The sequence below is a fragment of the Schistocerca serialis genome, chromosome 7 (genome assembly GCF_023864345.2).
Source record: "Schistocerca serialis cubense isolate TAMUIC-IGC-003099 chromosome 7, iqSchSeri2.2, whole genome shotgun sequence".
NCBI classification, from domain to species: Eukaryota; Metazoa; Arthropoda; class Insecta; order Orthoptera; family Acrididae; genus Schistocerca; species Schistocerca serialis.
In genome coordinates this window covers 610,666,313-610,954,670 of record NC_064644.1, presented here as the reverse complement: position 1 = coordinate 610,954,670, position 288,358 = coordinate 610,666,313, and the positions used below count along the sequence as shown (strand labels likewise).

At 42.6% G+C, this 288,358-nt stretch overlaps 1 protein-coding gene across 1 annotated transcript; it reads right to left on the bottom strand.

The window, feature by feature from the left end:
- Positions 1–98,304: 98,304 nt before the first annotated feature.
- On the bottom strand, positions 98,305–283,292 carry LOC126413293 (phorbol ester/diacylglycerol-binding protein unc-13-like). The gene is made up of 10 exons (XM_050083193.1): positions 283,278–283,292; positions 221,705–221,828; positions 182,960–183,076; positions 169,856–170,123; positions 150,579–150,688; positions 144,385–144,490; positions 134,755–134,823; positions 124,903–125,005; positions 100,764–100,981; positions 98,305–98,308 (listed from the first exon to the last, which is right to left on the bottom strand). Exons 1-10 carry the CDS (start codon positions 283,290–283,292, stop codon positions 98,305–98,307), a joined length of 1,134 nt encoding a protein of 377 aa, XP_049939150.1.
- Between the last annotated feature and the right edge of the window lie 5,066 nt (positions 283,293–288,358).

Here is a 288,358-nt window from a genome sequence, read left to right as displayed (position 1 = left end):
TGTAATAGTGTATGGGGCGCGTGCAGTTGGAGTAATATGGAACCGCTGATAATCTACATACGAATGTGACAGGTGACACGTACGTAAGCATCCTGTCTGATCGCCTGCATCCTTTCATGTATTTGTGCACTGCGACGGACTTGGGCAATTTCAGCAGGACAATGAAAAATCCCCGCACGTCTGGAATTGCTACAGTGTGGCTCCAAGAACACTCTGCTGAGTTTAAATACTTCCGCCGGCCATCTAACTCCCCAGACGTGAACGTTATTGAGCAGATCTGGGATGCCTTACAACGTGCTGTTCAGAAGAGATCTCCACCCCCTCGTACTCCAACGTATTTATGGGCAGCCCTGCAGGAATCATGGCGTCAGTTCCCTCCCGCACTACTTCAGTCATTAGTCGAGTCCATGCCACGTCGTGTTACGGTACTTCCGCGTGCTCGCGGGGGCCCTACACGATGTTAGGCAGGTGTACCAGCTTTTTTGGCTCTTCACTGCATGCTTGCAAACTGCAGAGCACCCCCCGTTCAGCACAGAAACTACTGGTGACATATTGTTCTCGGAATATTCGTTAATATTTCGAACGCAGTGACGTGGCTATGGCGTTCCCGGTTTGGTGACGAGTGCTGTAATCAAATTTTAGAACACTGCTGTAGACTGATGCGATAATGCAGAGGCGCGTGAAAATGGACAGGCGCGGAGTGCGGGAGATAGGTGCGTGCTGCCGGTACTCACATTGAGCTGCATCACGATCTTGTTGTACGCCCAGTGCCAGCGCTCGCGGGCCGACAGGACGCGGCGCTCGGGCTTCTCGGCGGGTGGAGGCGGGTGGACGACGAGCGAGACGGGCGCGGGCGACGACTGCTCCTCGTCCTCGAAGGACACGCTCTTCGACTTGGCCTCGCTGGACGGCGGCGGCTCCTCGCTGGGCGTGCGGCTCAGCTCGACCGAGCCGGTGGCCGTGCCCGGCTGCGGGGGCGACGCCGCGTGCTGCTGCTGCTGCGGGGGCGGCACGTACGGCTCGATGAGGCTGTTCTCGGGGGCGGCGGGCGGCGTCGCGAAGCGCTCCAGCAGCGCCGGCGGCGGCGGCGCCACCACGGTCGGCGAGTCGCGCCCGTAGCGGTGCTCCGACAGCGAAGACGCCTGCCGGCCCGCCGGCCCGGGGTACTTGTCCAGCTGCGTCGACGGCGTCGACCGGCCCTCGTGCTGCTGCTGCTGGGGCGTCGAGCGGCCACCGCCGAACCGGCCATCCAGCTGCGGGGGCGGCGGCGGCGGGTACTTGTCCAGCTGCGCGGCGGGCGGCGACGCCGGGTAGCGGTCCAGCTGCGCCGCCGACGCCGACGGGCTGAGGCCGGCGCGGCCCTGCAGCCTGGCCAGCGCGGGCGGCGGGCTGCCCCTGGAGCCCAGCTTGTCCATCTGGCTGCCGCCGGGGCTCGTTCGGCCGCTGTACCTGCGCGCGCACCCGTAAATCAAACTTGCCGCAACACACACAATATCGATCTTACCGTTGAAAATCTTATCACCTAAAAGGAACATATAAATTACTTATAACTTAATTAATTAATTTAACTTTATCTATAATAATCGTGTATGGCAAAGAAATGAATTCAAATTTGTACCAACACTGGTAATCGTACCCACATCTCCTGCTTATTAGGCATAAGCGTGATGCGTTACACCGTATTGGCACGGACTGCCCTAGTACGTCCCTCTCACTGACACAAATTCCATCGCGAACTCCAGCCCGTTGCTACGGATAGTGCATATGTCTAATAAGCGGGTGATCCAGGTTCGAATCCATGTGCTTGTACTGATTTTAACCCACTGTTTTGGCCTACATCATTATCATACGTAAAGGCGAGACTCGATGTGTCCCAGGAATTCCAACTACATACGATCGACCTAAACTGATTATGGCCATGAGGTCCTCTCTTACATCAGACCAGTGTTTCACGCATACAGTCTCTTCCTTTACGTCTTAATTAAGTAAGAAATAACAACTGTAATATGACACAGAGTATTAAAATGATGTCAGTGTCTATAGAGACAATGTGAGGAAATAATACTCTCTATAAACTAATAACGTTAATACTGGTTTTATTTCTACTATTACAGCTGCTGTTGCCACTAACAGTAATAATAATAATAATAATAATAATAATGTCAGAATCTTACTAGGTGATTTCAATGCGCAGCTAGGCAAAGAAAGAAAATACAGGAAAACAATAGCAAACTTTGCAGCACATAAATGGAATAATCAAAATGGACGGAGACTGGTCGAATTCTGCAGGATATTCAACCTTAAAATCATGTCAACGTATTTCAAGAAGAAACCATCGAAACAAATGACATGGAGATCACCAACTCACTCATTTGTGAATTCCAAATTGACCATGTAGCAATTTCCAATCCAAACCACAGAGAAATTGTGAATATCCAAGTAAGAAAGGGTGCACTCAGACCATTACCTAACGAGAATCAAACTACAGTTAAAACCTCAGAGGTTCACAGAAAGGAAGCCACTAATCCCAAAATTTGACACTAGCCGGATCCAACCATTTTTCACAACAATTGGAAGCAACTCAGAAGCAAACTAATCGAAACCGCACAAACACTGGAACCTCTGAAAAAAAAAAAAACCACCCTAGATGGAACGAAGAATGTAAACAAGCAATCCAACCTCCACAGAAAGCATACAGTAATTGGAACAGCAGAAAGACTGAGAAAAATTACAAAACATCCTTGGCAGTGAGGAAAGAGACAGCCCAATTAATCAGAAAGACCAAAAGCAAATTCGAAAAGGACCAGTTACTTGAAATCGAGAAAGACTTTGAAAGAAACAAGAGGCGAAATTTTTACAAGAATTTTAAAACAATACTCAGAGGATATCAGCCGCAAAATCTTTGCTTCAAGAAAGAACTGGGCAATTTGCTCTGAACAATCAAGAAAATTACGAAGAACTTGAAAGATATTTTGAAAAACTGCTGAACTGCCCAGAACCAATACAAGGATTTCCGCCTCAGGAACCTGAATCCACAAACCCAAACTCATTATCACCGGATGTAGAGGAAATCACCAAATAGATCACACGCCTTAAAAACAATAAATCTGCAGGTGAAGCTGGAACCGTAGCGGAAATCCTCAAATCGAGATGTCCAAATACTATAAGAGAAATCAACAAAATAATAGAAGACATCTGGCAAGCAGAACGAATTCCGGACGACTTAAAAAATGCGTTAATTCACCCAGTACACAAGAAAGGAGATAGATCGGATATAAACAACTATAGGGGAATCTCTTTGATATCAGTAGCTTACAGAATTCTATCCCAGTCCCTTCTCGATAGAGCACAACAACAACTAGAACCAAAAATTTGAGAATATCAGGCAGGATTCAGACCAGGCCGTTCATGTCCAGAGCAAATTCTGAACTTAAAACTGATCTTAAGACATCTGAGAGTAAGTGGCAAAGATGTAGTTTGCACATTTGTTCACTTTAAAAATGCGTACGATTCAGTTGATCGTCAATCATTAATCAAAATATTTTAGATCTGAAAACACTTGCAATCGTACAACAGACATTGTCAGACACAAAATCTAAAGTCAAATTTATGGGGGAAATCTCTTAACCTTTTCTGATCAAAACAGGAGTAAGACAAGGAGATGGACCCTCTCCACTACTGTTCAACTGCGTCCTCAAGATTGACCAACCAATTACACTCGGTAGAGGAAAATTAACAGTAGATTTCTTAGCATTTGCAGACGATCTAGCCATCTCAACTCGCGATGTTTCAACAGCCAAAAAACAGATTGAACTCCTGAAAGAAACTGCGGAAAAAGTCGGCCTGCAAGTATGTTTTGAAAAGACAGAATATATGACTTGCAACAAGCAAGCACCAAAATTTATGGAGACAAAATATGGCAAAATTAAACTAGTCCCACAATTTAGATATCTCGGTGAAACGATTCAGGAAAATGGAATAGAAACGAAAACCAACGAAGTCATAGCCAAACAGATATTTCGAAATCAGGTGTCGGATTGTAAGAAGTACCAAAGAGCAAATGTATGGGGTGTATCAAAATTTATGTTACAAGACATAATGGTTGGTAGACAGTTACCATGTGAGCAGATTTTGCTAAGAAACCTTAATTTCGTTAACGCTTTCCTTGCGCCTCTGAAATGTGGAGGAGGACGTAGGCAGTTTGGACCACACAAGCTAGGCTAGGACATGCACATCACCGTCAGTAAACACTGGTTTTTTTCACTTATAGAAAGTTCTCAATATGACCGCCACGACTTATATTTCGTGTAACGCCTGATGGTGACTTGCTGAACCCTTGGAAAGATTCCCGACATGTCACAGATGACTCCAGCTGCCATATGTATTCGTGCCATACCACCTTGTGGTGACACCACGACTGTATCGTGCACCACAATTTTCAATTACCCCCCAAACGAAAAACCAGTGGTGTCACGTGTGGTGAGTAGAGGACAGGCTATTGTGCCTTCACGTCCAATTCATCCGTTGCGACAGGCTTCATTGAACTGGCCACGTAGCATACTGTTAGCGTGGGCTGGAGTGCCACGCTGCCGAAACCACGTGGTGTGACAAATTTCCAGCTAACAACCTGGGTAAGACCTCTCGAAGAAATACAATGTAACTGGGACCATCGGCATGAGACACAGGTCTATGACATGGTCATCAATGAGACCGACCCACACGCTGACAGCAAAACGACGTGGATGGCCTCAGATACGCAGCATATCAAGGTTTTCTTCCATCCGAATATGGTTATTCCTGGTGTTGAACATGCCTTTTATAGTGAATGTTTACTTTTCAGAAAAATATAATACATCATGGAAAGCGAGGATTCTGCATACTTGGTTCGAGCAGTCACTAGAAAAACCTGAGTCAAGCCTTCTAGGGTTCGTAGGGACAAAGATGCCCATCGTATAGTGTGTGCCACATGGTTCACACCCATGGAGTGTGCTACATTTCTTGTTTTCGTAGAAGGCTGCTCCGCAAAACGCTGACGTACAGCTTCTTCCAACGCTGTTGTGCAGCGTTTCTTCAGGCGTGCAGTGTTGTGAAGGTTAGGAAGTAAGCTGATCATTTCACATAAACGCCCCTCCAGCCTTACAGACATGGGGTGGAGTGGATGAGGTCTTTTAGGATAAAGTTCTTTATACAGGTAGTAAGCTTCTTTTGCATTCCTTCGGGCTTTCCTGTACCAGAGAAGCAAGTCTGTGTACCCTGCAATTCTGTAACGTTTCTGTTTTATGATAGCCACATGAGTGACTGAGAACTACGTACAGTATGAAACTACGGAACACAAAACAGTACTGTACTCTACCGTTGTCTACGTAACACTATTGACTGCTTTGTGTTTCACGTAACGAATAAAGCAGTACGACTGGTAAAAACTCTGGCCTCGAAATACACACACACGTCCTCTGCTGCTGGTCTGTGCTGGTTTGCTTATCTACGTTTCCGTTTCGGAGTCCCTAATGCGCCAAGGGTCTCAGAGCGATTGCAATTTACATTGCCTCCTTGACTCCTTGCCCAGCTCGTGTACTCGAAATTGTGTATGTTCTCTTCCACATTTCAGAGATGCTAGCATGCAAACGAAGCGTTTTCGAACATACATTTATTAGCAAACTACTCTTATATTGCCTACCAGCGACCTCATCTTGTGTCATACCTTTCGATACACCATATGGATTCAGATCACGTTGTAAAAACGACTGGCGACCCACCCTGAGTTCGCACGGGTAGTGCTAAGTGTCTACGGCAGAACGACATGTCTGGTGCAGAAGTAATAGATTGTACACTGACGTGACAGAAGTCACGGGATTGTGCTGAGAACACATGCAGGTGACTGTAGTGTCGCGTACACGAGGTATACGACGGCAGTGCATTGGACGAGCTGCCATTTGTACGCAGGTGCTTCACGTCAAAAAGTTTCCGGCGTCATTTTGGCCGCACGACGAGTATCAACAGACTCTGAGTGAGGAATGGAAGTTGGAACTAGACGCATAGGACATTCCATTTCGGAAATGTTTAGGGAATTGGACGTTCCGTGATCCAGAGTGTCAACACTGTGCCGAGAATACCACGTAACAGGCATTATCTCTCGCCACAGACAAAGCAGTGGCCGACGGCCTTCACACAACGACAGACAACAGCGGCGGCTGCGTAGAGTTGTCAGTTTTAACACTGAAGCAACACAAACCGTAGAAACCAGTGGCTGCGTACGACGAGCGCATCCGTTAGGACAGTGCAGCCAAGTGGGGCGCTAATGGGTCATGGCAATAGACAACTGACGCGAGTGTCTTTACTAACAGCATGACATTCCCTGCAGCGCCTCTTCTAGGCTCCTGACAATGTCGGTTGTACCCTACAAAGTTCGAAAACCCTCGCCCGATCAAATGAGTCTCAATTTCAGTTGGTAAGAGCTGATGGTAGGGTTATAACATGGCGCGGACCCCACGAAGCCGTAGACCCAAGTTATAAATATGGCATTGTGAAAGCTCGTGGTGGCTCCCATAATGGTATGAGCTGCGTTTAGAAGGAATAAACTTGGTCATTCGGTCCAACTGCAGCGATTATTGACTGGAAATAATTATTTTCAGCTATTTGGAGACCTTCTGTAGGCATTCATGGACTTCCTGATCCCAAACAACCATGTTGCGCCACTGAGCCACAATTGCTCGCGAATCGTTTGAAAAACGTTTTGGACATTTCAGCGAATAATTTTTATAGCTAAATCGTCCGACATGAATCCTATCGAATATTTATGGGGCGTAATGGAGAAGTCAGTTCGTGTGCAACATTCTGGCCATTGTGGGCAGTGTGGGTGTTGGTGAATATTTGTGCAGGGGACTTCTGACGACTTATTGAGTCCATGCCACGGCGAGCTGCCGCGCTCCGCCGGGAAAAAGGAGGTCCGACATCATGTTGGGCGGTATCTCATGACTTCAGTGTATACACAAAACTTCCCCTCGAGTTATTCCATATGTTACCGAAAATCGTCTCAAAAATTCCTAAATTAGTTCCTGAGATAAGCCATCATACAGGGACAGAAAGAAGAGGCACTGGACTGAAACATAGTAATATGCGTATACTGTGTTATCAGAAGTATTCTAACGGGAGGCGAACCCGCCAGTAAAAAAGGAAGCGGGAAATATTATGTTGCCATCGAGAAGCAATAGAAGCAGAATGGCTCGCTGAGGATAGTCCAATCACTTCGACTGTACATAAGTCTTTGGGTGACTCCACAGTAACAAATTCATCAAGGCCATTTCATCTCTTCTAAGGCTGCCCGCATCGACTGCTGGTTATGTGAATGTGAAATTGAAATACGAGGGAACAACCGCGACTAAACCGAGACAAGGCAAACACGGTGTGCTGACGGACAGGTGCATCGAGCATTGTAGAGGGTGACTATAAAAAAGTCGCACGAAATCAGCGGAAGGAATCACTCGCGAGTTCCTGAGAGCTATCAGCAGTCCTGCTAGCTCAGTAACTGTGCACAGCGAGTTAAGAAGAAGGGGGTGCAACGGGCGAGCAGCTGCTCGTGAGGAGCACATTTCTGTCACTGCTGAGCGTCGCTCGACGTGAGGTGACCGGTGGCGCCACTGCAAACAAGTGGCGAATAACCACTCCAGTCGAACGGCTCTGCCACCTTGCAGGAACTGCACCACCTCCCATTCGAAGAGAAATAGCAGCAAACAGGAAAAGCGCGAAACTGGAGCAGGGAAAACGCTTCCCGTGCATGGGCAGCAACCCTATCCAAACGACTAAGGTCAAGGAAAAGTTTCCTCAGAGCATTGGAAAAACTAACAACCACTGATGAAGAGGCCAGGCTGTAACTATGGGGGGCTGAGACATCCCACTTCCCCTGCTTGGAAAATATTTGAATCTTTACCCCCTGGTCATGCCGAGAATTGGGCAATCTGGAAGTCCTTGAATAAGCTGACGTTGGGCGTGGTCAAAATGGAAAAAATGGGGGTGCATTGAAGAAAACAAAACTCAGTGTGCAGTGGGGATGGACACAGCCTTCAAGATATGCTTCAGTGTCGACTGTGTCCAGGCACCTGCAAAGAAGATGACCTTCACCATGCGACGGAAATTATACTGGAAGTGGCCAAATTTTGGTCAAAGATTATATATACTCTGTTGATCTGTCAAAAACTGTATAAGCTTCCTTTTATGCGTGTTTCTGACACGAGAGTAATAATAATTGAACTCAAGTAAACGCTAAATGGGAGAGGATACGAAAGCATTTTACAGCATTGTCTGCTGCGCACAGTAGAGGAACAGTTCGCATAGGATGGTTGTGTGTATCAGCATGACTATTCATCCTGTCATAAAGCAGCTTCTGTGAATCAACGGTCCTATCCTGAAGCGGACTAACCTGCCCGCAGTCCCAACTTGAACCATATCGCACACTGTGGGGATAAGTCACTACAGCTAGTTGGCAGCTTGCACCAGCGTCAACATCACCATCTTCTCTTGTTCTGGCTGTTGAGGAAGGATGTACTGCCACTCCTCCATCGGCATTCAGCCGCCTCAGAGTTCAGGCTGCCATAAAGGACAAGTGTGGACACAGCCCATATCACAGCCCACTGATAGGTGTCCGGACACTTTTGATCACTTAGTGTAAGACTCTTAGGAATGGAATAAATAGGAAGTGCAGCGAAGCCAAGGCGAAATAGTTTCAGAAAAATGTGAAGGAATCGAAAGAGAGTTCGGAAAGATTTATGCAGCTCATGGAAATGTCAAAATAAACTTAGGAGAAATTAATGGCAACGTTAACAATGCAAGAGGAATTTCATTGCTAAACGGAGAATAGAGGGTGGACAGATGGAAAGAGCACAATGAAGGCTTCTAGGAGAGGGTAACTAGTCTCATGACGTGATTGAGGAAGAACTTGGATTAGATGTAGAATACACATTGGATCCAAAATTACAGTCGAAGTTAAATGGAGCTTTCAAAGACTGGATCAAATAAGGAATGGCTAGCATCGAAACGAAATTTATAAAATTATTGGCGAAGTGGCAACAAAACGACTATTCGTGTTGGTTTGAAGAATCTATGAGACTGGCGACGTATTATCAAACTTTCGAAAAAAATATCGTCCACACAATTCTGAAGATACCGAGAGCAGATTACGTGCGATAACTGTCGCACAAGCAGCTCAACAGCTCATGTTTCCAAGTTGCTAACAAGGATAAGGTAAGACCTGAGTTTTTCCTGGCGCATACAATTTTCAAACAACTTACTGAAATTCAGCGAGGTAATATTTACAGCGACGGCCGATATTTCGGCGGGACTACACCCCGACATTTTCAAGACACAAACTGCAACGGACAGGCAATGTACAAGCAAATTTAAAACTTCGGTTCTTGGAGTAATTCAAGAAAGATAACACACACACTGAACGCTAGTGCCACCGAAGATGGCCAACGTCTGAGGTATCGATAGTGAAAGACTACGAACTAGCGAGTGAGGTAACATTAACTCTGTCCCTCTGTTTTTTGACAAGGGAGGGAGCAAGATTCCAAGCAGAGTTTAAACAAAAACCTCCGTCCCTCTTTGCAAGGTTGCCTGCTAATTTTATCTCAACAGCGTCCTTAATGACACTGTCCCAATAGCGGCGCTTGTATGCCAATATCTCAGTATTATATAACATAAAGTGACCTCTACGGGGAGGAAATGTATCGGTGTTTACGAAAGTTGGATAAACTTCGTAGCTGTCGAGTTAGACTGCAATGTGCTTTGTCGTTTTGATTCAGGTGTCGTGAGGAAAATCGTGTCGCTACATTTGCCAAGGTTGTGCACCATATTAACTCTCCTGCCGCCAATCGCATCAAGCAACGTCCTGGACTGGCTCTTCTGCGTGAATGGATTCGTTTTATTCGTCGATGTTTAGATTCTGTTTCCAAAGAATTGTTTCGATTCCATTCAATGGTTGCTTCGAAATTGTCTGATTTCATATGGTATTGGGTGCACGGTGCATCATGGGCTCAAGCTGATTGGGAATACAATTTTGTTACTGCTCGGCATTTGGCAAAGTTTGAACGTTTCCATCGCTCAGAGTCTAATTTTATATCTCGACGTTCTGTGATAAATCTCACAGAGAAATCTTTGGACGACACAGCCTTATCCGTGCTAGAGAAGGGTTTAGATTTTGCAGCCACACAATAGATGGTTCAAATGGCTCTGAGCACTATGGGACTTAACATCTGTGGTCATCAGTCCCCTAGAACTTAGAACTACTTAAACCCAACTAACATAAGGACCTCACACACATCCATGCCCGAGGCAGGATTCGAACCTGCGACCGTAGCAGTCGCGCGGTTCCAGACTGAGCGCCTAGAACCGCTAGACCACCGCGGCCGGCAGCCACACAATAGAGTTTGCAGGTAGTTGATTTTATTAGTTCAATTGAATAGGGAGTTAGCAAACTACCTCCTCAGGCTGCAGAGGAGGTTAGGAGGATCTATGTTGTGTGTTCAGTAGGGCATGCCCACCAAAGAGTAAAGCAGCAGCAGTGAGGGCTGCTTTGCGCTCACTCAAAGTCAATCCTGACACTGTAATTTACGTGCTGACAAGGGCAATGCAACCGTTATTTTAAACAAACAAGATTATGTACAAAAGGTGCAAAATTTGATGTTTTACTGAAACCCTCAGCTGCCGACAGGTGTTGTTGATATACCTCGATGTGGACAGCTGAAAAAGTGTGCCCCGACCGGGACTCGAACCCTGGATCTCCTGCTTACATGGCAGACGCTCTATCCATCTGAGCCACCGAGGACACAGATGAATAGCGCGACTGCAGGGACTTATCCCTTGCACGCTTCCTGTGAGACTCACATTCCCAACTGTCCACTCAATGAGTGGATGGGCAAATGTATATAAGGTACATTACATGTGTAGAATTGTGGACAGTCGGGAATGTGAGTCTCACGGGAAGCGTGCAAGGGATAAGTCCCTGCAGTCGCGCTATTCATCTGTGTCCTCGGTGGCTCAGATGGATACAGCGTCTGCCATGTAAGCAGGAGATCCAGGGTTCGAGTCCCGGTCGGGGCACACATTTTCAGCTGTCCACATCGAGGTATATCAACAACACCTGTCGGCAGCTGAGGGTTTCAGTTAATCATCATTTATTCCAGGGAAAAGCTGCACGGTCATCAACATTGTCTCTTCTTTCGAGAACATTTATTGTCTTCATATATATAGACGCAATATTTATTATCTGACTCAGCGTATCGCAGGATCGATGCTGACCCCACGAAAAGTGTTGAGAGAAAGACCAACAACCTCCTGAACAAAAGTGGTTTGTCGGAGGACATTATCAAGAGTCTTAACACCTATAGTGCTGCTCCCCCTAGGTAATTTGGCCTTCCGAAGGGAAACACAAGGAAGGGGATCCTTTCCGTCCTGTAGTGAGCATTATCGGCTCTCCGACATCGTGTAGCCAAGCATCTTGCTTCTCTGTTAAGCCCACAAGTTGGTCGGTGTGAACATCATATAAGGAACTCAGCTGAATTCTTACGTCATTTGGACGGAATGCTGTTGAATGACTCTGATATTTTAGTAAATTCTGATGTGACTTCTCTCTTCACTCGTGTTACTCTGTCTGTTTCGTTGCGGTTAATTGAGGGTAGATTTTGTGTTGAATTAACTAATCTCTTCCGACATGTGTTGACATCCACTTACTTTTTATTCAACGACCAATATTACGAGCACACAGGTGGAGTTGCGATGGGTAGCCCGTTGTCTCATGTGACTGCAAATTTATTTATGGAAGACTTCAAGGAACGTGCATTGGAGTCGGCGCCTTTGAAACTCGTCCGTTTTTCAGATATGTTGATAACATCTTTGTTGTTTCGCCTCATGGAAGGGAGAATTTGAATGCCTTTTTAGAACATCTGAACTAGATCCACCCGAGCATTCGTTTTACGACGGAGGTGGATGAGGATGGTTACCTTCCCTTTCTTGACGCTTTGGTTAACAGAAAGGTTGACGTACTGGGACATGCAGTTTACCGCAAACATACTCACACTGACTTATATTTACAGGCTGATAGCTATCACCATCCGGCTCAGCGTGAAGGGGTACTTGGTACCTCGGTACACAGGGCACATGTCGTTTCTGACGCTCAGACTTTGTCAGCTGAGCTTCCCCATCTTGCATCTTGAAGCCACGTTTCATCAGAGTAGTTATAGTGGAAGATAGATTGAACGTTCGTTGCGCTATCGATCAGCTGTGCTTCGGGTGACTGATGATAATACTGAGTCGACATCTAAGTCTACTGCTTTTTTTCCTTACGTAGGACTCCATTCCAACAAAATCTGTCGTATTTTACGGAAATTCGATGTGAAAGGTGTTTTCCGACCTCCATCTAAAATTAGACTGCTTTTGGGTTCTGTTAAAGATGGTCGTCTTGGTTTGCGTAAGACGGGTGTACATCGCATTCCTTGTATGTGAGCCGGCCGGTGTGGCCGTGCGGTTAAAGGCGCTTCAGTCTGGAACCGCGTGACCGCTACGGTCGCAGGTTCGAATCCTGCCCCGGGCATGGATGTGTGTGATGTCCTTAGGTTAGTTAGGTTTAATTAGTTCTAAGTTCTAGGCGATTGATGACCTCAGAAGTTAAGTGGCATAGTGCTCAGAGCCATTTGAGCCTTGTATGTGTGGCATGGCGTACGTTTGTCAGACAGTAAGGACAGTGGAGGACCGATGTACTGAGCATAAACGGCACACACGATTACAGCAGCCAAGTAGATCTACCATTGCCTAGCATTGCTTGGGTACTGGTCACCCTATGTTATATGACCATGCCGAGATATTAGCATACACTTCCAGCTATTGGGACAGTGTTATTAAGAAAGCTGTTGAAATTAAATTATCGAGCAACATTGTAAACAGGGACGGAGGTTTTTGTTTAAACTCTGCTTGGAATCCTGCTCTCTCCCTTGTCAAAAAACAGAGGGACGGATTCACGGTTACCTCACCTGTTAGTTTGAAGTCTTTCACTATCGATACCTCTGACTTCCGTCATCCATATTTGTTGGAACTAGTGTTCAAGGTGTGTGTTATTTTTCCTGCATTACACCAAGAACCGACGTTTAAATTTACTTGTACATCGCCTGTCCGTTGTAGATTGTGCCTTGAAAATGTCGGGGTCTACTCCCGCCGAAATATCGGCGATCACTGTAATTATTACCTGGCTGAACTCCCGTAAGTTGTTTCAAAAAAGGAGAATGTGGATATAAAAAACTCAGGAGCTGTTAGATGGGGTTCAGTTTGGGTTTGGCAAAGATAAGAGCGTTAAAGACTCATTTGTGACGTAATTCCAGGAAAAGTCAAGAAACGCTCAAAGGGCTTTCAGACCTAGAAAAAGCGCTCGATATTGTAAAGTAGTGCAAGATGTTTCAAATTCTGATAAATATAGGAACGAATTATAGGGAAAGACGGGTAGCGTACAGCATGTACAAGAACCAAGCAGGGATGATAAGAATGGAAGAACAACAACGAAGTGCTCGGACTACACGGGTGTGAGACAGGAATGCAGCCTTTCGGTCCTACTGTCCAATCGATACATCGAAGAAGCAATTACGGATATGAAAGAAAGTTTCAGGAGTATGATTAAAATTCAGAGTCAAATAATATCGATGATAAGATTCGCTGGTGACATTGCTATCCTCAGTGAAAGTGAAGAAGTACAGCAGGACTTCTTGCAGAGAATGATCTATGTAATGGAACAGAATATCGACTGAGTGTAAACCGAAAAAAGGAGAAAGTAACGAGAAGTAACAGAAACTATACTAACCATAAACTTAACATAAAAATTTGCGACCACGAAGTACATCAATTTGACGAATTCCGCTACCCTGGAAGAAAAATAACGCATGACTGACGAAAAAGGAGGACATCAAAAGCAGACTAGCACAGGTAAAGGGAGCATTCATGGCAAAAGGAAGTCTGCTAGTATCAAATGTGGGCCTTATTTACGCAAAAAATTATGAGAATGCTCGTTTGGAGCACAGCATTGTGTGATAGTGAACTGCGAGAAAACCAACAAAGAAGAATTCAAGACGTTTGAGATTTGATGTTATTGAAGAATGTTGAAAATCAGGCAGAACGATAATATAAGGAATGAAGATATTCTCCGCAGAATCGGCGAAGAAAGAAACATATGGGTGGCAATGACAAGAAGAAGGGGCTGGTTGGTGGGACACGTGTTAAGACATGAGGGAGTAACTTCCATGACACAAGAGGAACTTGTGGAAGGTGGAAAATGTAGGGGAAGATGGAGCTTGGAACACGGCCAACAGATGATAAAAGACGTAGGACAGAAACGCTGCTCTGATAAGAAGAGACTGGTGAACGAAACGAATTAGTGGGGAGGCCACATCAAAGATGTAGGAAGACCGAAAATTAGGAGATAGGTATTAATGTTTGAAGGGTGTCGACTGAGGGGAGGTGCTGACTGAGAGGGAAGATACCACAGATTGGGATGTGTGCTTAGACGTCAGTAGTTCCAACGGCGATGGAATGTGTGTTGTGATTTAATATGCGAGTGAAGGTGATCTCGAGTAGATGTATGGAAATAAATTCACAATTAGCGTAAAAACAATGTGTTGTAAGCCAATTGATGGTTTCTTTATAAGAGCAATCGTAAATGTAATTTACTTTAGTATAAATACGTTAGTAACTAGTAATAGCATAGTGTTTTCATCTACACAGAATTTTAATGATTCAATGGTTTTCCTATTCGCTCAATAACTGGACAATTAATTATGCTTACAATATTGAACGTTAGACGATAGACAAATAAAACCGAATAGATTATATATGAAATCCGTGCACAGTTTCGCTGGCTTGAGGCTTACCAAGCCCCAGACTAACCGGATTGCTATGCATGCTACTAAACAGAACTTCTGTGTATAGGATAATATTAACAGAAAATTCTCAGATGTTAGTTAATTCAGTATTTGGTGCTGGCGAAACTCAAGACATAACATGATGGGCAGCAAAAGGAATCCACACTAGGAATTCAAAACCCATAATGATGTGTACAGAACTTTGAAAGTACAACTTGCTTTAGACCCAATAGAGCGAAGCTTTTTAGAATGAAGTAACTAAAAAAGTGATAATTATCTAATTTACTAAGAGAAATACCATTAAGGCTCAGATGAATCCTTAAAATATAGCGATACGACCGGCGTACCGTCACGTGTCCTCGCAGAAATCGGTGCCGATAATATCCAGGCTACAAAATTCAAACATCAGATTCGATGGACGGAAGTATGATTTGTTATGAGGTCGTGGTTTAGTGGTTAGCGTGGCCTACCGGTTACCTTTCCAGACCGGGTCGGAGTTTCTTTGTGCTCGGGTGCGGGCTGTTTGTATTGTCCTAACTAATTCATCTCATCTTCATCAGAGAGACGAGCTAGTTGCCAAAGTGACGTCAAGTAGAAAGACATCCATTATGCGGTGCGGTTCTCCTGGCCAGTCACGCCACACGATCAGTGAACTGCATTACATGATGACAGAGTCTCACCTCCTTAAGCAAATCAACTACGTTCACCAATAGATGCACAACCTACGCTGAGAGGAAAGCATAAAAGGCACAAAGATGTCCTGAAACGCAACATGATGATCTGATTTGTCAATATAAAAAAGTGGAGGACAATAGCAAACAGTAATGAACAAGCATTGCATCGTTTTGCTGACGAGGGCCACTACATTTCTAACAGGAACGTTGAATTTACGTAGTCGGTAATCTGCAGGCAAGGAAGTAACGAATGATGACTTGAGGAAACACTCACCAGAACGCTGTGGTTGATATAAACGTTAGGCAACATTGTCAAAAAGTTCGCGACTTCGGATTGGATTTATACAGTAGTCAATGGACACACAACTAATGAGATCCTGAGGTTTCAAAGAAGACATCATACTTGTCAGCAAGCTTATGATGATAATATCTTTGGTGCTGCGATATGTAGGGTAGTATACACTTAGCGTATTTTCCGAACTATAATGCGCTACGGAGTATAAGATGCACCCTTATTTTTAAGCAGTTAACAGCTATCAGTGTTTTTCTTAATCATACTTTAGTTACCGTATTTTATGGACTACAGGACGCACCTATATATTTAAGCAATTTAAAAAAATAGCATTGTTATAATTTTAATTATTGGACTGCAAATCCGGACTAAAAAAGAAAATTCTTAGTTTCAGACCGTTAAAATCCCTGAAAATCGTCATCTGAACCTTCTTATTGTTCGTGTTCTTCTTCTTCCCATACGTCATCATCGTTGTCCTCTTCATATAAACGATGGTCTTCACTGCCATTGAGACCGTTACTTACGCCGCACTCCTTGAAAAATTTAGCAATGACGTCTTCTCTCACTCTAGGGGCAACTGTTTTATCCACTGACACACTTGTTTGATTGTAGGTCGTTTTAAAGTTCGCTTCAGCGTGAATTCATGTTGAGTTTCATCTACTATCAATTCCTTCCATTTCTATCTCACATGCCCTTTAAATGATTTATGTATCGAGACATCAATAAGTTGCAATTGTGAAGTAAATCGTCCCAGAATAACAGCAAACTTTGTATTTCCCTGTCTCAGTTTCTCTTCCACAGAAATTTTCAAATGACTACTAAACTGATCTAGCAGTAGAAGGGAACTCTTCTTCGATAAAGCACCTTTCCTACTCTCCCACACTCTGTTAATCCATAATTTCATGGCAGCCTCATCCATCCAACCCTAGTCCTGTACCTTAAGAACAACACCTAAAGGTATTTCAGAAGGGTTAGGCCCTTGTTTTGCGCTTGAAAACGATCATTGAATTAAGTTTAGTACCCTAAGCACAACTTGAAAATAACAACCGTGTAGTGTATTTTTTCATGTCTATTTATATTCGTAGTTGCAGCTTTAGCACCTTTCATGGCAACAGTTCTGTTACTAGGCACATCAAATGTCAAAGGAGTTTCGTCCGTATTCGCTATTTGGCTTAGTTCCATACTGGTTTTCTTTCGATGTTGAATAATAATGCGATGGAAAGATAATATTTTCTCTTCATACTCTTGTGTTTTTTTCTGAGATATTACCGTTTAGGTCCGCATCCTAAGTTCATGACGCTTGATAAACCTGTAACCCCAACCAACTCCACCCTTAAAGTCTGTTAGTTTGCACTGTAGCGCTAGCTTACGGACGTGGGTTTAAATCATTTTTGTATTAATTTCAATGCCATTTTAAAGGTGCCCTTGAATCTATGTCAATATGTAGTCTTCTAGCTTTGGCCATTTTGCACTCAGCCCTACATATGCACATTTAGTCTTTCTCATTTAGCCCGCCAGTCGCGAATGGATTTTTTCTATTGGTGGAGGGCTGAAATGCCGCCCAGCTCAGTTCAAGTTCACTGGCATCGTAGACTGCATTGGTGCACCAATTGCTAGACAGTGTTCCGGGATTACGTTGTCGGGGTGGGAGGAAGGCAATGTCAGCAAGCTTGTGAATCCCCGCAACTTGTGTTTGTCACGTCGGTCAACTGCTGCTGCCAGTTTAAACCAATGTTGCCAGATAGATATAAGTTTCCCGCGGCATCGAATATACGGCCGTTTTTAAGACTGGCCGTAATTTCAAATAAAACACTGGATTCTATATATTATTTTCTAGTATTGAATGCATCTGTATTTTGGCGGCAATTTTTCTAAGAAAAAAGTTGGTCTTATAGTCCGTGAATTACGGCACGACTAGTTGTTGTTCTTGTCAGCCTTTCGACTTAGTTTATGATTTCCATATTCTCTTAAAAATCACCATTCTTGTCTCCCCTGTGAATTTGGTACATTCAACTTTCGTGGTAGCTGGTTGTCGGTGCTCCTGAACGACAAAGACATATTTATTGGAGTGTGAGGTGGCGAAATGTATTTCTGGCCACACTGCATCGCTGGAACCCATATGTACTCGCAATTCGCTTTTGAACGTCGCTAATTCACAAACACCAGACCTAATGCACATGGCCGCCACCTAAAAACTTCGTATCGACACGTGATAGCGAGAAAGTCTCGTGGAGACTGGCCTGGACGACACTTCAGAGGAGGATAGAAGAAGGAGGCGTTTATAGTGGATAGGCAAAGTTGATACAATTTTTGAATGAGAAGACAGCTGCGGGTATCCGGAAAGAGAGAGAGTATAAGAACTGTATGTGTCAGATAGCAGTGAGTCTTGTAGACAAAAGTTGATGGAGAATGAGTACATTCTTCAAGAATTCTAATTACTTTGTATTACTTGGTAGCGTTGTTACACAAAATTCTTCCAGACTAGCGTATCTGATTGACTCCCGACTGGTGCTCCCCTGGACCTTGTGTAAATTCTCTCTTTGAGAACGACTGCTGTGTTCACTGGACATGAACTGTGCAGTTACATAATGACTAAGGCCTAAATGTTTCCAGGAACTTATACCGTACAGCTGATATCCGTTCAATAGGGCCAAAGGTAAATTATTATCGAATTAGAGAGCTTAAAGTAATGATCGTTGGCTTCTGATGTTAAACTGCAATCGAGCATCCGCTGCTACATAAACGTTTTGTACAAGACGCGAGTAAGTTTAAGACTGAGAGTGGAGCGCAGAAGCCAGTTTTAGAACGCTTTTATGATTTTCAGCTCTTGCAGTGATCAGCTCGATGTGTTATAACTTTCACTTCAGCTCTTCAACACAACGATACAGCGTCCACGCGAAAATGTGGCTAACGTCGAGTGAATCGGTAAGCGGCAGTACCTACACTGTCTCATCAAAAGTACTGTAATCTCGATTAGCTGACAATAATAGGAGGTGTATCCACCTTTCTCTCTTATGACGACTACAACTCCGCTTGGGTCACTGTCCGTGAGGTGTTTGACTGTCTGTGATGCGTCTTTAAGAGCCGAAACCAGAAAAGATAGTGATGGTGCAAGCTTGGGTCTGAAGGGAAGTCGACACACTAACCCATCGCAATGGTGTTCCATTGGGTTCATGTCGGAATTCTGAGCAGCGAAGTCCATTTCAGAAATGTTATTGTTCACAAACCACTGCCTAACACGTGATGTTTAATGAAAGGGTGTATTGTCACGATGATAAACTGTGTTTATCTTCGAACAATTCCTCTACTCTCAGCAACACACAATGCTGTAAAATGTGTACACATCCTTCCACATTTAGCGTTTTCTTTCGCGCCACGAGGGCAGCCCAACACCAGCAAATTTGTGGCTCATGTGGAGCTGCTCGCCCGCTGTACCCCATCCTTCTTAACTCTGTATGCATAGCGACTGTGCTGGGTGGTCTGCTAACAGCACTTCGTAACTACATCCGCTGACCTCATGCGATTTATTACAGTCACCCTCTGCATTGCTCGACGCCTCCTCTCTGACAGTAAATGATTTCTGACTGGTCTTCATTCATCTGTGGTTCTTCCTTCGCGTTTCCATCTCACAGTCATATCACCAACAAATTTCTTGCAGTGACCAACAGTCGATTTGGGCAGCTTTAAATGGACTGAACTGTCTCTGATGGATATGTTACTCAGGTGACTTCCAATGAGTCGTCCACTTTGAAGCAGCTATGCTGTCTTGTCTGTTTCTCTACTGACAACACAATACTACCATCAGCTTTTATACCTCTCGTGACTTGCAGTGGTCAGTTCTGCAATATGCAGTAAAATCCCTATACCTTTAGTCAAATAGTGTACATGGAGGAAATGGTATATCAGAGATTGATCATATAGAGCAAATCCCTTTCCACAGATATCTGATTAAAAAAGTGTGATATCATATAGAGATTGACTATCTGTTTTAGAACCTATGGCCACCTTCAGATAGCTACAACATCTGCACAGATGCAGATGCGTGTAAACCTGGTGATAGCATTATTCAGTGCAATATATGATCTTAGAGAAGCAGAACTGGGCCATCTGAAAATGACCATAGCTTAGAAACAATAAACAACAGCCGCACAAATTAAATGCGAGTGCGACTTAATATAATTTCTACATGGGAACTGACAGCTAATTTTACTGTGACACACTTTCGCAAATATCAGCGAGTGGTGGTCTCAGGTTCTCGTTCTGGTAATTTATACGTCGGTGAGTATTCTAGTGCTTAAAATTCTTACTATGTGGGTTATGTATTAAATACTCTGTGTACTGACTTTAATCTGTAGATTAACCATCAATCCAACAGGTACACTTGTTATTGTTACATATCTCTAGCACTATAGTAAGCCAGAAAAACCTACAGACACCTGTTCAAAAGCATCCAATGTAAAATTATCTGTTATGTGCTTAATTATTATTTTATGAAAGAATTAATTCTTTGAGTCGAAAGAGCAAACTCTGGTCATAACTGAATGAATGGGGGCGAAAGGAAATGAAACAAGTGAAGCTGAAAGGTGTAATGCTCCATCTACAGGTAAGTTTTCATGGCCAAACTGTAGCTCTGAATTGATAAGGATGGGGAAGGGAGACAATTTTCGAATGTACTATCACAGAATTCTAATCAACTGATTTAAGGAAATAACAGAATAGCTATATATACGATATCAGATGTAGATTTGAACCTTACACATTCAGAATACCAGTCCAATGTCGTTAATAATGTAACACCTCATTCAGAATGACTTTAGATGGTCTATGAAACACAAAACTGTGAAAATATAATATAATTTCAACAGCTGAAATTCTTACAATTCTTTTTGACAGGGCAGACATAAGGACAATAGCATAAAAATATGTAGGAGTTATCTTGAAGCAGTTGAGAAGTGGATAGATTTCTTAAAACTTGGGGTAAAACTAGACATGTACTTGAAAGCTGCATTGGTGTAAAATATGATCGTCTACAATTGATAAAACTCTTTCCCATTATTGGAAACTGAAATGGCTACTTCCAAGTTGAGCCATATAACACAATCATAGCCACCTTAGCTTCACTGACAGCTTAGAGAAGAAAAAGAGTATTTACTCAACATACATTTGAAGTATTTGATAATATGGTAGGCTGGAAGGTCCTGGAGTTATTGTAGAGTATGGCATCATCTCTGACAATATTAAAAGTTTCTAATTTAAGCCCTTCCAATGTGCACACAAATGAGATGGTCATAAATTAAGAGACAGAAAACAAACTTCATTATCCATATTGGATGTTTCTATGGTTTCTTTCAGTGACTTTAAACTAACTCTGGAAAAGTTCATACAAAGTGATACAAGCATCATTCTTTCTGCTTGTCACAAACCAGAAAAGTTCATGCACTGAAGTGATACTAGCATCATTCCTTCTGTTTGTTAGAAAAACCAGTAATCAACCACAGAAGCTGTTTTTCAAGTGAAGCTGTACATTCCTGTTATTAATGCTTATGTTTTGTGCCCTTGCATACTGTTCACCAAGTACAAGATTTCCAATCACACTAGGCTGGAGGTGGCATTGTATGTCAGAGAGATACTGATGAGTGAAACAGATGTCTTGTATTGATGATGGTGTGATCAGTATATGGAATGAAGCCACTAGTTTACAGCCTGTTTTCAGAATAATGCAGTAATTTGAAGAATGATTGTTTGTAGAAGCCGAGAAAAATTTCTAATAAGATAATCATTTTAATAAATATATTGGTAATAGTAAGAATTACAATGATTTCAAGTGTTAGAAACAAATGTTAGAGCAATATAATATTATTCATGTTGAAATGACTCTAAAAATAGGTAAGATATGATATACATATGAATAAATTTTTATGAAAACTGCATGCATTGGGATACATTAGTAAAGAAGAGCAAAAATGCTGAAGTATTTGAGAAGAGAAGCTAGAAAAACATTGAGCAGAACAGAATCTTTTGAAAAATTGAGGTGTTATAAAAACGAGTAAGAGGAAACATATGCATAGAAGATAAAAAACACAAAAAATACATAATTTGGGTGAAAAATTATTGTATGTAAATTAAAAAGATTTAAGTAAAGAGCTGTACCTAAATACACATTCCTCCCGACTGTAAACTGATAACAAATTTGTGGTTAGTATGGATACATGGGAAAAGATAATATTCCCCCCCAAAACTATTCAGAAAATGGTGAATATTACAGTAGCAAAAACTGGATTGTCGATGATAATCATGTTAGACCCAAATTAATTTTCTATTCTCAGAGTTATTACTGTAAAGCTGATGTAACATAATACAATATTTTAATTTCATTTTAAAATTTGTTGAATTTTGAAAAATCGGAATATATATACTACATCAACCCATCAAAATTCTAAAAAGGAAAATATGTGGAATAAGTAGGAATAAAAAGCAATATGTCGAAAGAGAATATGTGAACAATAAATAACAGAAAGGGTTTGAAAATGTCGTTTTTGATATAATAAACATTGGAAGAATCAAGAATAACTGTAGCACTATTGAGACCTTCCGGATAGAGGGGGTTCTGATGAGATTTGTTGAATAAGGAAAGATAATCATTAAATTTAATCTGTGGAGATACCAGCATCAAAGTTTATTATTTTTGATAGAAACTATATTAAATCACTCATGACACAGACCTCCATCAGTTAACATAGTAACACCTACAGTGAAGCGATATAGCAGAATTTAACAAAATATTTAGTGTGGTTGTTTATCAGACTTGTAAATTTGCTGGTAATTTATTGAGATTGAAAAAGTTTATGAAAGAAATTAAACTGGAATCTGCAGTTGATGTCGGTATATCCCTAATTAATACAGGAATGAATTTTGGTCTTCAACCTGCAGCTGTAGAAATGGCAATAGGACATATTTATTGCTGAAGTCAATACAAAAGAATGAGACGAAAATTATACAAAGAAACTGTACACATTAGTCTGCAGTAGATGGTATTCTCTCAAAGTGAGAAACAGTGCATGTACTAACAGTAAGAATAGTTGTGAGACAGCATTAGATCCAAAAGTATCAAATTAAGATATGGCATTGAAACAAAAATTCTTATGTGCAAGAGAATTTTAAATAACATAAAAAATCTAAATAAGAATCAGGAGACAAATGCTATGCCTGGTGATGCTCACAGAACAAAATTAGTAATAGAATGATATATGTATGTTAAAATATATTTATACAAAATTAATGACACACAATAAATTGTAGCTTTGGCTGTAGAGACAGGTTTCATTCATGATGACAAGAGCATTGACATGCTAACAACACCAAAGAATAAGAAATGACAGGATGGAATTACTGAAAAAAGAAGGAAGAACAGGAGATTAGGGTTCAAAGATATGTTGGCATTAGTGTCATTAGACATGGGAAAACACGTGATGCTCAGTCAAAGAGATATTCTCCCTTATTTAGATTTTCTCCACCCAAACATGTTTTAGCACTTTTATACTATCTTCAGCAGCATTTTTTTAATGTTGAATGTGAAGATTACTGTGATATGCTAACATTTAAACCTCAGTTTTAAGATATTTATATGTATATAATATGTAACTGGGAGATAATTAGGCTTCAGATTCTTGCACTGTTTTATATGTATAGTTAATGTCAAGTGTTGTAGAACTGAGATATGATATATTGTATGGTCATGCTATTGTGAAAATTATGCCTAGAGCATTACTTTGGAAAATAAATAATTACATATTTAATGCATCATTTATATTACATTAACGAGTTATTTTGTGTTGGTAGCTTTATAACCACCACATACTTTGCAGCCTATCTTCTGTGAACATTTTTTATGGATTTTTTTTGAGCTCTTCTATGTGAGTACATGGTTTATCTACTTTGTTAAAAGACTACACAATGATGTAAGCACTAACCATCCACAAATACATTCATCATTGACTGCAACTGATGAAAGACATAACTTCTTATACCTCACCATACACACAAAGAAACAGTAAACATGAGTTCACTATATACAGGAAGGAACCACACCACTACTAGCACAATAATCCACAACAAATCTGATCTCCAAATGAGACATAAATAAACCAGCTTCAGATACCCACTATACAGACTGGAGAGAACACCTATGAATAAAAATTGATATGTAGAAAAACTAAATACAGTAAACAAATAGCACTGGAGAATGTCTATGATACAAAGACAGTAGATAAAATAAACAGCAAAATATGGAAACAGACAGAACACAGAAAAAACATACACAACAGGCTGACACACTACACAACAAGTTAGCAAACAGTAAGCGACAAATGGCACACATTGAGACACACCAACAAAATCACACACCGAGTAGGAAAGATAAAAAAAAGGCAGGTACTTAATATAGCATATAGTAGTAGCAGTCCAATGCAGAACAGACAAGGAAGACAAACCACCAGCATTCATGTATGTAGCTAATCAGGTATGCATCAATTATCCTGCAACTGCTGCCAATCTCTATGTGTGGGTCGAACATGTAGAAATTTTAGTACCAGATATACAGAAGGTCTAAACACACACACACACACACACACACACACACACACACACACACACACACACACACACACACACAAACACAAAACTTCCTTTTCTGGAACTTGTGTCCTATGCCTAATTTTCACCACAGCATCAACACACGATACTTCATGTCTCACTTCTGTAAGATTTGTTATTAAATACAGGGTGGTCCATTGACATTGTCAGGGCAAAATATCTCACGAAATAAGCATCAAACAAAAAAACTACAAAGAACTAAACTCGTCTAGCTTGAAGGCGGAAACCAGATGGCCCTATGGCTGGCGCGCTAGATGGCGCTGACAGAGGTCAAACGAATATCAACTGCGTTTTTTAAACAGGAGTCCCCTTTTTTATTACATATTCGTGTAGTACGTAAAGAAATATGAATGTTTTAGTTTGACCACTTTTTTCGCTTTGTGATACATGTCGCTGTTATAGTCACAAACGTATAAGTACGTGGTATCACGTAACATTCCGCCAGTGCAGACGGTATTTGCTTCGTGATACATCACCCGTGTCAAAATGTACCGCTTACGAATTGCGGAAAAGGTCGATATCGTGTTGATGTATGGCTATTGTGATCAAAATGCCCAACGGGCGTGTGCTACGTATGCTGCTCGGTATCCTGGACGACATGATCCAAGTGTTCGGACCGTTCGCCGGACGGTTACGTTATTTAAGGAAACAGGAAGTGTTCAGCCACATGTGAAACGTTAACCACGACCTGCAACAAATGATGATACCCAACTAGGTGTTTTAGCTACTGTCGCGGCTAATCCGCACATTAGTAGCAGACAAATTGGGAGAGAATTGGGAATCTTGAAAACGTCGGTGTTGAGAATGCTACATCAACATCGATTGCACCCGTATCACATTTCCGTGCACCAGGAATTCCATGGCGACGACTTTGAACGTCGTGTACACTTCTGTCACTGGGCATAAGAGAAATTACGGGAAGATGACAGATTTTTTGCACGCGTTCTATTTAGCGACGGAGCGTCATTCACCAACAGCTGTAACGTAAACCGGCATAATACTGGGAACGGAAAATCCACGATGGCTGAGACAAGTGAAACATCAGCGACCTTGGCGGGTTAATGTATGGTGCGGCATTATGGAAGGAAGGATAAAATGGAATTTACTGCTAAGGTCCTTAAGCTTCCACACTAGTTAATCTAAATTATCCTACGGACAAACACACTCAACCATGCCCGAGGGAGGACTCGAACCTCCGCCGGGACCAGCCGCACAGTCCATGAGAAGGAAGGATAATTGGCCCCCACTTTATCGATGGCAATGTAACTGGTGCAACGTATACTGATTTCCTACGTAATGTTCTACCGATGTTACTACAAGATGTTTCACTGCATGACAGAAGGCGATGCACTTCCAAAATGATGGATGTCCGGCACATAGCTCGCGTGCAGTTGAAGCGGTATTGAATAGCATATTTCGTGACAGGTGGATTGGTCGTCGAAGCACCCAACCATGGCGCGCACGTTCACCAGATCAGACGTCCCCGGATTTCTTTCAGTGGGGGAAGTTGAAGGATATTTGCTATCGTGATCCACCGACAACGCCTGACAACATGCGTCAGCGCATTGTCAATATATGTGAGAACATTACGGAAGGCGAACTACTCGTTGTTGAGAGGAATGTCGTTACACGTATTGCCAAATGCATTGAGGTTGACGGACATTATTTTGAGCATTTATTTCATTAATGTGGTATTTACGGGTAATCACGCTGTAACAGCATGCGTTCTCAGAAATGATAAGTTCACAAAGGTACATGTATCACACTGGAACAATCGAAATAAAATGTTCAAACGTACGTACGTTCTGTATTTTAATTTAAAAAACTTACCTGTTACCAACTGTTCGTATAAATGTGTTAGCCATATGATTCTGACTATTTCAGTGCCATCTATCACAAACTGAAAAAAGTGGTCCAACTAAAACATTCATATTTATTTACGTACTACACGATATGTAATAAAAAAGGGGGTTCATATTTTTTAAAAAAACGCAGTTTATATCCGCTTGACCAATGGCAACGCCATCTAGCGGGCCAACCATAGCGCCATCTGGTTTCCCCCTTCAAGCTAGAGAAGCTTCGTTCTTTGCTGTTTTTTCGTTTGGCGCTTATTTCGTGAGATATTTGGCCCGATCACGATCAATGGACCACCCTGTATATAAGTAAAGTAATGCAAAATGTCAAGACAAATTATCTCCCCTTTATATGTTTATAAAGAATTGTAAGTTGAATTTCAAATGTTACCATATCATCAATTTCATATTCAACAACAAGAAGCGCCACTGCAGGTAATAGAAAACTGCTTATTTTTGGTTAGAGAAAAACTGAAGAAATGGGGAATTGCATAAGTTGGAATATCTCTGCAGTTATTCTCCAGTAGCATGGAAAGAAAGAAGAGCATCGACAACCCACAGATGATTAGTTCAATGTTTAGCCAATATCAGACGGGAAAAGATATAAAATAGACTGGGAAGTTGAAACAGAAGAGTCACAATATCAGAGAATGACAAAAACGTTTAATGAAAAAGACCTAAAACTCATTGGTGGTTCTAAGGGACCAATTGTGAAAAGTATTCAAAGAAAGCAGTGAAAGGTTTATATAACAGGGTCATAGACGATGATGAAAAAGTTGTGCAGAGCAAAAGCTAAGCAAATTTGTGTTATATTTCTTAACCTCACACTGATTGTTTGCTATAAATGATCTCCGTGGTCAGTGCAGCATGCAAAAATGTGTTTTACAATGCCTGACACCACATTGCGGAGCATAATAATGCTGATGTTACTTTCCATTTATGTTAATTTTTGTTCCGCCTGTGCGTACGGCCTGTTTTTTTAGCAGCACAACAGGAAGAAGGTTGGAGACGTTATATCAAGAGAAGGCAGGGACCAAAATTATTTAGCGATTATTCGATCACAAAAAAATTTACTTGAGAAGTTGACTGTTTTGTTGGATGTGTGACAAGTGCCACCATCCTGCTTCAATTAATAAAATTCGTCTGTCAAAAGATGCGAAATAAACTGCGTAATAACGTCTTGGTACACAATGCTGATTACTGTAACTTCAAAGAATGTAGGGTCCACTATTCGTCGACGCGATACGGCACATTAAGCTGCAGTTTTATTATATGACAAGCTATTTTCTAACAACATATATAGCATTTTGGTTGATCAATTTCTTGTATTTTGACGTACCAATAAGGCGAAAGCACGCCTCATCAGTGGAGAAAACAAATGAGCGTAACCATGTACAGCATGGTAGACGTTTTCTTTATCTGGTGTTTTCAATTCCTGGACATTCCGAACATAATAGGAACGAAATTTTACCCTCTGTATCGCTTTCTGAGTACTGTCTGCGATAACTGAGGGTGGACAGACGGCATTGTCAAGCTTTTTGAAGGCAGAGGCAGCACCACATCTCTCAGTTCAACCAGTTTATCATTCGTCATAAGGAACGGCCTTCCAGATCTCTTCTTGCCTCCAACCGATCCGCATACTCAAATGCGGACGGTTAATCTCGTCATTGTTGAACTGTTCTACGGTATAGCATCTCGAAATTTCCCACAAAATATGCCTACAGTATGTGCATATGAATGACTAGTATAATACTAATACTAAAATGTAGACTTCCACGGCCGGAAATAGCATGTCCATTATAATTATCCGGGCTGTTATGCCGTGGTCGGTTGATGAATTCTGTGTCGATTACCAACGTTTCGTCTCCGACTGCGTGAGACATCTTCAAGGGGGTCCGTAGCTTGATGGAAGGTCCAACACACCCACTGGCTCGCCCGGATAATTATAATGGACATAGTATAATACTGTTCAACAATGAAAACTCGTTGCCCTCGGGAAAGCGACGTGTTTACCAATCAATAAACTGCGCACTACTACGGACGTCATTTTACCCCTGCTTGTTGCGTTGGCGTCTTCGTTTGCCGTCGGTTATGCGATCAAAAACCTCGTCATATAATTCTCTGCAATTTCGCCATTTATATTTCCTTTTGGGCATTATTGCAATTTCGCTTCAGAGGGCTACTTACCAATAAAAGAACAACCGAATGGTGAACAATTAGGTAATTATCTCTAAGAAATGTGACCACTAAAAATGGAAAAATTTTGTTATAATAGCCAGGATTGCCAAGGAAATAAATGTTAGGTTTCTACTTGTCCTCAATAATGATGTGAATCACAGTGGGGTATTTTTTAAGTTTACTATGAGCCACATACCAGAAACTTAAAAATTTCCGGCATAGAAAGACCTCTAGATAAAGGACCATACAAAGTTTAAGAAATAGTCATATTTCTTTATTCAATGTATGAGTTTGAGAACAGCTTGGTACACAGAGCACTAAAAGATGAAATGTAAGAAAGACAAAAAGAAGAATGAAAGTAAAATTAATGTTGATTATGTGGATATGATTAGGACAGTAATGAGAATTAGCTATATACTTATCCCAGGAAACAACCGAACACTCGTCTGTTTGCAGTTTATGGAAACCACAGAAAGCTCGAGTCTGAATGGCTGTGTGGGGATTTGAACTTAGTTCCTCCGTAATGTGAATCCAGTATGCTAACTGCTGTAGCTCCTCTGTCACTATGTGCAAAAAGATTCACGGGAAATAAGCATGTGCAAAAGAAATTTCAACGGAAAGATAACGTGTCGCACAGAAATATGAAGGATATTGTTGATGAAATGAGTATTTTAAAATGCTTCAGTGAGGTTTGTGAATGCGATCACCTGTATCAGAGGGAATTAATGCACTTGAATCCTGAAGCAGAGAGGATACAACTATCTATTGGTGCAATATCTGTGTGCATGTGTGCAGTTATTGTTGATAACCATAATTCCATTTTAGCATCGGCTGGAAGATTTAAGTACAGGCATTTGTACACCAAGCTGATAACCATAACGGAAAATCTTGTATGCATAGATTCAAAATGTGGGCTGACCGTTTCCATGTCAGAGAAGTCTATGATTAACGAATGGAAAATCAAGAGATAAATGTGAGGATTTCGGTCTGATTACTCCAATGTTCAACATGTGTGTCGAAGAAGCAATTAAAAATAATGGAAAAATACAGAAATTCTGTTTAATTTCGGGGTGGAAAGACATCAATGATATGATTCACTGATGACATTCTTATCCTCTGCGGAGATGAAAAGTATGTTAGTAAGCTAAAGAATGACAAACGTATTGAAAAGAATAGAATCAGAAATGAGATTAGTGACACATCTAATATAGAAACTGGAAACCACAATAGTTCATAAAGAAAAGTATTTCTATTACTTTAGAAGCAAAAAGTGCTTGAGGGAAGAAAATGGAGGACATGCAGCAGAACAACCCAGGCAAAAGAGAACCAGTCCTTACCGAAGAAAGACTACTAGTGTAAACATAAGCTTTAATTTGTTAAAACAGCTTCAGAAATCGTAGATCTGAAGCATAATGCTGTATGGAAATGTCATGGACTGTGGGAACATCGGAAAAGAAAGGAATCGCAGTGTAAGTTGTGTGGTTTTAGAGAAGGGTGCCAAAATTAAGGTTTAATAGTAAGATGATAAACACAGAATCGGCGAGGAAAGAAATATCTGGAGGCCACTTACTAGAAGAATTGATAAAATGCTATGACACGCACTGTTAAGTCATCGGGAAGTATTTTCCATGGTACTAGAGGGACTCACAGAGAATAAGGTTTGTAGGGGAACACAGTCTTTTACTAAGCAGGGTGTAATGGGGACATGAGCAGATATTTCTATTGGTGACTGAGGGTGATCTACTGAACAACATTACATCAGTGTTTACATCATTTGCAGAGTATTATATTATAGCCATTACAAGTCATATGTCTTTAATATCTTGAAGTACATGTGCCAAGGGTAACCCATTAATGCTTATTTTCCCATAGTCAGAAGGTCAGGTGTTGCGATGTGGATACCTGGACGCAACACGTTTAGTCTATACTGGTAGGCGTGGTGCAAATGAAGCAATAGAAGTATACAGAAAACGTCACGTCGTAAAATCTGTGAAGTGTTAGTGGAAAGACAGTTCCGTAGATAAATAACCAACACACTACTCTTTATTTGTCCAATAATTGGGTATGTTTAGTGTAAATATTGCAATGAGATGAAGAGATTGACACAGAAGATCGTGGGGGGGGGGGGGGGGGGGGGCATTAAACGGGTTAGAAGACTGGGAAACACAACCCACCCGCACCCCACCCTCCAACCCTCGAAGAAAGGTATGTCTTAATGGATGTTGTAATTAGTCAAGACAGAATAGTAGGCGGGGAAGAAAAGTCGTCGAAAACACGCACACAGCTGCTCTTGTTTTTCCTGACGCTGCCATATTACTATGGATTTGGCAATATTAGTGATAGAGGGTGACCTGTCGCCACACCATATCCCTCCCCCGTACAACCCTTACAACACTGGGACGGAATTTTTGTACCCAATCTGTCTGAGCATAGTCTTTTCTCAAATGAAAGTGTGTCAAACTTGTCGAAATTTTTGTGAATCGTGTAAATCAGACGGGACGAGGGTTCATCCAGGGCCAGCGTGCTTCCCTGAGTCGCGGAAGTGACGTACTAATGCGTGCGGCTACCCAGGCAGATAACAGACGTGCACAATCATAAACTTATGTCGCTTAGTCTCTTGTAAGATTTGGGTCACGTTTTATGCTCTCGCAGTATAATCTTCCTGTAGGTTGAAAATTTCCTATATAGGAATCAACACAGATTCCCCAAACAACGATCTTCAACGATGTTCGTCTACGAGGTCGTAGGAAAAAAAAGAAAAAAAGTAGACATCTAACAAAGCAGTAGTCATCTAACAAAGAAAACACACACAGTTAAGCTTTGTGATTTGTTTTTTCCGAAGGTTTCTACAGAACGCAACACACCATGCCAACTTACAAATGTGAATCTTCGGGTGTACCCTGAAGGAATGTTATTACTGTTAGGGAATGTGATCAAGCAGATAACATAGGAAGCACCACGAGGCTATTTGTGGATGATACTGTGATATACAGAAATGCCGCAATGCTAAAAAATTGTAACGGAATGCTGGGTTCTCTGAAGATGATCGATGTTTGGTGCGGGGATTTCTTTATCTGACCGCATGTATCGTGACATATCGGTAATCGTGCAGTACAATTGCTTAAGCTGTGCACAGTGATATAATGTTATCTTTTCTTGCAAGAATATTTGGAGTTTATCATTTTTGTTCACGCATTGCACCAAAGTGTTGCGGGTAATGTAACAGCGGCATGTCGGCGCTCGCAAGTCGCAGTGGTCTGTTTACATGCGATTCAAATGCCAGCTAGAGCACATATATGTCATAGCACATTATATCGTCACTTTTTTATTCCCATGGGATTATTCGTTTAATAAGTAGAGCACCACACTCCTTTTTCTGAAAGGAGGTTCGTTTTATTCAGGATTCCAGTACACCACGCTACTCCGCACTCTTGTGCCCAAAACCTAATTTTTCTGCATAATATCCGTTCAGTGGGTGGGCCTTGCTTCTCGCTACTGGGAGGGCCAGTAGGCCAGCACGGCGCCACTCTACTGGCCGACGTCTCGCTGCACCAGTGACCTGCCCCTCATCCACGTGCTGCCTCATGCGGACCGAACAGTCGGAAGGTGTGAGATCCGGGCTGTAGGGTGGACGAGGACAGTCCAACCAAGTTTTGTGGGCACTATCAACAGAGACATCCAGTTGCGCAGCGAGGTGTCTGTGCTCCATCGATCACCTCGAATGAGACTATCTGCACATTCCAACACTGCAAGAGCCACAGCGGTGTGTAGGTGATGTGATCGGACGGGTTTTACGCGATCTCGTTGCGACGACGGCAGACGCCTCTCGCAACCACTGCCAGTGCTTTCGTCCACTGCCAGGTCTCTGTAGACATTCTGCAAGCGGCTACTAATCCCTGCGATGCTCTCAATTTTCGACAAAACAAACTCAGTGACAGCCCTCTGCTCGGAATTCACCACCTTCCTTACAGGCGCCGATCTGAAGGCTGCATATAGCGCCGCCACCTGTCGGAGCTTCAGGAAACTGTAGAGGCTGAAGCGGGAGTGTTCCACAACCTTCCACAACAAATTCCGCATTTTTTCGACCTAAATTGGGCTAGAAAAAAAAAACGTGTTTCATTAGTTATTGAACGCCCCTTGTGGATTTATTAGTCGTCGCTGAAAAACTTGGATAATTTGAAGTTTCGGTCTGAAGAATTCATCGGAAATTGTGAAGACTGGCTATCTACAGACGTTATGTAATTCCACTATTCGTGTGCGTACACACGTGAAAATATAAAATGTTAACTTTGTCATTTGTGCAGAATATTTCCAATAAAAGTCTTTGTAATCTGTATCGTCGTCTTATTGCAATTAAAACCGTTTCACAACGATGTTTGAAGTAAATATTACTGCTCGATGCACGACCGAATAAGGTGGAACAGATGAAAAGTACTAACGTGAGACGATTTCCGCACACTGGCCGGCACTAGACGGAGCACGGGGAAACGACAATCGTAACACAGTACTCTGTACCAGACATCGCAAGATGGCTCGAGGAGTATAGAAGCAAGTGAGGTAACAGGGACACGACAAAGCGCGCCTCCGCCTACCTGTCGAGCTGCGCCGTGGCGACGGGCGACCCCCTGGAGGCGGGGTAGCGGGCTGCGGGCGCCACCGGCGGCGACTCGCCGCCCCCGAACCGGCCGCACCCCTCGCTCGCCGCCGCCGCCGCCGCCGCCCCCGGCGACTGCCGCGCGCTGCCCCCAGCCAGCCGCGGCGCCTCCTGCGGGACACACAGCCAGCGGCTCTCACCCGATGCGTGCCTAACGTAATTCGTATCGCTCCTACAAAGTAAAACTGGCCGTTAAAGTATCTCGTGCAGCTTAGGATGGGCAAATGATACTACCGTACGATATTAACTCTGTTGCCTGTCTTAACGTCTGTGAAATATTTCCTGCAGCGCGGTCTGGGGAGCCTCGAGGGATATGTGTTCGCGCACCTCCCCTCGTCGGAGGTTCGAGTCCTCCCTCAGGCATGGGTGTTTGTGTTAGCCTTACCCGAAGTTAGTTAAATTTAGATTAAGTAGTGTGTAAGCCTAGGGACCGATGACCTCAGCAGTTTGGTCCCGTACGAACCTACCACAAATTTGCAAATATTTCCTAGGCCAGTTTCATTTTGCCCACCTTGTATTTACTACCCAGTGGATAAACGTCTAGAGAATTTCACAAAAAAATGTATTTTGAAATAAATTTTTTTAAAAAATGTTTATCAGGTTGCACAATATTACAACATCGAATAATTATTTCTAAAAGTTATACAATCACAGAGTTTGTATAGTTACATATGCAGCCTGGGTAAAAATTGTAGCATCCAGACGAGACATCACAGTAATACCGTGTAACACCTTCTCGATTCGGTGACGAAGACAACCCACATTTCAAGAATGCCATGTCGAGCAAGAGCCACTCATTGATGATTACGTCTTGTAGACGGACCAAACTGTGAGGACGTCAATTATAAAGGGCAGTCAAATGTAAACGACACAGATTAAATAAAGGAACTAAACTGTTAATTATTTCAAAACTAATCGCGTAATTGTTAATACATTTACCCCACTTTGAAACAGGCAAGTTAACGCCTTTGTGGAAGAATGTCTGCAGTTGCCTACGGAGTTATGATCATACCACTCGCACACGTCTCGGCCAGAGGCAAATCGACGGCCAAGAATATCTTTCCTCAGGGACCACATGTTGGTAAGGTTATTTCGACTAAACTGTAGAAGTTTCGTTGGGAAGCCCTTATACATCCTCCACAAAGTCCCGATTCCTTCCATGCGATTTCCATATTTTTGGAGTCCTGTAAGAAAGACATTAGTGGCTGTCGGTTTGCTTCGGAAAAATAGGTGCACGCCTGCTTAAACTCGTGGTTCCGTAGGCAAGTGCCGACATTTTTCCATGAAGGACTAACCATCTTCTCTCACACTGAGAAGATGTATTAACAGTTATGGTGATTATCTTTGGAATAATAAACAGATTGCTTACTTTTTCCATTTTTATCAGTTTTATTTGAGTGTCCGTTATAGTACATTTCACTCAATCATCGAAATAGTCTCAGAAATGTTTTATAGATTCAAGACTGCATGATTTAGAGGATGAGTCGAGGCGCGATTGCTTATCAGACTGTTCGTCAAAACAAGTACGCACGTGTTCTGCCCTGTGAAAAAATGGTTCAAATGGCTGTGAGCACTATGGGACTTAACATCTGAGGTCATCAGTCCCCTAGAACTTAGAACTACTTAAACCTAACTAACCTAAGGACATCACACACATCCATACCCGAGGCAGGATTCGAACCTGCAACCGTAGCAGTCGCGCGGTTCCGGACTGCAGCGCCTAGAACCGCGTGGCCACAGCGGTCGGCTCTGCCCTGTGAACACGGCAGTTATCTTGGAGTACAAATGTGTCGACGGCAATAATTACAGTCACAAAATATTTAAGTAAACATCCTAGTACGTTTACGTTAACACGAATGAAAGGCACCGGATGATGGTACGAATAACAGCGGCAAAACATCACAGAAGCACGCCTGGCCTTGAGTTACGCCGTCGATAAACTGCCGATTGACCTCATCGCTGCGTCGTCGATGCATTCGATGAGAATCACCACTTCCCGGATTACACTGGGCTCGTCCTTCCAGTTAAAGCCCAGTTTCTGTGTTGTTTGGCCCACTAAAGATATGTAGCTTTGTATGTCGTTGTCACTCATCTCCTTTTACGCGGTATCCGACTCCACACATTTATTGCATCGAATTGTTTGGCAGTGTTCGTAGCGAATCATTTTGCGGTAGGCCAGCATTCACTGATAGCTGTAATTCCTGTTGGATTTGAAACTGATAGTCGTTGACAATGTTAAACACTCATCTCCATTCTCCCCCTGTCAGTTATGATGTCTTTCGGCCACTTTTTCTACGCCACTTTACGTAACTACAAGCGGTACACCACTCCATGCAGTCACGTTAGACAGTCTCAGTTGATACACCAACAAACCGGGCAAATTCATTCATGTTCTGGTCTTGGACACGTCGAAACAAAGTGACTCATTTCTGCTATTCTGATTTATCCACATCGATCAACCTTACTACACTGAAATAGTAAAGCGGAATAGATAGTCCACACCCCTTCTCTGCTATGACTAATGTTAGCGGTGGATGGTCGTATGTCCGCCTCTACGTCATCTACAACGGTCGAAACTGCCCAGTTTGGTTTTTTACGTGGGTGACTAATATTTCGTTCAGTATACTTACGTGACGGTTAGTTGCACCTTATAAAACCTCCAAAAACAGGACATCAGAACCTGATACAAGAAACCAAAATTTTTTCCGAAGATCCCCTTCAGTGAGTCGTTAAATAGTATAATACACCTAAGTCTGTACATATGTTCAATTTTAGAACGTATGGATACGATAATCTATGCTTGTGCAGTTTACAAATTCATGACTTTAAAAATTACACGTCTCTAGTACCTTGTTTGGAAATCTGCATATTCGATTAATGTGGTCTTTGAAGAAGAAGGTCTTTGACTTCTTGTTATAAGCATATACAACGGTGCAGATTTTGTGGTAGAATTACAAACATTTCCTAGATGCTTAATAATGTTCAGTTCTGTTTGCTTGTCTCCATCACTCTTTGAGACTTGGTGTGCTCTATCCATTCTCTATGGATTAAATTAAAACCTAATGTCGTATATTGGAGTCCTTGTCTCAACACGGAGTATTTCAACAGAGGTCTTGCTGCATCTCCTAGTCTTGTCCCAGTCAACGTCTTCCTGTTTATATTTGTAAACATTATATTTGCTGTTTGTAGCTGGAATTTTCTGCGCATCTCAAGTAGTCTTTACCATTTTTTACTCTTTCTGCCTAGACCGCATTTCTTCCATTAATGTAGCACTTCGGTCTCCCATGATAATTCGATTTTTGTCTCCATTTACATACTGAATTGAACTTTTCAATGCCATCACGTACTCCTCTGCTGGTGAAGTCTGAGCATATACACTGATCAGACAAGAACGATATGCCTACCGACCTGGTATCGACTTAAACCCGTTCAGGCGATAGCAGCGCCATCTGGCGAGGCGTCAAACACACGCACGGTGCATATGGTATCAGTGAGTAGAATAGGGAAGGCGAAGGCGTGCGATCTACACTGTGTGATCAAAAGTATCCGGACGTCTGGCTGAAAATGACTTACAAGTTCGTGGCGCCCTCCATCGGTAATGCTGGAACTCAGTATTGTGTTGGCCCTCTTGATGACAGCTTCCACTCTCGCAGCCACACGTTCAGTCAGCTACTGGAAGGTTTCTTGAGGAATGGCAGCCCTTTCTTCACAGAGTGCTGCACTCAGGCGACGTATCGGTGTCGGTCGGTGAGGCCTGGCATGAAGTCAGCGTTCCAAATCATCCCAGAGGTGTTCTATAGGATTCAGGTCTGGACTCTGTGCAGGCGAGTCCATTACAAGGATGTTATAATCGTGTAACCACTCCGCCACAGGTCGTGCATTATGAACCGGTGCTCGGTCGTGTTGAAAGATGCAATCGCCATCCCCGAATTGCTCTACAACAGCGGGAAGCGAGAAGGTGCTTAAAACATCAACGTAGGCTTGTGCTGTGATAGTGCCGCGCAAAACAACAATGAAAGACCCGACCACACCATATCACCACCGATTCCGAATTTTACTGTTGGCACAACACCCGCCGGTAGATGACGTTCACCGGGCATTCGCCATACCCTCACCCTGCCATCGGATCGCATTGTGTACCGTGATTCGTCACTCCACAAAACGTTTTTCCACTGTTCAATCGTGCATTGTTTATGCTCCTTACACCAAGCGAGGCGTCGTTTGGAATTTACCGGCGTGATGTGTGCTTATGAGCAGCCGCTCGACCATGAAATCCAAGTTTTATCATCTCCTGCCTAACTGTCATAGTGCTTTCAGTGGACCCTGATTCAGCTTGGAATTCCTGCGGGACGGTCTGGATAGATGTCTGTCTGTTGCACATTACGACACTCTTCAGTAGTCGGCTGTCTCTGCCAGTCAACAGAGGAGGTCAGCTTGAACGTTTTTGTGCTGTACGTGTCCCTTGACGTTTCCACTTCACTATCACATCGGAAACACTGGACATCCATAGATGTTTAGGAGTGTGGAAATGTCACGTACAGACGTATGACACAAGTGACACCCAATCACCTAACCACGTTCGAAGTCCGTGAGTTCCACAGAGTGCCCCATTCTGCTCTCACAGGATGTCTAATGACTACTGAGGTCACTGATATGGAGTACCTGGCATTAGGTGGCAGTACAATGCATCTAATATGAAAAACTTTCGTTTTCGTGGGTGTCCCAATACTTTTGATCGCAGTGTATCTGATTTTAACCGACGGTAGATTGTGATGGGTTAACGGTTCGGCACGAACATTTCGGAAACTGCACCGCTTGTCGTGTGTTCGATGACTGCTGTGGTGCGTGACTTCAACGCGTTGCCAGAAACCAGCTCCAGACGTCGTGGTGCTGGGCGGCCACCCCTCATTACAGAAGTCAGATGTCGTGGGCTGGGCAGGCTGGCAAAACAGGACAGGCTGCCAACTGTGGACCAACTAACATCAGACTTTAATGCAAGTGTGTCTGAGCACACAGTGCACCGAACACTCGTAACAACGGGCGTCCGCATACCGACGGGAGGGCGTGAATCCGTCGTCTTCCAAGAGAACAGTTCGTTGACACTTGTACCGCGGGACGGAGACAAGCTGGCGGCGAATTCATTATACTGGAGACAACATTCACTGGATCTTGTGCAAGGCACCATAACGGCCAAAGAGTATCACACACTTTTTGCAGACCACGTACACTCTTTCATGACATTCATGTTTTCCGTCTGCAGTGGCATTTTACATGAAGATAATGCGCCATTTGAGAAGGCGAGGAGTGTGATGGAGTGGCTGGAGGAACACAGTGGCGAGTTCCAGGTGGTATGCCGGCTCTCCATCTCGCCAGTCCTGCTCCCGATCGAACACATCTGGGTTGTTATTGAACGTGGTGTAAAGCTCATCGCCTCCCTCCCTGGAATTTACGGGAATTAGGTGACCTGTGTGTGCAGATGTGTTGCCAACCCACTCCAGAGACCTCCCAAGGCATTATTATTTCCATGTCACGACGCGTCGCCGCTGTTATCCATGCCAAAGGTAGGCATACCGGGTTTTAGGTAGCTGACCATAATGTTCTGGCTGATCAGTATACATGATCTGTTGTTGGCGTTGGTTTGCTGTCGGTTCTGATAACCCCATCATTGTAATGTTCGCAGCAAGTGATATTTTTCCCCTATCTTCCTAATCATAATTAAATCCAATTTCTCTAACACCATTTTCTGCTGTTGTTCCTACTGTACTTTCATCTGTCCATAAATCCTCATATTCTATCAATTTCACTTCACTGACTACTGCTATATCTAGACTTAGCATTTGCATTTCCGTTTTCAGATTTTCGAGCTTTCCTTCCACATTGAGACTTCCGTCATCGCCAACTCATAGAATGTCCCCAGAATGTGATTTTCACTCTGCAGCGGAGTGTGCGCTGATATGAAACTTCCTGGCAGATTAAAACTGTGTGCTCGACCGAGACTCGAACTGGGGACCTTTGCCTTTCGCGGGCAAGTGCTCTGCAAGGTTCGCAGGAGAGCTTCTGTAAAGTTTGGAAGATAGGAGACGAGATACTGGCAGAAGTAAAGCTGTGAGGACCGGGCGTGAGTCTTGTTTCGGTAGCTCAGATGGTAGAGCACTTGCCCGCGAAAGGCAAAGGTCCCGAGTTCGAGTATCGGTCGGGCACACAGTTTTAATCTGTCAGGAAGTTTCATATCAGCGCACACTCCGCTGCAGAGTGAAAATCTCATTCTGGGAACATTCCCCAGGCTGTGGCTAAGCCATGTCTCCGCATTATCTTTTCTTTCAGGAGTGTTAGTTCTGCAAAGTTCGCAGGAGAGCTTCTGTAAAGTTTGGAAGGTAGGAGACGAGATACTGGCAGAAGTAAAGCTGTGAGGACCGGGCGTGAGTCGTGCTTCGGTAGCTCAGATGGTAGAACACTTGCCCGCGAAAGGCAAAGTTCCCGAGTTCGAGTCTCGGTCGGGCACACAGTTTTAATCTGCCAGGAAGTTTCATAGAATGTCACTATTAGGTAGGTTTTCCAATAGCCGGCCGGAGTGGCCGAGCGGTTCTAGGCGCTGTAGTCTGGAACCCCGCTACCGCTACGGTCTCAGGTTCGAATCCTGCCTCGGGCATGGATGTGTGTGATGTCCTTAGGTTAGTTAAGTTTAAGTAGTTCTAAGTTCTAGGGGACTGATGACCTTAGAAGTTAAGTCCCATAGTTCTCAGAGCCATTTGAACTATTTTTTTCCAATATTTTTACCGTAGTGACCTCCATCATTTCAGTGCCGTCGTGGAGAAGCCAATGGTGGACCAATCCGCATTCCTCCATAGTCAAGGATACTTTCCCACCCGAAGGACAGAATGGTTCTCTGAATCCGTATCCGGTCCTGTACGCCCTTTGACAAAGCCACTGGCAGCAAGAGGTGCTCGTAGTAGCCGTGCAACAGTGCTTTCGTCACACGCAAGTTTTTTTTTTTTTTTTTTTTTTTTTTTTTTTTTTTTTTTTACAATACAGCATCACCGGTCTATCGCGGTCTAACTGTGTTGGTGAGGCAGTAAATTTCCACAGAGCAGTGACTGTGTCACTGCAATTCACTTTGGAGGTGTGGCGGTGGGACTTGTAGTCCCGTACCACCCTCTGACGGTGATAGTACTACATGAGTCAGGCAGAAAAATTTTGCCTAACATGGGCAGGTGAAGGTGAACACGCAAGTAGAGGAACGCTTGTAAATGCATGGTTGTCTCTCAACATGTGCCTGCGAGTAATTCGATTCACACCTTTGTTCACACTGGGCGCCTCTGCTTCCGTGCGAGGCAAGCTATAGCCGCACGGCGACCAGCCCCGAGGAGAAGAGGTATAAGCGCACTTTAAGGGTGATTCATCACGCTCCATACAAAGCGACAGTTTGGCAGGCGTTTCTGAATACTTTCACGCAAAATTGAAGCGAAACAGGGACTCAGGTCGCTTTTATAAGTAGTCACAGACCACAGTGAACAACATCTCTAGGTTACTACAAGCAGCATCCATTTGAACTTGCCAAGTCTTTTCAAACCACGGACTCTCTTTATAATTTATGCCACCTATACTTCCCTCCATTGCTAAATTATTTTTTTCTTGATATCTCGGAATGTGTCCCACCAAACTATCCTTTCGTTTAGTTAAGTGAGCCACGAAACTCCTTTCTCTCCAATTCGCTTGTTCACCTCTGTACAGCTCATTTCAGCATTATTATATATCAGCAAACGCTTCGATTCGATTCTTATGTATTAGTCTTTTTCAAGAAAGCGTTCGCCACTATCGGTTACTTACAGCCTTCATGCTCTTAACTTCCCCAGCTGTAACTTATTTTGCTGTCCAAGCAGTAAATATTCGCCTTTTATTTTTAGTATCTCAGTTCATAACGAAATTTCATCAACATTTACTTCTATTACACTCCATTATTCAAATTCTACTTTTATTGTTGTTGATATTATATTTTCGAGAAACTATCGATTCCATTCAACTTACGTTCCACGCCCTCTGATGTGTCTGAGACAACACAAATGCCATTAATAAACGGCGAAGTTTTTAATTTTTTCACTGCAATTTATTTCTTTTTCCAAGTGTCTCCTTGATTTCCTTTCCTGTTTTCACTATGTACGAAACGAATGACATGATGAGTTGGCTGTAACAACGTCTCACTTCTTTCTCATTGGATGCCTCCACTGACGCAGTTCGACTGTTAGAAATGCAGTCCCGTTTCTGTACAAGTTTTAGATAAAAGGTTTCTCTAAATCTAGTTCGAATAACTGAGTGACGGGTTAGGGAAAGGAGTTGTGGGCTGGGTAGACGGGTAGAGAGGGCCGGCTGACCTCCTTGGAGACGGGCACGGCGTACAGTGGCGCCGGCACGACGGGCGAGTCGCGGTCGTAGTGCGAGAACCGGTCCAGCTCGGCGTCGCTGGCGCCGCCCCTGCCGGGATAGCGGTCCAGCTCGGCGTCGCTGGCGCCGCCCCTGCCGGGATAGCGGTCCAGCTCGGCGTCGCTGGCGCCGCCCCTGCCGGGATAGCGGTCCAGCTCGGCGTCGCTGGCGCCGCCCCTGCCGGGATAGCGGTCCAGCTCGACGTCGCTGGCGCCGGCCCTGCCGGGATAGCGGTCCAGCTCGGCGTCGCTGGCGCCGCCCCTGCCGGGATAGCGGTCCAACTCGGCGTCGCTGGCGCCGCCCCTGCCGGGATAGCGGTCCAGCTCGACGTCGCTGGCGCCGCCCCTGCCGGGATAGCGGTCCAGCTCGGCGTCGCTGGCGCCGCCCCTGCTCGGGTAGCGGTCGCCGGCGCGCACCACCGACGTGGAAGAGTCGCGGCCGCCGCTGCCCGCGAACCGGTCCGCCATCGTCGACTGCACCGACACCGTGGAGTCGCGGCCGGAGCCCGCGGCGAACCTGCAGCCAAAACCAGAGTCGTACTGTCTGCCACTCGTATTTATACTCTGACACACTATTTGTGATAATATGAAACTGTTTATACTATACTGAATCTAGCCCCATCGGTAAATTTGCTCTATTAATGCACTGTACGATACCATCTAAATTTTGTCGGACTTGAGCTAATTTTCACGTTAAGTGTGTATTTCCTACGTGTGCATGGTCATCGAGTTTTCTGATTGACAGGTACAATGTTTTTGGATTATACTTTTATTATTTATGTATGAATATGTTATCATATCGATTATACAGCGTCAAAATTAGGCGACACACGGAACGGAAATGAAATGGAGTCCCATGCTTCTTGTCAGAGCGTAGGGGAACGATGAGGGAGTCCCGCACCGCCGTACTAGGCAAGGTCCTAATGGACGTGGTTGGCCGTTAGCTTCCTCCGACCGTAATGGGGATGAATGATGATGATGGTGAAGACGACACAACGACACCCACTCGTCAAGGGGCAGGTGAAAATCCTTGACCCCGCCGGGATTCGAACCTGGGACTCCCGTGTTCGGGAAGCGAGAACGATACCGCGAGACCACAAGCTGCGGACAGGGGCACTAATTACCACTAAATTGTTTCGAAATAAATCTACATCATTTACAGTATTTTTTTGTATTCAGTTTTATGTACGAGCAAAATATCTGTTTCCATTTGTTTTTTGTTTGTTTTACTGTCGGTATGAAATCGTTATTTTTAAGCAACAGGTAATTTATAATTTTTGCAACCTTCGTCATTTGATATTACTATTAAAATCTTTACATACATATCAACGTCAAAAAAACTACTTACGTAATTTAAAATTGTTAGCTAGTCTAAAGTACGGAAGTCATTTTAATCATATTTCGACTTTTGTTCTCGAAGGTTCTGGAACATCTATTCCTTCTATATTATGCTGTTTCTGGCATCAAGCGTGAGATTTCACTTCGGGTTCGGTTTTCTGGCAGATCGTTTTCAGATCGTTCCTGTCGAGGGAATTTCTTTGGAATTATCTATCAGCTTGGAAGCGTTAAGTTTGGTTTTGATCTGTAGATGTTACATTACAACTATTAAACTCTCTCCATGCTATTTAAAAGATCCTTGGACGGTAGAATTGAATAATATGTCATAATACGTCCCTAGACGCTGAGGCCATTTTGAAACGCTGAGTAAAATTCCTAAACTATTATGTAATGTCACAAACGTTAACCGAGGAAATTATTGCTCGAATAATTATGAATATTACTTAGCAGTGCTGTTATAAAGAACATTTAATTAGAATTGATATTGTGGTTTATTTAAGGGAGGTGCATCACAGCGCATCGTCATCTACGTCTGCCGCACGCAAGCCTGCTGGCGGCGCGTGCCGCAGTGGACGGGGCGCCGCGCTCTCCTGTTGATGTCAGACTCAGAAAGTCGTCGGCGTGGCGGCGTATTCGATCTGCAGCAGCGCTGCGAATCCAGCCCTCGACAGGTAAACACCATTGCCGGGGCCTGCTCGCCGCAGCACACCAGTTTCACAACCCACCGCTCTGCCTCGTTGGTCTGTATTACCAACAGCGCTGGTTACCGTCGAGCTGTGTTGAAGTTGTTTGTTCGACGTGTGCCGCCTTGCTCGTTGAAAGCCGCCAGTGGTCGAATGTCCGGGACTGCGGACACAGGCGCATCTCGCTGGTTGCGAAGAAGTGCTGGGAGGCCTCGGTTATTACTCAGAAACCAGTTGGTGGCGTTAGCCTAAGGGAAGTTGATTGTCCCGAGAGTTTATGAGGTTCCAGCTTTGTCCGTTTGCTGTATTTATTCGGCGTTCAGTTACATGGCAGTTCATGAGCAATAGTGTAAGACTTTCATCTGCCTTGAGCTTTTACTTAGGGATAACTGTGTTAATAAGGACTGCACTGTTTGGTATATGTAAAATTTTTATAGAGTTTCATGTCACTCGCTTCTCCGGTAGCATTTTCCATGCATGGAGACTAGGCGATTTACAAATTACGAGTTTTAAGTATACAATTTTACTGAAGATGTCATGATTTTTGCTACGGTGCTTTTCTTAAAATTATTTCAGATTCTATTCTCGTATCTGCCTAGCAACTTGTTTAGGTACACGTATCTAACTGTTTAAAATTATATTCTCCTTTCGTTCGTAATATCATCGTCGATAGGTGAGAGTTTTCTGCTTACGAATGATGCTGCGTGTTTTTTTGTGGGACTCTTTTGGTGTAATACACCTGAGCTAGCAATGCACTTTTGATTAAATGCAATTTAGAGCAAATCTATCACATCGACCGTCACGTAGCCCTTTCACTCATTTAAACTATGTCACTATTCGAGTCGCGAATGTTGCACAGGAACAATGAAATGAAATGAAATGGTCGTGTGGCATTGCTGGCCGGGAGGCCCCAACAAGGGGAAGTTCGGCCACCGATTGCGAGTCTTATTGCATCGTCGCCACATTGGGCGACTCGCGTGCCTGTGATGACGATGAAATGATGATTAGAAGAACACAACAGCTAGTCCACGAGCGGAGAAAATCTCCAACCCGGCCGCGAATTGAATCTGGGCCCGCTACATGGGAGGCAAGCACATTACCATCCAGCTAAGCAGGCGTACACAGAAACAATTAATGTTGCTAAGACTCCGAGCTCGAATTTCTCTGATTTTACCATCATAGACTCTGCAAGAGATAAACGTAGGAAGATGCAATATATTGCTTGACGCTTCTAGAAAAGTGCGCTCTAAGAATCATAACAGTGAACCACACCGTGATGTTCAACACCTCTCTTCCAAGGTCTTCCATTGGAGTTGGATAAGCATCTCTGCCAGACTTCTGCACTAACAAATCGAATCTGTGACGAAACGTGCAACTTTTCTTTGGATATTCTCTATATCATCTACCAGTTGTGTCTGGCGCCCGTCCTAGCTTGACGAGCGACGTGTTGCGAATCTCAGTCTCGCATATCGTACGAATTAGAACACTTCAGAGCTATTTCGCTGGTACAGCTATGAGCGAGCGTCGGGGAGAAGCGTTGCCTCAATATTTGAGAAACGATAATAGGCAGCGTCGACCAAGTGACGCCGGGGAACAAACAGGGCTACATGCCTAGCACTGCCCGCAGTGCCGGGCCACGGCAGGTGAAGTTTCCCCACAGCACTTACACGGAAGTGGAGGTATACTGAATACTTTACTAGCCTCGCCAGAATTTTCTAGAGGCCGCCCTGTGACGTCATACGAGCCGTATATATAAGGACTCATGAGGACCCGATAGGGGCGAGATCTGAGGTGTGTAGCGACGCAGACCCTGTGTCGTTCTGCGCCAGACACGAGACTTGGAACTATTCGCTAGCCTCGGCCGCCTAATAACCGTGGAGATAGATTCAGTAGATGGGAATTGACTGATGGGAGTGGACTGATAATGGGAACAAGTAGCAGTGCCAGTAAGACTCTTCATTTTTGAGATGAGAGGGGCCTTACGATTTATACCCCGCTTCCCTAACCGACCCTCACCGAGTTCCGTACTCTGCACCACCTCGTAGCATGACTCTTTCAGGTGTCGGAGTTTCGGAAGCTGGCCACGCGTACTTCCGCTCGTCGAGAAGGTTGACAGAGGTGAGACCCCTGAGCTGCAGCAGCGGGTCTGGCTCACTCTCTCTCGGGAGACGACAAATAGACAAGTAAGAGTCGAACGAGTGTTTTGTAAGCTGCTTCTCTCCTGGTCAGCTACAAGTCTTGAGACTTCTTCTAATGAATATGTCTGACAACAGCCTTTCCTACAGTTAGTGGTAATCATCCGTTACAAATCACTTCGTACGCATTCTAACACCCTAAAATGGATATGGTCTCTTCCAGGTGAATATTCGAACTCTGTGTACACATGAAATAATATGTATTTCCATGTATTTATGAGGAATATGTTCCATTTCTTACATTGAAGTTCAACTGCCAAATCCAGCACCAAGCATTAATCCTCTGTAGAACTTAACTATATTTCGTTACCATTTGCTAGTGTTGCCACTTCTCGGTATATAACAGCGACATCTACGAAAAGCCCCATGGAATTTCCGACTTTAAACATTACATAATTTTTATGTATTGTGAACAGTCATGTTCCTGTAACCCTCTGTAATTTTGTTTCATGTCTTCGTTAAAAATGTAATAGTCAGTACCAAACGAATATTTTATTTATACTTAATTCGCATTTAAATTCGCAAAATATTAAGGAAAGAAAAATCAGCGTTCAGTTAAAAGCGTGCATTTGATTTGAAGCATAACGTATTTACAGCCCTCGAGGAACATGTTTAGCTGATAAGCAATTATTTCAGCATTATTTTTAAGTAAGAGGTTCTAAAGCTTCTATTAAATAAAAACGTTTTGTCGCGTGAAGAAATACGTCTGAAAACTGGCTAACATAAGAAGAGTAGCTCGAGGTCTACTTATTATGGAGCAAGAAAGGAAACTGAGTGTGGTCCTGTCTCATTTTTTATTCATGTGTACTGCGGGAAGCGGTCAGAATGTTTTTTTCGCGTTCTGTTATTGATTTAACAACTAGTGATTCCGATACTACAAGTTATGTTTGTTGATAGAAGAAGTAGAATGACTTTCCTTCCCTCTGTGAGCACAGATTAAAGAAACACTAATCGTAACACTCATGAGCCAAAACAGTATGACCCCGTGCTTAATAGCTTGTTCGTCCGTCTTTTGTACGAAATACATCGGTGATTCTGTGTATGAACAATCCGACAAGTTTTGGTGGGCTTGTGGGGCTGTGTGGCATTAGATGTCTACGCACAGGTCACGTAATTCACGTAAATAGCGCGTCGCTGATTTTCGTATGAGGTTATGGCGCCCAATAGCGACTCAGATGTGTTCCGTAGGATTCACATCAGCGAAATTGGGCGCCGAGACATCAACGTGAGTTCACTCACTATAATGCTCCTCAAATCACTGTAGCAGGGTTCTGGCTCCAAGACACGGAGAATTATACTGCTGAAATATGACATCGCCATCGTTGAAGACGTCAAGTCTGAAGGGACGCAGGTGGTTCGCAGTTGTCAGCGTGTCTTCGATTACTACCACAGGGCCCACGCAAGCGCAGGAAAATGTTTCCCATAGCCTCCTGTCTGCGTCCGTGGCGCGCTGTTCGTTTCGGACCGCCGTTCACCTCGATGATTCAGTTTGTGGAAACGACCATTGACCTAACGTAAAAAATGTGATTCACCCGGAGAGCCGACACGTTTTCATACATCGATGGTCGATTCCGTATGGTTCCGCGCCCACTGCAGTCGTCGCTGACGATGTCGTTGGGTCAACATGTGAACACGTAGGTGTGGTCTGTGTGGAGCACCGTGTTCAACAAGGTACGATGTACAGTGTGCTCCGAAACGCTTATGCGTGCACCAGCATTGCGCTCTTTCGGCAGATGCCACAGATCACCTTCTATCCTCCTTTACAGAGCAGACAAGCCTCCGAATCCCACGTTCTATGAAGAGTCGTGGACGTCCAATCATTTGGCACCTAGTGGTAGTTTACTGTCCTTCGATCTCTTTCCGTAGATGCCCACGACAGTAGCACGTGAACATTCAACCAGCTTCGCCATTTTCGAGATACTCGTTCACAGGCTCTGCGTCATAAGAACCTGCCCTTTGTCCAAGTCGCTTATCTCAATGGATTTCCCCATTTGCAGCTCATCTTCGCAAGGGTGATGCCGCGTCCGTGTCTGATTTGCTTGCATACTGTCGTCACCGTGCCACGTACCCCAACGCCACCAGGCGTCACACAACGCCTCGGTGGTCAGTAGTCACAACGTTTTGGCTGATCAGTTTATTTTCCTTCAAGCTATTTCTACATTATGCTATGTTACTCTGGTAGGTTAGCTAACGAGCGATATGGATGGGAAATTCAGAAGGTAAGTTACGCATGTCATCGAAATGCGCAACACTAGAGGTGCGACGTCAGAAGAGAGTACGCGTTGTGGACTCCCTGCGGACATAGATTTGCTACGGTGCGGGTGGTAGGTGCACCACAGCTTGGGAGTGATATGACGTAGCAACTGAAAATGTATTCCGAAGTTGAAGTAGGCCTATGTCGGACAGTACGATTCTTGTACATAAAACGCCTAAATTGTACACAGATTCACCATGACATTCAGGCGGTATATGGTCCAAATGCAGTCTTGTGGCCATCTGTAATGGTGCCAGCAATCTGAGAAAGGCTGTACAGAGGTGGGGGAGGCTGATCGGGAAGGAAGGTAATCGTCAAGGAGCACATATGGCAGTTTCCCGACAATCGAGAAAATCATTTGCAGCAACTGCAGGTTTTCTGACGATGAAGACATTCACACAGAGATTCTCAAATGACTCTGTGGCCAAGAAGTGGATTTCTGTCGTCAAGAATCTGAATGATCGCCAGATAATTCGTATCGTTGTTTATAGCGACTTTTGACTATGCTGAAAAATGCCGTCACTGATCAGTGACACTTTTAAGTGTAGGGCAGCATACAGTAACAGTCAACTGCCCTGCTACAATGATGTGTAACTTATTTTTTCACTGTTCTCGTATCAGTGACAGTGGATCATGTCTTATCGTTGCAGTATTACAACATGGCTGCAAGATACACTATACGAAGTCCATTAAGTTCTTGTACAATTAAGTTGTACGCTGCATTACTGCTCTTGGAGTTATGTATTTAATTGTGTAGTCCGATAATATGGAGAGATGTATTCTTATATCATGTAGTTCTTCATTATCTTGTCCCAACTTTTAATTAATTCTAATTAGAATTTCAATATCATAACACACATTTGTACCATTGTGTAATTTCTTGTCTGCCAGTGTGTCCATTTTGATGGGTAATACTATGTGAATACTTTTATACCCAATCAGTAGTTGTTTTATATTTTATACACTAACTGATATGCATTTCAGATAGCCGTTTCAAAATGACTTCAAAGCAAATAATATATACTAATGAAAAAAATGGACTGATATTTTAATCCATCCAATGGCATCCAGCGCTCTAGAATGTTATCTTTCAGACAATTAATGGTGGCTATAGATCCCATCCCAGCTAAAACATTTGTTTCAACTTCTGCCTTGCTTTCCTCTCCACTATATCTTTTCTATTAGGATGCACAATGGGGCAGCCATTTGAAATTTTGGGCCACATTCTCAAAGCTACGTATTACACCAATGTGGTGACATGCCTGTGGCTAACAGGAGTATGCTGACAGCAGAGACTGATACCCTACAGACGTAATTTGTAAGCTCCCGTGGTGTAAGACAGAGACAGTGATCTTGCCAGCATGGGTACTCTCATACGAATACCATGGGTGCCATAGGAAATGGCTTGTAACCTGGGCTCAGCAGTGGACTGTGTTTGGCAAACACTGACCCTTGATCCACATGCACTTTACTTCTGTATTAGTAGAATCTGCTCTATTGACACAAGTCTGTAGTTTTCACTATCCATCTCTAACGAAAGGCACACCTCTTCATATCTTCTAGAATTGTTTCTGGAGGGGTGTGGTACTCCTGAACATGACTACCAACAAAATAAAAGACCTTCTTTTTGACTGAAAACTATTTAATTTCTAGAAATGAACACAAACCAAGGCCTACGAGAAATTAGAAAAGAATGAAAGGAAAGTGTCCCTTCTCTCAGAAGTAGTAGTCTATCCACATTGTAGAAAGCTTTGAATGCATTTAGTAGATATGAAGAAACACAAGTTGAGCGAATCCTTGGTGTCAGCACACATGTGCAAGAATCCAGGCTCGAATTTCAGTCTGACACATTGTTTTAAATTGTAAAACGAACTTCAGGGTGCATTCAATGTCCTTAGCAGACAGGTATCAGAACACGTATCAGAACACATAACAGTGAAATATATTCCTAATTTGAAAATCCCTCTTTACAGTGTCATGTATTAAATTTTTTTCTCTCTCTTTAGTAGCACAATTTCATATTTAAGAATAAAAAACCCAAACCATAAGCTGGTCATTTTCCTGTTAATTAGTTTTCAGTTAATTACACTGCAATCAGGAAAAACTGGTTGTTGTTGTCAGATATGTTATCCTCTGTAGTGCTGACACACTGAGGACAGATATTGTCTTAGGTAGGAAGTGAATTAAAAGGAGGTGGTACTCAGTGGTAAGAGAAATCAAATTTTATTTCATGAACTAACTTGTAATTAAACTAAAATTACCAACTGTTACAGTTTATTTAAGGATGTTATGAGCAAATCTTGGGAAGTGCTACATAGTTGCTGATGGACACATAATTGAAAACTATAGAGAATCTGTAAAATTAGTACAGCTGTACACTAAACTATATACAATGTTAATGGTAGGTAAGAAATAGACACTATGGGAAGATCTGAGGAACTAGTTGAGGGGGAAAGTGAAACATAGGATAAGAATCTAATTTATTATCTAGAAACAAGGGAAGATGTGAAACACTGAATCATAAAACTATTCAATTACAAATATTACAAGAAAAATTATAAAATCTGTATCAACTGTAGTAAGTGAGAAACGTCATTTTGATTTCATTTAACAACTCTGAACGTAGGTTTATTGTGCAGTATGTTTCCTTTCTTTCAGTAAAGTCAGCAGCATCTTTAAAGAGCAGTACAGGCATTTTTACTAACTCTCCATTAGCCAAAACTTTTTCAGGAATTAACGACCAAAATATCTTGTGTCTTTTGGCTTCCAGAGTTTTCTACTGTCAGATTAAATGTGATGTGGTTTAACTGGATGCACCACTTCATCTACACTTAAGAAGTGAGAAACATCACTTTTAATTACTGAATTATAATACTAAAAGGAAGGCAGAAAAAACTTCAAAAGCTAAAATTGTTGGAATTTTTGGAAAGTGATGACCACACCATGAAGTGGAATGAGATATTTTATGTAACAACAAAAGGAGTTTGGATATATGAAGTGGCATCTCATTCAGAAAGGACAGTAAGTTTTTTAAATAAAATAGGTCATATTCAATGAGCATATATTCTTTGGAATAGAGTCCAGAATCTGAAGGTACACTGACTGCATTCATAAAGGTGAGTAAATTAATTTGACGTTTTGTGAATGATAGCAGAAATTACTCAGCACTGGAGAATGATATGGATAACAATGTTGAATGTGACAATGACAGTGGACTACAAAACTTTTCATTTGTATATTCTTAAAAATACTTTGAAGTTAGTTTTGCAAAATGTGTTCCAGACTTCCCATGTTGTATTAAGATGCAGCAGTAATAAACTGTTTCTGTGGCAAATAAAGCAGACATACATGTGCAAGTGGTGACAACAATAAAAAACATAAAGTAATTATGAACAAATTTTTCAAGAGAGGTCAGATAATTAATTTAGAAGATAATGTTGTTGTTGTTGTGGTCTTCAGTCCTGAGATTGGTTTGATGCACCTCTCCATGCTACTCTACCCTGTGCAAGCTTCTTCATCTCCCAGTACCTACTGCAGCCTACATCCTTCTGAATTAGAAGCTAATAAGAAATGTAATGCAATTTATTGCAGCTGGATTAATGGAGAACTTGCATATGATTATAAATTTTAAAGATGAGTCAGAAAAATAAATTAAAAAATTAAAATTATGTAAATTAAGTAGGAAAGAGAATCTTTGGCAACAGAAATATGGCAAACCATATTATAGCTGAATGTACAAATAATATTATTATCAATTCAACTCCAGTTATGAATTTACAGTACATCACTAAGTCTTTGATAAGTTTTCCTGTTTCTTTCTTTTGTATTTCTTAAGTTTATCTTTTTAGTAACCATATTGTACTGTATTGTATGTTAACTGGGGGCCTAGAAACAACAGAGAGGCTCCGTCCTCAATGCAGCTGCAGTGGTCCACAACCCCACAACTACAACTGCAGTCCATTTCACCCCTCTGACACCACACACCGAACCTCTCCTTTAGGGTTATTGTGAAGTTCGGCCCCTGGCGGACACCGGCACGGAAATTCACACACCAGACGAGTGTAGCCCCTATGTTTGGATGGTAGATGGTGTACATGTACGTGGAGAACTTGTTTGCACAGCAATTGCCGACACAGTGTAGCTGAGGCGGAATAAGGGGAACCAGCCTGCATTCACCAAGGCAGATGGAAAACTGATTGAAAACCATCCACAGACTGGCCGGCTCACCGGACTTCGACACAAGTCTGCTGTGTGGATTCGTACCAGGGACCAGGCACTTCTTCCCAATGCGGAAAGCCATGCGTTAGACCACACAGCTAACCGGGAGGGCTAGTACCATAACCAGACAAACCTAAACTTAAGAACGTTAGTTGATTCGACATGCATTAGCTTTTAAGGCATTTCTAAATTATACAAATACATACTACTAGCCATTTATAGTGTGCTTGTCTAACAGCTTGGACGGCGGTTTAAGTGTGATGTAAATATGCTAACTTTCACTTCTTTTACAAGATGACTTACTTGAGATGCTCAGTCGACCATCCTTGCTGGCTAGCCTGATGCTGCAAAATCTCTTTCACTTTGTTCTCCAAAGTATGTTGCTAGGTACAGGAATTTCTTAAGACTCTCTCTACTTATAAAAATAAGTAGACATACCAATTTCATTTGTTTTAACTAATGACGTTTATTTGAGCTTCAGACATATTACAAATCTCACTCTTCGTATAAATATATACTGCTTTGTAAGCCTCTCGTGTCTCCAAACATTAGAAACAAACTACTTTGCATATAAGATAAAGTTGGCTTAAACTGCATGTCCAGTCTTAACATGAATCTAAATACACATCTCCCCTTCAACAAGGCTAAGACAAAAGTTTTTCTCAAGAGTACCTTCTCAGCTGTTCTCGTTATTATAACAATGGTCACTGACACAATTAGCAAGGAATAACATAGAAGCTCCATGATTCCTCCATACACTTTCATTAAAACTTCCATGGATCGCCCGACAAGTACTTTTCGTTGCCATTCAACCACCACATCTACATTCTTCTCGCGGCTGAATTTGAAACCTACACACACAAACATGTGACACGCAGTAGGTAGAATTCTATCATCCTATACTCATCTCTAAAATATCGTGTGTTCGAAATGATAGAAGGCAAGTGCTTCTAGAATTTACACCGAAATTCTCAAATCACTACACTTGTCCTTCTGCAATTAACCTTGTCCACTTCAGTTTATCTCACCAAAATACATTGGATGGGAAGAATTATCTTCGTTGAAACAAGTTGAGAATGAATGAGAATGGTAGAAAATAAAATGATCAAAAACTTTTCTCAGTTGAAGAATGTTTATTCTAGCACCACTGTCATTTACTAGCCTGTGTATAGTAATGTGGTGATATGCCTGTATCCTTCAGATGTTTGCAAAATGGCTTGAACTGTTAGTTATGACAGTATCTGAAGTTTAATATGTGTCAGATACCACTTTTCATGTGTCAGGTGTGAAGAGCATTAACTATCACAAAAAGTTCCAGAAGAAAATATGGAACAAACCTAAAAGTTTACATTTATGTGTTGATAGGTTCTCTTTCTGCTACACGTTCTTTATTCCATGAGTATTCTGAAAACAGACAAAGGATTTCATGTGCAATTGCAAAGGGATCTTCATCCTCGCACTACGTGGATCCATCTCATGGCTCTGTCTGAGGGACCTATCACAACCTCCCAAAAACTATTTTATTTTGCTCCCTGATAAAAGAACTAATAGTTCTAAAAGCTACATGAAATTTTTTTCTACTTTCAATGCATTTGTCAGCAGTACTGGAATTTTGCATCCAGAAGTTAACTCATTGTCAGTTCCACCATCTCCCTGTAATTTTATTGCTTCCTCATAAGGTTGTTATACACATTTCAATGGGAATGTACACTTGGAAGCCTGTAGATGGTTTTATAGTTAAGTAAGTTTCTTAAATTTTCTAACTTCTATTATGTGCACAACAACTTCTGCACAGGAAACGTTTTAGAAATTTCTCTAGAAATATGTGATCTGGTCTTTTTTACTATGGACCACAGTCCCAGACTATACTGGCACATAGTTGATAATATATTGTATTAATTATAGAGAAGAAAAAGTAAAGTCTTTTGAATCAAGAGAAATAGACCATGGTGAATGTCAAGAATGAAAATAATTTTTATGAAAATATATGGTGTAAATAATGTTAGCAGAAATGTTGTGTGTACTAGATAATGTATCACATGCACACACGCACCCACCCACCCACCCACCCACCCACCCACACACACACACACACACACACACACACACACACACACACACACACACAGAGAGAGAGAGAGAGAGAGACGAGAGAGAGAGAGAGAGAGAGAGAGAGATGTTAGCACTGGAACAATAATGCAAAAACCCAAGGAGCCTATCATTTCACATGGAGAGGGAAGACATATGTCTGACACTTCATGTCATACTGATACAAATATTAAGACTGGTGCAACTGACTTCCTGAAATAATAAACATAATATACCCATGCTAGGAGATATAAGGAAATATCAGCTTAAAATAAAGCAACATATGCTTAGGAAATCAATAGGCTTCTTGGCCATTAAGGTACATATGTTTGAATGAATTTGGTTTTCAGCAATCGAATAACCAACACAAATTAAAATAGAATGCTAAGTAAAATTAATGTTTACTCAATGTCAATAATTTAATCTAAACTTTGCTTTCATATTTTATTCATCTTCTCCATTGCTTTTACTTGGTTGGTTGGCTGGTTTGGGGAGGGGACCAAACAGCATGGTCATTGGTCCCATTGGACTAGGGAAGGATAGGGAAGGAAGTCAGTTGTACCCTTTCAAAGGAACCATCCTGGCTATTGCCTCAAGAGATTTGGGGAAATCTAAATCAGGATGATCAGTCATTGGTTTGAACTGTTGTCCTCGTGAATGTGAATCCAGTGTGCTAACCATTGTGCCACCTTGCTTGGTTGCTATTAGTGTGATAATATAAACAACAAATTGACAGTAAACCTAGCTATAAAAGCAATGAGGTTAACAATATGAAACTTACATTGCATTGATACAAATTAGAAATATCTTAACAGTAACGGAAAAGCATTTAATAAGTTTAATAAGAACCAATATATGTTATTAGTACATAGTGGAAAATTGTGTGATACACATATAGAGAGACAAGATAACTACATTGTATAGGCTAATGGAATTAACACAGAAGTGTGGATGACTTCATTGAACTGTTATATAGCAGTTGAGTATTTAAGGTGAAAATGCTTTTTGCATTTACAAATAATCAGGTTACAAGAACAATAAAGATCACTGAAAGTATCACATCTGTCTAAAACATGTGTATTCTTACTACAGGAAGTGAGTGAGAAATGTCATTAAAAATATCAGTAGCCAGTTCAAATGCACATTTATCACATATTTATTATACAATGTGCAATGGATGAGTACCATGTTTACGTTTTATGCATCTGTTATGATAAATATTTCTTTACTGACGAATGGAAAACCTGGTGAAAGCCGACCTCGGGGAAGATCAGTTTGTATTCCGTAGAAATATTGGACCACGTGAGACAATACTGACCCTACGACTTATCTTAGAAGATAGATTAAGGAAAGGCAAACCTACGTTTCTAGCATTGGTGTAGACTTAGTGAAAGCTTTTGACAATGTTGACTGGAATACTCTCTTTCAAATTCTGAAGGTGGCAGGGGCAAAATACAGCGAGCGAAAGGCCATTTACAATTTGTACAGAAAGCAGATGGCAGTTATAAGAGTCAAGGGACATGAAAGGGGAGCAGTGGTTGGGAAGGGAGTGAGACAGGGTTGTAGCCTCTCTCTGATGTTATTCAATCTGTATATTGAGCAAGCAGTAAAGGAAACAGAAGAAAAAATCGGAGTAGTTATTAAAATCAATGGAGAAGAAATAAAAACTTTGAGATTTGCCGATGACATTGTAGTTCTGCCAGAGACAGCAAAGGAGTTGGAAGAGCAGTTGAACGGAATGGACAGTGAGGATATAAGATGAACATCAACAAAAGCAAAATGAGGACAATGGAATGTAGTCGAATTACGTCGGGTGATGCTGAGGGAAATAGATTAGGAAATGAGACACTTAAAGTAGGAATGGAATTTCGCTATTTGGGGAGCAAAATAACTGCTGATGGTCGAAGTAGAGACGATATAAAACGTAGACTGGCAATGGCAAGGAAAGCGTTTCTGAAGAAGAGAAATTTGTTAACATCGAGTATAGATTTAAGTGCCAGGAAGTCGTTTCTGAAAGTATTTGTATGGAGTGTAGCCATATATGGAAGTGAAACAATGAAGATCAATAGTTTGGACAAGAAGAGAATAGAAGTTTTCGAAATGTGGTGCAACAGAAGAATGCTGAAGATTAGATGGGTAGATCAGATAACTAATCAGGAGGTACTGAATAGAATTGGGGCGAAGAGAAGTTTGTGATACAAATTGACTAGAAGAAGGGATCGGTTGGTAGGGCATGTTCTGCGGCATCAAGGGATCACCAATTTAGTATTGGAGGGCAATGTGAAGGGTAAAATCGTAGAGGGAGACCAAGAGATGAATACAGTAAGCAGATTCAGAAGGATGTAGGTTGCAGTAGGTACTGGGAGATGAATAAACTTGCACAGGATAGAGTAGCATGGAAAGCTGCACCAAACCAGTCTCAGGACTGAAGAACACAACAACAACAACATGATAAATATATGCAGAACTATTCAGACACGAAGTCAACTAGAAATTGAACACACAAATGAAATGAATTTAGCAGTTATTACAATAGAAATATTGGTATTAGTAAAGAATAAAAGTCGATTATTAAAAATGTGTATAAAATAAGGCACATAGTTCCACTTTCAAATGTGAACATGTGGGTCAATGTGGAAAGTATACGAACTGTGTAGATCACTTTTTAAGTATGTCACTAGGACAAATGACACAAATTCTACAACAAAAGGGAAAAAAGTAAGTATGATGTCATCAAAAAATTCAGATAAGTAGGTTTTGAAGAATCTAATTCACTAGGATCTGTAACAAATGGAAGTTATGGTTGTGTATGACAAAAAGTTCAGAAATGAGGATGGAAATGCCTTTGTGTTCGCTGTGAAACCATCGAAACGTTTTATGAAAGACAAGAAAGTAATGAAATATGACAACACAGGAAAGAATGACTAGAATAATTTCTTTGACAGTATATAATTAGAAGAGAGAAAAGTGTCAACAGTAAAACACACAAAGAGTTGATAATTTTGAATGCAAAACAGCTAATGTTATATGGTAAATTTGAGAAAAAATTTAGAAACAAAAGTATTTCAGATGCACAGTTGTCTTAGAATTAATTGTTCTTTCAGACTGACGTTAAATATTGCTCTTAGAATATATAGCTTGATAAGTCTGAAGTTTGATCTCTCTCCAGTCTCAGGGTTTAAGTTTCATGTGGTAATACGCTTCACAATAGGTTTCTTTATGTGGTGCTGGTAGTATTTGCTTATTGTGGAATGTGATAACTGATTTAAGATACTGAGTATTTTAAATTTTTAAATGGAATTATATACATTGAGAGGTTTTCACAAGGCAAACTGTCATATGGGTTTGCATAGTGGACTGCATTATATTATTGACTACACTATATAATTTTTAAAATTACTGCAGAATGTTTGCAAAGAGGCACCTGTTAAGCAAAGAAAAGTAGAATGACAGTACACTGGGATGCAAAACCAAACCACATATCTGAGTGCTATTACATAATCAAAAGAACAGTGACATGTAGTAGGAAAAATGAAATAATGGGAGAATATGATGACTTATTTACCAAATTTTACACATCCTAAGAAAGTAAAAGAAGTAAATCCACATTCAGGGTAAATAAATGAAATTATGGGCTTCATACAATGCATAGCACACAACAGAAATGTTCTAAAAAGGAAATGAAGTCTGTTTCTTTTGAAAATTCTAGAATCTTTTGACAGTGTTTCGATCCTTTAGGATCACCTACTCATCACAACCACGGAGGGTTGTAGATGCCTCATATCAGGAAACAGTTTCAGAATAAATTTTTGCCTATTTGGGAAGTTCTCCTCATAGATCTCCTACTCTTTCTTGGCCTGTGGTGTTGGATACAATCCATACAGAATAAACTATAGTGTAAAAAGAAAGCCATTAACTGTATTGATTTCAGTGGCTATCCCGAGGAAGAGCACTTTCGAGAATCGAGTACCGGTAGGGATCTGGATAGGCCAACAGGAGAAGTTTTACTCTTTTTCTGAATTTTCTTTACTTGAAAAAATATGATTTCTGAAGGGATTGAAAATTACTGCGAATAGCTGCCGAGAAGTAACCCAATTTTGAGATCCTCAGAGTCGAATGTCAGAAGTCTGATATTCCACGGTGGGTGGACATATCTGAGATAACCTTTAGTAGGAATTTGGCCCATAAACGCTATCGAGAATTTGTATCTCTGACGTTCTGCAGAATGTAGCTTACATGTATGAATACTGGAATGCTGGCTCTGTACAGTTATGTGAGTAGGTTTTCCACTGTGTGAACTGTCCGAGCAGGGGACAATTTTGTTCTAACGACGATATTTTCTCATAAACAAGTTTATGTGTTTAGTGTACGTAATTGAAAATGTTAGTCAGTGACTCTCTGGTTGCTGATTCACTCTGGTAGTATTTAAAGATTCTCACATACTTCATATCGTTCTCTTCAAAAATCTACGAGAATGATGTGGCACTTCGTGACTGAAGCGAGTGGCTCTGAGCTTTCCATAAGAAACAGGGTAACACTAGAGAACAGCTAAGTTCCTATCTTTTGTAAAAATGATTCTGGCCATCCGTTCGTACTCTATTGAATTTACTGACGAATAACGAAGTAATCAATAAGTTATAGAGATTTGTGTCGAAATGTGACACACGCCGTGACATGAAGAAAGGAAGCAATCAGTCGAGTTTCAGCGAAATACCAGAAAACGTACGCACATGACTTTCAATACAATGTGTGTTGGTGGGGTACAAAGCGTATGTTTTATAACGTAACTTTCGTCATACATGCGAACAATGAAATATGTAGGTAAATTGTCAGTTATTCATTGGTTATTCTAAGATGACCAGATCAGACTAATAACAGACTCTACTCTATTGTACCAGGGGGCATACGTTCTGTACCTTGCTGAAACTTTTTCACAACATGTCGAAAGATGAATCAAGTGGCATGCGTTAATTGAAAGTGATAATATATGTTAAAAAGGAAAAGTAGCAGTGATTTATTTGAGCGTTCAATGGATATAGTTACTGCAGGTCATGGTAGCTAGGAATGAACAAAAAGAGAAAGAATAAATTTGAAAACGATAATACTGAACTAGTAAGTGGAAAATTAACTATCTCCGGAAACTAAGAAGGTCCACAGTCGTTCCAAAATTAGGTTCCTGATAGTCAAATATATCTCGGAAAAGTGGCTACGGCATGCACTGATACACACAGTACCCCTTTTTTTGTTTTTAGGATAACAAGTGTTTCTTACTATGTATTCGGACAGCGGTAATAGACCCTGCTTTTTTTTTAGACGATACACGGAAAGCTTACGAAAACGCATTTCCTGACGACGTTGTCACATTTCCGTCATTATTATTGAATTTAGTTGAAAATATAATGTGGACTATATCTTAAGAATAAATCATACTTTCATTTGCTCCTTAGCGGTCACCTGTTATGTGTGACTGCGAGAAACGGATCGTTAGGCTTATAATTAACGCGTTGTTATTCTTTTCCGTCAGACATTCTCCCTGTTTGTAATATAACAAATAAAATGTTAATCGAGATTCAGAAAATTGTCGGGTTAGAAGAAAAAAGGACAGTGATGAAGAATAAACAAACTAAATATTGCAACAGTACAAACAGAGGTGGGGATTTCTTTTGTGTGAAAAACTGAGTTCTGAGATGAACTTCATACAGACTCAGTTGCTGTTGACAGGCTTTTTATTAATAGCACGTAAACCACACACACAAAGCATTCTGTGGAATCAACTTGTACCCCTCTTTTGTGATGACAGTGGAAAAACTTTTGACACTACTCACGTCGCTACCACATATATAGAAGTGACACTGTAACTGCCTGTTATTTAAAGACATGATTGTTTCTATAACGCGGTTTTTAAATAGATTCGTTCTGTCATGTTTTTCCATATTTATTTTATTATTATTGTTTTTGCTGGTAACTTAGCCCTTAATTACGGTCCATGTCAATTCCGCTGGCTTGAAATGGCAGCGACAAGATGGCAGCCTAATGGCTGCATCCCCAAACATATTGCCACCTCGTCGATTTCGTATATGGGAAACTGCGGTTTATGCGGAGTTATTAAATGAACATCCTTGGATGAATATGAAACAAAAGTAATGAAGATGTTTCAGGGAGCTTCTGATGTGGGAAACCAGTAGAATGGCAATAAAAGGGGAGCTGTAAATAAACAAAGAAGTACTAAGGCTGAAAAAGATAGGAAAGTCTTTTCTGGTAATATTTACAATTTATCTCGTAAAAATAAAAAGTGGCAGATTAGGAACAAACAACGAAACATACATGGACAGATTCTCTTCATGTGAAGCAGACTAGAATAGTAAATATTGACAGAATGACCTGAAAGCCCAGCTCAGTATAGGTGTACAGTAGGGTTGGTGACTGTCACCTTTAATATCGTATTCCAGTATAGAGGGGCAAACAAAAAAACCAAAGGTTATGGATAGGAACCAAACTCATACGATTTACTGATGGTACTGCAGTGGTCAGGTGATTAATGAAAAAAATGTCTCAAATGGCTCTGAGCACTATGGGACTTAATATCTGTGATCATCAGTTCCCTAGAACTTAAAACTACTTAAACCTAACTAACCTAAGGACATCACACACATCCATGCCCGAGGCGGGATTCGAACCTGCGACCGTGGCGGTCATGCGGTTCCAGACTGAAGCGCCTAGAACCGCACGGCCACACCGGCCGGCCGGTGATTAATGATATTGACAGTGTGTTACCTCACGGTTACAACATGAACAAAACGAAAAGAAAAACTAAAGTGATGGTGTGCGCAGCATGATGGATGTCTTTATGTGAAACGTGGTCAGGAAACTTTCGAAGAGCTAGACGAATTTTGCTATGTGCGCAGAAAAGTATATGGAGAAGGAAGAAGCGAGAACGACACAGTAGCGAGGATTACAGAAGGCAAAAAGTATTTTAAGAAAATTAAACATTCGGATCATAGGAATGTTCTTGAAAAGCCATATATGATGCACAGGTCTGTATTTGTGAGACACGTGAACACTGGTGAAGACAGAAAGGAAACGATTACAAGCCTCTGAAATGCGGTCTTACTGGATACTGAAGAAGATCAGATGGACTGACAGAGTAAGTAATGAACACACCTTGCAACGAATCAACGAGAAAAAATGTGTAATAAAGAACATAGTGAATGAAAGAGAAATTTTTTGCGTATATTACAATACGAGTCATTGTTGAAAACTGTAGATTAATGGAAATGTAGAGGGAAAGAATTTGATTGGAACGCCTAGATGAGAGTACACAAGACAAATCTTCGACAATGTAGGACTCATCACGATATTTAACAAGCAACAGGGATGCAGAGCTGCAGCACTCCAACTTTACTTAGTGTTGATGTCCGAAACGTAAGCAATACGTTCTCACCGTACATAGACATGATTCTTCTCAATAACAGAACTCTTAGAAACATTGTTTTCATTGGTGGATTACCTGCACTGCTTCTTATACTTCTGCAATCCTGCTTGTACCGTCTTCAGAATTTGCTACCGCTAATAAAACTAAAATGAAAACTTAGTGCAGCTTTCCCAGAAGACAGTGATGGTGGTTCCATCTTTTTATAGCGAATAATTTGCGAGTCTGAAAGAGCTGAATGAAATGTAATAACTTTTGCGTGGGACAGGGCAACTCTGCTCAATGTGTCTTTCGACGTGTCATCCGGAAGTGAATGCTAAAATTTTAAATAAATCTTTAATTATCTTTGGACAGATTATTTGTTACCGTCACCATGAATGTCGTCATCGGGATTACTCTGGTCCGTAATGTAATTTTTGAACATTCGTTTTACCAAAATATGCACTCCGTCTACAGCTAATTTAACATTACCTAGGGTATACCGTGGCGTGTAACGCGAGATAATCTGCTCGCGTGTTGTTCATTACGCGTCAGTGCGGAACTGTACGCGTCAGTCCAGAAATGTACTGAACGCAGTCCGGAAGTCGCGGAATACGGCATCAACCGGGGCGGCTGTATCTACTGTATTCAGGGTTTCGTGACCGAAGGCAGTCAGATGTTTGTGACAAATAGAGCCTGATGTCCCAAAAGAGAGACCAAGTTTCTAGGTTTGACGTTTTAAGGGGGTGGATCAGGGCGACGCGATTTTGAAAGCGATATTCATGATTTTTTCTTCAATAAAATAAGAAGCAAATTATAAAACGGGCAAGGCCTTTATTGTTCACTCCTAAGAATGTATTATGTATTTTAGGTAAAAAAATTACTCCCACACAAGATATACGACCAACTCGAGGATTGCGAGCCCCGTTGGTGGAACTCTGAAAGCCACAATTTTCAAATTAGAACTAAATTTGAAAAATGCTTTAAATAAACGATACTGTCTAACATTGTACGTCGGTATATTTTAAGAAAATGTTTTTTTTTACAAAATGGCGACACTTTGAACTAAAAGTCAGTTTTTATCGCCAAATAGTCGTTATATAAACATACAACAAAAATTTAAATTAAAACATATCGAAAAAAATATCGCCAGCTCAAAAATTACGAAAAGGTATAATGTAATTTCATATATATTTCGTGTGTTACAGTTCCCACCAACGTGAAAAACGTCGGTTTGAGAAAAGCGATTGAAGTTTCAACTTTCTTTTCTTTTTAATGTTGAAATTGAACAAACCTTAAACGGCAAAGCCAGAAACGGACAGTTGGTCTTTCTTTTTCGCCGATGTCGAATTAACTGGCTTACACATGCCAATCGAAGCGTTTTTTGCTCAACTGTGATTATTTTTCAAACGTTTGCTATCCATATAAATACCTTTGTTACTCATTTTCAACGAGTCACGTTTTACTCCGTGTAAAAAAAAAAAAAAAAAAAAAAAAAAAAAAAAAAAAAAAAAACAGGCAAATTGAGAAGTTAAGCAGATGTTTGACAAAAATGTGCTTATCCGCAACTAACACGGCCTCTGTTCCACCAGCAACTGTTGTCATATTAAATCGATTGCATTCGAGCGCTCGGATGCGCCAGGCTCACATGCGGTTTTATTTTAGCATTTGTGGCATTCTTTATATGAATGAATGACAAGTGCGACACGCAATCACATTACGAGAATCAAAAGTCTACAACGCAGCAGCGACTGTCAACCAGCCATTACCAGTACTGAACGTATCATTATTAGCGACTCTAAAATTAAATACATATGCTACACAAAACAGAAGGACCGTGAAAGACACAGGTTGAGGCAACTCCTTTAAGGTCATTTCTAGCGACGCAGACTCCAGTGTCACTCTTCACTTCAATAGCCTTGAAAAAACCGGCAGTGCCCCTGGAGGACTCTATAATCTCTTCTCCTGTAGCTGAAAGCAGACTGAAAGGAGTGGCTTCTACCTATGTCCTTGACGGTCCTTCTGTTTTTGTTTGACGGGCAATTATTAGCTAAAGATACTTTTATTACCGGTAAGCTGGTTCACAGCCGCTGTTGTAAGGACAGGTAGTACTGCGTCTGCTGCTGCTCAGTAGGAGAATTTTGGTTCTCTTGATGAGATTACTTATCGCACTTATCATATTGGCGAGGTTGTGAATAAGGCTTTGGTAGTTCGTATTTTGTTTTCATTATGCCATTGACTCTTCTTACCCGTAGCAGACGTGAAATAGAAGGTACTAAAGTCGTTAGAGTTGGGTTTAATCGACATGGTGTTTGTAAAAATATTTCTGTAACTGGTGACGTATTGTTTATTATCATCATTAAATGGCATCTTCAACCTATAGATTTTTTTTAAAAAAAAAGAAGCATTGATCTTGAAGAGCCGATAAGCGATTCTCATTGCCGCTGCAGCTCTCTGGGCTGCTCTGGGACACTCAGCGTGTGTCCCTGGACTGTTCAGTGGCTCCGGGCAGAGCTGCATGTGTCCCGGAGCGTTTAAGCTAATAAAAACATTAGGCTAAGAAAATGTCCACCTCGGTGTGCCCCCTAATATGTGCAGCCTCATCAGCACAAGCAACACCTTCACTGCCTCGACTACCGCCTTACGCCGGTTGGACCACGGACTCACCTGGGAGGCGAGTCGGTGCCGTGGAAGGAGGTGGCGAGCGCGACCTCCTCGGCGCAGCTGTCCAGCGAGTCTTGCGGCCGGAGCGGCCCGCGCTGCGGCTGCGGCTGCGGCTGGTGGATGGTGGCCGTGGTCGTGTGCAGGTGCGGCGGCTGCGACGACGTGGGCGTGCCCGCCGCCGAGGCGGTCGTGGTCGTGGTCGTGGCGGCGCCGGCCGCCGCCGGCGTTGGTCCCTGGTCCCTGTCGACGCAGCACACCGTCAGCCGGCAGCCTCACACGGAGACTCACTACGCTCCACTTGGTCCGTCAGAAAGACGCATTCAAACCTGTGTGTCTCGTGCCTACAGTTTTTCTCTCCAGGTTCAACACCGAGGCATACATCTTGCTGTGCGTTCGTTCGCATGTGCCGTTATTAAGCGGCAAAGCGAAGTGGTTACCTCACCAGAATGGTAAGACAGGCGCGTGTACGCCTGGGAAGGAGGAAGGGGAGGCGGCATCAGCGTACACCACAGAACACCAGGCGCAGTCACATTAATGTGACCGCCGTCTATGTTCGACATAAATGCGGAAGAACCATTCGCAGGAGGTGGAGGCAGCACTAGCAATGGAGGGTATGCAAAATGATGCGAGAGGGGGAGGGGAGGGGGCGGAAAATAGTGCAGTCGTAATGCAGAAATGGGGAGATTTATCAGACGTTCAGACAGACGTGGTCATAGGCTTTCGGCCCAAAGGTGCAAACATTTGCGAAACGACTAAGTATGCAAATTGCTCGCGTGCCACTATGGTTAAAGTATGCTGTGCATGGCAAAATGGCGCTACCGAAAACTGGCGCTGAGACAACTGTGATGCATCACGGGCTAATGAACATGCAACTGTTGAGCATGTGACTGGCGAGATGAACCGAGAACCTACCGACAATGTCTCACGAACGACCGTACAGGGAACGTTGCTACGTATGGTCCTCCGTTGTAGGCGCCTGGAACCTGCACCCATGCTATCTGCTGTTCATTGGCGATGGAGGCTGAAATTTGCACCCCAATACTGCAACTGGATGCCCACTTAACTTTCCATCGAACACATGGCCGCTGGTGTCGAGAGCATGAAACACGTAGAAGCAAACACTCTGCAACCCAGAGGGAGTGTTACGGCCTAGCGAATGTTTTCGTTACAGTCCCTGTGTGATATTGTCAGTGTGGAAGGCACAATGGAACAACAGAAGCACGCATCTATCCTTCGGGACCGTGACCACCCCTACACACAGTTTGTTTTTCCTCTTGACAATGGCACCTATCAGAAGGAAAATGCAGTATCTCCAAAGCTCGCTCTGTACCTACGTGGCTCGAAGAACACCAGGATGTGCTTATCGTACTTCCCTGGCCACAAAGCTCCCTGGATTTGGAGCCAATCGAGAGTTTGTAGGACCACTTAGCCCTGGGTGTTCACGCCGTGGACCCTCTACCTAGAAACCTATCTCAGCTGGCCAAGACAATAGAGTAGGCATGGTTCCCCATTACGTCGGTATGGTCCAGAAACTCATTGACTCCGTTCTTGGATGTCTCGCGCTGCAAAAGATTGTTATTCAGGCTTTTGATAGTTGGTCACGTTAATGTGACTGGACTGTCCATAAGAAGTGCAAAGCCTTAGTGCGATACGGAAACATCTATATCTACTTATATACTCCGCTAGCCACCAAGCGGTGTGTGACGGAGGGTACAATTCGCGCCAAAGTCATATTTCCCTCCCTTTCTGTTCCACTCGCGGATCGCGCGAGGGAATAACGACTGTCTCAACGCCTCAGTACGAGCTCTTATGAAACCGTATCTTTGAATGGTGATCACTGCTCCATTTGAAAGTTGGTGATAATGATAATATATGCTCTACATCCTCAGTGAAGATCGGATTTCGGAATTTAGTGAGCAGCCCCTTCTGTTTAGCGGGCCGTCTATCTGCAAGTATGTCCCACTTCAAACTTTCTATGAGATTTTTAACGCTTTCGCGATGGCTAAATGTACCAGTCACGAATCTTGCCGCTCTTCTTTGGACCATCTCAATCTCTTGAATCAGACCCAACTGGTAAGGGTCCCATATAGAAGAACAATACGCCAAGACTGGACGAACTAACGTATTGTAAGCTATTTACATTGTTGAAGGACTGCATCGCTTCAGGATTCTACCAATAAACCGCAATATAGAGTTCCCCTTACCCGTTATTTGTGTAATCTGAGATCATTTCGAATAGTCACACCCAGATACTTGACGGACGTTACCGCTTGCAAAGACTGGGCATTTATTTTGTACTCGTACATTAATGGGGATTTTCGCCTTGTTATACGCAGTAGGTTACACTTGCTAATATTGAGAGATAACTGCCAGTCGTTACACCACGCATTCATTTTCTGCAAATCCTCATTGATTTGTTCACAACTTTCGTCTGATACTACTTTCCTGTAGATTACATCATCATTGTCAAACTGTCTAAAGCCGCTGTCAATACCATCAACCAGATCATTTATGTAAATCGTAAAAAGCAGAGGGCCAATTACGCTGGCCTGGGCCACACCTGAAGTTACGCTTGTTTCTGTTTAAGTCATCCCGTTCAGGACGGCATACTGCTCCCTCTCTGTTAGAAAACTTTCTATCCAACCGCATATGTCATCGAATAGACCGCAATCGCGCACTTTTTGTAGCAAGCGACAGTGCGTAACTGAGTGGAACTCCTTTCGAAAGCCGAGAACATTCGCGTCATCCTGGGAGTCGGTATCTGGAGCCTGTTGTATATCATGCCCAAAGAAGGCCAGCTGTGTCTCGCATGAACACTGTTTCCTAAACTCGTGCTGGTTTCCACAGATGAGCCTCTGAGAGTACAGAGAGGTCACTGTGTCTGAACACAAAATATGTTCCATGATTCTACAACAAATCGATGTCAGTGAAATTGGACGGTAATTATGTGCATCCCATTTTCTACCCTTTTTATAAATTGTTATGACCTAGGCGTTCTTCCAGCCCGTGGAACTTTCCGCTGTTCCAATGATCTCTGATAGATGATGGATAAGAATGGTGCTATATTTGTAGCATAGTCAACATAAAATCTGGGCCAGATGCCTCCCTGGCGTCTTAGGATCTTAACTGTTTTACAATCCCAGATACACTAAACACTATGTCAGCCATCCTTTCGTTTGTTCGACAGTTGAAAGGGGGAATGGTGCTGCAGTCCTCTACCGTAAACGAGTTTTTGAAAGCTAGGTTTAAAATTTCGGCCTTCTGTTTATCATCATCAGTTGCATTACCCGTACTGTCAGCAAGAGAAGGTACTGGATTATTTGTAGCGTTCATAGATTTTACGTACGACCAAAATTTTTTGGGGTTATTTTTAGAATCTGCAGATAAAATATTGCTTTCAAATTCCTTAAAAGAATCTCTTATTGTCCTTCTGACAGCTGCTTTCATTTCGCATAATTTCTGTTTGTCAGCGGAGCAGTGATTACGTTTAAAACGACTGTGCAAAATTCTCTGCCTACTCAGCAACTTCCTAATATGTCTGTTGTGCCAAGGTGGATCCTTTCCCTCCCCTATACTTTTGCTAGGCACATACTTCTCTAGCACATGGTGGACAATACCTTTAAATTCCGACCAAACATGCTCAATATCTTTGTGTTCCGCTGTGAATGCTTGGAGCTGACTATGAAGATATTCATTAATGACACTACGCCGTTTCTGACATAGAAGCCACAACGACACTATGGTCGCTAATACCTTCTTCTAGATTAACTTCCTCAAAAAGATCAAGTCTGTTTGTCGCCAAGATATCTAATATGTTCCCATCTCGAGTTGGATTTCTAACCAATTGCTCAAGGTTGTATGTCGGAGCGCTCCTAGAATAACTTCACACGAATCTTTGCTTCTACCCCCTGTGATAAACGTCAATGGATGCTAAAGTCTCCACCTATAACTAATGGATAATTTGGATATTTACTTCCTACGTATTCAAGACTTCCCCTGAAACGTTCTGCGACGTTTGTTGCGGATGCTGGTGGTCTATAAAACATCCTAATACAATGGTCAATCCTTGTCTGATTGACAGCTTTATCCAGACTATTTCACAGTCCGACTCAGTATCGATCTCAACTGCGTTTAAATAGCTTTTAACTGCAACGAACACACCACCTCCCACAGAATCAGTCCTATCCTTCCTAAACATTGTCCAATCCGAGTTCAAAATTTCACTGCTTTTTATGTCTGGTTTCCACCAGCTTTCAGTACCTAACACAATATTGACATTGCTACTGTTTATTTCGGAGATTAACTCGAGCATCTTGCTATAGACACGGACAATTTACTAACATGAGATTAAGCATATTTAAATCCTTTGAAATGACCTGTTTAGGTGAAGTAACAATTTTTACAGTTGGCACACCAGCATCAGTGTCATGAACTGGTAATTTTTCAGGCCAGTGGTTTGTTTCCGGTGGGGAGGAACCTAATCTTAAAAAGAACCATGTGCACGCCACAAGTACTGTGCTACCCATGTAGCTGCTTCCTGTGTGTAGCGCACCCCTGATCTATCGAGGGGCGTCCTACAACCTTCCACCCCATAGCGTAGGTCGAGGAATCAACAACCATTTTCGTCACAGAGTCGACGTGGCCTCTGGTTTAGATTCTCCACTCGACTCCAAACCAGAGGACCCCAGTCCACCCTGGGTATGGTGCTGCAGATCGTCAGCTTAGCTTCCACTCCTCGAGACATGGAGCCGCCTTCACCAATTTAGCCAGCCATCGAAAGGACCCAAGGATTTCCTCGGAACCCCGACGACAGGCATCGTTGGTGCTAACATGCGTAACAATCTGCAGCTGGCTGCACCCCGCACGCTCGATAGCCGCCGGAAGTGCCTCTGCCACATCCCGGACAAGGCCCCCGGCAAGCACACTGAGTGAACGTTGGACTTCTTCCCCGCCCTAGGCGCTATGTTCCTGAGGGGCTCCTTGACACGCCTAACGTTGGAGCTCCCAATAACTAACAAACCCCTACCCCCACGCGCCTGGCAGGACACTGCTTAAGGGCGTCCACTATCCTGGCAGAACGTGCATTCTGATCCGGCTCAGCCTCTCCCCTCCCTCCCGCCCTCAACATCAGATAGCACAGTGAATCTATTAGCAAAGTGCATGGGATTTGGCAGGAGCCTGCGTCCCCTATGCAGCCCTCGCCTTGAGGCTCGAGACGTCGACATAGTCTGCCACCCACACTGAGGTGGCCGATAGCAGCGCTCCTAGTGGTCTGGCTGCGAAAATAGAATACGTCAAAATACGGAACTAAACTCCGTATTCTTGCTTTGTCAATTTATTAGATTATAATATTTTTCATTTGTACTTCATGGGTGGGTCTCGTAATCTGGTGATATAGTGCTTAGGAACTCCTGCACGTAAGTAAGTTGCTCGTATTCTTCTTTGTTATTTTTGATATTGGTTTCTCGCACTTCCTGTCAGTGTCGTCGTAACTGCCGTCTGCTTCACGTCTGCTGTGCAGCGAGCTAAGTTAACTTAAGTATTAACTGTATTTTTCTTGCTTGTCACTTCTTCTTCCGTGTGTTTTTACTTTTAGGAAGCTTTAATTGTCGAGTGCTAGTAATAGAGTTCCATAGATTTCGTGTTTGTTTTGAATACAGTCAGAGAGAGTCCCTTTAGTCAACCATAGTGTCAGTAGTACTAGTGTTTGTTTTCAATACAGTCCAGAGACAGGTAGTGCTATTTTCATTGTTCTCTACAAGAAGTGGCTAGCAACTACAGTTTACTCCAAAATCAGCCGCCTTTAGTGAATTAGCAGTGTAGTTAACAGTTGATTAACTCTCTACAGTAAATTGATTTCTTAGGATGGATAGGATGTGTGACTGCTGTGTATGGACGCAGGAGGAGCTGGCCACTGTTCGCGAACAGCTGAGCGTGTTGATGGCCGCGGTCAGCCGTCTTCAGGCTGCTGCCTCGGAATGTAGCGGCAGTGGGGAGTCTGGTTCGTCGCATGGTACGCCCCAGGTGTTACATGCTTCACCCACTGTCCCTGCTGTCGAGACACCTTCGCGGGTAACGGGCGCGGTTGGGCCACCCTCTCCCCAAGGGGAGTGGCGGGTTCGGCGGCGTTGCGGCGCACGAGGCGGAGGGTCAATGTGGAGAAGGCTGGCCCTGTGGCGTAGCCCGCTCTGCCTGTGAGTGGACATGTGGCCGCTCCTTCAGCGAGGTCCGAGCAGGCACACGGGGGGAGGAGTTTATTAGTTATTGGGAGCTCCAACGTTAGGCGGGTGATGGAGCCCCTTGGGGAAATAGCGGAAAGGTCGGGAAGAAGGCCAGTGTTCACTCTGTCTGCTTGCCGGGGGTCTCATCCGAGATGTGGAGGAGGCCCTGCCGGCGGCGATAGAGAGCACTGGGTGCACCCGACTGCAAATTGTTGCTCATGTCGGCACCACTGACTCCTGCCGTCTGGGTTCAGAGGTCATCCTCAGTTCGTACAGGCGGTTGGCGGAATTGGTCAAGGCGGGGTGGAATCTGAGCTAACTATTTGTAGTATCGTTCCCAGAACCGATCGCGGTCCTCTGGTTTGGAGCCGAGTGGAAGGCTTAAACCAGAGGCTCAGACGATTCTGCGGAGATCTGGGGTGCAAATTTCTCGACCTCCGCTATCGGGTGGAGAAATGTAGGGTCCCCCTGAATAGGTCAGGCGTGCACTACACGCCGGAAGAGGCTACAAGGGTAGCGGAGTACGTGTGGAGTGCACATGGGGGTTTTTTAGGTTAGAGAATTCCCTCCCTAGGCCCGACAAGATGCCTCCTGAGACGTGGCAAGGTAAGAGTAGGCAGAATGCAACAGGGAATAACAATGTTAATGTGCTAATAGTAAGCTGTAGGAGCGTCTATAGAAAGGTCCCAGAACAGCTCTCATTAATAAACGGTCACGACGCCCATATAGTACTAGGGACAGAAAGTTGGCTGAAACTAGACGTAAACAGTAATGAAATCCTAAACTCATATTGGAATGTATACCGCAGAGACAGGCTGGACAGTGAAGGGGGAGGCGTGTTTTTTAGCGATAAGAAGTGCAATAGTATCGAAATAAATTGACGGAGGTCCGAAATGTGAAATAATTTGCGTGAAGGTCACGGTTAAAGCAGGCTCAGACATGGTATTTGGAAGTCTCTATAGGCCCCTGGCTCAGCAGCTGTTGTGGCTGAGCACCTGAAGGATAATCTGGAAAATATTTCGAGTAGATTTCCCCACCATGTTATAGTTCTGGGTGGAGATTTTAATTTGCCGGATACAGACTGGGAGACTCAAACTTTCATAATGGGTGGGAGGGACAAAGAATCGACTGAAATTTTTTTAAGTGCTTTATCTGAAAACTACCTTGAGCAGTTAAACAGAGAACCGACTCGTGGCGATAACATATTAGACCCTCTGGTGACAAACAGACCCGAACTATTTGAAACAGTTAACGCAGAACAGGGAATCAGCGATCATAAAGCGGTTACTGCATCGATGATTTCAGCCGTAAACAGAAATATTAAAAAAGGTACGAAGTTTTTTCAGTGTAGCAAAAGTGACAAAAAGCAGATTGCAGAGTACCTGACGGCCCAACACAAAAGTTTTGTCTCAAGTACCGATAGTGTTGAGGATCAGTGGACAAAGTTCAGAACCATCGTACAATATGCGTTAGATGAGTATGTGCCAAGCAAGATCGTAAGAGATGGAATAGAGCCACCGTGGTACAACAACCGAGTTAGAAAACTGCTGCGGAAGCAAAGGGAACTTCACAGCAAACATGAACATAGCCAAAGCCTTGCCGACAAACAAAAATTACGCGAAGTGAAATGTAGTGTGAGGAGGGCTATGCGAGAGGCGTTCAATGAATTCGAAAGTAAAGTTCTATGTGCTGACTTTGCAGAAAATCCTAAGAAATTTTGGTCTTATGTCAAAGCGATAGGTGGATCAAAACAAAATGTCCAGACACTCTGTGACGAAAATGGTACTGAAACAGAGGATGACAGACTAAAGGCCGAAATACTAAACGTCTTTTTCCAAAGCTGTTTCACAGAGGAAGACTGCACTTTAGTTCCTTCTCTAGGTTGTCGCACAGATGACAAAATGGTAGATATCGAAATAGACGACAAAGGGATAGAGAAACAGTTAAAATCTCTCAAAAGAGGAAAGGCCGCTGGACCTGATGGGATACCAGTTCGATTTTATACAGAGTACGCGAAGGAACTTGCCCCCCTTCTTGCAGCGGTGTTACCGTAGATCTCTAGAAGAGCGTAGCGTTCCAAAGGATTGGAAAAGGGCACAGGTCATCCCTGTTTTCAAGAAGGGACGTCGAACAGATGTGCAGAACTATAGACCTATATCTCTAACGTCGATCAGTTGTAGAATTTTGGAACACGTATTATGTTAGACTATAATGACTTTTCTGGAGACTCGAAATCTACTCTGTAGGAATCAGCATTGGTTTCGAAAAAGACGGTGGTGTGAAACCCAGCTCGCGCTATTCGTCCGCGAGACTCAGAGGGCCACAGACACGGGTTCACAGGTAGATGCCGTGTTTCTTGACTTCCGCAAGGCGTTCGATACAGTACCCCACAGTCGTTTAATGAACAAAGCAAGAGCATATGGACTATCAGGCCAATTGTGTGATTGGATTGAAGAGTTCCTAGATAACAGAACGCAGCATGTCATTCTCAATGGAGAGAAGTCTTCCGAAGTAAGAGTGATTTCAGGTGTGCTGCAGGGGAGTGTCATAGGACCGTTGCTATTCACAATGTACATAAATGACCTTGTGGATGACATCGGAAGTTCACTGAGGCTTTTTGCAGATGATGCTGTGGTGTATCGAGAGGTTGTAACAATGGGAAATTGTACTGAAATGCGGGAGGATCTGCAGCGAATTGACGCATGGTGCAGGGAATGGCAATTCGATCTCAATGCAGACAAGTGTAATGTGCTGCGAATACATAGAAAGATAGATCCCTTATCATTTAGCTACAAAATAGCAGGTCAGCAACTGGAAGCAGTTAATTCCATAAATTATCTGGGAGTAAGCCTTAGGAGTGATTTAAAATGGAATGATCATACAAAGTTGATCGTCGGTAAAGCAGATGCCAGACTGAGATTCATTGGAAGAATCCTAAGGAAATGCAATCAGAAATCAAAGGAAGTAGGTTACAGTACGCTTGTTCGCGCACTGTTTGAATACTGCTCTGCAGTGTGGGATCCGTACCAGATAGGGTTGATAGAAGAGATAGAGAAGATCCATCGGCGAGCAGCGCGCTTCTTTACAGGATCATTCAGTAATCACGGAAGCGTTACGGAGTTGATAGATAAACTCCAGTGGAAGACTCTGCAAGTGAGACGCTCAGTAGCTCGGTACGGGCTTTTGTTAAAGTTTCGAGAACATACCTTCACCGAAGAGTCAAGCTGTATATTGCTCCCTCCTACGTATATCTCGCGAAGAGACCATGAGGATAAAATCAGAGAGATTAGAGCCCACACAGAAGCATACCGACAATCCTTCTTTCCACGAACAATACGAGACTGGAATAGAAGGGAGAACCGATAGAGGTACTCAGGGTACCCTCCGCCACACACCGTCAGGTGGCTTGCGGAGTACGGATGTAGATGTAGATGTAGATAATCGAGACCTCTGAAATTTTCTATGGTGTGAGAGGATGATTGTGGTACATAGTCTTCAGCATACAGTTTTTAGTACCAGACAGTAACTTGTGAACACATTTACGTAACTGCTGTGGCATTTTTAGCATTTCCAAGGAAGAATGCGGTAGTCAATAAGGCTCCAAAGCATACCCATTGTATTGTATTGTATTGTATTTAACTGTGGACCTAGAAACGACGGAGAGGCTTCGTCCCCGCCGTAGCCCTCAGTGGTGCACAACCCCACAACAGGCTACAGCAGTCCACTCACCCCGCCACCGCCCACATCGAACCCAGGGGACCCTCGGGAACATAACACACCAGACGAGCGTGGCACAGTAATTATGGTGTACGCATACGTGAAGACAATGTTTGCGCAGCAATCGCCGACCTAGCGTAAATGTGGGGGGAATAAGGGGAACCACCCCGCATTCGCCGAAGCAGATGGAAAACCGCCTGAAAAACCATCCACTGACATGCCGGCACACCGGACCTCCACACTAATCCGCAACGTCGGACTCCATTCGCGTACCCTTTTCGCAACGATTACACAACGGTTTTGAGAAAGGGTGTCTTCATCTTCAGAAGGCCAGACTTTAGTGCTCAACGAGACGCCACACATCATTGGATTCGTCTCGATAGCCCCGATCAGAAAGTAAGTACCGAACTATAGCATCCCATTAAAAAAAAAAAAATCTCTGATGCGACCCCACCTAGCAACAAAAACCGGCGTCACATTATGGGCCCCTTTGTCTCATGCAACACTTGTCCCACAAACTTTTCAGCAACTATCATACTTTCGGAGTTATTCTAGGCGGCAATAGTTAGTGACTCACTCTGTATAATAGTAACCTATTTCATTTAATTTTGATGAAATACTGAAGCACTGTTTGATATATTTTTCTTTTTTTTACCGTATTGCTGAGGAAATTAAGTTTTCCACCGTTACATGTTAAATCTGTATTAATTCTTTAGTTTTGCTACAACACATTTCATTTTAGAAATCAACAATTTTCGAGTAAAACCTGAATTAAACATCGGCAAGTTCAATTTTGCTATAAAAACTGTTTATTTTTAAGTAAGAGGCAGGGGGGACACTATGTAGAACAAAAATGTTCCATAGGTTAAGCGGCTCTTACTCAGTTCCTTGACGTGATAACGTCCAGTTTTTAGGGGAATCTATTTAGACACTGATCGCATACGTAAAGGAAACCACCGTTACGGAATGACGCCCCATAGGTACGCAACACACCTAATGTACAGGTCATGTTGGCTCGAACACGGACACTGCCATAGCCTACGCTTACTCCTGAGAGGCTACGTAAGGCTATGGTGGTTCCACAACTCTACATCAGACACATCCTCAAATTTCTTTTCCATTCTTTGATATACAATTATTATCAGCAAACTGGATGTAGGAGCTGTTACTCTGAAAGTGTGGCAATTCTCACATTTATCTGTTTATCTGTCCTTACTGTTCTGATTTTGTGGGTTTTTATTTTCTAAGTCTAATAGTATGGCACGGATAATGCTCCACATGTGATAAATTTCCTTTTGCAATTTGGAGGTTTTCAGGATACAGGCTGATTGTATTTTGATAACTCTCATTACAGTTCGGATCAGATTTCTTTACTTGTTGTTGTTGATGTCGTCTTCAGTCCTGAGACTGGTTTGATGCAGCTCTACATGCCTTTCTATCCTGTGCAAGCTTCTTCATCTCCCAGTACCTACTGCAACCTACATCCTTCTGAATCTTCTTAGTGTATTCATCTCTTGGTCTCCCTCTTAGATTTTTACCCCCCACGCTGCCCTCCAATACTAAATTGGTGATCCCTTGATGCCTCAGAACATGTCCTACCAACCGATCCCTTCTCCTGATCAAGTTGTGCCACAGACTTCTCTTCTCCCCAATCCTATTCAATACCTCCTCATTAGTTATGTGATCTACCCATCCAATCTTCAGTATTCTTCTGTAGCACCATATTTCGAAAGCTTCTATTCTCTTCTTGTCCAAACTATTTATCGTCCATGTTTCACTTCCATACATGGCTACACTCCATACAAATACTTTCAGAAATGACTTCCTGACACTTAAATCTGTACTGGATATTAACAAATTTTTCTTCTTCAGAAACGCTTACCTTGCCATTGCCAGTCTACATTTTATATCCTCTCTACTTCGACCGTCATCAGTTATTTTGCGCCCCAAATAGCAAAATTCCTTTACTACTTTAAGTGTCTCATTTCCTAATCTAATTCCCTCAGCATCACCTGACTTAATTCGACTACATTCCATTATCCTCGTTTTGTCTTTGTTGATGTTCATCTTATATACTCCTTTAAAGACACTATCCATTCCGTTCAACTCCTCTTCCAAGTCCTTTGTTGTCTCTGACAGAATTACGATGTCGTCGGCCAACCACAAGGTTTTATTTCTTCTCCATGGATTTTAATACCTGTTCCGAATTTTTCTTTTGTTTCCTTCACTGCTTGCTCAATATACAGATTGAATAACATCGGGGAGAGACTACAACCCTGTCTCACTCCCTTCCCAACCACTGCTTCCCTTTCATGTCCCTCGACTCTTATAACTGCCATCTGGTTTCTGTTCAAATTGTAAATAGCGTTTCTCTCCCTGTATTTTACCCCTGCCACCTTCAGAATTTGAAAGAGAGTATTCCAGTCAACATTGTCAAAAGCTTTCTCCAAGTCTACAAATGTTAGAAACGTAGGTTTGCCTTTCCTTAATCTTGCTTCTAAGATAAGTCGTAGAGTCAGTATTTCCTCACGTGTTCCAACATTTCTACGGAATCCAAACTGATCTTCCCCGAGGTCGGCTTCTACTGATTTTTCCATTCGTCTGTAAAGAATCCGCGTTAGTATTTTGCAGCTGTGACTTATTAAACTGATAGTTCGGTAATTTTCACATCTGTCAACACCTGCTTTCTTTGGGATTGGAATTGTTATATTCTTCCTGAAGTCTGAGGGTATTTCGCCTGTTTCATACATCTTGCTCACCAGATGGTACAGTTTTGTCATGACTGGCTCTCCCAAGGCCGTCAGTAGTTCCAATGGAATGTTGTCTACTCCGGGGGCCTTGTTTCAACTCAGGTCTTTCAGTGCTTTGTCAAACTCTTCACGCAGTATCATTTGTCCCATTTTATTTTCATCTACGTCTTCTTCCATTTCCATAATATTGTCCTCAAGTGCATCGCTCTTGTATAGAGCCTCTATATACTCCTTCCACCTTTCCGCTTTCCCTTCTTTGCTTAGAACTGGGTTTCCATCTGAGCTCTTGATGTTCATACAAGTGGTTCTCTTATCTCCAAAGGTCTCTTTAATTTTCCTGTAGGCAGTATCTATCTTACCCCTAGTGAGGTAAGCCTCTACATCCTTGCATTTGTCCTCTAGCCATCCTTGATTAGCCATTTTGCACTTCCTGTCGATCTTATTTTTGGGACGTTTGTATTCCTTTTTGCATGCTTCATTTACTGCATTTTTATATTTTCTCCTTTCATCAATAAAATTTAATATTTCTTCTGTTACCCAAGAATTTCTACTAGCCCTCGTCTTTTTACCTACTTGATCCTCTGCTGCCTCCACTACTTCCTCCGTGAGAGCTACCCATTCTTCTTTTACTGTATTTCTTTTCCCTAGTCCTGTCAATTGTTCCCTTATGCTCTCCCTGAAACTCTGTACAACCTCTGGTTCTTTCAGTTTATCTAGGTCCCATCTCCTTAAATTCCCACCTTTTTGCAGTTTCTTCAGTTTTAATCTACATTTCATAACCAATAGATTATGGTCAGAGTCCACATCTGCCACTGGAAATATCTTATAGTTTAAAACCTGGTTCCTAAATCTCTGTCTTACCATTATATAATCTATCTGAAACCTGTCAGTATCTCCAGGCTTCTTCCATGTGTACAGCCTTCTTTTATGATTCTTGAACCAAGTGTTTGCTATGATTAAGTTATGCTCTGTGCAAAATTTTACCAGGCGGCTTCCTCTTTCATTTCGTAGCCCCAATCCATATTCACCTACTATGTTTCCTTCACTCCCTTTTCCTACTACCGAATTCCAGTCACCCATGACTATTAAATTTTCGTCACCCTTCACTATCTGAATAATTTCCTTTATTTCATTATACATTTCTTCAATTTCTTCGTCATCTGCAGAGCTAGTTGGCCCATAAACTTGTACTACAGTGGTAGGTGTGGGCTTCGTATCTATCTTGACCACAATTATGCGTTCACTATGCTGTTTGTAGTAGCTTACCCGCATTCCTAGTTTCCTATTCATTATTAAACCTACTCCTGCATTACCCCTATATGATTTTGTGTTTATAACCCTGTAGTCACCTGACCAGAAGTCTTGTTCCTCCTGCCACCGAACGTCACTAATTCCCACTATATCTAACTTTAACCTATCCAATCCGTAGAACGCCAGTTTTCTTTCTCCTGATAACGACATCCTCTTGAGTATTCCCCGCCCGGAGATCCGAATGGGGGGACTATTTTACGTCCGGAATATTTTACCCAAGAGGACGCCATCATCATTTAATCATACAGTAAAGTTGCATGCCATCGGGAAAAATTACGGCCGTAGTTTCCCCTTGCTTTCAGCCGTCCGCAGTACCAGCACAGTAAGGCCGTTTTGGTTATTGTTACAAGGCCAGATCAGTCAATCATCCAGACTGTTGCCCTTGCAACTAATGAAAAGTCTGCTGCCTCTCTTCAGGAACCACACGTTTGTCTGGCCTCTCAACAGATACCCCTATACCCCTCCGTTGTGGTTGCACCTACGGTACGGCCATCTGAATCGCTGAGGCACGCAAGCCGCCCCACCAACGGCAAAGTCCATTGTTCATTATTGTTATTATAATTATTATAACATATATATGACATAATTTTTTACATTTAATTACGTAGTATTGAGATTTCCTTTAGACCACCTTAGCACCCACTGTTTAGTTGCGCAGACTAAGGTTTGCATAGATTCTTTTTTTCTTACCTTTTTTGTTTCTCCATAATCGAATTTTTACATTGTTCACAAATTGCAACACCTTCTAAACTTTTCACTCTAAGTAAGATCATAGAAGCACGATCATTGCACAAGCACGGTCATCACCAAATGTCTTTCTGACAGAAAAGTGATTGTGGTAGCTGGACTCCAATGTTATTGTTACTCATGTCTTTTGCGTTCTTTTGGTGGTGTTTCCATAGAAACGTCATCATTTAACACGTATTTCTGTATATTTAACCGAGAACGAAATACCAATTTTCATAGATTTTCCTTTAAATCTGTTTTGATATAACGAAATATTTTCTCAAAATATTTCGTCCTCTATTTAACGACCTTAGCTGTTGTTCTTCTAAAATGCTGAAACACACACTTCTTTATTTTTTCTGATTTTGAATCCAAATACTAGTTTTCGTAGTTCTGCCTTTAAAAATGGATTAATAGCGACACATTTCCAAGACGCCTTCCATCCTCTATTTCACCATCTTAGTAATGTAATTTCGACCAGTCCCTTCTTAAATGACGTCTAAAGTGTAAGATCGGAATCCTCAGAACATTTCGAGTTTCTGTTCTAGGTGGTTGGGCGATGATGAGTCAGTCAGTTGGGAAATTGCCTTTTACACATAGAGAAGATAATTTTTAAATGCGTCGTCTCACCTGAACATCCTGCCATATTGCTGCTGCTGCTGCTGCTGTGCGTTAAAGGCCGAAGCCGCCGTCGAGGCCGGCGGCGCAGTGGTGATGGCGTCGTAGTCCTGGTAGCGGTGCGCGGCGCCGGGGCTGGCGTACTCCTCGTACGGCAGCCCGGTCGTGGTCGTGGCCGTGGGGCTGGGGTACTCCTCGTAGCGCGGGCCCGCGACCAGCGCGCTCTGCTGGTACTCGGCGTAGCGCTGCGCGCCCTGGCCCTGGCCGCCGGCCGGCGTGGTCGTGGTCGTGGTCGTGGCGCTGGCGGCCGAGTACTCGGGGTAGGCGTGCTGCTGGTAGCGCTGCGCCGGGCTGCCCGCGTAGTCCGGGTAGCGCGGCGAGGGCGCGGCCGCGGTCGTGGCCGTGGTCGTGGTCGCGCCGTACTCCTGGTAGCGCGAGCGCTGCGCCTGGCTCGAGCTGGTCGACGACGCGGCCGTCTCGAACGAGTCGCGCAGCTCGTCCTCCCGCGACTCCAGCGAGTCCGCCTGGTTCCGCTGGAGGCCGCGCGCCTTCTGCAAGCCGCGCCCACACCCGTGAGGCTTGCGCACCCACCGACACTTTTCATTCATTTATCCATTTACACGTCAAATTCAGCAGGAGCAAACTGAGGAGCAAATCTCCGAGGTCATGTAACGTGTCAGTACATGAAATTACGACATGAAATAAATGTCAAGCCATAAGTTTAAGTAAACGCAATCAACAATATAACATAAGAATCAGCTTAATTTTTCAAGGAATTCCACAACAGAATAGAATGAGTGACCCATGAGGAAACTTTCAGTTTCCATTAGAAAGCGCGTGGATTACTGCTAAGATTTTTGAATTCTGGTGGTAGCGTATTGAAAATGGATGCAGCATTATACTGCACACCTTTCTGCACAAGATTTAAGGAAGTCCGATCCAAATGCAGCTTTGATTTCGTCCGATTGTTAACTGAGTGGAAGCTGATTATTCTTTGGAATAAGCTAATTGTTAACAAGAAATGACAGTAAGGACTCGTGAACAGGGGTCGACAAGAAGTTTGTGATCATAAACTATTTATTGCCCGAACCGCCCGTTTCTGAGCCAAAAATATCCTTTGACAATTCAGGAATTACCCCAAAATATAATACCATACGACATAAGCGAATGAAAATATGCAAAGTAGACTAATTTTCGTGTCGAGCGATCACTCACTTAAGATACCGTTCGAATAGTAAAAATGGCTGCATCAAGTTTCTGAAGAAGTTCCTGAACGTGGGCTTTCCACGACAGTTTACTATCTATCTAAACACCTAGAAATTTGAGCTGTTTAGTTTCACTAATCATTTCCCGTTCTGTGAAATTAAAATGCCACTTTTTTGTTGAATTTTGTGTTAGAAGCTGCAAAAACTGTGCTTTACTGTGATTTCGCATTAGTTTATTTTCTACAAGACATGAACTTGTGTCATGAACTGCATTATTTGAAACCGAGCTAATGTTGCACTCAGCACCCTATACTACCAAGCAGCAAACAGAAATATTTCGGAGTTACCCGTAATGCTGTAGGCTATGTTATTTGTATAAATAAGGAAAAGGGGTGGCCACAACACTGATCCCAGGGGTACGCCCCACTTGACAGTACCCCTCTCAGACCCCACATCACAGTCATTCTCAACGCTGTGAATAATGACATTTTGTTGTCTTGCTAAAGTAAGAGGTGAAACATTCACGTATTCCATAATGGTCCAACACAATCAAATGTTTTAGTTAAATCAAAAAATATGCATAGTGTTCGAAACCTTTTGTTTAACCCATTTTCATTTGTTAAACGACTTCTAAAGCCGAACTGTACATGTGCCAGCAAATCGTGTGATATTTATTTATCAATTATCCGTACATACACAGCCTTTTCAATAACTTTAGCAAACACTGATGGCATAGAAATAGGTCTAAAATTGTTAACATTATCCGTTTCTCCCTTTTTATAAAGCGGCTTTACTACTGAGTACTTAAATCGTTCAGGAAACTGGCCATTCCTAAAGCAAAAATTACAAATATGGCTAAATACACTACTAACATGTGCAGCACAGTACTTTAATAATCTGCAAGGCACTCCATCATAACCATGAGAGTCCTTAGTCTTCAGTGATTTAATTATTGACTCAATCTCCCTCTTGTCCCTATCACAGAGGAGTATTACAGACATCAATCTCAGAAAGGCATTTGCCAAGGAAGTTATATGATTACCTGTAGAAACTAAATTTTCGTTTGAAACCTCCTGGCAGATTAAAACTGTGTGCCCGACCGAGACTCGAACTCGGGACCTTTGCCTTTCGCGGGCAAGTGCTCTGCAAGGTTCGCAGGAGAGCTTCTGTAAAATTTGGAAGGTAGGAGACGAGATACTGGCAGAAGTACAGCTGTGAGTACCGGGCGTGAGTCGTGCTTCGGTAGCTCAGTTCCGCTTGGGACGCGACAGCGATCGGACGTGTCGGTACTTCCGCGTAGTCGTAGGGCCGCAAGCCGTATTTATAGAAATTCTTGGATTGTGACCTGTGATATTCTCAGTGCTTCTTCACTACCGTCGTACACAAGCTTCTTAATTTACTCAAAGCGGTCCCGACCGCTCATATAGTGCAGTTATGGCTCCCAGTGTACCACGTAAGAATACCCTGTGTTTTGCATTTGAGAAATCTTCCAGGAATGTGCAACCGAGTTCTCTAGAAATCCATGACTGGATAGTAGGTATTATTGGCATCACATCCGATCAGGTCCACACAGCATATTATGACATGGCGGAATACTGTTTCTTTGTGAAGTTTTTAGACCAGATACAACTGGAGAAAATTTTGGTGAATACTGGTGGGAAAGCAGAGTTCCGACATCGTGATCAGTCGGTGAGTACAGTTTCAATAACTAACGCTGACATTGAGTATAAACAAGTGCGAGTGTTCAATTTGCCACCTGAGGTTGAGAACTGTTTTCTTACAGATGTCCTCGCCAAATACGGTGACATCCGACAGATTAGAAACGAAAAATGGTCGAGCCGTCACAAACTCCAATGTTATAGTGGTGTTCGCTCAGTTGACATGGCCGTTAAAGTCAATATCCCATCCTATATAATGGTTTAAGGTCATAAGGCTCATGTCATTTACGAGGTGCAAGTAGGCACTTGTTTTATCTGTAACACGAGTGGCCATTTACGAGAGGATTGCCCACAGCGAGTTGTCGTACTTCGAAACAATCTGCAACAACGACAGAGATTAACATTGGCTGATGTCCTAAGTCAAAATCAGACGCCTTCTGTGACTGACTCCCAACCGAGTGCATCTGTGTCAGAGGACAACGATCTCGGTAACAGCACCTTCCCACCCTTGTCTCAAAAACCCGTGGCCAGTCACCCCTTTGTCACCGGTGTTGCATTATCTGTCGGTAACAAACGACGACGTACTATAAGTGACGGTAGTGGTTCTGGCGAACAGGTAGTAAAAAATCAAACCGAAGACGCGGAGCCACGGGCCTCCACACAGGACACGCATGTGACGGATGGCTCAGTTACGACCCGCCAAATTCCCATTCAACCGCCCGACGCAGAAACTGTCACGAGTGCAGCCGAGTGTTTGCAGCAATCCGTTACGATGCCGCTTGCCGACTCGCCGCAAGTGGCCAACACACAAGAGGCGGCAGTCAGTCAACTGCAACTCGTAAACACGGCGGATGAAGCACGCGGTGTAGAGCATAACATGAACAGCCGCCACCTCGAAACTGCTTCCAAACAACACGAGGACCCGGACAGCTGTATACAAACAGCCAGTGCGGCTCCAAACAAACACAGTGAGCCTACTGAAGCCGCGTCTTCGGACTTGCCGTCACCCGTTCCGAAGCAAGGACTTTCACATACTGCTTACAGCCATGACTCGCCGACTCCGCCGTCTTCAATGACACTTCGGATGCCTTTGCGACGCAAAATAAAGTTGAACCAAAGGACTCCGTGGCTGGAAGTAACTCAAAAAGTAAAGTCAGCGCAAAAACTGGTACAAAACCTGCGGATGTAGGTTCGAAGTCCGACGGTGAGATGGACTGGGCTTCCTACGCTTCCCATCACCCACAAGTCTCGGACGATCATGAGTCAAGCTTGTAAGTTTTTGTCCCTGAACATTAATAGAGTTAGGACAGATTTAAAATTAGCAATGCTACGGCAGTTTATCTATGAGTCCGAAGCTGATATAATTCTGTTACAGGAAGTGTCTATCTTAAGTTTTCATGTATCAGGATTTGCAACAATCGTAAACACTGTGGCGGACGGGGGTACAGGTACGGCCATTCTATCACGAGACGGAATCCCAGTGAGCAATATCGAAATGTTGGACTCTGGTAGAGGCATAGCTTGCCAAATTTTTGACGTCACCCTCGTCAATATCTATGCTCCATCTGGAACGACCTTAAAATCAGAAAGAGCTAACTTCTTTAAACAAGATATCATATACTTGCTACGCCGCAACCCGACCCAGTTGATAATTAGTGGTGATTTCAACTGTGTGATCCACAGGAAAGACCAATGGCCAAACTTTAATTACTGTAGGGAACTACATGATCTGGTGCGCTGAAGGATGAATGGAAACTGAAATTTCCTACCCTGGTAAAGTACACGTACCTGACCACCACCGCATGTAGCCGTCTAGACCGTTTGTACATCTCTGAGAACATTTGCCAACTTGTTCTGGACGCCGATGTCATTCCGGCTAGCTTCTCCGACCACTGCGCCCTCTGTGTCACGATAAATCTGGCCAAACAGCATACTAAATGGCATAGGATTCCGTGGAGCCTAAATGTTTCTATTCTCGCCGATGCCTTGCTACAAGATGTCATCTCCACAACATGGGCGGATTGTCTCAGGCAATGCTGCAGATATCCGAGCAAGATAGCCTGGTGGAATGCTGTGGTCAAACGGAAAATGCGATTATCTTTAAGAAACTACAGTTGGCAATGGGCGCAAGATGTCAAACGCACGATTGATTTTTACCAAACAGTTCTGCGAGAGTTGTATGCGACTACGACACCAACCAACACACAGCTGACGACCATCAAACAAATAAAGGCGAAGCTTATAGGCATAAAGCGAACGCAGCTTGAAGGACTGAAGATCAGATCTAAAGCAAAATCGCTTCAAGAGGACGAACTTGCATCGCTGTATCACCTCATAAAACATCGTGCCCATCGCAAGCGAGCTTTTATAGGGGAGCTGGACACAGATGATGGACTCCGTTTGACCCGACAGAGTGATATTCCTACAGCAGTTTACCGGTACTTCACGGATCTGTACTCGCAATGCGATACATATGGTGATGACGGCGGCGATATCGTGAGTGCTCTGCCCACCGTAGTCACACCTGCGGACAACTCGGCGGTCGTACACGATTTTGCTCCAGACGAAGTCCTTGAACTGATTTCTGGCTCGCCATCAAATAAATCCCCTGGCCCTGATGGTTTGCCACGGGAATTTTATGTGCGCTTCTGGCCCATAATCGGACACGCATTTACAGATGTTCTCAATGAAGTGATGCGAGGGAGTGACGTGCCGGCCGAAATGAAGGAAGGCCGAATTGTATTGATACCAAAAAGCAAACACCGAAAAACCTTGGATAATTTCCGACCTATTACTTTACTCAATTTTGATTACAAAACCTTCGCCAAAGCACTCAACAGCAGATTGTCTCCGTTAATGAAGCAAGTGATTCACAACCATCAATCATGCATCCCTGGTAGCACTATTATGACGCCCCTTTCGGAATATAGAGATGTAATAGCCATAGCGTCAGTCACTAACGTGAATCTCGCATTGCTGTTTATCGACTTTTGCAAGGCCTTTGATCGCGTCCGCCACGAGTACCTCCTACAGCTACTGCAGCGTTGTGGTTTTGAGCACCGGGTTATTAATGTCGTGCAACATTTCGTCACGGGCATTACAACCAGAATCAGCGTAAATGGACAGCTTACTCAACCCATCGAGGTCCAAAGAGGAGTGCCGCAGGGGAGCCCTCTCTCCATGATGTTATTTGTTTTATCGCTCGAGCCACTCTTACGCTCTATTCATGACAAACTTGCAGGCCTTTCGATCGCCGGGACGTCTCTCGTGGTTCGTGCTTACGCCGACGACGTCGGAGTGTTATTGCGCAACGACGGAGACGTATCAACCCTCAAGACCGCGGTAGACGAGTACGGTCGTGCTTCCGGTGCTAAAATCAACGCCGGTAAATGCACCTTTGTCAACATTCGAGGATTCGACGCAGTTATTATACCTTGGGCGAAGCGTGTCGAAACCCACACCACTCTGGGGATGATTATCGACAAATGCCCGCTAAAAATGAATGCAAAAAATTGGAAGCAGGTCACCAATAAAATGCAAGGTGCCATCTATGAAAACAATTGGCGGTCCGTTAACATTCTCCAACGCATACGACTCCTCAGCAGTTACATATTCAGTAAAGCGTACTATATGGCCCAACTATTTCCAGTCCCCAAGATGCAGGCCAAATACGTGATGAAACTCTCTAATAGATTTATCTGGCAAGGGCATCTGTTCAAAGTGAAATACACCACGCTGACGTCTTCTAGACGGGCCGGTGGACTAAACATGCCTGACATTAACCGAAAGTGTACTGCGTTATATATTAAACGAATCACCAATTTGTTGGACAAGGAACCTCTCAGCGTAACCAGCTGGCTCTTCCGAACCTTACAACCCACCGATACGCATCCACCCATTGATGTAGGTAAAATACATTACAAACTACGACATGTCAAGCAGTTTTTTCTTGAAGTAAGCTAGATTGATGGACATTATTTCACGCAGGATTTACCGACGACGCACCTGTTATTAAGAAGATGGACATCTCCAATAGTCCGGAATCCTATTGAACTTAAATACCCGAGTGTTCATTGGAAGGCAGTTTGGGACAACATAAGTTTAACCGTTCACACTGCTGAAGTGGCGTCCACATGGTATAAAGTGGTAAACGATGTTATACCCACTAATGAAAGGTTGCATAGAATCGGTTTAAGTGACAGTGATAAATGCGTCCGCTGTGGTCTGGTCGACATCTTACGCCATCGCTTCACTTGTGGCGGTCATCTCATTAACTGGAAATGGGTGCAGCAGAGGCTGGGCCTGATTACCCGCAGCAGCCCAGCCAGCCACTGCACCGACATCCTGCTCTGGCGGGACGCGACACATTTTCCCGCTACCAAGAACAACACCGTGATGTGGATGTTAGGACAGTTTGTGACATATATCATCATCCACAATAGTGAAGATAATCTCATTAGTTTCGAGGCTTACATGAGAACGGCACGCTGGAAGATGAAACGTTACCCAAATTTCAGGAAGATGTTCGCTAACATGTTAGATATAATTTTTGAAAAACAGGGCGTAGGGTAATTCTCGATGCCTGTAAGGACACGAACCACACGCAAGACTATGTAGCGAATAAAATACACAACGAATAACGGGTTATACCAGTTCCTAGGATTACTCCCGACTTCTCAATGGTGTTATTAACTTCATTATGACGTTTTCATTAATTTATGTTCCTGTGCATTTCATGTTATCCGTTTGTGTGCTCCAAATGACTTTGAGTTTGGACGGTTATGAATCAAATGACAGAACTGTCATTCCAGTTAAGACAATCAATTATATATATGTTTGCGTTTCGGATCTATGTCTCTGTCTGGACTGAAGAGGCTACTGTCAGTTTACTATTTATGTTCTATTTTGTAAGCTTACAAATGGCACTATACTGAAATTTGTTATTCAGTCTATTGTAGGATACAATTCGTGTTGAATCAATTCCAGCACTTCAATATTTTGTTTTTGTGCTTATGTACATGTATGGTTGTTTTAATACAGGAAAAAAGGGTAAAAAAAAGGTAGCTCAGATGGTAGAGCACTTGCCCGCGAAAGGCAAAGGCCCCGAGTTCGAGTCTCGGTCGGGCACACAGTTTTAATCTGCCAGGAAGTTTCATATCAGCGCACACTCCGCTGCAGAGTGAAAATCTCATTCTGAAATTTTCGTTTAATTCATCAGTAATGCTCAGAAAATGTTTGTTAAATACTGTACATATTTTTGATTTATCGTTAACAGAAACATTTTCACTACGAACTGACTTTATATCGTCGACATTGTACTGCTGACCAGACGCTTCCTTTACAACTGAATTGTGAATTAGCTGTTCTATTTGCACATCACGTACTCTTTTCCTTCCTAATAACATTTTTAAGCACCTGACAATAGTTTGTAATGGGCTACTGTAGCTTGATTATCACTACTTATAACATTTTTATATAGTTCCCGCTTTGTTCTACATGATATCCTCATCCCACTAGTCAGCCACCTGAGCTGCCTTATTACTTTACTAGTAGAACATTTCATAATGGGAGGAACCCAATTTAATATACATGGATTGCATTCGCAGGTGTATTATTGAATGACGACAATGAAAATTCGTGCCGGACCGTTAGCGGTCGACTTACCGTCAGGCCATCCGAGCACGACTCACGGCCACACCCTGACTTCCACATGTCGTCGACCACGTGTCTACAGCCCGTTTTCGTACATTCATCATGTGTACTTCCATACAGGGAAGACATTTTAATTGAAAGTCGCTTTCTTGCATTGACTGTTGTACTCCGAATTACGATTCGGTGTTCCTTCGCGATTAGCAGGAAATCGGGGTTCTAGTCCCGGTCCAGCACAAATTTTCTCTGTCGTCATTCCATTAGACAGCTTTTGGTTATCCACATTCGCATTTCCGGCTACATTAAATGTATTTCATAGTGGAAGTACCTGTTCCTTTGAACATGCATGCATGTCTGATGCAACATTGCATCGTAATTCGGAGTAATAGAGGTACTGCAATATCATATTTATCTCCCCACACCAGGCAAGCGACTTTCAAGTAAAATGTGTTCCCTACTGAACTATATATACAGGGTGGTCCATTGATAGTGACTAGGCAAAATATCTCACGAAATAAGCATCAAATGAAAAAACTACAATGAACGAAACTCGTCTAGCTTGAAGGGGGAAACCAGATGGCGCTATGGTTGGCCCGCTAGATGGCGCTGCCATAGGTCAAACGGACATCATCTGCGATTTTTAAAAAAAAGTAGGAACCCCCATTTTTATTACATATTCGTGTAGTACATAAAGAAATATGAATGTTTTAGTTGGACCACTTTTTTCGCTTTGTGATAGATGGCGCTGTAATAGTCACAAACGTATAAGTACGTGGTATCACGTAACATTCCACCAGGGCTGACGGTATTTGCTTCGTGATACATCACCCGTGTTAAAATGGACCGTTTACCAGTTGCGGAAAAGGTCGATATCGTGTTGATGTATGGCTATTGTGATCAAAATGGCCAACGGGCGTGTGCTACGTATGCTGCTCGGTATCCTGAACGTTATCATCCAAGTGTCCGGACCGTTCTCCGGATAGTTACGTTATTTAAGGAAACAGGAAGTGTTCAGCCACATCTGAAACATCAACCACGACCTGCAAGAAATGATGATGCCCAAGTAGGTGTTTTAGCTGCTGTCGCGGCTAATCCGCACCTCAGTAGCAGACAAACTGCGCGAGAATCGGGAATCTCAAAAACGTCGGTGTTGAGAATGCTACATCAACATCTAGTGCACCCGTATCATATTTCTATGCACCAAGAATTGCATGGCGACGACTAAGAAAGTCGTGTACAGTTCTGCCACTGGGCACAAGAGAAATTACGCGACAATGACAGATTTTTTGCACGCATTCTATTTTGCAACGAAGCGTCATTCACCAACAGCGGTAACGTAAACCGGCATAATATGCGCTATTGGGCAACGGAAAATCCACGGTGGCTGCGACAAGTGGAACATCAGAGACCTTGGCGGGTTAATGTATGGTGCAGTATTATGGGAGGAAGGATAATTGGCCCCCATTTTATCGATGGCAATCTAAATGGTGCAATATATGCAGATTTCCTCCGTAATGTTCTACCGATGTTACTACAAGATGTTTCACTGCATGACAGAATGGCGATGTACTTCCTACATGATGGATGTCCGGCACATAGCTCGCATGCGGTTGAAGCGGTATTGAATACCATATTTCATGCCAGGTGACAGGTCGTCGAAGCACCACATCATGGTCCGCACGTTTACCGGATCTGACGTTCCCGGATTTCTTTCAGTGGGGAAAGTTGAAGGATATTTGGCATCGTGATCCACCTGACAACATGCGTCAGCGCATTGGTAATGCATGTGTGAACATTACGGAAGGCAAACTACTCGCTTTTGAGAGGAATACCGTTACACGTATTGCCAAATGCATTGAGGTTGACGGACATCATTTTGCGTTCTCATAAATGATAAGTTCACAAAGGTACATGTATCACATTGGAACAACCGAAACAAAATGTTCAAACGTACATACGTTCTGTACCTTAATTTAAAAAACCCATCTGCTGCCAACTGTTCGTCTAAAATTGTGAGCCATATGTTTGTGTCTATTACAGCGCCATCTATCACAAAGCGAAAATAGTGGTCCAACTAAAACATTCATATTTCTTTACGTACTACACGAATATGTAATAAAATGGGGGTTCCCGTTTTAAAAAAACGCAGTTGATACCCGTTTGACCTATGGCTGCGCCATCTAGCGGGCAAACCATGGCGCCATCTGGTTTCCCCTTTCAAGCTAGACAAGTTTCGTTCTTTGTAGTTTTTTCGTTTGATGCTTATTTCGTGAGATATTTGGCCCAGTCACGATCAATGGACCACCCTGTATAATGAATGTACGAGTACAGTTGGCAGGCACATTGTTGACGACGTACGGAGTTACTAATTGAGGACCTCTGCTATAAACGGTCGTAAGGGGCAGTCATTCTGAAGGAGAGTTATTGCGTGTAAAACTTCATACATGATGTCGTTTATTCGTAGTAGTTGATGGTATATTGTGCTGAATCTTACATTAATTTTTGATGTTGTTACACTTTACTGTTGCAAAAATTGGTAATTAAAATGTTTGTATAAGTGCATGACAATAAGACGCCCCCATGGGTTGGGATTATGTTAATAGAGGCTGACATAAAAGTATAACTCATGTACGACTCGCGCATTGTCTACAACATTTTGATTATGCATGACTCATTATTTGCATAAGATATTGTGGGAGCATCATACCGGTGCTACCGCTAGGGTTGTGGATGGCATGGGATGACATAAAAATGTTCGAAAACGACCTGTTGGTGTTTCTTTCCTGTACGTAGTTGACTTGGAATACACTGAATGTATAAAGCACAACCTCCGTCTTACACATTTTGTTCATTGCGTCAAGCAGGTCACAAGAAAGTGTACTGCAGCAAGTTAATTATTTTGTTAACATGTTTTGCGTCAAAGTTCATGCAAAACGACTGGATACCTGCCATATGTCTTACGTTCTCTCTGCATGCTTTGAGACAAGAGGGAATCCAGTTGTTGCCAAGGTGGAATATTTGTGACATAAGCGTGCTCAGGCAAGGTTTTGGGCAAGAAGCTAGTATTACAATAAAACTGTGAGCCAAGATATTCAATGAATTTTTTGTTTACTGTTCTCTTGTTTAGTGTAGAAAATGATTCATAATGGGACATACCTGTAGATCCAGAAGTTAACTGTCATACACAAGTGTTGCAGACTATCAGATATATTAATAACAGACAGAGTATTAAACTTAGGAAAATGAAATAGCCAAATAATGGTTATGAATTCTTACTTCACTGGTAAGTAAAAACAATTTCACATACCTGTACATGACAACTTGGACAATTAATGTGCCCAATTACATTATTAACATTATAACCAGTTTCTTGTTTTTGTTATGAAAATCTGGATGAGTTTTGCTATCAAATATAACAGCATATCAATTTGCCTTACAACAGGGTATTCAACTCAAATGTGTCTAAAAATGGCAGAACAATGACTGTTTATGAAGTCAGGAAGTGTGCTGAAAAGTAAGCAGTGAATAAATGTGAAGGCAAATGGAGAGGGCGAGTCATGGTAGGATGACTTACTTTAGGGGTTGATATTATACTAAAACCAAACTGAAATTTCTAAGTGGCTGTAGATAATATGACATTCATATGCAAATAAATGTGGATAAAGTACATATAACTGCAAAGAATGTACACATATAGTAAATAACCTCAGTGATTAGCATCTTAGGAAACACTGAGGTTCAAAGGTACTACAAAACAAATCTGATGACTAAGACTGGACAGAGAGTAGTGTGTGAACAAATATGTAATTGTCAAAATGGTAAGCAAAGTTCAAGACAGTGGGACACATACAATAACTTTCAGTTTTCATATGAGGTGATACCTAAATGATGGATGTCTATTGAGTTCAGTAGCTTCGGATAGGTTCAGAGTTCAAGAATTGTTTCCCAGGTAGAGGACATGCAACACTATGGCCATTCACTGACAGGTGTCAGATTTATGCATTATCTAGCTACACTGACGTTCAGTCAATGAATATAAAGTAGCTCTGCCTCACTGACCAATATAAAAATATCCAAATCATACACAAAATGTTAAATAACTATGTGCCATCTAGTAATTGTATGTCTTGTTCACATTTAAAGATTAGATGTTTCACACACTACACTGAAACAGATTCTAAGGAACTGCTTGAATTGGATTTAAAATGGCTTTTCTGTTGTACATAGAAAGATTTATTAGTATCAGAAAGTCTCAGGAAGTACAAACAACTCAACATAAGTTTTTGAAGAATGTAGAGGTGAATACCTGTATGATTTAAGCTGAATGTTATATTTATCAACAAATTTATTTATTTGTTACTCTTATTGAAAAGAAACATTTTAAAAATAAATGTCCATTTCTATTAAAGAACAGCAAGTTAACATTTTTCTTATTTCATTAAATATTGTATTATGACTTTAATGACAGCTCTTGACAAACTATAAAAAAAGCTTGAATGATTATTCTAAGAATGTTAGGATTATTTAGCATTGCTTCCATTCCCAGTGATTAGAAACCCTGTCCACTGGAAATTCCAGGCTATAAAATAAAGCAAAGTGTGCAACAATAACTTCATTTTACTGCTCCACAACAAACCATAAAGAAAACGATATTCTAGGAGATCACTGAAAACAATAACTCGACTGGGATCACAAAAATTAAGTGTTCTATTCCTTCAAGTGAAAAATATTAAGGATAGGAAGAAGCACAGTAGTATATTTTTCCATATTTGTAAATTACCAACTAGCTGTTTCACCAGATGCCTAACTGATTATGTACATTTTGAACATTATGATAGAAAAATTGATTAGGACTAAATTCTGAAATTTTGGAATAACAAGTGTGAAATGTGACATTAACGACTCATCTAAAAACTATACAACAAGGATATCTTAAGAGGAAATGTGGAATTAATAATGAACTAGATAAATGTTAAACTTATTAGTCATGCATAGGAATGTAGAAACCAACACAAGAAATTCTTGTATCATGGACTCATTGAAGGAGCATCAGTGTGTCAGAAATCTTCAGCAGACAGAGACATAACATAAAACATCCTGTACATTATAAAGATTTTCAATTTCAAAATTCTGATATCCATTTTACAATTCAAGTAAAATAATGCATTACCACATATGAGGGCTACCCAGATTTAAACTCCTTTTATCCTGTATTAGTGGAAGTAATGGGTAGAATACAAGTCACAACACTCTAATAATAGGCCAGAGAGATGCAATACAAATAAAATCACAGGGCTTCTTGTTTGCCTACAACAGACACTCACAATGGGTGTTGCAATTTAAAGTCCAATCCAATTTAGAAAACAGTTGTGTAATATGATTTTCAGTAGAGAAAATTTGAAAGCTGTTCATATACATTCCATAATTTATGTTACATACGCACTGAATGAGACGAATGAATGCTTCTGTTCCAGTTGTGCTTTTGTTTAAGAGTGGAAGGATAAGTATTGATGATGAAGTGGAAACATGACAGTAGACAATAAGGAAATGATGCAGAAGACTTTCATAAAAATTCATGAAAATCAAAACTTAAACTTTGTAATTTTCATACTTTGTGATAAAATTGTTTAATTCCTAATAATACAATTCTACTAAGGGATCGAAGGTGATGTCACAAGATGGTTTTAAACTCAGTTATCAGAAGTGTGAACATACTGATTCAGTGTGAGGTATGATATATGCTTCCAGTTAAATGATGATTACATAGAGATGTGAACTTATTGATTTGATATAAGGTATGATATAGATTGCACCAAAATGGTGATTACATAGAGAACTGATGTGAGTAGAGTTCCAAGATTTTTCTAATAAATTTACTTAATTCTTCCAGTAGATCATCGCTAATCTAACAGGGACTACTTTTCAGATAGCCTCTGCACATATTTCTTATAAAGACATTGAGCTTCAAAGTTAAGATATTTGGTCTTATTTGTAGGGAATTCGTCTATTGTCTTGTAGATATACCATCTGTAGATGAAGCACAAACATGGGAAATTGATTTCAGAACACAATGTACCTACCTGCATATAGAATACAATAGTTTGGCGAGTGGCAAGGCAGCTGTCAGTATCAAATATAAAGTCTGTATGTCATTACTACTTTCCTAAGACAGCAGTTTCAAATTCATATGCATTATCTCTCTTTTGACACAGAAATACTCATGTTTTTAAATCAAACAAGTAGTTCTTAATGTAGATAGGAAAGCAACTGTATATAGTGGTGAGAGATTACAAATGGAAAATTACATTACAATATTCTGCACATATTTCAAATGAAGGACAGAAGTTCACAGCTTTTCTTCATGGTGGCAATTAGAGATGATGCACATTCTTGGGTTTGAGCAGGGCTGGGAAGAAAATATACTGTGTTTTTTCCCAAAAGACACAGCCCAGAAAGTTAAGGAAAATACAGAGAACTTTGATACACATCTTTGGGTGGGGCATGTAACCTGGCCATCCTCGATGCAAGTGAAGAATCTTGATTACTGTTCCACCTCATTCAGTTCCAGATTTGGTGACAAAACAATTCTATGAATACTGAAACTAACACAAATACGACTAAATGCATTACATTGCAGAAAAACATTAAAAAATTAGGAATCATGCCAATCTGTCATCCTTCCCTTTTTTGGCATGACCAAAGGAAGTTGAATACAGAAAGCAAAACATGTTGCCAGCTGTAGAATACTTGTAAGATGATGATGATGGGAAAAATGGAGGAAAGTTCAATGAAACATTAATACTCCAATATAAGTACCACACATAAATAAAATGTAAGCAAGATATTTTAATTTGTGTTGTCACTAAGTAGGAAAGTAGAGTTTAATCACACTTTCTAAAGTGAGGCACAGAACATTTAATATTTTATGTATATTAATCAGAGGTAAATGTAAAACAGTGTAATTTTTGCAGGTTTCTCAACAAAGCTTAATAGTAAAATCATTTGGTATATATGAAAAACATGAATAATCATTAATTGTGGCACACATAAAAGTGTCATAAAATATTAAGTAATTATTTATAAAGAGCTTTTTGCATTGATATATCTTCACATAATATGAAGACACCTGAATTTAGCATAAACGTTTGTGTAAAGTTTTAACATATACCTTAAATATACTGGGGCTTACAAAAGAATTTGTATGGTATAAGAATTGAAGGCGGGAATTTAAGGAGATGGGACCCGGATAAACTGAAAGAACCAGAGGTTGTACAGAGTTACAGGGAGAGCATAAGGGAACAATTGACAGGAATGGGGGAAAGAAATACAGTAGAAGAAGAATGGGTAGCTCTGAGGGATGAAGTAGTGAAGGCAGCAGAGGATCAAATAGGTAAAAAGACGAGAGCTAATAGAAATCCTTGGGTAACAGAAGATATATTGAATTTAATTGATGAAAGGAGAAAATATAAAAATGTCATTAATGAAACAGGCAAAAAGGAATACAAATGTCTCAAAAATGAGATCGACAGAAAGTACAAAATGGCTAAGCAGGGATGGCTAGAGGACAAATGTAAGGATGTAGAGGCTTATCTCACTAGGGGCAAGATAGATACTGCCTACAGAAAAATTAAAGAGACCTTTGGAGAAAAGAGAGCCACTTGTATGAATATCAAGAACTCAGATGGAAACCCAGTTCTAAGCAAAGAAGGGAAAGCAGAAAGGTGGAAGTAGTATATAGAGGGTCTATACAAGGGCGATGCACTTGAGGACAATATTATGGAAATGGAAGAGGACGTAGATGAAAATAAAATGGGAGAAATGATACTGCGTGAAGAGTTTGACACAGTACTGAAAGACCTGAGTCGAAACAAGGCCCCGGGAGTAGACAACATTCCATTAGAATTACTGACAGCCTTGGGAGAGCCAGCAATGACAAAACTCTAACATCTGGTGAGCAAGATGTATGAGACAGGCGAAATACCCTCAGACTTCAAGAAGAATATAATAATTCCAATCCCAAAGAAAGCAGGTGTTGACAGACGTGAAAATTACCGAATTACCAGTTTAAAGCGTCACAGCTGCAAAATACTAACGCGAGTTCTATACAGACGAATGGAAAAATGGTAGAAGCCGACCTCGGGGAAGATCAGTTTGGATTCTATAGAAATATTGGAACACGTTAGGCAGAACTGACCTTATGACTTATCTTAGAAGAAAGATTAAGGAAAGGCAAACCTACGTTTCTAGCATTTGTTGACTTAGAGAAAGCTTTTGACAATGTTGGCTGAAACACTCTCTTCCAAATTCTGAACGTGGCAGGGGTAAAATAAAGGGAGCGAAAAGCTATTTACAGTTTGCACAGAAACCAGATGGCAGTTATAAGAGTCGAGGGACATGAAAGGGAAGCAGTGGTTGGGAAGGGAGTGAGACAGGGTTCTAGCCTCTCCCTGATGTTATTCAACCTGTATATTGAGCAAGCAGTAAAGGAAACAAAAGAAAAAATCGGAGTAGGTATTAAAATCCATGGAAAAGAAATAAAAACTTTGAGGTTTGCCGATGTCATTGTAATTCTGTCAGAGATAGCAAAGGACTTGGAAGAGCAGTTGAACGAATTGGACAATGCTTTGAAAGGAGGATATAAGATGAACATCAACAAAAACAAAACGAGGATAATGGAATGTAGTCGAATTATGTTGGGAGATGCTGAGGGAATTAGGTTGGGAAATAAGACAAAGTAGTAAAGGAGTTTTGCTCTTTGGGGAGCAAAATAACTGATGATGGCCGAAGCAGAGACGATATAAAATGTAGGCTGGCAATGGAAGGAAAGCGTTTCTGAAGAAGAGAAATTTGTTAACATCGAATATAGATTTATGTGTCAGGAAGTTGTTTCTGAAAATATTTGTATGGAGTGCAGCCATGTATGGAAGTGAAACATGGATGATCAATAGTTTGGACAAGAAGAGAATAGAAGCTTTCGAAATATGGTGCTACAAAAGAATGCTGAAGATTTGATGGGTAGATCACATAACTAATCAGGAGGTATTTAACAGAATTGGGGAGAAGAGAAATTTGTGGCACAACTTGACAAGAAGAAGGGATCGGTTGGTAGGACATGTTCTGAGGCATCAAGGGATCACCAATTTAGTATTGGAGGGCAGCATGGAGGGTAAAAATCGTAGAGGCAGACCAAGAGATGATACACTAAGCAGTTTCAGAAGGATGTAGGTTGCAGTAGGTACTGGGAGATGAAGAAGCTTGCACAGGACAGAGTAGCATGGAGAGCTGTATCAATCAGTCTCAGGACTGATGACCACAACAACAACAACATAGTGTCGTAACTTGTTTTTGGGCCACAATGCCCATCGTCAGATGGTTAATGTTTTCTGTTATATAAATGTTTTAGTCAGTGTTTTGACCTCATCTACTTTTGCATTGCACAATATTTAGTGCCATTTTACATGTTTAATTAATAAAAACTCACTAAATTTCTTGCATTTATTTAGATATAATGTGAAATTGTTGTATTCCCTTACGTAAGTTTCAACAGAAAGGGACTATTTTTATTGTGGTATATATTGTTTCGCAGGTCCATGTATACATTCTTGAATTTCAAATAGCACACCTATTGTAAATGAATTGTAGTTGCACATTTCACAACATTTTTAATGTCAGTGCTGAGTGTCACATGTCTGCTATATACTTAATGTTTTTCCTCATAGTGCAATTGTTTTCCATTAAAAAAGTTACAAAGCTATCATTCATTTAGTGTGATTTGTGAAATGTCCATATTGCATGTTAATAACAGAAAAATGTTTGTACTCTGAGAGTGAACTTATTTTTAAAACGTCTATGTAACTGAAATATTTGTCACCCCAAGATGGGTAGGGTAATACAAAACCAGTTATGGCACTATAACAAAACATTTTTAAAAAGTAATTGTGCATTGTTGCATCATTCACCAACTATAAATCGAACTGTTGGATTGTCTTATCAACTGGAGAAAAAGTATACAAATATAAAAAGTACAACATGCCATGAAAATGAAAATTATAAACATATGATGACGCACAACAGGGTACAAGCGACACAGAATAGCAGAGAAGAGTAATCAGCAACACATCAGCTGACTTTACATCTACATGATTCCTCTGCAATTCACAATTAAGTACCTGGCAGATGGTTCACTGAATCACCTTCAAGCTATTACTCTGCCATTCCACTCTCAAAGAGCACGTGGGAGAAGAAACACTTAAATTTTTGTGTGGGAGCTCTGATAACATACCACACTGTTATTCTTAACAACTAATAAAAAGAGTAGCTATTGTCATAATTGTTAAGGTGGAAACAAAAATACAGTTCAAGGATTAGTGAAACAGAGATGATGTGGTGAGATATAAAAAGGAGATAATAGTGGAGATGAAGTGATGAGATACAAACTCTAGAGGAGTTTGTAACAATGATTAACATTTAGTAAGTAATTCGTAGATGAAGTATGATAATGACACAATTAATGTATTAGCTAACATTTATACTACATCCATATCATTCTATCAGTGAAACGTATGTCTGGCATACTGAAGAAATTCTGTGGGAATAAAATACAATCTTTGCCCCTGAAATGGAAATCTTAAATCACTAGGTTTACATGACATTTATGGATGTGAGCACAATGATGTTGAATAACGTTACTCTAAAAGCACTCTTACCAGTGACTACGTTTATAAAACTAATGTCACCGAGTTATAAGACGAGAACAACATATAAGATACACACATCTGTTTTCACAACTGTTTCTGTGAAAAACTACAGAAATTTTTTTCGAAAGTAAGACTGTGAAACCATCATCAGCTATCGAGAACATTTATTACTGCTATCAGTTTATAACTGCCATAAATCATTAACAGTCAGAGGAAGTTTTTCAGTCAAGTGGGTACATATGAGTATATGACCACTACCATTCTACATTCTGTGAAATGTGCAAATATTATTGTAAAATAATGAATAATACATTTTAGTGTCGACATACTAAACTTTTATGCATCTCGATCAAACTCTGTAAACTCCTTATTCCTAGCCCAGCCCGGAATCTCGTTGACTGAAGTAGAATCGTTTTCAGTGATGAATCCCGATTCGAGCTGAGCTCCGATGAGCAATGGAGATGTGTCTGGAGAGGCCCGACAACAGCTGGATATCAACCTGACTTTCGCCCGCTGTATGTCCAACGACCAGGAGCGTCATTTCTGTTCATAGCAGGACTCCTTTGATTATCACCCTCAGCAGCCACACAGCACAGCGGTACGTCGGCGATATTCTAGGCCCCCTTTTGTTGCCTTCATGGCAGGCCATGTTGGGCACACATTTCAGCAAGATAATTCCCGCCTGCACATAGCGAGAGTTTCTACTGTCTGTCTTCACGCTTGCGAAACCCCATCTTGGCGATCAAGGTCACCAGATCTTTTCCCAACAGAGGAAGTTGGGAGCATTATGGGCAGGATCCTCCAACCAGCTCGGAATTTTGACGATCTAACACACCAACTGGACAGAATTTGGCATGATACCCCTCAGGAGAAAACATTCGAGAACTATCTCTTTCAATCAGTGCTTGGCCGAATAACTGCTTGCATAAGGATCAGAGGTGGACCAACGCGTTATTTACTTGTTTAGTCTGTAGCGCCCTTTCTCTTGAATATCATCTACCGATTCTCATCCCATTCCGATGATTCCTATGTGATGCGTCCTTTCCTTGTCTTACAAGGTTAAATTAAGTTAATGTGCGTCATTTGAGTGGTGTGGTTTACTACGAATTGTTTCATCGAGCTGTTACCATCACTGCTGACAGTTGTTGTCAACAACTGAGACGTTGCACACGGAACCCAGAAACAAAAGCCAGGTGGACCGCGTGAAGTGATACTATTCCACGGCAGCGCCATTCCGCATACTCAAAGCCTACAAAAAACCTTACACGCGAACGGGCTTGGGAAGTCACTGTGCAGCCACCTTATTCACGTAACCTTGCGCCCAGAGGATTTCCATTTTTCACCCCTCCTCTATCGAACAACCTTCACAGAACTTCCTTTTCGGATCAAAATGCATTCCACTCGTCACTCGACGAGTTCTTCGACCTAAAACCGCGTGATTCTTACAATCGCAGGACCTGAAACTTACTCCAGCGTTGGCGGACTGTTTTAAATAGTGAAGCAGAATATTTTATTGATGACTAAAATCTCCTTTACATGTGTCTGTTTTGTTTATCGAACTTGTGGGGAAAACACTACGAACTAATGCACCAGTCTAATACATTCCCAGTTTCGAAGGGAGAGGTGCATTACCGGCGTGCCTAGGCCAGACTCACCCTCTGGTGGAGGGGTGTGCGCCGATCGTTGGCCGTCAGCGAGTTGACGGCGGCGGGGGCGGCGTTGGTGACGGCGGCGGAGGGGTGGTGCGCCGGCGTGCCGGAGGCGGAGGCTGGGGGCGCGTCCGCCTCCAGGCTGTAGTAGCGCTCGTCCACGCTGTCCTGGTCGGTGCTGCTGCGGTAGGCGTAGTTGTAGTCCTCGTTGTAGGCGTCGGCGGCCGCCGTGGGCGTGCCCGCCGCCGACGCCGCCGCCGACGCCGACGTGGGGGCGGTCGCACCCGAGCCGCTGTTTCGGCGCAGGCGGGGCGGCCGCCGCTGCAACGGAAGCGTGTGCTCGAAACGACGAGGACGAGGAGTCTAGTCCGTCTCACGTTATTCTTAAACCTTCCGGGACCCAATTAATCAAAATTTCGCGCACTACTGAAAGAACTGGTTTCCTGCTTTCGGAGTAGAGATGGGCACTGTGCTCCTGAATTGATTGAAAGAGCTAGATCTTTCTAAAGAGGGGATAATCGATGATTCGGAAAAAAAGGAATGGTAGCTCTCTGATTTCAAAATACGTTTCTGCTGGCCGTAATGATCGGGAAGAAAATTCTGGGCTAGGCTGCTGCAATGTTGCCCCATGTCACATCCTTAAGAAAACGTTTCCCAAGCTACAAAAATGTGCTATAGAATGTCCACGTGGATTTGCAAAATTTTTTAGTACATGAAGCTTTTCTCATCCATGAGAACAGAAAAAAAGAAAGCTCCGTTTTTTCCCAATTTATCAGCTGTCAGGCTGTATACATTCAGCCATTTCAATAGTAATGGTAGTTGCGATATGACAGTAAGCACAACATGACATACAGTCTTTGAGGGGAAGAAAATTTTCCACTTTGCTGGGAATCGAACCTGGAAACCATCACTTGGTAATCTGCCGCTCTGAACCCATGGCTACTGAGGCAAACGATAGCCAACCCCTTCAAACAATAGTTTAATGCAGAAAACACTTCAGCATCTTTCTGCTCTTGATTTAAAAACAATATCTGAAATTTCAGAAGCACAACAAACGTTTACATGCTTTTGAGAAAGTTGTTACTTTTTATCCTTTAGCACCATGTTGGCAACGTGTTGCCAGTGATCATAAAAACTACGGCCTTCCGCTACCATGTGATCAGAGCACGTCGCCACTCCACTCCCAACAGTTCAGCGCCACCCACCACTCTCAGGGATCGGATTGCAAGGCAGCTCACTCCCCTCGTTCTTAGGGATCGGATTGAAAACTAGCTCACTGCTCCCCACAAAGGCACCTAGGTCTCACAGACGAAATCGCATGAAGCAGATGACATTGCACATCTCCATCCGAGTTCATCTCTTAATGCTTTGTAATCGTCACCTTCTTGTGTTGTTCCTCTTCTGTTTTCTTGTTGTGTAAGCTTTTTAGGTGCACTATTAAGTCTTCTTCCTTGTCTGTTGCATATATACTTGCTTTAGTTAGTGTATGGGTAGCATTTATGCACCTTTTAATCACTTTGGGTGGATAGGATACTAAGTGTAACGGTTATTTTAACATACATGATAGTCTATTTTTACAGGCTGTGTTCGGAGCAGTGCTCAATATTCAGAGATATGACAGGAACTATCATTTGAAGCAAAATACTATAGATGGGGATATGCCCTATTCCAAATGGTTTCTGAGACGAAACTTATTTAAATTTAATTTTGTATGTTTTTCTTGAATAACATGAAACCCGCATCGTCTAGCAAAAAATTGTTGCAGTACAAAATTAAACTACATCAAATTTCCTTTAAAAGAATCGTATTCATTCTTTTTTCAAGGACTTTTAGGTTGCGTGAAGAATGCGAGAGAATATGGAAATTCTTGTGCACTTAGGTGTAGGTAAGCCAGTTTGAGGTAGTTTCTCGACTTGGCAGACCATGTGTCCTGTATCAAATTATTCGTCTCGAATTTATCTGCATTACTATGGTACATTGCAAACAATGATAATGTAGTAAATAATAAAGAAAATGCACTACTGGCCATTAAAATTGCTACAGCAAGAAGAAATGCAGATGATAAACGGGTATTCATTGGACAAATATATTATACTAGAACTGACATGTGATTACATTTTCACCCAATTTGGGTGCATAGATCCTGAGAAATCAGTACCCAGAACAACCACCTCTGGCCGTAATAACGACCTTGATACGCCTGGGCATTGACTCAAACAGAGCTTGGATGGCGTGTACAGCTACAGACACACCTTCCCATGCAGCTTTGATATCACAGTTCATCATGAGTAGTGACTGGCGTATTGTGACGAGCCAGTTGCTCGGCCACTATTGACCAGACGTTTTCAGTTGGTGAGAGATATGGAGAAGGTGCTGGCCAGGGCTCATACGCCAGTATGGCGATGACGAATACACACTTCCAATGTGCGTTCACCGCGATGTCGCCAAACACGAATGCGACCTACATGATGCTGTAAACAGAACCTTGATTCATCCGAAAAAATGACGTTTTGCCATTCGTGCACCCAGGTTCATCGGTGAGTACAACATCGCAGGCGCGCCTGTCTGTGATGCAGTGTCAAGGGCAACCGCAGCTATGATCTCCGAGCTGATAGTCCATGCTGCTGCAAACGTCGTCGAACTGCTCGTGCAGATGGTTGTTGTCTTGCAATCGTCCCCATCTGTTGACTCAGGGATCGAGATGTGGCTGCACGATCCGTTACAGCCATGCGGATACGATGCCCCATGCAAATAAGATGCCCGTCATCTCGACTGCTAGTGGGATCCAGCACGGCGTTCCGTATTACCCTCCTGAACCCACCGATTCCATATTCTGCTAACAGTCATTGGATCTCGACCAACGCAAGCAGTAATGTCGTGATACGATAAACCGCAATCGCGATAGGCTACAATCCGACCTTTTATCAAAGTCGGAAACGTGATGGTACGCATTTCTCCTCCTTACACGAGGCATCACAACAACGTTTCACCAGGCAACGCCTGTCAACTGCTGTTCGTGTATGAGAAATCGGTTGGAAACTATCCTCATGTCAGCACGTTGTAGGTGTCGCCACAGGCGCCAACCTTGTGTGAATGCTCTGAAAAGCTAATCATTTGCATATCACAGCATCTTCTTCCTGTCGGTTAAATTTCGCGTCTGTAGGAGGTCATCTTCGTGGTGTAGCAATTTTAATGGCCGGTAGTGTAATTAACAATGTATATTAAATATGTTCTGGGTCGGAAACCATTCACAAGCGCGCTTATGTTCACATAAAGTGTTTTGCTTCAAATGGTCGTTCCTGTCATACCCCTCAATACTGACCATTCATCCTGGGACAACATGTATATTATGTTTAATTTTTTATTTATTCCTTTAACCTGAACAGATTAATGGCCTTAAGAGTCCTCTTACATCAGACCTCAATTTTACATGCAGTTACTAAACCTATTAAAATCACAGTTACTTCAGCTTGTGGTAGGCATTTGCCTGTTACACCTCGGGATTCCTAAATATCTTCTGCCCACTGGGTAATAATTATCACCAGTTTTGGTAACCTGTCTTCTTCCATTCTTTTGGCATAATGCTTCCAGTTGTTTCTGTATTCTTTAATCTGATAATTTAAGTTTTTCACTCTCAGTTCTTTTCTGATGTCTACATACACTCTTTCCTCAGAAGATAGAATGTATCCAGCTACTCTTCTTAGCAACTGGATCTCTAGTGCATGTTTTCTGATGGGAATGAGTGTTTCAAGGTGAAGGGAACAGTAGTCATTATGAACAGAAGTGGATCAACAATAAGCTTGAGTATTTGGACTGTGACGTCGTCCTGTATAGTAAATGCTGAGCTGAAGGATTTTTGGACGGTGGTGTTAGCTCAGAAAGAATTTTTCGCAACTACCGTTTTTACCTCTGCGACATAATGAGTAAGTCTATGTTTTGTTTACGGTTCAATTAAGGTTATCACCAAAATCAAGTACTGGTTTAGTTCCTTGGTTGGAACAATGGGATCCGCTGCAGCTTCTACTTTGCCCACTCTTCCATACATCACACAAGCTTTTCCATAGAGCATCTGGTCTTTATGTTTTAGAATAAAACATTGGCACGCCTTAGTTATCGTTTCTCTCAGTTTGATTCATTCTGTTGGCTTTCTGCATCTAATCAATTTTATTTCCAAGGTAAGAGAACGTTTGTGAGTCCGATGTGAAGTGCCTCCAACATTTATGGACTATTTTAGCTCTTCTGTTGGCCAAGATGCAAGGTTTTCCCTTCAGGTTTCTAGTCTTTGGGGGAACATTTATTATGTAACAGCGCTAGTTTGGTAATGATGCTGTAAGCTGATATTCCAGGTACGAATTTGTTTGCTCTTGGATTTCGTAACAAATACATACATGGGGGCCTGAGTATAGGCTGCATTATGGGTATGTGCAAGCTGGAATACTTTTGCATTTGAAGAAGAAATTACACACTTGAATTTCACAGTGAAGGTGTAGAATATTTATGTTAGTGTTTCTAGCATTGTTTGCATCATCCTAAGGCGAATCGAATTTTGAAAGGTCAGTTTTGAAACAGGCTATCCCTTGTACTTCCGGAGGTCTGTAGAGGACGAACATTAGGCAAATTTTTGTAAGGGACTTGATATTTATGAACATGTATTGGTCTTGTTTGTCTACATTAGTATTGGACGTGAGTAGCATAGTCAGTAATAAGTCAAAGTGTTTGTATGGCACTACTCCACTTCCTCATCTGTTACTTCTGTAATTTCTTAGGGCAGTGGAGGCTATATTTAGAGAACTGTAGAGCACGCTTGGCTTGAGCCAGGTGTCCAAGTTCGTTAGGAGAAAGACATGGATCTCGATATCCTGATATATATATGGTGGAGTTCGTCGAAATGAGTTGAAAGTGATGGCCAACTATGTTCTACAGTGACAATACAAACACGCTGGTAGAAATAGTGGCTGCATGAGTAGACAAGTTCGTAGATCCTAAAGCACAGACTTCAGAGTACATTTGAACTGCTTTTTTTCCAGCCTTCATCCGCACCATTATCCTGTTATCTCTTGTTCACACACTATATAGCCCAAATTCTGACATCACATTTATTCAAAATTTTTATCTTTCAGCAGTGAAATTCTCGCATATTGTCAGGTTTGTCTTCGCCAATTTCTTAATCACAAAGACCTTTTCGTATATGATACAAACTTCACGATTGTGGCTCTAGGTTTCGCAGATCACAACTTCCTACATCCCACTCTACGACTTCTGATTCTGTATATTTGTTCTCATTTTGAGCTTTTAAAATGTAAAATAGTTATATTAATAGCAAAAGTTTTAATTTTATCAGTGTATTTTTAGTGCCGCACAACAGTATGTTATCCAGAGTGCCTTCGCCTAAAAGAATTACGACCGATGTTCCGTACCATATTACCAAAATGGAAGAAAAAGAAAACCTGAAGAGACATCTTAAATCTAAGTATCGTACAGTACCTCTTGACAAATGCGCATCAGGAAGCCGATCAAAATCGCCGTCAATCGATGCAGAAATTCGAGAAATCATTTCTCGTGAACTTTCCTCACTGACTTCTGCTTCTGTCTCACGTGAGGGTGTCCTTTCAAAAAGGCAAATCGAGTCTCCGGCAGTATCCAGCCCATCTGCGTCGGCAGATTCTGGACCAAGTCCTGATTTATCTCCTCTTTACAACAAGCAATAAATAATTTTTTAATATTATAAAGCAGTTCACATTAAGTAAATGTGTGCCATTGGGTGTACACCTTTTAAAAATGATTTGCAGTAAAAATGAAAAATTTTTCGGCCACCGAAAATGAGTCTGCCGTATGTCTGATGCGTGGATGGGTGTAAGTAGCATTAGTTTGAGAAGTGCTCACAGTTCGAAGACAGATAGATTGCAGAAGACATCTCAGACTGGGTAAAGCCTGTATCCTAAATACAATCTCAATTTAAAAATCTCTTCCATAAAAACAGAAAATGCGTCAAATATGAAATTAACTGCCATGATTTTAAAACCCACATATTCCCTGCTTTGCACATTCTTTAACCCCACTGTACAACACGCAATTCAGAAGTCCATACAGAAACCGTTGATGAGTTGAAATGAGTTGTTTTGTTTCTTAAGGAGAAACTCGTTGCTTCAAACAAACTTGCTGAAATGAAACAAGATGTCCCAAACAGATGGAACTCTTTACGAAATGTTGAAAAGATTTACTTTAAATGAAGACCCTATAATTTCTTACCTCACCATTTTAGGTGTAAAATCGATCAGTTTAAACGATGCAGCCTGGGAGATAATGCAACTGGCTTTACAGATTCCTAAAGTTTTTGATGAGGTAACCGAACAGGTGGCCTCACAGAAAATAGTCTCAGTTTCAATAATAAAAATCTTGCCAAAATTAATGGAACTGTAACTAAACCTTATAAAGACAAAAATAAGAAAATCCTCAAGATACAAAGTGACTGGTTGATAATTTGCCTAAAGGGTTATCACGGTGGTTCGGTGTTGTCTCCACCCGCGCGGAGTAGCCGCGCGGTTTGAGGCGCCACTGCGCGACCTCTGCCGTCCGAGATTCGAGTGTGTCTGTTGTTCTTAGTTTAAGTAGTGTGTAAGTCTAGGGACCGATGACCTTAGCAGTTTGGTCTCACACACATTTGAACATTTTTATTATCTGCTGCAGTGAACTGATTAGACAGGCAACATTACTTGACCCACGATTCACAGGCCAGGATTTTCAGATGACGAAACATTTCGGGACTGCTACATGAAGATTGTTGCAGAAATGAAATTCTTGGTTGTTCAATAAGAAAAAAACAGAGCTAATGTCTCAACAAGTAACCACCGTTAGACATGAGACTTCTTTGATCTGGTAGGAATTCAATGAAAGTATTTGTCAACTTCTGGCAAGTTACAATCTGTAAAATGCAGCAGTTGTCGAATTGGACAAATATTTAGTGGAGATATATTTGCCTAGAAACAGCGATCCCTTAAACTGGTGGGAACAAGAAAATGGCTGTGGCCAGTGCTGTGTCAACTGGTTCTAAAAGCACCATGTATCATACCAACATCAGTGGCCTGTGGACGAAAATTGTCAAAAGCAGGACGAATAAAAGTATCAAAATAAAACGAGAATCAGTCTTAATTCTTAAAATTTTTCCACTTGATAAAAAGTATTTAGGATTTTGTTGTAATAGTTATAACTTTTGCAGTAGGCGAAATTTAAAACTTTTGCATCTGAAAATTACTAGGGACTCAACACTAAATTGTTGCTCCTCTTCATATGTTCTTTCAAAATAGGACCAAATTACATAAAAATACAGGTTTAGTGACCTAAATCAAAAAGGCAATGTACTTTCCTTTTACTTATTTTTGTGAGTGAATGGTGAGTGGTGAGTTATGAAACCGAACTGCTCACTCGTTCCATTGAGTGAGCAGTTCTGATCCAATCTCTGAAAAGAACAGTTTTGCCCATCGCTATTTTGGAGTGGATACTGAGGCCATGTTTCTAAATTCTGATACTTGCTTATAGCTGTATAATTATTTTATGTGGGAAGTACACATCCCACTGGACTCGAAGAGGAGTCAGTTGTTCCCTAAATTCATTGCTGCTGGAGTCCACCGAGATATTTGCAGTTTTATTTTTTTCAGGCAAGGATTAGGATCTGTAAAAAGAAGAAAGTACCGTTATTATGCCAAATAAATTCCAAGATAATAAGCGAGTTATGCTACAGTGGGGCTATTCTGTCCACGGCGTTAATCCGTCTGAAATACGAAATGTTGCAAGAATCGGCTAGTTCCTCACAGAGTCAAGGTCGTTCTGCCTTTATTGTGTGTCAGTACCTCTCTGTCGCCGCCTGTGATTTTATGGTAACGGTGTTTTTGTTAAATTATTAACAGGACAGAAGAACAAATTCCAGAGGTAAGGAACTTCTGATGGTTTATGGCCTTAGTTAAAGAATACAACAAGACACAGCAACGTTAAATTTTAAACTCTTATTGTTAATCGTCTAAGAACACAGGTTATGCAGTGTGTGTGTGTCAACTCATATTGCTGGCTTTTTCCACAAAGATCTGATTTGGCACGTCCTTCGAAATGTCTGCACATGGGGCTATTTCACCTCATACACGTGGGGTTATTTGCCGCTCTGTCGACCTATTAGTTTAACTGATGCTTTACAGAGAAATTCCAGAGAACGCATTTTCTTGGTTTCTATTCAGATGGTCCCTATATACAAAAGGAAAAAGCCAAGTAATTCATGGTCAGACGAAGATATGAAACAAGCAGTAACAATGCTAGAAATGTGCCACATGATTTCACAATTGCGTGTAGGTCCAAAAGGACGAAAAATGTGGATTCTGGCACTGAAATACACTGAGCGGGATACCTTCTTGAGTAGGTGTAATAGCTTCACCATTTTTATATACTGTGATTTCTGCCTTCTTTAGATATTTGTTTAATACTTAGTTCGTGAAAAGGAATTTCCACATTTATACCTTGCAATGTATTCACAATTAACATACCAAACTGTATCACTTTAACAGTTTTTAAAAAAATTTCACGTCATATTGTAAAGAAATTACAGTTGAAATGAGCGGAATAGCACAGCTGTATTCTGTATTTTTGTCAACCGCCCATCACCCAATTGATATAAGATCCATCACAACAAAAAATAGAGTGACGCAACATCAGGTATATTCTGCTCCGCACCCAAAGCCGAGTACACAGCTGTAGTGGCAGCTGCAGATCGGCAGATAGAGAGAGAGAGAGAGACCGAGAGAGAGGGAATTATAATGCTGGTGGCACTTGGTCACTCAAATGATGGTATCGTCTTTCTTGTTTTCCTTTGGATGTTGCAATAGTAAACATTTACATCTTGTTGAATTGTAATAATGGAGGAAAATAAGACTATCTTTCTTGTCACCGTATTTTTGTAAGGCATTTTTCAAATGGGAGAGATATAAAGAGAAGGGGAAAGCAAGCATTCGTCACAAAACACAAAGCACGAGTTCGTGGAGTTTCCCGGTTCATATCGAATCAATGGAGGTAAAATAATATTGCAGCACTGAACAAAATACGTAAAATTAAAATTTTACACACAAATATGAGTAAAACGCATATATAAAAGTTCTAAACGCACACTGCCAACAAGGAAAAATCACTAAATGACTTTAAAAGTGATTTATCAAGAAATATGTGCACAAATCTGTATATTTCTAGAAAACATTGTAAAAAAGAAAATAAATATTTTTACTGAGATTACTGCAGACAGGAAAAAATCACATAAAACCTTCAAAATATAAGGACCACAGTGCACAACTGAAAAAATTAAGCCCATTAGGATCCAAAAAATGAGACTGTTGGCTCCAAAGAATCGATACATACAACGCTACATCGTAGCTCCACTCAGATGAAGGACTTTCACATCTCTGCGAACTCAAGGGAATAAATTGTTATGTGGGATAAATGTGACCTCTGTCACGAAAGTGTTAAACGAACTACTTAATCTCGCAAAAACCGATACTGTATGAAAAGACAGGCTCTACAACTTTGGCGAATTAGTCATATCGGCATTACGTATTTATTTTATTTATTTATTGATTTATGTAATCTGAAAAGATTATTGCCATCAAGCACTTTCTTAGCTTCAGGCAGGCTTTCTGCATTTCTTGTATTACGTTCATTACGATAAGCGTGTTACAGATACACAATTCCACATACAAAAATTACTATAGCGCACAAGAAATTTACATTTCTTCATGGGAAGCACAGGGTGAATATAAAGTCTTTCCTTGATTACAATAATTTACATCTAAGGAGCTATGCTAGATACTCTTAAAGCTATGCAGTTTGTTCCAAATAGGAGCTTAACTCATATACTTTTTCTATTATGGATACACTTCCACCACCAATTTTGGAAATCTATCGGTCTTATTATTAAGGATTTATCACACTGTTACGGAAGACCAGAGGGTACAATACAGCAACAGCTAACTTCTTAATTCGAGATGAAGAGAAGAAAGGGATATTAAGGATTAATGCACCACCGACGATGAGGTCATTAGTAACAAAGTAATTGCCCACATTGGCGAAGTATGAGAGAGAAAATTGGCTGTGTCCTTTTGAAAGTGACCACCCGACATTTGCATTAAGCAGTTTAATGAAGCTAAGGGAAAACTTCAATCTGTGTTGTCAGATTTCAGGCTGTGTTGTCAGATGGGGATTAGGAACACGTCGTTCTGTTTTTTCTTTTGTTTTATTTCTTTAATTTTTTAAAAGACGTTGGACCACTTGATGAGGAAGTTTCTTATCTAATCTCCGCTATTACAATTAATTTTATTAGAAAATGGTGAAGCTAATTGTAACTGATGACAGATTCAGTTAAAGTACGAGTACTCGACTCAGTTCCTCAACCTGCGTTTCTGCAGTGAGCTATCATTTTAAGCCACAAGAAACTTTTATCTTTGGGGAACCTAGCTTCTTCCAGAGCTTTTCAACGAACTGACTCGTGTGGAGTAAGAAAACTTCCTTCTAAGGAAACCTTTCGTCCTACAGTAACTTTAAAAGATACTGCGACCACTTGCCTACTAGGTGGCTGCACATACGCCTACGCACCCCACTGCTTCAGCAGGAAGTGCTCGCTGTGTCGCATTCTGTGCCTGAATGTTCGCGCCTAGTGCCCTAGGGTGACACCCAAACTCTGAAGTGGTGCGCAGTTAAGGTGGTGACGCCGCCTCATACGTTCTGCTCGCAGGGGATCAAGAGTACAGAGTCGTGCGCTTTCTGGTCGTGTGGTTTGCGACCTGTGACGTCTGCGTTGCGTTTCCGACCACAAGTATTTCAGCCGCGGATGTTGCGACCATTAAAGGCAGTCGCAACAGTGGCGACCGTTTTGTAATAAGGACATCCCTTCACATATTTGTCCGGGCTTAGGACTGGCTATACACGTAGTACAAATGCATGTTTAAATGTTTTATTTTCACCCTTTCTTCATTTTTTACTTTTTTCTTTCTTTAACATTACTGCAGCAAATGATTAAACTTCTTGTCTTACTTTATGAATTTTAATATCTCTCTCGATTTTTTGTACGAATTCCCTCGAGCCGTATATTCTCATAAAGTCTAATAACCTTTCGTCAGGATCTATGAATCTTTTTCTTCCTTCTTGATGAGGCAGACCAATGGAAACTTCTTTAGTTTCAAATATAGCACTTACTGCTTCCTTGACCATATAGTCAACGAATTTCATGACCTTTTCTCCATTGGACACTTGCTCCAATATTGCCAACCACGCTTCGCCAACACCGTTAGATGGAAGATGTGCCACTGCAGCACACATGTAGCAAAACAGTAGGACTTCTTCTGTATCAATGTACTACTCTGTTAATTCCAGTGGTTGTATGTTCTTTCACATGTCGAGTGAACTGAAAATTGCAACCAGAAAGAGAGATGTAGGGGAACGCTGTTTTCATATCATTAATTGTAGCCATTTCACTGTGTAGCACTGTAGTTTTCGGTGACCACGCAGGCCTCTTATATTTCAATATGGGAAAAAGGTTTTTATATGTATTTTTACTTCTGCCGAGGAGCAAAGGGAATGTCCCCCTCCATAAGAACAGTACCACTTTCACATAGGATTTTCTCCTGTTCCTCACAACAGAACACCAGGATTCTTTCGTCAAGAACAGGTCCATCGCAAGTTATGCGCGCGCGCGCACATACACACACACACACAGACACACACACACACACACACACACACACACACACACACACACACACACACACACATACACAAATGTTTTCGTGAGTTGAACCTCCGCACTATTGTCAGGATTCTGGCTCATCCCAATAGCTTCCCTTCTTTCTTTACACAATGCAGTCTTGAAGTTGTCATAATATGGCACATTTGGAAAACAGGCACTCTCTTTTCTTCGTGGACTCCTTTCCTGCAGTTATGCATTCGCTTCCTAATCTTAGCCAGGTGGGCAAGAACGTTGCTGTTTAGCCGTGACTCGGCATTTTGCAGTTTTTAAATGACCTCAGCACTTACTCAGGCACAGTCATTTCGTATACTCGTCACACTTTCTGTGACCATCCTTCAGTAGGCACGGTTTCCCTTTCGTTGCTGGAATTACTTACACTACTCTCAATGTATAGAGCTCAAGTAGCTTACGCCTCGAAAGTGCAAAACTGTAAGGAAAAAAAGGCTGTCAGCGAGGGACTGCTTGACTAACGGTGAAAACACATCTGCTGCTTGTGAACGACTGGCGTAAATCAGCTCTAGTCGGAAAACCCACGGAGCTAAATTGATTCGTCGGAAGTCTCACGGGACCTGCGACACTTATAGTAGGTCGGAAAGTCCACATAGTAGAGAATACTTTGTGGGGTCGTGTGTGTGGTATCTGTCACTATCCCACGCCTCACACTACAGTTACTGCCAAACCTGAAATTTTGGCAGAGCTGGGGCAAGCACCACATTGGCTCATCGTTTCTAATTCTGGCTCTCCACAGAAAAGTGTATATTCTTCGAAAACTACCTCTGCTGCTTCTTAATTTAACAGCTGTCGAGTCAGCATTATATCAAGCATAAGAAGCACTATAGTAGGTAAGTACTTTTAAGGTAACTAAACTATAATGAGAAAGAGCATTAACTGTTCCACGCATACCTCGAAACGCCCAGAACAGCCGGACATTCTAGAACGATGCTTCTGGCTAGTGCCTCGTGTGGTACACTGCTCGTTGTAGCTGTGCATTACCTCACCACCCGTCGCCTTACGCCCTCACCGCCATAGTCTGAGCTATCCAATTTATTGATGCCGGAGTGAAAACTGCACCAGGCGTTGGCTGGAACTATGAAGATTCCGGCTCGACTATTCCTGGGAAGTTCCTAGTGTGACGTATCACATAATAATAGAATGTAAGCGGGCATGGTTGCAGAACTGGAGATTTCATTCTGTTAGAATGGACCTGAGTTGGTGACCTCTACAGTGGAAGTAACGGACGCATGTGGCACGAGGTGGATTTACAATGCAGTCGCTTTCATGTATGTAATGGTACGGTAACAAAGTGCGTTTCACCGCCCCCGTGCTGTGAAAATTAGTCTAAGACCTGTCTCTGGGTACGAGATTATGACCAAAAATATAGTATAATCATTAATAAACAGAGATGTCGATGAAGAAAGAATATAGAGCCGTTTTCAAATGTTGACCTTGGAAGTTGCCGCAAGTACCTCAGTTGAATAATGCAGATAGCAGTGATTAAGAAAAAACAGTAGATAGATAGCTTGGTGGAGGAAAAGAAGTCTCCTGGTTTGCCAGTTTACACCACCCTTCGTGGGAGACTACGAAGGACCGTTTATAACCACAGGAACGAACATCTTCCTTCCTTGTCTGCGTGGAGATGGACGTACTTCAGATTGACGACAAAGTGTAGATAATAGGCTCTGACTTAGCAATTCTGGCTGATAGGGCCGACCGTTTGTTCAGTTCGTCGACATCACTTTCAGGATGGTCAGTACATCATCTTTTTAGTTGAAGAGACTCTTTGTTTCACAGACATGAATCATTATTTGTGTAATTTAGTAATTTGCATTAGGCAACGGTTGACTAAAAAGGGGAAAGGAATGCAGTAGAAGCCGAATGAGTAGCACTGAGAGATGAAATACTAAAGACAGTAGAGAATTAAATAGGTAAAACGACAAGGCCGAGTAGAAATCCTTGGATAACACAAGAGATATTGAATTTATTTGATGGGAGGAGAAAATTTAAAAATGCAACGAATGAAGCAGGCAAAAGGTAATATAAATGAGACTGGTAGGAAGTACAAAATTTCTAAGCAGAAATGGCCGGACGACAAATGTAAGGATTTAGAATAATGTTTCATTAGTGGAAATATAGATACCGCCTCCATAAAAAATAAGAGACATTCGGAAAAAAAAGAGAAGCAGCTGTAAGAATGTTAAGAACTCAAATGGTAAATCAGTCATAAGAACAGAAGGGAAAGCTAAAAGGTGGAAGGAGTATACAGAGGGTCTATGCAAGGGAGTAACTTGAGAGCAGCATTGCAGAACTCTAAGCGGACGTAGATGAAGATGAGATGCGAGATATGATGATATTGCGAGAAGAATCTCACGAAGCTTTGAAAGATGTGAGTCGAAACAAGGTCCCGATGGCACATGATATCCCGTCAGAACAACTGACAGCCTTGGGAGAGCCAGCCGTGACAAAACTAGATGTTTGTGATGGTACGGATGTTTGAGACAGGCGAAATACGCTCAAACTTCAAGGAAGTGTATAATAATTCCAATACCAAAGAAAGAAGTTTCTGACAGACGTGAAAATTACAGAACTATTATTTTATTAAGTTATGGTTGCAAAATTCTGAAACTAATTCCATACAAAAGAATGGGAGAATTGGTGGAAGCCAACCGCGGGAAATATCAGTTTGGGTTCCGGAGAAATATAGGAACAAGCGAGGCAATAATGCCCTATGACTTATCTTGAAATATAGGTTAAGGAAAGGTGAACATACGTTTATAACATTGGAAAGTTGACAGAAAACGAAGGGCTGTTTACAACTTGTAAACCAGGGGGCATTCATACGAGTCGTGGGGCGTGAAAGAGAGATGGTGGTTGAGAAGCGAGTGAGACAGGGTTGTAACCTATCTCTGGTGTTATTCAATATGTATATTGAACAAGCAGTTAAGGAAACCAAACAAAAATTTGCCGTAGGAATTAAAATTCAGGGAGAAGAAATAAAAACCTTGAGTTTTGCCGATGACATTGTAATTCTGTCAGAGGCAGCAAAGCACTCAGAAGAGTAGCTGAGCGGAATGGACAGTGTCTTGAATGAAGGGTATAAGATGAACATCAACAAAAGCAAAACGAGGATAATGAAATGTAGTCAAATTAAATCAGGTGACGCTTAGAGAATCAGATCGGGAACGAGACGCTGAAGGTATAGATGAGTTTTGCTACTGGAGCTGCAAATAACTGATGATGGCCAAAGTAGAGCAGATACAAAATGTAGACTTGCAGTGGTAAGAAATGCATTTCTGAAGAAGAGCAATTTGTTAACATCGAATATAGATTCAAGAGTTAGGAACTCTTTTCTGAAGGTATTTTTCTGGAGTGTAGCAATGTATGGAAGTGAAACATGGACAATAAATGATTTGGATAAAAAGAGAGTAGAAGCTTTCGAAATGTGGTGCTACAGAAGAATGCTGAAGATTAGATGAGTTGATCACATAACTGATGAAGAAGTATTGGTTACGGTCGCGACGACGAGAAATTTGTGACACAATTCGACCAAGAGAAGGGATCAGTTGATATGCTGTATGTGTCAACCGCTGCCAAGGTACATGTAACGTCTTTGTGTGTGGAGTTTTTGGTGATTTATGTGAGAAGGAAAGTATGTAGCTTGGGAAATGACTCTGAAACAATGTAATCAACCACATTAGGTTCACAGCAGGGTCCCTTACTTCAAATTGCTACATTTATCCTCCTCCATCATCAATGAAAGTTTGTAACATCATCGTGGAATCACTTTGTGTAATGTCTTGGGGCCGCATCCGTCGTCTTTCACCATGGATGACATTCCTGGAGGCTGTGAAATCCGTCTTCGCTACGGTACCTGCTGTTGCTGACATGAAAGTGGCAGCTGTTCTCATTTCAATGCTGCCGAACAGGGACGTTGCATGCACTATATACGTCACAGACTCACTTTCACCCTGACAGAACGCAGAATACTGTGAACATTCTCTGTTACATTCAGCTAATATGTGATACGTCACACCGTAAATGAGCTAACTTATAAACAGTTCTTACAATACAAACCCGCAATAGAATTTTCATTAACAGCAATGACCGGAAATGAAAGAAGGATTTGACTTTTGTATATAATACCATCTAGAAATTTTCATGTTTTTCTAAGGGTCGTGGCAAACTAAACTGAAAACGTACTATGAACATTGAATGTAAGAATACCTGATGCTGCTTTAGTAACAGAAGAAGTAGACTGGAAAGATGTAGGAATATTGGAGAACATTGCATTGATATATTGGTTTCCTAAAAGAGGTAAGAATCATAACAGGAGTAGCTTAATGACAATATTTGTTGATGACTACGAACTTCCTACTGCTGATAATAGGAACTTCCTTCTCATTTTTTTAAGTTGGATAAAACTAGCAGAAGCAAGAAAATAATTGTTTCCACACTGAAGTAACCAAAATTTTGGTTGTTAAGTGTCAAGATCTGATCCCAATGAAAATTGTAATCAATGGTCAGAAAAGAGGCTATGTAAATTATCCTCATAAAGAATCATTAAAAACAGAATAACAGAATTCAGTCACATCAAATGGATCTCACACAGACTGAATAAAACGGGGAGGAATACAAATTTCCTCAGATTATTTGAAACAAGGGGTGCACCATCTGTACTTTATGGCAGTGGGCCAGGACAAAAACGCAGCAGCTGCTCACAGAACACGACTTTTTAACAAGAGCAGCTAGCTTCGGGCTATCACACAGAATACGGTCTCCAGCAATCATGTAAGCATTGGGAGCTACATAGTCATGTATTAACACACAGATTATGACTGTAGGATCAGATGGAGAGATAGTATCACATGAATGGAAGACGATGTAATACACAAAATAATAATCACCTCACTTGTACTGTATAGTTGACGTATACATGTCCAAGTAACCGTCTACAGAAATGCACCCTTCATAGTGTGGATAGCCAATTATATCAAATGTGATATGTGTAATACCAAACAATTTTATTCCAGTATGGATGTGTTTTACAGCTACTTTATTGTTGTTTTCTGCTTTACATTTGTATAATTGGGAGTGTTCTGTAATTTAGGCTATGTGTAAGTGTTTTTACTTCCTAAGTCTGAAGATGGTCAGTACTGACCGAAATTAATAAACTTATTACAAATAAACATTGTCATCCGAGACTGGAATTAAAAAATAGCAATCATTTTATGGTATTGTGTGCTGTGTATCATAGAGAAACAGTTCTGAAGCAATGATTGTTTGTATTAACACGACAATGCAACTTGTTATAAAGCACCATTTGTGAAGCAATGGTTCTTGGACCGTAACGTTCCTGAAGTACACTAGCTTGTTCCAAGTTCGAACGTAAGGCCAATGGAACACCTGTGAGATGAGTTAAAACGCCAGCTTCGCTCCAGCCCCCAGACCCCAGTTCAACTTTACTAGCTTCTCAGAAGGCCAGAAGAGTCGATGATGCTTACTGCATTGTTAAACCACCAGATAAGGAATATGTATCCAATAGGAGGGCATATTACTTTGCCTGTTCCTGGTTCCATAGAATAGAACACAAATGAAAGTGAACAATCAGCCAAAGGAAGTAGAAAACTGGAGAACTTAATGAAACAGGTTTCAAAAATGGTTCAAATGGCTCTGAGCACTATGGGACTCAACTGCTGAGGTCATTAGTCCCCTAGAACTTAGAACTAGTTAAACCTAACTATCCTAAGGACATCACAAACATCCATGCCCGAGGCAGGATTCGAACCTGCGACCGTAGCGGTCTTGCGGTTCCAGACTGCAGCGCCTTTAACCGCACGGCCACTTCGGCCGGCTGAAACAGGTTTCTGCTAGAAGAATGACCCATGGTTGAACAGCATGGGATTACAGACGAGTATGGCCAGATTATCTAATATATACCCATCACCCCTAATGTGCATAACAATACGACAGCCGAAAGCTACGAGAAATGCCAGCGTATTTAATGAGGCTAGAAAACTGCTAGAAGAGTTAAAGTTAGATGTACTATGTCTCCAAGAATGGTACAGGAAAGCAAGAAAAGTCGCCAATCCAATGGCGACGTCATATGGCAACAATAATTGTATTTATCACGAACATGACATGGACAAAAATATCATGGTATTATTCAGAGCACGTAATCTGTGTGGGAACATTCACCAGAATGGAGAGTTGGATTTTGCTTTCCAAGCGTTCCCAATTTAGTGATGAGATCGACGAATACCTGCTGTTGCTGAAGGACATTAATCAACGAGGACGAATCAGGCCTCTTGTGATGGTAAGTCAGTATTGTGACACAGCTGTCTCACACATGAATGTGGAAGGCAACTGGAAGAACCCATTATGAAACTCAACTTACAGGTATTTAGCCAACTTACGAAGGGAGATTCGGAACAACGTGAAATATAGACTTCACTATAGCAATTACAGCAGCGGTGCGCCGTTGGCAAGGGTGGAAAGTTGGGAGTGGAATGACATCGAGTGGTCACAATATTATACACTATGCTACCACCGGAATGGAAATCCAAGACAGCACGGAAAACGTGCGAGTAAGGCCCAAATACAACATCAAGATGGTTAAATAAGAAGAACTGAGAAGACCATCGTTGGAAGATGGTGTGAATGTGAAAACGCAAGCGCTCACATTTGCCATATACAGAGCACAGGAGGCGACAGTACCTATCACGAAAGGTCCTTCTAGAGGTGTACCTTGCATCTGGGCCGAGACGCTGCAAAAATGACGATGTGAAACAAGAAGAGCCAGGAAGCTGTACTAGGGCAGCATGGTCCAGGAAGAAAGAATCTGGAGGCTGCATAGACGCAGGCACGTTAAACAACTTTTTAAGGAACTGTTATGGAAAACAAAATTGAGATGATGGAAACAATTCGCGGATACCAACTTAGAACGGACGCCTTGCTAGTACCATACAAAATAGTCTGAGAGGAAATATGATCGCTACCCGTCATGCACATGCACCAAAGAAATAATGGGACCGTAGCAGAAAGTTGGGAACAGTCAGCTGCTCTGATAATGGAAACCTCTTGGCGAGGAGGAAGAATACGAGACGGCAGATCAGCTTAGGTTACGAAAAATGCTACGGGGAGACTATAGAAACGAAAAACTTGTGTACGCCTTCGCACCACAAGAAAGTAGGCAATTTTAAGACTGCAAAATAAAAAATATCCAGGGCTGAATGGGACCGCCGTTGAAGTAAGACAAGCCTTACGGTGCGATTTAGTTGTTTACTTGCACGAAATTTACAACGAGTGTCTCTTGCAATGAAGGGTCCCTGTAGTGTGGAAGAATGCTGAGGTGGTGATCATTATTGGAGGCCAAGGCAAGAATTCGATGTTACCCAAATCATACAGACTAGTTTGCCTTCTGAACGTTCTCAGCACAAGAGATCTGAAAAGCTATTATGCAAGAGCTAACAAGATCACCGACTGCTGCAAGGAATGAGACCTTACGCACACGGGAGAAGAAAAGTTAAGATAACTAAAGACGCAGTTAATACGGAGATACTAGTTGTATGTGGGCTCTAGGGACGGTGGTCAACTTGCGCTTCCGCCAACCTACGGAGGCCGCCCTACTTTGGTCGGGAGTGTCCAGAGGCGTGTACGCCCGTCTGAGTCATTATTGACACGGAAGACATGCATCTCTAGTACGCCCTGGAGAGTAAATAAACAAGATAATAACAAAAGGGCTGTCTGCAGGGATCAGTGTGTGGTCCACAGTTTTGGGTTATAACAATGGAGCGCATACTACAGATATTAAATAACATTTTTATATGTCGTGTTGTCTGTTGTAAGCTGTGACTCCAGAAGAATTATAGAAGACAAATGTAATGCAATGCTCCATGGACTTGACTAATGGTGTAGAGGAGTAAAATTTCACTAGCACCTCACAAAACAACGTAAGCCCTGGTGAAAGGGAATCCATCAAGAAATTTTAAGATAAAATTGAACGATGCTATCATTAGAAGAAGCGCAGTAACGAAATATTTAGGGGTATTTCAGGAGGAATGTCGTAATTTTGCAATTAGTATACAGAAGGCAGAAAAAGTACAAATGTGATGAGCAAAACTGTAACCATCGCAAATTGGCAATTCAAACTTTTCTTGAAAACAATCAGAGCGTACGAAAAATGGGCATATCGTAAGATATGGCGAAAGCATTAATACAAAATCACATATTCTAAGGTGGCCAAATGAATGGGACACTTCAGCCACAAGCAGGAGACCATACGAATCTATCGTTAATATCACGGACAGACTAAAAATGAGATTTCTTACCCCATCGTGTGGACTGACATCACATATGTATAGTTAAGGCGAGGACGACCAGTGATCTCTTCAGTGTGGTTACACGCAAGACTCGAACTCTTACGGGAATCGGTGAAATGACGCGGGTACTGAGGATAATGTACAAGGGCAGTACGTTAGTAGGGTGTGGATAAGTTGAGAATTTGTATCGGACGGGAGGCTCGCTACGGTAGACCGTACAGTTGCGATGTCCACTGTGTCTGGATGGCATAGCGGTCAGAGCAGCTGCCTTTGTAAGCAGCTGACCTGCTTTCGAATCTCGGTCGGCACAAATTTTCAGCTATCTCCACCGATTTAAATAAGTGCCCACTCGCAGTCAGTATCTGTAATTCGTTTGTGTCTCAAGATGAATGATATTTGCGCCTGCGACAGAGTTGGCACTCCACGTCGCACTGTCCGCTCTACAAAGACGCAGTGGGTAATGGCCGTCGGACACTACAGACGCTGTATCCCAAAGCGACACTGAGGAACGAGTTAACATGGCGCATCTTACATGGGGAGGCCACGACGCTGGGATCACGGATTTACTTCAGGCTTTGTACACCTTCAGCAGGCCATTACATCAACACAATGCGCAAGTAGTAACGTGCACTACTCTGGCAATTGCGAGAAAATTATGTAACTGTTGTACCTGTGCGTAGGGGCCGGACGTTAGAGTTCACGGCGGTGAAGCGAGCTTCCTAAGATACACGCGCATTAGCCGACGGTTCGACTCCTGCTCAAAAACTTTCATTTTTGTAGTACATGTGTAAATTCTGTGATATTCAAAAAATTTGCATCTACACTATTCGTTATTAGCAACGTCTCACCCCTACGCAGGTTAACTGCCAAATGTAGTCTGCCTGTGTGTCTGTAGCTCGAAGTGTCGAGGTGCAAAGTAGTTCCAGGTAACTTACCACATTGCATGTATAAGGGATTTCGCAGAAGATGACAGGCTTACATTTTCAGGGAAACTCTATGCGTTTCTTCATTAACTTGTCGATAGCTTTAAATATGTTTGTTTTAATAACTAAATTTAATTAAAAATATTAAGTAGTCAAATAACATGAAATTCACTAAGACTTCATGCAAATACAAGTGTCTTTTTTTAAATTATATTACATCTCGAATGTCATATAAATTATATACCATGGACAGTGACGAAAAAATGTAGGTTAAAACTAAGTTTGAGCGAGAGTCAAACCGCCGCTTCATACACATCCGTCTTTCCATGCTCGAAGCCTAATCCCTTGACGACCGTGAACTCTAACGTCTGGCACCTATGAACAGGTATATCACATATATAATAGTCGCGTAAAGCTAATCTTCCGACTTTCTCGGAACTGCTAGAGTAGTGCAACTTACTAGTTGCACGTTATGTTGTTTTAATGGCCTACTAAAGGTGTACAAAGTTTGAAGTTAATCTGTAATCCCAATGTCGTGGTCTCCCCTTGTTAGAAGATACTGCAGCCGCAGCACTCAGTTAGGTTGGGGAAGACTTCACGAGGTATTGAAACACATGTCAGCATCCCGATATCGCCGCTAGACAGCATTACAGCCACATGTCAGCACGCTGAGAGCTCTGTCTACATTATGCTGGTGCAAGTGATCACGAAAATATGGACTCTGAGGCGCTACACTGAATCGTGGACTCGCTTGTTGCAGTGGAAACGCTGCCAACGTGCTGCCCTGAGTCGAAGGAACACAGCAGACGAGGGCTAGGAGGAGGGTGGGTCCAGTAGCCGAAACAGGCGTCTACGATTTCAGTGCACCCTAATGAAGGAACGAAAACAGAACAGATCCTTTAGTACTAGCAAGGGTACTAGCAGTTGGGTACTTGGCTAAGGGTTTTACTATAGTCATGTTGTGGTGGAAAGTAGTTTTAGTACTAGCATCCTTGCAGTATTGGCATTCCTTTCTAGTTACGTACCAAGAGAAAATAATTATGGTCGAAAGTGTGAATTGTATGACTTAATTTAGTTTATGAGATAATAATCTGTAACGTCAAGCATAAATAAATTTGAAGAAACCACTATCTTCCGTGATTTTCTCTCTTGTGGAAGACAGGGCTGCCATTCATCCCCAGACATTGAGATACCTACATGGAAGTGTCCCAAACAGAGTTCAAGTGGCCTTAAAGGCGAAGTGTGGACACAGCCCGCGTTAATGTCTATTTAAAGGTGTCCGGGTACATTTGATCACATAGTATACTTGAGAAATGCATGCTTGAACATAAATTTAGATGTTAGCCAAGTGTGCAGTTGCTGCTGTTTTACTGAACCACGAACGGCGCCTGTGTATTGTCCTCAATACGTCGCAAGTGTCATTCGCGATCAGAGCAGTGCTCTGTGCAGTTGTGAGCAACTTGTGTCGAAGCTAAGCGATTTCGAACTAGCGCAAATTGCTGGCGCTCGTGTGGTGAGAGCTTCCGCAGCGAAGGGAGCCACAGTGTCTGGTGTTTCGGGAGACGCCATATCGAAGATTTATACTACTTACAGGGAAAGAGGAAAAACATGTCCACAAAGTCGGACGTGGGCGAATGTGTGTCTTCAGCGATCGTGCCGGACGATCACTGAAGAAGGTTCTGACGGAAGATAACAGGAGGGCAGCTGCAGAAATCACTCGCGAACTCTGTCAGCACCAAAAGGACAGGGAGGGAGCTCCATAAGCAAGGAACAACTGGGCGAGCTGCAGTTCCAAAATCAGTCATCAGTGGCGTAAATGCTCGTAACAGCAAAACGCGGCGTCGAAGCCATAAAACCTGGAATATGAAGCAATGGAGGAATGCCGTTTCGTCGGATGACTCTTGTTTCACACTGTTTCAACTTCTGGGCGATTTTGCGTCCCAGGAATGAAACATGCCATGGGTTCGGTGATGATATGGACAGCAATGTCGTAATATCCGTGGGCCCAATGGTTCCTCTGCACGGTTGCATTACTGTCAAGTATCATGTCACCATTTAGCCTCCTCAGGTACATCCCATGGCAAAATGACTGTGCGAGGTGGTGCAGTGAATAGCACACTGGACTCGCATTGAGGAAGGCGACGATTCAAATCCGCGTCCGGCCATCTGGAGTTAGATGTCCCGTGATTTCCGGAAACCGGTTCAAGCAAATACCGGGATGATTCCCTCGAAAAGTCACTGCCGATTTCCTTCCCCGTCATTGCCGCAACCCGAGCTGGCGATCCGTCTCTAATGGCTCCGATGTCGACGAAACGTTAAACTTAATCCTCCTTTCTTTCCGTGGCCCAATATTTATTCCCCAATGATGATGTGCTCGAGGACAAAAGGACCACTTGTGACACAGCTCACATCGTTCAGGTCTGGATTTGACACCGTGAGGACGAACTGTCGCATCTCCTCTGGCACCAGTCACCAGATCTCAATGATACTGAGCTTTAGTGGTCGTCTCTCGGGTATTTTCCACTATTTTTGCTACACTGTGAACCCGCGTGGCCTCAGGCCCCTTGCCACGGTTCGCGCGGCTCCTCCCGTCGGATGTTTGAGCCCTCCCGCGGCACGTGTGTGTGTGTGTGTGTGTGTGTGTGTGTGTGTGTGTGTCTGTGTGTAAGTTAAATTAAGTTAAATTAAGTTAGATTAAATAGTGTTTAACCTCAGCAGTTTGGTCCCACAGGAACTTACCACAAATTTACAATTTTTTCCACGGTTCTGTAGGAAGATTCCCTCGACAGTCATACAATACCTGTATTTACGCATGCAGTGACGACTGGAAGATGGTTTGAATGCCAACAGCTTTCCTACATCTAGGCACGGCAATGTGTTTTGTGTTTGTTCCATATATTTGTCGAGCCACTGTACGTGCACTGTACATATAGTTTTGCTAGCTATGTAAAGTATCAGGAGAACGTTAATGCGGAGGCAAGTTAAAGGAAATGCGAGACAGAGACGAGAGAGGGCAAAGTGCGGCGGCTGAGGTACCGGCGTGGGTGGCAGCTGGTGTCGGTGCTTGGCGCGCGGTGGCGGCGCCGTGTAGGCGGCGTCTGCGCCGGCGTCGGCGTCGGCGGCGGCGGCGGAGGCGGCGTCGTAGTAGTGGTAGTCCTCGATGGAGCGCCGGAAGCGGCCCGGCTTGGCGCCGTACGCGTCCGCGTCCTGCGGCGTGTAGCCGCCGCCGCGCGCCGCGCGCGACCGCCGCTCGTTCACGCGGTTCTCGTACAGGTCGCGCGGCGTCGTGTAGAACCCCCCAGAGTCCCACTGCCGGTCCTCCTCCTCCTGGCCGTACCTGCGACACGTCGCCACATTTCCATCACTGTGCACAATAATTTAGAATATGTAGAGTACTTTCCGAAAGAAAATTCTTGTCAGGTACTGTGCAAAAGAATAAAAGCTAACGTCACGATAAATTTTGAAGCAAAACATTCTTTTACTTCACTCTGTCGAAAAACAGACCCACTGATAATTTTGACTGAAAATAAAATGTGTACAGCCTCAAAGTTTATAGATGCTAGGGATACACATTTTATTTTGAAAACAGAAAAGCGTTCCGAGATAAAGAATAAAATATCGTACAAGTTGTGAAACTGTTCCGCCTGTGTAACGAAAAATATCGTCGCCGATGAATTGGAGCTATGTTGGCCCGTGTAGAATCCTGCAGCCGCAAAGTTGTTAAGCAAACTCCGAAATTAATTTTGGCAACACCTGATCGTTAGTGTATCGTGTCACGTATCGACGCAGACTCCGAGCGCGCCCGTGTGCGGGTACCTCCGTGTCGCCGCCATGGTTTCAGTTCCGACCGCTCGCCTTAATACGACCGAGAATACTACTACTGGCCACCTCCCACACGTTTTTTATTTGCAGCTCTTACTGAGCCTTCATCATTAACACTCTTCATCCAGATCGCCAACATGCACTGTACAAAAGTAATTGTAGGTACTTTCTGTCTAATAATTCCGTTCAAGTGCAGCGAAGTATGTTCTTGCGCATGGTTTTGTGAAACCCAAGTTTTGACGTACTACAAGACTACTGCGCTCGGCACACAGCGAGTCCATTTTACACAAAGCTACATGATTCTAACTTTAAGATTTATCTTTTAACTTTTATTTTTTGAATGTTTATTTTAGTAACGCTATTTTTCTTATACTTAAATAGCTTAAAATTAGAGCGTGACACTGAAGATGTTAAGGAAGTATTTTTACTTTTAGGTATTTATAAACATGAATATATTATTTTTACAGTGAAAATGTAGTGTTTTATTTGAACTGTATAAATTTGAGAAATGTTAACGGAGTTTAACCGCTAATATAAAAAGTTAGCAGCTTTCATATTGGCTTTACATTTCATTAATTGGAACTTTATAGTTCAATTACATTATTAACAGTAATACACCTCTTTTTGGCTTCAATTGATAAGAATAAGGGTATATTATTTACCAGTCTTTCAGGTCGAAACTGACTGCAATATTTCACCTCTTATTCTGTTTAAGGTTGATTGATTATATCAATACTTTTTTAATGCAACCCAAATGTTTTAGTTAACTACAACCTTTTATGCGTCTAAGCACTAACTTTTTGTCAAACTTCGAAATTCCCGTTTTCATTTGTATCTTTTTCTTCGAGTATCAATATACCTACTCACATCTAGAGATACTGCAGATTTTATTGCACTCTCAGTACGGAATACAGTCGATCCGGAAATACCACCCGGTTTTACTGTTATTTTATGAACTTGCGAAAGATTTATGTTATTCCTGGCTGTTCAGCTATTAGGCAGATAAAAAGGTCTGCCGTACGTTCTATACGAAAATATTAGATTACTTTCGACTGTTTTCATCCTTTGCGCACACCGACCGGAGGCGCCTGCTGCTGCGTTTCGCGCCACTACCTTTCACATGTGAGTGCACCGACCCACGGCAGACTGAAACGCACCACGTGGCAGCCGGCGCTGGCCTCCTGCACTGTTGTGGTGCACTCGTGGTAGTAACACTACGAGGCAGGGCAATCGAAGCCCTTAGCTCCGGCGGGCTGCGCGGCCTCGGGGTGATCTGCAAGTGCCTAGTTCCGGGACGGATATTCTAGTCGAAAACGCACCGCTTTGCTAAGTCTTTCTTTCTATTTGTTTTCTGAATTCGAAACGCATTTAATCTGTATAGTACTTAAATTATTCGAAGAATATTGATATAAATTTAACTGCTGGAAAAAGAATGCATCACCCTCAAGGAAAAACTCGTTCCATTGACAAGAGATATGACAGGTAGTTCGTCATTGTAGGAGTACTTGATAGCAAATTCAGACCAAATGAGACACACATGTCGCAGTAAAGACTGCCTAAACATTCGCGCCGCCTCTGGCGGCAACGCAACCATTTATTCTCGCATACAAACTATCATTACGGGCGTATATATGCAGACTGAAGATAGCTGCATAAATTCGTTCGAAGGTCCGGTTTCCTGTTCGCTAGGTAGATGCATTAACTGCCGCCATTCTGCGACAGTGGCTTCGCACAATTGAACCGACTATCGTAGCCCATCTCCCTCGTAAATCAAAATTCCAATTGACGCTAAAAATCAAATCGTTCAAATGGCTCTGAGCACTATGGGACCACATCTGAGGTCATCAGTCCCCTAGAACTTAGAACTACTTAAACCTAATTGACCTAAGGATATCATACACATCCAAGCCCGAGGCAGGATTCGAACCTGTGACCGTAGTGGTCACTCGGTTCCAGACTCAAGAGCCTAGACCCGCTCGGCCACACCGGCCGGCCCAATTGACGCTAACGGAAAACCTAAATCAGGATGTCGGATGCGGGTTTGAACCACTGAGCCACCTCACTCGGTAGTACACTTAGTACACCCCCTGAAGGCGACAGATGTTTGAGACTTGATAAGGTACCTGGAACCGTATACTTTCATTTGATTAAACCACGTATGCCTAGGTTTCATGCATGAAGGCCCGTTTCTTTCGACGCTGAGGTGCTATTCCAATGCTGTTGGACAGCTTCTGTAATGCTGTTCGATTTTATGGGAATACCAAGTGGGCCGAGGCGTGAATGGGAATTTGGAGTGAGGAGGGAGGCTTGTGCAGCTGAGCAAAGCCACTGTGCCAGGGTGGCGTACTGATTAGCGCATCTGCCTAGTCAGCAGGAGACTCTGGTTACGAACCCTGGTCTTGGCATAAATTTTCATTCGTCGCCTCCGTCTGAATGCACACATCGTAAATGTTTGAGATTTGAAAGTCTCTCTGAACCCACATAGATTCATTTCTTATCGTAAAGCTGCCGAAAGGCGCCCTGTGATAGAACGTCCCAAGCATCCTGATTCATCATGTCCCATAAGTCTTCAGCAGGGGAAGGATCTGTTGATTTTGCTGGCCAGAGCAGATGTTGTACACCACAAAGAGCACATTAAGCTGCATCAGCCACATTTTCCTGCTGAGAAAGTACATAATTTTTCTGCCAAGGAAATGGTGGTAGCAGGTAGACAACGTGTTCAGGGTAGCACGTGCTGCTCATCTTACCCTCAAGAAACACCAACAGTGAGCGCGAACGTGATTCTCCTCCCTTGGCCCCTCCAACCCCATGAAGCCTGCAGTCAGACCTGCGTGTCTCGGGCGAACGCACTCGGGAACAGGCAGCTCACCAGGTCTACGCCATACATGTGTACGTCCATCACTCGAGACAGAACCCACACTTATCGCTGATGACACCACAGTGCCACTCCACTCCCCAATGGTTTTTTTCGTGGCACCAGAGGGACCATACTTGGTGGCGTCGTGGTGTCCGTGTTAGCCTGGTCAGAGGCATACGTCATCTTAATCCAGCTGCGTTGAGACGGTTTCCAGAAGTCCCTGGAGACACAACATATGCAGTATGTGCCAGAATGTTGCGCCTGGATGGCGCTTTGCCGACCATCACTGGTCGCACAATGCGCGTGTCTACATTACACGGACGTCCGGAACCTGATCTACAGGTATGGGGACGTCCCGCAGACCAGAAGTGAAAGCAGCGACACGCCACCGATACATTGTGCCCCACATGAACAGCAACCCGTCGATTCGTCCTTCCAGCTTCCTGCACGCCTCCAATGTATGTATTGGAAGGGCGGTACGGTTATAACCTAGCACGAATGTTGCAGACTCTGTCCACCTCTAAACTCAGCACATTTATCGCCTGCAGAGTGAAAATAGACTGGTCTTCTGAGAGCCAGCTGATAGCCGATGACCTTGTCAAACGAATCACTAACGCTGCAATTCCTCAATATGCACATATTATGACTTGCCCCCCGATGAACCATGGACCTTGCCGTCGGTGGGGAGGCTTGCGTGCCTCAGCGATACAGATAGCTGTACCATAGGTGCAACCACAACGGAGGGGTATCTGTTGAGAGGCCAGACAAACGTGTGGTTCCTGAAGAGGGGCAGCAGCCTTTTCAGTAGTTGCAAGGGCAACAGTCTGGATGATTGACTGATCTGGCCTTGTAACAATAACCAAAACGGCCTTGCTGTGCTGGTACTGCGAACGGCTGAAAGCAAGGGGAAACTACAGCCGTAATTTTTCCCGAGGGCATGCAGCTTTACTGTATGATTAAATGATGATGGCGTCCTCTTGGGTAAAATATTCCGGAGGTAATATAGTCCCCCATTCGGATCACCGGGCGGGGACTACTCAAGAGGATGTCGTTATCAGGAGAAAGAAAACTGGCGTTCTACGGATCGGAGCGTGGAATGTCAGATCCCTTAATCGGGCAGGTAGGTTAGAAAATTTAAAAAGGGAAATGGATAGGTTGAAGTTAGATATAGTGGGAATTAGTGAAGTTCGGTGGCAGGAGGAACAAGACTTCTGGTCAGGTGACTACAGGGTTATAAACACAAAATCAAATAGGGGTAATGCAGGTGTAGGTTTAATAATGAATAGGAAAATAGGAATGCGGGTAAGCTACTGCAAACAGCATAGTGAACGCATTATTGTGGCCAAGATAGATACGAAGCCCACACCTACTACAGTAGTACAAGTTTATATGCCAACTGGCTCTGCAGATGACGAAGAAATTGAAGAAATGTATGATGAAATAAAAGAAATTATTCAGATTGTGAAGGGAGACGAAAATTTAATAGTCATGGGAGACTGGAATTCGAGTGTAGGAAAAGGGCGAGAAGGAAACATAGTAGGTGAATATCGATTGGGGCTAAGAAATGAAAGAGGAAGCCGCCTGGTAGAATTTTGCACAGAGCACAACATAATCATAACTAACACTTGGTTTAAGAATCATGAAAGAAGGTTGTATACATGGAAGAACCCTGGAGATACTAAAAGGTATCAGACAGATCATATAATGGTAAGACAGAGATTTAGGAACCAGGTTGTAAATTGTAAGACATTTCCAGGGGCAGATGTGGACTCTGACCACAATCTATTGGTTATGACCTGTAGATTAAAACTGAAGAAACTGCAAAAAGGTGGGAATTTAAGGAGATGGGACCTGGATAAATTGAAAGAACCAGAGGTTGTACAGAGTTTCAGGGAGAGCATAAGGGAACAATTGACAGGAATGGGGGAAAGAAATACAGTAAAAGAAGAATGGGTAGCTCTCAGGGATGAAGTAGTGAAGGCAGCAAACGATGAAGCAGGTAAAAAGACGAGGGCTGGTAGAAATCCTTGGGTAACAGAAGAAATATTGAATTTAATTGATGAAAGGAGAAAATATAAAAATGCAGTAAATGAAGCAGGCAAAAAGGAATACAAACGTCTCAAAAATGAGATCGACAGGAAGTGCAAAATGGCTAGGCAGGGACGGCCAAAGGACAAATGTAAGGATGTAGAGGCCTATCTCACTAGGGGTAAGATAGATACTGCCTACAGGAAAATTAAAGAGACCTTTGGAGTTAAGAGAACGACTTGAATGAATATCAAGAGCTCAGATGGAAATCCAGTTCTAAGCAAAGAAGGGAAAGCAGAAAGGTGGAAGGAGTATATAGAGGGTTTATACAAGGGCGATGTACTTGAGGACAATATTATGGAAATGGAATAGGATGTAGATGAAGATGAAATGGTAGATATGATACTGCGTGAAGAGTTTGACAGAGCACTGAAAGACCTGAGTCGAAACAAGGCCCCCGGAGTAGACAACTTCCATTGGAACTACTGACGGCCTTGGGAGAGCCAGTCCTGACAAAACTCTACCATCTGGTGAGCAAGATGTATGAAACAGGAGAAATACCCTCAGACTTCAAGAAGAATATAATAATTCCAATCCCAAAGAAAGCAGGTGTTGACAGATGTGAAAATTACCGAACTATCAGTTTAATAAGTCACAGCTGCAAAATACTAACACGAATTCTTTACAGACGAATGGAAAAACTAGTAGAAGCCGACCTCGGGAAAGATCAGTTTGGATTCGTAGAAACACTGGAACACGTGAGGCGATACTGACCTTACGACTTATCTTAGAAGAAAGATTAAGGAAAGGCAAACCTACGTTTCTAGCATTTGTAGACTTAGAGAAAGGTTTTGACAATGTTGACTGGAATACTCTCTTTCAAATTCTAAAAGTGGCAGGGGTAAAATACAGGGAGCGAAAGGCTATTTACAATTTGTACAGAAACCAGATGGCAGTTATAAGAGTCGAGGGACATGAAAAGGAAGCAGTGGCTGGGAAGGGAGTAAGACAGGGTTGTAGCCTCTCCCCGATGTTATTGAATCTGTATATTGAGCAAGCAGTAAAGGAAACAAAAGAAAAATTCGGAGTAGGTATTAAAATTCATGGAGAAGAAATAAAAACTTTGAGGTTCGCCGATGACATTGTAATTCTGTCAGAGACAGCAAAGGACTTGGAAGAGCAGTTGAATGGAATGGACAGTGTCTTGAAAGGAGGATATAAGATGAACATCAACAAAAGCAAAACAAGGATAATGGAATGTAGTCTAACTAAGTCAGGTGATGCTCAGGGAATTAGATTAGGAAATGAGGCACTTAAAGTAGTAAAGGAGTTTTGCTATTTGGGGAGCAAAATAACTGATGATGGACGAAGTAGAGAGGATATAAAATGTAGGCTGGCAATGGCAAGGAAAGCGTTTCTGAAGAAGAGAAATTTGTTAACATCCAATATTGATTTAAGTGTCAGGAATTCATTTCTGAAAGTATTTGTATGGAGTGTAGCCATGTATGGAAGTGAAACATGGACGATAAATAGTTTGGACAAGAAGAGAATAGAAGCTTTCGAAATGTGGTGCTACAGAAGAATGCTGAAGATTAGATGGGTAGATCACATAACTAATGAGGAAGTATTGAATAGGATTGGGGAGAAGAGAAGTTTGTGGCACAACTTGACCAGAAGAAGGGATTGGTTGGTAGGACATGTTCTGAGGCATCAAGGGATCACCAATTTAGTATTGGAGGGCAGCGTGGAGGGTAAAAATCGTAGAGGGAGACCAAGAGATGAATACACTAAGCAGATTCAGAAGGATGTAGGTTGCAGTAGGTACTGGGAGATGAAAAAGCTTGCACAGGATAGAGTAGCATGGAGAGCTACATCAAACCAGTCTCAGGACTGAAGACCACAACAACAACAACAAAAACATGACTTGGTGCCAGTGAATACAGTCCTTGAGGGTGCTGAATTTCTTTTTCTGTTAGGTTATGTTAGTAAAAATTTGTTAAATGAATCCTTCATTTTTAACAATACTTACCACCTCTGTGATATCTGTAAGGTTTCAAAGATTAGGTAACGTGAGGTGTATTAGCAATAGATTTACATTAACAACATTTTTGCACTGTGTAAAATGAAAGCACCTCATCCAGTTACGTATATATCATAGTAACAGGACCAGATACGAACAGAAGTGTAATAAATTTAATGTTACAATTGCAAGTGGAATTTTAAATGGTGAACAAATACCACTGACGCTATTAGGTAATGTAGTGATATGTGCAGATAATTCTATGATACGTGTCAGGTAACTTCGTGACAGTTACCATATGATCAGCAGAATGCTGCTGGGTCAAAAATAAGTGCCAAAATTGATGTCCTAAGAAACTACAAGCCGAAATGGTGCGTTGCTTCCCCAACAGTGGTAGTCGCAGTTAATTAAGAAAAGAATATCACTAAATTACTTATCACGAAAATTTACTCCATGTTCGGTGGTAAAAGCTTACACAGACACGTTAGTCTACACTTTTGTGATATTTTCAATATTTTTTTTTCTTTTCTCTTGGCATATTCTGATCTGAAACACGAAGAAAGTATTTCAAAGTATGTAATTTCGTGGTATGCTGAAACGAAAGAGTGTTTACTTGAAATTTTGTTTAGTACACTACATACATAAGGCACAAAGAAACCGACATATAGAGCAAAATAGAGGACCACACTTAAACTTCACTTTTACAAAAGCTAAGATGCTAAGAATGTCTTTCCAAAACTCAGTCTATAGCTTTTGTCATGTAAATAAAACTAAGATAGATATATAACCAATTAGAAATATTGTTAGCTAAGAAAATGATGTTAGTTTTTGTTCTTGCGTTGATTGGCTATCTCAAATTTTCAGAAATATTTCACAAACTGATACAACAATTGAATATTACGGCGAACAACGACAGAAGTATTAATTTTTTCGACTCAGCTCTTGCAAAAATGGTTCAAATGGGTCTGAGCACTATGGGACTTAACTTCTGAGGTCATCAGTCCCCTAGAACTTAGAACTGCTTAAACCTAACTAACCTAAGGACATCACATACATCCATGCCCGAGGCAGGATTCGAACCTGCGACCGTAGCGACCGTAGCGGTAGCGCGGATACAGACTGTAGCGCCTAGAACCGCTCGGCCACTCCGGCCGGCTCAGCCCTTGCAGCTAGGTCAATTATATACTGCTGCTAACAAAGATGCCCCAAGGAACTACAAGCGGAAGTTGCACGCTGTCAGTCAACAGGTACGTTCGCACTGAGTTAACAAAAAGGAAGACAAAAAGCTCAGATTACCTGTATTACGACAGTTCTATCCTTTACCTTATACACCGTTAGCTTATTACATTATAATTTTCAATTGCACGTCAAATCAAAGCGTAGAACATCAAAACGAGTCTGATCTGGGATACGAAATTAATAATTTTCTTTCTCTGTTCAGTGTACTTCCACTGTATTTTCAAGCAATGACTCCGTCAAAAACACGAGAAGAAACGTAAACTCTCATCCATGCGCATTTGGCCCAATCTGTTAAGATGTGCTAGGTGACATTCGCGGTGTGGACAAAGAAGAGCCAGCCGGTGCGACTCGCTTGCGGACAGATGATTGATTGCCTTGAGACGTTATCCAGCTTTCTGCAGTCGTCTTATATTAACTGTTAGACAGGAGCAGCAATTTATTATAGACTACACAGCTTCAATTTTAGCAGTTATATTTAAACCGTCTCCTTGCTATAAATGGTAACTGTTTACCGCTTGTATAGAACGTCTGCTGTTATTATGTTAGTAAACTCTGTCGTTACATAGCGGGTTTTCTTTTCTTCGTGGGTTTTCGATACTGTATTAATAACGCTAGTGGTAACCAAATACAAACTTTCTTTGCTTTAATTGCAATTGCTATTATGAAGTGTCAATGTACAAGGCTGCATGACCTGCAATTTTGCCACTTTTCCACGGTATATTAATCTGGAAAAGTGACTGTTATTGATAAAAATGAAGAACTTCGATTTGGCGAACTGTCAACCAACTGAATGCAATTGCCAACATTTACGGTAAGGTCGGTTTTTCATTTCTTTTTACGTATGTTTGGCAATGAATTAAGTTTTGTACCGTTATACATAGACGGAAACCGAAATGTCGCGACCTACAGCGGTAAAATGACTGTAAGATACTCGTGTACTGATATTGGAATATTTGCACTTCGAGAAGAATGTAATGATTATTTATGGTTTCGTGACGATGCTCAGGCTCTCTTACATCGAATCAACAACAAGAACCAGAACAACAAAAACAACAACGCAGCACTCAAATCATGCCCAGTAGAATAATAGGTGCACACACTTTGCTAGAGCACGTCTCACCTTTCGTCTTGGTAGTGGTAGTTGTCATTGGTGGAGTAGTAGTCCATACCGTAGCTCCGATCATAATCCCTGGAACAGAAGAGAAACGTATGGAAGTTTGGAAACACTTGTATGGAGGTCGCTTAACTCTTTCCGCAGTTACTTAAGGTGTGGAGGTTACGGAGTTTCTCCCGTGATGTTCCACTTTACTGTGATCTAAACTAGGTATTCTCTAGATTGACCTCACAGGCATCACGTTTTTTGGGACCGAAATTTACAGGGAAACACTACTGTAGCTACCATCACACTGACACAAGAAGACACGGATGCAAACTAACAGTAGATGTGTTACTACGAAAGTCAGTATATGAAATGGAACATCTTGGGATGCCGTTTCAGATACAAATAGAGACTAGCTGCCCTCCACTCTGCTGGAGGGTGAGTGCCGTTTCCATCAGAACCCACACTTTCTCCTTCAGCTATTTTATTGAAGCTTTAAGCGTTGAGATGAGTCGCCAACAGTGCAACCGAGTGCGCTCTTGGAAACCGCGTGTAGGACGAACTGCAGGTGGCGTTGCCTCGGTAACTGCTAAGCGGCCGCGATACTGCGCACAACTCGCGCCAGGCGGCCGGCGTCACAAATCACTTGCAGAGGACACACTCGTACTGTTGCAACATACTTCCAATGGAAACTTACATTAACGTATTTATACTGAAAGTAGTTTACAAAAAAAGATAACGAAGACTCAGTGGAAATCATAAAGTCGTTATATCATTGTGATATAAAAAAATGTGAAGTATATGTTTACAGTAACAACGGAGGACTGCATAGTAACACTGTCGCCCGCGAACATACACTATGTGATCAAAAGTATCCGGACACCCCCAAAACCTTTATTAGGTGCATTATGCTGCCGCCTACTGACAGGTACTCCATATCGGCGACCTCAGTAGTCATTCGACATCATGAAACAGCAGAATGGGGCGCTCCACGGAACTCAAGGACTTCGAACGTGGTCACGTGATCTGGTGTCTCTTGTGTCATACATATGTACGCGATATTTCCACACTCCTAAACATCCCTAGGTTCACTGTTCCCGATGTGATAGTGAAGTGAAAACGTGAAGGGACATGTACAGCACAAAAGCGCACAGGCCGACCGCGTCTGTTAACTGACAAGTACCACCGACAGTTGAAGAGTGTCCTAATGTGTAAGAGATAGTCATCTACCCAGACCATCACACAGGAATTCCTGACTGTATCAAGATCCACTGCAAGTACTATGACAGTTACGCTGGAGGTGAGAATCGAACGGCTGCTCAATGTCACACATCACGGCGGTAAACGCTAAACGACTCCTCGCTTGGTGTAAGGAGCGTAAACATTGGACGGTTGAACAGTGGAAAAACGTTGTGTAGAATGACAACTCACGGTACACAATGTGGCGATCCGATGGCAGGGTGTGGATATGGCGAATGCCAGGTGAACGTTATCTGCCAGGGTGTGTAGTGCCAACGGTAAAATTCGGAGATCGTGGTGTAATGTTGTGGTCGTGTTTTTCGTGCAAGGGGCTCGCACCTCTTGTTGTTTTGCGTGGCATTATCACAGCTCAGGCCTACATTGATGTTTTAAGCACCTTCTTGCTTCCCACTGATGAAGAGCAATTCTGAGATGGTGAATGCATCTTTCGACATGATCGATCACCTGTTCATAATGCACGGCCTGTGGCGGAGCGGTTACGTGAAATAACATCCCTGTAATAGACTGGCTTGCACAGAGTCCTGACCTGAATCCTATAGAACGCCTCTGGGATGTTTTGGAACGCCGACTTGGTGCCAGGCCTCAACAACCGACATCGATACTTCTCCTCAGTGCAGCACTCCGTGAAGAATGGGCTGCCATTCCGCAAGAAACCTCCCAGCACCTGACTGAACGTGTGCCTGCGGGAGTGGAAGCTGTCATCAAGGCTTGTAAGTGATTGTCAGCCTTGTGTCCGTGTACTTTCGATCACAAAGTGCGCACGAAGGTGTACGCGGATAAAATGAAAGTGTCATTAACGAACTGATCTTCGAGTAAGTAGAGTGTCGTCTGAGGCGAAAGCAGTAAAGTAGTGCTGCGGTTGAACACGACTCGGACTGCTCGAGTAGTTTACATCACATCTCCGGGAACCTCTGCTTCTGCTCGATGTTTCGATCGTCCCGCGAGCTAGCAGCTACTGTTGCTGTGTAACGTGTTCTTATAACTTTTAATGTACTACGTATTTTAAGAGTAAAAATGACTGTGAAACAAAGAATGTAATATCTTACAGGGTGCAGGTCATACGTAAATATGCACTTAATCATTTGTTTCACCTAAATGACACTGTCTCATTTACAATAATGTTAAAAGCTTGTGATACTTTCCCCCGTTGTTCTGAAATAGGAACAAGTATCGAAACGCAATAAGCTCGGTGCATCATTGCAGTGTCACAGAACCAAATATAATACCGTAGTCGGTGCAGAGACAAGTCATCTTTGTAGAAGGACAGCGTTTTCGCCTTTACTTGAAAATCAGCGTTCACGTGAAAAGGCCCTACATGTATTCATACCATCACTGTATTAGAACTGTTACTGGAAATTTGTCCAAATATAACAAGAGTTTGCACGACTGTGAAATTTAATAGTATTTCTTGCTATGTTTCACGAAATTGTCAAATTCTAAGCAGCGCAATATCTTGTTTGGGTATAGTTCGTAGTTTCTCGCATATGGTTTGCACTAGAGCTGTGCGAGTCAAAAGTCACGTGACTGAGGATCATCCGCCCAGCACCATACTGAAGTAGCTGCTCAGCCGTCAGTCACCACAAAAGTCCACGTCGTTACGCACAGTAATCTGGATGAGCAAATATACAATGTTGGGAATATAATGTCCGAATATACGAACAAAGTCTCGACCAATGTGAGAGTGCTAAAATAATACTGAGTTTGGCGTAATTTGTGAAATGTTGCGTGATTCATCAAGGCGGCTGAACTATCATTAGCACGGGAGGCAAGGGGAAATAAATGTGAGATATATGTATCGTATTTTACTTTAACGTACCTGTCTGTCAATCAAAATCACCAGTCCTTTTCAGTCCGAAGAAAATCATAAGTCACGAAGCTGTGGAACAGACGCCGCACCGTAGGTGGAAAGAATTTTACAATGTAGCAGTGTCAGCAGGACGCTCTAGAAGGTATCATCGCTGCATGAGGATGTAAATCTCCTATCGTTGTAGGGTGTAGTTACGACGTCGTCACTAGCTGACACTGAATTCCGGAATGATAAAAGTGAAGTGTAAGTTGTACCAGGTGTACCTGTGATACAGCAGTGATCTGAGTACCCACGGCTCAGCCCACCTTGACACACGAGAACAAAAATGGCTCTGAGCACTATGGGACTTAAGAGCTGTGGTCATCAGCCCCCGAGAACTTAGAACTACTTAAACCTAGGTAACCTAAGGACATCACACACATCCATGCCCGAGGCAGGATTCGAGCCTGCGACCGTAGCAGTCGTGCGGTTCTGGACTGGGCGTCTAGAACCGCTAGGCCACCACGGCCGGCACACGAGAACAAAAATCAGTGGACAAAAACTCTCAAAATACGGAGAAATGAAATGATCGCATAGCATTAATGGCCGGGAAACTGCACCTGGGGAAATTCTGCTGCCGAGTTGCTTTTCAGTTGACGCCACATTGGGTGACTGCAGTGCAGGTGATGAAATTGTGGTGATGAAGATAACAAAAAAATGGTTCAAATGGCTCTGAGCACTATGGTGGGCACTGGGTACCTCCTCCCCCCCCCCCCCTCCCCAGCCCGACCCCTTGTTGCCAATAGCAGCCAATATTGTGGTTTTGCATGGTAGACAATGTGTGGGGCATAGAATGCCTGAACATCACTGGCCTTTTCCGACCACGCACTCAAGGGGTTCCTTGTGAGCCTGCAATGAAGCGAGCATTTTGTAAGGCGAAATGACCGGAAGTGCTCCTACTGATCGTTTTGATGTTCCTACAATGCTACGGAAGTTAAAATCACTACAGGGAAACAATAGACATCTTTAGCATCCCACACGTTTTCTTTGAAACAATCGTTCGAAGTAAATTAAGAAGAACTGCGTGTATTCACGTGACAAAGTTAGATTTCAAGGTAACGTCGCTAAGATGGAATTTCAAAATTTGTCCAACAATTTGACAGAAAATTTCATACAGGAAGGAAACAAGCAAGTAAACATTTGTATCAAAACTTGATGAACTCTCTTACGGAAACCTCAGCCTACAAGTTTAATGTTATGTCTCAGGTACAAAGGACCATCAATCGAAAGGTTCTTCTATCGTCTTGCACTTTTAATACACGCTTAAATAATAAATAAAGGAAACAAAACTCCACGAAAGAATTATGCGAATGGTACTGAAATCTATAGATACGATGCGCATGTACACGGAAACAAACGATTATAATTTCACGAAAGGTGGATGATTTATTCAGGAGAAAGATCTTCAAAAATTGAGCAACACAATAACGCTTTGGTACACCTCTCACCCTTATGCAAGCAACTGCTCGGTCTCACATTGATTGACTGGGTTGCCCTGCCAGTTCTGTACTCCTGCCACACTAGATCGTCAAAATCCGAGCGAGCTGGCTGGAGGGCCCTGCCCGTAGTTCTCCACATGTCCGCAATCTGGCAGAGATCCGCGATCTCGCTGGCAAAAGGAGGGTTTGGCAAGCACGAAGACGAGCGCCTGAAATCTCGCCGTGTGCGGTCGACCTCTATTTTGCTGAAATGTAAGCCAAGGATGTCTTGCCGCGGAGGTCCAGAGAACGGGGCGTACAGTATCGTCGACGTACCGTCAAGCTGTAAGCGTGCCTCGGATGGCAACCAAAGGGATGCTGCTATGGAAAGAAATGGCTCCCCAAACCATCACTCACAGCCGCCGCAGAGAGGCTGGTATCCCCCCGATGTGTGGGGGGCGTCTTCCGACACGTCTTCATTTGTTATCGGGGTTCAGTTCGAAGCGGGGCTCACCACTGAGGACATTTATATTCTAGTCAATGATATTTCAGGCTGAAGAAGTGTCTGGAAGCGCCCTAAACAGTGGTGGGGTACCAAGTTGATCGTCAGCCGCCAACGGCCCAACAAGCTGGGGTGATAGTTTGACATAGCATTTCATTTTATAGTAAGACACTTTGTCACCCGCGGCACGCTTACAGTATAGTGATACGTCCACGGTACTCCACGCCCTGTTTTGTTGCGCTTTATGCCAATGCATCCACGACTTATACTTCAGCAGTACACGTATAATGCCCGCCTGCACAAGGTGAGAGTTTCCACCGCTTGCCTTCGTGCCTAACGAAGCCTAACTTTGCCAGTCAGGTCGCCCGATCTCTCGCAAATTGAGAATATTCGGAGCATTATGGGCTGGATCCTCCAGCCAGCTCGGATTTTGACAATCTAACGCGCCACTTGGACAGAATTTAGCGCGACGTCCGTCAGGAACAACTGTCTGTATTCGGGCTACATGACGACCAATGCGTTACTGAATAGCTCATTTTATTAAGCTGTTGCTCTTGAATAAACCACCAAATTTTTTGTGAGACTGCAATCATTTCTCTACCTGTCCGTGCACACATCTCCTGATTTTCGCCCCATGCGGGGAATTCGTTTCTTGTACGTCTTTTTTGTGTTAGAGTGAATAGACAGATTAATTTGTTTCTGAACCACGGGAAAATCTCTTTTATGTAAAAAATCTTTATTTAGTTGTATGGTTCACAGTCACAGCATGCAACACTTTTCTTAACATCTCAAGTTACAAGCCTTAAACAATCTTTCCCTGCTGCGTGACATTTTAGTTAGCATATATATTTTTAACCATTTACACCAAAACAATCGTGGAACTGAAGGAGCTTTATACTGTGATTCTTGAGTTTCTCCCGGCGTATTTGATAGTCAAAATATCCACGGGTGTGCTGCCGGTCTATAGTCTCCAACGGGCACAATATTTCGGCGATCATACATGTCGCCATCATCAGGTGAACTGACGGACTGAGCTCCTGTGAACGTGCCGGCACGGAGATCCGTACGCTATGGCTGCTCAGAGGGAACTGGGTTCGGTCGCGGCGGCGGCCGATTTAAATACCCTCCGCCCGCGGCGCGCTCCCTCCGCCGCCCGCGCCCCGCGCCACGGTCGCGCGGTGGAACAGATTGCGACGGCGTCTGAGATGACGTCGGAGTGATGGCTCTGTCCGCCGTGGTCGTCACAACTATACGTTTGCTCGATTTACTCTTGATTAACCCGATCGCTGGTTCCCAAGCCTTGCTAAGATTATAGCCACAGTCACGGTTTATGAGGTCGTCATTGGTGCGAATTTCGATGGCCTCTCTAACAACGCTGTCCCAGTATCTCGACGTCTGTACCAGAATCCTCGTGCGGTCATATTCCATGGCGTGATTTTCCGACAAACAATGTTCAGCGACCGCCGACTTGCTCGGATACATCAGGCGAGTGTGCCTCTGGTGTTCACGGCATCGATCCTCGACGGTGCGCATCGTCTGACCAATATACGACTTGCCACATTGACACGGAATCTGGTACACGCCGGCCTTCCTCAAACCGAGGTCATCTTTGGCGCTCCCCACCAGTGCACGAGTTTTATTTGGAGGACAAAACACAGTTCCGACCCGGTGTTTCTTCAGAATGCGAGCGATTTTCCCCGAGAGTGCGCCTGTGTATGGAATAAATGCAGTGCCTACCTCCTCCCTCGTGACTTCATCCATCTCAAGAGATTGTGCCGCAGTGGTTGGGCGGAGAGCACGTTGAATCTGCCACTCTGAGTACCCATTTTTCCGAAATACAGTTCTCAGATGTTCCAATTCCTGGGGTAGACTCTCTGCGTCAGAGATAGTGCGCGCCCTATGTACTAGAGTTTTAAGTACCCCATTCCTCTGTGAATGGTGGTGGCAGCTGTCTGCGTGCAAATACAGATCAGTGTGCGTAGTTTTCCGATACACCCCATGACCTAGGGTGCCGTCAGCCCTTCTCTTGACCAAGACGTCGAGGAAAGGTAATTTACCCTCCGTTTCAGTCTCCATAGTGAATTTGATGTTGGGGTGTATGGAGTTTAGATGTGTGAGGAAGTCAAGGAGTTTATCTATACCATGTGGCCAGATGACGAACGTGTCGTCCACGTAACGGAAAAAGCAAGTAGGTTTCCATACGGATGACGACAGGGCTTCCTCCTCGAAGTTCTCCATGTACAAATTCGCTACCACCGGTGAGAGTGGGCTACCCATGGCGACTCCCTCCGTTTGTTCGTAGTATTCTCCATTAAAAAGAAAATACGTGGAAGTCAAGACATGCCTAAAAAGTTCAGTGGTCTTCTCGTCAAACTTCTGACTAATCAATTCTAGTGACTCTCGCAGGGGTACCCTCGTAAACAAGGAAACGACGTCAAAACTCACCATGATATCTGACTCATCCAGCCTGAAGCTGTCAAGGCGTTTAACAAAATCCACGGAATTACGGATGTGATGAGGGCATTTACCCACATAAGGACTTAATATTCCCGTCAGGTATTTGGCCAGCAAATATGTAGGTGCCCTGATGTTGCTGACAATGCGGCGTAATGGTATCCCCTCTTTGTGAACCTTCGGGAGTCCATATAGTCTAGGCGGTACCGGACCTAGGGGTAACAATTTCTTAGCGTCACCCTCCTTCACAGAGGAATGGGGTACTTAAAACTCTAGTACATAGGGCGCGCACTATCTCTGACGCAGAGAGTCTACCCCAGGAATTGGAACATCTGAGAACTGTATTTCGGAAAAATGGGTACTCAGAGTGGCAGATTCAACGTGCTCTCCGCCCAACCACTGCGGCACAATCTCTTGAGATGGATGAAGTCACGAGGGAGGAGGTAGGCACTGCATTTATTCCATACACAGGCGCACTCCCGGGGAAAATCGCTCGCATTCTGAAGAGACACCGGGTCGGAACTGTGTTTTGTCCTCCAAATAAAACTCGTGCACTGGTGGGGAGCGCCAAAGATGACCTCGGTTTGAGGAAGGCCGGCGTGTACCAGATTCCGTGTCAATGTGGCAAGTCGTATATTGGTCAGACGATGCGTACCGTCGAGGATCGATGCCGTGAACACCAGAGGCACACTCGCCTGATGTATCCGAGCAAGTCGGCGGTCGCTGAACATTGTTTGTCGGAAAATCACGCCATGGAATATGACCGCACGAGGATTCTGGTACAGACGTCGAGATACTGGGACAGCGTTGTTAGAGAGGCCATCGAAATTCGCACCAATGATGACCTCATAAACCGTGACTGTGGCTATAATCTTAGCAAGGCTTGGGAACCAGCGATCGGGTTAATCAAGAGTAAATCGAGCAAACGTATAGTTGTGACGACCACGGCGGACAGAGCCATCACTCCGACGTCATCTCAGACGCCGTCGCAATCTGTTCCACCGCGCGACCGTGGCGCGGGGCGCGGACGGCGGAGGGAGCGCGCCGCGGGCGGAGGGTATTTAAATCGGCCGCCGCCGCGACCGAACCCAGTTCCCTCTGAGCAGCCATAGCGTACGGATCTCCGTGCCGGCACGTTCACAGGAGCTCAGTCCGTCAGTTCACCTGATGATGGCGACATGTATGATCGCCGAAATATTGTGCCCGTTGGACACTATAGACCGGCAGCACACCCGTGGATATTTTGACGAGCTTTATACTAATTTTAGGTTAAGCGGTGCGTACTAGTGGCCGTTCGCCTACACCGAGCAGCAACCTCTGGCAGCAACAGTGGCTCTATACTGGCTGGCCAGCGAGTGGAACTGACCTCTGATGACTGATACAGGGCGTCATTGAACGGTGCTCACAGCTGTTCCAGATTTCATTAATGTTAGTGGCTGGGGAGCGGTGGTGTGCCAGACTCTTGGCAACCGTGTGTTTTGAGAGGGTGAGGGAGTACTGGCTGTGGCAAAGTCAGACACTTCCTGTATCGAACTACATCACCAGATGCGTTGTCTTGCTCAACGATAACATCCTGGCGCCACGAAGATAGCGCACAGCCACCAGCAATTACACATCAGGAATTTAGCTCCTGCTGTCAATATCAACTGCTACGTGAAACATAGATGGTCATGTTGTGCACGCAATAACAGCCCATACCACCACGATAGCTGGTATGATAACGACGAACGCAATCTGACTGTGCTCGTTATCCTCGCAGCCTGCACGCACGGATACTTCCATCGTGATGCTGTACGCACAACACGTCTGAGAGACGACCTGATGCCCCTCGTGTACTGTGTATTGTTGTCAGCTGCACCACGGCTTGCGCGCCCGCCTCTACTCCTGCGTCCAGGGAAACACAACAAAGGACACCTTTCTGATAACTCATTGTGCTGCAGTTCGGCATCGCACTGTTTGTACGGATACCTGTCTCGCCGCAAAAAGCCCATTTCCTGACCCGACGTTTGTACTGTAGCTGTAGTATCCAGCACGACCAAGTGAAGTCTGTCTTATTGGGCTTTAGTCGCGTGCGGCAGGGTATCCTGCACGCCGCAATCGTGGCGTTTGCCATTTTAACAGCCAGCAGTGTGCACGACACCTGGGGTCTCGAATGTAGGGAGGTGTTTCACCTGTAGGAGTCGTGCGTATCCCCGTAGTAGGGCTCCGGGTAGTACTGGTCGTCCGGGTCGTACAGCGTCGGCTGCCGCTCCAGGCTCGGTCGGCGGTTGCTCGTGCCTGCAAACATGCAACACACCAGTCAGGGAGAGCCACATAAGTCGTTTGGAAAGCTCATCACATAAAATAGCCCTATAAACGTCCAAAATAGACTGAACAAAAATGGCTTCTTCAGAACAATTTCAGAAGCATCTGCATTGTAATTTTATATATACTTCTGTATTTCCATAACTCTACAAAATATCCTTTTAGAAGATTGCATGTAAAAGTAATGATTTCTTCTTCCCCATTACTTCAGCTTTTTGTTATATTCGCGATAAGAAACCATCTCTCGTCAACCCTAAGGTTCTTTTGGATATCCCAGTGCTTTACTTGGCATGGTCCTATTGGAGATGGTATCCCGTTACTTTACTCCAACCTCGAAATGACTTACCCAGCCACTTAAGGTATGGGGACCTACAATTTAACGTGGATCCGAACCAAGTGAAACTTGGCATTTAACAGTCAGCGGTGATAGAGGTGATAACTTATAAAAAGAAATCCTACGATTGACCGAGAATTGAACTCAAAACCTATCAATCTGTGCTCTGGAACTTTTCCATCGAACCACACGTACAATTACCAAGTTTGAACTCGTAGCTTAATATCGACTACTCCGGAAAACCGTTAAACCACAACCGACCGAGCACGTGGCGCAGTAGTTACCACACTGGACTCGCATTCGGGAGGACGACTGTTCAAACTCGCGGCCAGTCATCCTGATCTAGGTTTTCCGTGATTTGACTGAATCGCTTCAGGCAAATCTCGGAATGGTTCCTTTGAAAAGGCACGGCCGACTTCCTTCTCCTTCCCTAATCCGATGGGGCTGATAACGCCGCTGTTTGGTCCTCTACCCCCATATCAACTAACCTCAACCGACAACTTAATTACGTAAACGTAACAATCAATCACTCAGCAACATTTAGAAAAATCTCGAAAAAGGCAAAAAAAAAAAAAAAAACAAGAAACAGCAGTATATAAAAGCTACCTGGGCCAATATACTACGTACCGCAGAGTTACTTACTGTGTATTCCGTTGCGAATACTGCACTCAAGTAAGGGACTAGAATCAATTAAACTAACAAGATAGACGTTAAGCTAAACGATAGAATGAGGGTTCTTACTGAAATGGTAAAAAAAAAGAAACGCCAGTTCCGTGGCTTCATGTATCATCTACTGTAGACAACTAGCTCTCGAACGATAAACGATAATTGACAGAGTGCCGAGAACAGAATAAGATATTCAACAGGTCAATTCCTAGATTCAACACGTCTTCCACACACTAGACGTAAATCTAGAAAGCAAGTCTACCGACAGGAATGCAACAGGACTGGAACAATTTCACTAAGGCAGTTTCTAAGACTCCTGCATAATTAAGTCTCCTGAACATGAAACGTCCCTTAGAAAAATTAATGAATGACTGTGCTGATCAACCTCTTACATTATTTGATTTTCAAACAGCTGAGCAAAACTGAACGTACTCAGACATTACTCTCTTTACTTATTCTGATCAACACTTAACTGACACAATATTTTTAGCGCAACGCAAACTGACTTTTAATAATCCCTACAAAAGAATGGCCCTCACTAACAATAACCTATACCTTTCATGAATCACTTACCTCACAAAACTACTGCAATACAGCGAGCGCCAATACTGCCAGCTAAATAAAAGATTCTAACTACTGAAGGCACTAACTACTGATAGCCATAGTTAGCAAATGAAAGATTTTGATAGAGAATAAACAATGTATTTACCTTAATAGTGTTCAAAAGTCATTATATATATATATATATATCAGTTCATGACATCCAGTCTTACAAATTTACTGTTTCTGATGGACACAAGTCCAGATCATCCGCTCTCAAAACTCCGCCATGTCTCTCCCCAATCCACCACTCCTGGCGGCTCACCTCCAACTGCGCTAAGCTACGTGCTGTTAACAGCCAACTGCCCAACACTACAATGGCGACTATTCCAACAATGCAAGCCAACCACAGACTGCACACAGCACAGTCAGTGATTTTCATATAGGGCGCTACATGGCGTTACCAACATAAAAACCTAAACAGCCTACTTATAAACTAATGGAGCCGAGACAGTAATGACGTTTCTAATTGTTCATCTGCTATTATTTTGAACTGCTTTGTTATTATATTTGCTTGTGTGGTTTGAACATAGCATCCACAAGTGTCTGAGTTATGAAACGAAACTTCCCTGCTTGAGCCGATATGTAACGTTATAACTTGTCCACTTATCAGTGTTACGTTGCAGCCCGCATGGCCTGGCTCGGTTGGCGAGGATTCAAAAATGGTTCAAATGGCTCTGAGCACTATGGGACTTAACATCTGAGGTCATCAGTCCCCTAGAACTTAGAACTACTTAAACCTAACCAACCTAAGGACATCACACACATCCATGCCCGAGGCAGGATTCAAACCTGCGACCGTAGCGGTCGCGCGGTTCCAGACTAGAGCTCCTAGAACCGCTCGGCCACACCGGCCGGCGGTTGGGGAGGGTGTCATAGATCTGTTCTCACCCCTCCTGAGGCAATCTGGTCAACAGCTGCCGGCAGTGGGCCGGAGTTGACGTCTACGAGGTGCCAGACCAGTTCTATCAGGAACAGATCTGTCTTCTTGGTCGCTACTCAACAACCACGCAGACAGATTATGGGGACACATGCCGAGTCTGAACGAGCACTGTCGTCTTGAAAATAAGTACCATAATACCGGCCGCTGCTCGCGTATTAACACACGAGGATGCAAGATGTCTTTGTCGTATCGTTGTGCCGTACGAGTTCTCATAACCGCTAGCAGCTGTGGCCTGAAGTCATACCCGTAAAGCCCCCCCCCCCCCCCCCCACAACAATGCCAGGAGAACCAAAGCTGTGGCTCTCCAAAACATTGGGAGTATAGGACCTCTTCTCGGGTCACCGCCACACTCGATGACTCTGGTCATCGGGAGTAGTGTTGAATCATGTTGAACCACAATTCATCACTGAACACAATGCGACGTCTTTCATAAGCGGTACATGTTTCCCCATGACGCACCACTCCAGACGTAGCTGTTTATGTTACGGTGTTAACGGTAGCCTGAGTCCCTCGTCTGGCTGCTCCTGACCTCCGATCAGTGGTGAGGTACGACATAGAACCAATTACCTTCCGTCTGACTGCAGGCGCAGATGTGAAGGGTTGGTGCACAATATGTCGATATTCGCATGTGTAGGACCGAGCGAGGTGACACACTGGGTTCACTGGATTCGCATTCGGGAGGACGACAGTTCAAACCCGCGTCCAGCGATCCTCATTTAGGTTTCCGTGATTGCCTTACATCGTTTCAGGAAAATACCGACTTGGTTCCTTTGCAAAGGCATTGCCGCCGGCCGAAGTGGCCGTGCGGTTAAAGGCGCTGCAGTCTGGAACCGCAAGACCGCTACGGTCGCAGGTTCGAATCCTGCCTCGGGCATGGATGTTTGTGATGTCCTTAGGTTAGTTCGGTTTAACTAGTTCTAAGTTCTAGGGGACTAATGACCCCAGCAGTTGAGTCCCATAGTGCTCAGAGCCATTTGAAAGGCATTGCCCACTTACTTCCCCTTCCTTCCCTAATCCAATGGGAGCGATGCCCTCGCTGTTTGTTTCCCTCCCCAAATCAACCGGCTTTGCGTTGGTGAGACGTAGTCGACGGGAACGTTGACGTGCGCCTCTCCTCATGTTACCGTGCCGTCCTACACCGGGCCGTTGTCACATCCGAATCCCCCACAAATCTGGACACTGCACGATTCGACCAGCTGGCCACATGGAGAAACACACTAGTACGCGACACATCCGTGACCTCCAGCACTGTCACTCAACATCTGATGCTGCCAACACCCTGTATGCCTCATACCAGGTCTGATAACAACATTGCACAAGAGCAGCACTAGTACACTCTGGTGGCCGTTTTCTTCTCGCAAGAAATTGGAAGTTACATTGACATTCTTCTGGGTGCTTCACACTTTTTGTCGGCAGCGTATTTGTTTGTACAGTATGTTGCACAATTTCTGTTACCGGCTTCTAAGGATTGCGTTGGGGACGTAGGAGATAAAGTTTTGATAAGGAACCCATGTCGAGAAATGTACCGTCTGGATACAAATCAAATTTGAAGAGCGAATCACTTTCAAATCTCCCGCTTCACTAAACACACTCATACTAAGAAAAGTCTAAGAGGTACCGGTCGAGTTATTGGAAGATTGCCATTATCAGTCCATCAGCAAATGTGGTTCCAAGATAATGGCACAAGGGCGCATTTTGCATGTGGCATCCGCGAACATCTCAACCGTACATACTACGGAAAGTACGAATAGATGGGTCGCGGTGGACCATCTCCTTGGATCTACAGTTTTAACTCAGTTTTAGCAACAGACACCAAAATGTCATTATTCACAGTGTTGAGAATGGCTGTGACGTGGGGTCTGAGTGGGGTACAGTGAAGTGGGCGGTGCCCCAGGGATCAATGTTGGGGCCGCCACTGTTCCTTATTTACATAGATGTTATAACCTCCAGTATTACGGGTAACTCCAAAAAATTTCTTTTTGCTGATGACACTAGCTTGGTAGTAAAGGATGTTGTGTGCAACATTGGCTCGGTTTCAAATAATTTCACGACGTAAGTTCACGGCTAACGCTAAATCACAGTAACACTCAGTATTTGCAGGATCTAACACACAATTCAGCAAAACTTGACATTTTAATTTCACAGAATGGGCATATGATTAGTGAAACTGAACAGTTCAAATGTTCAGGTACATACTAAACTGTGGTGGAAATCCTACGTTCAGAGACTTTATGGTGCCATTTTTACTATTCGAACGGTATCTGAAGTGAGTGATCGTTCGACATGAGTATTAGTCTACTTTGTTTATTTTCATTCGCTTATGTCGTATGGTATTATATTTTGGGGTAACTCTTGCCATTCTGAAAGGATATTTTTGGCTCAGAAACGGGCGGTTCGGACAATGAGTGGTGTAAGGTCACGAACTTCTTGTCGACCCTGTTCACGAGTCTGGGTACTTCAACACTGGTTTCTCAATATGTCTATTCCTTACTGTCATTTTTTCTTAACAATTAGCTTATTCCCAAGAGTAAACAGCTTTCACTCAGTTAACACTCGGCAGATATCAAAGCTGCATTTGGTTCGGACTTCTTTAACTCTTGTCCAGAAAGGTGTGCAGTGTAATGCTGCATCCATTTTCAATAACCTACCACTAGAATTCCAAAATGTTAGCGCAGTAATCCACACGCTTTCAAATCAAAACTGAAACGTTTCCGCGGCCGGAGTGGCCAAGCGGTTCTAGACGCTACAGTCTGGAACCGCGCGACCGCTACGATCGCAGGTTCGAATCCTGCCTGGGGCACGGATGCGTGTGATGTCCTTAGGTTAGTTAGGTTTAAGTAGTTCTAAGTTCTAGGCGACTGATGACCTCAGATGTAAGTCCCATAGTGCTCAGAGCCATTTGAACCATTTGAAGCGTTTCCTCATGGGTCACTCTTTATATTATGTCGAGGATTTCCTTTAAAAATTAAGCTGATTCTTGTTCTATTGTTGATTGCGTTTACTTAAATTTATAGCTTGACTTTTTCTGGCTTTACAAAGATTTTAATTTTATCTGTTATCACTTTTATGTTGTAATTTAATGTACTGACACGTTCCATGACCTCGGAGATTTGCCCTTCAATTTGATCCTGCGGAACTTGACGTGTAAATAAATAAATAAACATTTTCTTGCGGACCCATGTGAAGAGTCTTGAGGATGTGACTACTATAAACTCGGAAGAAGATGTCCTTACACTTATTCTGGTGGCAGTATTAATTATTCAGCACAAACCAGTGTTTGTGGATCGTCTGTATGAAAGAACGGTCTCGGTGTGCTTGCTGTGAAGAGGAAGATATGAAAGTGATCCGATCTTCACACTTTTTATACAGCCTCACGGTACGTTTTCGAACACCTGTTCGTATAAAAACACCTAGAAGACTGCAGCACTAGTTGTGAAACACCCTGTGTGCTTCATATTTGTCAGTAGTTTTCCCAAACACTGGATACCATTAGGATTGCAAGAGAGACGGCTACTCACCCCTGGAGCGCTTGTTGGTCCGGTAGTAGGAGGTGTCAGTGTAGAGGCGGTCGTCCAGCTCCTGCGAGTAGCTCTGCACGTAGCTGCTGGCGCTGTACCACGTGTCCGGGCTGCCAAACACACACACGTAGCTGTCACAATGTGCCAAATAAGCAACGAAAATAAACAACGCTGCAACTGACTCTTCATCTTGCCCCGTTTAAGTGGGCAACCAGATAGGACTACCGTGTTCAACCTCAGAGGCACCAGTGCCAAGCTGCTCTGTTCTATGTGAATACGAAGCAAGTAAATGAAATTCGATGTTTCTGTTTACAAGGCGTCTTTAAATATTACACTACGCCAGATAATAGCGACTGATTTTCAACATGATGCAAGATAGTTCATGAAGTTTCTTTTTGTTTCCATGTACCGCGGATATGACGAAAAATGTGGACTCCTTAGTAGAATGCTCAATGCGTGGTTTGGTTTATAGAGACCAAGTCCGATACCAAAATGCAACGAACCTTTCGGAGACTGTGTGGAAGGAAAGCATCGTCCCGATCATCTATTCGTGCCCGGAACTCTTCATTTATGATAGCATGTAGTGTTGTCCATAAACAAGGGGAGGGTCACCACTATTCTTCAGCCGCCAACGTGGGGAAGATACGGGAGGCGTTTGCAAGGAGTTCGGGAAAATCAGTGCGTACGTCGGACACAGAGTTGGGAATGCCACCATCAACAGACCATAAAATCTTGCATAACAAGCTCGATCTTATTCCTACAAGGTGCAGTTTTTTCTGGCACTAAAGCCGACGGACATACCTCAGCGCGAACAGCTTGTACTGGATATACTAGCCAAGACTGAAGCAAACAAATACTTTTTGCAAAAAAAAAAAAAGTTTCTTCAATTCAGCGAACGACTCATGTACCTAGAAAACGGAACCGTATATGGGGATCGGAATATCCTCAAGGTACACATGACACGGTCAGAGAGTGTGTCAAGATCTGTGTGTCGTGCGAATGGTTGCACCATTGCATCTTTGATCCATTCTTTATCAGCGAGTCAGCCGTCAACAGTGATGTTTGTCTAGACTCCTACAAGGCTTTTTTACAACAATTCGAACACCTCCAACCTGACGCCCTATTCCCGGAAACCGGTCACTATATGTTCGTCAATTCCTGGATGAAATGTTTCCGGATAAGTGGATTGGACGAGATGGTCCGATTCGGTGGTGACCCCTATCACCGGACATCGTACCATGTGGTTTATTAAATGATCAACTGTACCGAATCAAAGTAAAGAACCTCCAGGACTTCAAGAACATGCAACCGCAATACGCTTGAACACGTTTCCATGGCGTTTCTGGAGCGTACATGGAGAGAACCTGAATCCAGACTCCAGGTTGTCCATACAGCTAGAAGTGCACAAATTGACGCATATAATGAGAAAACAAAACTGAATGAGTTGTTTTATTACAAGTTGAAGATCAGTTGCTGTTATCTACTCTAGTTTTAAAGTTATGTTTAATGCTGTAAAGGTAATCAATGGCCAACCTTTACTTTTACATCGCTGCTCAGTTCAAGCACAAGTATTTATTTCATTTTATTTCTTAGTTTGTATAAACACTGTTGGTAGTGCAGCATCGACTCTCAGGTTTCTGTTGTTTACAGTAGCAGCACGGAGTGTGCTTGAAATTTCTATTAAGTTTACACCTCTTTTCTTCCAAAATATTCAATTGTAGTCCGTGTGGCCTTGCGTTTTGGAATTTTACGGCCAAGTCTAGATCTGTAGGGTAAATTGACAATAACAGGATGTTACCGAAACTTTTGCTATTTATCAAGAGTCAGTAATGTTACAGTAATTAACAAAAACGTTCAATTTCATTGACCAAAGAGAAAAAGTCATGAATACAAAGTAAATGTACATATGTGTTAAGATAAATAGAAGTTTCATGAAAGAGCTACTTATAATAAAAATAGATAAAAACAAAGCAAGATAAAAGTGTGATATTATAGCGTCATGAAGAAAGCCTTTAGAGCTTAATATAGCGTGAATGCTTCGAAAAGAAATCAGATAAATCGTCTACTACAAATATTATGCTCAAATGTGCCGGCGGTTACAGATGTGTGGCTTATGATGAAAAGCAAACTTTTAAGTGCAACAAATCGTTGTGTGAGTACGGCTAGCAGCTTGCAAGCATAAAAATGGAATGGTATCAGCGACAAAGGAAAAGGAGAAGCATATTAAGCATTCGAAGCTTGACAAACTACCATACACTATACCAGTAAATTTCCAGTCTTGATAAAAAGAGAATACTATTTGTCTAGTAGCAAATAGTGCATGAACACAGTAACTATTTGTCTAATAATAAACCGTGCAGAAACACAGCAGAGCTGTTTCGTCATGTGTATATTGTGTGCGGGAAATCCATTAGTATAAGCTCACAAATTTGTTAAAGAAAAGTTTTTAACGCAGTACATTCACAAGAATCAATAAAAGCGCTAGTGTAGCTGTGAAAATGTAGACGTCTCCTTCCATCCAGTGAACAGATCTGTGTGCTCCCAAGCAGACTGCCGTACACAACATTGGAGAGTTCACTGTGTGTGCATTCGTGTGTTTGTGAGCGTTAACGGTAAGTTCAGTAAAAGAGTATCAGCTTCCTACACTGTCTTACCTATCGTCTGTGTCCCAGGAGCCTTTCTTATGTCTATTCGGGATGCGTGAAATGCAAAGAAACACAGGACAACCACTAAGACATGCCCACACAATACAGTCTCAACGTGCACACACACAAGTGCTCAGCCAAACAAGACAATATATGACGTCACACAGAATTTTTTAAACAACTAAAATGTCTCATGAATACACTGGCTCCGTCATAATGAGGAACCAGCCTGTTTTCATCATTATTTTCTTGTATAAATGTTCGCGGATTTCTTGCTGTGTCAGATTTGTAGGTTGATTTTGTGAAATAAGTGACGAAATAGTCACGGGTTCTCCATTGTACCATTGTCTCATTCCCTTATGTAGCGTTTCGCAGATCTCGCATTATATTCAGCGTCTCATCTCCAACCTTGCTTCTTTCGCTATGCTTACGACATTTTTATGATCTGGCCGCATGGGATCGAAGCTCATGACTTGTTAACTAATCATATGAATAGAATGCAAATTTGTATAAATTTCACCGCTGTGATGGGCAGAGAAGGAAGATTATCATTTTTGGGCAGTTTTTTGAAAGAAAATTAGATGGGTGGCACGGACATTGTTTACTGCAAACCAGTAAATACTGACCACATTTCAGTTGTCAAAGGTTTCAGTACCCAGTACGATAGAAAGCAGTTTTAAACACACTGATACGAAGAGCTAAAACCGTTTCTGAGACGGAGTTACTGAATTGCGAGAGCAGGCATCTGAAAAAGTTATTCGCGAGACGTTAAGTTAGCCATCCCCAAGCAACGAAAACAGGGAGATAATCATCACAAGATTATCAGTCTGTGGCACTCATTCGGGTCTTCATAAAAAAAGGGCAGTCATGGCAGACGCGCTATTCAATTCACTTCCCAAACATACAAGAGGAATGAATAGATGTTGTGCCCAGGAAACTGTAGTCTTAGTGTCAATGTTCCTGGAATTTATAAAATTTTTCTTGATTGCCGTAGTAGTTATATTGATTTGTCAATACGGATGGTTTCAGAATCCTACACAGAGCACCAACGCCACATCGCGTTTCCGACAAATGTGCCTTACAGACAAACCTGCTATTATTATCGATGAAAAGAAAATCTTATCCTATTCATCTACCTACTGTGATTCCGTCATCAAAGAAGCAGTTCAGATCACAACGGAAACAACAGCTTTAACCGGGACATTATTTATACCCTTAGTGTAGCATCGGATACTTGATGTCGTAAGGCAGTAAGGATATAAACTGTATATTCACCATCTAACGGAATCTGCATCGCTATAACGCACAGCCATCGACGTAATCTCTGGTAGCATATGGAAATTCCGTGACGTCGTGACGTTGCCATGACGAAATTCGTCCAACTAAATGAAGAACGACGCCATCCACAGATAATTTATAACAATAACGAAAGAAGATATCGTCGGAAGTTTGAGTTTACATACAAATCTGACGTGGCAAGGAATCAGTATAACGTTTATCCAAGAACGTCGCAGCGAAAAACTACGTTCTCATAGGAATTTCTTGTGTGAAACAAAAAGAGTAAAGTGATTCCTATTTGTTACAATCATTAATGTATTAATTATTTTGTAAAAACTATATTTGTGAGTAAATATAACTGTCAGTTATGTATGTCTGTGGTATTCTACAAGTTCAAAATTTTGTTTCTTTTTTGAATTATAATAAAATACAACTATAACAACAGCTCTAACTAAACACTGTTAGTTTTAGTGTATCTGTAAATAGGAAATGGGTGCTAAGTAATTAAAATGTACAAAAGATAGAATAACTAATTCAAGGGGTCGACATCATTTTCGTTATCAGATAAGGAGTAAGACTGATTAACGTCCCTTGGGGAGCGTCCACAGGCACATGAATTCTTTTAAGGATATCGCGGGCGCCTTTGATTACAAAAAATTTTATTCATAAAATCAACTATTGTAATTTTGTCTGTGTGACCATTATCAGGAGGAGTAATGCGAACATTATACTTCAGTCGGCTACACGCCAACAACTTAAAAATATATAGCTGTAAGCTATCTTTTAAAGTTATGACAAGTCCTGAAGCAGAATTTTCACAGCTCTCAACTTGATAGTTGCCGCACGGCCGAAACTGCAATACAAATGTTATGAATAACAATTTTACAATCAAAGGTGACAGTGAAGTCCTTTAACAAGAACGTAACAGTCAGAGATTCTACTTCGTCACAATATTCAACAGTAGAAGAAACATGTAATTTAAGTCAACTCCGTACCTAGGTATCCACCTGAGAAGCTTAGCATTAATTGCTTCTGGTTGCTGTTCCGAGGATCCGGGTTCCATCCCGGTTCTGGCAAGGTTCTTTCTCTGGTTGAAGGAATGAACTGGGGTGCAGACACGAAGAGAACACGGCAAGTGCCATTCCATATTTCCCAGCAATTTTGCAGAGTGGAAGAGGGGTCAAAATAAGTGCTCACGTATCTTGGCTCATCCGCAGGTAATCGACCATTTCTGATAAAACGATGGTCAAAGTCTTCGAGGTATTTTATGAGCCTTTTAGGGTGTAATAAGTTCAACTGAAGCGGTGGCGCAGTGGCTAAAATCACGTACTAGCACTTCTGCACCCCATGTTCGAAAGTACATTACTGTTTTTCCCTTACCTATCAGAGCGATCCTTCGTTACTCCTGAATGAAGATGGAATACCAACCTGTCCGTTGAAAGTTATCCCTCGGAGGTGTACGCCACTCAGTGAAGTCAGTGACGTATATTTCTACAGGCAAACAAAACACTTCCTCCGAAATCTGCGGAAAAGCACAACACGGCCAAGGTATATCACAAGTAGACACGATGCAGTAAAAATCCGTGCACAGATACATAGCCAACTGCAAGTGTCAGTTTTTGGAAAACTTTTATGCATGTGCTGCCGCGAAATTAATGCCAAAGTGATAAATCTTCAGCAGTGATAACGAAGTTTGTTTCCCGAGTGAGATTCATACGAAGAAATGTGACCGTGGCGAAACTGCCTTTGCGCGATGCTCACGGTGTACGGAATTTCTACACTCCTGGAAATTGAAATAAGAACACCGTGAATTCATTGTCCCAGGAAGGGGAAACTTTATTGAGACATTCCTGGGGTCAGATACATCACATGATCACACTGACAGAACCACAGTCACATAGACACAGGCAACAGAGCATGCACAATGTCGGCACTAGTACAGTGAATATCCACCTTTCGCAGCAATGCAGGCTGCTATTCTCCCATGGAGACGATCGTAGAGATGCTGGATGTAGTCCTGTGGAACGGCTTGCCATGCCATTTCCACCTGGCGCCTCAGTTGGACCAGCGTTCGTGCTGGACGTGCAGACGGCGTGAGACGACGCTTCATCCAGTCCCAAACATGCTCAATGGGGGACAGATCCGGAGATCTTGCTGGCCAGGGTAGTTGACTTACACCTTCTAGAGCACGTTGGGTGGCACGGGATACATGCGGACGTGCATTGTCCTGTTGGAACAGCAAGTTCCCTTGCCGGTCTAGGAATGGTAGAATGATGGGTTCGATGACGGTTTGGATGTACCGTGCACTATTCAGTGTCCCCTCGACGATCACCAGTGGTCTACGGCCAGTGTAGGAGATCGCTCCCCACACCATGATGCCGGGTGTTGGCCCTGTGTGCCTCGGTCGTATGCAGTCCTGATTGTGGCGCTCACCTGCACGGCGCCAAACACGCATACGACCATCATTGGCACCAAGGCAGAAGCGACTCTCATCGCTGAAGACGACACGTCTCCATTCGTCCCTCCATTCACGCCTGTCGCGACACCACTGGAGGCGGGCTGCACGATGTTGGGGCGTGAGCGGAAGACGGCCTAACGGTGTGCGGGACAGTAGCCCTGCTTCATGGAGACGGTTGCGAATGGTCCTCGCCGATACCCCAGGAGCAACAGTGTCCCTAATTTGCTGGGAAATGGCGGTGCGGTCCCCTACGGCACTGCGTAGGATCCTACGGTCTTGGCGTGCATCCGTGCGTCGCTGCGGTCCGGTCCCAGGTCGACGGGCACGTGCACCTTCCGCCGACCACTGGCGACAACATCGATGTACTGTGGAGACCTCACGTCCCACGTGTTGAACAATTCGGCGGTACGTCCACCCGGCCTCCCGCATGCCCACTATACGCCCTCGCTCAAAGTCCGTCAACTGCACATACGGTTCACGTCCACGCTGTCGCGGCATGCTACCAGTGTTAAAGACTGCGATGGAGCTCCGTATGCCACGGCAAACTGGATGACACTGACGGCGGCGGTGCAGAAATGCGGCGCAGCTAGCGCCATTCGACGGCCAACACCGCGGTTCCTGGTGTGTCCGCTGTGCCGTGCGTGTGATCATCTCGCAGTGTCCGGAGCAAGTATGGTGGGTCTGACACACCGGTGTCAATGTGTTCTTTTTTCCATTTCCAGGAGTGTATTTTTCGAACGTTACTATTCGGAATCATACAAAGGGAAGCAGCAAATCGTTCAGAAGAATGAACATAAGAGCAAAATATAAGTACTGATATAACTCTGAAATTTAAGAATATTAAAATTTAAACCCCTGGAATACCATACACACGTATATTATGTACTGAATGTGTGACGCTTGCGAGACCCTGTTGTAATTTTATAGTTAATATAACGCCCCTATATCTCATAACTTCGTATAGCAACGCTTCTACCGACAGGTGTAGATAAATGAATTAAAAACAGTAATCGCGTTTCGACCACGGGTTGCAAATGTATGAAGTCATGAAGGGGCTATCCGCTGTACCACCACCTCGGCTGAGCTTCCTGCCGGCTGAAACGCATCTCAATTACGTGGGAAACTTCGACCATTGTTTTCTCAGAAACGATGGAGTATCTCCGTGTTCGCTTATTTTGATCACTCTTCCTGTGAGCAAAATTTCTTGGAAATCGGGTGATGGTGTTTGGCGTGTTCTCCCTGACAGCGGCTCCAAGGTCAAGAAGGCCTACAACGGCCGTGTTCTCCACCTGCGCCTCCATTCCCTACTGGCAGAGATGGAACGGCTCTCAGTCATCCGCATTGGACCGTTAGGCTTGCTTTTGACACATCCAGGTCATCAAAAACGGCGAAAGTTTCACCTATCATCATGCGGCAATGAAACTTCGTTTCACTTATGTCTGTCACTATCCTCGCTGAGCCCAACCTCATTCTATCTTGCAAACTATCGGATCTGTGGCGAGAATTATAGTCGAAACATCTTATGAGTTAAAAGCAGACCTTAGTGATAGTATAAATAAGAAAGCTTTGCCACTCAGAAGCAACTAATACTAGATACAAATGTCTTGTTAATTTTGTAATTTCTTTAGAGAGAGTCTGGTGAGAAATTAAAAGAGAGAAAGATGCAATCTAGAAAACAGAACCTAAGAAATCAGAACCTGTCCAAACTTCATGATTAAGACATAGTTTGATTAAGACACTGTAGGAAACGGGAATTGTTAACAAATGACACCTTGACTCTGTGCCTGAGTGATGATTTCATTAAAACTTCACCCTTGGGCTACTTTCATTATCAGTATTATCAGCACAAAAAATAACCATTCTTCCACATAAATAATGGTGTGCGGTTATAGGCACAGTGTGAAAATGGACCGTCGAGGTCTGAATACTGGAAGATGTGTTGAAAGCTCAAGTTGCCATGAGTCATTAATAAATGAAACCAAAAGACTACCGTGGTGTAGGACCAGAGTCTACTGGGATCCGGTGAAAGGTAACGGGAAACACGAGTTCTGGAGACCCATACATATCCAATTCATGAGATTGTGGAGTGGGTTGCAACACTCTAGCATGGCGTAGGACCAGAATCAACTGGGACCTGGTGAAAGGTCACAAGGAATACCTGTTCTGGAGACCCACACGTCTCCACTTCATGGGAGAATCAAATGGGACAATGTGAAAGGTCACAGGCAACACTTGATCTGGAGGCCCACACGTTTCCACTTCATGGGATCGTGGAGTGGGTTGCAACACTCTAGCAGGGCATAGGACCAGAATCAACTGGGACTGGGTAAAAGGTCACAGGGAACACCTGATCTGGAAACCCACACGTCTTCACTTCTCGGGAGAATCAAATGGGATCTGGTGAAAGGTCACAGGGAAAAACCTATTCTGGAGGCCCACACATCTCCACTTCATGGGATCGTGGAGTGGGTAGCAACACTCTAGCATGGCGTAGGACCAGAAGCAACTGGGACCCTCTGATAGGTCACAGGGAACACCTGTTCTGGAGACCCACACGTCTGCACTTCATGGGAGAATCAAATAGGACCCAGTGAAAGGTCACAGGGAACACCTGTTCTGGAGACCAACACGCCTCCACTTTATGGGATCGTGGAGTGGGTTGCAACACTCTAGCATGACGTAGGACCAGAATCAACTGGGTCCCGCTGAAAGGTCACAGGGAACACCTGTTCTGGAGACCCACACGTCTCCACTTCATGCGAGAATCAAATGGGACCTGGTGAAAAGTCAGAGGATACACCTGTTCTGACGGCCCACACGTCTCCACTTCATGGGATCGTGGAGTGGGTTACAACACTCTAGCATGGCGAATGACCAGAATCAATTTGGACCCGGTGAAAGGTTACAGGGAACACCTGTTCTGGAGACCTACACATTTCACTGGAGAATCAAATGGGACCAGGTGAAAGGTCACAGTGAACACCTGTTCTGGAGGCCCACACATCTCCACTTCATGGGATCGTGGAGTGGGTAGCAACACTCTAGCATGGCATTGGACCAGAATCAACTGGGACTCAGGGAAAGCTCACAGCTAACACCTGTTCTGGAGATCCACACGTCACCAATTCACGGGAGAATCAAATGGGACCCGATGAAAGGTCACAGGGAACACCTGTTCTGGAGGCTCACACGTCTCCACTTCATGGGATCGTGGAGTGTGTGGCAACACTCTAGCATGGCGTAGGACCGGAATCAACTGGCACCCCGTTAAATGTCACAGGAAACACCTGTCCTGGAGGCCCACATGCCTCTACTTCATGGAATCGTGGAGTGGGTTGCAACACTCTAACATGGCGTAGGAACAGAATCAACTGAGACCCGGTGAAAGGTCACAGGGAACACCTGTTCTGGAAACCCATATGTCTCCACTTCATGGGAGAATCAAATGGGATCCAGTGAAAGTTCACAGGGAAACCTGTTCTGGAGGCCCACACGTCTCCACTTCATGGAATCGTGGAGTGGGTTGCAACACACTAACATGGCGTAGGAACAGAATCAACTGAGACCCAGTGAAAGGTCACAGGGAACACCTGTTCTGGAGACCCACACGTCTCCACTTCATGGGATTGTGGAGAGGGTTGCGACACTCTAGCATGGTGTAGGACCAGAATCAACTGGCACCCGGGGATAGGACACAAGGAACACCGGTTCTGGAGACACACATGTCTCCACTTCATGGGAGAATCAAATGGGACCCGGTGGAAGGTCACAGGGAACAACTGTTCTGGAGGCTCACTCGTCTCCACCTCATGGGATCGTGGAGTGGGTTGCAACACTCTTGCATGGCGTAGGACCAGAATCAACTGGGACCTGGTGAAAGGTCACAGGGAACACCTGTTCTGGAGACCCACATGTCTCCACTTCACGGTAGAATGAAACGGAACCTGGTGAAAGGTCACAGGTAACACCTGTTCTGGAGACCCACACGTCTCCACTTCATGGGAGAATCAAATGGAGCCCGGTGAAAGGTCACAGGGAACACTTGTTCTTGAGGCCCACGCGTCTCCACTTCATGGGATCGTGGAGTGGGTTGCGACACTCTAGCATGGCGTAGGACCAGAATCAACTGTGACCCTGTGAAAGGTCACAGGGATCACCTGTTGTGGAGGCCCACACTTCTCCAGTTCATTGGATCGTGGAGTGGGTTGCGACACTCTAGCATGGCGTAGGACCAGAATCAACTGGGAGCCGGTGGAAGGTCACAAGGAACACCTGTTCTGGAGACCCACACCTCCACTTCATGGGATCCTGGTCTGGTTCGTAACAGTCTAGCATAGTGTAGGACCAGAGTCATGGCTGAGTCTTGCTGAAAGATCACAGGAAGCACCTGTTCTCAAGAGCCACACTCTTTCGACTCATGGAAGAATGGAATCACCATGGAGGACTACGGTTGTCAGCAGTGAAAAATTCACCAGTCTTCAATCTAACGATATTCAAATTTTAAAATGCGGTAAAAGTGGCTTTAAGAGTCGAACATGAGTTACGTTCCTTACAAGAAAAAGGCTGATTTGTTGGTTCTTTAAACAATAACTCAGAAGGGAAAGATGTGACGGGTCAGCCAGGGGTAAGGATAATGAGGAAGGAGAGGCGCGTTCTGCTAGATCTGCTAGGACAGGCAGGCTATATGCATTGTGCTCAAAATAAAAGTGGCACCGAAGATATTTCTGATACATTCAGATAGGCAATCTCCCTTAATTACGACAGCTGTTTGGAAAGGAAGGTCCGATCGGTCGCGAAATGTATACCACAGTGAATATCGCAAAATTCAGCCACACATTGCAGCTATCTCTCTGAACAGTCGCCGCTGCGACTTATACATTTGTCGTGGCGTTGTGAGAAATTCCCAGTACCCTCCTCACAGAAAGCAGCCACCTATGCTTTTCGCCAATTCTCTACGCCCTGTCTGCCTTTCGTTGTTTTTGCCAAAATGTTGTCTTCGTAGACAGAGGTTCAGGAGGGCAGAGACGAACAACGGAAGGAGCTAATTAAGGGCTGTATTGTGGGTGATCAAACACTTCCTATCGAAAAGGCTGCAGGACCTCCTTTACTACCCATGCAGCATGCGGCTGAAAATTAACTTGAAGAAAAAAATGCGTGACAATTATGTTATGGGGGCTGCATAGCTTCGGGCCAAGTCTCTCACCAGTTACACATACTCGGCGGGAGACACTGTTGTTTCTACGTGATCACTTTGCTCTCCAAACTGAAAAGAGCGGCGTGAAGCGATCGACAAGCACATAAAGACATTTGCCAACACAGCTGTACAAAGTTCCATCGGATTTTCACAGTTGTTTGCATTTCGCGCCTAATCGGATTTTACTTTCCGAGTACGCCTCGTAATAAAGACTATCATGAGCTTAATTCATACGCACCCGAAGCTAATTACATAGTTGTGTTGCCTGCCTTAAGGTACGTGAAATATTTCCTGAGCCAGTTTCTTTTTGATATCGCTATATATAGGCGGATTTCACTGTCGAGAAATGGACCGTGATTAAAGATTCGTTGGGAGAGGATGTGGAGAGCGTATGTGTTTAGTGTTGTGGGAACATGTTGGAGTATTAGGATCATAGACGGGGGAACGGGCTAGGGAATAACTGTCGTCACGTTTGCGGCCAAATTCTGATATACGTAGCTGTTCAATGTGGAAGACAAGGATGAGGAATTTTATGGGATGATAGGGGGCAGGTTAAGCAGATTCAAAACGTTGGGCGGTATGTATGGTGTTCTAAAATCTGTAGTGCTTGACAGAACTTGGATTAGCGGAAATCCATGCTACATTTGCATAGTAGATGATGGGTCGGACGACGCGTTTATGGGTTTGGTGGACTGTGGAATGGTAAAATTCCTATATTTGGCCGTTTGGTAGTTTTAGTGTATAGTGGGCTTTCTGTTGAATAGTTATTAGGTGGGGATTTCCTTTTAGCTAGCTAACAAGGATTAGTCTGTGGTAATTTGTTGTACTAGTTAACTCGATTTGACGGTTGTAAATGAAAAGGTAAACGTTGTGTTGTTGGAAGCTGTGAATGGCTCTTTCTGTTATTGTTACCTGGGTTTTGGAAGAGTCTATTGTGAGTAGCCACTAGTTGCACCAGAAAGTAATTAGTTTGGGATGGATCTGGAGGGTCTGTTGGGATTTCTTGTGGACGGGGTAGAGGGCTAGGAATGTTGGTGTCATCGGTATACAGGGGGAGCTGTGCCGGAGAAAGTGGCGTAGGCATATTGGCTGCATGTAACACGTGGAGCAGTGGAAAGAGGACAAATCCTTGGGGCACAGGGTCTGTAATACGAAAATACGCGAATTAGTGTCGTTGAAGGTGACATAGGAAGGGCCGTTCTTTAGAAAGACGTTGAGAAGATGAACACAATTACATAGAATTGCACAGGTCTGTAACTTGATGAGGAGACTGGAATTCCTCACGTTATCATATGATTTCTCGAGATCAAGGGATATAAAAAATGGTGGACTGCAGTTGTTAATTTGGTGGGATAGGAGATGTGTAACGTAAAGGAGTTGGTCATTGGAAGAAAGGTTGGGCGTAAGACACAGTGGTAAAGACAAATCGGAATGTTTCGGTGTCTATGAAAGCGTCGGTATACAATGGACTTGAAGACTTTTATGAATACTGAGTCAGGGTGGTGGAGCGGTAGGAGGTGTCACTGGCGGGTTTATTAAGTTTGAGGACAAGTAGGATTTGAGACGTTTACCATGGTATAAGGTAAAAACCTATATGGGCGATTACGTTGTAAATAAGGATAGCGTTTGTAGGAGGGAGACGGGCATTCGTTCAGGAATCTGTAAGTGCAGCAGTCATGACTGAGAGCTGTGTTGTGCTTTAATGCAGTAACTGTTTATTGGAAGGTGTGTGATAAGAATCGTGTGCATGATACCGAGAGACTATCCTCAATCTTTCGTGCCTGTCTTCATGGATGTTGGAAACAAAGGCAATGCTGAATCATCCATCACTGTGTACTTCGAAAACGGCGCCGTAGTTCTAAAGCCTCCGGAAGACCTGTGAGCTTAAAACTCTTTCCCAACTCCTTGTCGTGCCACCTGTCGGAGTCAACTGAAAGCGAACGCGCTTCTTGCGCCGGCCGAGAGATGGTGCGTTGCGACGCTGGTGGCAGAGCGTGGCGCCACGGTCGATAGCGGACGCTATAAATAGTCTCGCGCCGTGCGCCGTCTCGTCCCATCTCGTTCCGGACTTCGACCCCGGTGTCATACTGTCTCGCCTGTGTGCCGGCTGACACACATTCAAGCGCGAAGGCTAGCCGTGGCTAATTATTACAAATGGCCTGTCAGGCCCGTTAAATTCGAGCCATATTTTTGTGGTAGGTCCTCCCGTCAAAAATGCAGACGTTTAATGCTTCCCTGCTGAAACAATGCGTCAATCAAATGATAGTTATTTGTGCAATATAGCTCAGTTTGACACATTTTCAAATGTGTCTGTTAATGACACAATTCAGCGCTCAGTGTTCGATGTATGAGTCGTAGTTGGTGAGTTAAGATATTATCTGGAGAAAACTTTAGTCAACCACGATTTTAAATTCCAAATCCTTCTGTCAGGAATTTAATTATGCTCTCTTGAATGTGATAGTATCATAGCACGCCACAAAAGGAGATACGCCCTACACAACTTTGCCAGACATCACTTTCTATTTGAGTGCTGGCTGGTACAATATGGAGTACAAGACATTCATTTTATTTCCTTGTGTTAAAACCACTTGCACATCAGTAAGATAATTATACGTACTTCTGTTTGCGTGATCGCCATTTAAATCAATTTCAGAGTCTGACAAGTAGTAGTAACAGGATAAAACTGTACAGTGCAAATGCCTAGTTACTGTAGGACACTGCTAAAAGAGTATGAGAGTTAAAGTGACTGGGTGCTTCTGTTTATATTCTGAGAACCATCTGGTCATACAATGTTGAGGATTTCACGACTGCTACAAGCGGTTTTCAAGGGAAATGAAATGGCTATTTACGTTTATGGGCTCTTCTTGTCGTTCTGGGCGAGATGAATCAATATAAAGTTGTAGATTCAGAATCGGATTAGTTTGTCGAAATTGTCAGCAGATGATGTGAACGACACAGAAACGTTGCACTATTTCCGCAAATTAACCCATCTGGAAAGCACGTAATCGCAAATTACTTGCATACCTCTTTTTGCAGAAGATCTTACACGAAACTGTACTACATTCGTCACGAATTATTTTTCATTTTGTGAATTAAAACTCCTAATTAGTAAACGTTTAGCTCCCTCTGCACACGTAAGCATATTAAACCAGAGGTTCTTCCCACTTTCTCTGTACCGTGGTCTTCAAACACGAGACCTCATAACTAGTCACTTTAGCTGATCGCAGTTCAAGAGGAGGAATGAGAATTTCACTTTTACGTAACAGAGACATCATGAGCATTATTTTACCGGTGGAACACTATGCAGAATGAGGCAAGTTTGGGAAAGAAGGAATTACCATAGGAGGTCAGAATGACGGTAGTATCTTCCCACAGAGATTTCGTAATAAAATTCAAGGAAGTGCTAAGAAAAATATGCGGATGAGGGTCGAATATATCTAGTGCTACCAGAGGACATCGCGGCAGTGACGTACAACTATGGAGGGGGTAATACTCCTTTTCTTTCGTGACAGGTTCCAGATATCGAAACGTTTTCAGCAAAACATATTGACCGAAGAGATACAGGTGGAGCACCACATATGACCACTCGCACTGACGGTGCCACAGAGGCCAGAGCAACAAATAGGCGATTTTTATGGTTGACGACAGCAAAGTGTACGAAGTGAACGGCTATTCCTTCCCGCGCCCGGGTTCCCGGGTTCGATTCCCGGCGGGGTCGGGGATTTTCTCTGCCTCGTGATGACTGGGTGTTGTGTGACGTCCTTAGGTTAGTTAGGTTTAAGTAGTTCTAAGTTCTAGGGGACTGATGACCATAGATGTTAAGTCCCATAGTGCTCAGAGCCATTTGAACCATTTTGAACGGCTATCCAGAAACAAGTACAGACTGTAGCGAAAATCATCGCAAACAAGTGAAAACAGTCCGGGGAACGACACGTATCGAAAAATGTAAATAGAGGTTAAGTCGATCACTGTGCTACCAATGGTGGGCATCGAAGGATACAGAGAGTAGCGAGAATTTCCAGGGTAGTGCGGACCCACGGTATTTACGGACACTGCTATGTCAGTGGAGGCGCCCACATGACATACCTGTAGCTGCAATGACACCATCGTCGGGAACAAGCCCGAGTATCTCTGACCTTTCCACTACATTGGTACTAGGGCTGGGAGGGAATCTAAATCACTGTTTGCTAGTGAATTCAACTCTTGTATTAACTGAGATATTTAAACAATTATGATTTTTTAAACTGAAACGATATATTTTTTAATGGCACTGTAAAGCTCTTGAAAAGGCAGTGCTATAACGCTTGTTAATACTCATTTTGCAAGTTGTGATACCTCGGCGGGAGGCCACTTTCTCCGGTTCACAGTGCAGTGGCCCAGGTCAAGTGGAAAGTCATACCCGATAGATTGAGTGCCAGCGACGCAGGGGGTAGGTGGATGGAGGCCCTCTGCCCGCTTGAGAATGGACACCTTTTCAAGAGCTTGGCGTTCAATGAGAAGCGTGTAGGAAACTTGCCACGGATCCCTGCAGACACTGGGATGGAGCAGAAACACCAAGCGCCAAGAACTCGCACAGGACGGAGACTAAAACTAAAGAATTACAGAAAAGGTCTGTCTGCTTAAAAAAATGTTTGCTGTATAGTATGGAGGACGCACATAAATCACAGACATCGGTAGGCTCTTAGACGAAGCACGAACCTGAGACTGTCGAAGACTCGTGCAGAGATAGCCATGACGTAAATGTGTTGTGTGGCTGCTTTCGCAGCAACTTAGAAATGCAGATCTCACATTGAATATGTGGGAAAGACGCGAATTCTCGAGGCACAAACAAGCCAACACAAGATATAAAAATTCTAGTCCCTCTGGGAGGTGTGGACATGATACGGAGATCAGTCACTGGGTGTCACTGCAAATTGAGCCCACCGAGAAGAATGTCCAGAGAACGAAAAATTCGAGGAGCCGTTGAGCGTAGCAAAGTGACGAGAAGTGAAGGGACGGTCGGTGAGACAGCACGGAAGCGAGAGGACGTGGGGGCTCTTCCATCAATGGTCTACACGCGCCTCCCGGCACCGTGGTACTGCAGCAACCCACAATGCGCAGTCAACGTGCAGACTTGCCGCAAGGCGTTCACAGAGTGCAGCAGCCGATTCGGCACCGCACAGTTATGAGGCGACTCTCCCTACCAACCCAGCGCCTGCCGCCGTCGTCACCACACGACAAATGATTCTGAAGGATGCTTACGCGACTCATTCCCCTCTCTTTCCCCTTAATAAAAAGTCGTGTCCATATCCACTCAAATCGGCCCTGAGATTTTCAATTATTTTCTTCTGTGAATGGTATTGTAATAAACGCAAGTATTTCATGTTTTGGTGCTGTAATTAATCTCGTTCATTTTTACATAACTCCCTATTCTAGTAACCCTTTGCTTTTTTTTCATTAGATTATTCATGTAATCATTGCTGCCAATGTGTGACAATGTAATCAGTAATCTGCATGTCATTTTATGCAAGACATCAAAAGAACTCTCGATTCACTACAAATCCAATAAATATAAAACTGAAAAGCAAGGCTGCAACATTTTGGCTATTGTGGTGTAAAGATTGAAGCGTAAGGCTATTACACCAGCCTCTGTTGTAAAGTGCAGCTGAAAGATAAAGTTTAACGATGTTAAATTACCTTTTATACAAACCATCTGGTATGTCATACGTTTTGCCGCTGATTTTTGTAATTATTAACGGTGCAATCCATAATCTAATATCTCTGCTACTTCACATACTTCTGGGCGAAATCGTCATCACTTGCCCCTAAGAACATGTATGTAAAAGATGCCTTCCACCTGTAACCATTCAAACCCACAGTCAACTAAATAGGAATTTGTGACTGACGCAGAACAGAAACAATATTTGTTCAGCGGAAGTGACAACACTGTGGAAACGGACAATGCCAGGCTGCCATTGTTATATCTTTCTCAGTCCTTATGTAACATAATAGTGAGATGACAAAAGTCATGGGTTACCTGCTAATGTGGTGACGGACCTCCTTTCACCCGGTATTGTGCAACAACATGGCATGGTATGGTATGGGCTAAAAAAGTCGTTGGAGGTCCCCTGCAGAAACATTGAGCCATGCTGCCTCTACAGCCGCCCATAATTGCGAAAGTGTCGCTGGTGCAGGAGTTTGAGCACGAACTGGCCTCTCGATTACGTCCCAAAAATGTTCGATAGGATACGTGTCGGACGATCTAGGTAGACACGCTATTCTCTCGAACTGTCTGGACATTCTTCAAATTAATGCCGAACGGCTCTACCCCGGTAACGTGGCGTATTGTCATCCATAAAAATTTCATCGTTGTTTGGGAGCGTGACGTTCAAGAATATTTGCAAATGGTGCCCAAGTAGCCGAACGTCCAGAGGACCCAGTCCATTCCACATAAACACAGCCCACAAATATAAATCCGTCGAGGCGATAGCAGCGTCACCTGCCGAGGAATGCCTGCCGGTCAGACACACTCAAGGAGGACTGACAGCGGCCGTGCTGTCTGTGTGTAGGATGGGGAAGGCGAGCGATCTATCTGCGTTTGGCCGAGGAAAAGTTGTGAGGGCCAGGAGGCTCGGTACGAGCATTTCTGAAACTGCAGGACTTGTTGGGTGTTCGAGGAGTGCTTTGGTAAGTGTCTACAACAGATGGTGAAACCGAGGTGAACCCACATCCAGATGTCGGGGTGTTGGGCGGTCACCCCTCATAACAAGTGTCGGACGTCGTAGGCTGCGGAGCCTGGTAAAACGGCAAAGGTGGCGAACTGTAGAGGAAGTAACGTCAGACTACAAGTGTATCTGAACACACAGACCACCGAATACTTCTAACGATGGGCCTCCGCAGCCGACGACCCATGCGTGTGTCAATGTTAACACGACGACATCGGCAACTGCGAGTCACTGGCACTGCCTGTTGGCGCAGCCGCAGAGCGTTGCACGGTCTGACGAATCCCGATAGCACCTGCGTCATACCGACGAGAGGACGCCAATCCGTCGTCTTCCAGGGGAACAGCTGCTCGATACCTGTATTGTGGGACGGAGACAAGCTGGCGGCGTCTCACCGATGCACTGGGGAACATTCACGTGGGCATACGCGGATCCACTGGAGATGCGCAAGGCACGATGACCGCGAAGGAGTATCACACACTGGCTGCAGACCGCGCACACCCCATCACGATGGTATGGTATTTTTCAACAAAATATCTGGTATGTGCCCTCATAACTCTCCGCCCTCCCTCCCCCCGCCCCCTGCCCGGAATTTACGGGAATCAGGTGGTTTGCGTGTGAGGATGTAGTGCCAACCCCCTCCAAAACCTACGAAGGCCTGATTGCTTTCAACGCCGAGCGAAAAGTGGACATACAGGCTACTAGGTAGGTAATCATAATATTCTGGTTGATCAGTGTATGTAATCAGTATTCCAGTCTTAGAAAATAGTGGCTGTAGTAATGATCATTTAAAAATAATTTATTTTCTTGATCCAAATGTGTGAGACCCATATCCTTTTACCCCTCAGAAAATGTCAGTTCACGGTTCAGGGTTAGTTATCACAGAGTTGGGGAGCACTGGCCTGGCTGCTCGCCCGCCCCTGTCCACGTGACCTAGAGTGTGCGGCTGTGGTGGACAAGACTTGCGCGCAGTGCCGGAGAGGGTCCGCACCCACGCCTACCTGTACTCCTTGTAGCCGCGGGGTCTGCTGTTGTAGGAGAGCGGCTCCATGTCCTCGGCGCTGCCGTACGCGTCGTGGCGGCCCTGCCCGTGCGACGTGCCGTACGGCGACAGGTGCTCGTCGCGCTCGTACGAGTTCTCGCGGCTGGTCTCGGGCGTGGCCATGTCGTGCGCCGCCGACCGGAACTGCGACGCCGACGAGTTGGCGTGCTGCCCGCCCACCGGGTAGTTCAGGTCGCTCGTGTAGTCGCTGTCTTCCGAGTAGCCGGCTGCGAAAACACCGACGTGCCTGCGCTTAACACACCCTGTCGTCGGCGTCCGCGGAAATTTTTTCGAGAGGGGGCCACAGTCTGAAATTCCTACTTTTTATACATGATGGTCACAAACAGCCTGAAAAACTTATAAGGTTGTTTCATCTACATCTACATCTTCATCGACACTCTACAGATCATACTTAAGTGCCTGACAGAGGGTTCATCGAACCAACTTCACAATAATTCTTTCTTACTCCATTCTCGAACAACGCGCGGAAAAAGAGAACACCTATATCTATCGGTGCAAGCTCTCATCTCCCTTATTATGATGATGGTTTCTTATTATATACGTCGGCGTCAACAAAATATTTTTTTCATTCGGAGGAGATAGCTGGCGATTTAAATTTTGTGAGAAGATCTGGGCTCAACGGGAATCGTCTTTGTTTTGATGATGTCCGCCACAAATCCTGTACCATGTCCGTGACACTGTCTTCCCTATTCCTAGCTAACACAAAAACTGCTTCTCTTCTTTGAACTTTCTGTATGTACTCCGTTAATCCCACCTGGTAAAGATCTCACATCGCGCTGCAGTACTCCAAAACAAGACGCACAAGCGTAATGTACGCAGTCTCTTTACTAGATCTGCCGCATCTTGTGAGTATTCGGACAATAAATCGCAGTATTTGGTTCGCCTTCCCCACAACATTTTCTGTGTGTTCCATTAAATTTAACTTGCTCTTAATTGTAATTCCTAGGTATTTAACTGAATTTATGGCCTTTAGATGTGACTGATTTTCGCGTAATCGAAGTTTAACGGATTCGTTTTAGCACTCATGTGGATGACGTCACACCTTTCGTTATGTAGGGTCAACTGCCAATTTTCGCACCACACATATGGTGGCCACGCAGTTCTAGACGCTGCAGTCCGGAACCGCACGACTGCTACGGTCGCAGCTTCGAATCCTGCCTCGGGCATGGATGTGTGTGACGTCCTTAGGTTAGTTAGGTTTAAGTAGTTCTAAGTTCTAGGGGAGTGATGACCTCAGATAGTACTCAGATAGTACTCAGAGCCATTTGAACCATTTGAACTACAGATATCTTCTCTAAATTGTTTTACGATTTGTTTTGTACTTCTTATGACTTTACTAGAAGATAAACGACAGCATCATCTGCAAACAGCCTAAGACGGCTGGTAAGGGTGTCTCCTAAATAGTTTGCATAAATAAGTACCAGCACTACCTTGGCGAAAGCCAGAAGTCACTTCCGTTTTACTGTATGACTTTCCGTCACTTACTACGAACTATGACCTCTGTGACAGGAAACCGCCAATCCAATCACATAACAGACGATATTCTGTAACCACACAACTTGATTACAAGCCGCTTGTGAGGTACAGTGTCTAAAGCCTTCTTAATATCTAAAAATACGGAATAAATTTGTAATCCTTTCTCAATAGCACTTAGTGTGTGCCAGTAGACTGTTCTCTTCGATGTAATTCATAATGTTGGACCACAGCACATGTTCCTAAATCCTGCTACATATCGACGTTAATGGTATGTGCCCCTAATTTAGTTGATTACTCCTATTGCCTTTCTAGAATATTAGTGTTACCTGCCTTGGATACGGGTCTTTTGTTGAGCGAGCAGTTGGTTCAAATGGCTCTGAGCACTATGGGACTTAACTTTAGAGGTCATCAGTCCCCTAGAACTTAGAACTACTTAAACCTAACTAACCTAAGGACATGACACACATCCATGCCCGAGGTAGGATTCGAGCCTGCGATCGTAGCGATCGCGCATTTCCAGACTGTAGCGCCTAGGACCGCTCGGCTACTCCGGCCGGCGCGAGCAGTTGCATATGATTGTTAAGTACGGAGCTATTGCATTAGCATACTGTGACTGTGTTGAGAAATAATTGCTAAGAAGAAACTCAATACGTTTTCCCGTTTCTCACTCAATTATCACTGAAGTTAGCCATTAAGGCCGATACGCGTGAAAATTCAAGCGGTCCACGAGATACAGTTAGTGTCAGTTGTTCTCATAGCGTAGATGATAGCGCAAGAGACTGCTCAGCCTTTGGCTTTGATTCGATCCTTAGTGCCGTCCCATGTCAAATATTTGTATCGTTGTGTTGTTCCGTGTTAGGGAACCAAACGGAGAACTCGTCTGGCGACACCGCCTCTGGTGGGCCGCTTGAGTCTGCTTTCAACCGGACTGAATGGCTAACTTCAACGCTGATTAACTCGGAAACGAGCAACGTTTCATTTGTTTCTACACAACTATTTTTAGCACAATCTATCCTGCGGCACCCTTACAAGATTTTCAGACTGTTTATGTTCACACTGTACAGCTAGTACAGTTTGAGAACGTATATTACTGCCACAAGAACTAAATACGAGTATTTGACAGCAAATGCATAAAACGTATTGTATCTTAAATGTCATTCCAATGCTTTTAGATAGACTACTTAGACAGCATAACGGTTTGCAAAATTCTTGAGTCTAAGCTAAGCAGATATTTCTATATTTTTAATATGAATTTGAAAGCAACCATTTTGATTTAAGGATCGTAAATTACATCATTTTACGTTTAATTACAGGGTATTCAAGGAGGCATTCACAAGAAATACTATTATTAATACACCAGTAATGTTAGGTTGCCACTAAAAATTAAAAATCTGAAATAGCAAACGTGAGATCGATGGAGAAAATTCTGTTGAAATGCAACAAAAATAATGAGCAACAAATGCCAAATTAATGTATCTCAAATTGGAGAAGGAAACAAACTTTTAAAAAAGAACAGAGTATTTCTAGTCACTGCAATGCTAAATCTGCTATTTAGTAGAATCGAGGCGTCTGCTGTTAGAGATGTTCCATAACTTTGGATGAAACTGAAGATTATACCGCCAGGTTCCAGTAGTTGGTGCGGACGCCGGTGTATGGGTCTGCGTGCGATACACCTGAAAACTTATTACCAAAAGCAGATTTTCTGAAGGAAATATGAGTTGAGATGTAAGACTAAGGAAAGTGCATAGCTGGTCATTAAAATGGTGACACCAAATGAAATCTTACTTTCGTCTGACACAATATAGCACGAAGATTACATGATCAAATTTATGAGTGATTTGTTGATATACAGCGTGTGAAATTAAGTACACAGAGTTGTCGCCTGTCAGAAACGATGGCTTTAACTCGATCGATCATTAAATCTAAGCTCGGGGGTCAGATATGGCTAGGCATTCTATACTGCGTTAACTTATGCCAGAGTTTATCAGTCGTTGCGGCGGACGGTTGTTGTGTAACAGTCTGACGCCATCTGACTCGAGATAGGTCAGCAGAGCATGGGCAGCGTGCGGTCTTGCGTTATCCTGTTGCAAGATGAAGTCTCGGAGCCATCAACTTTAACACGTCAGAAATGTAACGGTTACTGTCCGAATTACCGGCTATGCCAAGAGGAGGCAATCGCGTTGTATACTGAATGGAACCCCGTACCACCACGTCACATGTTGGACCCTGATGGTTAAGGCAGATGTCACCAGGCAACGTTCGATAACCTCGGAGCCTCCACCGTCATGCTATAAGCAGAACAAAGACTGGTCTGGAAAGACGGCGTGGTACCACTACTGTGTCCAGCGCCGTCACTGGGCGTAGTCGCGCTGTGGTGTAATGTAGTCATGTTGTTGTTGTTGTGGTCTTCAGTCCTGAGACTGGTTTGATGCAGCTCTCCATACTAATCTGTCCTGTACAAGCTTCTTCATCTCCCAGTACCTACTGCAACCTACATCCTTCTGAATCTGCTTAGTGTATATATCTCTTGGTCTCCCTGTACGATTTTTACCCTCCACTGTGCCCTCCAATGCTAAATTTGTGATCCCTCGATGCCTCAAAACATGTCCTACCAACCGATCCCTTCTTCTAGTCAAGTTGTGCCACAAACTTCTCTTCTCCCCAATCCTATTCAATACCTCCTCATTAGTTACGTGATTTACCCATCTTCAGAATTCTTCTGTAGCACCACATTTCGAAAGCCTCCATTCTCTTCCTGTCCAAACTAGTTATCGTCCATGTTTCACTTCCATACATGGCTACACTCCATACAAATATTTTCAGAAACGACTTCCTGACACTTAAATCTATACTCGATGTTAACAAATTTCTCTTCTTGAGAAACGCTTTCCTTGCCATTGCCAGTCTACATTTTATATCCTCTCTACTTCGACCATCATCGGTTATTTTACTCCCTAAATAGCAAAACTCCTTTACTACTTTAAGTGTCTCAATTCCTAATCTAATTCCCTCAGCATCACCCGACTTAATTAGACTACATCCCATTATACGCGTTTTGCTTTTGTTGATGTTCATCTTATATCCTCCTTTCAAGACACTGTCCATTCCGTTCAACTGCTCTTCCAAGTCCTTTGCTGTCTCTGTCAGAATACAATGTCATCGGCGAACCTCAAAGTTTTTACTTCTTCTCCATGAATTTTAATACCTACTCCGAATTTTTCTTTCGTTTCCTTTACTGCTTGCTCAATATACAGATTGAATAACATCGGGGAAAGGCTACAACCCTGTCTGACTCCTTTCCCAACCACTGCTTCCCTTTCATGCCCCTCGACTCTTATAACTGCCATCTGGTTTCTGTACAAATTGTAAATAGCCTTCCGCTCCCTGTATTTTACCCCTGCCACTTTCAGAATTTGAAAGAGAGTATTCCAGTCAACATTGTCAAAAGCTTTCTCTAAGTTTACAAATGCTAGAAACGTAGGTTTGCCTTTTCTTAATCTTTCTTCTAAGATAAGTCGTAAGGTCAGTATTGCCTCACGTGTTCCAACATTTCTACGGAATCCAAACTGATCTTCCCCGAGGTCGGCTTCTACCAGTTTTTCCATTCGTCTGTAAAGAATTCGTGTTAGTATTTTGCAGCTGTGACTTATTAAACTGATAGTTCGGTAATTTCCACATCTGTCAACACCTTCTTTCTTTGGGATTGGAATTATTATATTCTTCTTGAAGTGTGAGGGTATTTCGCCTGTCTCATACATCGTGCTTAGCAGATGGTAGAGTTTTGTCATGACTGGTTCTCCCGAGGCCATCAGTAGTTCTAATGGAATGTTGTCTACTCCCGGGGCCTTGTTTCGACTCAGGTCTTTCAGTGCTCTGTCAAACTCTTCACGCAGTATCTTATCTCCGATTTCGTCTTCATCTACATCCTCTTCCATTTCCATAATACTGTCCTCAAGTACATCGCCCTTGTATAAACCCTCTATATACTCCTTCCACCTTTCTGCCTTCCCTTCTTTGCTTAGAACTGGGTTGCCATCTGAGCTCTTGATATTCATACAAGTGGTTCTCTTCTCTCCAAAGGTCTCTTTAATTTTCCTGTAGGCAGTATCTATCTTACCCCTAGTGGGACAAGCCTCTACATCCTTACATTTGTCCTCTAGCCATCCCTGCTTAGCCATTTTGCACTTCCTGTCGATATCATTTTTAAGACGTTTGTATTCCTTTTTGCCTGCTTCATTTACTGCATTTTTATATTTTCTCCTTTCATCAATTAAATTTAATATTTCTTCTGTTACCCAAGGATTTGTATTAGCCCTCGCCTTTTTACCTACTTGATCGTCTGCTACCTTCACTACTTCATCCCTCAGAGCTACCCATTCTTCTTCTACTGTATTTCTTTCCCCCATTCCTGTCAATTGTTCCCTTATGCTCTCCCTGAAACTCCGTACAACCTCTGGTTCTTTCAGTTTATCCAGGTCCCATCTCCTTAAATTCCCACCTTTTTGCAGTTTCTTCAGTTTCAATCTGCAGTTCATAACCAATAGATTGTGGTCAAAATCCACATCTGCCCCAGGAAATGTCTTACGATTTAAAACCTGGTTCCTAAATCTCTGTCTTACCATTATATAATCTATCTGATACCTTTTAGTATCTCCAGGATTCTTCCAGGTATACAACCTTCTTTTATGATTCTTGAACCAAGTGTTAGCTATGATTAAGTTATGCTCTGTGCAAAATTCTACAAGGCGGCTTCCTCTCTCATTCCTTCCCCCCAATCCATGTTCACCCACTATGTTTCCTTCTCGCCCTTTTCCTACTGACGGATTCCAGTCACCCATGACTATTAAATTTTCTTCTCCCTTCACTACCTGAATAATTTCTTTTATCTCGTCATACATTTCATCTATTTCTTCATCATCTGCAGAGCTAGTTGGAATATAAAATTTTACTACTGTAGTAGGCATGGGCTTTGTGTCTATCTTGGCCACAATAATGCGTTCACTATGCTGTTTGTAGTAGCTAACCCGCACTCCTATTTTTTATTCATTATTACACCTACTCCTGCATTACCCCTATTTAATTTTTTGTTTATAGCCCTGTAATCACCTGACCAAAAGTTTTGTTCCTCCTGCCACCGAACTTCACTAATTCCCACTATATCTAACTTTAACCTATCCATTTCCCTTTTTAAATTTTCTAACCTACCCGCCCGATTAAGGGATCTGACATTCCACGCTCCGATCCGTAGAATGCCAGTTTTCTTTCTCCTGATAATGACGTCCTGTTGAATAGTCCCCGCCCGGAAATCCGAATGGGGGACTATTTTCCCTCCGGAATATTTTACCCAAGAGGACGCCATCATCATTTAATCATACAGTAAAGCTACATGTCCTCGGGAAAAATTACGGCTGTAGTTTCCCCTTGCTTTCAGCCGTTCGCAGTACCAGCACAGCAAGGCCGTTTTGGTTAATGTTACAATGCCAGATCAGTCAATCATCCAGACTGTTGCCCCTGCAACTACTGAAAAGGCTGCTGCCCCTCTTCAGGAACCACGTGTTTGTCTGGCCTCTCAACAGATACCCCTCCGTTGTGGTTGCACCTACGGTACGGCCATCTGTATCGCTGAGGCACGCAAGCCTCCCCACCAACGGCAAAGTCCATGGTTCATTGTTCAGTGTAGTCATAGGAAATCGAAACACTGATCGGCATGGAGTCATCGCACTGTCCGTAAGGATACTTTTCTTGTTGCAGGCAAATCCATTTTCTGATTCAAGTTGTTTTATCTCCCGCGGGGAGATGCTTGATTAGCAATAATAAGACAGAGGTAAAGTAAAGAAGGATTCATTATGACCACAATAGAAACGTTTAATAACAATGGAAAAACTCTTCCCAATAAAAAATAATATAACTTCTCAGACACTAACAGGCATACGCCTCGAACACACAGTGAATAACCATAGTGGGACATGAAGACAGTTGTTGTTGTTGTTGTTGTAGTGGTCTTCAGTCCAGAGACTGGTTTGATGCAGCTCTCCATGCTACACTAACCAGTGCAAACTTCCAAGTTACTACTGTAACTTACATCCTTCTGAATTTGCTTAGCATTCTTCTGTAGCACCACATTTCGAAAGCTTCTATTCTCTTCTTGTCAAAACTATTTATCGTCCACGGTTCACTTACGACTATGCCACTGATAATCCCTAACGATGGAGGATGAGCGTACGGTGTAGTTGACCGCCAGGTACGTCTCGGAATATCGCTGCAAGTCGTAGGCCCCGTTGCTGTATCTTCCTACCGGGACTGATGGTTTGATAAGAGCCGAGGCTTAAATTGGCCGAGGTCTCCGGTGGAGCGAACTTCCGACGTGTCGGCTAACACTGCCCTATATATCCGGGGCACGGAGGAATTTGTGCCGATCCAGTTGCGCAAACGTGACACGATGGAAGTAATAGGTCCCTGGTGGAGCTTGCCCTGTGTCTGTCGTCCTTGTTGTGATCGACACAGTCCGGAAAGGAAGCGCCTTCCGCATATGCAGTCCCGTAACGCCTCAATGTCTGAGGGATTGAGGTCCTTTAAGGGGAACGTCGTGTAAGGTGAATTACGTGTTTATACGATCCGGCACGGCCGAGTGAATAGTAACTCTTTCCTCCTGAGCGCTAGTTGCATGGAGCTGTCGAGATCCCGTATGACGTTCAGTAGGGCCCTCTTGAAACCACTGAGTCTATATTCGTATAAAAGTCGCAGTATCCTGGCCAAACTGAGCAACAACACCGCGAAATCACTAACTGGAATCTCGATAGGCGGATAAGGAATGCAAAAGATTTCTCTCCTACCTACTCAGGCGGTTACGCTGAAATCTTACACGTTTGCATTTCCAGACATGCAGTAGCTTCATACCATTTCGGCGTTTGTCCCATTGTGGTATTGTGGTACTGCTGTAGTGGTCAGCAGTATTTATAGTCAATGTTGTTTATAAGTAAGACTTTTACCATTTTTTCTGAATTCCAGGGGGTCATTTAGATGTGATTACGAAAACTAGACATCCGTTTTGATATATTTTGATAAGGGTCATAGCAGCAACGATTCAAAGACTGGTATGCCTTTGGAAGCAGTCTCTCGCTAGAGAACACGCAGTGTTGGGTTTTACACAGTCACCAATACCGTGGCCCATTAAAAGACACATTGGCGGAACCTCGGTTGGACACTGCACATAAGCCTGGATTGGTAGGTAATCTCAACCAATCTACATAATGCTTAAGACAATTTTTTTAAGATAACTCAGGTAAATCACACCCTCTATAAAATAATTGACCAGTATTATTATAAGAGTAACACCGTCTCCCTTTCCCTCCATTCAACCCTTCAATCCTTACCCAGGTCATTCCATTAATACCGTAATGACATGGTGTAACCTTTGGTACCTATAACCAACGCTGTCAATATCCTGGCAGTAATAACAGGAGGAACCAACTGTTGATTCCGTATTTCTGACTTTCAACCCACCATACAAAACCATCCCTTGAAAATTAGTAAAACACTAAAAGGTCAGTGAATTAAATTGAATAATTTAATTCATTGCAATAACCTACTCTCCAACAAAAATCTGATATTAGCCTCAAACTGGTCATGCGGACTAAACTCGTCCGCCATTATTTAGACCTCCTTGCATTTTCAAATGTTGCTTCGTATACCGCACCCTCCAAATATCACTTCATAGAAGTCGCTGCACATCACAGTCTGTACCTCCCACTATCCCTGTACATGCCCTCCTAGTGTACGCCCCCCGCGCCGTTTAGGTTCTGATCCCTCCTAACTTCCTAGAGCGGGTCTAGTGTGGGTCGTCACCACACGCACCCTCTTCACTTCCGCACACCACCACGTTCGGTCGCAAGCTAACTTTAACGATCGCCGACTTAGCGACTGGAGATCGATACTTAGATTCAACATCCTTTTTATTATTTTTACAAAATAAGGCTGTGTTTGTCGCCTGTTCATCTCTCACTACAGGCCAAATATCCATCCGATTCCAACTGCCTGTTCCATATTTCCCCAAGACCGACACAATTCTGAAGACACCAATATTATTTAACCACCCACATACTCACTCATCCGATTATCGCACCTCTCTGGTCGGTGAAATCACCTGATCTTAACCGCAGAGAAAATGTCTGGTTCATTGAACAGTGAGTGGTACGTAGCAATTAACGTCCCTGGAGTTTTGTAGATCTACGGAATCTAAGCACCAATGAGTGGCTTCTGCTGAATACTGCATACCTGGCAACGCTTGTGGACTATTTTTCTCGCGGAACTGAGGCCATTATTAAGAGGCCTTGATACATGTTACCATGATGTCTCCTGGGGGGGGAGGCGGTTGATTAATAACCTATAACATTATAGAATATTGAAAACGTTTAAATATTTTTAAGTAGATCTTCGGGGGTGGGGGGAGGGGGGTAATTTTGCCATACGCCATGTACCGGGTGATCAAAAAGTCAGTATAAATTTAAAAACTTAATAAACCACGGAATAATGTAGATAGAGAGGTAAAAACAGACACACATGCTTGGAATGACATGGGGTTTTATTAGAACAAAAACAAAAAAAGTTCAAAAAATGTCCGACAGTTGGCGCTGGACAGCAAAACGTCAGTGACTGCGCATGACAATAGTGTATAAAAGGAGCTTTAATGAGAGAGATATTCAGATGCGCCAGCAGTCGCAGCATGTTGACGTTCCCTGAAAAGGCACTTTTAGTGAAGCTATATTATCAGAATGAGGAATGTGCTAGTTCAGCGTTACGATCCTATCGCCATAGGAAGGGGATTCGAACGGGTAAAGGTCCGTTGACAAATGCAGCTGTGGCGAGAATGATTTCGAAATTCGAAGCCACGGGTTGTTTAGACGATAGACCCCGTAGTGGCCGACCGAGCACAAGGCGCAATGCTGCTGAGACAGTTCAGGAAGAAATGGAGACTGTAACGGGTTCGTCTATGCACGGGGAAGTCAGCGCTCGTGCAGTCGCACGTCGCACCAGCATTCCATACACTACTGTTTGGTTGGCACTTAGGCGTACCCTCCGATGCTATCCGTACAAAATCCATCGGCATCATGAGCTGTTACCCGGCAATATACTGAAGTGGAGGGTATTTGCGGTGTGGGCGTTTCAAAAGATGGCGGAAGATGACGATTGGTTGAATAACGTGTTGTGGATCGACGAAGCTCATTTCACGCTCCGAGGGTGTGTCAACGCCCATAACTGCAGAATTTGGGCTACCGAAAATCCTAGAACTGTCGTGGAAACTCCATTGCACGACGAGAAAGTCACGGTATGGGTTGGATTTACCACCTCTACCGTTATCGGGTCTTTTTTCTTCGAGGAAATGCGTGATTCTGGTTTTGTAACTGCCACCGTGACGGGTGAGAGGTACGCCGATATGTTACAGAATCGCATCATCCCCAGCCTTGCTGATAAACACCTGCTGGAACGTACTATGTTTATGCAGTATGGCGCTCCACCCCATATTGCTAGACGCGTGAAGGATCTCTTGTGCGCGTCGTTTGGTGATGATCGTGTGCTCAGCCGCCACTTTCGTCATGCTTGGCCTCCCAGGTCCCCAGACCTCAGTCCGTGCGGTTATTGGCTTTGGGGTTACCTGAAGTCGCAAGTGTATCGGGATCGACCGACATCTCTAGGGATGCTGAAAGACAACATCCGACGCCAATGCCTCACCGTAACTCCGGACATGCTTTACAGTGCTGTTCAGAACATTATCCCTCGACTACAGCTATTGTTGAGGAATGATGGTGGACATAATGAGCATTTCCTGTAAATAACATCATCTTTGCTTTGTTATGCTAATTATTGCCATTCTGATCAGATGAAGCGCCATTTGTCGAACATTTTTGGAACTTTTGTATTTTTTTGGTTCTAATAAAACCCCATGTCATTCCAAGCATGTGTTTCAATTTGTACCTCTCTATCTACATTATTTATTCAAATTTATAGTGACTTATTGATCACCCGGTACATCTTCGTGGCCTCAAGCTTTCCATTGAACTAAACAGTGGCTACCATTTATTTGAATTTTGTCCTGCATTCTACCTGAAAGCAAATTTAACTTGCGGACTCCAGAACAGCCGATGAGGGAATGAACAAAACTAAATGCTTGCTAGTGTCGTTCTCGTGCAGGGTAAGCGATGTTAATGACCACAGTAGACCGAGTGGTGTGCTGTACTCGCAGTGGAGAAAATTTTAAAGAAATAAGTTGATTCCAAATTGGCATTTCTTCAGGAAAAGGAACGTACTCTTCAAAGTCAGTAAACACGTAAAATCCCAACACTACGGTTCCGTGAAGGGAAACTGTTGTTATTATATTATCATCATTCAACGAGGATTACGTTAAACAACGCACACAACATGGGCGCTCATATGCTCACACGCAAAGCTTCAAAAAATCACAGAATAACCGAAGGTGGAATTCACTATTTCCTAGTGAAGCTTGAGTGGTCAAAACTGGCTTGTGACTCACAGCGAAAAGAGGCCCGAAACTTAATAGAGGCCACGATATGTGGTGTAGATAGGGACTGAATAAAGAACAAAATCAGACCCATCTGAACACAGTTAAGGTATCTCTCGCAAGAACCTCATTATGATTCTGATAATTGATTTTAAAAATTATGGGAAATTTCTAATACGAAAAAATACAGTAACTCCCATCTAAAAGAACCTTCTAACTGCTCGAAGTTGTGACACGTCACACTCACCAGGTCCCAGAACAGCGACTGACAAATTCTGCACAAAACCCAACCTGGGTCGCCTCTGTGGGCAGAAAGAGAAAGGAACTTGGAGGGGGCAAACTGACCTGTCGACAAGGCGAATGTTTCAGTGGTACCAAACGTCTCCCTTAATCAGAAGATAGGAGAAACGAAGCCTGCTTTCATACCTCAAAATTTTCCTTCGATTCAGCGTCTAAAATTTGAACAAATGCTTGTCTTGCACCTGTGTCTAAGGGAACTAACCGCGAGGCTGTGCTTCAAGAAATACCAGGCAGAAATACGGTGTGCCAAATTGACGGCACAAGCAAGCTTAGAAAAATAAAAACAAGGGCCGTTCCCAAACCCTGCTGCCAAGGAAGCTCACCTCAATTGACCAATGAGCATGTGTTCGCAATTTCTACCACATTCATACAGTCCAGTAATGTCCCATCTTTAGGAAAGGTGGTTGAAGCTGCGTGGGGTGCCGAATATGAAACATAATAAAAATGAAGATAAAAATCAGTCAGTATGGTTCCGAGACTGATCTTTCCCCCTGGCATAATAGAAATATGAGAAAAAACAAGCAGAGAAAACACACTCTGCAGAACTTGACAAATTATAGGAAAGGTTGATTGAATACCGCATTTCAGTACAAAGGTTTACTGATAATCTTTCTTCCCAGTAGAACTGAAAGTTGGCGGCATGAAGTACCATCTCTCACAACAAAGTGGCTTGCATAGTATGGATAGAGACGTGCACTGCACGTATCTTACAGAGAGGTGCGGGGCCAGTGCCCGCGGGTGTGTACTCACAGTGGCCGAAGTACTGCAGCTGCCTCCGGGCCTGCTCGGCGCGCGCCTCCTGGTCCATGATGTTGTTCAGCATCTCCAGCTTCCGCTGCAGGTCGGCGCCCTCCGTGTTCTCCGGGTCTGCACGAGGCACAAAAAGTAACTGTCAGTCCACAGGAACGACGCACCCACGGTAGGCCGCCCCCACACTACGTGGCCAACTACAGACTACTGCTCTACTTTGTTCATCGTAAGTGCGAATCTGACGTGAATCGACGCACTTTTAGCGACTGGTCGTCTGGTGCAGTGCACCTACATCACATGTTGTGACGACAGCGGAAATAGGTCATTCTTACGTGACAGTTATTTCGTTGATATTCTAGCGTGACTGACACATCGAGGCACGCTAAACCGTTGAAAGTCTTCACTGGTTTGTCCAGTCAGAGGGTTAAATATTTAAAAGCACCGAGAAACAGAATGTTCCATTATGGCTAATGTATCCAAGATATTATTGAGAAAAGAAATCCCTCGCAACCGATACGACAGATTTCAGAATGTGCGTTTGGCGGAGGTTATGTGTAGAATGTAACAACTCAGGTAAAATGCCTACTCTAAAAATTTCGGAAATACGCTTTTACAGTACACATACGACAAAGAGCTGAAATTACTACGCTTGCAGCAGGTTTTCTTGCACCTCGTTTTCTCTTACAACATTAAACTTCCGTTTGATCGCTTTTGTACCGTTTGATGGAATTTTACCGTATGTTGTTTTATTGTCCTTGCATATTGTACAAATTGTAATCTGATGTTATACCTTTTATCTGCTGCTCATAGTTTTCACTAATCACATATACAGCAACTTAGACGTTACATCGTTAGGCTGTTACGATACAAACGCTGCTGCTGCAGCCTAATCCTCGCAAGAAGGGACTGCCAGCGGTGGGCAGGACAGCTTTGTGCAACCTTTTTAGTCTTTTAGTCTTCTAATGGTTCAGATGGCTCTAGGCACTGTGGGACTTATCATCTGAGGTCATCGGTCCCCTAGACATATAACTACTTAAACCGTAGGACATCACACACATCCATGCCCGAGGCAGGATTCGAACCTGCGACCGTAGCAGCAGCGCGGTTCCGGACTGAAGCGCTTACAACCGCTCTGCCACAGAGGCCAGATTAGTCTTCTAATACAACAATAGGACGTTACGTCACATCATCAACAGAAAACTTGCCGCACGGTGCAGATAGTGTTTTTGAGTAGTACCGCAAAGTTTGTTTCCTGGTGATAATCTCAATTTTTTTTCTTCAGATGTAACGGTCCACCCAGCCTGCTGAGGTTAACTGAACAGCTGCGTTATGTCGAAAGCCTTGCAGAAGGCTAGGTGACACACAACGTTTATTTATTAGCAAGAAACAGGAAAAGCAACAGCTGTTACTTTTTCGGGTTAGAGAGAAAAATCCCTGTCGTATTACGACTACGTATTTGCAGGAGTCCGAACAAGTTCTATAGGATTTAGGGCAAAATGATATGGTGGTAGTACGAAGGACAACATTTTCATGCAAAGTCTTGTCAGTGGACTAAAGAGGACAGGAGAAAGTCAGAGCTCACTAATTAACGCCAAATGTTTGCTTACCTTGTCTCTATGTATTTTTAATTTTATTTTCTCTGTTTTTAGATGATAGTCCGTAGTATTCCTCATATAGTAGTAAAGAAGAAGTGAACATGAAACGAAGCTTCGCATTCACAACCACGAAACATGGCATGGCATTTTAGTTTCACAATACTCCTCACACAGTCTCATACTGCAACAGTTATTCACAATATACTGTGTATGAATCCACGGTTCACCTGGATAAACCAATAGCCACTGCAATTCTGATGTTTCTTTTGTTTATCTTACAAAAATTAAAAGTTTTTACAATTATGTCCTCTCTTCCGCACATAATGATTCGCTCATTCTGGCACTTTTTAAAATCAAGTTTTTCTCAGAATTTCATTGCTAACGTTGAAGTGCACTTTTGCGCAACAAAAGCTGTGAAGTTTTTGCAAAAATGGTAGTTGTTTATACTGTTCATAATATTACAGATATTTCGGTTTAATAACACTTTTATTCCAATCGTCAACGAAACATTTATTGTGTGTATTTTGCTTATTCTGATTTGAGGTAATTATGCTCCTCTCGGCACTGTGTTCCACATTTCGTAACTTGCACACCACCGGCTCACTTAATTTTTGCTTGTTGCCATCTCAGTCGGCTTATCACACCCTTCTCTTTCACTGTTCCCACTGTCCGTAAAATTAATGTCAACATAAAGCTGCCATGGCTTCCCTCGAAACTGTTTTCCATACACACTTTTCACCCAGGCACTGTAAGGTAACAACTAGCGCTGCCGGCCGTAGTGGCCGAGCGGTTCTAGGCACTTCAGTCCGGAACCGCGCGACTGCTACGGTCGCTGGTTCGAATCCTGCCTCTGGAATGGATGTGTGTTATGTCCTTAGGTCAGTTAGGTTTACATAGTTCTAAGTTCTAGGGGACTGATGACATCAGATATTAAGTCCCATAGTGCTCAGAGCCATTTGAACCATTTTTTGAACTGGCGCTACTTCGAACCGGAACGTGACTGTACCTAGTGACGAGGCCAAGTTAATTCTCGCTGCGGCCGGGTAATCGCTTCGCCTTGCGAAGTAACGTACACAGAAGAACCTCGCTAATCCGACCTCGGGTGGTCCGACTCCCCGATTAGCCCGACCTTTCCCTACCTGACGTTTGGTTATGTACGATGGCCGTTACTACAGGCCGCTGGATCAGTAGGCAGCTGACCGTCTTTGTGTGCCATAGTTCGACCAGTTTCAATATGAAACAAGTTGTTTCTGACTCGATCAATAAGTGTTAATGTGCAAGCAGTTAGTTTAGAAATTAGTGACAGTGTTCTTGTTATAATTTAAAGTGTGTAAAGCTAAAATATGGCACCAAACAAACGTGAACATGTGACGTTATTTTTACAGCCGGACTTTGCGTCCAGTGAAATGAGCGGATCTGTACAGCTGACGCCGACTGCGCAACAGAAGCGGAATTAATTGATGACCAATTCATTCACGCTTTAACTCGAACAACCGATGAGAACGAGAAAGACGACGACAGCGAAGACAATAGATATACGACTCGAGTATTATGTACAAATGCTAAAAATGCACTCGTTCGTCTACCCCAATAGACATTTTGTGCATTAGGAAATGGCGGAACATCGCTGCAAAAGCGAGGTTGTCACATACTAAACAAAAGGACATTACAAACGTTTTTCGTCCTGCTTAGGAACAGAACATTTTACTCCTGTCTTAAACAGTTAAGCGCATATCAATTGCAGTACTGAAATATGGTACGTACAGTAACACAGTAACAATATCGTACCGTTCGATACAGCGAAGACAATAGATATACGACTCGAGTATTATGTACAAATGCTAAAAATGCACTCGTTCGTCTACCCCAATAGACATTTTGTGCATTAGGAAATGGCGGAACATCGCTGCAAAAGCGAGGTTGTCACATACTAAACAAAAGGACATTACAAACGTTTTTCGTCCTGCTTAGGAACAGAACATTTTACTCCTGTCTTAAACAGTTAAGCGCATATCAATTGCAGTACTGAAATATGGTACGTACAGTAACACAGTAACAATATCGTACCGTTCGATACAGATGTATTTTCTAGTACATGCACTAGTGCACATTACACTTTCGCCTAAGTTTCTTTATTGTGTCAACGTTTTCTTTTTGTTTTGTTATTGTTTTAACTTGCAGCGTTATTTCAGACAGTATTTTCAGCTGAAAATTAAGGTTGTACTCTACTGTATTGTGATATTACGGGACAATAAATCCATTCCTCTGATAATCTAACCTTTAATTCGTTCCGAACATCCTCCAAGTCGTGTAGAGCACGGATTAGTGAGGTTGTACTGTAGTGCAATGTTTACTTGTGCGTTAAACTTACGACGAACAGAGTACAGTGTGCGCACCTACCTGCGAGGTACCACCAGTATCGCTGAGACGACGGTCCTGGAATAGTTCTCACACACAAGTGGCTATAAGGAAACACACCACACGGCAGCAGAAAACATTCATCCTAAAATGAAAATCCTAATCATTTCGAGATACTTCCTGACGTCGATATCAGCGGCCATAAATGTACGAGAAACGCACACGTTTCATCTTCTTTTTTTTCCTTGCAATAATTCTCCTCACCAACATGCGAAATCTGTGGAACATCTTTAACACCCTCGTAGTAATAACAAACTGCGACAGATACCGTGAAAAACAAGGAGGGAACGAATTGCACTTCGGTAGCCTGTTTCCTTTTGCGCAAAAGATCAGAACTACCGGTACACCTTCAACAAGGTACAGTGCTTACATTTCTCTCAACAAAAGCTTCTTGCTGCATAAAGTTTTCCCGATAGTTACAAAATTACGAAGAGAGTAAATTACGAGGAGAGTAACACTTCCATATGCCTAAGAAACTGAACTAATATTAGTTTTTCCCGCGCCGTATTGCTTCGGGTAATACGTGTTTCTTAAGTATTACTTTTTTAAATATTTTATCCTGTTTTTTGTTTTAAGCGCTCAGTCCAGTCTTAATTTCACAATAGGATGGTTTTACAGTATTACTACCTTCTGTCTGGGAACAAATTATGTATATTTCAAATTATATTAGCAAAGGACTGTCGACAATAGAATACGGGAGTACCACATTGGTACAACTGTGTTTGAACGTCGTCGATGCAGAAAACTGTAAAATGGCGATATCATCTATCACGGAAGACCAACTGTTTGGAACAAGATACATACGTCACGAAGTGGAAATCATTACCCACGTGCTAAAATTTCACTTATGGTCCCTTAATGAGACTGCAGACACGTATTATGGGAATTCTTTGCAGTCCCATATCGAATCAGGCTGTTTACTATCAGGCTTTTAGCATAAATTCTGTTTCGCACAGAAATGGATTGTTAATGGCATAAAGGCAGATAAATGTTAAGATGCGTATTTTAAGAGATAGTATATATTTCTAATCCGTCTGTACTAAGAGTTCCAGCGACATATATATTTTGTCTTCAAATGAATCAGCTACCATCCAAGGTGAATCTACTTTTGATGAGCTTTTTGAAACTCCTGTCTGATGTGTTATCATACCTAAATTTACCTCATCGTTGGCTATACCGGACTTTTCTTTCAGAGAATTTAACTGAGATAGTAATTTAAAACGGAAACGATATTTATACGTAGCACAAATTCAGAAAACTTTACGACAAGAAAACAATGAAAACAAACGTAGGGAACTTGAAGAACTTCAGTTAATGAATTACGTTAATCTTTTCTATGGAAACAAAACTAAGGAGTAAAAAAGTTTTTCGTAAAAACATATTTGTACAAAAATTTTGTGTTGCTACGATCATTTAATAGAAGAAATTGGAGACCATTACAGTGCAGAAATGCATAAAATACATGCTGAAAAAAAGAAAGATGTTCTCTAGTGATTATAAGAAGAAAGAAATATTATTTCGTAGGTTCCGGAAGAGAGAGTAGACTTTGAATCATTTTGTCTGCTGCTGTAATACTACTATGTTGTTTAACACTTCATTTTTCATTTGTAAAGATTAGTTTCTCTCAGGAAAAGAAATGCCTTGGTAATAAATATATCAGGTAACTTTCTGACGTCGCTTTCGAACTGCTGCTACTGTCCTCGGCTTTCCAATGTCAACCCTGTCGTACCAAGTGGTACTTAGGTACACAGGCTATCCTACAATTCAGAAGTGTATTATTTTAAAGATTTAATGTAATATCGACTCAGAAAAATAAGTGTGACATCTGCGATGAAAAGAAGAACTGTACCTCGAACGAAACAGTTACAGAACTAATCACTTTTAACAATAGGTCAACCAAGCTGCCACGCTTCACAATAGATTAAGCGGAAGATTGTAAAACCACCGAAATACGCTGAAATAAAATTGTACGTGATATTAACGTAAGCTTTTTAGTTTCCATAATAACTACTATTCGCTGTATGTACTCGAATAACGGTACCAAAGCACACTCTTACTTAACTGCCCTTACATTACATTATATATCCAACAAATCCAGTAAAAATGATGGCGTCTTACTAACAGATGGCACATTAGATGGCTTCCATCATCTGTTGCTTCCCGTTTGCCTTATGGAACGCAAATAGTCAGCGGCTGGTAAAAGTGTTGTAGATTGGCTTGCTGTTAGCTGTTTTGGGGTTGAGGTTGTTGAAAAGTTATTCGATTCATTTACTATGATGAATTTTTATTTAAATTCATGTTCTAGGTTTTAAACATCCGTGTCAATGCGTATTTGTAGAAACTACTTTGATGGACTGCTACTTGTGTCTCATAATCTGATGGCTGTGTTTAATGATTTTGTCCCATTATCAAATAGGAGAAGGTTAACATACCATATCAGAGACATTTTTTTGTGCACCACACATATACTCAGCATTAACGTGCTCTTACTTGGTCATGTAAGGCGACATTTAAATGAGAAGGCTTATCTTCGTATGACCTTAAGTCACGGAGGTGTTTCGTGTTTTCTGAACTGCATTAGTTCCAGATCAATCTACTTTAGGATTTCAGTAAAGTTTACAACGAAAGAGAGTATATCTCGAAATTTTAGAATTACTATGCGAAGCAAGCCACGAAGAGGAATAACTTAATAACTGCATCAAGTTCATAGAGTCGCGTTATCACTTTCAAATGGAGTATATTTCGTGTACCTGTCACCAAGTAACTGTAGGTGAGTTTTCACTTCGTTTTCTCAATATATAAACAGTTAACATCATGTCCTAATATGTATTAGGGTTCAAATAAGAGAGAAAGAAATCACCATTTGGGTTACAGAGAAGTCTGCAGACAAAGAGAGCACCAATGTGCCAATTCTCGGGCTCAATACTTCCCAACATTTCGTCAAAGAATATGAAGCATCTAGCAGAATTTCATAGTTCATCAGCGTCCCTTTTTCTGCTGAAACCCAATAAATTTTCACTCCTGTTCAAAAGAGATAAACTCATCTGCTGCCAAGGCGGTCCCACCCCCTACTCAACTACAAACAAATAAACATTCGAGAAGAACACGAAGTACGTAATCTTCCAAACAGTAACAAGAATCAATAAACTTTTGGCTCACATTTGCACACTGTGTGTGCAAACAGTACTTTATTGCACGTTCAAAATACCCGTAAGTGAAGAAGAAAGTCGTGTTGTGGCTAACGTGGCACCACCTCTCTCCTAAGCACGATCTCTCACAGGTTTGCTTTAAGTCAAAGGTTGACCGTATATAATCCTAGTGTCCGCTCTCTCTTGAGGCAGACTTCCTGTAAAATGTCACTGAGACACTATACGATTACATCTTTCAAGATAAATGTGTTGCTCCAACAGCTACTATCTTTGTTTGAAGATTATTGCTAGTGCGGTAGAAGAGAGACAATAACCTGTAGATAGACATAGAGAAGAAAAATAGATAAGAAGGCAGCTGCGTCAGAAAAATTTGCAATTGCGTGAAAGCTTAGCTGCGGTGCGAGTGTGGGAGCAGAAGTTTCTTCGGGCAAACCTCTCGTTGACGCTGGCGTTCCAGTAGCTGCACAGTCCAAGTGTATCACAATCGCTCAGCCGAGTCAATTTACAAGACTTGATACTTGCCGTACAATTTAATCGTCGTATCGAACGTGATACCAATTCCTTCGACGTGTGAGAAGGTTGGTAAAAAGCATGATAATGAAATTTGTTAATATTTCGGGAAAGGTGTACAATCCGTCATTAACAAACACTAGCTATCTGTTAGTTTACTGATATCCGTATATCCCCGACATTTCCACTAATTTCAATTGCAACGACAAATTTTCTGAGGTTGGTCAGAGACATTTCTGAGTGGTACAGCTGACCTGGTTCAAATGGCTCTAAATACTATGGGACTTAACATTTGAGGTCATCAGTCCCATAGAACTACTTGGACCTTACTAACGTAAGGACGTCACACACACCCATGCCCGAGGCAGGATTCGAACCTGCGACCGTAGCAGCAGCGAGGTTCCGGACTGAAGCGCCTAGAACCGCTCGGCCACAGCGGCCAGCTAACCTGTTGACTTCGGTGACTCATTACACAGTAATTCCTTATAGTTTGATTTCTTACCATCATTTATCTTAGTGGCTATACTTCACAGAAAATATCTGTACAACAGCGCAAAAATCCACGGTAGACGTTGTGTGTCTTGTTTGGGAACAAACTTGTTGCATTACTCACAGTATTTACAGTTGACAACAGTTATGTCTATTTCGATCTTAGGTATTACTGCTCTCTACTGTTGCGGGTTTGTTTTTCCCGGCAGCAAAGATACACAGCAGAATGGATGGCTATACTGGACAAGAGTTGCCCAACGTACACATAGTGCAATGGGGTAGTGGCAGAACGGCACTACGATAAACTGTTCCCACAGCGACGCCAACCACGTCACAACACTTGTGCATTGTCTGCGGCTTACTGCATTAAACTGTGATCTGTGTTGCACATTTTTTGTGATTGCACATCATAGACCTTTCCGCGGTTGTAAGCGTATTTTCATAGAAACAGATATAACTGACAAGGAGAACACGGCAAGCACCGTAAACTTCGCTCAGTGCACGAGAGGTCAGAATAAAGTAACACCTGTCCCTGTTTATTCGTAGACACTCGACACCTTCTGAGAAAACGACAGTAAAATTCTTTTAGGTACCGCGTAAGCCTTTTAGCAGGTAAACCATTCAGCCCTAAGTGGTGAAGCAGTGGCTACCGTCGCGGCTTTATACTTTCGGGTCTCATGTTCGAAACCTGATTATTACCTATGTCTGTAGAAGATTACAACATGAATGTTTTCCAGAGCAAACTGGAATAAAGTGGTCATTATTCGTCTATTAATTGCAAGCCTCGTGAATGAACTTAAAAAAATGAGTGGATGAAACTATTATTTCAAATTGTTATCGGCGAAATTCCTGTAACGTGTATTGATTCATGATCAACTGCAAAAGCCAGTTTTCGGTACACTGACTCATTATGCTTGGTTTTTCACGAAATTACTGCCAACGAGTGAAGCCTTCAGCAATGTTAACGGCGTTTTATACCCGAGAGAGATTCATGTTAAGAAATGCTGTGCGCCGACCTTGCCTCCGCCAGATCCACATGGTGTCCAGAATTTCTGTTTCTAATATTTCTACGATAGGTACAAGGGAATACAACAAATCCTTCTGAAGGGTAAAAATACGAATAAAATGTAAGAATTAATTTAAGAATTGATATAAGAATGAAATACAAGAACGTGAGAATATAAAAAGAATGTAATCCTTGAAAAATACAAATACATATGTTATTGTTGTTGTTGTTGTTGTGGTCTTCAGTCCTGAGACTGCTTTGATGCAGCTCTCCATGCTACTCTATCCCGTGCAAGCTTCTTCATCTCCCAGTACCTACCGAAACCTACATCCTTCTGAATCTGCTTAGTGTATTCATCTCTTGGTCTCCCTCTACGATTTTTACCATCCAGTACTAAATTGGCGATCCCTTGATGTCTCAGAACATGTCCTACCAACCGATCCCTTCTTCTAGTCAAGTTGTGCCACAAACTCCTCTTCTCCCCAATTCTATTCAATACCTCCTCATTAGTTATGTGATCTACCCATCTAATCTTCTGCATTCTTCTGTAGCGCCACATTTCGAAAGTTTCTATTCTCTTCTTCTCCAAACTATTTATCGTCCATGTTTCACTTCCATACATGGCTACACTCCATACAAATACTTTCAGAAATGAATTCCTGACACTTAAATCAATATTGGATGTTAACAAATTTCTCTTCTTCAGAAACGCTTTCCTTGCCATTGCCAGCCTACATTTTATATCCTCTCTACTTCGTCCATCATCAGTTATTTTGCTCCCCAAATAGCAAAACTCCTTTACTACTTTAAGTGCCTCATTTCCTAATCTAATTCCCTCAGCATCACCTGACTTAGTTAGACTACATTCCATTATCCTTGTTTTGCTTTTGTTGATGTTCATCTTATATCCTCCTTTCAAGACACTGTCCATTCCATTCAACTGCTCTTCCAAGTCCTTTGCTGTCTCTGACAGAATTACAATGTCATCGGCGAACCTCAAAGTTTTTATTTCTTCTCCATGAATTTTAATACCTACTCCGAATTTTTCTTTTGTTTCCTTTACTGCTTGCTCAATATACAGATTCAATAACATCGGGGAGAGGCTACAACCCTGTCTTACTCCCTTCCCAGCCACTGCTTCCTTTTCATGTCCCTCGACTCTTATAACTGCCATCTGGTTTCTGTACAAATTGTAAATAGTCTTTCACTCCCTGTATCTTACCCCTGCCACCTTCAGAATTTGAAAGAGAGTATTCCAGTCAACATTGTCAAAGTCTACAAATGCTAGAAACGTAGGTTTGCCTTTCCTTAATCTTGCTTCTAAGATAAGTCGTAGAGTCAGTATTGCCTCACGTGTTCCAACATGTCTACGGAATCCAAACTGATCTTCCCCGAGGTCGGCTTATACCAGTTTCTCCATTCGGCTGTAAAAAATTCATGTTAGTATTTTGCAGCTGTGACTTATTAAACTGATAGTTCGGTAATTTTCACATCTGTCAACTCCTGCTTTCTTTGGGATTAGAATTATTATATTCTTCTTGAAGTCTGAGGGAATTTCGCCTGTCTCATACATCTTGCTCACCAGATGCTAGAGTTTTGTCAGGACTGGCTCTCCCAAGGCTGTTAGTAGTTCTAATGGAATGTTGTCTACTCTCGAGGCCTTGTTTCGACTTAGGTCTTTCAGTGCTCTGTCAAACTCTTCACGCAGTATCGTATCTCCCATTTCATCGTCAGCTACGTCCTCTTCCATTTCCATAACGTTGTCCTCAAGAACATCCCTTCTTTGCTTAGAACTGGGTTTCCATCTGAGCTCTTGATATTCACGCAAGTGGTTCTTTTCTCCAAAGGTCTCATTAATTTTCCTGTAGGCAGCATCTATCTTACCCTCGTGAGATAAGCCTCTACAGCTTTACATTTGTTCTCTAGCCATCCCTGCTTAGCCATTTTGCCCTTCCCGTCGATCTCATTTTTGAGACGTTTGTATTCCTTTTTGCTTGTTTCATTTACTTACTATATGTTATATAGTAAATGTATAGTACTTATTGAGAAAACAAGTTGCACCTCTGCGATTGATAAGAAGCAATCTTGTAGTAACCTTCTACGGACAATAATCAGGTTTCGAACACGGGGCGCAAAAAACGAGAAACCGCGACACCAGCCATTGCGTCACCATTTTGGCTGAGAGAAGGCACGCAAAAATGCACCTAAATTACATGGAATGCTTTGACCGTCGTTTCTTCATAAACGGTAGAGTATGTACGGATAGGTCGAGACACGTGTTTTCGTGTTTTGACTCCTCTTTCACTGAGCGAAGTTTCTGGGAAGTCGGGGTGTATGGACTTGCTGTGTTCTGTTCGTGAGGTAAAAAACTGAATAAATCATAATTACATCACTACTCTGTAACAAGCCACAGGAGGACGCAGGACATATGCAGCAAAATGCTCGGAGAAAATCCTCGAATGGACTCTGAAATTTTGGTAACGGAGTTTCGGATCAGACTGTGTATTTAATCGAAGTATTTCTATTACTGATACGCAAATAAATGATTTTCTTTATCAAATTGCCTCACAAACAGCATCTCTTCGGATGGCATCGATAACATGACGGGACATTATTTCTAGTCTTCCTTCCTTGCACCCACAAGGAACACTCGATGGAACTCAACTCTTGAGGACGACTTGGTGACGTAGAATGCCAGTATGGTTTTTGCACATTGTAGGAAACCATTTCTGGCATAAAATTTCTTGTGTAACATGTGCGCTGTGAAGCTGCGCGTAGTTTCGACTCCAATTCTAACATCGACGTAAACCTGTTGCCATAAAAGTAACTAGGTGATTAAAACATAATAGTTTGTTTGATGTTATTAAGATTTCACTAATGCAATCTATGTATGATCTGTGAGAGGAATTTAGAAGCTATTATTTTATTATTTACTTTATTTAAAGAGAGACCTTTCCGTTCTTTTGATCACCAACTGTTACGTTTCTGTGTGTTTAAAACTTATATGTTACGCTAAAGGTGATATAAACAAGTTTGTGATAGTGAATACACTTGTCGTGAAGAAAACAGTTGGCCATACCCTCAACGAACAAGATCAGTGTTTCACTTTGTAGCTCAGTGTCCACTGACTTTGAAAATTTATTACAGATTAAAGAAATTTACCGAACTGGAATCCAAAATCCTGTCTTTCGAAATCAACGCACTTTCCGAACGAGCTATGGAGGGAACAGTCTTGACGGCCCCCTCCACTAACCTCATCTGTCCTAACAGCTTCCTTCGGGAGGACGACGGTTCAATCCCGTCTCCAGCCATCCTCATTTAGGTTTTCCGTGATTTCCCTAAATCGTTTCAGGCAAATGCCGGGATGGTTCCTTTGAAAGGGCACGGCCGATTTCCTTCCCAATCCTTCCCTAACTCGAGATTGCGCTCCGTCTCTAATGACCTCGTTGTCGACGGGACGTTAAACACTAACCACCACCACCACCTTACAGCTTCCGTTCTTCCAGTCCTTCTCTTTCACTTTTCAAACTACACAGAGCGCCTCCAACACACTTGACTGGACTAGCGTCTCTGTGGGAGAAAGTCGCAGTGAAATGGCTTACCTTTACATGTAGCTGACTTCCAAAGCGAATCTTATTCCTTCAGGATCTTTAGTACTTCCTCCTTATAACGTTACGTGTAAGTAGGCGTACTAATCGACTGCCTAGAATTGGTACGAGGGGAGGTGAATTTGTTTGTGAAGCTGTGAGCCCTCAGGGCCGAGATCGCGTCTTTGCAGGCGAGCCAGGAGCTAGCGCGTCAGCAAAGGCCCGGGTGTGGTAAATCACAGTAGGGGAATTTTTGACGACGACGGTCGTTTAAGAGGACAGACAATGGGCCAAGAAATGGCAGAGGGTGGGACACGCCGAGAGATGGCTTCTTACAGCTCTCTGAGAATCTATGATAATTCACAGTCAAGTATTAATTCTAATCTGAATACATCTGCGATCTCAGAAAAATGAGGTGCATCAAATTACAACTATGTTTTCAATATCTCCAAACCTACAGATATTAATATTTCACAAAGAATACATATTTTCACAATGAATCTCTGAAAGCTTTTTCTGTGCTTCAACATAAAGTATCTCAGACGATAACATTGCACTGTAGCCATCGTCTCTGAAAGATATGTATCTCTATCTATTTTATTTCCTGATTCATTACGTTTTTTGTAACTTTTCGTTATGCAAATGTTTGCCAGAACATCGTACCTTCCAAAATTATACAGCAAATGAATACAGCATGAATATCTCATATTTTGTCATATTTGTGAATTTATGTGATGGACAGTTCCGTATTTTGGCAGTACCCACATTTAAATATTAATTACAACTGACAAAAAAATCATGGTAATTAAAGAAGTGTTCAGTCGCATTGACACCACGTTTGTAAAAAGGGTGTCAAAAGATGCTTCTGGCAAGCAGGCCTAAATAACTGTTTAAACCACGTTCAAAGACAATGTGTGTTCATTTATCATGAGTGCTCTTGCACAAGAATACTGGCTTATTTATTTATGGACAAACCTCTATTTTTACTTAGTGTGAATAGTCTAAATGTGACCAAATGTTCGTAAAGTTCCTTTATTTAAATGTTGTTGTAATACATTAATTTCATCTGGAAGATGGTCATGCGGAGTCACATAACGTCTGTAGAACATAAGAACAATGTATTTTTGGTTGAGATGGCCTTCAGCCAATGGAAAAGCAAACAGTAGAGAAACACTCTTGAGTCTATGGGAGTCAAGCAGAGAGGGACACTTTTTCCAGTGAAGAGCTCAAGGGAGCGATTCTGGACACTGGTGCTTGCAGGAAGCGGACACGCCTGTGGTAACAAATGGTATTCGATCATGTAAGTAATTGATTCTGGACAGTGGACGGCAACTACAATACTCTAATTTTGAAGAGATTTCATATTTTGAGAGGTCTGAATGTGCTCAAGTGTAGGAATCTTTTTCCACTTGTATTACTGAATTGAAGATAGGCAGAACGCGAGTTACTATTTTTTGTATCATGTACGTTAATTTGTAAATCATCATGTTGAAGTTTGAATTGTTAGGAGCTAGCGAACATTTTGTGTATTACGATTACGAAATGGACATAGTTTTCGCATATATTTAATAAGTATTTCGCTTCGGGATATTGCTACCAGTCTTGTAACGCTCTCAGCTTTACTGCGTTTGATAAAGGCGTTTTCTGACTGTGTTTTAAATGAATATTGTGGGACCTATTCCTGTTTATTTGGGACGTCCTTTGTTGAATAATCATTATTCAGCAAAATTGTTTGTTGTCTACATCAACTATATACGTTAGAATAGAACCCCTGTTATTAAATTATTGAATTAACTTTTATTTTGAATTTGTGTGTACTTTATTAACTCGCACTTCTAGCCAATGCACAGGCTACTTGCTGCAAAGTTACAGCTACAGCTTGTTATTTGCAGCGAAGTATCTGCGGGGCATGAAACCAAACGTGCACAGCTCGACTGTATGGCTACATATAGCTATTCTTTTTAAACAGAGCTATAGCTATAGCACGAGTGACCGTAGGTAGATACGCAACTGGTCTGCTCATACAGGGCACTCTTCAGGAGAGATACACAAGCAGTAACCTTTAGGTATCGTGGCATCTACTAGGAGGCTGGCACAATCAGAACTGAAGGTGTGAGGTTATGGTTTGGGCCTGCAAAAGGCAAAGTTCCAGGTAAAGAATCCTAATCCAGTCTACAATTTTAATGCTAGGAAGTTTCAGTATCAGGATTTGCCTGAAGAAATCTTTATGGATAGAAGTCAATAGACATAATATCTAGTAATGCAACTGACAAATTTCCGTATATGCTCTCACTGAAATAGAATATGACAGCTGGAAAGCATAATCGTGTGTTTGTTTTCGGTGAGACATAGGAGACGGTTACCTCTTCATGAGGGAACGAGTGCCAACATCACAGCTCGCAGACAGTAGGAAGAGTTACAGGAGCTTACTTTCTAACGAAATAAGATCCCAAGACTCAGACTGGCAAACATCCAGGATCATCTAAATCGATATTTAGTTCCATTAACTGATGGTCCATATGTGGCAAAACACATTCTACACTTTGTACCTGAATCATTGGATCTCTAGATGTCACTTCCGTGGAGAGAGTTTTGGTAACATCAAAATGTACACACTTCACTTTCAGTGATGTATCAAGTTTATTAATCCATCCTCCTATTATTTCACACCTGACCAGCTTCAAAGCAGTTACCGAGAATGATGGGAATTAAACTATGTGTATTACACTCATGTTTAGAAAAAAAAAAAAACAGAACCCCTTGAACGAGTATAGACCGGACGTTCGTGTTCACAGGACATGGACATTATTATGTTATGCAGAAGTGTTTAGTATTTGAACCATGTTGGCCCGCGGGTTCAAGGTCAACAGCGGCGTCGCGGCGCAACACCACCTACCAGTAAGATGTGCCTACGGCTGTCGCTGTCGCTGTGAACCGAAGGTAATGGATGAGTGTGACTTGTGCAGGACGCCTCTCAGACATATGCGCCATCCTTACCGTCAAACCAGTGAGTTTGAAAGAGGCCGCCTTACTGGCACGAGAGAATGTGACGCTTCCATCCGGGAAACTGTTTTCCGTGTGGTACGAAGTGTTTGGCAATGCAGCGGGCGTGTGCGGGTCAGTGACGAGATGGGTCAGGTTGCACCACCCAGGTGAACATCCGTGATGGTCGACACGTCATCCGAATGGCATTCGGTACAAATCTACTTCCTCCTCGGCTCTGGCGCAACAGTGTAACACATCGTACGCTGTCAGGGGTGAGAGTCCGTCACCGTTTATTAAGACATGGTTACGTGCGCGTCCTCCACTTGCCCGACTACCTTTGACGAATCTGCAAAAACTTTAAGGGGGGGGGGGGGAGGGGCATCACAGTGGCATACAGTGCCAACTCAATGCCTTATGGTGTGGGTCGCTATTGGGTACAACCGCAACAAGTCACAGTTGGTGCGTGTCCAGGACAATGGATAACATCCTGTGACCTGTAGATACAGCCTTTGTGCACAGCATCCCAGACACCACTTTTCAGTAACACAGCGCACGACCACGTGTTTCTGCACGAAGAAGTGCCCTCTTGGCGTCACAGGATGACTTTTGTCCTGATCCGAGAGATCACCAGACTTGTCGTCAACCGAAAATGTGTGGGATACGGCAGGTGCAGCATTGTGGCCCATTGCCAACCAACACAGATGAACTTTGGAACCAGGTGAATGCAGTATGGATGGATATACCACAGGACGGCATTCGCGTCTGATACGCGTCGATGCCATCGCGCGTGGAACAGATTACCGGAGTCCATGGCAGATTAGGCTACCGGCCACAAGATGAACCGAGGTGACTGAAATGCTAGTCATTTCTGCAGAACATACTAATGTACATATCCAGTGAATATGAAGATTCTGTTTGTTGTCGTTCAAGGGGTTCTCTTTTTTCTAAACACCATTATACTAAACACGACATTTACATTGAATAACAGTGCAAATTATTGAGACAATCCACTTGTGCGTAACGTAGGGAGAAGACACCGACTTTCGACGGACGACTAGCAGGAGCACACGCATGTGTCTGCAGGCGACGGCTTAGAGGTGACCAGACTTACTTCGGTACCGCAACCGCTCCAAATTGATATTCATTCAGGTATTGGCCGAAAATGCAAAATAGTGATCTCTGATGGACCATAGACGAATGTGTGACGTCGCAGCACAATTTCCCCGAGCAACTGGCAAGGATATAGTAAACAGGGGAAATGTCGATAGCTGTGTAGCAAGGCCTTGCGAATTTCGTTCTGTGTACTCAGTTGGACAGTAAGTATGCCTCGCCGGCAGGCCCATAAAGCAATAAAGGCAAATGCCAGCATTTGAGAGAGAAAGTGTAGCTGGGCTCAAAGAGGCTGAGCACACTCAGGGTCCCGTACCCATCATCATGTTCAATCCGACGTGCAGCCGGTCACGGGTCGTGCTCGGGTGGCCAGTGCAGACGTGTCTGGAGGCGCCCCAAACGGCGCCGGTTTGCCAACCCGACTGTCGGCCGCCACATCACAGAGCTGGTCTGGGCCGCTGCTTCATTTCACAGCAGGACACCTCTGGTTTTCATCCGCGGTACCCATGCAGCACAGCGGTACGTCGACGATATTCCATGTTCTGCTTTGTTGCCCTTCATAGCATGCAATCCTGTGCTTACATTTCAGCAAAATAATGCCCGCTTGCACACGGAGAGAATTTCTACTTTTTACCGGGCCGCTTCCAATTCGACAGTATTTGGTGGCTTACGGGAAGGGCCCTCCAAAGAGTTTGGCATTTTGACCATCTGAAGCGCGAAATGCACAGAATTTTGCACGATATATGCCACCCGCAGTCCTCTCTACCCTACTTATATATTATGCTTAGCCCGTCATGTCCCCACAACGCACCGAATGTCGCGGTGGGCAGTGGTCAAGATGTTTCTGCTCACGGATTGTATTTTTTTCTCTTTTCTTCTAGTTTTGGGAGGGGAATGAGCACTGAATCCTTATTAGTCAATCTTTATGTATTCACGTGCAGTTTCAAGTCAACAGTATTGTGCGACATGCAGGCAAACTGGCGCCTGCACAATTTGTTATGTCTGCAGTATAAACCCTGGGAAGGAATGGTACGTTTGAGTTGCACATGAACGTGCTTCAAAAGTACCTTGATGATGAATATCGAGAGGAAAATTGATCAAGGAAAGGTCAAAGGAGAACGAGGAAATTCGTAGTAAACGGATGGGGACTGACGGGCAGAGATCACGAGCTTAAGCCATATTTGACGATGATGACCAAAGGTCTCGTTCTGCACGGGAAATAGAAGTGCAAACTAAATTTTTATATGGAACGGAAAATGACATTTTGAACTTCCTACGAAACGTTATGGAGCCTTGAGGTGTCAATGATCCGAGGGGGACGCTTCGGTTACGGGGCCACGAAGGCAGCGACAGTCACCCAGATGCCAGAGTCCAGTAAAAGGCTGCCGATATTATGTTTGTTTATTGATGACCTACTTTTTTAAGTGACGCCGAGATCGTTGGGGAGTTACCCACTCGTGTAATTCATCATGAAATATCCGTATTTTATGTTCTCTCTTGTACGCGACTTTTGAAAACTTCTGCATAACTCACTCCAAACCCCTGATAAAAAAGGTTGATCTAAGTGATGGTCTGTGACAATCCCTTTACTTACACTGAGGTGACAAAAGTCATGAGACACCACCTAAAACCGTGTTGGACCTCCTTTTGTCGGCGTAGACCAATACGTCGACGTGCCATGAACTCGACAAGTCGTTGGAAGGCCTCTACAGAAAAAATTAAGCCACGGTGCTTCTATAACCGTCCATAATTGCAAAAGAGTTGCCAATGCACGAACTCATCTCTCCATGATGTCCCACAAATGTGGGATTCTTGTCAGGCGATCACATTGGGCAAATCGCTCCCTCGTAATGTCCGGAATCTTTTTCACACCAATGGTGAATAATTGTGGCCTGGAGACATTGCGTATTGTCATCTGTAATAATTCCATCGTAAATTACTGCAGATTGTCTCCAGGAAGCCGAACGTAATGGTTTCCAGTTAGACCAGCGCACCCAGTCCATTCCATGTAAATACTGCCCACACGATAATGGAACCACCACCAGCCTACACCTTTTGACATCTTGGGTCCATGTTTTCGAGGGGTCTGCGCCACACTCGAACCCTGCCATCAGCTCTTACTAACTGAAATCGGTACTCGTCTGACTAAGCTACGGTTTTCCAACAGACTGGGCTCCAACGGATACGCTCACAAGAGCGGGGGAGCCAGAGCAGACTACGCCGTGCTGTCAGTACAGGCACATGCTTCGGTCGTCTGCTGCCATAGCCCACTGACGCCAGATTTAGCTACTCTGGCCTATCGGCTATCGGATACGTCCGTCATACGTCTCACACTGGTATCTGTGGCTACTTCACACAGTGTTGCTTGTCTGTTAGCGCTGACGACTGTACGCAAATGCCACTGTTCACGAACGTAGTCGGTAGTGAGAGATAACGCCTGAAATTTGGTATTCTCGGCACACTGTTGACATTGTGAATTTCGGAATATTGGATTCCCTAAAGATTTCCGAAATGAAATTCCCACGCCTGTAGCTCAAACTTCTACTCCGCATTCAAAGTCTGTTAATTCTATTGGTGCGGCTATAATCACGTCGGACATCCTTCTAACGAATCACCTGAGTCAAAATGACAGTTCCACCAATGCACCGGCCTTTCATAACTTGTGCACCGCCATCTGTACATGCGATTATCGCTATTCCACGACTTTTGCGACATCTGTGTTTTGTCATTACAATTGTTTGCGAAAATATTGCCATAACAAACAGGTTAGTGATTGGTTATCACTGTTTGTTATTGAAACATTATCGATAGGTAAACTGGATTGTAAATGTTGGATATGAAAGGTATTAAATTGGTGTGGCACTTTCAGGGTCTGGTGCAGAAGCTGAGGCACCAGAAAGAAGTTGAAGAAGAAAGAAGTGAGCGCGGTGAAACGGCCAGAGTGGCTGGTGCCGGTGAGGTGAGGTGAGGTGAGGCAGACGCCAGCTCCTTACCTGCCAGGGGGTGGGGGTGAGGCGGCGCGGGGGAGCGGCGGCGCGTCGGCGCCACCCCAGCTGCCGCCAGCAGCTCCGTCTTCCACGCGGTTGGAGGGTCGTATCTGCCTGCGGACGGCGCACACGCTCCTCACGTATCAACACGCACACACGCGCACAAACACGTGCACAAGTGCAGTGCAGACTCCCCGGTCGTTTCAAACCGGTCCTCAGTACATCCATCTCAGCCCAGAGAGGCAATCACTGCTTCACACTCATCGATAACACAAGCACACAAATATGTCCTGCACTTAGTGGTGCATGTAGCTTAACATAAGCCAACCATTAGCAACCGAGCACCCCCGCCCTCGCCCTCTCTCTCTCTCTCTCTCTCTCTCTCTCTCTCCCTCTCTGCTCCCCCATCCTCTCTCACTTCACTGACTGAACTGAATATGCCCCCCCCCCCTCCTCTTTCTCCCTCACACAAACAAACAAACAAACACACACACACACACACACACACACACACACACACACACACACACACACAAACAAACAATGCAGTCACTGGCTATGAAGCTCCTTGCTACTCTCAGATGTGCTTGAACGTATTGTACAGAAGCAGACACCAGCTTTCCAGTGTAAAAACTTCGTTGTGCTGACTGTGGGCCTTTCAATTATATATTGTTCTCAATGGAATTTTAGAGATTAATCTCCTATGACTAGGTGTTAATTATGGAGCAATACAACATACCGGTGAACATATGTGCTCGTATCTCTTAACCCTCGACCAAGTGCGCCAACTTTTGTAACACGGACGGGTGCGCGGCGCACTTTTTACACATATAAGGAATAGCTGTCGTTACGAGTACGAGTAGAGTCACAGTTTAATCTTAGTTTAGTTAAACAACGATAAAATGAATTTTATTGAATGAGCTAAGTTACTTTTCAAGAAATCAACAGTAAGATAAACTTTCATTACATTACTCTGATGTCGCATATATGTTTTACCCCACAGTAATGACACACTCAGTGCATTAAACAATGCAGTTGCATCAGATCACAGCCAACCACTCATTCGACTGCTAATTATCTCTTAGACAACTGCCTCATTGAGGGATTGTGCCACTAGCTCGGAACGTGGCTCATTTTCATGCAAGGATCGCACATTTTTCCTTGCCTAGTTCGCTGTTTATTTTATATTACTGCAGCTCACGTGGACATACGATAGCACACCTTAGCAGTATGCTTACTAAAGCAGTAATGAAGGAATAGGTATGGCTCACAATTTTTTAGCAACAATGGAATGGTACAACAGAATGTTATTTGTGGTTGGCGCACTTCATACACAGGCGCGTCCACTCGACGGCTTAGCCAACACAGTAGACTAAATGTACAATCTAAGTGTATCGCAACAAATTCTCAGTGCAACTGTCTCTTCATGTTGTGGCCTATATACTCCCTGATGTTAGCGAAAGCAGAAGTAAGATAACGATTGTAGCACTCTTTTCACCCTACACCATATCTTTATACCAAAACTTTTTTTTTGTATGTCTGTCCTTGTGACTGGAGGTCTTAGGGACTTATGTAATAAAATAGAACGCCTACAACCGAACCTATGATATCATTTAAGCCACTCGGAGTGGCCGCTCGGTTTGAGGCGCCATGTCACGGTTTGCGCAGCCCCTCCCACCGGTGGTTCGAGTCCTCCCTCGGGCATGGGTGTGTGTGTTTTTCTTTGCATGAGTTAGGTTAAGTAGTGTGTAATTCTAGGACCGATGACTTCAGCAGTTTGGTCTGTTAGGAATACACACACATTTGAACATTTGACGTCATATATTATATGGCTATCACTTTCGGTGCTTCAGTGCACCATGTTCAGGCCTTAGTGGACGCAGAGTGATTAACACCACCTGCATACACGATTCATCAGTGGCCAACATCAGTTACTGGTTTTCACAGAATACCTCTAACAATGATGTTGGCTCTCCAACCATCAACTATCAACTTAGGCGATGGTTGAAGGTTGGAGAGCCAACACTGCTGTTACAGGAAGTCTGTGAAAACCAGTTACAGACGCCGGCCACTGATGAAGCTTGTAGGCAGGTGGTGTTAATCACTCTGCGTCCACTAAGGCCTGAACATGGTGCACTGAAGCACCCAAACTGGTTGCCATATAATGGATGAATTCGCCTGTAGACGTTCCATTTCATTACATAACACAAATACGGTTAAATCTGAAAAAGGTGAATCATCTTAATATCCCTCACCAAATAAAAATCTGCTTTTCATGGTACATCAACCAGTCATATGAAAATTATTGACATAAAAATTAATTCTCATTTCTTCTTAACATATATTTACAGGAATTTGCTGCAAAACTAAAATGTAACTGTAGGTATGAAACTGTCTGTTTAAAATGCTATTTCCTCATTTGACCAGATAATATAATTTTTAGATAAATGCAGTGAATCAACAGCACTGCATTCGAATCAAAGTTAGGTAATCTCCACATACATTTGGTGAATTGACAGTTCCTCATTTCAGCCCATTAACCGCACTAAGTTTTCAATGAAACTGAATAAAACTACAGTTGTGCCTATCTAATATATATTATTCAATTTTACATAAATATGCTACGAATCTCCAATTCCTCCATTAAATTCAGTGAATTTTTTACATTTAAAGCTTGTCTGTATGTTTCTGTACCTTTAAAGGATATATAAAGGCTCTTCATCTATACATAACAAGATAGATTAATATAGTGTATCAAAATATCTGGACAACTTCACAGTAGCTGTTTGTTTACTTACAGTAACTCTTCCACGAGTCCTACTGGTAACATAGAACATTTTTTATCCTACAAGAATTAGGATCATGACATAACAATCTCTGTTATTAAGTAATTGTATATTTTGTTACATGGGTTATGTTTATAATAGAAATAGTTCTGTAGAATAGTTCTCTATAAAACTGCATGGTGATGCATTATTATCTTACCTTTAATGTTTAAAACAGTAAAATCACTGAAATGAGATATAGTTATTTTTAAAATTCTGTTGTCTATCCTAATTATGTATTTGTACAGATAAACTTCATTTCTTCCATACTTTATTTGAATATTTTTAAATTTAGATGTGCTATAGATTGTTATTCCATTTGAAACATAACAAACAAAACTAAGGTATATGGAATTAATTTAATGAATAGTATGTGCATTACCTCTAATTAAAACCCTTTTACTATATAATGCTACTATTATTCTGTGCAAGACATATAGTGATACGCCAAAAGGGACCATTGCCACAGCGAGGTTGGATGCCTTCTGGTGACATTGCGAGTACGTGACACAGTAACAGACGTATGTAAGTGGAGCAGACATGGACGGGGAAATCGCGCTAATAAAGACATGAGCTGTAAATGGGGAAATCCATTGAGATAAGTGACTTCGACAAAGGGCAGATTATTATCACTGAGAACTTGTGAGCGAGTATCTCGAAAAAAAGCAAAGCTGGTCGAATATTCACGTGCTACTGTCGTGAGCGTCTACGGAAAGAGGTAGAACAGTGAAAGTACCACTACGAGCTAAATCGTTGAACAATCACGATTCTTCACAGATTAGAAGGAATTCGGAAGCTTGTCTGCTCTGTAAAGTAGGATAGACGGTGATCTGTGGCATCTCTGCCGAAGGAGCACAATGCAAGCACAAGCAAGTATTTTGGAGCACACGGTTCATCGAATATTATTGAACATGGAGCTCTGCCGCAGTCCACCCCTATGTGATCACATATTGACCCAACGACACCGTCATGGGCATGGGACCATCGGGAATCGGCTTTCGGTTACTGGAAATGGGTCGGCTCTCCGGATGAATCACACTCTTGCTTCACTAGGTCGACGGTCGTCTCTGTAAACGCCGTCATCGAGGCTAACGGTGGCTCGAAATGTCCAGCGCACCGAGGACGCAGGATGGTGGGAACGGTATTACGCTCTGGGAGACGTTCTCCTGCTCTTGCATCGGACCTGAGGTAGTAACAGAAGACAGGATGACAGCTGCGATCCACTTGCATCCCTTCATACTTGATGTCTTCCCCAACGGCGATGTAATTTTTCAGCAGTATAACTGTCCATCTCTCAGAGCCAGAACCTTGCTAAAGTGGTCTGAGGGACATTACAGTGTACTCACGTTGATGTCTCGTAGACCAAATTCGCCTGATGTAAATCCTATAGAACTCATCTGGGCCGCTATCGGGTACCATCAACGCATATGCAAATTAGTGGCCCGTTATTTACCCGAATTACATGACATGTGCATAGACATCTAATGCTGCGTACCTCCACAAACCTACCAACAAACTGTCGGATCCATGATATGCAGAATTAGTGATGTATTTTGTCCCAAAGACGGACAAACAAGCTATTAAGCAGGTGATCATAATATTTTGGCTTATCGCTGTAGAAGGGTACTGTAACTGCGACTGTTATTGGTGAAAAACTTTGCACATTACATTTCGTATAAATGTTTACAGAATTAATTATAACAAATAGCCATTACCAATATTTCCTTAACCATTACCAATATTTCCTTAACTAGAACATATGTGGATGACGAAACAACTTGATAAACCATCTTTTGATATGTGATAGATCCTTTCCTAAATGGTATAAAATTTCACAGATGTGCCGGTAAATTATCCCTCACACACATTCCATATTCTCAACTAAATTAAAAAATTATTTCTTTGTTTGTAACATCAGAAGTAAAATGACTGGCATTACTATAGTCTTTATAACCTTATCCCCCTAGCGCTTATAAGAAAAGTTCAAAATATTTTTATCTTTTCATTTATACTGCTTCAAATGGTAACTCTCAACTTTTTCCACCTATCATGAAGACATGTAATTTACTGTTTAAAAATATTGAGGTTGTGGCTGAGACTGGTAAAACTTTGTCGGTTTGGTAGAATATTATACAACACTGGATTGCTTGTCTTATATAATTTTAGTGGGCACTTATTACCATATCATTTTGTTATCAATTAAAGCACTGTTCATTCAGTTATAAGAAGAACTGTACTCATGTCTATAATTTTCTAACAAATCCACTTCCGTACTTATTTTAAATTTTATTAGACGTTTTAAGATTTTATGTACATTAACAGACAACTGCTACTGTCATCTAGCGATCATAACCTCAGACAGCTTATTAAACCAAGTAGCCATCAACCCCTCTTCATTTCAGTACCAGCCATGCATGTTTACATGAAGTGAACTTCGAATGTTGTGGTTCTTTATCGCTGCATTGGGCATCAACTATAGTATCATTCCGAAACACCAAATTATAATAACATACTCATGACGATCTCTGCTGTGAGATAATGCCAATGTTGATTAAACGGTCTCAGTTACTAAGTTTTTATCGCATGATGCCTTAGGTAAGGTGATACCTTATATATATATATATATATATATATATATATATATATATATATATATATATATTGTAGTGGATGGTACTAAATTCTGTAAATATTCTCTTACTTTTACTGCCCTTACCTGACCATAATCTTTTTCTCAATTTCATGACCATCATTCTACTTCATTGCTTATGGACGATGTAAAGTTGTTTTATCTACATGCTCTGTATGGATTATATCAATTTTAAAAAAGATTTTAACGATGTGTTGAGCCATCATTGCAACTGCACTAATGAGGAACAATTATATGGTATTTATTCTGTAACTACTTTTCGATATTGTTCTGAAGTTTACTAGAATTTATGTATAGTGTTATATTTTGGATGTTTCATGTGATGCCTATAAGCTGTATTCTCACATACAATTTCATATGTTAGATTTGAAGACAGTTTGTCTGTAGCTGAAACTAACAATCAAAATAAAAATTTATTTGTTATTTAGACTTTGACGACTTTCAACTCTTAATATAAATATTGAGATAGACCACTTGTCTTCAACACTGACAATGCCAACAAAAATCGTTTCACTATATGTTTCTTCATAACTTTATTCTCTTTTTTCTCTATTGCATGAATGTCCATTTTGTAAGTTAATCCTAAAATTCTGAAATAGTTCGATGTTTAAATTCTTTTACATTTTTTTTAATACTGCCATATTCGCCCATGAGTTATTATGATCCTTATAATCCTTGAAAATCACTTGTGTCAAAAATGTCTGTATTATCTAACCTGCAAGTCTAAAATTTTTGTCTTATAAATGTAATATTTGGTATCTATAAGATAACATTCCATATTCCCTTTATAGTTTGCTGATCTAGTTTGTACAAATGTAGTGTCTCACACTTTCTCCAATATATTAATATTATATTTTCATGCTATTTACTTTTTTTATAAATTTCTTAAGTGTAAAATTGTTCATCGGCGTGAACATTTTTAATAAATGAAAAGCACCAGTTTGCTTTTGTTCTACAATATTACTGAAGCAAACTGGTAGTTTTCATTTATTATAATGTTGTTCTACCAAGAACCGACAGAAGATTCTGTTAACATCAGCATTTTTCTTAAAAATCGTTTCTCTCTGTTTCTCAAATCAGTATCCAGCACATCATCCTCTTTCAATGAGTACTATTGAGTAAAATAGACAACTGTATGGAATTATGTCAGTTTCATCTGTAGGGCCGAATATTACTTTAAAAGTGTACAATTTATTTAATATGTTCTCCCTTACACTATGCTGTTGGTAGTCATTAACTTGGTCCAGGAATTTTTGTTGTTCCTGGTGTAAATTGTAGATTGTTATGTCAATCAAGCAGTTTTTTCTGATATTCCGTAACTACTAATGAAATGTATCCATGAGTGAGGATTACATTTTTTCAGTATTCCTCTTTAATAAATAATGAAGGGCAAATTATCCTTTGGAACTGCCATAGAAATATGCTGGGGCATCACTCATGCAAATTTTTGTGTATAAATGCGTGAAAGACTTTAAAGTTTTAGCACAATTATATATAAATTACATTTTTCCAGTCATTAAATGACACAACAATCATAAAATTTTGAAGGACACTTTACTGACTTCTGACCATTGCATGTCACAACCCTCTAGGTGGTCTATTACATCAAGTTGCATCTGATCCACATTTTAATAAAATTATGAGAAGGAAAGTTGCTACTCACCATATAGTGGAGATGCTGACTTGCACACAGGCACAAGAAAGTGACTGTCACAAATAAAGCTTTCAGACATTGAGGCATTTGTCAGCAATAGACGACACACACAAAAACACACACACACTCTCACACACACACACAGACACACACACAACACACACAAATGCAATTCAAACGCACGACTGCAGTCTCTGGCAACTGAAACCTTACTGTGAGCAGCACCAGTGCATGATGGGACTGTCGACAGGGAGGGGATGAGAAGGAGGATGGGGCAGGGAGGGGGTGGCAGACTGGCAGACAGTGAAATGCTGCAGGTTAGACGGTGGGCAGAGGAGAGGTGAAGAGGTGTTTTGGGGGGGGGGGGGAAGTAGCAGAAAAGAAGTAAAAAGATTGGGTGTGATGGTGGGATGATGGCTGTGTAGTGCTGAAGTGGGAACAGGGAAGGGGCAGAAAAGCTGGTGTTGGTGGGAGGGATCCACATGACACAGGCTGTAAAGGAGCCATTGAAATGAAGGGTGTCATGTTTGGCAGCGTGTTCAGCAACAGGATGGTCAACTTGTTTCTTGGCCACAGTTTGTCAGTTGCCACTCATGTGGACAGACAGCTTGTTCGTTGTCATGCCCACATTAAATGCAGCACAATGGTTGTAGCTTGGCTTGTAGATCACATGATTGGTTTCACAGATAGCCGTGCCTTTGATGGGATAAAAGAGATGTTAGTAACTGTACTGGAGAGGATGATGCTGGGATGCTGTTTAGGGCAGGTCTTGCATCTAGGTCCTTTACAGTGGTATTAGCCATGAGGTAAGGGGTTGGGAGGAGGATTTGTGTAAGGACGGACGAGTATATTGTGTAGGTTTGGTGAACGGCGGAATACCACAGTTGGAGGGGTGGGAAGAATAGTGGGCACGACATTTCTCATTTCAGGGCATGATGAGAGGTAATAGAAACACTGGCAGAGAATGTAATTCAGTTGCTCTGGTCCTGTGTGATACTGAGTTATGAGGGGAATGCTCCTCTGTGAACTGACAGTGGGACTTTGGCAGGTGGTGGGAGACTGGAAAGATAAGGCATGGGAGATTTGATTATGTAAAGAGTTGGTAGGATAATTACAGTCTGTGAAGGCTTCAGTGGGATCCTCGGTATATTTTGAGAGGGACTTCTTGTCATTGCAGATTCGATGACCCCTTGGTGGCTAGGTTGTACAGAAGGGTGGTTAGTAGGTTTGGTATGGATAGAGGTACCGATTTGTTTGTAGATAACGCCTTCAAAGGAGAAGCAAGTGTGGATGAGGATGTAGTTGGTCATCACGACTAGGAAAGAGGTTGATGGTTTGGAATTTGTTGGGTGTTGGGAAAGGTAGTCCTCAATAGTGGTAAGACCATGGGCATTAGGAATGTTAGTGTAAAGGGAGGTGGCATCAATAGTGATGAGCAGGGCACCTTGTGGGAAAGGAACATGAACTGTGGAAAATGGATGGAGGAAATGCTTGGTATCTTTTATGTAGGAGTGTAGGTTCTGGGTAAGAGGATGAATGTGTTGATCTATGAGAGCAGATTCTCTCAGTAGGGGCTCAGTAACTGGCCACAATGGGGCACCCTGAGTGGTTAGGTTTATGGACTTTAGGAAGCATGTGGGGAGTGGTAGGGGTGAGTAGAGAGATGGACTCTGGGAAGAGGGATGGGCCTAAGGATTTGAGTAATGATTGGAGATCCTGTTGGACTTCTGGAATGGGGTCACTGTGGCAAAGTCTGAAGTATCTGACAGCTGGCAGAGTCCTTCTGCCAGGTAATGCTTGCAGTTCAAAATAACAGTGGTGGAGTCTTTGCCTGCAAGTAGGATTATGAGGTCGGAATCAGTTTTTAGATGGTGGACTGCGGTTCATTCTGTGGATGTAAGGTTAGTTTCCGTGTTGAGGGGTTTGGGGAATGATGGTGAGGTAAGGTTCGAGGTTCAGAAATTCCAGAAAGTTAACAAGGGGTGATTTGGGGGCACTGGGGTGGATCACAATTGGATGGGGGACTGAACTGTGTTAGGCAGGGTTTAATATTTGTCTTTGGTTGAGTCTCAGTGGTAGGGTGGTGCGAGAAAGTGTTTCTACTGATGGGGCAGGGAGAAGGAGAGATCTTTAACAAGTCCTGCATGGTTGAATTTGAGAGTGGGACAAAAGGTCGGGCTGTTGGAAAAGACTAATATTTCTGTGGGGCTGAGGCTTCTGTAGGAAAGGTTCATGACTGTGTTATCGGTCTTTTTATGTTATGGATTCTGTGTGGTGGAGGGAAGTAGTTTTGGAGGGTGGGGTAAGTGTAGTAGGTCTGCTGCGATTTTCAGCCAGGAGGGGACATAGGAGAGGTTTGGAGGTTATTGTAGAGGTGGTGGACAGTGGTACTCAAAGACAGGAGTAGGAATTGAGCAGGATGGAGAGCTTATTAAGGTGGCATTTTGCATGTTGCTCAAGTTCCTGCAGGGCAAGAATTTCAATGTGTGTTATAATCTCCGCTAGGGTTTCGACTACCTCTTGTCATGCCCTGAAATGAGAAATGTCCTGCTCACTATCCTTCCCGCCCCTCCCACAGTGGTATTCCATTGTCCACTGAACCTACACAATATACTCGTCCATCTCTTTCCTCGTGGCTCATACCACTGTCATAGACCTAGATGCAAGACCTGTCCCATACTTCCTCCCACCACCACCTACCCCAGTACAGTTACTAACATCTCTTATCCCATCAAAGGCAGGGCAACCTGTGCTATCATGTGATCTGCATGCTAAGCTTCAACCAGTGTGCTGCATTATATGTGCGTATGACAATGAACAAGATGACTGTATGAATGAATGGCCATCGACAAACTGTGACCAAGAAAGAAGTGGAACATCCTGTTGCTGGACACGCTGCCAAACATGACTTTCTTTATTTCAATGACTGCTTCACAGACTGTGGCATAGGGATCCATCCTACCAACACCAGCTTTTCTGAATTTCGCAGGAGGGAGCTTCCCCTGCAATACATCCTACATTACCGTAACCCTCCTGGCCTCAACCTCTGTTACTGTCCTCACCCAGCCAGTCCTTTCCCTGTTCCCATTCCAGCAGTATACAGCCATCATTACATCACCACACCCTATCTTTTTACTGATCTCCTTTTCTACTACTTATCCCCTCCCCACCTACCCCCTGCCCTCTGTATAACCTGTAGCACTTCACTGTCTGCCACCCCTACCATACCATCTGACCCTTCTTCCCACCCCAGCCTCTTCCTTACCCCCACCCAGTGGCCACTCCCATCATGCACTGGTGCGGGTGCTCAGTGTTTTTTCAGTTGTCATGTGTGTGAGTTGAGTGTGTGTGTGTGTGTGTGTGTGTGTGTTTGTGTGTGTGTGTGTGCGCGCACGTGCGCGCGCGCGTGCACTCGCACGTCTGTCGTCTACAGTCGACGAAAGCCTCAATGGGTGAAAGCTTCATTAGTGACAGTCTTTTCGCTGTGTCTACCTGCGACTCAGCATTTACGCTATATGGTGAGTAGCAACCATCCTTTTCATAATATTGCTATATTTTAATACATATTTAAAGATATTAATCATACTACAGTCATGTACCTGTTATCTGAGTGTGTGTGTGTGTGTGTGTGTGTGTGTGTGTGTATGTGTGTGTGTGTGTGTGTGTGTGTGTGTGTGTGTGTGTGTATGTGTTGGGGCTTATGGGCATTCAACATCGAGGTCCTCTTATCTGATACATGATACATTCATTTATTATCATGCCAACCTGTTATTTTACTGATAACTATGTCTCTAAATCTTTTACAATTACCATTTCTGTAAGGTAAACTATTTCTCCAGAGTACTGAAACTGCCTTATTCTCCATGAGAAACACTTTTAATTTTTTCAGCTGATCATTCGATAAATTAGAAACAAAGTACTATAAAAATGAAGTCACAAATCTAAGTGAAACAAACATAATTTTCAAATTGCTTACTTTGTTGGACAGAAACACATGTACGTTTTTAGTTTACCATCCAAGTTCCTTAAAGAACAAGTGTGCTACATATTCAGATTAGTTTTTAAATAATTATTACTCTGATTGTCAGTGAGTTTTAACACAAACTGAAATAGCATTTCAATCACCTAAATATTTTCAATTACTGCAATAAATTTTATATATTACAAGGTTTTTATCAAGTTTCTTCCAATATTTTATATTCCAGAATACAGACTGAAAATATTTCCATAATATCATTCTACAAGATTTTTAAAGATTAAGTTGAGATATATCTGTGATTTTATGAACTTCCAAAACCTCAAAAAATTGTGAACTTTTTGTATGTGTTTTTTTGGTGTATAAGTTTGTGTTCTTTGTTCTGAAGCCTCAGTTTATCTGCTCTTCCCTAGAGAAATATTTTAAATGTTTCTTCAGTCACTTTTTTATTTAAAAATTTGGTAAAAATGTATTCATTAGGAGGCTATTTTCTTACATTCACCAGTTGGTTCCACTTTTCAAATAGCCTTTCCCCCCTTAATGTTACTCAATTCAGAATTTTTACTTCTTTATATAGATTTAGAAAGCAAGTTTATATCAAATCCCATTATGTTTTGAAAATGAGAGTGACTATATTCATCACATATATCTAAACTGAGGAAAAGTGAAGGTTATTCAAAAAATTCTAAGTTTTGTAAATTAAATGCTTGCAGTTCCATTGAATTATCTCCTTGCTAGATCAAATTTATTACAGGTTTAATCATACATATTTGTAGTCAGTGAAGAAAACCCTTTCTTATACTTAAATTATAAAGTGGTAGATCTTTCGAGTGTACATAATTATCGTTTGACTTTACATGTATTACTAAAGTAATGTTTGTCAATTGACTTAAGCAAATCATTTATTTGCAATTTGTAACTAAGTTTTATATTCAGTTTCTTCAATTATTTAGTTAATCCTTGAATTCCTTAAACTTCATACCACTGATAGTACAAATGTCATTATTTCTCTAAATGTGCTAAGAGAAAGATTGGAAGCAAAAAATAAAGCTCAGATTAGGACATTCTTGTTTCCAATAGCTTCATAGCTTTCACCTATGGAACACTCGACTGCTCAACACACAAAACCTTTCTGTTCTTTAGAATACCTGCCACTTTTATTGCTGTTTCAGAAACTACACATTGCTCGAAAGACAATGAAAACCACTCAAGTCTGTCAGTTTATGTTATTTTGTTTCTAAAAATGGGCAAAATCGTACTCTGTCACCTGAAATTTTTAAATCCCATCAGTCGATGCAACTGGCAGTGAGAGTGTTAATGAGGTAACTCAAATGATTTTATTCAGTTTTGTCTAGACTTTCAGCATCCATTTTTTTGACCTGAACTTCATCTCTCTATGTTCTGTTCGAAGTATTGTTACAACAAAGATCATTTCTTACTATTTAGAACCTATTTTTCTCACATATATTTCTATTTTATTTTTAAACATTTACTACTACATACTTAAAAGTAGTGTTCGCTGTTTCTCATCTATTTCCAATGTGCATATCTTTTGGTATTGTGTAGAAACAGAAATAACATGAAATCTTTAGATGGTTATAATGCTAGTATAGGCTCACCTCCATATGTTAAGATTAAAAATTAGCTAGGAAGAACGGAAGAATTGCAATTCCAAATATATTATTTCCAGTTTTTTCAGACACCAATGTTTATAAAATGGTATATTTCACGAAGGGATGTCAATATGAAATTGGCAATTCATCATTTTAATATTGAAACTGATGTAGAATTTTAGATGTACTTTTATCTGGTGAATGATACTAATCGTTTTTGTAGTTTCTATTTGGCCAATTTCGTACTATAATGTGGTGTATGACAAAACAGGCATGGAATCGCTGAATCGCTATAATAGGTCTATTAAGAACCCAAGTAAAACGTTGAGACTGGTGTCTGACAGTAAAAAGAATGTCGCTGTTCTCAAACTTTAGCACGAAATTGATGAAGTCATTTTGACAGTAAACAACAATTGGAGTTTGTCAAAATTGTAGCATACAGTATTGAGAACCTTAAAATTGCGTTGGTGAATATGCAAGAAAGTCAATGAAGTGATATTAAATAAATATATGAGGAATCAAGTATACAGGCAATTTTTACAAGATACAGAACAACTTCATGAGATATGTGCCAAAACATATTTGATCTTTACGCTACGCTACCAGGATTAGTAGAAATTAAAAAATAGTAAAGGTAGAGATGGAATTTAAATTTCTCTATGGCAGTGAGTATGAAATGCATAAAATATTCATAACAATTGGGAATAGTGGTAAGAGGGCATGAAATGAATTGAAAGTATTATAGCACAACAGAGCAAAGATAAAATAATAACACCTGTTTTCCGCCAGAGAGACTCTGCAGTTACATAAGAAAATACTGACTCTGTTCAATTTGTGGAATAACCGTATCCCTTACAAACCAAAATTTCGATTTATAATGGGATACGTATTTGTAATCGTGAAATTATCATGGAAGTACCAATTTTCGATGCAAACATTCAAGGGACCATAACAACAACTCTCTCAACAGTCGAAATCTAAAACAATGTACAACTCAGACAGGCAAATATTTTTGAATCATAATTCAAATTATCAAATGTTCAAAAATATATTTCAGCTTTCAGGTAAGACTACATTATTTTGATATTGAAACCACAGGTGTGGTCCTTTGCCCTCTGTCAGTCACAGCTGAACTGAACAATATCAACTGTTGGATAGAAGTGTAACTGTGGAACATTTTTGATTGAATTAAGAAGGAAAGTAACAATAAAGGAACATATCAAGAAACTGAGTATCTTCCACTTTCTCAATCTATCATTGTCCATCTTATCCAGCAGATTGTTATAAAGCAAAGTAATCGAAGTCCCAGATCTCTGGAAAGGAAGTGTGGTATTAAATGATTTTCGACTGCTAGCAGTAATTGTACTAAATTAGCTGACTACGAAAAAGAAATGAATAGAAGGATGGCAGTCCTATCTGGAACTTAAGCTATGGAAATTAAAAGAGAACAAATAGCAAAGAAAAGTAAAAAAACAAAATCCTTGTCAAAGAGGATTGACGAATTGTCCATTCAATCGATCCGTTCTTTCAGTTATTTTGTGTCATTTATTTATTTCCTCCCCAATTCAACTGAGTACCTCCTCGCTTGTTGGTTCATCTACGTACCTAACCTTCAACATTCTAATGTCGCACCACATTTCTAAATCTTCTATTCTCTTCTTATATGACTGTTTAGTGCCCACGTTTTACTACTGTACAAACTTAAACCCCAGACAAATAATTCGAACAAACACTATTTCAAAATTGAATTAATATTCAATGTTAACGAATTTCTCTTCTTCAGTAGTATCTTTCTTGCTACTGCCAGTTGCTATTAGAGATCCTGTTCACTCATCAGACACTCGTATTTTGCTGATCACATAGCAAAAGCCATCGGCTATTTGTAGGTTATAATTTTCTAGTGTAATTCCCTCAGGGTGATTGAATTCAGCTAAATTCCACTACCTTTGTTTTACTTTTATTAATATACGTTTTATAACCGCTTTTCAAGATACTATCCTTTCAGTTTAACTACTCTTTCAAGTAGTCTGGGTCCCTGACAGGATTATTATGTCATCAGTAAATCGCGAATTTATTTTTTCACCTGTTTACAGATTGAATAACGTCTGGGATAGATTACAACCCTGGCTCATTCCTTTCTGAACTATTGCTTCCCTTTCGTGTCCTTCAGGTCCTGTACTACAGTATGGTTTCTTTAGAAGTGTAAAGGACAGTTAAATGAAAGCGAGGAAGATGGAGAAAAACGTAAGTAAACTGTGTATTATTTCAAACGTGTTTGCGGATAACTGTTAACAGATTAGTCCCAGACTGAGAGTAGACGGCGAATGCCTTCTTTTGACATGTTTTCGGCTGCAATACACCTATGACTGTATTCAGAAGCACCAAATGTCTATCTTTACGGCTCCAAAAACAGGGAATTCCCATGGGAGCGATCGAGACCTAACAGATGATATTTAAGAGTCCTCCTATACGTTAACGAGGGTGTTTCGAGTACGCTGCAGAAGTTTGGCTTAGAAGCCCTTAGGCATGCTTCTGATCTGTCTCCAAGCGAATTACATATTACTGGAGCCCCGAAGAAAGACATGAGTGCCGTCTATTTGCTACGGACGAACGAGTGCTCTTACGGGTACGACATAGTTCCGTAGGGAACCGCTAATATTTTTTGCATGAAGGCACTGACCGTCTGGTTTCACAATAAGTAATAAGGATTAACATTTATGGTTATTTCTCTTGAAATAATAAACAATGTGCTTACTCTTTTTTCAATCTGTCTCTTTTCCATTATACTGTCCCCTATAGTAGTCAACCTTTGTCTCCCTATACAGGGGGAAAGTATTTAAACCGACAAACTCTGGGAGGTTTTAGGGCACATCAAAACAAATATTTTCCCTAATGTCATTTTTCCCTATGAGGAGTATTTAAACCGGTAGAGGAAGGTGCCGGCCACGGTGGCCGAGCGGTTCTAGGCGCTTCAGACCGGAATCGCGCGACTGCTACGGTCGGAGGTTCCAATCCTGCCTCGGGCATGGATGTGAGTGATGTCGTTAGGTTAGTTAGGTTTAAGTAGATCTAAGTTTTAGGGGACTGGTGACCTCAGATGTTAGGTCCCATAGTGCTCAGAAACATTTGAACCATTTTTTAGAGGAAGATTTCGCTTGCGGCAAATTAATTGAACCAACAAACACTGTTCCATTTTTTTATGACCAAGAGACAACACATTAATACAGCCCAATTTCAATTACAGAAGATTTTCAAAAATCCCTCCATTGACACGTAAACAAAGGTTACACCGTCAGATCATGTTCTGTTTGACATGTGCAAAAACCCCGGGAGTGTCCTGAATTGTTCCTGCTGCTGCTACTATCTGGGCAAACAGGTCCTCTTCTGATGCAGCCGGGGTTGAGTAAACAGGGTTGCTCATCTCTCACCACACAAAAAAGTCCCCAGGGGACATATCTGGGGATCGAGCAGGACATGGTACAGCATCACCTCTGCCAATCCACGTTTCTGGGAACAGCTGGTCCAGGAATCGACGCACACGACGACTGAGATGTGCCGGCGTGGGAAACACATGCGTTGTCTTGTAGGGAGCGGGACGTCTTCCAGCAATTCTGTCACCGCTCTGGCGAGAAAATTGTAATAGTGCCTGCCATTTAATGGCCTAGGTAGCAAATACGGCTCAATTAAATAGTCCCCAATAACACCTATCCAAACATTAACGAAGAACCGCACTTGATGAGCATTAGTAACTGTGGCGTGTGGGTTATCCTCACTCCAAACGTGCGATTGTGCATGTTGAAGACTCCATCACGCCCGAACGTTGCTTCATCGGTAAACAACACAGAGGATGGAAATACAGGATGCATTTCACACTGTTCCAGATACCACTGCGAAAACTGTGCTCTGGGTGGATAATCAACTGGTTCCAGGTTGTGGACACGCTGTAAGTGAAATGGACGTAAAAATTGCTCTCGAAGGACTGTTCTTACATTCGTCTGATTCGTCCCCATGTTACGTGCAATTGCACGAGTGCTGATTGAAGGATCCCGCTCCATATGCTGCAAGACAGCTTCATCAAATTGCAGCGTTTTTACCGTGCGACGGCGTCCCTGTCCAGGTAATCTGCTAAATGACCTGGTCTCACGCAGACGTTGGTACACGGCAGCAAAGGTCGTATGATGCGGGATACGGTGATTAGGATAATGTTGTTGATAAACCCGCTGTGCAGCTCGTCTGTTGTGGTGCGCTACGTAGTACGCACCAACCATATCAGTGTACTCACTCCAGGTGTATCGCTACATTAGTAAACAGAGACAATGAACTACTACACTGGTGGACAGCAGTTGCCTTCAACTGAAGAGTGTCATACGCCCTCTAACAACTGAAGATCGTAATACGGCCTCTAACAAATTAAGAGCTTAATACAACCTCCACCGGTTTAAATAATCCTCATAGGAAAAATGACATCAGTGAAAAATATTTGTTTTGATGTCCCCTACAACCTCCCAGAGTTTGTCGGTTTAAATACTTTTCACCCTGTAGTAATCAACCTTTGTCTCCCATTATTTTATCCCTATACCGTTAAAATTTCAAAAAGTGTATTCCACTCAATACTGTCGAACGTTTTCCCTAAACCTAGTAATGGTTTATGCGTTGATTTGCCTTTCTTCAAATTTCTTAGTAAGGTAAGTCGGAGGGTCACTACTGAATCGCGCTGTGCTACATTGCTCCACTCAAACTGATCTACCTTGAGGTCGGCTTCTAACTTTTTTCCACTCTTCTGTACATAATTCGTGTCTGTGGTTGCGACCATGACTTATTAAATTCATGGTTTGGAAACGTTCAGATCTATCAGCTTCTTCCTTCTATAGTACTGATATTATGACATCCTTCTTCAAGTCCGAAGACATTCAGGCTGTTTCATTCCTCTTGCGTTCCTAGTGAATTAGTTTTGTCATTACTGGCTCTCCTGAAGTGCTCAGTAATGCTGAGGGAAGGTCACCAACTGTAGGGTAAAAGCAGCGATCGAGCACATCCTGAAGTAGCAAGGGATAGTCAATTTGGTTTGTAAGAATGTGTTATATGTAGGGAGTAACGATTGTGACGGAGACCAAGGTTACACTACACTAGCCTTCTGACTATAGACTACAACAATGCGCGGGGGAGGGAGCTGTCTCCTGGAAGTGATTGCGCGCTGAACGGTTTTGGCGCCACATAAAATATCTCTAGTATCAATAAGTTGCTGATAAGGTCCAGAAATAGTGCATCTTCCCCAAAGTAAAACGTCGCTTCTGACTTACCGTACGGTGGTTTACGAGAGATAACTGTATTGCGAAGTTAAATAGTGTTCTTGCACCTTAATTGTACATATTAATTGTATCTATCAGTCATAACGATTATTAACGGCGTTTATGTTTATAAAATATATGATTCTTATCCACCCCTCCCCTCCGGCAGGAAGTGCCCTACATCGTATGCCCGCACTCTGTCCTACTAGGCTACATACCTGCTTAGCAGCGGAAACATTACACCAGAATCTGCGGGAACAGCGTATGCCCGCACTACGGCCGGCAATGGTTAACCGTTAAACGAAATGCAGTACAAGGAACGATCTGTGAGTGTGGAGCATGTAGTGACCAGATCGCGAACCCCCCTCCCCCCCCCCCCCCACAACCATTATTGCTGGTAGATGAATCCTCGTGATGCCACTCATTGTTTATCGAAGCAGCTCTACTGTCTAAAAGAAAACTGAGGTGGCACCAGAATGGAACCCAGTCCTTCTGCACCTAAGGCAGTTCGACTATGGAGGCCGTCGGCAAGAATTATAATCAAAGAAAAGTGTCAAAGTACTGAAATTAATTGTAAAAATCTTACACTTCAATTTATTGTTGATCGACTTCAAATGCTTGATGGAAAAAAGGAAATCTCTGATGCTCTGAGCAACAGCCATAATCATCTTCTTTGTGATAAACAAACTGCAGAAAAGAAATAGTTTAGTTGCTTATTATAATTGCCAGAAACTGCGTTTGAGGAGGAAATTTAAAACTACAAGACAAATACTAAATAGAAATATACATATACACAATGCCTGATGGAGAATTCCAGTGGTCACGCATCGACGCGGGCAGCGACGCTTGCGCTAGGAGCGCGCGCCGGCGCCGGCGGCAGCAGCAGTGCAGCAGGTGGCTTACCGAACGGCAGCTCGAAGCGGCAGTCGACGAGCAGCGAGTGTCCCGTGGGGCTCTTCGTCCCCACCACCTCCCCGTCGCGCATCACCAGCTCCGCCTCCAGCGACAGCCATTGCCCCGTGCCCTCCTGCAACAGCGGGCGAACACACAAAGTCTTTACACACACACACACACTGCTGCTCAAACTGCGACAGCAAACCGAGGTGCACATTCGAGGAGCTGTGAATTTCTCATTTTCATTTACGTCGTTAACAGTTTGTAGAGACTTGACTACTGTAATCGGCTGTCCACAACCCGAGAACGTTTATCAACGAAGAAAGTATCTACACTTATATTGCAAAAACTATCTTCTGGCGTGTGGAAAGTAGTACTTCCGGTGCCGTGATAATCCTCCTTCAGTGTTTCACAGTCGAAGTGATGTATCGGAAGATCGTCTGCTCGTAAGCGAAAACAGCTGCGACAAGTTCTCTAATTTTACTGTTGTTCCCATTTCAGAAACTACGTGTGTAATGAAGTGCAAAGCTGTCAGACTCTTTTTCAAAGGTTCGCTATGGGATGTTTTGTAGTAAACCTCTCCGTGATGCTCCGTATCGTGCTGTAGTGGCCATTAGTATTGAATGGTGTTCTACGCGATGCTCTCATACGTACTAAATGGACCTGGGACAAAACGTGAAGCTCTGCTTCAGATCTACTCTATTCCCCTATTAATTCTGTTTCTTGTGACTGTTAGGAGCTGATATAATCTAACATTACTGGGTCTTTCCACATATTATGCGCAATACATTTGCTTTAAATACGAGAGCTTAGTCGCTCGACTAAACCGCCAACGACTGAATGTATCCGGCTATTTCATTACAGTTACATAGCGCCGCCTATTTGCCATTAACAATAACGTCGCAAACAGCCTCATAAAACCCATCAGTTCGCTTCTATACAGGGAGTTAAAAAATTATTACATAATTTCAGAGGTTGTAGTACGGAACAAAACAAGACAAAATGTCCAGTTAACTTGCGGTGTGAGATGAATAACTTATGAGCTATGAGCCTTTGTTCGCCGTCGTCACTCTGGAACTCATCTCTTCTATTGCAACCTCTTTGCTATTACAATCAGGTTAAACAGTGTAGAGCATCGTCAATTCCTACCAAACGGCTTGCTTGTCCAGCTAAAGCAAGTATGATTCCAACAACGGCTGTAGATGTGGTTCATGGATGATGGAGCGTCAGTCCATTTTCTCCAAAACGTCCAAGAATACCTCACGCAGACACGTAATAGGCAATTGATTGGTCGAGGAGGTCAAAACCCTTGGCCAGCTTGTTTCCCATATCTTAATCCATTGGATTTTTTGTTTTGGAGACAATTTAATTCTTTGGTATATGACGGATAAAGACCACAGGAACACGTTATCTATGCCTGCCAGAGCATTTGTGATCAACTCGGAACATTTCAGAGAGTGCGCGGTTTCCTAACACGTCAGATAGTGCGTGCCTTACTGTGAATGAACACCATGTCGAGGACCTCCTTTAGCGATGACTCCCACGTTCAGGTCGTGTGTGATAACAAGTAGACACCGATGAAAGCCCTGCCGTTTCAAAGTGACAGAATAATGTGTTTTCATTAGTTCACTCATTTGTTTACTTCTTTGTGTCGTTCGTTCGTAACACCATGCAAGTTGCTGTAGAAGACACGTGTTTCACAGAGCGAGGATGAACAACTACTCATAGTTACGCATTTTGGAGCAAATGTTAACTGGGTATTTCTGTCTCGTGTTTGGTCTACACTACACGTGTCAATACACGGAATACTTTCTTTCTAACACCCTGTACTTCGTGAGCAGTAACGGTTCTGAAGTAGTTCATTCGGCTATACGTGAAGTTTCTTACACCCCTCATGGCTTCTCCCAATGTAAATGACATAATAAGTTCTAAGTCCGAAATATAATGACTATGAAACTTAGTGTTTATGAAACTGCAATACGGTCAAGCCTGTCATACGATATTACATGGTTTAAATGTGCATTGCACCTATCTACGTAAACACTATTTTGTTCACAAGGTAACAGCAAGGATATGTATCGAATGCCTTGTGAAGTCAACATTCAATGTATGAACCTCGGTGCCGTTATTTAGTACTTTTTGGATCTTATACACTCCTGGAAATGGAAAAAAGAACACATTGACACCGGTGTGTCAGACCCACCATACTTGCTCCGGACACTGCGAGAGGGCTGTACAAGCAATGATCACACGCACGGCACAGCGGACACACAAGGAACCGCGGTGTTGGCCGTCGAATGGCGCTAGCTGCGCAGCATTTGTGCACCACCGCCGTCAGTGTCAGCCAGTTTGCCGTGGCATACGGAGCTCCATCGCAGTCTTTAACACTGGTAGCATGCCGCGACAGCGTGGACGTGAACCGTATGTGCAATTGACGGACTTTGAGTGAGGGCGTATAGTAGGCATGCGGGAGGCCGGGTGGACGTACCACCGAATTGCTCAACACGTGGGGCATGAGGTCTCCACAGTACATCGATGTTGTCGCCAGTGGTCGGCGGAAGGTGCACGTGCCCGTCGACCTGGGACCGGACCGCAGCGACGCACGGATGCACGCCAAGACCGTAGGATCCTACGCAGTGCCGTAGGGGACCGCACCGTCACTTCACAGCAAATTAGGGACACTGTTGCTCCTGGGGTATCGGCGAGGACCATTCGCAACCGTCTCCATGAAGCTGGGCTACGGTCCCGCACACCGTTAGGCCGTCTTCCGCTCACGCCCCAACATCGTGCAGCCCGCCTCCAGTGGTGTCGCGACAGGCGTGAATGGAGGGACGAATGGAGACGTGTCGTCTTCAGCGATGAGAGTTGCTTCTGCCTTGGTGCCAATGATGGTCGTATGCGTGTTTGGCGCCTTGCAGGTGAGCGCCACAATCAGGACTGCATACAAACGAGGCACACAGGGCCAACACCCGGCATCATGGTGTGGGGAGCGATCTCCTACACTGGCCGTACACCACTGGTGATCGTCGAGGGGACACTGAATAGTGCACGGTACATCCAAACCGTCATCGAACCCATCGTTCTACCATTCCTAGACCGGCAAGGGAACTTGCTGTTCCAACAGGACAATGCACGTCCGCATGTATCCCGTGCCACCCAACGTGCTCTAGAAGGTGTAAGTCAACTACCCTGGCCAGCAAGATCTCCGGATCTGTCCCCCATTGAGCATGTTTGGGACTGGATGAAGCGTCGTCTCACGCGGTCTGCACGTCCAGCACGAACGCTGGTCCAACTGAGGCGCCAGGTGGAAATGGCATGGCAAGCCGTTCCACAGGACTACATCCAGCATCTCTACGATCGTCTCCATGGGAGAATAGCAGCCTGCATTGCTGCGAAAGGTGGATATACACTGTACTAGTGCCGACATTGTGCATGCTCTGTTGCCTGTGTCTATGTGCCTGTGGTTCTGTCAGTGTGATCATGTGATGTATCTGACCCCAGGAATGTGTCAATAAAGTTTCCCCTTCCTGGGACAATGAATTCACGGTGTTCTTATTTCAATTTCCAGGAGTGTATATTACAGAGTTAGTTAAATTTCACGAGATCCCTCTTTCTACAATCCATATTGATTCCTGCGGATAAGATTCGGGCGTTCTACATTTATTTATCTTGTGAACTGACTTACAGTGTGACAGTCAAATAATAGTTCTCTTTCGCCGTCTAACAGAAAATGACTCTGGTGAACACCTTTATGAAGAATCGTGAAAAACAAAAGAATATTCCGAAACTCAATAAATTTCTCATTTTCACTGTGTTGTTGTGAAATAGCAAAAACACAATTAAATACTAAGTAAGTGTAATGGAGGAGGAACGGGAATTGTAACTGGTTAGGTACATTAGGTTACACGTTTTAATCTCGTTAAACTTGTTCGATCTGAAATTATTGGTATATCGGAGCACTACTTAAATAATTTGACTATTCAGAGGCTTTCTTTGTCAGGGTACAGATTAGCTGGCTATTTTTCAAGGAGTTCCTTGAGGGGTGACGGAGTGGCCATGTACGAAAGTAACAATATTCCATGTAAGACCACAGACGTATCATGGCACTGCACTGAACAGATATTTGAATGTTGTGCAGGGGCAGTTGAATTTAATGAAATTAAAATTTCTAATTTTTGTTGTTTATAGGTCCCCTAATTATGACTTCAGAGCGTTTCCGCTCAAGCTAGAAAGTTTTCTTGATTCACTTTAAAGGAAGAATCAGAAATTAGTTATATGTGGTTACTTCAATATTAATTTTGTTTGTGATTGTGGAAGAAAAAGGATGTTGGTACATCTCCGAAATTCATATGATCTGATGTAGCTGTGTTTTTTTTTTTTTTTTCTACAAGGGTGCAGGGGAACAGTAGCACAGCCATAGACAACTTTCTATTCATTCTTCATTACTAAATGGGCATTCTGTTGGTAAAATGGTGAATTGTCTTTTAACACTAAAAGACTTTTGTACTCAAACAAATGTCACATATAATTACAAACTATGTAGGAAAGTTACTCCAACGGCTAAAGAGATAGTATTAGACCTGGTCAAGGTACAAGAGTGGAAGGATGTTAATAGTGTCAATAACATAGATGACAAATATTATGCTCTTTGAGAGCTGCTTTCCATTGGATAATTCTAAACGGGCTACTAGTAGTACAAGGCAACCTGGGTGGCTGAATAGTGGGATAAGAATATAATGTAGGACAAAGCTGGAATTACATAAAAATGTTGGAAGTAGTCACAATCAAGATACCGTTACCTACTGCATACAGTATTGTAAGGTGCTTAAAAATGTTATTAAGAAGGCAAAGAGTATGTGGTACGCAAATAGAACAGCTAATTCACAAGATACAATTAAAACCATATGGTCAGTTTTGAAGGAAGTGTCTGGTCAGTAGCACAAGGCCGACGATATAAAGTCAGTTCGTAGTAAAAACACTTCTGTTACTGATAAATCAGATATATGTACAGTATTTAACAATTTCTTCTGAGCATTGCTGGTGAATTAAATAAAAACTTAGTTTCTACAGGAAATGATGTAACTCTCTTGGCAAATGTCTTTCCGAGATTGATGTCTGAAATACTCCTCTGTGATATTGACAAGGGGGAGACTGAGTCAATAATTAAATCAATGAAGACTAAGGACTCTCGTGGTTATGATGAGTGCCTAGCAGAACATTAAAGTAATGTGCTACACATGTTAGCCTTGTATTTAGCCATATTTGTAATTTTTCCTGTAGGAATAGTCAGTTTCCTGAACGATTAAAGTACTCAGTAGTAAAGCCGCTTTATATAAAGGGAGAAAGGGATAATGTAAACAATTTTAGACCTATTTCTATGCCATCAGAGTTTGCTAAAGTTATTGAAACGGCTGTATATGTAAGGATAATTGATTGTTTTGTGTCATATAATTTGCTATCAAATGTACAGTTCGGCTTTAGAAGTCGGTTAACAACTGAAAATGCTACATTCTCTTTTCTCCGTGAGGTACTGGATGGGTTAAACAAAAGGTTTGGAACGCTAGGCATATTTTTTGATTTAACTAAGGTATTTGATTGTGTTGATCACAAAATATTGCTCCAGAAGTTGGACCATTACGGAAAACGGCGAGTAGCTTACAATTGGTTCACCTCTTACTTCATCACAGACACCAAAAGGTCATTATTCACACTACTGAGAATGGCTGTGATGTGCGGTCTGAGTGGCGTACGGTCAAGTGTGGGGTGCCCCAGGGATCAGTGTTGTGGCTGCCCCTGTTCTCTATTTATATAAATGGTGTGGACTCCAGTGTTACGGGTAAATCCAAAATATTTCTATTTGCTGAGGACACTAGCTTGGTAGTAATGGATGTTGTGTGCTACATTCGCTCGGTTTCAAATAGTGCAGTTCATGACGGAAGTTTATGGCCTCTAGAAAAAAAATAACGCTAAATCACACTAAGACTCAGTTTTTTCAGTTTCTAACACATAATTCAACAAAACCTGACGTTTTGATTTCACAGAATGGGCATACGGTTAGTGAAACTGAATATTTCAAATTTCTAGATGTTCAGAGAGATAGTAAACTGACGTGGAGTGATCGTTCGACAAGATTATTAGTCTGCTTTGCTAATTTTCATTCGCTTATGTCATATGATATTACATTTTGGGGTAACTCTTGCCATTCTAAAATGATATTTTTGGCTCAGAAACTGGCGGTTCGGGCAATAAGTGGTGGAAGTTCGTGAGCCACTTGTTGACCCCTGTTCACTACTCTGGGTATGTTGACTTTGGCCTCTCAATGTATATACTCTTTACTGTCGTTTCTTGATAACTGTATCAACATATTTCCAAGAAGAAGCAGCTTTCACTCAATTAATACTCGACAGAAATCCAACCTGCGTTTATATCGGACTTCCTTAAATCTTGTGCAGAAAGGTGTGCTGCATCCGTTTTCAGTAAGCTTCCACGAGTATTCAAAAAATCTTAGCAGTAATCCACACGATTTGAAATCGAAACTGATGAGTTTCCTCATGGGTGACACCTTCTATTCTGTTGAGGAGTCCCTTGAAAAACTAATCTGATTCTTATATTATATTGTTGACTGCGTTTACTGAAACTTGCGACTTGCCTTTGGGATCATAAGCATTTTATTTTTATCTGGTATTACTTTTATGCTGTAATTTCGTGTACTGACACGTTCCATGACGTTGTAGATTTGCTCCTCAATTTGGTCCTACGGAGATTGGCGTGTAAATAAAAAATAAAAATTACTCAAAATTTTTACCTAAACATAGATGTAATGCTTTGTTCAACAAATATCTACACAAAATTTCTCAGAAAATGGAGCAACTTACGTAGCGTACGATGAAAAAACAATACATTTTTAACATTTAGGAATAGAATGGAACACATTGTTTGGGAGGTCAGACTGCCGAATGCAAATTTAACTAATCTGGCTGCAACGGCTCTGTCTGACTGACTAATACAAAAGTACTCACTTTCATGTTTGTTCGCATACTGCACTGTTTCTGAGTAACTTACGTCGTTGTAAGTGCGTAGGTTTCCCGGCTAGGGTCAATTTGAATAAAATACAGGGTGATCAAAAAGTCAGTATAAATTTGAAAACTTAATAAATCACGGAATAATGTAGATAGAGAGGTAAAAATTGACACACATGCTTGGAATGACATGGGGATTTATTAGAACAAAAAAAAGTTCAAAATGGTCCAAATGGCTCTGAGCACTATGGGACTTAACATCTGGCGTCATCTGTCCCCTAGAATTTCGAACTACTTAAACCTAACGAACCTAAGGACATCATACACAGCCATGCCCGAGGCAGGATTCGAACCTGCGACCGTAGCGGTCGCGCGGTTCCAGACTGAAGCGCCTAGAACCGCTCGGCCACACCGGCCGGCAAAACAAAGTTCACTAAATGTCCGACAGATGGCGCGTGAAAGATTTCTCGTGCGCGTCGTTTGGTGATGATCGTGTGCTCAGCCGCCACTTTCGTCACGCTTGGCCTCCCAGGTCCCCAGACCTCAGTCCGTGCGATTATTGGCCTTGGGGTTACCTGAAGTCGCAAGTGTATCGTGATAGACCGACATCCCTAGGGATGCTGAAAGACAACATCGGACGCAAATGTCTCACCATATCTCCGGACATGCTTTACAGTGCTGTTCACAACATTATTCCTTGACTACAGTTATTGTTGAGGAATGATGGTGGACATATTGAGCATTTCCTGTAAAGAACATCATCTTTACTTTGTCTTACTTTGTTATGCTAATTATTGCTATTCTGATAAGATGAAGCGCCATCTGTCGGACATTTTTTGAACTTTTGAATTTTTTTGGTTCTTACAAAACCCCATGTCATTCCAAGCATGTGTGTGAATTTGTACCTCTCTATCTACATTATTCCGTGGTTTATTCAGTTTTCAAATTTATACTGACTTTTTGATCACCTGGTACATTTCGGACGTTTGGCCGCGTTGTTACGAAACAGTAGATCATGTACAGGAAGATTCCGCAATGGTGTTACAAACTTTCAGGGATGATGGAGGTTAAATGTATACTTTGACATTAGGGATCCTGGTCATGAAACGACTTACTTTACTTTACTTTTTCGTGTCCGGAGATTTGTTTCAAAGCCTTTCAGCCCAATGTCTCTCTTCTCAAGCCATAGTTCGTCAAGGGTGGGGCAGATGGAACACTGTAGAAGGCTTCCATATCCTGAACGTCACCACAGTCGCATTTGTTGTCTCCTTCTTCCTTGAAGCCCCATTTGACTAGGTTTGCTTTAACTGGCGCTACGCCTGTTCTGATGCGGTTCAGTGTTCTGTAAACCTTCCAGCTTGATGTACTGCCGCTGGGTATTTCTCGTGAGGCAGGGTAGTCGTTCGGAGGCTCGTTCAATTCACTAGTGAGAAATCTCTTGCGGGATTTAAGTTTGCTACGTCCACATGAAGAACCACGCAGCGGGTGGCGCTCGTCGAAAATCTGTTTAAATTTTTCTGTATGTTCGTGCGCAATTCTTCGGGATTCAGGAGATGAGAATCCAGCTGCTTTGTATATTTTCCCAAGTGGAGTGGGTTTCATGCATCCTGTTGTTAGCCTGCATGTTTCATTAAGGACTGTAGTGACTTTTTTGGCATGTGTTGATCGAGACCATACAGGGCATGCATATTCTGCCGTGGAGAAGCAAAGTGCTTGAGCAGTTGTTCGTAATACAGTCGGACTAGCTCCCCATTTACTATTCGTCAGTTTTCTTAAAATATTGTTCCTGGCAGAAACTTTTTGGCAGGTTTTTTCACAGTGATATCTGTACGTCAGTGATTTAGCCAGCACGACACCAAGGTATGTTGGTTTGTCCGAATGGTTCAGTTTGTTGCCATTCCAGGTGACGTTCAGCTTCCTGTTGGCCTGTTTTGTGCGGAGGTGGAAAGCGCTACCCTGTGTCTTAGATGGATTTGGTTTGAGGGAGTTCTCTTGAAACGACTGAATTGAATGTTATAAGCTGAAATCGTTGTGACGCCTATGACACTGGAATACATTTACCACTACTGGTCCTGGAAATTATCCGCTTGCTACTCGTCAACGGATGTGGTTTCCACATCATGGCGCCTGTGAAGACCAAAGAGAACCTTCTGAAAAGACTTCTGCCTGCGACTTGGTTCAAATGATGATTGAGATATTAAAACGTGTACGACAAAACTTCGTGTGGAGGGCACCATGCCTGCATTGACGCTGGAGGACGCCATTTGAAAACTGTTGTAAATATAGCATTTGTGAAAACTTATGCGGGCAAGTGGAAGTCATCAATAGTGCGCCATAGACATGATTTTAGGTAACTCTGACAGCGAGTTACATGGGTCGTTACTAGTCTGTCAACAGGGGAAATCATCTGATGGCATTCGAGGATCATCAAGGGGATGATTACCCTCGTGGTTCGGTTGTTGGCACCCTTAGTGTGAGTGCTGCCCGAGATTAAGACGTAACTTGTGTAGATTTTCGCTTACACGTTGATACATTTACCTTTCTACATGACATAATCATGGCGTCATGCTATTTGAAGCTTAACATAGTACAGGATGGGGCGGACGAAATAAAATTAGCTTGGAGAATATTTTATGCACCTTAAGCTAGGCAACACCGCTTACATCATCCAGTCCAGGACGTAAGTCGGGTAGCCTACCTTATGGTGCATGAAACGTTTTACCACGTCATTTTTATTTTCCCAACCCCTTATTTGCCGATAAAAGGTTACGATGCTGTTGACATAAAGCAATATTAACTTCTTGTAAGATGAGCCTTGAAGATCTATGATTGTTTGAAGGACGTCATCTTCCACTTGTGGCTCTAGAAGATTTTATTCTGACGTTTCAGTTTTCAGAATTACGCTATTGTCAAGAACCTGCAAACATACTACACAATTTATCAGGAAACTGTACTCGAGAGACAACAACAGTACGGTCAACATACACAGGTACGTGCTAACACGAACGTACTTAGAAATATTCGATGCTATGTCACTGCACATATACATGGTGCTGACTGTATCAATGCACATATTGGTATTGATGCCTGAGGACAGTGTACTGAACAACATTACAGAGTTTGTTTTGAACAGTGGTGCTGCTGAAAAGATGAGTCTCACATATGCTGTTAATTTATATATATTTGACGATGCTGGTGCTGATTTTGCATTTAAATTTTGACGAAGCCACTACGGCTGCAGTACATTAGGACATTATTTTTATAAAACAGATCTGAAGATGGTTATTATAGACTGAAACTGGTAACCTTTTGACAAACAGTTTGTGACCACAGACGTAAGTAATGGAAATTTATTATAGCAGTATTTACTGCATTCGTAGACAAATAATTGTTGGTACCTCCTAGTACATGTGGCAAGTGCAAGCCGCTGATGTTTATTTTACCGTGGGCAACAAGGTCAGGCATTGAAGTATGGACACGAGGATGCAAAACGGTCAGCCTATAGTGACAGGCGTCGTCCACTTTGTAGTGCAGTTACGACTGCGCAGAAAACATCGGGTAGTAAATTATGTGACGTGTTCACGGAAAGACTGTTAGACGAAGAAAAAAACAACTAACACATGGTAGTGGGTAATATTAATTTACCAATGATGGCAATGTCTGCACTTACACCGCTAACAACGTGTGCAAACTGTAAGCAACACTATCCATGTAGCGTTGTCTGTCTTGTAACGACTTCTTTCCATCTCCCATTATTGAACAGTCCGATATTAAGTACTTCCTTGAGAAATTCTTCTTTGATGTGACGTTAAACCACAAACTTCCCCCGTCATAGAGTGGTGAATTCTCTTCTGAATTTCATACCGAGAACGAATCAGCATGACATAAAATAAAATTATGACGAGAAAGCTTATCGTGGATCGTATGCGAGATTTTGCCACCTCGTGTGACGTTTTTACGTTCGTAATAAGATACTAACAGAACTTGTGGCTTTGGAGCGGCCTATCAAAAATCGGGCCATAGGTTGCTGATGGAAAGAGTGATTGAATGCCTTGCCATTTAGCCGCACGAACAGGTTACGTGACTGGAGCGGTGTTGCTGTCAGTAAATAAAAGGCCCCTCAGGAACTAGCGAACGGAGGCTTTAGAAGAGTTTGTGGCTGACTAGCGTGTTGGTATCTTCCCGAGAGATTAGCTGCCCTCTACTGAGGAGCTAACTAGGTAGCAATTCTCACGGGATTTGCTGCACGCTTGCTACTTCGATCTCATTACAAGCATACAAGATCCGTCACGTTGCACACAGTTCGCTGTTTCTCGCATTTGTACACAATGTCAGCTTATCAAACTGTTGTCTGGTGCATAGGAAAGATTCAGTGGAGTACTACACAATTTGTCTTGGCTCCAACGGTCAGGTCTAGGGTGACACGGAGGTGTTTACCCTACTCCAGTTGAAAGAACTGTAAGGGGCGTTTAACACATCGGGAAAAGGGTTAATTTTCACATCCCGAGAGCAGACTTTCCAACATATACGAAATAACATGATGATTGTGGAATACGGACATAGGTGCAGGTAAGTGTGCACCAATGCAACGAATCGTGTTTCCTTGTTTTATGACGCACTGTAGTACCATCGAGCCCCGTCACGCCAGAAGCGCATTCTGTTAACTGCCGTTGTTTACATTTGTGAATTTCTGCTTCTAGGTTTATTAATTATGTTCATTGCCTAAGAGTTATATGTGATCAGAGAAACGGTTAAAATGGCGCTGAGCACTATGAGACTTAACTTCTGAGGTCATCAGTCCCCTAGAACTTAGAACTACTTAAACCTACCTAACCTAAGGACATCACACACAACCATGCTCGAGGCAGGATTCGAACCTGCGACCGTAGCGGTCTCGCGGTTCCGGACTGTAGCCCCTAGAACCGCTCGGCCACCCCGGCCGGCCATGAATTCATGGACCCAGCGTGTCAGCAGGGGACTGTTAAAGCTCGTGGATGCTCTGTAATGGTGTGGAACGTGTGCAGCTGGTGTAATATTGGACCCCTGATACGTCTAGAGACGCCTCTTACAGGTGATACGTATGTAATCACACTGTCTGATCACCTGAATCCATTCATGTCCATTGTGCATCCCGACAGAGCAATGCGACACCCCACATGTCCAGAATTGATAGAGAGTGGCTCCAGGAACACTCTTCTCATTTTAAACACTTCTGCTGCCGACCAGAGTCTCCAGACATGAACATTATTGAGCATATCTGGGATGCCTTGTAACGTGCTGTCCGGTAGAAATCTCCATCCTCTCGTACTCTACGGATTTATGGACAGTCCTAGAGGATTCAATGCATCAATTGCCTCCAGAACTACTCCAGACATTAGTCGAGTCCATGCCACGTAGTGTTGCGGCAGTTTTGCGTCCTTGTGGGGCCCTCCACGATAATGGGAAGTGTACCAGTTTCTTTGGCATGTTAGTCTATTTCAATAGGGGATCTATGCGTCTAAATACATCGACTTGTGTGCCTTTGAATTTGGCGAGGAATTATTGAGCTTCCGAACTACGCTGTAACACGATGATTATACATGCCATAGCCTTCAGTCCGAAGACAGGTTTGGACTCTGCACTCCACCACAATCACCCCCGCGCAAGTCTCTTGATCTCAGCATTATTAGTGCATCGTTAGCAAATTGTCGACTCCTTGAAGTCTCAGAATGTGTTCTAACAACCGATCCTTTTTTCGTTAGGTTGGACCATGACTTGTTTCAGTACCTCCTCATCAGTTATTCGATGTAACCAATATTGTTCCGTAGCACCACATTTCAAAAATTTCAATACTTGTTTGCGTTTCACTTACATACAAGACTACACTAAGGACAAATACCTTCAGAAAAGTCTTTCTCACACATTCATTACTTTTCTGTAATATGAGTCCACAGCATCTATAAATATGTTTAAAGCTTGTCAAAAGATTTCTGCTTGAAAATGGCAAAAATGGCGAAATTTCAGTCGTAAAATAAAAACAGTGACAGCTAAAATCAAACATGACATCTGAGCCGTGGTAAAATTTGCTGTTTTGAAGAGCGCGCCACAGCGCGTAGTGTGAAGCAGTCGCCCTCCGTTTCTGGCGGTGGCGCCGCTGTGGCAATCGCAGCTCTGGTGTCTCCCTCTGGTGGGAAAGGGGGAAGGTTGCCTGTTCACTTCCATTTAAGGGGCGCTATGAGCTCGCCAGTCAGTCAGTCTGGGTCAGTCTCTCGTCCCCAGCTTGCTAGTCTGTCTCTCGTCAGCATTCGTTAGGCAGTTAGTGCCTGTCTGTCGTTCGGATCAACCTCTAAAGCTGGCAAAATGAGAGTCTTTCCACTAAGGTAAGAGAACTCAGCGGGTGGTCGCCCGGTCGGGGCTTAGTTCTTGCTTCTGAGTCTGCGCGTTAGGCCGCCAGCCTGATCGATTTTGCTCAGGCAAAGGTCATTGGCGGTTGGATCGATCGGTAGGTCGGTCGCGCTCTGAGACACAAGATGACTTGTCCGTCTAGAGCGTCGGCGCATGTGAGTTCGCCAAGTGAGTCCAGTGGGCCGCGGCGTATAGCGAGGGGTAGTGACTTCGCGGTCGACACGAGAGCAACAGGAGTCAACCCACGACATCGGGCTGGCCGGCGCGAGCTGCGACGCCGTGAGACGGGAGATCGGCGCGCCTTCCTGCGTCCGTTGAAGCGGCTGGCAGCGGACGGTTCGGGAGAGCGATTTGGGGGTGCTGCGCAAGGTCTTCTCGAGGAATCGCAGTTTATTAGAAGTTAAGTGATTGGTGATATGTTGTTTGAGTTACTCTTGTTAAATTCTACTTGTTCTCTTGGTGAGGTCACCAGCCGTTTTGCTTTTGGGTCGTCCCACCGCTCTTCTCCGTTTTCCCACCCGCGGGAAGGTGGTTGTTTATAATTTGGGTGGTCCGGTTTTCCCTTGTTGAGTAGGGGCGGGTTAGAGCAACCTGCAGTTCGGGTTGTTCGGTAATCTCCCTATCAATCTACCGTACGTTAGTAGCTGCCTCTGTCATGTTTGTCGGATATGGTGTGTTAACGAATTTATTGCTTAGAGTGTAACGGCATAATACCTGAAATATGTAATGATCTTTGGAAACTTTGATATTATTGCCTATGATCTTGAGAGGTGGTATCTGTGTACTGTAGAGCATCTTAACTATTGTTTGGCCAACCTTGTAGAATTTTATTTAATATTACATTTCATGGGCTTTTATTTAAATGATCATTGTAGTATATAAAGTTGCCACCCTTTCACCATAAGACTTTTCTTAGAAGTTAAAATCAAGTTGCACCTTCAGTGGCAAGGTTAATATTTCAATTGTTAGTGTTTTGTACCATTACCATCCCTTCTAGGGGGGGTGCATAGTTTGTGTGCTTGTGTAAATTGTTAAAACTCTTAGTTTAAAGTTATCTGGTGTGTTGCAGATTTGCACCAGTGTAGTCTTTCAGAAGCTCTTGTGAGCGGACGTAACTCCGGCCGTGCCCGAAAGTTCATACAGTCAAAACTTGTTTCTTTCTGCCTCTGAATAAGTTGTAACTTTGATATTTAGAGGGTGCTTTCTCATTATAATTTTAAATCTGTTTCTTTTAAAAAATGCTTTTAGGCACTATTAAAGTGAATAAAATCCCCATTTGTTAAAAGGAATTTGGTTATGATTTCATCAGTTACTCCCTGGCAACTACTTCCATGCTTACATAGTGTGATTAAATGTGTTAATGTTCTTGATAAATCGCTAGTAAATAAAATAAATTCTTAAGAATATTCTTTGAAAATAAATCACGGTTCAACATCATTTAAAAACTTTAATTTATATTAGACGTTAACGAATTTCTCGTTTTAGAAATAATCTTTTGCTATTGCCACTTTATATTTTATATCTTCCCTAATTCGGTATCATCAGCTGTTCTGTTGCCCAAGTAGGAAAACTCATTTACTAATTTCAGTCTCACATTTCCTAACCAAATTCCTTCAGCATCGCCTGCTGTATTACCACCACATCCCATTACCTCTGTTTTGGTTTTGTTGATTTTCACCTTATGAGGCGCTTCCCATTCCGTTCAACTGCTCTTCCACTAAATACACAAGCGTCGTTATTTGTGAAATTTAGAAGGGTTTTTACACTGTTATTGCGACGTATGTTTTCCACCCTTAGCCATGCCAGATTAATTGCAAACAATATCAGCCCTGTGGATTTTTCGAGTGTACGTCTACGCAATGATATAAAAACTGATAGGTTATGTCCAAACACCATTCACTGTAGTCTTACATGATACGTGATATATGTATGTGAACAAAATTATCACCTAATAAATCATTCTTTATTGAGTAACTAAGAGTTCCTGCCAAATGATAAATAAAATGCTTTAAATAAAGACTGTACATTTTTAGGATAAATGATAGTTAATTGAAACTCTCAGTTGCGGTGTTGTTGATATACCTCTATGGGGACAGGTGAAAATGTTTGCCCCGACCGGGACTCGAACACGGGATCTCCTGCTTACATGGCAGACGCTCTATCCATCTTTTTTTTCCAATAATCTTTCTTGAAAAAACTAACAGTACATATATATACACAATCCAACAGTTTTTCAAGATACCATTTAAACATATACAAATGTTTGTTAGTTAAACAAAAAATATTAGAAAAACATTAAATTCAACAAAATATAACATATTCTTTTTTCTGCCGATGCATGAGAACGTTGATAAGGGTGTTGCATCGTGTGACGGGTAGGCATGGCACACTCCAACTTTGAGGGGGGTCGAGAAAGAAGCTGCGGAGATAACCGGCAGAAGTTTGTCGGTAAGATGGTTTTCGGGCGAGGGTGCTATGCGCGGTCACAACATTCTACCAGAAGTCAAGGACTGTATGCGGACCACTCTCAAACAGGTATTCTAAATCCTGTCCTCGAAACCAGATGAGTGTATGGTGCTTAGCAAGAGGATAGTGAAATGTCTGGGGCAACAACAAGAAATCTGGGGCTACCGTCGTTGGCTGGGCACGGAGGTAAAAGCCCACGATTCGTTGGATGAGGAGCCAAACGTTTCGTTTGAGGGGCACGTAAGACGGTGCTCGTCGGGACCTTCGAGCTGACAGTCAGGGCAGAGTGGGGAGGTGGCCAGTTCTATGCGATAAGGTCGACTATCAGTCGGGAATTTGCCATAGACTAAAACATACCAGAGTGTAGACACAGACGACGGTAAAAAGGGTGCATGCACACCCCCCCAAACCGTTCGTTAGTTAATGTCAGGATGCTGTAGCACCATGGGGTCGCAAGGGTTGGACAGCATAAACAAAGGATAATAATCTTTTGTACGGAGAGGACGGGTGACTGGAAGATTTGTCCGAACGTAGCTGAGTTCTATGAAACAACAGTCGACGTGGTACAATAACGGAGAAGTAGGTGCCACATTGATCGGTGGATCGAGAGAAGCTGCTTTAAGCCATCGAGGACACAGATGAACAGCGCGACTGCAGGCACTTATCCCGTGCACGCTTCTAGTGAGATCCACACTCCCAACTGTGCACAATCTACACACGTAATGTTCCTTATAGATATTTGACCATCCACTCGTTCCTCGCGACAACTAAGGTGACGATGTTTTCTGCTGCAGCTTACATCGTGTACATTTAATTTTCCTTCATGTCTAAATACTCCCGAACCACAAAATCTACCTATTACTGAGCTCGGCTACTTTATTTTATTTGTTAATGCATGCCAGCTACCGGTTTGCTCCTCCGCCACACGCTTGTGGTGTCATATCAGACGCGTCAGCCAGAAGGTAGGGGTCTCATTAAATACCACACGTCCCTTGACACATAGCGAACGCACAAGCTGAGACTCAGCAGATGGACTATAGGTAATGACTGTCAAATCAAAACCGCTGCACCCACTCTATTCTTTTGCGACATTTCGATTGCCACAGACTTTATTGTACCACGTGCACTCATACTTTCTCTCGCAGAACATCGAAACATGACTGTCAGTATTAAACCTGGTTTACACCGGAGAGAATGGAGGCGAACAAAAGTGAACAAACATTCACAGACAGTTCTTCATTCGCTTTTAGTTGTGAGCATGTGTTTGCATTAGAGGGAATGGAACAGAACACGAGACAATGAGCAAATCCTATGAACGGTGCCTTATTGCTTTTTGGCGCTAATAATCGGAACACAGTATATTAGTCAGAGATAGGATGCGAAACTTTGATATTCAAAATGTATTATTTGTTTTGGCGGACATACTGTTTTTGATGAAGTAAGCAAAATGGCGTAGGAAAGGAACAACTTAGTTGTCTGAATTTGTAGGTAAATGTGAAATGCGTAAAAGTAGAGCACTCGGCACTGAACTGCTGCTCCACTTTTTCTTAGACCTTTTCAAAATTTTGCACGTATGTCGGCTGATACTTCTCGCTTTCGTCTCAGTATAACTGAAGAAAAAATTTTAAAACCAACTCTAATTACCGACAGCCAAAAAAATCGACGAAAGACTTTTATTAACACTGAATATTACCGACCGGAGACATTTACGTTACTGTAACGATTTTTTCGCATTATAATAGCTGCTGTACCTCAGTTTGTTATGTCTGCGGTGACATATGGGCTGTTCCATTTCACTTTGGACAACAGAAAACCTTGCATTTTTTGTGGCGAGTTCATTTTTATATCTAAAGTAGATGTTAACTTAATATCTTCAGCAAACTTGCAGGTGTGATAAACAAGTGCTTCAAAAATTTTAAGGGTAAAAATTACCGTAATTTAATACGTAGGTTGGAACATAAGTAGTGGCAACACTGCTGTGGAGACACTATGCAATGGAATCTACTATCGTCACTGACAGCACACCTTGTTGACATACCTACCTTACCTCCAAGCAAGTAGACTCGCCCGTTCCACGTCAGCGGCGTGCGCACAATCGAGGGAAACACAGTCACTTGTGAGCGAGCGGCCTAACGTAACGGAGTTACTATGTTTTTGAAACAGGAACAACGGAGTTGGATCAAGATTGAATGTGCCAGACGTCGTAAAGCACGGCAGTGTCATCAAGGTCTTCAAGAGGCGTGCGGGGAATCGGCATTGCTGTACAGAACAGTGGCAAGTTGGGTAAAAGCCTTCAACGAAGGTCGGCAAACTGTGGCAGACACGCATCGGACAGGTCGTCCTAGCATCTCTGAAGAAGATGCTGTTGCCGCGTTAGTGGACAGTGATCGACGCCAGACTATTCGGGAGCTCCCCCATTAAACCGGATTAGAGCATACGACTGTGCTTCTCATCCTGAAGGAACGCCTGGGCAAGGGAAAAATTGCATCACGATGGGTTCCGTATGGCGTGACGGATATGCAGAAATGGATGCGTTACGACGCTGCTCAGACACACTTGGAGTGCTATGAGCGCGAAGGAGAGGCTTTCTTACGCCGTATCGTAACACTGGATGAGACATGGGCCACATCGTACGAGCCAAAACTGAAACGCCAATCCAACGAATGGATTTCGGGTCGCCGCGAAAGTCGAAAGTGCGTCAGAGCCCCAGTATGGTGAAAGTTATGGTGATTCTCGTGTACGACTCTGATGGTGTTATCCTAAAGCATTACGTCCCTCCACGCAGACCGTCAGTGCACGGTATTACTGTTCGTTTTTGAAGCATCATCTGCGACCAACTTTGCGAAAGAAGCGGCGACACTTTCTGGGCAACCTACCCATCATTTTGCACGACAACGCGCGGGCGCATACAGCGCATGCTGTGGCTGCTCTGTGCGGTCGACGGGACTGGGAAGTACTGTACCGTCCACCATATTCCCCGAACTTAAATCCTTGTGACTTTGATTTGGTTTTGAAGATGAAGGAACCACTTCGTGGTATTCGCTTCAGAACTGTTCCAGAGATTCGACAGGCAGTACACCGCTTCACTCGCACCTTCAACAGAACAGGCTCTGCTAACGGTACACTACGCCTTCCACATCGCTGGCAACGGGTTCTCCACAACGATGGTGACTACTTTGAAGGACAGTATGAGGTGCAAAGATTCTTATGTTTCGATTGTGAACAAATAATTGCCACTATTTAAGTTCCAACCCTCGTACAATCACGCGATTTTGTGACTCGTCGCTCAGAAATTATCAAAGTAACATTTTAAAAATAAATTCAAAATTAAAGTACTTTTGTATAGTTTGAGATATTACTCATGCAGCATGTTTCGTATTTTTCTTGAAAAACACACAGTTTTACGTGGAATTAAATTTTTGCATTGTATTGAGCACTTAATTTAAAAACAATGTTAGTAAAATTTGTCATGATATCATTAATCGAGAGCTGTAGAAAAAATAACCGGGCGTAACGGCAACACCCATGAATCACGAGGAGGCCACCCGCTGTTTGCGTTCCATGGCAGCCCGTCGCAATCTAAGCACAGCATGAACTTCAATATTTATCATGACATTATTTTTTTCCACGTTTCAGACAAGAAGCTCCATAAAACTTAGGACTCAGATCAACGTGTAGCAAAAGGATGTTCAATCCTATGTATGTTTAAACTTTATGAGAAATACGTTTGCGCTTAATACATGAATAAAGGATTTTTAAAAATTGTATTACTTATTTTTATATACCTCCATCAACAACAGACATTCAGCTTCGAAATGGATCGTAGTTCACTGAAACCCGATATATGGTTCATGAGTTAAGGGTAAACAAATTTCGGAAAATAACGGAATCTTCACCAAATTTTAACTAGAAAACTAGTTAACATTTAAAAGATAACTTTATGAAGCTGATTTCCTTCCACTGTAATTGACAAATGTAAAAATTATTCATGATTCTAAAAATAAGAAGCGAATTTTCTCAATTTTTGTCAGATCTGAAATGGAATAACCCATACGCGAAACACTTCAAGGAGCTGATGTAAGCACGTATAGGGAAGATAGTGCCAATAACATATGATTAATGAAATGCGAAATATAAGTACGACCTATTACATAGGCTACGTAATAAAGTCTGCTGTATAGTGAAATGGTGTTAGCTATACTTCTGTTGGACCTTTGTGCTTGTCGACCGGTGTTAAGCCATCATTAGTGCAGGCTGCCTAGCACACTCACAAACTCGACACACAAGAGACCAAGTAACCGATTATGTGCTCGGTTAGCTTCCGACACACTTGTATAACGGTTGAAGTGATAATTTTTCACACTGCGAAGTGATAATGTAGCTGAAATCTCATTATTAATGAAATATAAACTTAATTAAATTCATATAATTTAAAATTACCCAATAACTTTCAAGATCGAAAGAAAATAATGTGGTTCTCTCTCTGCAACCTGTGTAACATTGGGAACATTGTCACACTGAGACCGCCATTCCATGAGCAAGAATCGACTGATAATTTTTTTTATACATGTAAGGAAAGGGTAACCTTATCACAATGTTGCGGGGGATAATAATGGAGTGAGAAAAGTTTTTTTAACACACTAATGTATTTGGTCTCAATCGCTATGATTTTAATTGAAGCTGCATTGGTCCGCAGTTGCCCATGCCTTATAAATGGTGGAAAGATATCTGGGTGCATAAATGCGTCTCGCTTCCAGCACTGTTTACAGGAAGGCAGCAATGGCCCAGCTTTTGTGCTTCCGTCTTCAGGATGACCTATGGGCTCCGTTCAAATCTCTCAGAACCTCACGTGGCTCGCATAGCTCTGAAAGGCGCTTTTGTAACACTCTTGCTTAGAAAATACTCAAAACGGCTTACTCGTGCTACCCCTGTCCGTAAGAATTTCTGGTGGGAAACCTCATGGATTTCCACTTTTGTCAATTCACTACAGAAGGCTTTTAGGTGCCACGCCTCGCAGTCCAGTGAGGTGAGGGTGAGTAGAATTCCTTATATCTCTGCCACTGATGGGCAGAGGCACGTCGACGACAGAGAGTACAGACATTGCTGGTTTAGCGCGCTAACTTCACCACGGAATCGCCCTCCCCAGAAATCGGTCACCTGGGATCAAAAATGATGGCGATATAAGTGACTGCAGAGCAGGCTGAAGTCTGTTCTAGTCGCGCAGCCACCTCAAGCAGATCATTTCGCTCTACGCCACGACATCCTGTCCTCCGTGCCACTTTCGCTGGCTGTTTGGGACTCGGCACTGATCTACTTGACTCTGCCAGTTTTGCAGTCTGGCCCTGCTCCACTGCCACGGGGCTTTGTCAGTACTGCTCGAGTGTAGACAGTAGACTTTCAACTATTTTCTCCGGATGTCGGTACTACCGTTGCCCATGGCGTACAGAACACTCTGAACTTTCAAAAAATTGTCTTCAGGTGTCAGTTTCTTTTGTTTCAGCTTTTTCTCGTCGACTTTAATTTTTCTGGGGTGCAAGGATCCATCGATTTAAATTATAATAATGTTTGATAGCCACTGAGGACTGTAACCAAAAGTCGTTACAGCAGCTAGTGATTTTTATGCGGTCCCACACTGTAACATCATCATACGCTACAACTGCTAATACTGTTTCTGTAATTTAAAATTTTTGCAGAAGCAGCAAAGTAGTAAGGGGGTTCAGTAAGTAATACCACATATTTTTCTCTCGGCCTATTTAGGTTGAAAAAATACGGAATTTGTTGTTCCGGTGGGTACCAGCGCTATATTTAGCCTTCAATGTGGAGTTTGTACCACAGGTTCGCTCCAAGCAGAGAGCTGTTATTTTCTTTTAGCGGAAAAACTGAGCGTCGTTAATATTCATAGGCGCTAGCAGAATGTCTAGGGAGACCTGGCCGTGAACTAAAGTATTTTGAGTCGTTGGGCGAGGCGCCTGTCATCATCGAAACAAGGTCGTACAAACCTGTACGATGTCCCGTGTACCAACTGGTCGCACGCAGCTGTGATTCCTGCGTTGTTGGAACTAGCTGACACTCTCACTCGAGCTGACCAACGATCACGAACAAACTCCTCGCTGCGAAACTGGATGTCTCTGTTGGTAGTGATGACACACTCGTCCACCAACTGGGGTACTTGAAGGTGTGTGCCCGTTGGTTTCCTTGCAGCCAAAACGGTAACCGTAAACGCAACGAAGGACCATATGTGCGGAATTGCTTGCGCTCTACGCGGCTGAGCCTGACAAATTTTGTCGGTAGTCGCCACAGGTGGGGAAAAATTGGTTCATCACTTCGGAACTGAAACAAAACGGTCATCCATGGAGAAGCATCACAGCACCTCCCCTCTAAGCAAAAATTCTGAGGGTCTTCTGGCACTCTGAAGGGGTTATTCTGTTTCATGTCCTTCCTCATGTTGAAACGACCAACTATGAAGTGTATGTAATACCCTCAGAAATTGAAGAAACGGCTTCAGCGTGTTCACCACCATAGAAATGCATACAAACTTCTCCTTCTCGATTACAACGCGAGTCCTCGCACAAGTCTGAGCACCCATGAGCTCACAGAACTTCACTGGTCTGTTCTTCCTCGTCCACCCTAAAACACCCATCTCGCACTTTCCGACTTCCACCTGTTTGCCCAATGAAGAATGCACTCTGCGGGAAGGGTTACACGGATGAATGGGAGGTTGTTGATGCGGCAAGACTTTGGCTCCAACCTCGATCAGTAGAGTGGTATCAAGGGGGCATACAGACCCTTCTAGTAAGGCGACATAAGACCGTCGCATTGAAAAGAGATAATGTTTAAAAATAGGGTTTTGTAACTAAAAGAGTCGGGAATAATACTGTGTTTTGAAATCCTGAATAAAACCACCCTGCTTTCATAAAAAAGAATGTGTTGCATTACTCGATGAACGCCGCTCATATAATGTGTCTACCATTGTCCGTTTAGAGTTTTTGTAACTTAAGTGTTTATTTGTTTTGCGTTGTTACTGTCACATATAGCTAAACAATACTGATTCGTTTCCTGTCAGTACCTGGTGGATATTTTATTGAGAGTATTGGATATGTGGGCTTAGGGGGAAGGCTTTGGGATTTTTGCGCTGGGACGGTGCACTGTTGGTGTTATCTTAGTACCTGTTGCCGGCAGAAGGCAGTCTGCGCCTCTGATAAGGAGAGGTGAAGCTCCCCTGTAAGATTGCCGGTTTTCACAGAAGTAAGGCTTCGACCCATTTCGGGATTTTGTGAGTAGGGCCAGTGCGTGATAGCCCCGGATCTGCAATAATTCCGTGCCGGGGCAAAACCTTGATGTGCCCCACCCCCCACCCCCTCCAATCACCTTCCAGCGTTTCAGACAGGACGTCCAAAAATTAAAAAGAAATCGATTTTTCAAATGGAATCCATCAAACCTACATTGGGAGCAGTGAAAATTAAGTGTCCTATGGTGCCTCTCCTGCTCCCAGTCGGTCAGTTAGACATCCTACCCCCCTTAAAAAAAACTCACAGTTAATACTGTGAGTTTTTATCTACCTCATTTACATAAATAACACGACAGAGTACAATTCACGAAGTGACGATGTCAAACGCCTGTTAGGCCTACTAAATGCAAAAAGTTTTGTGTTAGGAAATAGTTTCATATTTCATTAATATTCTATAATTTCTTAAGCATATAATCTAAAGTTGTAGTAGTAGTTCGAAATTTTTATATAAATCTGGAATCGACATATTCGTCCATATAACTGGTGTGATGTCCACGTTTCTTCTCCTTCCTTTCTAACAAACAATCACTAATACTGTAATTATTCCTGCCGTTGTCAAAATTTATTCTCCAGTTAACTTCATTAACAGTGCCACAATCACCGGTTCAGTTACCCTGCGTTTATTCTCCGCTTAGGCGTTATGAAATGTTCGTATAACGCGTTTAGCGCGCTATTCTGGGAACAGAAGAAGATGCTGCTAACCGGGGACTGTACAACTGGCCCTTAGTAGCATAGCGATACGGCAAAAATTCCCTGCTAAAATTTCATTTCCTTGTATACACCGAGAAGTTAATATGTAATTTTTCTTATCTGTTATTCCTGGCAGTCGTTTATTTGTACGCTGGTTGGCTGAATCTATGGATTTCGCTAATCATTATAACAACGCTTATCATTATCACACCCAATCGACCACATAAACAGACAGCAAATGGTATTCACCCATTCGGGTTTGTTCGGCTCGGCTCGTAGCCCCGTCCTCTTTTATCCGTGGGGAAGTTTGTTTGTTTCTAGCACATCACTTAAAACTATGCACGCATTCAAAAATCAACTTATGATTCGTCCAGAAATCAACTTCCAATGTGTTCAAAAATGTTAAAAAAGAACAACAGGGACACATTTCAAAAGCATATTAACAACAGACAGACCAACGTGCGCTGGATGGTAGATGCTTTGTGAAACTGCGTTTCTTCCTTCAAGAATATGAATTCAGCACCCCCTGAAATTTCCGTCCCGGTTTGTGGTTTGCCCCCCACCCCCACCCCCACCCCCTCTCTAGATCCGGGCCTGGTGCCTGACCTTGCAGAGGATAGTGGGTGACGTGCTGCCAATGCCGTCGTTAGAGGATAGCTGAGTTTCAAGTTTCTGCCTTTTCTATACAAACATCAAAGGTTGAGCCGTCGCGATGACGCTTGGACAGCGTCAGAAAAATTTTCGCTTTCACTCCTATTCTTTGTTATTCCAATCGAACTGAGTCGCCCCACCAGCGCGTGTGGTGCGAAGGAGCCGGCCACCGGACGAGACACTGGCACAGCATGGTACCAACGTCGTGTTCGTTAACGTGCGGCTCGCGCGGAAAGAGTGCCAAGTTTATGTCGTGCTCCCCTGTCTTTTATGAGATACGCGATATTCACTCACGTCGTATTGTCAATAGCAGTGGGTCGTACCCTCCTTGCGCAATATACAAAAAGTACGCAATTGTTGACTGTGAGATAAGACTTTGGGCTCTTCTGCCGTGCTGGGCACTTCTCCTGCACGCCACTATCTGGCACTGATCTGCACACACTAGCTGCAGTTGGGGAAATGCAAATTTCGAAATTACAGTACTGCGAGCCACATTCTGGGCAGCTAGTTACGTGCTTATTTTGCCACGAGCCTAGAGTTGGTTGATTTGGTTACTTCTTCTTGTATCGTTAATTTTGATTTGCGAGCTTCCCAGGTGAGCAGATCTTGTTGCGCTTCTCCACACAGTCTTCCATACATTTGGTTACGTTCCCACTGTGTTATCTTTAATTTGTAATTTCATTTGAGTTTTCTAGAACTTTACTGTCTGCTAAATTGGTGATTTTTGTCAGTCATTAGAGCAAATAAAAATCTTTTAATCTTAGTCTTGACTTTCGTTTCAGAATCCTCTAAACTTTCTTACAATTTACACATCGTTAGTCCACCCACTAACAATAAATGTAACCTGGTGCACGTGTACCCTTGTTGTCCTCACTGTGGTTGAGCGCAGTGGCAACACTCAACCACTGTTCTCTTATTATTTAGTGAAGGTAAAGAGCGTTGGAATCGCTCGTCTTGTTTCACCGTAAGTGTGTTAACTGCTAGAGAGAGTTTGTCGATTTCCTTTAGGATTACAAACTTACTGTGTGTTGTTTCATGACTCTTTGCCCAATAACCTTAAGGTATTCATTCAGACCTAATAAGCAAAAGCATTGCGTTTTAACGATCAGTAATAAGCATAACATTTTATATAATATGTTTATATGACAAAATTTGACTGCAATAACAATGTTAGTTAGAGAATGACATGTTAGATTTAATTTTTAGCCCTGAAATTCCGGGGACCTTAATTTGAAACAAAGTTTTCGCGTAACAGTTTGAAGAACTACTTTGCTACACGTGTGTACGGTATGATCTGCATTGTGTTACCTTCCAAATGATGGACAGTTCCACCTGAGGGTAACAATTTTTTCTTGTCGTTGACACGGTAAATAATGAAATAATAGACCTTCAATTATTCCTTTTGAGTTATCGTTTATTACTTCTTACTTGTTTATGCCGAATGTTACGATACACCGTTACCATTGAATATTTCACGACGTCCGCCGCTTTGTTAAAATAAAATTTCTTGGATTAATTTCCTTATTAAATAGTTACACCATCTTACGCCCTAGACATTCTGTCTAAAAGAAAGGTTAGTTTGTATTAACAAGGACCCACAATACGTTGTACTGTATATCTCGCAAGCAAATTATAAGTAGTGAGATACAAATCTCTGTGTTTAAAGTATTTAGTGCTTCACTGGTTTGCGATAGTTCTATTTCGGCTACAGTGCCACTTCTTGCTGCCTGCACATAATACATGAATACGTTAACCTTTATTTCTATTCTTATGTATAACTGCCGATAATATTTGGCGATTATAGAACAGTATTTACGTCTAGCTCTTTTTGACGTCCCTATAACATCCATTGCTGCTGCCACAGTCTAATGATTTGATCGTATAGGTGGTGTGATTATATGATTGTGTCAGCTATATCGCCACATAACAAGCAAAGCATACTTTAAAAACAGCAGCGCTGTAGATTTCCCTATTTATAAAAAATATCGGTTATCTCAATATTTCTACACCGCTCCCACGTATTTCGCCGCCGTTCACTGTTACGCGTACCGCTCTCGCCATCCCCCGCACGTGTATCTGTGTCGTGACGCTACTTAGCCGTCCACTTCAACGGCTTTAGCGTCCCAGCGTCGCACGATACTCGTTGCACCGACCGAAGCACATGAAGTCACGTGATTTGTCGATGATTTCAATATTGCTCCAATCAGTTTCCTTTTCTTGCTGGTGCTTGTCGCTATCAAACTTCTACATGCAGTTTTATATGAGTACACGGTAAATTAAACTGTCAATTTCGCTATACAAAAGTTTTAATTACTTTGAATTAATAAGAATGTCACACCTACTACAGAACTCGACTTTTCAGTGTAGCTCCTACGAAACCGAGCGAATGCGCATCTCTGCAGTGGTCCATTACCTCGCCGTGCACAAGTAAGCATTTTCTCTAGAACTGTGGGATGCCGTGTTGCAGCAGGGCGAGTGACTCGGTAAGGAGGGGAGTGTGAGAGAGCGACGGTGGCCTCGCTGGTTGGAGCCCGCCTGAATGCTGCGCCATTACGGCTCCCTCCCCCTGTACACAGAGCGACCGCGCGCCACCTGCCGGGCCGTCGATGACCCCAGGAGGCGCGCAGTGCCTCTCGCTCCGGCTCGCTACAAATCTACAGCGCGATGCAACCTGCCGCGCATACGTAAATGTTACCTCGCAACTGCAGGTGGCCGAAGAAGATCGAGAACATTTGGCGATACAACAATTTATTGTTGCTCATAAAGAAGATCTCGGTCATTGTGCAAAGAGGAACGTAACGTGACATGTTATGGTGGACGCTGTCGTCTTGTTTCTGGATGACAGACCATCAGTGACATCCCTCAACGGCAACAAAAATTATCGAAATACGAGTGAAAATTTAATACGAAACTTTTTTAAATCAGACTAACAAGTACAAAATAATTTGTCTTACTGCCATAAAAAATAGCCTTCAAAATTTGTAATTGTGAATTTGTAACAGCTATGAAAATATTTTTAAGATTTAAAAGGAATAAAGACGGGCGCACGGAATAGATATTAATGACATGAAGTGTTGGCACATCATTTATTTATTGCATCGGCCCCACGTTTTTGTTGTAAATCTTAATATTTTAACACCAATGAAAAGTTCACGATCACTCGTTTCCAGAACTATCTGTGTGGCAGTTAGGAATCATTATGGAGCTAGGAGAAATAATTCTAGATTTTTTTGGTGAGATGTAAAATCACGGTTTATTAAAAATTTATTGTTAATGAAATAATTACCGCCTCCTTTTTAGATTTGTGTGTGAAATTTTTCAATCGATTTCAAACGTTTTCATGAGGTTACTACATACTCGTGTGATAAATTCCAGGTTTATTTCAGTTTCCCTTCACATGAGTCTTTTCTATTAGGTTTATCTCGCGAAAGAAACCCGAAAGTAAAAACTGGAGAGACTGGAGTCCACACTGAGAAGAGAACCATTCTAGACTGGAACAGGAAAATAGGGAAATGACAGTGGTACATAAAGTACCCTCCACCACACATGAGACAAGAAAATGAGTTAATGCAGAATAAAGTGTGCGCTGATACGAAGTGTGCGCTCATATGGAACTTTCTGGCAGTTTGAAACTGTCTGCCGCACCGAGAGTCGAACTCGAGAACCTTCCCTATCGCAGCTAAGTGCCCTACCGACTGAGTTACCCAAGCACGACTCAGGACACGACCTCACAGCTTTAATTCTTCCAGACCCTCGTCTCCTACATTCCTGACGTCATAGAAGCTCTCCCACGAAAGGCAAAGGTCCCGAGTTTGAGTCCAGCTCTAGCATACAGTTTTAATCTGTCAGGAAGTTTCAAGTGAGTTAATATTGCATTGTCATCTAGTTCTGAGCTTTGTTCAAAATTTCAAGTCTCTAGCTCATAGGAAAGTTAGCTTAAAATCAATTACAGAATTCGTACCAAACCGACAGACATACAGACAAGAAAGCGAAATCCGTCTCCTCTTCCTCCCACTCTCTACTCAGCCATGCCCTTCTGCTTGCATGCCATCTGGATGTATTCCAGTACTATCCACACAACACGCTGGTCCTACAGGGCAGCCAAGATTTCAGGAGTTACCAACATTTTTCACTTCTATCTCCACCTGTACCGGACAGACCAACAAGAAAGCTAGTTAATATTTCATTGCCATGAAGTTCCGAGCTAAATTTAAAACATCAAGTCTCTTGCTTATCGGGAGGTTAGTTTAAAATCAATTGCAAAATTTATACCGTGCTGACAGACAGAAAGACAAGAATGCATCGTAATAAAAAAGTGCTACCTTCCTTTTGACCAAATGGGGTCACACGAGAGCTCATATCTCTCATCTGTCGCTCTCTCTCTCTCTTTTTTTTTTCTTCATTACTCGTTCATGTTCTCCCAGCGTTGTAGCTTATCATTTCCGAGCCACAGACGTGTGCTTGTCAGGTGTTTCCGTCAGAGACGGTATCCAGGAGAAGGTTTTCTCCAGTCAGGAGGTGATGGGCTGGTCTTTCTCTAATCCTCTTCAATGCGTTGTGGCCGGAGTGTACATGGCTGGGGCTCGAAGGTTTATGAGTTCCCATTATGGGCGGTGTTTTCTGACACCAATTACAGAAAATTTTCTAAAGGTGCTGCCAGGAATCTGGACGAGTCACTCTATTTTTTAGCAAATACTGCTGTTGAGAAAGTTTACATTCTCTCAATAAGGAATTTGGAAATTTGTGGTAAGTTCCTATTGGCCTACACACTACTTGACCTAACTTAACCTCACTTACGCTAAGGACAGCACACACACCCATACCTTAGGGAGGACGGGGCGAGCCGCGCTGAAACACTTCACCTATTGACTTCAAATCGTATTCCTCTTTTTGTTGTTGTGCAGATTATCGCCGGAAGCTGCTATGAGGCGTTTGAAGACAGTCTATGAACTGTTAGTAGTGTACATATTCCAGTCCATTGGTCGGCGTTCTTTCTGGCAGTAGTTTGAGTGATACAAGACTCTGATATTTGCATTGAAGAAGTAACTATTTTGAGTCCGTCTCGCGGGTCAAAGTGAGGCTGGCGAACCTTATTTAAATCGTTTTGATTGTGTAGCAGAGCAGTGGATTAATCCGGCCCCGCCAGTAGACGCTTCTGATTAACTCCGTGTGCCACTTTATTTGCCTCGCGTTACCCACATCGCCAAGAATGTGTGGACTGTAGTCGCTGTCACGAATGAGACTTCGCGCAACGTCATTGAAGCTCCGATATGGTAGACGAGAAGGAACATTTCTACTTCTGTTTTCCTTCCTCCCTCCATGCTGTTTCTGATTTACTACTTTTTCTGTTCTGAAAGTCGTATAAATTTATTGCATCATACTTAAAATTACTATCACTTCTTTGTCTTATAATATGTTTCTAATTCTTATCTTCTTTATGTAATCCACGCTATTGTTGACTTCTTTTTCCCAGAAGTTTGTTTCTTTCCTTTCATGTGTGTTACGACACAACTAAGTCACAGTTTCACAATACCATTCACAACAATAACAGCTTTGTGAAATAGTTATGTGATTTTGTCGAAACGCATATAAAAATAAAGAACGTAACCCACCTGTTTAATCTCTAAGCTATTTTTCTAAATGTTTCTTTCGTTAGTCCCTTCTGTTTCATTACGTAGAGGCTCCCAAAGAAGATTAAGCTTCGCTTTACCATTACCACTGATAATTTGTTGTTTTGGTAGATCTACTTATTACCCGTTATTTTCCAATCATGTGTAGTTTCATAACATGCAGTATTTTTTCTAATAACCTGTCTTTCACCTATGTTTATTCCTGCATCTACAGTTGATCCTTAAGCATTCTGTTCTTACAACCGTAGCGTGGTATTTCAGGTTTGTATTTCTAGTGATGAATTTCTTGCAATACGTATTGTTAGTTAAACCATATGACTCTTCTTTTCAAGTATTTTCTCTTGTACAATTTCGCCATTAAAATTTTCCAACTCGTTCTTCTTTACCTTTTTGTGTTTCTATGTATTTCTGTGTGTTTCTTTACATTTTTCATGAATTCTGATTTTGCAGCTGGGATTATGAGACTATTTTCATTTTTTAATCTTTTCATAAGATTTGAGAAATTGTTTCTATCTGATTTTCTGAAACTTGCAAAACCGTCAGCAAGGGGTAGGGAGTTAAGTCTGTTCTGATTTATTTATTTAGTGGCGTCAGTCGTACACAGTCCGCAGGCAGCATCCTACTACACATACTGAGTGTTTGCTGCTCAAATAAAATCGATTTAGGTCACACCGAGCACATAGCTCCTCACACCAGATAGTAACAACGTGTCACGACAACAGGCAAGTGATACAATTACTTGACTTTACTCAGAGGAGAGGGTAAATAATGGTACTAATACACTAATTTGGCCGGAAGTGATGCTGCAATATAATCCTGTGGTTATGTGAAGGGTTATATTAAGTTACAGTTTAATCTAGCGTTGGATAGAGCACTAGCAACTGACGGTTCGTGATATGATACTGAAGCTCTCCGTGGAAATGCACTTACTCATACGTGAGTTTACAATCTGAAAAATGTACAAGATGATTCTGTAATATGTTGTACCTTCCGATGAGAAAATTATGGTGATAACGGTGAGAAATCGGAGTTTTAACTCTCTCACTATCTTGCGCAATGATACTCGTGTTAACGGTGACATGAAAAAGAACAGCAGATTTTTTAAAACTCACGAAAAGAACAGGTGATTTAAAACCTGATGCCCGTCCTATGGACGTTACTAAGAAATTTCCCTGGAAGAAAGTGCAATATTATGTTGGTCGCAGTTTGCCGTTTGCCGAACATTCAATCTTTAAAGTATGATACTTTGGGAGAGCTAGTTGCCGGTTATAGTACTGGCAGCGTCTTTGCCGCAAAATAATTTCTATGTTTCTTTCACACTTAAGCTTAGGACTATGGTCCCTTGCACTGAAATCGGAGATAACAAGTACACTTAGTACACTACGTCCTTTGCGAAGAGACCCATATTGTTGGATGTCTGTGTGTACCAATATTCAGAAAAGGATCACCTAAGTTCCACACCAATCTGCTCAAACATTTTCTGCATTATGCACATAAGACGAATATTTAATTTCAGCCTTTCAATACCAGTGCTGGGACCCGATACTATATTTAACGACTTCGGTACGACCAGTTTCTTATTCAGTTCTAAGACGAAATGGAGCTTGCATGAAATCCACTGCTTCTGCAGTATGACGTATTCTGAACGAGGCAGCCTGACCGTTCTGCTTGGCGGTTAAGACAAATGAATCTGCTATCCAGACATGGCTGGTCGGTTACTTTCGATTTGTCCGTGAGTATTTATTACATTAGAAACAAATTTTTTTGTCAGTTAATGTCGAAGAACACTCACCTCAAAGTACAAATTAAGTATTAACTTTTATTTTACACTGAACAAGAAAGTTAATGTTATTCCGATGCTTGGAATGCTTGGCCAAAATGGAGATTAATTATACGTTAACCATTTTGTTTTGTCTGACAGCCATTACGGCATGATATCTTCTTGTGGAGGTGAAAATTCGTGTAACCTATACAAAATGTTACCATTTTATAACAATGTATAGATAGAATAATAACAAAGACATAATTACTGTAGTTAGCACAGAAAATGCTGAAGTATATTTGCTTAAAGCAAAAATAAACGAACTACATCTTTCGTCACGCAGAAGTTCTCTCAAATTATGTCTTCGATTTCTGGCTTCTGTTCCAACTCATTTGCTTGCTAACCTGTCTCTCCACGACTTCAATGCTTGACGTGCTACAGCTTTTAAATAGCTCTCTCATTAGAAATCCATCTCCCTCTGGCATAAGTAAAAACTGATAGTATGTTCAGATTTAAATTTTCATTTTTTTACATAATGTAGTTCTTGCTTAGTGTACCAAAGTCATTCCAAGCCGTATTTAATTTTCTGTGTACTTATTTCCCTATATATTCAACTGTTGTTTACAGCTGCTCTCAGGACAACAATGCATGGAATGATTATGTGACTTCATTGTTAATTTGTAGAATTTTCTTTTCGTTACTATCGGTAAACAACATTTTTGTATTACTACAGTTGATTTTTCACGTATGTTTAAAACTTCTGTTAGATGTTGGAATTCGTTTGAAGTGACAGTACAGTGTCAGCAGAAACACGAAGGCGATTGAGATCATCTACTTTTACTCCTTTTTCCAGATTAAGGAACTAGAAATGTTCTCGAGGGTTACAAGTAGTTAAGTCAGGCCATGAAAACACTCGGCAAAATTGAAGTAAATCGACAGAAAAACTCAGTTAACAGAAAACGTTGTTGCTTGGCACAGTCATCACCTCACATAATCAACTACTCGTACACTTTTTTGGCCCAAAGTACTGAATTATGTAGTACAGTCACGCACTCGCAGTATAAACACCTCTCATAAATACTGAAGCGCCAACCTCAAGTCTAAAAGTTCTCCATACCCTTTGGATTCTGATATGACAATTCTTACTTCCATAAGGGGAACATAAGAATGATAGCAAATTTCTAGGTGCGCACACATATTCATTTATATTCAGTTGTGTGCATAATTGTGTCATAATGTAATAACTTACAATTTGTTTATAATAAAGCGTATTATTGAGGCTGTATGTATTAACGAAATCATCTTTAGAATTGGAGGCAAAGATCATTGGTTTAGTATACTTGTACTGAACAACAGTAACGTCACAGGATGGATATTTACGGACGAGGGCATCGACTTTACGGCAATCAGACTTTGAATGGCCGAAGAGTACCTGGTCGAAGGCTCATGGAAATTTAAACACTTCACGGGTCTGGAGCCTCGAGAATATTTCAAATATACAGTCCCTTTTAATTTTTCAGTGCCTTTATTGAATTATATACCCAATGATACACTTGTTGGCGTCGCTTTTAAATAAAATGCCCTTCTGAAACTATTTTCGTATTTGAGAGGGCACCTATGTTTCCTGTTGTGTGCATGAAATATGATACTCTCAATTTCAAACCATACATCTGTAATATTGAGTTATATCTTTTTGTAGATACTACTTGATGGAAATGAGCCGTACTTTCGCGGGTTAGGGACGATGAAGATCGACGTTGTGAGCGCTGGGGAAACGAGTCAAAGCCACTGTATCTGGGATATTTTATATTTGTCCTATCGTGGAACTGTCTTTTGCGACAATAAAGGGAGAGATGGGCAGACAGAGAAATAGAGAGAGAGAGAGAGAGAGAGAGAGAGAGAGGGAGAGAGATGCTACTCGTATGTGGGACACGTCGGCAAGTCAGACAGAAAATTACAAAGTATAGTAACGTTCATGATTAAGCGTTCTATCTGTCCCTTTTCTTTCCACTCCCAGGACAAGGGCCACAGATGTGTTTCCTGCTAGTCTTGAAACGTATTTGGTGGACGATATTCTCGAAAGTCACATCGACAAAATTATGTTTATAATAAGTTTATACTAAGTCGCATCATCATCATCATCAAGATTTCCTTCCAGCGAGCCTGGTAGGAACTTTGTATACGATATGCCTCCCTTGGTTTCTGTCCTGGTATAGCTTTTCCCTCTCCATTACATCCCACTTTACTCCTCTCCTCTTGAGATCTTTCTTAACCTGCTCTGTCCATATCTTTCTAGGGCGCCCAGTCGGTCTTCTTCCTGGTACCTCCATCTCCAAATACTGGCGTGGAGTTCGAGACGGGTGTATTCACTTCAATCTCAAACCACTCATTCTTTCCTCCGTAGTCAATGTCACCTGCAGATCTCTCCTTAGATAATCATTCCATCATTTCTGACTCTGTCTCTCCAATTTTTTTGTAGAGCTGACCTAAGGAACTTCATTTCACATGGTTGTATTTGACTCTCTTCTCTCTTATTTATGACACAGGCCTCTAGACTATACATCATGATTGGCAGGAGATAAGTTTTATACATCGTCTGTTTGGCTCTTTGAGGGACTTCCTTGTCCCAGATTAGATTTCGTACTTGTTGGAAGAAGCTAAATCCTTTGTGTTTAAGACTTCTAGTTTGGAACTTCCATCGTGTGATATGATGCCAACCAGATAACTGAAGCTTTTCACACATTCAACCATCTCCTCCTCCAGTGTGATGTGACAAGGTATAGGTGTCCCCCTCATCTTCATTGTCACTGTCTTGTTCCTACTCACAGTTAACTTCAATTTTTTTTTAATTTTTTGTTGCAGTAATCTAGTCTCCTCTGAGCTTCCGTTCCCGTCTCTCCCCAAATGGCGATGTCACCAGCAAAAACAAAAGCGTGAGATCTTAATTTTCTTCTTCCTTGATTTCTTTCACGAAGTGTAATGAAGAATAAGGTGGAGAGCGAACTGCCTTGCTGAACACCTCTCTTTGTCTTAAATCATTTTAATCTTCCACCTCCTACTTGTACACTGCTCTCACAATCATCGTACAGCATCTGGAGTTTTTCAGAAAGATTATGTTTTCTCAAGCATTCTCATATTTTATCTATTGGTACACTTTTATGAGCTTTTCCCAAATCCACGAATACTACTATTAAGTCCTTTCTTTTTTCCCAATATTTCTCCATTAACTGACGGAGGGAGAAAATGAGATCTATTGTTCCCCTATTACTTCTGAACCCATGCTGTTGTTCCTATAATTGGTGTTCTCGAATTTTCCGCAATCTTCTTTCTATGACCTTTTCTATAAGTCGCATAAAGATCGAAATAAGTTCACCCTGCCAAATATGAATGACCACCTTAAAGCATCACACTAGCCGTCTTAGAGCATTGTAGATGGGTTACAACTGGTACAAATTAGTCACGTGACCCCTCAGCAGTTGAAGTAAGTCATGGAAAAGAAGAGGTGATGTTCACCTTGTAAGTAGCCTGTTTAGGTTTTTATATTGGTAACGCCACGTAGCGTGCTGTATGAAGATCACTGGCTGTGCTGTGTGCAGTCTGTGGCTGGTTTGCATTGTTGTTGGCCATTGTAGTGTTGGGCAGTTGGCTATTAACAGCGCGTAGCGTTGCGCAGTTGGAGGTGAGCCGCCAGCAGGGGTGGATGTGGGGAGAGAAATGGTGGAGTTTTGAAATTTGTAAGACTGGATGTCATGAACTACTATATATATTATGACTTTTGAACACTATTAAGATAAATACATTGTTTGTTCTTTATCAAAACTTTCGTTTGCTAACTATGCCTATCAGTAGTTAGTGCCTTCAGTAGTTTGAATCTTTTATTTAGCTGGCAGTAGTGGTTTTCGCTGTATTGCAGTAGTTCGAGTAACGAAGATTTTTGTGAGGTAAGTGATTTGTGAAAGGTATAGTTTAATGTTAGTCAGGGCCATTCTTTTGTAGGGATTATTAAAAGTCAGATTGCGTTGCGCTAAAAATATTGTGTGTCAGTTTAGTGTTGATCAGAATAGGTAAAGAGCGAAATGTCTGAGTACGTTCAGTTCTGCTCAGCTGTTTGAAAATCAAATAATGTAAGAGGTTTATCAGCACAGAATTAATTAATTTTTGTAAGGGGATGTTTCATATGTCGACCCTTAGCCGATGATAACACACAGAATTAATTAATTAATTTTTGTAAGGGGATGTTTCATATGTCGACCCTTAGCCGATGATACCTCACTGGAATCTTCTGATTTTTTCTTGTAGTTTGTGCAATTAGTGCAGCCTTTGTTTATTGCTAGCGCGTAATTGTAGAGAGAATTTCCTTTGTAGTTGTAGTTTTTCATTCTTGTACAGTAAAACAGTTCTGACATGCATGTAGATTTGCACCAAGTATTTCGCAGCTGCGCTTGCAATTAACTGGATATTATTTTCAATGTTATCTTAATGTGTTTTCTTATTTTGCTCTTCAAATTGTGCTTTTCTGTGTTATCGTGTGAAATATTGTGACAATAATTGCGTGTGAAAAACGTAACACTAGGTTCCAAAGTAAACTGAGAAATAATAGTGACGACGAGCGTATCTTATTAGGACCACTGTGTAATGAATTAACAGACATTCAAAGTGGTAATTTGGTAATTGTGCATAGGGAAATGGAGCGGGCGGCAAATAATGGCGTAGACAGTGAAACAATTAGTGAACAGGGTAGCATTATCGATCGATCGGTCAGCAACAGCTCGCCTCAGGAATCCGAAATGACAGGACACAATCTCGCAAATACCGTAGATTCAGGTTTTGGGTCCTCACCGTTTTCTCAAATAAGTCAATACACATTTTTTGCTTGCAAAATGTGAATGTTGCCAGTGCAAATTCACCCCCGAAAAGCACTGAGGAACATGTTTCAGACACCAGTGCATTGTTATTACAATTAATACAAAAAATGGAACAGCAAAAGCTTCAAAAGTTGGACACAATGGAACAAAATCTTCGAAAGTTAGACACAATGGAACAAAATCTTTAAAAGTTAAAACAGTGGAACAGAATTTTCAGAAGTTAGACACCACAATTGAAGAAACACGTGAAGATTTAACTACTGAGTTACATAAAATCGAATTGAAATGTCAAAAAGTCTGTAATGACGTAAAAACACAAATTTGTGAGCATTTCCAGCCTATTTTTTCGCGGCATGAAAATACATTACAGAATCACGATGCAGCCATAAAAGAACTGCAAACTATTGTTCATGAAAATCATGAGACCTTGCAAGCTAAGATTGACTCAGTTGCATCTACCGATTCGGTTACGCAACTTGCAAAAACTCAGGAAAACTTAAAGGACGCAGTAGATACGATTTCAACACAAATGGTCACTCTGAAACTTGGTTCAGAAAAACACACTGAGGAAATAAGTTCACTATCGGAGAAAGTAGCCGAACTTTCGGATCAGTTCAATAACTTATCTACAAAGGTGGATGATGATCTGAATGACACAAGACCTGTAGCCTTCACTGACACAGAAGAGAACGAACAAATTTGGAAATTCAAACAAAATCAGAATCAAATTAATACGCAACACCAAAGAGAAATTCGGGAAGTACAAGATCAGTTGACAGAAGTAATACAATAATTACATATTTCAGAGGACACTCGCGCTCCAATACGGGATGAGGGACACAGAAATACAGAACAGCCACAAAATAATAACACAGGGCACTTCAGAAATTATGAAAGAAATTGGCAAGACACACCGAGTTTTGAGATGGAACCGCCGAAACGACGTAACAATGACCGACATGCGACTCGGCGACATGATGATTTTGACTATCACCTGTTTATTACTACACGTAAATTCAAAATATTTAAGAATTCTGGCAACGACATTCATCCACAAGCGTTGCTCCATCAATTCTCTCATTCTTTTCCTCCCAACTGGTCATTAGAGCACAGATTAGAATTTATGTGTGGCTACTTAGAGAATGAACCAGCTGGAAGAATGCGATCGGTCATTCACGATTGTCACAGTGAAGGAGAATTTTATCATGCCTTCCTCTCAGTATATTGGTCTCAAGCTACACAAGACCGAGTAAAACATAGCATCATAATGATGAAACATTTCGAACAATCTGAGTTTTCCAGTCTTGTGAAATACGAGGGGCGTTCAGAAAGTAAGCTCCGATCGGTCGCGAAATGGAAACGACTATGAAAATCCGATAAAGCTTTGCACAGATGTGTTGGGTAGTGTCTCTAGTATAACTCCAGTTAGCATCACGTCGCTCTTCTCATTTCCGAGCTCGCAGTGAGTGCGTAAAGATGTCTACAAAATAGTGTCTGCCGCCAAGTACGAGGGCCTGGTGAGAAATTTCGCCTGAAGATCTGCAGCTAACATTACATAACCGTCGTGCTGTTTTTTCTTCAAGACTATTCTCAGCCGCATTCTGCAGGAGCAATGAAGATGCTCCTGCATCGTTTTCAAATGGAAATGTTAGATTACCCACAATACAGTCCGCAATTGTCTCCCCCTGAGTTTCATCTCTGGTCACATGAACCGCTGTCTTTGAAGACAACATTTTGACACAGACAACGAGGTGTAGGCCAGCGTGGAGAATTGGCGGAAAGCACTGGCGGCTGCCTTCTATGATGAGGCTATTGAAAAGTTGGTACAACGCTATGACAAAAGTCTAAGTCAGAACGGCGACTACGTAGAGAAGTAGCTGAAAGGTGTAGCTAACTGTTAGAAGTAAAACATTTCTGATGTTCACTGTGGTTTCAATTTGGCAATCAATCGGAGCTTATTTTCTGAACAGGCCTCGTATTTTGAAGACATGTTGCACAAGAATCAGTACCTGTCAAACCCATACAGCCCCTCAGAACTCATCCGCATTTGCTTAATCAAACTACCTGCACATTTACGACATATTATTTTGGCAGGACGTTGCAAAAATGGACACTGAAAATTTGCAGGGACTGTTACAAGAATTGGAAATTGACGCTGACAATCGCGGAACGCGAAAACAGGAACACAACACTTACAGGTCACATCCGTCACAATTCCACCATGAAAGAAATAATAATTGGACACGACAAGGCTATTCTCACAACACAAATCGTGACAAAATCAGACACCACCCGTATGACAACCGTTGGCAGAGTAGTAATAATTACAGGGAAATATCACCACGATAGTGACTATCACAGAGACAATTAGAGAAACAGACAATATGGGAACCAAAATAATTATTATCAAGGGAGACAGAGTAACTTTAGACGCAACAGTCCAGCACGCAGTTACGATTCAGGGAGAAATTCTCCACCACGTGACCAGAAAGAAAGAAACTATGGAATCTACCAACATGACGACAGACGATATGATCGTAACGACAGACCTGAATTGCATCAGAACTGGCGGGATTCAAACAGGGCGGAGCCCTCTCGACAAGGTGAATTTGTAGAAGTTAGGTCTGCAAATCTCAATAACGACGCGTGCCAACAAAGAGACAATAGGCAATGACTCATACCGCTGGCAGCCACAAAACGTACTTCTGAAAATGACGACGCAGCTGCCGTAGCTAGTAATTACGTAAAAATGGAAGACATTAGGGTCATCTTACTCCAGGAACACGACGTAAAACATAACAACATTGCATATCTTGTGATTCACATTACAGTCAATGTAAAATTTACGGCGGTACTTGCCTCTGGCAGTCCCATTTCAGTAATTAGTGAAACAGCCTTTAGCAAATGCAACAAATCGAACGATTGCACCACGCTTCCGTTACGTAAGATTAAATTACAAGGTGCAATCGTTGGAAAAAGTGTGGATGTACGCCAACAATTCTTTTGTGAGAGCCACAGCTTCTCTATGAACTTTCTTATTGTTCCATTATTGTCGACCGAAATTGTATTGGGAGTAGACTTTTTGAATGAACACAAAGCAATCTTAAGCTTTCACGATGCTGAAATAAGTTTAGAGAAAGAAGGTAAGTCAATAGCTTTGAAATTTGAAGATTGGCTCTCAAACCATGACGAGGAAATTAATCGGCTTTACCTTCTGTTAGACAACAGTTCGGACTTTTCTACGGAACTAGACACTAACAATCACTCTGCAAGTACTGACAGGGATGATATCGACGGCGCATTTGACACTAATAAGTTAATTCAGAATAAAATTCAAACAATTGAGAATTGTAATGACACTGATAGGCAGGGCCTTTTTGAGATTTTACAAGCACATTCCACAGTTTTTACTCATAAAACAGGAACAATCAAGGGATTTCAATACCAATTTCGTGTTCGTGAGCATACTAAATTTTGTGTTAGATCATATGTAATTCCAGCACATTATAGGGACCGTGTTAGAACAGAAATACAATCTATGCTCGACGAGGGCATTATTGAGCCTGCAGTAAGCTCATACAACAATCCATTACATGTTGTTGTGAAGAAAAATGGATCGATCAGGCTTCGAGACAAATCAAAACTATCATCATTCCTGAAACAGACAGGCTGCAAACGTTAGAAGAACTTCTTCAAAATTTTAATGGTGTAAATGTATCATCTTCTATTGATTTCAGATCCAGCTTTTATCAGATCGAACTTCATCCAGAATGTAGAAAATACACAGCTTTCCTTTGTTTCGGCGTTTGTTATCAGTTTCAGAAACTTCCTTTTGGTTTGAACATTTCTTCGGCAGCATTCATTCGCGGGCTAAATTCCATATTACCTGAGCTCTTAAAACGTCACATCACCTTATATGTGGACGATATTCTGATAGCAGAAGCCTCATGGGAACAACACAATCGCATCCTCAACAGTGTGTTACATATTTTTGCAGAATCTGGAATTACAGTTAATTTGGAAAAGTCTGAATTCGGTAGGACAAAGTTGAAGTTTTTGGGACATATTATTTCTTCTGAAGGCATTCAGCCGGATCCTGAAAAGTTAGAAGCAATCAGAGCCATTTCAGTTCCATCCACAAAAAAACAAGTCCGCAGTTTTCTAGGTCTCATAAATTTTTACTTTCGTTTTCTGAATATGCAAATTCTAGTTACACCAAAACTTTGTTCTCTCACTGGAAAAAATACTATTTGGAACTGGGACGAAGAAGCACAGTTGGAATTAAATTCTTCGAAAGAATCGCTACTTAACGCGCCAATACAAGCTCATCCAGATCTGTCACAAGATTTCTGCTTTAGCACGGATTCTTCTAAAGTCGGTCTTGGTGCTCATTTATTTCAAGAAGCCACAGAAAATGACACTACTGTTCAGAAAACCATTGGTTTTGCTAGCCGAGAACTAACAAAATCTGAAAAAAATTATTCCGTTACTGAATTAGAAGCTTTAGCTATCGTTTGGGCATTTAACAAATTCCGTTTCTTTTTTTCTGGTAAGCACGTAAAAGTATACAGCGATCATCGTGCATTACAATTTCTTATGTCTTCAAAATTAAATCATGACAGGTTAAAACGTTGGGCATTGTTTCTGCAAGAATTCCACTTCACAATAGTCTACATTCCCGGCAAAGAGAACATTGTTGCGGACGCACTGTCACGCGCACCGGCTGAGCTTGAGAAGAGTAACACAGAAGGCAACCTCGAGAAAAATTTCAGTATTCTTTACATTCAGAAAGTCGCCTTTGAAAACTTCATCTCCACATCTTTAAAGGACATTGCTCATGAACAAGATAAAGATCCGATTTGTAAAGACATCAAAAGCAAATGGCATTAAAAGACACACACACAGATTCGGTCTTATTATCTGGTTACAAACAACATACTGTTCAAACGCTGCACTGTTGATGACAAGCTATGGGTACTTTGCATTCCTGATGATTTTGTTAATAAGCTCATTTGGTACATTCATTTCAGCTATGCACATTTTGGCCCACGAAAATGTTATCGTATTCTTCGGACGACTTGTTATTTTAACAATATGGAAAAGAGAATTCGAAGAGTCTTGTCTGTTTGTAAACTTTGTCAAAAGGCGACACCATCTACTGTCTCACATCGTGCTCCGTTGTTTCCTATCATTCCTTCTAAATTAAAAAAAATTGCTGCTGTTGATCTCTTGGGATCCCTTGTGAGAACATCGAATGGATTTTCGTACGTTCTAGTCGCTGTTGAACCTACTTCAAAATTTGTTCTTTCACTCCGTTACGTAAAGCCACTGAACGGTCTGTATCCAACGCCTTTGTCAAAAATTTCTTACGTGAAGTTGGCCACGTTGCTAACGTCATTTCAGATAACGGACCGCAATTAAGATCTGCTGTTTGGTCACGCATGCTTCGGAATTATAAAATCAAACCTGTTTTTATTTCATTGTACTCACCACATTGTAACCCCTCCGAACGGATTATGAAAGAAATCAATAAGCTTTGCAGACATTACTGTCACAGAAAGCATCAGCATTGGGACAGATATTTACACTTATTTCAAAACGTGCTGAATGAAATGCCTCATGACTCCACTGCTTTACCACCTACTCTTGTACTGAAGAATGAAGAGCCACCGAACAGAATCAGAGAGCTTGTACCTTTCCCGAATACACGTAAACTTCGACACAAAAACACAACTGATTTGGCTATCAAAAATATAAAATCTGCAGCAGACAAAAGGAGAAAACTACACGATAAAGCAAATGCAAAGAAATTATATATTAGTCAGAAAGTTCTCATTAAAGCTCATGCATTGTCACATAAGAAGAAACGCTTGAGAAACAAATTCTTTCTAGTTTACAATGGACCTTACAGAATCCGATGTATACCACATGATAATTGAGTTGAAGTTGAAACTCTGCTTACTAGGAAGAGTAAAGGTTTACACCACATTTCATATGTAAAACCGTTTATTGAAAGATAATCTGCTTTTTAACTTTGTCTTTGCCATATAACTTTTCACTTTACATTACTAGTATGCTTTGTCAGACTTAGAATCTATTAACATGCAGCAATGTTTGAAGTTAAATATCCAGTCAAGAACCAAGAGAACTTATTTAAACAGAAATTACGAATGCATTGTTATTGTGAACAGACGACACAGTATTACTGTGTGTGTACATTCTTGCTTGTTAGTTGCATGATTACGTAACGACTATAAGGCTCACATACTTAGAACATTTACCAGTACTGCTAATGAGATTTTACTGCAACATTTTGAGTTACTTGAAAATACATTCTGGATTTAAAGTACTTTCTGTGAGATACCAGATGACACAGTGGTTAGTTTATGTGACAGCTACACGATTTTATCACGACGCTACTAATGAGTGACAATTTACAATGTTGCTTTTGCGGTGTTTCTGTTTTATATCTGCACAGCTTTTCTGAATTATTCTGGAAAGTAAAACATGTTTTAGTAGTAACTTTTGTGGTATAGCTACAATGAGACATCCTTTTCCGTAGTACAACAATACGTTACAGCACAGAACTTTCTTCATCACGGCAATAAGCGTAATAACTAAGATATCTATACGCAAAGCATTTCACTTTTGTTTATCATGAGGTAAGTACATTGACTTCTGCAGCACTTAGCTTTCGGAGGACGATAACTACGACACTTCCACAGAGATTATCTTACAACAAGACGCACAGTTTAGCGCTACAGTACACGTATTTGAGTGATTAATGTTGTACTTAAAACATTTATTTTTAAAGATATTTGAAGTACAATGATACAAAGGTTTTCCGTGATACATTTCATTCCATTGCTGTAATCTGTAACACCTGAGGGTATTATTAGATTAATCCTCAGGGGGGTACACGTTTACTTTGTGTACTATGTGTCTGGCAAGCACAAGGAGCCATAGCTAATATGGTATTTTCAAATACAACTTTACACATCGGTACCATATTTCTCCAACACATAAATTACACAGCTATCTGATCATTTAACTGAGAGAGACAAACATTTTTTTTTTACTACGTCAGTGACACATGTTTACACAATTACACAGTTGGATAACTTCAAACTTATGAAATTGTATTTTGTCTGTACTTTGTGAACTGTTCATATTTTTTTGGAACCATTGTGATACTATGAGAGCTTTGAATGATGTATTTGGTAAGGGATCATGATTTTTGAAGTACGTTTGAGATAGATGACTTTATTGAAGGTCTTGAAATTATTGAAAGAAGCTGCGAAGATTCTGAGATGTGATTGATCTGTTATGATGTTATTATTACGATGACGATGTGTATTATGCTGTTGAGGTATGTTTATGATCAATAAGCTGAGAATCGTACTTTAAGAGTTATGAAATATGTGTAAATGCGTGAATGTATCACAATGCAGGCGAACATTTTTTGCAGACTGTTATATTCATAGGATTTTGTTTCTACACATTTGCAATGCAAATTCTCGACCTGTGAAATTTTTTATATGGGACTGTCACTGTAGTGGAAACTGCTGTCGTAAATATTTCGGTAAGAAAGGTAAGTGACCGTGGCGTAATGTGTTGTAAGCGGCCAGGTGTGCCAGCCACCTTGAGAAAAAGCCATTAGGTGGAGAAGAAAGAGGCCATTATCCTCGCTATTGACATTTCTTTGTAGAAAGCATCGGAAATATGACACGCTCAAGCTTGAAAACATGATTACACTGTAGAGTTCTTAATTTATGATATTTACTGAAATGAAATGATGAGAAACATTTCATGTCTATTGTCTTGCTAGTTGAAAGATTGTTTATGAAATGCCATATGGCTAGTGAATGACGTTTCACGCCTTGCTTTGCCTATTTTGTTTAACATCTAGTTTCTAACCGCACTGCAGCATTGGTTAAAATAAAATTTTATAGATGTACTTGATGTGTCGGCAGCTGGGCCGACACCTTGTAGTTCGAGATGGCTGAAAATGCACGCTAGACTAACGCAGACGGGCGTGAAGTACTGGAACAGGCTACATAATTAATGCTATGAAGAAAAGTACGTAGCTGGATTAATACTTATCTTTAATCAATCATTGTGGTACATCGCTCTTGACTATACACAGGAGACTTTAATTACAATCACTGTAAGGCTAATGGCGCCTTGCTAGTTCGTAGCCATTAACTCAGCTGAAGGCCATTCTGTCTCTCGGCTAATGAGAGAGAAAGGCTTCGTACATCTAGTCGCTAGCTAGGTCGTCCGTCCAACTGGGACGAGTGCTTGTTCGTATCACGAGACCTGCCTTGTGGTGGCGCTAGGTCTGCAATCACACAGTGGCGACACGCGGGTCCGACATGTACTAAATGGACCGCGGCCGATTTGATCTACCACCTAGCAAGTGTGGTGTCTGGCGGTGACACCACAGTACTAATATAAATATTTTCTGTCTACAGATCCAGTAAATAATAATTTTGTGATATACTTCCAAAAAAATGAGGGAGCACAAAAAGACATTTCCCTTCACAGGAACTGCATACATAATTTTCTTTTCAAGTACTTGGTAATTTATTTCATAGAATAAGTTTTTGTGGTGCACCACTTTCATTACATAGACATTAAGATGTGAATATACATTTCCCTTATCTTCCGTGTAGTCTTTACTGTACTATTTTTCCTGCTTGTGAGTTTGTCATGTTTAGATATAAGTTATTACATTTACTGCTGCTTGCTTTGCCAATTTGCATTCTTTTGTCATTGCTGTTTGTGTTAATTTATGTGCTGCTGCATTGCCTCGTCCCTTTATATATATATATATATATATATATATATATATATATATATATATATATATATATATATATATATATATATATATATGAGCTCAGTAGATTTAAGTTAGCTTAAGAGGGGGTAGACTATGTAAGAGAATGAGTTGCGATGTATTGGAAGAAATGCATTGAGAAGTTTTACAAAAAAAGTACAGAAACAGGTATAGATAGCAGTTTTTGAAATAATGGAGAACGAAGGGAGATGTCCGAGAAGTAAAGAAAGTTTTGTTTGCTAGATCCTGCAGTAAAACAAACCCTGTCATTTCCTTTTCTGTTATTCCGCTATGTGTTTGTGTACTCTTGTATATTTATGTTTTTCCTGTCTTTATGTGTTTAGCTGATAAGAGTTATTTTGTAGAATTTTTCTAATAATATGTTATTTACTTGGTAAAGATGTTTAGACATTATTTATTCTGTTTTGTTTTAATGCTCATGTGAGAAGTTGATGTTTCGAAAGTTATTCTGATCTTTTATATATTTACTTATGTCATAATACCTGTAACACTGATGAATATGTTATTTCGATTCTTTTGTAAAGCCTGTACTACAAATGTTATCTGTATTGTTATGTTCTTTAATGATGTATTTTGTACCTTTGTAATTGTATTCTTATGTTGTAAATTTGTATTTGTATAGACAGCAGTTCTTCAAATTAAGTTACATTTCACTGCACACGTTTCTGTTGGTAATACTATGTGCACAATATGTGAGAAGTTGGGACTGTTAGTGTTTACACGTGTGTTAATAATTCACCAAGGGGCCAGATAACAGCATTGCTGGTCCTAAGGACATTTCAAAAAAAATTTTTTCTGAGTGGACAAGTGGTGGTTTATGGAGTTGCTATATTCTCCGCAAGACTCTTCGATGGTGATTGTGCACCTGCACAGTCGCAACAGATGGCTGCTGGCCGTCTCTACAACGACTACAGTAGGTCTGCGCCTTTGATGACCCACCAATACCATTATTTCTACAAGGACTGCAGTGGGTCTGCATCTTTGATGACCCACCAATACCATTATTTCTACAAGGACTGCAGTGGGTCTGCAACTCTGTTTGCCCAACAATACCATACTCTCTACCAGGACTACAGTGGGTCTGCTCTGTGATGACCTACCTACCAATATTCTTCAAAACTTCGACTGACTTCAATCCCGCGTCCAGCCATCCTGATTTAGGTTTTCTGTGACTTCCCTAAATCGCTCCAGGCAAATGCTGGGATGGTTCCTTTGAAATGGCACGGCCGACTTCCTTCCCTATCCTTTCCTAATCCGATGAAACCGATGACCTCGCTGTTTGGCCTCTTCCCACCCACAACCAACCAACCAACCAACCAACCTTCGACTGACTCTGCGGTGGGTTTGCTCTGTTGTGGCCCATTACTTGTCTGCATGTCAAGAGTCAGCACTGTCTTTCCGTTGGAAGGACAACACTACTTCTTCAAGACTGCATGGAAATCCACTACTTCCGTGTGCATTTTCTTTTACTGCTCAGACTTTGAGAAAAAAAACACTGCAATTTTACTGTGATGAATGATCAGGACTGTCTTTATGGACTGTGAGAAAATTTTAGCTTTTGACCAACATTGTATCAATAAGTGTGGGCATTTTATTTCTTTGTTACTGTAATTATGAAAAATTTTTTCAAATCTGTATTGGCCACTGCCCAAAACAATTTGTAAAATTTTTTGTGGGGAGCAAGAGGGCTATGCAAGTAAGCTGTTTAGGTTTTTATATTGGTAACGCCACGTAGCGCTCTGTATGAAAATCACTGGCTATGTTGTGTGCAGTCTGTGGTTTGCATTGTTGTTGGCCATTGTAGTGTTGGGCAGTTGGCTGTTAACAGCGCGTAGCGTTGCGCAGTTGGAGGTTAGCCGCCAGCAGTGGTGGATGAAGGGAGAGAAATGGTGGAGTTTTGAAATTTGTAACACTGTATGTCACGAGCTGCTATATATATTATGACTTTTGAACATTATTAAGGTAAATACATTGTTTGTTCTTTATCAAGACTTTCATTTGCTAACTATGCCGCAGTGGTTAGCACACTGAACTCGCATTCGGGAGGACGACGGTTCAATCCCGCGTCCGGCCATCCTGATTTAGGTTTTCCGTGATTTCCCTCTCCAGGCAAATGCCAGGATGGTTCCTTTGAAAGGGCACGGCCGACTTCCTTCCCCATTCTTCCCTAATCCGATGAGACTGATGACCTCGTAGTTTGGTCTCTTCCCCCAAAACAACCAACCAACCTAACTATGCCTATCAGTAGTTAGTGCCTTCAGTAGTTTGAATCTTTTATTTAGCTGGCAGTAGTGGCGCTCGCTGTATTGCAGTAGTTCGAGTAAACAAGATTTTTGTGAGGTAAGTGATTTGTGAAAGGTATAGTTTAATGTTAGTCAGGGCCATTATTTTGTAGGGATTATTAAAAGTCAGACTGCGTTGCGCTAAAAATATTGTGTGTAAGTTTAGTGTTGATCAGAATAGGTAAAGAGCGGAATGTCTAAGTGCGTTCAGTTCTGCTCAGCTGTTTGAAAATCAAATAATGTAAGAGGTTTATCAGCACAGAATTAATTAATTTTTGTAAGGGGATGTTTCAACCTGCCAGTGGCTTGCATTCCATCAGCGCATTAAGATGGGTCGACATGGAAACGTGACGGAACGGCCACAAGGAGCTCCTGTGTTTGGACGCGCCGACGTCCATACCGGAATGAATTTGCTCGATTTGTTGGTGTTCAACGCGGTCTGTCCAACGTGTCTTCGGGGAATGGTGTTTTAAGACTAACTTGGGACATACAGCCGCGCAGGAGGCAGAGTACAAAGTTGTTTTATTCGGTATTCGAGCTGTTGTTATTAGTGGCTGAAGATATAAGTTAAGGACATTAGCACTGAATGAATAGTATCCCTCTCGCAGCCATCGGACACGAGATAAGGACAGTGGTCGTAAGACGTACCTTGCCCACAGCAGACAGAGACGACTGTCACGGAGGGTTAGGTGCACTCTATTTCAAATCCGACAGAAACAGATGCTGTAAATGAGCACAAGTCCATCTCAATAAGTTTATGATCGAATACTGCGAACGGAATTGCATCCAGTGAACTTTCTGAATGGAGTAAATCGCAAAATGCCATTGATCATATAATGTTGCGTGCGTTCAATGGTCGACAACACAAATAAACTGGACAGTAGTTCAGTGGAGGAACGTCGCGATTTATCCTCGTGCGAGGTTATCGTGGACGTCAACCAGGATGTATACGTCAACGTTCTCGGTGGTTAATTGTTACCCTTTCTTCTACCTCTTAAAAAGGCGTATGCTGGAGACACTAACGTCTTCAAAGAAATGAAATGTCCTGTGGCTAGAGACAAATAAAAAAATGTATTTAAATAAAAAATTAAAAAAATTCTTTTACAGTTGCAGTATTTGTGAGTCATCAAATAATAAAACTTGATCACTAGACAAGTGTGTGCAGAATAGATTAAATTATACAAGTGTCTTGTTAATTTAAGCCCCAGAAGCTGAACGTCTAACTCAGGATACCAATCAGGGACACCTGATAAAAATCTGAGTAAGTTCAGATTGCTCCACATGACATCAGCTACGGTGGCATAGATACAGCTGTTGTCGAACAGAACTGACAAAGTCTCGTGTGTTTTCAAAATGGCGGGACGACGACTTCGGCGAGGTTCAGCTGAAGAGACCGATGTTGCACTCTGAGAGGTAGTGAGAGGAGTACGGCGCAGTGTATCCCCGCGATAAGCTGCTCCAGTTGGCTGCCCGAGGCCAGCCAGAGTGGCCGAGCGGTTCTAGACGCTTCAGTTTGGAACCGCGCGACCGCTACGGTCGCAAGTTCGAATACTGCCTCGGGCACGGATGTGTGTGACGTCCTTAGGCTAGTTAGGTTTAAGTAGTTCTAAGTTCTAGGGGACTGATGACCACAGATGTTAAGTCCCATAGTGCTCAGAGCCATTTGGCTGCTCGAACAGTCTTCCTCCAGTTCTGCGATTGTTGACACACTTATGAGCCAAAACGTCACGACCCAAGACCAATGCCCAGTGCGACACTGGATGCCCACTGGTAGTGTTGGCTGCGCGTGAGGCTGTACAGGAAGGGCCACGTTCTCATGACCCAGTGCGAACAGATAAGCGACAACGTCTTCGACGCCCGCGCTGCGCTACAGACGCTTAGTCCGGTGGCGTGTCCGGCGGCGATATTTGGCAGGTCTGATCACAGAATACAGCGATGGTACAGGCACAAGATTTTTGTAGCACACAGGTCAATGCACATTTTTGAACATGATGCCCTTCAGCAGACCACCCCAACGTGTTCCCACACTGACCCAGCGACATCTACATAGGTATCTACAAGGACACTGCAAATCACCCTTAAGAGCCTGGCAGAGGGTTCATCGAACCATCTTCGCAATAATTCTCTATTATTCCAACTCTAACAGCGCGCGGAAGGAACGAACACCTACATTTTACCGTTCGAGCTCTGATGTCCCTTATCTTATTCTGATGATCGTTTCTTCCTGTGTAGGGCGGTTTCAAAAAAATATTTTCTCATTCGGAGAAGAAAATTAGTCATTGAAATTTCGTGAGAAGATCTCGTCGCAACGAGACACACTTTTGTTTTAAAGGTGTGCATCCGAAATCCTGTACCATGTCCCGTGACACTCTCTCCCCTAATTCTCGATAATACAAAAGGTGCTTGAGCTTTCTGGAACTACTCTGTTTATTTGATTTGGTAAGGCCCACACACCGCGCAGCAGTACTCCAAAAGAGGACGGAGAGGCGTAGCACAGGCAGTCCGTTTAGTAGCTCTGTTGCCTCTCCTAGCTGTTCTGCTAATAAATCGCAGTCTTTGGTTCGCCTTCCCCATAACATTTTTAATCTGCTCTTTCCAATTTAAATTGTTTGTAATTGTAATTTCTAGGTATTTAGTTGAATTTATGGTATTTAGATTTGATTGATTTTTTGTGTAACCGAAATTTAACTGATTCCTTTCGGCGCTCACGTGAACGACTTGAGACTTTTCATTATTTAGGGTCCATTGCCAATTTTCGCACCACACAGGTGTTTTGACCTTTACCAAACGATAAACGACAGCATCATCTGCAAACAACTTAAGACTGCTGCTAAGATTATCTCCTAAGTCGTATATGCAGATAACGAACAGCAGAGGGCCTGTAACATTAGCTTGGGGAACCCTGTAAATCAATTCTGTTTTACTCGATAACTTTTGGTCGATTATACGAACTGTGACCTCTCTGACAGGAAATCACGAGTTCAGTCGCATAACAAGCGATAATCCATAAGCACGCAATTTGATTACAAGCCGCTTGAGAGGTACAATGTCAAAAACCGTCTGTAAATCTAGATATACGGAATAAATTTGAAATCCCTTATCGACAGCACAAAATAAATCGCGTGAGTAAAGAACTAGTTGTGTTTCACAAGAACGGTGTCTTCTAAATCCCTGTTGACTGTATGTCAATCGACTGTTCTCTTCGAGATAATTCGCAATGTTCGAACACTATATATATTCGAGAACTCTGCTGCGTATCGACGTTAATGATGTCGGCCTGTAATTAGTCTATTAGTCCTATTTCCTGTCTTGGATATTGGCGTGATTTGTGCAACTTTCCAGAGTTTTGGTACGGCTCTTTTGTCAAGCGAGCGGTTGTACGGGACTGTTAAGTATGGGGCTCTTGCATCAGGATACTCTGAAAGAAACCAAATTAGTACACAGTTTGGACCAGAGGACTTGCTTTTATTAAGTAATTTAAGTTGCTTCGCTTCTCCGAGGATATTTACTTCTAAGTTGCTTATGTTGGCAGATGTTCTTTATTCTAATTCAAGAATATTTAATTCGTCTTCCTTGGTGAAGGTATTTCCAAAAGCCGTGTTTAGTAGCTCTGCTTTAATGGCACTGTCGTCGATAGTATTTCCATTGATATCGCGCAGAGAAGGCACTGAGCCGGCCGGAGTGGCCGAGCGGTTCTAGGCGCTATAGTTTGGAACCGCGAGACCGCTACGGTCGCAGGTTCGAATCCTGCCTCGGGCATGGATGTGCGTGATCTCCTTAGGTTGGTTAGGTTAAAGTAGTTCTAAGTTCTAGGGGACTGATGACCTCAGATGTTAAGTCCCATAGTGCTCAGAGCCATTTGAACCACTTTTAGAAAAGGCACTGATTGTGTCTCGCCACTAGCTTACTTTATGTTCGAGCAGAATCTCTTTGGATTTTCTGCAAGGTTTCAAGACAAAGTTTCGTAGTGGAAACTATTATAAGCATCATCAATTACGATTGCGGTCTGCTTGGGATCATACAGACTGGGCCGTATATCAATGGAAACTTATAGCTTTGTCGGATTAACTACGTTTCTTGCGACGCCAAGTCGATGGTCCAGTCCGGATAGGCCGTTACCTAGGTGAATGAGCTGCTCAAAACATGTATCCGCCCTAGACAGAGCCATTGGGGCGATATTAAGATACGGGACACACCCGTCTTGCACGGAACCTGTGGCAGTAATCGAAGTAATTGTAACAGCTGTGGCCTACCAGAACATTACTGGGGATCACCGCATCACTTAATGGTTGATGTCTTGCCCGGTGACGATGACATTTTGTGCCTGGATAACTGTTCATGTCACAAGACTAGAATCGTGTTACAGTGCTTTTAGCAGCGTGGTACCGACCTTACCTTGATATCTTGAACCTGATGGAGCATATCTTGGTTCATCGGTCACTAGTTCCGCACCAACAACCACCATCTAGTAACTTACGGGGATATCGTGACCTATGCGTAAATACTTGATTTCACATACCTCCGTAAACCTACCAAAGGCTTATCAAATCCATTCCATATAGAATCCCTGCTGTATAGTGTTCTGGAGGGCGAACATACAGTTAAGCAGATGGTCATAAACTTTTCACTCATCACTGTATTGTATTGTATTATATTGTACTGTGTTGTATTCTTTCCATTGTCCCAGTCGGCTGACTTGTGAGGTCGGTCATCACGTGGCAAGGTCACCTCTATTTGTGGTGGAGCAGCTAAACCTACGATGTCTAGGATCACTGAACTCGATTCCGTGTTGGAGCAGCTAAACCTTTGATGTCCATGGTTTTTGACATTGGTACTGAGGTGATTCAGCTAAACCTGTGACGTCTATCTCTGACGTCGACTTTGTAGTTGATAAGCAAATCTACGCTGTTCTTTGTCTCTGAAATCTATACTGTGGTCAAGCAGCTAAACCTATGACTATGATGTCCATGGTCTCTCAAATCGAAACTGTAGTAGGGCAGCTAAATTTTTGATTTCCATGGCATGTGACATCGTCACTCTGGTGGAGTTGGTAAATCTACGACATTCGTGGTTTCTGACGTCGATACGTACGTTTCCACCGTCGACAGTGATAGAAAACGTGGCATATCTCCAGGATCTTGTGGACACCTTAAAGTGATCACAATCAATGCTGCATACTGTCGAAAATTTGAAATTGAACGTTGTGATCTAGAAATACGTTATTATATAAATAAACTGGTTTGTTTGAGATGTAGGTCTAGAGGAAACACTCCACATTTCAAACGTGAAGGGAGAGTATGTGCAGTCTACGGCAACTATTTCACTTGGTAACATTTCAGTACTTGTGCTGAGTGTCATTATGAGGGTTGTGTTGCTTCAGGATGGTTCAGACAACAGTAACATATTATCAGAGGTTCAGTCCGTATAATGACTGCAATGGAGCAAGGAATGAGACAGGGGGGCATTGCAGTGAATGTCACTGTGAGTCTCTAGAATCTGGTAAAAGTTTATAACTACAGGATGAGTTGAGGATTGTCACAGAAGCAGCGTGGAAGAAAAACAGTGGATGCGCAAGACCGACATCTCCGTGTAACTGTAAGCAGAAAACCTCTACAACATGCTACATGTTTACGGTAAAAGCTCCAAACAGTTAGTTGTAGGAGTGAAGGTGTCAACATAAACGATATGAAATATACTCAATGAGCAGGGATTACTTGCCAGAAGACATCTCAAGACTAAATTGGGTTCGGAGCAAGAAACCACTCTTTGTGGACTAGGTAGCAGTGAGAGACAATGCTGGTCTCCGATGAGAGCTTATCAGTCTCCACCCTGACACTGCTGATATTCGTGTGTGGAGCACCGAGGAGAACATTTACATCCCAACTGTATCACACACTTACGAGGGCGGCTCAGTCATGTTTTGGGATGGGATCTTGTACGGCCACAGAACAACCCTTCAGCGAGTACATGGACGGAGGGAGCGACTGGTGTTAAGTGTCGGTATGATATTCTGTTCACATTGTCGCTTCATTTACTGAACATATTGGAGAGACATTCACGCAGACGGATGACAATGCGTGCCTGCATCATCACGACAGTATGCATATCTTCTTAATGGAGAACAGACTCAGTCGGATAGAATGACTTGCATATTCTCCAGATCTCAGCTGTATTGAGAATGCATGGGCCATGCTAGTGACCTATACACAATCGCTCTGTACAATCAGATATCTTATAGGGCATCACAATGTCATTATAAAGCAATCGAACAATATACCACAGTTTATCTGCACCATTTGGTATGAAAAATCTTTTAGCACATTCAGATGTGTCTGTAATTACGAGGTGGGCCAATTTGTTCATAAACAACGTGTTATGCAAAATGACGGCGAAGAAACAGCAGCGTTTGCAGTGGAATCTTTTGTAAGGTTTTTCTTTTATATTTTTGTTTGTGTTTATCAAGTTGGTTTTTGTATTCTTGTACGTGACGGAACAAAATAATTTTTATTACTTTTTACGTCCACTACTCACAATAAACCAGATTACAACATTTATTTTGACTTCTGTATTTTATTTTACTGGCTTCCGGCAATGACTATTTCACCAGGTAGAATTATGTTACATAATGATAGAAAAAGGATGTTTGTCTGACGGACTTGGTGACTCAGTTCCTAGCCGAAACGATGCCGTAATGAAAGTTAGAGGCGCTGTTTCCCGTTACTAGCTTTGATATCAGCGTGACGTGGGACTGGCGCATAGCACCTTCCACCCTGCGCTCTGGAGCCTCACCGTCGGCGCCCTCTTTGCAGATTCACGAGCGGCTCCGCAGCCGGGCAGCCGCGTCGTGTTCCCAGCGTGGCGCGGCGCGGCGCGGCGCGGCCGCTGCTCTATTTGCAGCGGTGGCGTGCTTGCGCGACAGCCCGCCCCAGTCCACTCCGCGCGAGTCCAGCCAGTCCAGCCGCGTCCAGCTGGGCGGCTATCGATTCCAGAGCGCGGCGCCGTCAAGCTCCGCATTACCATTAATAATTGCCGAACGGCGCGCCTCGAACGCGTCTGGCCGGCGTCTCTATTCTGGGTCTGTCGTTGCCCAGCGTAATCTGGTCGAGCCGGAAATTTCTCCTCCTCGCCAGGAACCAGCTACAGCTTTTAGCACGCGATAATTCTGGTCGACATCCGAGGCGGACCGCTACTGTAGTCGTTCGTGCAAGCGCGCGACAGTCCATGTTGCCCATTCTTCAACTCCTATGCATAACGTAGAGCTACATGTTACTGCGATTTACTGTTACATACAGATCCACTCCGACAGAAGGTTCTAGAAGCACATACACAGCTGGCAAGAAACTGCGACGCCCTCGAGCACTGTGTTCAGCTGCGTCAAGATATAATACACTGATCGTGACAACCGACCTGCTGTCGATATAAAGCGTCCAGGCGACAGAAACGTCACCTAACGAGGAATGAATCCCGGTCAGACACGGTGCATGTAGTATCAATGACCGTGCTGTCACTCTCTAGAATGGGGAAGGCGCATATCTATCTGAGTTTGACCGAGGACGCATTGTGATGGCCTGGGAGCTCGGAACGAGCATTTGTGAAACTGCGAGTGTCTTCAAGTCATGGCGAAAGCAAGTTGAGCCACATCCAGACGTCGTAGGGTTGGACGGCCATCCGTCATTACAGATGTCAGACGCCGTAGGCTGGGCAAACTGGTAAAACAGGACAGGTAGCGAACTAGGGCGGAACTAGCACGTGTCTCTGACCACACAGTGCACCGAACACTACTAACGACGGGCTTCCACAGTAGACGACCCGTGCATGTCTCAATGTCAACACCACGACATCGGCTACTACGAATGAAATGGGCACGTGACCACCGGCACTGGAGTTTGACGCATTGGCAGAGCGTTGCACGGTCTGATGAATCCCGACACCTCTTTTAACATGACGATTGAACGGAATGACTCAGTCGTCTTCCCAGAGAACAGCTCCTGGACACCTGTACTGCGGGATAGAGACAAACTGGTGGCGGCTCCATTATGGTCTGGAGAACGTACACATGGGCATCAATGGGTGCAGTGGTCAAAGAGAATCGTACACTGGTTGCATACCACTTGCACCCCTTCATGTTTTCGCGACGGCAGTGGCATTTTTCAACACGTCACAAGGCCGGGAGTGTGATGGAGTGGTTCGAGGACCACAGTGGCTCGCCAGGCCTGACCCCGATCGAACACATCTCGGATGTGATTGAATATGACGTCAGAGCTCATCGCACCCATCCCCATAACGTACGGTAATTACGTGACTCTTGTGTGCAGAAGTGGTGCCAACTCGCTCCAGAAACCTACCAAGGCCTCACTGCTTTCATGCCACGACTCGGGGCCGCTGTTATCTGTGCTAAGACTGCACATGCCGGCTATTAGCTAGGTGGTCATGATGCTCTGGCTGATCAGTGTATGTTCATACAGAGGTAGAACTAGTGATTTATTTGGTTATAACAGTTAGCATTCAACCGCGATTCTTATACATATATTTTAACAACGCGTTTCAAGAGACAATGCTCTCATCATCAGGTTGTAAAGTCTGTGTCATGAAATTAAACGGACTAAAAAGACAAATACCATCACGAACAGTTGGGAAGTCCATAGAGTAAAACAGAATAGCAAATAAAACAGATAGCAAACATTTTTAAGCCATACGACGTTAAAATATCTTTTCAGACTAATAACCTAGTGAGGTATAGCCTTAAGCACGATATTGGCGAGAAGAGAAATAAGTTTGGAAGATCGGGAGTTTATAAGATTCAGTGCAGAACTTGTGATGCAAAATATATAGGGCAGACAGGAAGATCATTCGCGATCCGATATAAAGAACATAAAGATGCGTTCAGGTTAGGAAATTATGTCAAATCAGCTGCTGCGAACCATATATATGAAACAGGCCATCCCCTTAATAGCGTAGAAGATAACGTAGAAATATTGCATGTAGAAAAGAAAGGGAGGAAACTTGATTTACTAGAGGAATTCGAGATAGCTATCCATGAAAAGAAACAAAGCAATATTCTAAATGCATAAGATAATTTTAAAGAAATGAGATTTTTAGCGGGTTTTTAGAATCATTTTAAGGGTACGTATGCAACTTTAAGTTGGTAGCATGTCACTGACGGAGTTGCTAGAGGCTAACGATGGCAGGCCAATGCAATAAGGAAAGAAGGCGCCCAATAGCATAGCGTTACTGTCAAGCACACGGCTGTAACCACGCCACAACACCTAGGCACGTCAGCCCACAACAGCTCCCGAGCCGGCACAGTGCGGCAGCATACTTGGTAGCTATGGGACGGCCATCGACTTGTGTCAACAACTTCAATGTAAGACGAGGACCCATAGTCCAATATACTTTTAATTCTGTTTTACTCTATGGACTTCCCAACTGTTTGTGATGGTATTTGTCTTTTTAGTCCGTTTAATTTCATGACATAGACTTTACAACCTGATGATGAGAGCATTGTCTCTTGAAACGCGTTGTTAAAATATGTGTATAAGAATCGCGGTTGAATGCTAACAGTGATAACCAGTACAACGACAACTGCTACCTCGACTCCATAATGGATTACATTAAATAAGTGATTTATTTGTTGTAGTATTAGTTATTCAGATGGCACTCAGGACGTCTGAGTTTAGGGATGAATAGTGTTTCCAGCATTCGTTCTAGGATCCATTCCCCGCCGACGTGTAGAGGGTTGTTCTGTTTGAACAGCTTCAGCCGTTTTCAGTGGGTCACATTGTGTGTAAGCAGGAATCTGGATGGAGGTATCGACGGATTGCTGCACATGTTGGGCACAATGTATCGTGGATTGAAACTATGGTCTGTGGGACATTCGCACACCTGTAGACCAGGTTCGGGACCTCTGCGTAGTACAGACTCAAGATAAGATCGACGCACTGCGCGAGCAGTGGTGGCCGACCAAACGTGACACCTGGAGGAGATCCGGGCACATGTTGCGCCTGCCGTGTCATCAGGGATCACTGAGAAACGGCTATCTTGCTGTGGTGACAGTGTGGACCAGAGAGGGGAAAGGCGCTCTGTTGCCTTCACTGGTGAGAGTAGGCTCTGTATACGAGTGATGAACGTGCACGAGTATAGCGAGGCCTGGTGAGCTGCCAGAGTGCGGTTGCCCAAGACGCACAGTCCCATTACAGGCTTCATGGTGTCAGGACCATCAGTTACACCTGGCGGTCCCATTTACTGTTTCTGCAGGGCAAAGTAACAAGTACCCACACACTTTATTACCGTGCAACGTACAACTGCCCTGTCCAGCAAGCGCATCGGGTCTCTCGCTAGCTGGACACGATGAAGCGGGAACTTTATATTTCTCCAGGGCCTGCAAGAATCATTGCCCAATTGGACAACAGATGCAAGACGCTTGGAGTAATACGTCGGAGACTATTATTCGGCACCTTTAAGATCGTTTGCGTGCAAGAATACACACGTGCTTTGGCAGCAGAGAGCGTTGCACTGTGTACTGATGCGAATGATTGGGCACACGCTACTGTGACGTGTGTTTCATATAGTCTGAATCTGCTATCACACACTCCAAATGGTGAACAACCTGTCACAATACTTGTCAATCAAATGACGTCCTTGAGGGTGATGCAATTTTTAAATATCGATATCGGTTACTACAGATCAACTTGGCTCTTACTCATTCCTGTCTGATTGGATTCCTCCCCCCTCCTCCACCATTGCAGCTGGATGTACCATCATCCGAGATTGGTGTCGTTCTGACACCTGCCGATTTGGAGGGCGGGAGTAAGTCAGTCTGGTCTGGGGGCGCCTCGTATGCAAACTACGGAAAGTGAGTGAAAACAGTGATATTTGTGTATCCACGGCAGTACCGTATGATCATCTTCACCGGCGTCGTTCCATATTATTCGATGATTCGAGAAACGAGACTAGTCCAGCGGTTACGGTCCTTAAACTTCTCCCCCTCTTCGATGTTGTCCCAGTTATGTCCTCTCTCCACTTGATGTCAACTTTCAGCACGTTCTTGTACCTAAATCTTGGTCTTCTCCTTGGTCTCTTATCTCTGAGTTTCAAGTCATACATTTATTTTCGGAACATGTTAGCATCCATGCATCACACATATCCATATCACCTCAGCCTTTGCGTCAATATTTTCTTTGTAGTCTTACAACTTGAGCCTGTTTTTATATTTCCTCGTTTCAGATCTTATCCCCTGATGTCTTCCCGATCACGTTACAAACAAACTTGATCTCAGCTGCGTGAATTCTGCTGTTGTTTCTCCTTCTCAAGGTCCATGTTTTAAAATCCTATATCTAATGGGCATGTAAGACATTGCGCAACACAATTAATAGGCCACTTTTCCGAAAGCCCATAACTGTCTAACACTGCGATACAGAATTTCAAAATTTGGCTCAACGGTGCTTACAACATTCCTTTATCATACCTTTGTAATGACGCAGAAGACTTGTGCAATGCGACTTTACCTTCGGAACCGGCGACGTTTCAAATAGCAAAGTGTCGACATATGCAGAAGACGTCCAGCGCTCAGAACTTCATGCCAAGTGTAAGGTGCGCTAATGGAGTCACATGGGCGCCAAATTCCACCACAATTCTGGCCAACGCCACAATGGACGTGTCACACCCAATCTTGCACATCTTTCTGAGCTGTGCGTGGCTCGTGTTCCCGCCACTATGTATTTTACACCCTGTTTTTAACGTACTTCCACGTCACTACGTTGATTTAGATTACTACTGTCTCTGAGTTGCTGGTTTGCCTGACAGTGAGCGGCGCTAGCAGCGCGTATCGATATATCTCCTTTCGTAGTATCTTTGCTTGACTGCTATTACTTCCCGGTGGTTGTCTGTCGTAAGCAGTTCGGGTTGCGAGTTCGGGCGGCTAGTCAGTTGGAACGCGTCTGGAGCGTAGTCCGGACTTGCCAGTCGGGGATTTGTAATGCGGCACTAGTGCAGTCGGGTTGGAACAGTGAGGTGTGCATCGACATGGCTCGCCCGACCACTGCCGCCACACGTCGCTTGAGCCGGGCAACAGTCTTGGTGGATCGTCGGTCAGTCGTCCTAGCGGACGACGCGTTTGTACTGGTCGTTCCTTCATGAGTCAGCTGTGTGTGTGTGTGCATCGACTCCCGATTTGTCTTCCTGTGTGCTTAGTTAGTGTTGGGTGTCGTTCAGGTCTTCGTGCAAGTATTTGTCAGGTTGCGTGTGTAGTTTGCGTCATTTCCACTGATGACAGTTTTACACGTTGGCGGCGTTCTGTGAGACGTCGGTCTGTTGGTGCGGACCAGGGAGGATCTCCGTGCGGTGCAGTCGGCTGGTTCCGCTGCAGTCCCTGCGCAGTGTCGGAGTGTGTGTGTGGATCTGTCCGATCGCTACGAGCTTCATGGCTCACCGACCCAGGTCGTCAAGGTTGAGTAGTGGTTTCGACTATCCAAGCCACGTCCATTCATGTTGTGGTCTTTCGTTTCGGTGGTTTGCTGTCGGGGAGATTTTCCTGTGAGCAACACAGTGTTTCTATTGCTGAAATTTAGCCGCCATGCGGTGCAATTAACTATTTTGGTTGACTACAATTCGAGTGCACCAATGGAATTTTCTGCCTTGTGGCCATTAGTGTTCCGGTTACCTGCCCTGGCCACTAACGTAATTTCAGGCAGTGTCCTTTCCTCACCTGTTGTTGCTGTCCTACATGGTGTGTAGTTTTGATAGCTAATAAATATTTCTTTGTGGACAATAACATTAGTCACCTTTCAGTTTGAGTTTTCATGTACTGATTGGTGGCAAGCAAGTCGTCGTGTCGGTCGGTCCGTGGCTCTCCCTTGGTTGATTTACGACGGATCAAGTGTAGATGGGCTCACCACCTGTCTCACCTAAGTGAACGAGGGCAGACCGACCTCCCTGCAGGCTTCTGAGTGCCGTTTCCTTTACTGTCCTTCTCACCGGTGTTTAATTGTCTGTTTATAATACATCATAGCCAATGATTTAAAATTCTTGTTTTTACTGGACTTTAGATATTTTTGAATTTTGGAAAATCAATTGTGGGCGTTAAGCCGCTTACAACCTTATTCTTGAAATTACCCTTTGAACAAAAACATTGCGGTCTTCTGCCTTAAAAGATTTCAAATTTAATTGTGGCCCTCAGCCGCTTGTTTTGCACCTTGCATATATTTGTTCTATCTACTTTTGCGTTAAGGCTTTCCTGCCAAACTGTCATACCGTATTGATTTTAATTATTTTATTTGCTACTCTAACTGCATTTTTATTTTGTTGGCCTTTAAGCATTCTTGTTTGGAGTCCCTCAGCCGTGAATTAATTGCCTTTTTGAAACTCGTAGTTCTAAAGAATCGGCTGTGTGCCATTTTGGTTTAAAGGTGTTACTAAATTACAATAAAATACAATTTTGAGTGAACCTGATCGACACCTTATTCTGCCCTGTCCCTGAGCGGAGAAAATCTCCGACCCAGCCGGGAATCGAACCCGGGCCCGTAGGACGGCAATCCGTCACGCTGACCACTCAGCTCTTGTCGTAGCAGAGACCCATTGGATGAACGTCGCAATACGATGGATCCGTCACCAAGATTCTGCGAAAGAAATTTTGCTCTGAAAGCGAATACCATCTTAGTCATGATTATTTCAGTTATGATACTCACCTGCTCTTTTCCCATGACTCATCCGCACTCAATAGTTTTCCACGTGAAGTACGACTTATCATAATGACACTATAATCTTCTGATGCCCATTTTAGACCGAAAGATTGCCTAATTCGGTCGAAGGAAATGTTGTTGTTGTTGTTGTGGTCTTCAGTCCTGAGACTGGTTTGATGCTGCTCTCCATGCTACTCTATCCTGTGCAAGCTTCATCATCTCCCAGTACCTACTGCAGCCTACATCCTTCTGAATCTGCTTAGTGTATTCATCTCCTGGTCTCCCTCTACGATTTTTACCCTCCACGCTGCCCTCCAATACTAAATTGGTGATCCCTCGATGTCTCAGAACATGTCGACAAACCGATCCCTTCTTCTAGTCAAGTTGTGCCACAAACTCCTCTTCTCCCCAGTTCTATTCAATACCTCCTCATTAGTTATGTGATCTACCCATCTAATCTTCAGCATTATTCTGTAGCACCAAATTTCAAAAGCTTCTGTTCTTTTTGACTAAATTATTTATCGTCCACGTATCACTTCCATACATGGCTACACTCCATATAAATACTTTCAGAAAAGACTTCCTGACATTTAAATCTTTACTCGATGTTAACAAGTTTTTCTTCTTCAGAAACGCTTTCCTTGCCATTGCCAGTCTACATTTTATATCCTCTCTACTTCGACCATCATCAGTTATTTTGCTCCCCAAATAGAAAAACTCCTTTACTACTTTAAGTGTCTCATTTCCTAATCTAATTCCCTCAGCATCACCCGACTTAATTCGACTACATTCTATTATCCTCGTTTTGCTTTTGTTGATGTTCATCTTATACCCTCCTTTCAAGACACTGTCCATTCCGTTCAACTGCTTTTCTAAGTCCTTTGCTGTCTCTGACAGAATTACAATGTCATCCGCGAACCTCAAAGTTTTTATTTCTTCTCCATGGATTTTAATACCTACTCCAAACTTTTCTTTTGTTTCCTTCACTGGTTGCTTAATATACAGATTGAATAACATCGGGGATAGGCTACAACCCTGTCTCACTCCCTTCCCAACCACTGCTTCCCTTTCATACCCCTCGACTCTAATAACTGCCGTCTGCTTTCTGTACACATTGTAAATAGCCTTTCGCTGCCGGTATTTTACACCTGCCACCTTCAGAATTTGAAAGAGAATATTCCAATAAACATTGTCAAAAGCTTTCTCTAAGTCTACAAGTGCTAGAAACGTAGCACTTTCCTTAATCTTTCTTCTGAGATAAGTCGTAGGGTCAGTATTGCCTCACGTGTTCCAACATTTCTACGAAATCCAAACTGATCTTCCCCGAGGTCGGCTTCTACCAGTTTTTCAATTCGTCTGTAAAGAATTCGCGTTAGTATTTTGCAGCTGTGACTTATTAAACTGATAGTTCGGTAATTTTCACATCTGTTAACACCTGCTTTCTTTGGGATTGGAATTATTATATTCTTCTTGAAGTCTGAGGGTATATCGCCTGTCTCATAAATTTTGCTCACCAGATGGTAGAGTTTTGTCAGGACTGGCTCTCCCACGGCCGTCAGTAGTTCCAATGGAATGTTGTCTACTCCCGGAGCTTTGTTGTGACTCAGGTCTTTCAGTGCTCTGTCAAACTCTTCACGCAGTATCGTATCTCCCATTTCATCTTCATCTACATCCTCTTCCATTTCCATAATATTATCCTCAAGAACATCGCCCTTGTATAGACCCTCTATATACTCCTTCCACCTTTCTGCTTTCCCTTCTTTGGTTAGAACTGGGTTTCCATCTGAGCTCTTGATATTCATACAAGTGGCTCTCTTTTCTCCAAAGGTCTCTTTAATTTTCCTGTAGGTAGTATCTATCTTACCCCTAGTGAGATAAGCCTCTACATCCTTACGTATGTCCTCTAGCCATCCCTGCTCAGCCATCTTGCACTTCCTGTCGATATCATTTTTGAGACTTTGTATTCCTTTTTGCCTGCTTCATTTACTGCATTTTTATATTTTCTCCTTTCATCAATTAAATGCAATATTTTTTCTGTTACCCACGGATTTCTACTAGCCCTCGTCTTTTTAACTATTTGATCCTCTGATGCCTTCACTATTTCATCCCTCAAAGCTACGCATTCTTCTTCTACTGTATTTCTTTCCCCAATTCCTGTCAATTGTTCCCTTATGCTCTCCCTGAAACTCTGTACAACCTCTGGTTCTGTCAGTTTATCCAGATCCCATATCCTTAAATTCCCACCTTTTTGCAGTTTCTTCAGTTTTAATCTACAGTTCATAACCAATAGATTGTGGTCAGAGTCCACATCTGCTCCTTGAAATGTCTTACAATTTAAAACCTGGTTCCTAAATCTCTGTCTTATCATTATATAATCTCTCTGATACGTTTTATTATCTCCAGGGATCTTCCATGTATACAACCTTCTTTCATGATTCTTTAACGAAGTGTTAGCTATGATTAAGTTATGCTCTGCGCAAAATTCTACCAGGCGGCTTCCTCTCATTTCTTAAGGAAATATTACAATAAATAAATGTGATGTTCCCTTTGCTTAGTCCATAATATTATAATCTCTATCATTAGTAACGTACAAAAGATCCTTTGGATCTAAACAATTAATATCTCTTTGGAAGGGAACTGGAGAGGAACAGGGACTGAGTGAGACAGCTGGTACGTAAGATATCGTCGTGATGATGGCTGCAACTGGAAAGTCAAAGCCTGAAATGGTAGTTATTGCATTCGTAGACCGCAGGCTACATTAATAGCATCTTTCTGCAGAATTTCATTAGCCTACATGCGGCGAAACCTGTTTAAAGTCCCTCTCACGTTCGTAGATATTCCTGTGGCGATTACATTTGTTCCGAGTTTTAAATAACTACTTAATGCTGCCCTAGTGTCGGCGCGAGCGTGTTCCTGCGTTAATTACGGTCATCTGTCATAACGGAAACAGAGATCAAGGCGTGTACGGAGCTGGATTAAAATACAGACGTATTCTTAGGTCACTCAGTTGCCGAGGACAAAGAGCAGCGCCGCTGTTTAGCTTTTCAAACGAGCGCAGCGGCTCTGCGGGTCTGCCGTGCCGCCACAGCGCGGGCCCACCACCTCTGGTGGCGCAAACTGCGACTGGCTTCCAGTCACGAGCGAACACTCAACTTCCTGGGTAAAAAAATCACAAAGTAATCTGAGGAGATCATCGCCAGCACGGGGCCCAAATTACTCTGAGCGACTCTCGTACAATGACGGCAAAGGGCGCACGACGTAATTGCTCACTCCATCAGCCGAGTTCTGATTTGATAGCAGGCGCTGATTTTATGTCTTACACCACATACATTCACTTTCTTCGAAGAACTGTGGCCGGACTTCGTAAAGAGGTGATAATCACGCACCTCATTTCACCACTGTAGCCCAAATTACACTTTAATCGCAACATGACTCAGGAAAATTCTCTCACGTCAAACGCTAAGTGTTTCGAAATCGATCCACTGGAATTGCATTCCACGCAAATCTACGTAGAGACGACAAGTGTATGTGCTGAAGAAGGATTGTGGAGTGTGATAAAATTAAGTCAGGTGGAGCTAAGGGAATGAGATGATGATAATTTCGTGCGGCTCACTGGCCGTGTGGAAGTTTCTTAATTGGACTCCACTTCGTCGAATCGCATGTCCTTAACCCAGTCTGAGAAAAGGGACGTACAGTTTAACGTGGATTCAGAACCAAGTGTTGTTTCTGGCGTCGTTGAGAGGTGAAGGCTACATTGCAAGGAAACTGACAATTTTCGTGGCCCGACAAGGATTCGGGCCCGTGATCTCTCTGTTTCCCACCGAGCGAGGTGTCGCTGCGTTTAGCACACTGGACTCACATTCGAGAGGACAACGGTTCAGATCCCCGTCCGGCCATCCAGATGTAGCTAAATCGCTCGAGGCAATTGCCGGGATGTTTCCTTTGAGAAGGGCACGGCCGTTTTTCCTTCCCCAGCCTTTTGTAATCGGAGTTTCTGTTCTGTCTCTTATGACCGTACTGTCGACAGAATGGTAAATTCTAATCTTTATTTCCCTCTATTTCCCTCCCCCTCTCTCTCCTCTCTCTCCTCTCTCTCTCTCTCTCTCTCTCTCTCTCTCTCTCTCTCTCTCTCTCTCTCTGCCAAGCCACGCACTTTACCACCAGATCACCAGGTCCGACACTGGATGAGATACGAATATGAAACAGTAAAAGTCGCAGATACCTCTTGCCATGGGGTGAGCAAAATGACTAAATATGGCCGAAAGAGAGGGGATAGAAACGAAGATTGGTAACGAACAGAACAGTGTTTCTGAAAGAAAAAAATTCTAACATCTAATATAAATTTAAATATGAGAAAGACTTTTCTGGGAAGCAGTCTTGAACGGAAGTGAAATGCGAAGTATAAACAATTTCGACAAGAAGTGAATAGAACGATTTTAAATGTGATGCCACAGAAGAATGGTGAAGATTAGGATAACTAATGAAGAGGTGTTCAATCGAACTAAAAATCTATTTATGGCACAACTGACTAAAAAGAAGGGATCGATTGACAGGAGGACATGAAGTGAGATATAAAATAATCCTCTATTTGGTAATGGAAGAACGTTTCCTGTGTCGGGATGCCAAATCTATGACCACAATAAGCGGGCCCAAATGATTGTAAATTGAAATAGTTATGAAGAGATGTGGAGAATAGACTAGCGTGGATAGTTGCATCAAAACAGTCTTCAGACTGAAGAGCAAAACAATTACAGTGAACAGAAATAAGCATAGTATGTCCACCAGGGTAACTAAATAGATCGTTCTCTGTAGTGTGATGTATGTTATTTTCCTCATTTTTTCCGAAAACCACTACGTCTGATGTGAGCTATTAATGCAGTATCTGCAATGGTAAACAAAACACTTTTCGCCATGGGTCTCGAATGTCTTATTCTGCAGTTTTTCAGTTTAGTTCAGTTCTGTAAGAACTTGTAGTACCGATATACTGCTCATTGTTAAGTTTTCGCGCTTTACGGTGTACTTTAAGATAGATTCGACAGCGGCAGGTACCACTACACATTAGTGCCGCCCCCAAGTTTTTCCAAAGG

Excerpts from the sequence above, each read along its gene's own strand:
- LOC126413293 (XM_050083193.1), bottom strand. Across the intron at positions 150,689-169,855 it reads CGCGGCTACAAGGAGTACAG|CCCGGACACGTGGTACAGCG; the intron begins GTAGGCGTGGGT and ends TGTGTTTGGCAG. Across the intron at positions 144,491-150,578 it reads GACCAACAAGCGCTCCAGGG|GCACGAGCAACCGCCGACCG; the intron begins GTGAGTAGCCGT and ends GCATGTTTGCAG.